Source organism: Miscanthus floridulus, chromosome 19 (genome assembly GCF_019320115.1).
Source record: "Miscanthus floridulus cultivar M001 chromosome 19, ASM1932011v1, whole genome shotgun sequence".
Classification (NCBI taxonomy): Eukaryota; Viridiplantae; Streptophyta; class Magnoliopsida; order Poales; family Poaceae; genus Miscanthus; species Miscanthus floridulus.
The window spans coordinates 72,988,895-73,277,252 of record NC_089598.1 but is presented as its reverse complement, the minus strand read 5'-3'; the positions used below and the strand labels follow the sequence as shown (position 1 = coordinate 73,277,252).

General features: G+C 44.6%; 5 protein-coding genes and 2 non-coding genes across 7 annotated transcripts; 1 reads left to right on the top strand and 6 right to left on the bottom strand.

The window, feature by feature from the left end:
* Positions 1–50,313: 50,313 nt before the first annotated feature.
* On the bottom strand, positions 50,314–51,225 carry LOC136529428 (E3 ubiquitin-protein ligase Os03g0188200-like). The gene has a single exon (XM_066522502.1). It carries the CDS (start codon positions 51,038–51,040, stop codon positions 50,420–50,422), a length of 621 nt encoding a protein of 206 aa, XP_066378599.1. The 5' UTR covers positions 51,041–51,225; the 3' UTR covers positions 50,314–50,419.
* A 286-nt stretch (positions 51,226–51,511) lies between these two features.
* Positions 51,512–200,937, bottom strand: LOC136526171 (uncharacterized). Its single transcript, XM_066518930.1, has 6 exons — positions 200,880–200,937; positions 54,277–54,470; positions 53,521–53,919; positions 53,279–53,404; positions 52,739–52,822; positions 51,512–52,513 (listed from the first exon to the last, which is right to left on the bottom strand). Exons 1-6 carry the CDS (start codon positions 200,935–200,937, stop codon positions 51,512–51,514), a joined length of 1,863 nt encoding a protein of 620 aa, XP_066375027.1.
* Positions 192,836–192,944, bottom strand: LOC136530039 (small nucleolar RNA R71). The gene has a single exon (XR_010777548.1). It is a non-coding gene; the product is annotated as a small nucleolar RNA R71 (small nucleolar RNA).
* LOC136530252 (small nucleolar RNA R71) lies at positions 197,810–197,918 on the top strand. Its single transcript, XR_010777735.1, has one exon. It is a non-coding gene; the product is annotated as a small nucleolar RNA R71 (small nucleolar RNA).
* A 15,863-nt stretch (positions 200,938–216,800) lies between the features above and the next one.
* Positions 216,801–217,749, bottom strand: LOC136525201 (RING-H2 finger protein ATL32-like). Its single transcript, XM_066518191.1, has one exon. It carries the CDS (start codon positions 217,605–217,607, stop codon positions 216,933–216,935), a length of 675 nt encoding a protein of 224 aa, XP_066374288.1. The 5' UTR covers positions 217,608–217,749; the 3' UTR covers positions 216,801–216,932.
* A 45,286-nt stretch (positions 217,750–263,035) lies between these two features.
* Positions 263,036–264,412, bottom strand: LOC136525200 (E3 ubiquitin-protein ligase ATL41-like). The gene has a single exon (XM_066518190.1). It carries the CDS (start codon positions 264,243–264,245, stop codon positions 263,289–263,291), a length of 957 nt encoding a protein of 318 aa, XP_066374287.1. The 5' UTR covers positions 264,246–264,412; the 3' UTR covers positions 263,036–263,288.
* Positions 264,413–267,678: 3,266 nt separating this feature from the next.
* On the bottom strand, positions 267,679–268,607 carry LOC136526823 (putative RING-H2 finger protein ATL71). The gene has a single exon (XM_066519405.1). The coding sequence runs from the start codon at positions 268,503–268,505 to the stop codon at positions 267,729–267,731; it is 777 nt and encodes a 258-aa protein (XP_066375502.1). The 5' UTR covers positions 268,506–268,607; the 3' UTR covers positions 267,679–267,728.
* Between the last annotated feature and the right edge of the window lie 19,751 nt (positions 268,608–288,358).

The window sequence follows — 288,358 nt, the reverse complement described above, 5'->3', positions numbered from 1 at the left end:
ATAGAGTAGCAGCTAACACTTGAAAGGCAGAAGTTTGAAGGCGTACCCTAGGAACATGGTCGCTGGTTGCCATTGTAGCCAAAATAGATCTGAATCTAAGAAAGGTTACTTGAACGGTAGTTTGGTAGAATAGAGGATTTGCTAGGGTTAAGGCTTTGGCGGTGGCGGCTTTGACTGTTGAAGTTTGCTCGAGAAAGAAGATGAAAGTAAGCAGGCAAATCAAGCTAGAAATGATACTGTTGGGGTATTATATAGAATTTGGCCCAAGAGATAAGGAGTCATGTGTTTATTTTGGAATGAGCGGTTGTAACATGGTGAACAGATGAAAAGGAATTTTAGGATAAAATCATTTTTATTCCAAAATTAGGGGTATGTGTTTACACCAAAATTTGACAAGAAGAACGTGGGAACTCAAAGCTTTTAGGATTGTGTCATCAAGGAATCGATTAGATGTGAATCTATATCAGCTGATTTAGGTGTGATGTAAGAATCGACTATTTTATGAATGACGTCATCAGACGGCGTTAATAGACTATACTTGAGTAGCGCCAGGAAGATGTGTCGGACTCTACAAATAGGGAAAATTAGGGTCCAGGTTATTATTAAGTTAGGAAGTTTTCTTTTATTCTAAGAATTGTAATGAATCATGTTTGAGTAGGATTCATGTTTAGGTTCTAGGTATAAATATTAGACTATGGTTATTGTAAAAAGGATGAACATTCAATCAATACAATCTTTTCGGCTTTCGCCATTGCATTAGGAGTAGGAGTAGTGTAGATCTCGACGAGTTCTTTAGCAAACAGGGTTGCATTGACTGATCGACCTCCAGCTTGCTTGTGAGTACAATCATGACTGGTATTTTGCTTGTAAAGCTGTATTAGCTAATTGATCTTTTATGAGCCATAATATAAGTTAGTTATTGATCTATATCATAGTTTGTAAGGCTACATCAGCTGATTGATCTCTTACAAATCATAATATAGATAAAAGTTATCGATCTTGTGTTAAATAACTTGTTTATTACAATATCACCAGTTATCCAATCTACTAAGATTACTAAGATTTTCCTTGCTGTTTTTGGTTGATTCACTAGTTATCGATCTTGCTATAATTAATGTTTTATTAATTATAACAAAATCACCTGATTGAGATAGAGATAGATCGACATCATATCATTTTAATTGGTCGTTCTTTGATCTGGTCATGCTTCAAATCTTATAATTGATGGCTTAATTCCGCTAGATCGGCTATTTTATCTCTATTCTAGTCAAACATAATATGCATCCAAAGACATATTTCAATCTTTAATAAACTCAATAGTTAATGAGATCTAATCTAATGACACTACCATAGCTGCATCGATCCGGCCGAACCTCACTGGTAACACTTTAGATTAGAAATTATCGATTAGTGGTCTTGTTCATGATTAAGATATGTACTCTATTTGTTTGCTATGATTGCATCGGCTATTTTAGCCGATTTGACTATACCCTCACGCATATAGCATATTTTTATGAATCTGTCAACATATAGATGGTTTTATAGATTCTTTAGCTTTAGTTTATTATCATTATCATAGTTGCATCGATCTAATCGAGCCTCACTGTTGATGATAATAGATTAGACTCAAAACTATTTGTAGATTCATTTATATTAGATAGTCGATTTGTTCGCATGTTATACTCTTTTCATCAGACTTATCGGCTCAACTCTTTATATCAATCATGTTCCATTTAGCCGATGATGCTTTTTGATGTTCCATGAGCATTGGTTATTTTGATTCGTATCATTGTCATTTAATATTAGCCGATAATCCTTGATTTGAATATCTTCGTTTCATGGATACGCTGGATATCAACTATTTAGTCGATAGCCTCATTGAATCGGCTATCAAGCTATACATTTGGAACTGTTTGGTGCAACATCGACATGTTCCACCTTAAATTACTGATAAAATTTTCTCTCATCAATTGTAGGTCAAATTGACTGGCACATCGTTGGGTTTTCAGAATCTGCTAGTTCTGTGTTGAAGCCAAGCAGATCCCTGGCCTCGTTCCATTTAGATCTTTCGACTTGCTGTGTGTTGATCACATCACCACATTTTTGTGTCAACATGTAGCCCCCGCGAGTGAGCCATGTCGACCAACACGCGTCGATCGACATGGGTCACTTGGGGTCAAGTGCATCGCTAGTGTCACTTCGACGTAGACTCATTGGTGCATACTATGATCTCTGTGCGCGAGGAAGGATTCATGGATGGTTATGTACTGAGATTTATCTAGGGAGATTCACATCTTGAGGTGACTTTGATGCGAACACTGAGTGTCTGCATCGCTAGCTATGGCCCTTGATACCCGCAACATGTGGCGTGGTGAGGCCTAGAACATGTGGCTCATCGAATCGAGGAATATGTTGTGTCGCGAGCCCTCCGGAGCTCATTGATCACGTCATCCTCGTGTCAGGTCAATGTGGATCTCATCGCATGCCGTGGCTAACGTCACTGAGCATGACCTCTGTGTGCTCCCCTATAGTGTTAGGAAGTCACATTCGAACCTAGCCCCTAGGGGTTGGCCCTTAGAGCCTAACTTAGGCGTGGCGTCGGTCATTGCCACCCATGCTAGTCGAAGTTCTAGGGGTTGGCATGCAGCTATCGTGATATCATAGTTCTCCCATTCACAGAGGTGGGTTTATTGAAGGTCGCCACCTATGGTGATGATCCCATGAGGATCGGGCATCTTGAGCTTGAGGTAGGTGTAGTTGGGGGTAGCCATGAACTTGGTGTTGCATGGTTGGCCCAGGATGGTGTGGTAGGCACCGAGGAAATCCGCTATTTTGAAGGTGGGCATTTCCATGGAAAAGTTGGCTCGATCTTCGAATCTCATAGGCAAGTCTACCTACCCAAGGGGAATGGCTTGGAGATGGGGTATGACTCCATAGAATCGAGCACCGAATGGCCGTATCACTGCTCGTGATAGCCCCATGGCATCATAGGCCTCAACATACAAGAGGTTGATGCTGCTCCCACCATCCATGAGGACACGAGATAGGTAGGTCTTGTCAATGATCAGGTCGACGATAAGGGGAAAACATCCCAGTTGTGGAATGTGATCGGGGTGATTCTTCCTATCGAAGGTGATCATAGTTTTTGACCATTTTAGGAAGACCGGGATGACTTCCCCTAGAGTGGCTACATTGACCTCCCTAGCCATGAGCTTTTGTCGTTGCTTGGACTCGTATGTCGCTGGTCCATCGAAGATCATGAGGCACCCTTTCAGGTTAGGATACGCTCCCCCTTCTCTTCATTGCCAGTGGATTCGGATGGTGCGTTAGTGTTGGTTGTCTTGTAGTCACCCTTGAAGTAGCGCTTAATGAGGTCGGACTCTTCAAGGGTGTGCCTGACTTGATAGCCATGGTTGCAGCATGACAACTTAACTATCTTATCAAAACTAACATGGTTGAGCTTGTTGGTTTTCTGCCTATGGACTCTGTCGACCGCCGCGATGAACTCACTATCGCGGCGACTATAGATGTCCTTCTTGCCCTCCCCCCACCGATTGCGGTCCTCAGCTTCATCCTTGGGTTTGGCTTGAGCCTTAACCTTGTATTTGCAAAAGATTGCCTAGATGGCCTCCTCACCGAAGGCATGGCTTATCGCGAGGTACAGCACCTCCCACGTCATTCATGGCTTGCTGTGTCTGAGCTCATGGATGAGTACTTCATTGGTCGTGCTGAAGATGAACACGCTGATCACATCCACATCCACGATATGGGGAAGCTCATTGCACTTCTTGGAAAAGCGGTGGATGTACTCACGCAGAGTCTCCCCCGCATTTTACTTGCATGCCTTGAGATCCCAGGAATTTCCCTAGCACATGTATGTGCCCTAAAAGTTCCCTATGAAGATGCACTTGAAGTCTGCCCATGAGTGGATGCTATCCGTGGGGAGATGCTCGAGCCATGCTAGGGCTCTTTCCTCAAGGTAGGGTGGCAAGTATTGGATGATGAAGAGATCATCATCTACCCTGCCTGCTTGACAGGCGAGGCAAAAATCTTCTAGCCATACAGTAGGGTTGGTGTCCCTAGAGTACTTGATGATGTTTAGCATCGCATGGAAGCACATCAGGAATGACATTTGCCAGATCTTCTTCGCGAACGCCAGTGGGCTACAAGCATCTGGGCACAGACTGCATCGAACGTCCTAGATTCTAGGGTGTCAGCCATGGTTGTTCATATCGCTGTCACCATAGTATGGCAAATCTCTACCCATTAGGTCCGACCCTAGGTGTTTGGCACCTTGGGCCAGGCAAGCGTTATGGTTTCCGATGTAACAGCTATGCGTTGGGGAAGGCTCTCGCCTTTGTGCGGCTATGTCATTGCTAGCCCAGAGAATGCTTGGCGCATAGTGCCCTCAGGGGCACAACATGTGGAGCAACATGCATGAGGCTGGCCTTGGGATGCCACCTCTATATGGATCTTTGAGCCTGTTGCATCGCCACAGTTCCAGTAGGTCTCGTAGCTTCTAGTTAACATGGTTCCCTTCATCGATTAAGGGTTTAGGTGGCCACTCGCATGATCATGGTGGCCGCCGTGATGTTTTGGCTAGCCTGATGGAAGACGGGTGTCTCCCTTCTGCCCTACTAAATCTGATCATATATGCGGCATGCGCGCGCCCATGCGCCCTTGACATTGAGGTGTTGCGGACTAGGGCACCCATCGTCATGGTGTTTGTCGGCCTACTCAGTTTCATGGGCCCTAGCTCATTCCAAGCGCTCCTGGTCGTATTCTGCCTGCTCCTTGGGGTGCGAGGGATTGAATAGGTGTCATCATCTGCTCCTCCTATCGCCGCTGCCCCATCCTTTGAGAGGTGCAACATGTTTCATTCTCTTAGTGAATGACAGCTCCCTTTGGAATCAGACTTGGAGTTCGTGTACCCTAGGGTTGTTGATAGAAGATTGTAGATGTACTCTGGATGCCAATCTATCATCCCCACAAACCCGAAAGATCCTGGTGTCATCACATGATCGTTGCGCCTAGCCAGCTCCTGCTCGAAGAGCATTATCACGTGCCTCATTTCGAAGGGCAGTGCGGTGCTAGGGTTCTAGAATTTGGCCTCTAGCGGCACAGGCCTGCTTCCAAAGAGCTGTGCGAAAGCATTTGCCAACACGTAGAAAATGCATCGGCTCAGCTCTGGCTCAGGATTTGCCCCGAGATAGGCATCAATCCTGCATGCTAGCACATTAGGATTGACGACGTGGGACTGGCAAGGGTTGATCAGTGGTTGGACGTCGGGATGTGTGGCGAGGCTGCATTCCCTTCACTAAGGCGTAGCCGGCCCATGTGGTTGGCTATGAAGTCTTGATCCCCAAAGTGCAGGGCTTGCCCAGGGAAAAGACCATCAACGGGTGCTGGCCCATCGATGTCAGCGAACTCAAGGCTTTCGAAGCGGATGCAGCCACCAGAGGGCACACCAAGAGCAAGTCTAACAAACGTGTAGGGAGCCATCTTTTCCTTCAGCAATCAAGAGTGCATGACTAACCCTACCTATCACACCAACTGTCGGTGTTTTGTAAACCGGACTAGTAAATTTATATGAATGCCATGCTGCTCTAGGAAGACGGTGGTAACATTCAAAAGACACGAGGATTTATATTGGTTCAGGCTAGAGACCTATATCTAGTCTTAGAGATGATCGATTGCATTTTCCTCGCTTGAATGCACTAAAGTTCTTACAATGGGGGGTGCAAGAATGGTGGAAGAGGTATGGAGCTAGAGCTAGGAGAAGGGCTACCTAAAGCAAAGCTTCGAGAGCCCGATGAGGATGAGAATGGTTCGATCTGAATCAGAGAGACCCAAAAGAAGGCCCTAGCTGCCCTTTTATAGGGTCCGGAGCCAGGTTTCAAGGAAGGAGGTTCTCTCAACTGAAGGATCATGAGCCTGAGGGAGGAGGCCTAGCTAACTTGGCTTGTAAGTAACGCCGTCTTGTGGTGTACACCTTGGCCTGGCTGTCGTCGTCGATGAAATATGGTTGGCAGTCTACCTAGGGGTATGCCCAAGGTAGTAGATTATCGGTAGACAGATGCGCAAGCTACAAACAAGATGGTGACGCAAGACAGACATGAGGTTTTATCCAGGTTCGGCCATCGTAAAGGCGTAATACCTACGTCCTGTGTCTGATTGTATTGCTGTATGTCAATGAGAGATGTTTTTTAGAGGGGTCCCCTGCCTGCCTTATATAATCTAGGGGCAGGGTTATAGATCTGGAAACTAATCCTAACCAGTTACAATTGCCATAGGTGGCCGGATAAGGATTCCTATTCTAACTGACCAGGATCTTGCTTGATCTCCAAATCTGCCTTGATTCCTTGCGTGGGACTCCGAATAGATTGGCTGGGCCTCGCGTCGTCTTCTAATGGGCCAGGCCCTCTGGTCTAGGCTGGCCCAGGCCTAGCCGTAAGGGTATAGGGGTTAATACCCCCATAGCTAGTCCCCGAGCGCCATGTATTATGCTGTGACACGCCGTTCGATCTCCTTCGGCTAATGCAATCTGTCTTCATGTCATCTACAACTGGTTGAAACATTGACCAATCGAATATGCTAGTACCCTGGTCAGAACAGAGAGTAGTAGACCACGATTATAGCCGAAAATTCTGGTTGTTCGAAGAATGCATGGTGCTCTAAAGAAAAAAAGAAAAAGATTTCTTTCCTTATCAAGTGTGCCCACTTGTATTTCTGAAAAGAAATGTAAGTGACCCTTGGACAATAGTAGTTCTAGCCAACAGTCAGAGCATAGGGGTCGATAAAATAAACACATTCACCGCAAGGTGAAGTGTGCCCACTTAGTCCCTGAGCCTGGTAGTAGGTGACGTAGGCACGTGGTGCCAGGGTCTAAAAAGAATTCCCAGTTAAATTGAGAATCCAATCGTCGTACAGGCGATACAAGATGCACCGGCAGGTGCATCGTACCGATGTAGTCCCCGAGCTTGCTGGAAGGCGAGGTATGAGCCTTGTAGCAAGGTCTAAATAAATGCCTCTCAACTGTATGTGAGTATAAATCACATATAGCCGAGGAGAGTGGTCTCCAAGCAATGTTCGAAGAGTGGTTAGGGCAGTCCCCGAGCATGATAGTGGTCTGGATAGTCCCTGAGCATGAGAGTAGTCAGAACAATCCCCGAGCACGGTAGTGGTCTAGACAGTCCCCGAGCACGATGGTGGTTTGGGTAGTCCCCGAGCATGATGGTGGTCTGGACAGTCCCCGAGCACGAAGTGGTCTGGACAGTCCCCAAACACGAGAAGTGCGGCAAAAAACCATATGCCACTTGTGCTATTATCTTTTGTATTTATGTAATTACTTGCCCTGTCAAGTCCAATCTAACATGTCTAGTCAAAAAAGTAGACGGGTATAGCACGTCATACTGCCTTCTTGTCTTTTCAAGCAAACAGTTGCGTGGCACCTGTAAGTATGTGCGTCAGCGTGGGCCCTCTCACACTGGTAACGAAGAGGCGCATACACTGATAATGAAGAGGCGCATATATTGGCGTAGATCTCAAGGCTGTAAAAACAACCATCTACGGTGCGTGTGCATGTCTCCCAAGAATCTCGGGCAGACGAAACGGCGAGGTCTCTTGGTTAAATACAGTATATAATTGGAAGTTACTTTTTACTGAACCCCATTACCATTCGTAGCCGCAGCCTTCTTCTTCCTCTTGCCAGCCCTAATACCCTCAAAATCACCACCAATCGACTCCATAGTTTTCTCATTCATCAGCAAGGCCAAATTCATGGCGAAAAGTGACGCACAAAAGAAAGCAGGAGTCATGGCGAAGGAGTGGTGGAAATCGAGAAGCAACGAGTAGACCATTGAAGACCTCGTCGCTATGGGAGTACTCCACAATAAGGAGCTCGCGGGATGGCATGCGCCAGGGGGCGAAGGGTACCCCGATCCACAACCAGGTGAGATCATGGTGTTTGAAGACTTCTTTAAGCGGGGATTTAGGGTTCCGGTACATCCTTTCCTTTAGGGCCTCTATCTGTACTACGAGATTGGGATTGGCAATCTGCATCCCAACTTGATCCTCCTTGTCACCACCTTCATTCATCTTTGTGAAGCATATGGCGGCATCCAGCCCCATTTCGATTTTTTGCCATCTTTTCTGTCTACAGAAGAAAGGAAGTGGCGGCTCGAAGATAGCCAGAGGTGTGTACCTCAACCTCCATGACGGAATGAAGCCCCAGTACCTGCACTACCCATGGAACACATCGCTTGACGACTAGTATAAGAAGTGGTTCTACATCTGCGAAGAGCCAAACACGATCACACTATGCGACGTGGGGTTCATTCTGGAGAAGAGGACAAGCTGGTCAGAGAAGCCTGAGCACCTAGAACAGATTCCAGAAATATTTGGGATGATCCCATGGAAGAAACTGGACGGTCCGAGCGTGGTCGGGTGCTTCATCAGCCGAAGGATCCAGCCCTGCCAGAGGAGGGTACATCCTGGCTACGAGTACCAAGGTAGCATAGACCCAACAAGGACGAGGCAGGAGGCGCTTGATAAGATTGAAGTCAAAGCCAGAATTGGAGAGCTATTTAACTTAGCTGATCCAAATTATGTTAGATTGAGCGACATCGAGCACGCTTTCAAGCTCGCCTGACCTCCCCCAAAGGTAACTCGTCTTGCCTTGTACCCGTAGTCTCATATTGTAGTAGAAACTTACTATGTTATCTCCTATTTGTTTCCTAGATTAATGGTCGGGATAGAGCGACAGTGTTTGTGTCGCCACCCCCTGGTGTAGATTGGCCGCAAGTTGCTGACCCGACACCCAGACCAGGGTTGGGAGCAAGGATGTCGACTGGGTCATGCTCGGAGTTGGAGAGGAGGCAGCGGCCAAAGCTGCTGGTAAGCGGCCGGCGGCCAGCAAGCATCATCAGGCGATCTTTACTTTGTCGGACGATGACACAGAGGAGGGAGAGGATGCAGACATCTTTCAACTCGTCCCTCGAAAGAGGAGGAGGCAACTAGAGTCGATGGAGCAAGGTGGCTCCTCCGTGCTGGTGGGGCCTGCATCGCCGACCACTGCAGCGCAAAAGACAAGCGGCGGAGGGGTCGAGCACCAAGGCCCAGCGGCAGTGCTGGATGTAGAGGGAGACCAAGTGCCACCCGCACAGCACATGGAGCAAGCACGGCCGAAGAGACACGCCTTCGCCACATCATTCCACGCTTCCAACATGTAAGTATTTGTAACCTTGATATAAGCTAGCAATTTGTATTGAATATGGTTGCCTTCTGAACTTATCTCGGATGTACTAGTTCGGCGTCCACCGAAAATCCAGACCAACTAGCCGGTAGCGGCATGGCTCCACCAGCTATTGCAGAGGAGACTGCCCAGCAGCCAGCCATCGAGGAACCCATGGCAGAAAGTCCGTCGGGGCCTCAACAAACAAGCAGTCAGACAATAGTCCCTGAGCAGGGGGTCGAGGGAAGAGCCGAGCCAAGCACAAGTGCTCCGAGCACTAACCCTACTGAGGGCAACACCTTAGCACCAAGGGTAATAGAACAGACCAAGGAGCAGCGGTCGGAGGTGAGAGCACAGAGCACGTTTGTCGATGCCGCAGCCCGTGGAAAGGCCATAGTGATCGCAGAAGCTGCTAACTCCGGACCAGCACTGATACCCAAAGAAGGGCCCAAAGAGGACGAAGTAGAGGAGGTCCTGGGCCATCCATAGGACAAGCGACAACATGTATATGTGTTGCGTTGGTGGAACGACCAGTGGGTTGTTCATGAGGAAATCCCAGAGGTCAAAGAGACCAAGAAAGTTGAACGAGCGGCGAAACGACTGGTGACGGAGGTCCAGGTATGCTTTGCTTCACCACCTGATTTTGCTGTCTAGTCAAACTTTCTTACTTATCTTTTTGCACACAGGACTTAATGAAGACTGTAAGGTACCGTAAGAAGTGCTTTGACCAGATCGAGGGGATCACTGCAAGCAATAAAGTGCTGATAGCAGAAGTGGAGCACTTGCGCCACCAACTTGAAGCCGCCAATCATGAGAGGATGGAGCAAGAGTCCTAGAACCAGAACCTGGTCATCCAGCTCAGTAACAAAGAGCAGGAAAGAATAAGTAAGTAGTCACTTTATCACAATGAGTGCATGACAAGTGTTGTTGCGTTGTTGGTAGTAACAGCTGTAGTGCAGGCTTAGAAGCCGAAATGGTCCGTCTCCAAGAGGAGAACAGTCGTGCGGTCGTGGAGTATGACCGCCTGAAGGAGGACAACAAAAAACTGGCGCACGACCAGTCGCAGCTCCGGGACCACACGACCAAGATGAAAGAGGAACTGAAAAGTAAGTTTTCCAAACCCCTTTGCTCACTTTTGTTGGCCGCCTTATCTTGTCGTGGTATGACGTTTTAATAGCTTGTGTGGTTTCTAGTTTTAAAAGTCAATGCCAAGAAGCATCTGGAGGCCGTGATAAAAGACCGTGATGGCTGGAAGGTGTAGTGTCAAGAGATCACCAAGGATCGGGACGCATGGAAAAACCGGTGCTAGGAGGTGGCAACGGGCATTTTATTGGTCCTTAACCTCATCGATCTAGCACTTACAGAGGACGTGCCAAGGACACCACAGCTTGGACTGGTTGAGAGATGCTGAAAGGCATAGGGATGGTTCCAGGAGTTCGTCAAGGAGGCGGGTGAGTACACAGGCGCACATGTGCTAAGCATGGTATGTGCTCACTACCCCTTGATCGATCTCAAGTGCCTGGAGGCTGGATACCCGAAGGAGGTAGATCCAGACAAGGCTGAGGAGCTTCGGATGACCCAGCCAGACTTGTCGACAAAAATAATTGGCGACATTAACCTATGTGGAGGCGGGATAGCACCTGTACAGGGTACACCATCAACAAGTCGGCTGGAAGCACCGTCATTTTTGAGCCAACCGGCGAAGCCTGTGGTCTCGACCAGCCAGGCATCGGCGGGGCCATCTTCTTCAGCTCGACCAGTACAAAAGTCCCCAAGACTTGAGCACGATGTCAGGCCCAGCGAGCAGCAGGTGCCACGTGCCCCGACCAGCCAATAATATAGGCTATAGCTGTAGAAGAAGATGTAGTTGTGTTATTGTAAACTTGGACCTTTTCAGGCAAGCTTGTAATAATGTAACTGTATATCTGCATAAGCTTGTTTGTTTTGTAAAAAACGTATTTAAGCTTGGATCTCATGTTGGTGTAACTAAGTGAGAACATGTTAGCATTCTGTTTAGTTGTACCAGTTTAGTCGACACGTCATCCTGAAAGGTTTGTACGGCCCTAGTTTGTCCTATGGTTAGAGTGTGAGGTGCGTAGCCTGTGCACACGTAGACGCACACAAGTCAAACCAGAGTAGACCTGTCGATCACCCGTAGCGTAGAGAGCAGATCCCATGCACGCGTTGGGAGGAACTAGAGACAGGGCCTGCTCCGAAAACCCAGAAAGGAATGGTGGTTGGTTTTGACTGGTTGAGTTAGAATAACAATAGACTTCAAAGTGACACATTAGAGTGGTCGGAGAAATCATAATGGCTTTATTGAATTAAATCAAAAGTACAAGAGGAGTACATATCTTAGTAGTTAAGCATAGAAACGTCTAAGCTTGTCGATGTGCCATGAATTGGGTACGTCTGTACCGTTCAGGTGAGCTAACCTGTAAGACGTTGGTCGTGTAACCTCCTTGATCATGAAGGGCCCTTCCCATGGAGTTGCGAGTTTGTGGACACCAGCCTGATTCGTCTTCCACTTCAGGACTAGGTCCCCAACAATGAAGAACCGCTCCTTAACGTTCTTGTTGTAGTACCTACACAAAACAACAAGGTATTTGGCTGTACGTACGCAAGAATCGAGCCGTTTCTCTTCGGCACTATTCACTTCTAGCTCCCGCACTTCATTGGCCTTGTCTTCATCGAAGTTCTCTACCCATGCTGATCTGAAGGCTATATCTGCTGGGAGCACTACCTTAGTGACGTAAACCATAAAGTATGGTGATACGCCGGTATTATGACTGGGCTGGGTTTTGAGGTCCTAGACCACGGCTGGTAACTCTTTGAGCCATCTTCCGGGAGCTTTGTCATTTTCTCTGTACATCCTCTTCTTAAGTGCGTCCAAGATCATACCATTTGCCCGCTCGACCTATCCATTAGCTCTAGGGTGCGCCATCAAGATGTATTTTACTACTATGCTCCTTTCATCGTAGAAGTCCCAAAAAGCATTCCCGGTGAACTGAGTACCTAGATCAGTGATGATGCTGTTGGGTATGCCGAAGCGGTGGATGACCTGGTCGATGAACATCACAGCCTTTTCTGAAGATGCCTGTACCAGAGGCATGTACTCTATCCACTTAGAAAATTTGTCGATTAGCACAAAGACACATGTAAATTTCCCAGGAGCCGGCTTGAAGGACCCGATCATATCCAGTCCCCAGCATGCGAAGGGCCTTTCTGGTTCATTGCCCAACAACGGCAAAACCCACCGCACCTCCGATGCCTCACTTCAGTCAGCGTTTGCTTTGTTTCCGGAGTTCCGGCCGCAGCTTATCAGCATGCATGCAAGTTATATTAGACCCAAACATGCCAAATGTGTGGCGGCCAATTTGGTCGCCCAACTTTCGGCACGGCCGCATGCTGGGCATGGCGTCCCTAGGCGCCGTCCAAACAGGCCGTTACTGTTCAAGAATACTTCTAACAGCTCATTCTAATATAACCACCGAGTCAAACCCTTCAAATTTAACGAGGTTTATAAAACTAACAATATCTGACTAGATTTGTCATGAAATATCTATTCCCATACCATACCTATTTCGGTGTAATAAATGTTGATAATCCTTTTTATGAATTTGATAAACTTTACATATCTTCACCAAAGACAGAACTAAAATTGTGTCTTTTCTGGATGTATGTATAGTATATACCAATTGAAACATGGTCGTACCATTGGTGGTTCAACTACAAACACCTGTTTTCTACGTTCAATCCAAGTCTCTTAAAAAATTGCTTTCTTCTACGGTAATAAACTCATGCACCAAGACGCCACCGCACTTTACATAGGAAACAATTGCAATCCACACTTTCTTTGAGGAAACCTCACTATACTTTTTTAAGAGACTTAATGTTGCTTCTGCATAAATACTCAACCAGCAAAGTTGCTTGTTCAAATTCTATAGCTAGAGATTCGATCCTAGTATAACTTAACTTATACTCTCCTCTCTCGTTTACTCCCATGTCTCACTATTGAATCTATATATGAACTTAATGGTGCTCAATCATTACAATTTGCACGCTATAAATTGCTTTTTTTGACCGAATCAGTAGGGGACTGAATCAGTAAGGGAATCCCCTACCTATTTTTTTGCTTTTCCATTAAATGAAAGAATGATATGTACAACAAAAGGGAAACAAGACATAAAGTACAAGGCATCCAGGCCCAAAAAGAAAAAGAGGAAAATTACAAATAATTGTCTCTCCATAAACTAAGAATGGCACTTCTATCAGGTCTAGCTTTGGTACACACCAAGCCAATCTCTGCACTGAACTGTCTCTTCCATTGATTGATGTCTCTCTGCTCATTATCAAAAATAATTTTGTTTCTTGTGGTCCATATCACCCAACATGTCGTGATGACTATTTCCCTGAAAATGATATTGTCAAAGTCTGCTCTGGCTTGAAGAATCATGTCGAGGGGGCTGAGGTTCAGGTTCCAGCTGATTGGAATGGTTGAACAACAATCCCTACTGAAAGGACACTCGAAAAATAGATGAAAACAAGTCTCTTCAGAGCCCATATTACAGAGGACACAGTCATAGTCATCCAGAGCCATATTTTTTTCTCCTTAGCAGGCTCCTTGTATTCAATCTACCTCTTAGAAGCAGCCAGAAGAAAAATTTGTGATTACCCAAATTGCTTGAGGCCCACAACCATCTGAAGAGTGGGGAGGCTGCAGTGGTGCCTATAAGAATCTTGTAGGCATTTTTGCTGCTGTATCGCGAGGAACCCCAACTGTAACTCCAAGCATCACTGATAGAATCATCCCAAACTCTGTCTTGTATTAACTGTCGCATCTCCTCAAGCTATGCAGCAGCTAGTTGAGAAAGAGGAAGACTGAAAATTCTATCCAAAGTTTGATTTAGGTAGAACCTGACAGAGCATTTGGGTTTCCTTGCAAAGGAGAATAGTTGGGGATATTTATCTTTCATGGACTGCTCCACCCAGATATCTGACCAGAAGAGTACTGAATTGCCTTTGTTGGGATAGCACAGTGTAAGACTTTGAAATCTTTCAAATAGTCTCATGATATCTTTCCACCAGAAGGATCCCACAGGGCTTCTGGCATGGGGTGGGGTTTGGATATTTGAATAGAAATGGGACCAAGTAAGAGTGACCCAAAGAACATCTGCACAATTATAGAACATATCCAGGAGTTTCATCAACAAGGCATCATTTTGTTTCTGTATATCTATAATGCCAAGCCCTCCTTGATCCGTTGGTTTGCACGCTATGTCCCAAGCAGCCAAACAACTGCCCTTCCTGTTTATGTCTCCCTTGCTCCATAAGTAGTGCTTCCTGAAAATGTCTATCTGTTTGACAACTTGAGGTGGAATTTTCAAGCTACACATGTAAAATGTTGGGAGTGCGGAAAAAACAGAGTTCACTAGAATGAGTCTTCCATTGTAAGATAGCATCTTACTAATGCCAGATAGCCATTTTTCTATTTTTGTAAGCAGGGGTGCATATTCATTGATGGTGGGCTTGGTGGTTCCAAGGGGCAAACCCAAGTAGGTGAAGGGCATAGAACCTACTTTACACTTAAAGGTGTTAGCAAGGTGAGTAGCTCTGTAATTGCTTATGTTGATGGGTACTAGGAAAGACTTTATAAAGTTGACATGGAGGCCTGTAGAATCTGAAAATGATCTGAGCAAGCCTTTGAGATTGAAAAATACCCTAGCATCACCAGGCATAATGAGAAGAGTATCATCAGCATATTGAACAATAGGATAGTCTTCTTGATAACTGTCACTTAGAGGATGTTTCAAGATCCCAGATTGCCATGCCTTGTTAAGCACTGTTTGGAGCAGATCAGCAGCTAGAACAAATAAAAGTGGGGAGAGGGGGTCTCCCTGTCTAACCCCCCTTTTGCAGTTAAAAGTTTTCCCTAGGATGGCATTCAGTAGGACAGATGAGCTTCCAGAGCTTAATAGATTCTGTATCCATTTGACCCATTTGTTTGAGAAACCTTTATGCTTGAGAACTTCCAAGATTATCTGATGCTCAAGTTTGTCAAAGGCTTTTTCAAAGTCAAGTTTTAGGATTACTACCTCTTTTTTGGAGTGATGACAGAGGTGGAGAAACTGAAAGGACCAAGCTAAACAATCTTGAATGATTCTTCCTTTGATGAAACCATATTGGTTGGTGTGGACTAGCTGTAGTATCATAGTTTGTAGCCTTGAAGAGAGGATTTTGGTGATACACTTCAAAGAATAATTCAGAAGTGAAATAGGTCTATAATCATTTACAGTTTTAGGATTATCTTTCTTTGGGATCAGAGCAAGGATAGAAGAGTTAATGCTCCTCAGGCCAATGTTATGACAGCTGAAGTCTCTGAACAATTTGATAAAGTCATCCTTAACAATGTGCCAACATTTCTTAATGAATAACCCATTGAAGCCATCAGGCCCACGGGCATGATTATTCGGCAAAGACTTGATCACCATCTCAATCTCTTGCTGACTAAAGTCAACATCTATGTCCTCCAAGTCATGTGAGGTTAACAGTTCTCCAATGTTGTAGCTATGCTTGTGAATTCACTGACCCCATTCTTTGCTTAAAGGCAGTCCACAAGTGGATGGCCTTCTGTTCATGATCTATTATGGAATTTCCCTCTCTGTCAGATAAAGCAACAATAAAGTTCTTTTTATGAGTAATAGTAGCCATGGTGTGAAAAAATCGAGTATTTTCATCCCCAAGCTTCACCCATCTCACTGTATTTCTCTGTTTCCAGTTTGTAAAACCCAATTGCAATTATATATGAGTTTGCTCAGATTAGACAGCTTCTTGCTCCAGGATTTAAGGCCTGCTCTGACTTGTTTAAATTTCATTGACAGGTGTTTGGCTGCATTGGCAAAGTAAGGAGAGGTATTCTAGTGGAGATTAACTGTATCTACAAAACCAGGATGGTCCACCTAAAAGTTCTCAAACCTGAACAAATTTGCCTTAGGTATACTAGTACCAATGTGCAAAACATGAGTATGATCTGAGATGGGTCTTGGAAGAGGTTTCACAAAGGTTGCAGGAAAAGTGAGGGTCCAATTTGAGAAAGTGAAAACCCAATCTAGCTTTACGAAGAGAGGATCAGCTTGCATGTTACTCCAGGTGAAATTTCTCCCACTAAAAGGTGTCTCAACCAACCCAAGGGCAGATATAACTTCATTGAACTAATTCATTTATGTGATGTCTCCCTAGGTTTGTTTCTGTTATCTGGGCTTCTGATGAGATTAAAGTCACCACCAAGGACCCAGTCCTCAAAATCAGTGGTGTCAAGATTCATGAGCCAAGTGATGAAGCCTTGGTTCTGAGGATTGCTAGCAGGTCCATAAATGTTGGTGACAAAGAAGGTTTTATTATCAAGTCTGAAAACAAGTTTAACTGTGATAGCATAGGAGTTAGCTTGGATGATTGTACCATCAAAGAGACTGCTATTCTACACAATGAGAAGACCCCCAGAAGCACCAATGGAGGGGAAGAAGGCAAATTGATCCAGACTTATAGGACAAAATTTCTTAATGTAAAAACTGTCAAAATTTTTTCTCTTGGTTTCTTGTAAGCAAAGCACTTGGCAAGCACGTTCAGAGATTTTGTCCCTTCAGGCATCCCATTTTTCCTAGGAGTTGATCCCTCTAATGTTCCAAAAAAGAATCCTGCTATCTCTGTAATTACTATGGTTACTCTCCATTTAAACAACAAGAAGGTGGTGTTAACTGTTTGAGCCACCAAGTGCCAAACACAAATGCAACAAAATTCTCCAAGAAGTGAGAAGAGGAACAGGAGAAGTAAAGTAAGCTGAGGCAAAAATGTGGTAACAGATAGACAACAAGCAAAGATAGGTCGACAATATAAAGATAAAGGAACACTAAAACATTGTCTTGATTAAAGCTCCAAAAGGTGCTGAAACACATGATACATCCATACAAACTCTTATTAAGCCAGTACATGCACTGGACAGGGGAGCAGAACAAACTAGCAAAAGTTTTAAACACCATCCCAAGAATTGGTGCACTGAACCACAGCAAAGGAGGACTAATCATCTACATTATCTGGGTCCAGGAGTGCAGCAGAGACAGTCTCAGACTGAATCTGTAGGAAACCCTCTACAATACCCTGTAGGATCTCCTTGGGAAGATGGGGAGCAGTCTCCTTGCCAGGCGGGGGAATCATGGCCAAAGGCACCCATTCTCCATCTTCCTCAGCTGTCTTCTTAGACTTCTTAGCACTTTTTGCAGCTTTGGTCTTCTTGGCACATGTAGTTTCCATGGGCTTCTTACCACTCTTTGTTTCCTTGAACTTGCTGGCACTGTCAGCGTCCTTGAAACCCTCAAGCTTCTGTGAAACCCTCTTGCTACGCCTTAAAAAACTGTCATCAAGTATTTCCTTCACCTTGAAAGCTCTCTTCTTCCTTGGGGTCATAAACACAGGGGGAGGGGCATCTAACATCTCCAGATCAGAGTCAACATTTTCCTGCACCACATCAGCAACATTCTCTTCATGTTCCATCTCTGTAGGATCTTCTTCAACCTCTTGTGCCATCATCTCAGGTTCTTCATCCTCATCTTCTAGGTAGTCCAGGGCAACTTTTTCAAGGGCATGACCACCAAGCTGAGGAGACAAAATGAAAGCAAGATGAACAAGGACTTCATTATCAGCGAAATAGTTAGGCACAAGAGTATCATGATTGATATGTAGAACTAAGAGATGCCTGAGAAAAATTGGTTAAGGACTAGAGGATATAAAGTTGAATACCTGCTGAAGGTGGGAGGGCACCACAGTAATGATGGGATCAGAAGCAGTTGAAGAGCCAAGAAGGACAGGCTTGATCCTTGGAGCTGCAACTGTTGCAACCTGCACTACACTGGTCCTTGGGGTCACTGGGATGGATCTGGCTACCTCTTCTAAAACCTTTTCAGCTTGAGTCTCAAAGTTCTTAGCACCAACTTCAACATTCTGAGTAGCTTGGACAACAACAGTTGCTACAAACCGGCCAGCCTCAGCCACAGTAGGCTGGGCCACATTCTCAGGAGTGACAACTTCAGTATCACGGGGCGCCAACTGCTGCACCCAACCTTTTGATGGGCCTCCTCCATCCAAATTCATAGCCGAGCCATTGTTGGATCCAACCAGGGTTGCATTTGAGCCTGCTGGAGGAACCGGCCCCATCCAACGAGGGGGCTGGGGGGCTGAGGGTGCAGAGGTCCAACTGTAACAAAAGCCTCCTCATCCTGCAACTCAACGACACCTTGTTTTTTCAGAACATAGCATGGAACTGTCTACCTTTCTGGGGGAGGCCCGCATTCACTTTCACCGAATCAGGTATCTTAGCATCGTCATTTAAATACACCTTTGCCACAACCCTAGCGAGATTATCAGGTTCGTGCCAGTGCATTAAAATACCAAAGCCAGAGGCTGCCTTAGCAATGCAAACAGAGTTTTTGAGATCCTCTCGAAAGCCTAACAGCAACACCCAAGCTTCTCGGTCCAAATCAAAGCTACGCGCATTTGCAGCCTCATCATGCTGAATCATAGACATAGCATAATTTCCAAAGACTGGACCAATGAATCTTTCTCACTCAAGCGCGCTATTGAATCTGACATAAGAATCAGCACAAGGCTGGATTTCTAAAGTTCGAACCTAATGCACCTCGTGGAAGAAGGTGCGGAGCGCAGTCTTGAGCTCTCCAAAGTCATCCTTCTGGACCGACGGGTCCATCCTGACAATCGCCAGGTCCTCATTGTAGAGGGTGTAACACCCAGAGATGTAGACTTCATTGCGGAGAGGAGGGCGTTGCGCCGGAGCTTCAAGCGTGAAGCCGGACGGCACGTGGGGGAGAGGATCAGCGGGCCAGTTCGCCATGGGAGCACTGGGGTTTTCAGAGTGGAGCGGTGAGAGGGGTGGGGGGTGGGTGGGTGGGGGGGGGGGGGGGGGGGGGGGGGGTGTTGGTGAGGGACGGAGGACTCGAGAGTGGGATCACCAGGAGATAAATGAGTCAGGTGCGTCCCTCATCTTCCGAACGGGAAACAGGGTGATAACGCCATTGTGCACGATTTCTGGAGAGGCAAAGTAGATAAACAATGATAGCAAAGAAAGATTCAAACTAAAGTAGTTTATAGATATGCAGAATGCAACGATCACGAACTCATCAAAGTGTACAGGAACGCAAATGGCAAATAATTTTAATCACTCTGTCAAGAAATATAAGGATAGTTGTTCTAAGTCAAACAATCCTAACTTTGACTAAGTCGGTAAGAAAGAGTATTAACATCTACCTATCAAATAGGGAAATTATTAAATATATTTTATAATTTAAAGATCATTTTATATAACAAATATTATTGTTCCTTTCTATGAAATCGGTTAAACATATGATAGTTTGACTTAGAGCTAACTAATCATTAAATTTCAAGAGCGAGGGAGTACATCAAAATTGTCACGTAGAGAACTGCAATATGCACCTCACCGTCCTTCAGAAACCATCCAAGAAAATTAATCAATTAAGCAACCAAAAATAAAGTGTTTAACATAGAACAAATGACCTTCTGCAGTTCGGACATTTGACCTTAACTGATCGATTTGGATAGTGCAGCTCGGCACCGGCACGACAGATAGGCAGACACAATCTTTACTTAGCATGTGTGCGTCAATATCAAAGGTGACACTCGCGCGAGGACACTGCTTGAATTAGGGGAGGGAGGCGGCAGGCGGTGGGTAGTGAGGTCGCTGCGAGCTGGGGTGTTGGACGAGGCAGCAACGTGGGAATTTGGGGACAAGGTTTCATGTTTTCAAGAGGACTCCATAGCGGCGACAGCTGGCCCAAAAGTCACTGCTACATTCGGACCTATCACAAGTGGTTCGTAAAGTCCATCATAACCGTTTTTCGGTCTCGGTAGTAAGCTATCGACAGTGATGGCATTCTCATCACAGGTGGTTTGCAACCGGCGGTGATACTAGCTTATCACAGTCCGTTCGTATTAGCAGCCGGTTGTGATTTAAATTTTCAAAAATCCCCAGCTTCATGGTTTTAGAAAGCTACTCCAGCTCCAGCTCCATGCTATTTTTTATGGTACGCGGTGGTGTTGGGATTCAAACCTGAGACATGGTACGCGGTAGTGCTGGGATTCAAACCTGAGACCTTTGTCCATAGCTCCTCTAACCACTCTACCCCTAAGTCACTTGTGTCTATATAGCATATACATTCCCTAGTATTCACTTTTAAATAAAAGTCATCATCTACAAAGTTATCGATTACATCGAGATCTACATCTTTGATATACAGTTTGTTTTCATCTTACTTTATTTGAAAATGTTATGAATTTATTTATACTGCAGCATGTTTATCACTGCCGTATCATACAACAAGCTGGCGGTGAAAATGTCTTCACCGCTGGTTCATATGGCGAGGCGACAGTGATGAGGAGCACATCAGCACCGCTGGCTAGTGGTGCAAACCGACTGTGATGATGGACTATCACTGTCGGTTGGTAAGAAGAAGCGACGGTGATAGTTATCGATCCGGACGTTCTTACAAACCGGTGGTGATACTCTCATCACCAACAGTTCATATTACGAACCATTGGTGATAGCTGTCACCATCGTTTTTAATGACACCGACGGTGATAGATGCATTGGTGATAGGTCAATCTGTAGTAGTGAGTGGTGGTGGCCTGTGGGGCATGAACGAGTCATCGGAGTGAGGGATCACTATAGCGAGGTAACCAATGGGATTAGGGAAGGGCGAGGAGGAACTAGTGAGGTGGGCCTGCTCCGACGATGAGTCAGGTGACTCCGGCCAACATAGAGCCATTATTGCACTTGACGCACTCCCTGCCTAGCATGCTAGCTATTGTGGGATCATCACCACGACAATCATTGTTGTTCGCCAGATGTCAGGAGTGTGGGTCTAGTCAAGAATACAAGGGGAGACATGGCGATGTATCCTAGTTTGGGCTATCGAGGCCCTGTGTCTAGCAGTGAGTAGTTCTTTGTATTCAAGAGCACCCAAATCGAGGGGTTACAACAAAGGAGAAAGAGAGTCTGGCAGGGGATCGCTCAGTGCTATCCTATGGCTCGTCTGCGGTAAGGTTTCTTCCCTAACGAGTAAGAGAAATGCTCCTCTCTCTTGTTGGGTCTTTGGGCCCAAGCTCGACTGTGTAGCCTCCTCGCAAATGAGGGAGAGGAGAAGATCCTCCCATCTAGGGGAGCCAACCTTCCCCTTATATCCTAGGGAAGGTCGAGTACAAGGCGGTTTGGGGGCTACGATCTATATCCTTCATGCACCCAGGCCTAGTAGGGTGTTGCTACGGCGTAGATGGACCTCAGTGTTGTCGTGGAGTCAGGGGGCTGCGGGAGTCACCTGACATCGCTGAGGCCCTGGCGCTTGACCGCTAGGGGCTATCTACTATGATTTCTCGAGGCTTCCATGGTGGTGAAGGCGCCCTGGCTCAGGGGGCTGCTTAGCAAGACCGGGAGCCCCACGCCCCTAGAGCGAATTGAGTGGTTTGTCATGTTGTGTCATGCCATCTGTGTGACTTTGTCGGAGGAGTGGCTGATAGCGTCCTATGCCCGTGGGTTAGGCCGACACTGAGGAGCCCCTGAGCCTTGGATGCTTGGTAGGCTGGACAGCGCTCGGGAGCTAGCCAATGCTAGAGATGTCGGTTGTTGTCCTGTTCGCTAGCTCGGGCTGGGATCAAGCTATGATCTGGCTTGGGCTTCCATTGGTTGGGAGCTCGGGGCCTTGCCGAGGCCCTGAGCCCTATGCAGAGGTGGTGGGCGTGCTTGGGCTCTACGCAACTTTGACCGGAGGGTACGCACTTGAGCGATCCTAGGGGGTCATGGGGGGTCTGTCAGTCAGAGCCTCTCTCCTAGGGACTTAACATACCGCTATGTTTGACTCTTGTCAAATAGCTTTGTGACTAATATGATGTTTACCGCAAGGTTGCTTTAGTTCTTTTGTAACCATGCTAATTTGTGCTAAAATGTGATCCAATATGATTACTTACTTGCTTCATGTTGCTTGCCAAAGAAGTAGGCACATGGTTGTAAGGAGTTAACTCGAGGAAAAGTATAACAAGGCTTGGATCTATAGTTGGGTGTCTGAAGTGACCTTGGGATGAGAATTTGTTTGCCTAGTTTGAGCTTTCCATAGCACTAGTGATAACTTAATCATGGCACTATTCATGAATAGGTTCTTGCTCTTGAGGTGAACAATTTTTACATAATCTTGAAAACTTGATGAAATGCTTTTGCTCTTGGTCCTTGTGACATAGTACCACTTTGAGATTCTCTACACCTTTGAGTTGTATTGGTTACTCCTCGTAGTGCTTTGACATTCCTAGAACTTGCACCCCATTTAATCGCATTCATGCTTGGAGCGTAGTTCTTATAAGCTTGTTCTTCAATTGATATCTTTTGAGCTCTTCTTGATGATTGTGTTGCCAACATGAGGGAGAGATTGCGCAAAGAGTTGGGGTTTGAACAAGTGAGGGGGAGTATTGAGTTTTGCATTCATGTCATAAGAGTTCACAATTTGAGGGGGAGCATGCATCTTTTAGGGGGAGCATGTATCTTTTCGCATCAGTTGTGTTGAGCTTTGAGCACTTCTTGAGGAACCGATGCTTTTGTGCTAGTTGTGTTGTGCCTTTGCATCTTCTTGAGGGACTAGCACTTGTTTCTGAGTTTGAGTTGTTTTGTCTATGCGCTAGTAGTGTTGAGCCTCTTTGCCCCTTCTTGAGGACTAGCACTTTTGCTTCTTCTCGATTGTGTCGAGCCGTTGCCCATGTCTCTGGGGACCGAGATCTTTTGAAGATTGGATTTCCCTCATTTGGTTTTGAGAGTTTTTTGAAAGGACCTAGGATGTCGCCTAGAGGGGGTGAATAGGCGTTTATGAAAAATAACACCTTTAAATATGGAAATGATTAGTAAAGGGAGTTTCCAAAATGGAAACTCCAAATAAAGAGTAGTACCACCCCTCACAAGTTAGCCACAGAGTATACAAGGTCTAAAGAATATATCTAGAAGCTACAACCCTGCAACACAAAGTTAGAACAGAGAATGAATATATTCAGCACAGGCAGGGAATACCGGACGTGTCCGGTATGCACGTGTTCTGCAGAACAGCCTGGCACAGTGATCAATACCGGACGTGTCCGATATGAATACCGGACGTGTCCGGCATACACGATTTCTGCATATCAGCCCCAAACTTGCTCCCTTCGATTTCTATCTTCAAACCAAACTGTAGGTATCTACTAGAGATGACAGTAAACACAGAGAACCCGCACAAGAGCTAGAGCAACACAAATATCGAATGAAATGCAAATTGAGACACGATATTTGTTTTACCGAAGTTCAGACTCATTCAAGTCCTACTCTCCATTGAGGGGGCTACGGGCGACCCAACGAAGGTCAACCCTAGAGGATACCACGAAGGTCACTCTAGCTGGAGTCTTTTTCAATTCCTTTTTCTCCTTCCACTAGATGATTCTGAGGCGGCGGAATCGACCGTTACAAACTTTCCGAGGCACACCACAATCTCTCGGGTGCTCTCCGGTGACGCCTAACCGTCTAGGACCAAAGAGTCCAAGAGTAATAAATGCGAATCACAAGATTGACAATATGCACAAGTGCTCAAGGGGTTGGACTGCTCTCTTTTTGAATTTCACCCAACCCACAATTTGATTTGACAAATTTGATCAATCACTCACTAAGAGAGGGTTGGGAGAGTTGGCAAGGCTCAAAAACATGTGTGTATCAGCGGAATTAGCAGCCTCCAAAGGTGGAGGCTTGGGGGTATTTATAGCACCCTTGGAAAAACTAACCGTTTTATAGCCGTTGCAATATCGGACACGTCCGGTATGCGACACGTCCGGTATGACTTACACTGCGCCAACGGTAACTAAGTTATAGTGAAGTTGTGAGGCGTCAGAACTCCTGATGAATGCCGGAACTCCCGACCGTCGGAACTCCCGACTCACGTCGGAACTCCTGACCCTCAGCAATCTTGAAAACCAGTAACTGAGTTGAAGTTTGTGAGGTGTCGAAACTCCCGACACATGCCAGAACTTCCGACCGTTGGAACTCCTGACTCATGTCGGAACTCCCAACCCTCGAGGCTTTTGAAAACTAGCCGTTGGCCTCTGGTCATGCATACCAGACACGTCCGGTATGACTAGGACAGTGAACCCTCCAAGACAGTTAAAGTGCGAGACGTTGGAACTCCCGACCATTGCCGGGACTCCCGACCGTCAGAACTCTCGACTTACATCGAAACTCCCGACGAACCAACCCGAGAACAATAATTTTACCACTGCTAGGTAAATACCGGACACGTCCGGTATTGCCAGACCAGCAAAAATAAAGTTAGCTCTTTTGTCGCTCAAATACTCAAAACTCACATGGGTTGGCTTGAGCACTTATGAAACATTATCTATCAGCATGATGCATCCCTCTTAATAGTATGTCATACCTATTAAACTCAAGATAAAAGGAAAAATGAATTTATACCACTTGAGTTGACCTCTTTTGAATTACTGCCATCTTTTTCAATCTTCACCAAATAATGGTGCCAACATGTTGATATTGATCTTTACACTTGAGCATAGCCATCTTGAGCACGTGACTTGATTCCATTCATCAAATATGAATAACTCCAAAATGTATCAAGTCACTTCCATCAAACACTCCAATAGTGATTTGATCCTTCACATAAACATGGCCATCATAGCTTGATTAGTACCTCAACTAAATGCAAGTACTTCCTTCTTCACCCTAGCTAGGTTCTTCGGCCGCCAAGTCGTTGCTTGCCCTTCACCCTTGCTTAGTACCTCGAAGGCTTTCCTTGCTATCTTCACCATCTCAAGCCATCAAGTTACATCTTGTGTTGAATCATCCATTCATGTATTGTTATCTTTTTCATTTCAATTTAGCAAGCTTCAAATACGAGACCAATCCATATGCAATCCCTTATGTCTCATTAATTAATTCTTACAAGCTTGCTTTCACATAGTACATGGAAATCCCACAATAATTAAGCCTTTGCATGAATTCCATTTGCATTGTTGTCTTGTGCTTGAACTAGATTGTTTACACAACAACACATCATTTTGGCTTTCATTAAGTACCTACGAGATAACCTATTACCTGTCCACACTTAGCAAATGGGTTAGTCCTTTAATCACGTTGTCATTCAATCATCTAAAATCCACTAAAGGGCTAGATGCACTTTCAATCTTCCCCTTTTTGGTGATTGATGACAACTTGATTAAAGCTTACAAAATGATATAAACATTTAAACTTTTGGGTTTAATGATTTATGAGAGGCTCCCCGTTAATATGTGCTTATAATTAGAATTCACAAAATGACCTCAAATGTCAATTGCACATACTAAAACATATAGGAGACTCCCCCTAAATCATTGCATCCGTGGGGTGCATGTGTGTGTGACAAAGTGAAACCGTTATGCATATGACAAGATGTATCACACAAGAATAAATATAAAGGCATCACATCAAATATTTTCATTCTAGCATGCATAGTCCTTATGAGAATAAATATAACACATGTAATTCACACATAGCACTCATTACACATTTTCTCAAGTCCATAAGCCACTAATATATAAAAAAAGATCATGTCTCAAGAGATACATAGATAAAGCATAAGTAAGTCTCATCTCTCACATGATACAATCTATCTCAAATCCAAGATGCATCAATGAAGCTCAAAAACAAGAAACTATAGCCTGCAGTAGGTACAAAGATAAGCAAATGAAACTATTCTGAAGCTTTAATCAGTCTCTCTCCCCCTTTGTCATCTATCACCACAAAGGTCCAACAATGACATACTAAGGACAAAGGGGCTACAAGCTATCACTGAAAGCTGAGATCACTCATCATCATCTTCATCTCTACCAGCATCCTCATCATCTGAGCATGTAACACCAACTGGACGAGAACCACCCGCACCAGACGGGTCATAGCCACTAGAGCCATAGTAGCCACCACCACCAGTGAGGTCACTCCACCAGTCTGAAGCATAGACATCTACAGTGCTGGGACGTGGCTGAGAGTGAGTAGGCACTAGAGCCTGTAAAGGAAGAGTGTCAGGGTGCTCTGGTTCCTGCTGCTGCTGCTACCGCTGAATGAACTCAACATACTCTCTATCATATCTGGCCTGTTGCTGCTCCTTAGTCTTAGGCTCACTAGTTGCCTCATCTAATAGTGGAGACCTAGGAGGATCAAGCTCAAGCCTAGAAGCAATTTGCTTCAAGGTTCGAGTATCCTTCCTCCTAGCCTCCCTCTCCTTCTGCTGTCGGGTCTGGATGTCCTAGCACATCCCAAATATGGAGCTGAAGAGCCTATGGATAGGTGAGGGAGGACTGCCATGATGTGAAGAAGAACATGAAGGAGCACGTGGTGGAGGTGAAGCTCTTGCTGGTGCACCACTCTTAGGTGCATCTGCCCCTAGTGCTGCTGCTGCTCCTCCTGGTCCTGCTGGAGGTAACCCTATTTCAGGCAGATCTACAATAATCTTCAGGGCCTTGTGAATCTTGTCATACTCAAATGTATGCCCTGTCACCTACTCAATCATATATATGATATAAGGAGCAAAACCACAGCCCTTGAGGGGCCTCTCTCCCACACTCCTGATCTTGGACCAAATAAAGTCAAACACGCTGAAAGGTCGAGTATCAGGTGCCATCCTATGGAGTAGGTTCCTGGAGTAATCTGCAATGTTGCCCTTGTCTCCACCCTTGCAGTCGATAGTCTTCCTAAACATCCTATCTAGGTATCTATAGGTAGGGTGAAGACCTAGAACCTTCCCCACTACTCCTCTCTCACCTCCTGGTGGATACATATAGGCAAGCTGCTCAGGAGGTAACACCTACTCGGTGTGAATCCTATCTCTTTGGAGGTCATCCTCTAAAAAGCCAAGGTGAGCGGCGAAAACATCATAATCAACACTGTACCACTGGCCCTCAAGCATCCAGTGCATCCGCCTCTCATCCTCCTCACCAAATAGAGTAGCATAGAACTAAGCTACTACCTCTGTGTTCCAGTCATGCTAGAACTCCATGATCTCATAAACCCCAGTGCGCTGGCAAATAGCAATGGCATGATTAACTGAGGCCTTCTGCAACTCTCTAATGTACTGCTAGTCAATCCACTAAGACCTAGCAATAACTGGGTTCCTAGTGAGAATCACACTAGAGTAGAAGTCAAGGTGAAAAGCTGTCTGGAAGCCATGATCATACTGAACCTTAGGTGAGCCTCTCGGATCAACCCTTCCCTCATCTCTAGCTTTCCTAGTCATACCCTTTCCCCTGTAGTCAACTCTGGGAACATAAGAGGGCACATTGGGTAGGCGTGTCTCAAGGAGACCATAATGCATACCCTGACTAGGCTGGTGCTGAACAGTAGGAACTGGCTCCTCCTCCTCAATCTCCCGCTCCTCATCTAAGCTATCACCATCTGATCCTCTATCAGTGCTCTTCCTCTTTCTTTCTTCTCTAGACTCCACTCTGAACTCATCAGTTTCAGTGTCAGAAGAAGAGCTCCCTAATCCCTCTACATACTGAGGTGCTGTACTAGAGGCAGCTCTGGTAGACCTCCTGCTGGTTGGCTTGAATCTAGGATGCATTTCCTGTCTTGCCTTCTTGTACTTTTCAAGTGCGGGATCATGCCAGTGCTTGGACCTCGGCTCCTGTCATCCACTCATGGCTGCTGTCCTATATCCAAAGATTTTCAAGAAATTTTAGAAACATGCCCAAAATTTAATCTCGAATTGCAATTTAGACGTAGAATCTTTGATCCATGGTTTTACATCCATCTTTGACACACAACTGTCAATAGGTTTGCAAAACAAAGATACAAAAGAAGCTAAGCCTAACATACAATTCTAATATTGGATTGAATCAAAAGGAAGCAGAGGAGCTACTCTGCTGGGCCATACCAGACACGTCTGGTAGCATACCAGACACGTCCGATATGGGCACCCAACAACCCTAACTAGGGTTCCTCGATTCAAACCATCACCGATCAATTCCAAACTTTGGGCATTGCTTCTATATCACCAATGTAGCATATTGACCGAAGGAATTTCAAAACCAAGCATTAACCAAGTAGATCGGATGAGGTCTGCGATTAGGGTACCTTGAGAGAAGAGATGAGAAGGCGAGATGAGAAGGCGATGAGAAATCCAAATCCATGGGCCTTCAATCTTGATGCAAGCCTTCTCCAATGCAATCTCCTTCTCTCTTTTTCTTGGTGAAGTCCTCGGTCGCCCTAGGTGAGGAAGAAGTCGACGGCTGGGTTGGTTGGAAGGAGACAAGCCTGTCTGGGCCAAAGGGGTACGCTCGGTTTTATAGCCCCGCTCATACCGGACACATCAAGTAGCATACCGGACACGTCCGGTATACGTGGGCTGGCCCAAATAATTCCAAAAAGTGTTTTCTCTCTTCCAATCCCCTTTTTTGTTATTTCTTAGTCCAAAAAGGTATATAATCTTGATCCAAACCGAGTATCATCACTTTCCTTATCCAATGCCATAAAATGATTTTCTCTTTTCCAAATATTTGGCATATACAAGATTTCGCTTACTTGAGAGAGATAGAGTGAAACATAGTAGATTGTGGACTTAAGAAAGCCATGTCATGTGTGATTAGCCAATCAAACAATCAAGGGGAGCTATAATCATCACATGACAAGGCTAGGTCACAAAGACCAAGATTCAAATAGTTTTTCAAATTCACACCACCTACACATGCTAGTTATGGGTTTTGAAAAATATCTCTCCTATGTCACACAAATGCACATTCTAACATATAAAGGGCCTTAGATGCACTTACAATGTATGTATGTAAACGCATACCTTTGCCTTGAGCCCACAAGAATACCACTAAGAAGATAAATAGCATGATGATCTTTATGTTGACCTCAATTGCCAAATAATCATGCTAGATACATTTTCATCCAAAGAACTACAAAGAATGCTAGATAAATTTGTTAGTCCACAATTGTGAAAATAAAAACTTAGCTCCCCCTAAATAAGTGCCTCATGTAATGTGAATGACTTTCAACAAGCACTTTATTCTATTAAGAATTTGGGAGTCAATTTTCTATTTTGAACCATAACCAAATAATTTACCATAAGTAAATTTGAGTATAAGAGATGCTCACAATCCACTTAGTTTTGGTAAACCACAAACTTCTGAGTAAATTGAGGATATATGAAAATATATGGATAAAAAAACTCAGTTGCTTATCCAATTAGTGTTCTGGTTCCTACAATACCGGACACGTCCGGTAGGTATACCAGACACGTCCGGAATACACAGAACATAAACACTTTCTTTCTGTCCCTGGCCATACCGAACACGTCCGATAGCTTCAGGACAGAACCAATTAATTCACTGCTTGTAATTCTTCGTTTAGCTCTAGTATTTATTGTAAACTTGCACCTCAACAAATGAATTGGTTTACTAGAGAGCCGTTAAAAGCATCATGTGGCAAAGTAAAATTCTTTTTAATTGAATCTAATTAGCCACTTTCATTATTTCACAAATGTACCTATTTGTGAACTATAGAACACGAAATGAACAAAGTGGCTATCCTAAAAGGTTTAGGTACTTGTTACCAATGGTGAGGATATGATATGTTCATTGAATTATCTTCGGGTCAACCATATAAGGGATTATGATAAGAATTGGTTGATAGATTGAGTGAATCTTGTCAAATTGCTTGGTCAACCACCCCGAAGGCTTCGTCTCATCACCAAGTACCTACATCATTAACCTAAGCACACTTTGGTACCCAACTCTTATTGGGTCCTTTTGAGTTAGTCAACAAGTGCTTAGGCACCCAAATGGCTTTAGCACTAGTTTGTGGTGAACACATCACCTTGCTAGTGCTAACTCCATTTGTGGTCTTCCTAAGCATATCATTATAAACAAATGTGTTTGGCTTAGGTGAGTTACCATTTGGGCATTCATAGCTGAGATGCCCCTTTCTTCTACAAGCATAGCATATGCGGCCTTTGTTTTCTCTATGCTTGCTTTGCTTGTACGGACATCTATCAACCTTATGGCCCATCTCATTGCATCCATAGCATCTTCTTATTGCAACTTGGGCTTCCTTTCTTGCCTCTTTGTACATTGGGCATTTCTTGGTAGGATGTTGTTGACACCGTTTTTTGCACGTGTCAAAATGATCGGAGTGGACTAATCGGCAGGAGGAAAGTTACTGTATACGTTGACAGCCGATGAAGTCAGCTTGTAAAGATGGTTGTCGATGACTGGTGGTGGTCGATGGAAAGGTTGATTTAGACTCGGGCGTTGCCGATGAGGTTGGAGGTGTTATTGTCGATGCCGATGAAGGAAGGCTTGAAGACTACTGCCGATGAAACAGGAAGTATGCCGATGGAAAGGAGGTCGGTGAGATTTCCATCATAATTGAGGCGGATAGGGAAATAGATAGGAGTTGATTTCCTTTTCTGTATTTATTAGAATATGATTCATGTAAGAGTCACGTATTTCCTTGGGTATGGATTTGGTGTTCTAGTTATGTTTGGTTATGTCTCTTTAGATCAGGGTATAAATATAGATTGAAGGGCAATGTAAAATAGATATCAATCAATATCAAAACCAATTTTTACTCCTATTTGCATCTACTTACTTTTCGGCGACTTCGTCAACTTGCATATTTTTCTTTTTATGAGTTCTCATTGATTCGGCGAGTTGCATCGCAGTGCAACCTTCGGCGATTCTCGAGTTCCGCGTGAGTACCTCTTGGCCGTGACTTCCGGGCGTATCGCTGTTGTCAGGACCAAAGTGCTCGTATCTTCATCCTTGTCAATTAATAGGTCAAATCGACTGGCACGCTTTGGATATCGATTCGGGTATTAGCCCTTTGTGTTTGCAGATCCACTTTTGCATCAACACATCTTTTGGCACGCTCGGTGGGACCAATCAATCCGATCAATATGTTCAATTCTGAGATCAATTCAGAGAACATTATCGTGGTATCAGAAGAAGATCTTAAGGAAGAGCAGAGGCAGGCTATGGAAAAAGCTATAGAAGAATACATGCAGCTTTGTCTGAAATCGTTTAGCCTAAACAAGAGTGGACAAGTCATCCAGAAGCAAGATTTGCCGTTGCCTTGGCAGGTTACCTTTGACTCCAATCCTGGTAAACTTCAAGAGATGGTTAATTCTGCAGTAAATCATGCTTTAATTAATCATTCCAATGTGTTGTCCAATACTATTCATAATGCTGTGGTTCGAACTCTCAAAGAAGGACAAATGGCACCGCATTATGTTGGGCCTGCCTATCATCAACCAGAGCCGGTATCTGTTAATACTCCATCGGCTCCCTCAGCCGTTGTGGGTACAGAAGTTACTTCTCCTCCAGTATCAACAGGCTTACCTAATATTCAATCTACACCGATACGATCAGATCCGGTAGGATGAGTTCAGCTTAATACAGATCTAGCGGCATTAGCTATGTCAGGCCCTGTGTCTCAGAATAGCCAGATTCCTGCTAATTGGTGGGGATATGGTATGCCTCCGGAGTCATCTGCTTTCAATCCTGGGTTACCTCAAGTATTTGACGCAGTAGGAAAAGCTCCTATACCATCGGCTGTTTCGCCGATGGCCCAAGTACCTCAATATGCCATAGCAACTACTATGCAACCAACTCCAGGAGGTTTCCAGATGCCTTTGGTTCAAACACCCAGTTCAAATCCATCGGCAAGCTTACTGCCGATGCAGCAGAAAACCCCTGTTATGAGTCAAACTGGGGTTCAGTTCATGCCTCAAGCTGGTTATAATTATCCAACAATGTCAGCAAATTACCAGTCATCGGTAAGTTTTATACCGATGAGTTCTAGTAATGGTTGGTCAGGACAGTTACCTGTTCAACATACAGTTCAGCAAAATCAACAGGTTGCAGGGATTCAACAAGGTCATATGCATCCTGGTTCCCAGAATCAAGCATCGGCAGCTCAGCCGATGAATCCATTCCAACAGGTTAATGGACCACAAGTAACGGCAAATATGCTGATTGCTGGAGATCGTGGGCCACAAAGATGGGTGGAGGGATATCAGCAGGTACCTCCTGTAGAAATTCAGCCAGTTCGTCAGCAGGAGGCTAATGCTTTTTGGGCCGATAAGATAGCAGAAATTATGAAGGATCAGTTTGGGATAAAGCCCAAGGTCAATACTTATTCTTATCGGACTCCATACCCTCCTGCATATGATTTAATTCCTCTCCCAAATCGGTACAAGGTACCAGATTTCACTAAATTCTCTGGGCAAGATGATACATCAACAATGGAACACGTCAATCGCTTCATTATTCAATGTGGAGAGGCAGCTAGCAGAGATGAATTAAGAGTTCGATTATTTTCATCATCTTTGTCTAGATCGGCATTTACGTGGTTCATTTCATTACCACCAAATTCTATTATTACCTGGGCTGATCTAGAAAAACAATTTCATAAGTATTTCTTTGCTGGAATCCATGAAAAGAAGCTTGCCGATTTAGTAAAATTGAGACAGCGCAATGATGAATCGGTAGAAAGCTTTGTGCAAAGGCTACGAGATGTAAAAAATAAGTGCTACAGTCTGGTGCTGGATGATCGGCAGCTTGTCGATCTGGCTTTCCAAGGGTTATTGCCACATCTTAAAGACAGATATGCTTCTCAGGAGTTTGAAAGCCTCAGTCATCTTGTGCAAAGGATATCTGATCAAGATACTAGGGTTTTTAAACCTAAAAAGAATTGGAGTAAAAAAGTATCATTTGTTGAAGAAGCAGGAGATTCTGATTCTGATGAAGAACCAGTTATCGGTTTAGCTGAGTGGGTTAAGAATAAAAAGCCGATATCTTATCCCTTTGGTCAAAAAGAGCCAGAAAAGTTTACCTTTGATATCTCCAAGGCCGACAAGATATTTGATCTTCTGCTTCAAGAGGGCCAAATTAAGCTGTCACCTAATCATGTTATTCCATCAGCAGAAGAGTTGAAGAAGATCTTGTACTGCAAATGGCACAATGCAACTTCACATAGTACAAATGAGTGCAAGGTGTTCAGGCAACAGTTACAATCGGCTATTGAATCTGGGAGAATTAAGTTTGGTACTTCCAAGGCCCAGAAGCCGATGAAAATTGATCAACACCCTTTTCCAACAAATACGTTGGAGGCCAAAGGGAAGACTAAGGTATTGACGTCAGAGGCTGCTGAGAAAAACACATCAGTGGATCCCCAACATCGGATAACTACCGATGATACAAAAAGTAAGGGTTTGCTGGGAGAAAGCAGTAGTTCCAAAAATCCTCCTCGACCTGGCATTGTGATTACTCATCGAAGGTAGCAAGAGAGTTGGCGTCAGCCAAATGACCGATATCGACAACAGCAAGAAGAGAGACGTCGGGAAGAATGGCATCGGCATAAAGATCATTGGAGGTGCCCGTTTTTCATCCATTGCTGGGAAGAAGGTATTAAATTGCCAACTGTTGAAAATTGCCCTGAGTACAATGGTTATTATGAGGTCAATCGGTCAGAAAGGAGGTTTCAACCTGGTAATCAGGGTTTATCTATCAATGAGCCGATCAGAGGCAGAGCATCAGTGCATGATCGGCTGGGGGGCAGACTAAGTGTACATGAGAGGCTTGGTAAACGCACTAGATATTTTCCAAGGAATCAAGAGGAGCTTGAGGAGATGGCAAACGCAAGAGTTCCCGATGAGAAAATATTCTATAGGGACCCTAATATACGCCGTGTAGAATCAACTAGGACCTGTTATCAGCCGGTTTGGAAAACCAAGTTTCCTCGATGGTGCCCGGAGGGTCTGACAAAGACACAGAGAAGGAGGATGCAACGTGAGCATCAGGAGGATTTATACCGAGAGGAAAATTCCTCCAATGAGAGGTCTGGTCATCAGTAGTGGCAGGTAAAACACAAAAATAAGGGTCCATCGGAAGATGTTAATATGGTATTCATGTTGTCGATGGAGTTTTTGGCATTATTTGATAATGAGGAAGAAGTTGTTCTCTCTGATCAAGTAGCTCAGTTAACACTAGATCAAATGATGGTTGTTTTTGAAAAACCTACCAATGACGAGAGACAACATCTTAAAGCTTTGTTTGTGAAGGCAGAGTTGATGGGCAGCCTATATCTAAGATATTCATTGACGGAGGGGCTGCGATTAATATTATGCCTTATGTGATGTATCGGAAACTTGGTAAGGGAGATCAAGACTTGACCAAAACCGATATGATGCTGAAGGATTTTGAAGGCAATGTGTCACCGGCTAAAGGGGTAGTATGCGTTGAATTGACCATTGGCAGCAAAACCTTGTCGACAACGTTCTTTGTTATTAATGGCAAGGGTGCATATAATCTGCTTCTTGGGAGGGATTGGATTCATGCTAATTGTTGTGTTCCTTCTACAATGCATCAATGCCTCATAAAGTGGATTGGGGATAAGATTGAGGTTGTTCCTGGTGATTCTTCTTATATCATCGCATTGGCAGAATCAGATACTTATGAGCGAACCAGATGCATATCAGGAGAAGTTTGGGAAAGAGAGTTCCTTAGAGTTGCTGACTATGAAATTCCACCGATCCAAGTAGTCGGTTCTGAAGAAGAATTTTAATGGATAGGTTTGCCGATGATGGAAAATTAGGTCAAGGGTTCACATCAGCGGATGATTTAGTAGAAGTAGATATTGGTGATGGCGATAGGCCAAGACCTACTTTTATTAGTGATAAGTTAGATTCCAAGTGTAAGCAACAAATGACTGATTTGTTAAAAGAGTATAAAGATTGTTTTGCTTAGGATTATACTGAGATGCCTGGATTAGACCGATCGATAGTTGAACATCGGTTACCTATCAAATCTGGATTTCGGCCACATCAGCAACCAGCACGCCGATGCAATCCTAATATACTTCCTGACATTAAGGCCGAAATAACTAAATTAATTGAGGCAAAGTTTATTCGATAGTGTCGATATGCAGAGTGGATCTCTAATGTGGTTCCTATTTATAAGAAAAATGGAAAACTTCGTGTTTGTATTGATTTTAGGAATCTCAACAAAGCCACACCGATGGATGGCTATCCAATGTCAATTGCTGATTTGTTGATTGATGCTGCAGCTGGACATCAAATTATCAGCTTCATGGATGATAATGCAGGTTACAATCAAATATTCATGGCTGAAGAAGATATTCCCAAGACTGCTTTTAGATGTCTAGGTCATGTAGGGCTGTTTGAGTGGATAGTCATGACGTTTGGTTTGAAAAATGCCGGTGCTACTTATCAAAGGGCTATGAACTTTATTTTTCATGAATACATCGGCACATTAGTGGAGATCTACATTGATGACGTAGTGATTAAGTCTGGAGATATCACAAAACATCTAGCTGATCTACGAAAGATATTGGAGTGCACAAGGAAGCATGGGTTGAAGATGAATCCTATTAAATGTGCATTTGGTGTATCGGCAGGACAATTCTTGGGTTTTATGGTGCATCAGCGGGGCATCGAAATCAGTAGGAGGTCTATTGATGCAATTAACAAGGTGGTTGCTCCTACCAATAAAACTGAATTGCAATCTTTGATTGGTAAGATTAATTTCATCAGAAGATTCATATCTAATCTGTCGGGTAAGATCAAGGCTTTCAGTCCATTACTTAAATTGAAAGCTGATCAGGAATTTGTATGGGGAGCTGAGCAGCAGTTAGCCCTGGATGAAATTAAGAAATATTTAACAAATCCTCCGATGCTAGTTCCACCTCAACACGGGAAACCTTTCAGGTTGTATTTGTCAACTGATGATACCGTTATCAGTTCAGCTCTTATTCAAGAATTTGAAGGGAAAGAACGTGTTATTTATTATTTGAGCAGAAGATTAGTGGATGCTGAAACAAGGTATTCGGCCATCGAAAAATTATGTCTATGCTTATACTTTTCTTCTGTCAAATTAAGATATTATTTGTTATCTGCCGAATACGGTCATATGCAAAGACAACATAGTCAAGTATATGCTGTCGATGCCGATATTAAGTGGTAGAATCGGCAAGTGGATTTTAGCATTATCAGAATTTGAACTACGTTACGAATCGACTAAGGCAGTTAAGGGGCAGGTTATGGCTGATTTTGTCACTCAGCATTGTAATGCAGTGGACTCTCTGGAGGTTGTTCCTTGGACACTTTTCTTCGATGGGTCCACATGTGGTGAAGGAGCAGGTATCGGCATTGTATTGATTTCACCTCAAGGAAGGAAGTATGAGTTTTCATCGCCGATTGTTGCTACATCGACAAACAATCAGGCTGAATACCAAGCCTTGATAAAAGGGTTAGAATTGCTGAAGGAAATACGTGCCGATGCTGTTGAAATCTTTGGTGATTCTATGCTAGTTATAAATCAATTGGCTGGGATTTATGAATGCCGAAGTGAAGTTTTAATTTCGTATTATGAAAGATGTTTGCAATTGTTGAAAGGGTTTAGAGATTTTCGTCTTGAACACATTCCTCGACTGCATAATGAGGAGGCTAATCGACTAGCTCAGCATGCTTTAGGGTATCAGCCTATTCAGGAAGTGCTAACATCGGCAGTTGATACTGATGACTGGAGGAAGGAGATTGTCGACTATTTAAAGGATCCATATAAAAAGGTTGAAAGACGTATAAGATTCCAAGCTACCAAGTATGTGCTCCTCGATGATGAATTATATTATCGAACTATAGATGGAGTTTTACTTAGGTGTGTTAGCAGTGATGAATCGAAAAGCTTGATGGGTGAAATTCATGAAGGAGTGTGTGGGGCGCATCAATCGGCTTTCAAGATGAAGTGGATGATCAGAAGGAATGGATACTTTTGGCCGACTATTCTTGAAGATTGTTTTAAATATTTTAAAGGATGTCAGGGGTGTCAAAAGTTTGGTAATATTCAAAGAGCGCCTGCATCGGCTATGAACCCTATAATCAAACCTTGGCCGTTCCGGGGGTGGGCTATCGATCTCATTGGTCGGATTTATCCGCCATCGAGCAAAGGACATAAATTTATTCTGGTTGCTACCGATTATTTCACAAAATGGGTTGAGGCAATTCCTTTAAAAAAGGTGACATCGGCTAATATGATCAATTTTGTGAAAGAGCATATTGTTTACTGATTTGGTATTCCTCAGACTATCACTACCGATCAGGGCACTATGTTTACATCAGGAGAATTTGATGAGTTTGCTGTAGGTATGGGAATTAAAATTTTAAATTCTTCTCCATATTATGCTCAAGCTAATGGTCAGGCTGAGGCTTCTAACAAAGGGATCATCAAACTCATTAAGCGCAAAATTGAAGAAAATCCTAAGAGGTGGCATACAGTATTAAATGAAGCCTTGTGGTCATATCGGATGTCATATCATGGTGCAACCAAAGTGACGCCTTATCAGTTAGTATATGGACACGACGCAGTATTGCCTTGGGAAATTAAAACTAGCTCTAGGCGAATACATTCTCAAGATCAGCTGACAGTCGATGATTATGATACTCTTATGAAGGATGAGTTGGAAGATGTGATGGGTCATCGGTTGAGGGCTCTGGTTAGCATCGAAGAAAATAAGAAGAGAGTGGCCAGATGGTATGACAAGAAGGTGAAGGTAAAGGAGTTTGCCGATGGAGATCTGGTCTGGAAATTGATTTTACCGATTAGGACTAAAAGTTCAAAGTTCGGAAAGTGGTCTCCTAATTGGGAAGGTCCATATCGGATAAATCAGTCTGTTCCTGGTAATGCATATATTCTAGAAACCCTCAAAGGGGTCGTGTTTCCCAGAGCATTAAATAGAAAATATTTAAAGAAATATTACCCTAGTATCTGGATGGATGCATAAAAGTATAAGTGCCGATAACAGTCCTATCGGCTAGAATTATACAAAGATATCAATGTCTCATAAAGTGCCGATGCAATAGACAAGATTTACAAGTTTAACAAGGATTGGATAGCCAATATCGCACGCAGGCGAATCTAGTCGGCTTCCTTCATTTCTTTGATGTCTTCATCGGCAGCACCTTCCACAGGCTTGAGTTTTTTCTTCATGGCCAAGGCTTTATGAGCCTGGGTGTCTCTTTCTTGCTGAAGGGCCTTGATGGCATTGGGTAGCTAGCTTTCTTCTTGTTGAGCCCGAGTTAAGGCTGCCTTGACTTCTTTCAATTTAGCCAATAGAGCCATCTTCTTTGCCGATAAATCTAAGATTTTCTGCTTGAGTTCAGCGTCCGAAGTCTGCAAGATGCTGATGCCCTTGTGCTTCTCATCGGCAATTTGTTTCAGTTGTAGCATCTCTTCCTTGAGTTGAGTCTGAGCTGCTCTATCAGCAATGCGTTGAGCAGCCCGTTGATATTGCAGTTGGCGGCTTTCTAAATGGGCTGCTGGGAAGAGTACTTCTTCAACATCGGCAGGGACCTGGCCACGGATTGTTTTGAAAATTGCCTTTGTGGGGTCTGAGTCATCTACCAGTTGGGCGGTATCCTGCTGTAACAAGTTCAGGAGAGCTTCCAACTTGGACTTAGTTTCTGCCGATATTGTTCCCAGTGCAAGGGAAGAACTTGTTTCCTCTCCATCATCGTCAGAAACGTCAATGGCAAAGGAGAATAGGCTGTTTGGGGAGTCTTGTTCCTGAGGAAAAGAAAAGGAGGTCAGTTAAGGACAAGTATGAGTATTATAAATCAACTAGGTCAATCGGTTTACCTGTTTCAAGGCAATTTCCTGTGCTTGACTGGAGGAAGCAGCCTAGAGTATGCCATGTGGAGGATCGGCTGAACTTGCCGATGGGATATCCTCTGTGACTTCATCAGTGGTTGGCTCTTGAGGTATGATGACCGATGACATTGGGGCAGATGTGGGGATCGGCATGGACTTCTGTCGTTTTGGCTGTGCCTCGACATCTGTTAAAGCTTTGCGCTTTGCTTAGGCATCAGCAACGGTTGGCTGGGGGGCATCGGCACTTGTTGGTTGTGAAGATTGGACATCTGGTACGCTTGCCGATGTACCCATTTGTTGCTGCAAAACAAGTGTAAGGTATGATATTTAACAGATAAAATGTGAAATCAAGGGGATACCTCTGAAGGTTTGTCAGAAGAAGTGGTGCTTGATATCGGAGGAATTGCCGATGATGATCCAGCAGCGACTCTTACCCCCTGATGATTAATGTTAATACAGTTTATGATCAGCATAAGTAGAAATAAACAAGGTTGTTACCTTGAATGCCTTGACCAAGGTTGTAGCAGCAGCCGATGGAGTGGCCCTAGCTGTAGCCAATTTGGACTTGGAGGTGATGGTCTTGGTACGGATCTTCTGGTGAGTCAAAGCGGCTAAGGTGGGGGCGTTGTAGCCGATCGGTGATATCGGGGAAACAGGCCGAAGATCGAAGGGTTTCCCACTTTTGCTCATAGTTGGTGCTGGGTTGTTAACCTGTCACGAGAAAGTTAGTTACCGATATATGAAAGGAAAAAGCGGAAGGGAGCTAAAAGGAACTTACTGCGTCATCGGAAATGGCGTATTCAGGGTCGATCATGTGCCGATATGTGTGAACAGATGTTGCAAACAGTTGTTCCCTCCACTCTCGCCACCATTGCTTATATGATTCGGTGATGAAAGATACTGGCGTCCAGACGGATATATCAACATTTGTAGTATCGGCATCGGGGGAGAGTTGCACTACCATGTTCTAATCTGTTCCGCAGGTGATCGTTTCTCTGGGTTTGATCACATCGGCAAAACAAAGTTTGATTGGCAGTTGCCCAAAAGCCAATTGACGGGATATTGCCGATGGGTTGTAAAACTCATATGTGATATTGGTGTTTTTCCCGCTACCGAATGTGTTTACTGGAATTGCCCTAGGAGTAATAATAGCCATCATGAGCTCATTATCTTGATTTAGAGTGTCATTGGCAAAGTTGAAAAGAAGGGGGAATTTGTTTTCTTCGTCAATATAAGGCACCCAGGCCCTATGATCACGAGAAAGACCATTGTAGAAGCTTTGAAAGAATCTACCGATCTGGTCTTCATTGGCTTCTGTTCCAGGGAGGACAATTATGGCTTCACAAAAATTGAGAGGTGAGCGTGTTGCCGATTCCTCGTCCCCAAGCACATGGTCTTCAGCAATTTCTCGTGGGAATTGTTGGGCAAAGAAGTCCCATTGCAACCGTTTGTGCATATGGGTATTCAGCCACATGTTGATGAACCACCACGGGCCTCCTAAGTTGCCGATGGGTTCGCCAAGCAGAAGTTTCTGAGACACTTGATGAAGAAGATGATAAGTGGAGCTCAGAAGGTATCGGCCAAGAGGGAATCTTACACCATTGGCCAGGAGTTCAGCAGTGGGGAGGAAAGCGTTGGTTGGTCCTACTGATCGACCACAGAAGATAAATTTTTCTAACCACATATTCAAGAATGTGGCATGTTCCCTCTGATTGACTATCCCAGTCTTCTGGCATTCTTGGATGTATCCTGTCCAACCGCTGATGTTGCGGGTATTCACCCTATATTCAGTTTTTCTGCCATAGATAGAGCCTTCATCGGCAGTTGAAATATCCAAACCAGTGAGCACGTATACATCGGCAAGTGTGGGAGTAGCTGGGCCATGTCCAAACATAAAAGTGTTTGTTGTGTCTGACCAGAAGTAAGCAGCTGCAATCATCATTGACTCATTCTTCTGCATATCGGTAATAGATAGCCTAATGCATTGGTCTAGCTTCCGTTCTGCCCAGTATACTTGCATCGATCTATTAACCCTCAAGTACCAATCTTTCCACCCTTTGGTGGTTTTGGGCCAAGATCGGAATGTGTCTTTCCATAAATTCAGAGATAAATTTTGGGCTCTAAAGGGGATCCTGTTAACCTCTGCATTAATCAGATCAGTTGGATCTGGGTTGCCCATTGGTCCTAGGCATTGGACATGCGGCTGATCGGTTGGAATAACTAATTTGTTGCGTAGTTCCTAAGTTTAAAGGATCCGGAGAACAAAAGAAAAGAAAAATCACCAACTATATGAATTTGCAAAAACTAGGGGAATCGAGGTAAAAGGTAATAGAAGTGGAATGAACCGCAGGGACATCGAAGTTGATTGCCATTATCTTGAGGAAGATGGGGGTACGAGCCGGAGACTTGAGGTTAACGTTGGAGAAGAGTTCTTGTTGGTTGAGGTCGCGCAGTTGTTCATCGGAGTCGTCGCCGGAAAGAGAAAATGTCAAAGATTGGAGTCTGAGGGTAGAAGACGAGCGTTCCGGAGGAATCTATTTATAAGCCGCTTGGAGTAGGGGTATTTTGGACTTATCTCTATACCGCGCGCATGTAGGTCGAGGTGGTTCAGATGGATATGGTAACTGTTCGCACGATAATTAGGGGATTGTACAGATGAGTTGATGGCAAGTAATCATGACTTGGAAAAAATATCGGTACAGGATATTTTAATTCTGAAAATGGCAGCATTATTATGTTAGGATCTTGCCGATGGATTATTGTTTCGGTATCTTAACTATAATCAAGGCAAGAGTGGTTGGCGATTGTGCGATATTTACTGAGGTGCGTGAATCAGGATTAGATTTGATTAGATTTGATAACAGATCAGGTTTTGGCTTGGAGGATGAGTTACGGTAATCGGGCGAAGGCAAACGTTATCTGGAGTAAATTTCGGAGCATTAATGGTTTTATACTCCGAAATTGGGGGGCATGTGTTGACACCGTTTTTTGCACGTGTCAAAATGATCGGAGTGGACTAATCAGTAGGAGGAAAGTTACTGTATACGCTGACAGCCGATGAAAGTCAGCTTGTAAAGATGGTTGCCGATGACTGGTGGTGGTCGATGGAAAGGTTGATTTAGACTCGGGCGTTGCCGATGAGGTTGGAGGTGTTATTGTCGATGCCGATGAAGGAAGGCTTGAAGACTACTGCCGATGAAACAGGAAGTATGCCGATGGAAAGGAGGTCGGTGAGATTTCCATCGTAATTGAGGCGGACAGGGAAATAGATAGGAGTTGATTTCCTTTTCTGTATTTATTAGAATATGATTCATGTAAGAGTCACGTATTTCCTTGGGTATGGATTTGGTGTCCTAGTTATGTTTGGTTATGTCTCTTTAGATCAGGGTATAAATATAGATTGAAGGGCAATGTAAAATAGATATCAATCAATATCAAAACCAATTTTTACTCCTATTTGCATCTACTTACTTTTCGGCGACTTCGTCAACTTGCATATTTTTCTTTTTACGAGTTCTCATTGATTCGGCGAGTTGCATCGCAGTGCAACCTTCGGTGATTCTCGAGTTCTGCGTGAGTACCTCTTGGCCGTGACTTCCGGGCGTATCGCTATTGTCAGGACCAAAGTGCTCATATCTTCATCCTTGTCGATTAACAGGTCAAATTGACTGGCACGCTTTGGATATCAATTCGGGTATTAGCCCTTTATGTTTGTAGATCCACTTTTGCATCAACAGATGCCCCAATTTCTTGCTCATGAGACAAGCACTTTGTCCATCACTTTTCTTTTGGTTGGCCACCTTGTTAGATTCCTTTTATTCGGCCGCTTCACACTTGTCGGCCCAACTCTTGTGTGGACACATAGCCCACTATGTCCATACAATCCACAACTATAGCACATCCTTTTTCCATGTTTCTTGCTCTTGGTTGTGTTGGCCTTGCTTGAGATGTGATTCTTTCATTGGGCTTTGGAGGAAGCAAGGTTTGAACCCTTCTCAAGCTTCTTCACCATGTTATCATGGTTATCTTGCGAAGGTTGTGCTTTCTCCTTAGCCTTCAACCGAATCACATCTTTCTTTAATCTTTGCACTTCTTCTTTGAGCTCTATGTTTTCTATAAGATTTAGCTCAATCGAAGATTGGCTTTCTTGAGGAGTACACTCATTAGTACAAGAAATATTTAATTGAGATGGTGTACTAGTGAGTGAATGTGTAAGAGGTTGAGAAAATTTTACCGAGGTGATCATAACCTCATGAGCTACCTCAAGCATGAAGCTTGATTCTACTACTTCCTGATAAGAGCACTTTAGATGAACGTAGTTTGCTTGTAGCACATTATACTTGCTTGATAGCTCATCTAGCCTTGCCTTGAGCTCAAAGTTTTCCTTCTCTAGTTGTGAAACACTAGAAGAGGAGTTAGTAACTAAAGCATGCTGAATTGACAATTTTTCATACCTTTCACTTAGAGCCTTTAGTTCTTCCATCTTGGAGATGAGAAACAATTCTTGCTTTTGAAGTGATTGCTCTTGCTCCTCAATCTCTTCTTCAAGCTCATCATTCTTTTCAACTATCTTTATGATGATGAACTTGTCTTTGCGGTTGAGATGATCAAGGTTGTAGTTGTCTTCAACTTCAACATCATCATCATCTTGATCATCTACTTGTGCTTTCTCCTTTTCTTGATCTTTCTTGTTACTCTTTTTCTTGCTTTTCTTGGCCATGAGACACAAGTGATGAGTATCATGAGATACTGAGGTTGACTCATCACTTGGTCGCCACCGGGCTTGAGCATCGTTGCAAATAGCTGCTTGCTGGTCTGCTCCCTCGGCCATACCAGACACGTTCAGTATGTGCAGGCAGATAGCTGGTCATGCGCTGCTTGCACTTCTTGCTCTGGCTCGGCGCTCTTGAGGTCTTGTGAGGCTTCTTTGCTGTATGATGACACAATGGACATACTTTCCATTGACTCAATCTCAAGTGCATCATCACATTTGGATTTTCCATATAAATCAAAAAGTCTAGTCTAAATGAGATGAGCACTCTCCGGAGGTGGTTGTCCATTAAAGATTGTCTCATCTTGAACCTCTACACTCAATGTACTCAAAATAATATTAATAGCTTGAGCATTGAGTTGCACGCATATCTCTTCCTCTTTTGACAAATTTTTGTAGTTGCTCCAATCAACTATAGAAAGAGGTATGCTTGCATCCACAATATGCTCAACAAGAGGACTAATGTCTCTAAAAGCATTGAGTACATGTATTGACCAAGGTAGAAAGTTTGAACCATCATTTTGGAGAAGTATCGGCTCTAACTCGATAGGCGTCGACATCCTTTTATCACGGCGGTGAAGCTTTAGGTGAGAACCTCGCTCTGATACCAATTGAAAGGACCTAGGATACCGCCTAGAGGGGGGTGAATAGGTGTTTCAGAAAAATAACACCTTTAAATGCAGAAATGATTAGTAAAGGGAGTTTCAAAAATGGAAACTCCAAATAAAGAGTAGTACCACCCCTCACAAGTTAGCCATAGAGTATACAAGGTCTAAAGAATATATCTAGAAGCTACAACCCTGTAACACAAAGTTAGAATAGAGAATGAATATATTCAGCATAGGCAGGGAATACCGGACGTGTCCGATATGCACGTGTTCTGCAGAATAGCCTGGCACGGTGATCAATACCGGACGTGTCCGGTATACACGATGTCTGCAGATCAGTCCCAAACTTGCTCTCTTCGATTTCTATCTTCAAACCAAACTACAGGTATCTACTGGACATGACAGTAAACACAGAGAACCTGCACAAGAGCTAGAGCAACACAAATATCGAATGAAATGCAAATTGAGACATGATATTTGTTTTACCAAAGTTCGGACTCGTTTGAGTCCTACTCTCCATTAAGGGGGCTACGGGTGACCTAGCAAAGGTCAGCCCTTGAGGGTACCAGGAAGGTCACTCTAGCCGGAGTCTTTTCCAACTCCTTTTCCTCCTTCCACTAGATAATTCTGAGGCGGTGGAATCTCTTGGGTGCTCTCCGGCGACGCCTAACCATCTAGGACCGAAGAGTCCAAGAGTAACAAATGCGAATCATGAGATTGACAATATGCACAAGTGCTCAAGTGGTTGGATTGCTCTCTTTTTGAATTTCACCCAACCCACAATTTGATTTGGTAAATTTGATCAATCACTCACTAAGAGAGGGTTGGGAGAGTTGGCAAGGCTCAAAAACATGTGTGTGTGTATCAGCAGAATCAGCAGCCTCCAAAGGTGGAGGCTTGGGGGTATTTATAGCCCCCTTGGAAAAACTAGCCGTTTTATAGCCGTTGCAATACTGGACACGTCCGGTATGCATACCGGATATGTCCGGTATGACTTACACTGCGCCAACGGTAACTAAGTTACAGTGAAGTTGTGAGACGTTGGAACTTTCGATGAATGCCGGAACTCCCGATTGTCGGAACTCCCGACTCACATCGGAACTCCCGACCCTCAGCAATCTTGAAAACCAGTAACTAAGTTGAAGTTTGTGAGGTGTCGGAACTCCCGACACATGCCGGAACTCCCGACCCTCAAGGCTTTTGAAAACTAGCCGTTGGCCTCTGGTCATGCATACTGGACACGACCGGTATGAATACCGGACATGTCCAGTATGACCAGGACAGTGAACCCTCCAAGACAGTTAAAGTGTGAGACGTCGGAACTCCCGACCATTACCGGGACTCCCGACCGTCGAAACTCCCGACTTACGCCGGAACTCCCGACGAATCAACCTGAGAACAATAATTTTATCACTGCTAGGTAAATAGCGGACACATCCGGTATCAATACCGGACACATCCGGTATTGCCAGACCAGCAAAAATAAAGTTAGCTCTTTTGTCGCTCAAATACTCAAAACTCACATGGGTTGGCTTGAGCACTTATAAAACATTATCTATCAACATGATGCATCCCTCTTAATAGTATGGCATACCAACTAAACTCAAGATAAAAGGAAAAATGAATTTATACCACTTGAGTTGACCTCTTTTGAATTAATGCCGTCTTTTTCAATCTTCACCAAATAAGGGTGCCAACATGTTGATATTGATCTTTACACTTGAGCATAGCCATCTTGAGCACGTGACTTGATTCCATTCATCAAATATGAATAACTCCAAAATGTATCAAGTCACTTCCATCAAACACTCCAATAGTGATTTGATCCTCCACATAAACGTGGCCATCATAGCTTGATTAGTACCTCAACTAAATGCAAGTACTTCCTTCTTCGCCCTAGCTAGGTTCTTCGGCCGCCAAGCCGTCGCTTGCCCTTCACCCATGCTTAGTACCTCGAAGCCTTTCCTTGCTATCTTCACCATCTCAAGCCATCAAGTCACATCTTGTGTTGAATCATCCATTCATGTATTGTTATCTTTTTCATTTCAATTTAGCAAGCTTCAAATATGAGACCAATCCATATGCAATCCCTTATGTCTCATTAACTAATTCTTACAAGCTTGCTTTCACATAGTATATGGAAATCCCACAATAATTAAGCCTTTGCATGAATTCTATTTGCATTGTTGTCTTGTGCTTGAACTAGATTGTTTACACAACAACATATTATTTTGGCTTTCATTAAGTACCTATGAGATAACCTATTACCTGTCCACACTTAGCAAACGGGTTAGTCCTTTAATCACGTTGTCATTCAATCATCCAAAACCCACTAAAGGGCTAGATGCACTTTCACTTTTTTTTTTATTTCAATTGGCTTCGAGATCTTTTCTTCGCCAAGTGGGGGTTTCACTCTTGTGTGACTTCTTATGCCAAGTGACTTTGATCATTGCCTTTTTCGTGTCTTTTTGATCACTTGGATGAGATTTTGGCTTATTGGTATCGCTTCTTGGCTCTTATGCTTCTTCTCTTCCCAAGTGACTTTGATCTTAGTTTTTACATGGATTTTTTATCACTTGGATGAGATTTTTGGCCTTTGTGTCTAAAATCATTTCTTCATGCTTGAATGTAGTCAATTTAATCATCAAGGGGGAGAATGTAAATCCAAGTTGATAGGAACCTTGGTTTGTTTGTGATGATTGTTTGACAATTGTTGAAATATGGTGTTGAGTGCTTTTGGGATTGCATGAAGCTCTTGTCTCTTATTTGACTCTTCGGTTGTGTTGAGCCTTTGCCCTTTCTTTGGGAACCGAGAGTTTTTACTTCGAGCTTTTATGATTCTTTCTAATATCAGGTGGCCTTGTGTTTGCTTTTTACTTGGTTTTTGGGCACTTGAATAAGAGTTTTGTGTTTTGCCTTCAAACCTTCTTTGTTGGGCTTTGGTGTTGGTCAATGCATTCATCAAGGGGAGATTGTGAACACATGGTGGAGATGTGCCCGTGTGTGTGATGAATGGTTTAACCATAGATAATCTCTTAACCATCCCATCAAATAAGTGGAGGATTCATTAAATTGTGAAACGTTGCCCTGCCATAATGTAATGTGTTTCCAATGCCAATAAAAAATAAGCCATACAATGGTATTTAACATCCAGAGAAGTACAAAATAAAACGTGGCCCAAGCAGAAATATCACAAGTACCGTCGCGCCCTAGGCCGTTGCAAGGTACCTGAAATCCTTTTTATCCGGCATTAATTTGACACACGCAGGGAATAGGCCCGTTTTAAACATAAAATTTATTTATGTCTAAATTATTGTCATCCATTACATGAATTCTCTAGAATGTGCATCATTATTTCTCAAAAATTTTTTTTGCTTTGATAAATACATTCGCACGTGCTTGTCAACTATTACGATAAAATATATTCCATGACAAATCTAATTACACTTAGTTGATATTATAAATATTAATATTTTATTATATAAATTTGAACGAACTTAAATTGAGTTGATTCAATAATATGTTGAATTGTATTTTTGGATAAATTGGGAGAGTTGTTGCTGTTTGCACGACGGGTCAATGTAGTTGTTTTTTTTTGTATTGTACTCTAGGTCCCATACTGTAAATCTGTAATTGTGGCCTTGTTGTTCTCTCTAGGGTAAACCTTGTTTTTTTTGTGCAAACTCTAGGGTAAACCTTGTGCATTGTGTGTTCGGGTTCCAAGTAGTTCGGCCTGCTATTTGTTTGGTTTTTTCCGTTGTACTTTTGGGCCCGCTTGCTTCTGCTGGGCGCGGTTTTATTTTATTGGGCCGTGGCTGCGGGCGCATCGATGTCACTCCTGAGTCGGCTGCATCCCCAAAGCCTAACAGCCCTACTGTTCTCCTCCGCACACAGTCGTGACTAGTTTTTGTTGTGGGCCTGTAACTGTGTTGATGGCTAGTTTTTTTTTTTGTGATGCCTCAACTCTTCGAGTAAGTCGTAGTATCCGAACTTACACACTAACACACACCACTACACACAAACTCACACATACCCACACCCACACTAATGTGTAAGCTAGACCTACACCTACACGAAGAGGCTGCACGTGGCTGAGAGATATCCGAAGTCAACCTGGCTTCGCACGTGACGGGCACGTCACACTGACCATTATGGCATATCCACGCGTGAGGCTGCACAGCACCTGCAAATTTATTACTGGGGAAAAACCCCATGAGGCACGCTGCCGATCCCAGGGATCGAACACACGCCCGGCCGCTGGCACAACTGGCGAGCAACCAACCGAGCTACGCTCGGTCCTCTGTTGATGGCTAGTTGTTGCAGCTACTGACAGCTCTTCTAAGCAGCCTCTTTATTTATTGCTCTCTTATATTGCCTTTTGAAGAAAAATAATAATCAAACTGAACCACTGGAATCTCAGCATATATTAAGATTTTTTTTTTCTTGAAATAGCGGCAAAACTTTTACAGATTAGGAGAAAAAACAAAACAAATGCTAACCTAGTATTTTAAGCCAAAATTGAACCCAAAAACCACAAAACTTAGGGTGATGCATGTGTCACACAGACCAACCAACGAAGCACTCGACCATGACTCTCTACACTCAGCCAACTCAATCGACCACCACCCAAATAGCAGATCAACTCGAACAACTCCCTCCGAGCATTTTAGGGAAGAAACGACAAAAACCCAAATATTTGGATTTTTCAGATACCACCGTTTTCAATCTAGGGTTGCCATCCTCCTCTACGCCTCTACCACATAAAAGCATGTGATACATAGACAACCGGTCATCAAAGCAGGCTAGTCCACTCATCCGGTCAGATAGTCCAACCGACCAACAGATATAGTACCATATTGCCATCAATGGATGATGTTTCAGCTCAACCAAACTCATCCCAACGGCCTAAAAGCCCCAGTTGCCTTGCCTGAGAAACACCGGTATTTGCTGTTCTTGTTACAACTTACACTCCAAAGTGTAATTGGCCGGTACGTGCGGCAACATTCAGAGCCCTCGTTGGTGCAACGGAGAAGCTGGCACTACGTGATAAACTAGATTGTTTGTCTGGTAGCGGCAGAATTTTGAAGTGTTGGCCCCTGCATCACCGGCACGGGTGAGCCGATCGTTTATCGGCGTTGCCAACCACACGATATGGCTAGAGGTAGAAGACGGGAGGAAGAATAGAGCCAGCGCACACACACAACACAAGCACCAGCGTTAGCCGGACCTCTGCAGAGGAGATGGTAAAACTGAACTCGCTCTCTTTACTGAGTTGCAGTGAGAAACTATATATACAACTCTACCCATCTAATCCCAGTACACAAATATGTTAGGCTACCATGCTCCTACAGTGATTAGATGTGATAGCAAGATTGACTTTGACGTCTGCCCCTGCTGTGGCTACAGTGCGCAGGAGAGCCTTTCCATGTCTATGCAGTGCTACAGTGCAGCAATAGAGGAGCTCTTTCGACGCCTGCTCCTGCTGCGCTGTACAGATGAGAGCAGCAAATTACTTAACACGAAGCATGTCAAGTTGTAGACTCCCTAGTCCGTACGATCCGGTACCAGTCCCCATCGGCTAGATGCTCCTTATCTTTCGTGACTAGAAGCGTCAGGCGATAATTGGAACCACTCGATTTTCAGGGTTAATGCCTAGACTAGCGACACACACACGTCTGTTGCGCGTCTTGGAAATCAAACCTAGTTTTTTTTATTAGGACATGGACATGTTTCATTAACCTCTAATATTCGTCCGGTTCACTTGGCTTATAAGCCGTATTTTTTCAGCCAACGAATATTATTTTTCTCTCATAGCAAATTAGCTAGCGATACTTTCAGCTATGGCTTATCAGCCAAACGAATAGAGCAATTATAATTAACAAAATTTACACATCAGTGAACTATCGTCAATCTAATCTAGAAATATGTTCTACGTACATGGTGTTAGAAATGTACAGCGTGGTCCAATACAGTTTACGAAAGCACCGGCGAGCTTTCGACGAACCGATCGAGTGATACTCACACCGGCGGCAATGCATCGACCGGTGACTCCGCGACGGCTGCCGCCTTGGTGTTGACGCTCCCCGGGGAGAGCTGGCCGCGGCAGAGCGGGCACGTCCGGTGAGCGCGCAACCAGGCGTCGACGCAGTCGACGTGGAACAGGTGGCGGCACGCCGGCAGCTGCCGCACCATCTCGCCGGCACGCACGTCCTCCAGGCAAACCGCGCACAGCACGCAGCTGCCGCGCGGCTTCTCCTCGTCGCTCCCGTCGCCATACTTCGCCGCGGGCGGCTCGTAGGCGAACGTCGGCAGCGCGGCGATCGCGGCCTCCGCTAGGCCGCACGCGCACCGGTGTTGTTGCACCACCAGCCGCACCGCCGGAGCGGCAGCAGCCTGGCGCTGCTGCTGCTGCTCCGCGGGACCGGCGGCTCCGTTCCCCGTGGCTGCGAGCCAGCCGCCGACGAGCCCGAGCAGGAGCACGACGGCGCCGGCGATGGCGCAGGCCCTGGAGACGCTGACCGCGGCGGCCAGCACGATGAAGAGCAGCAGCGAGACGCAGGACACCACGAAGCAGTAGAAGGCGCAGCTCTCGCAGTGGTCCTCGGTAGGGGCCACCGGCCTGGGGTGCAGCGTCATCATGTCGTCCGTGCTTCCCTTGCTTTCGGAACAAGCCTTGTTCAAGTTTGTGGATCGAGGACTCCTGGGCGGCGAGAGCCGAGACGATCGAGCTTGAAATAGGCGTGCGCGGCTTACGGTTTTCGAGTGGTGTCCGGGCTCCTTTTGGGGTGTGGAAATTGAAATGCGGCGAGGAAGCGGCGATTCTGGACGTGTGCCTGCCGTTTATCGCGTCGGCTACACCGCAACCACACGGAGTTGCTGTGAAGAAGGCTGCGAGATGAACTCGCATGCAGGGCCGTCCCACAAATTTTATAGGCCCTTAGGCCAGTAAGACACTAAGAGCCTGACAATGTAATATTTAAATAGGACGATTAAAGTATATAACTTATAGCTTATATTTAATTCTTCTTGAAAAGGTAATAATACATCAAAGAAGATAAAAAAAAACGGCAAAATAATTATGATGGTTACCTCAAATAAAACTACGGTGCTTCAGTGCTTTTTAAAAAAGCGTCTTCGGACATTTCTTGATGCAAAATCTTCAAGAACACTTTCAAGATCAATTGTATCTAAAATATTCTTCTCAATGCTGCACATAGCCAAGCCATTTAATCTTTCTTGTAGCATAGTTGACCTCAAACAATTTTTCAGTAGCTTCAATTTGGAGAAGCTTCTTTCAGCTGATGCTACTGTCACTGGAATAGTTAACAAAATCCGATATGCAATAGAGGCATTTGGATAGCAATCTGCATCTTTAACAAAGTGAAGAATCTCAGATGCTGACATCAACTGATCTGGCAAAGTTACTTGCAACACTTTCAACTCAGAGAACAAATCATCTAACTCAACATCAGACTTGTTGTCATGAGAAAAAGTATTCACAAAAGTTGTGCAACAGTCTCGTAGATCACTATGATCCAAGGACTTTAGATTTTCCAAATTGAATAAGAAACCAAATATTTTCTCAAATTCCTTTAGCTGATCAAATCGACTAGTCAATAAAACAATTGCATAATCAACAATAACTAGAAAGTAGTCATCATTGAAGTCATCTATAGCTGACCGTTGTAATTCTTCGGTTTCATCATCTTGTTCATCAAATTGCTTCTTTCTTTTACCTTTATGTTTTGTAGGAAATGTTGGCTCCACATCCAAACTAGATGCAATGGATTTTGCAGTCTCAATACTTGCACTTAAGCCTGTGTCTCTGTACTTCTTAAAATATGATATGACCCCTTCTATCTGTTTCAAAGTACTATCCAAGCACACAATTGGAGACTGCAACTTTTTGCTCACCATGTTGATAACAGATAAAATATCTTCCCAAATAATCATACCAACTAAAAATTCAAAATTCTCAATAGTGGTTACCAATGATCCAGCTTCACTCACCGATTTTGGGTCCTCGGTACAAGTTCTTTCCACCTCCTTCAGAGCTGATCTTATTTGAGAAGCTTGATACCTGATAGGTTGCACACTCTTTATTCGACTCTCCTAACGAGTATCAGACAAGGGTTTGACAGTGAACCTCTCAATACGATCGCTCAAAATTTTCCACTTTTTAGTAGATCGTGCAAACAATGCATATATCCGTTGTATGACACAAAAAAAAGTAATAGCTTTTCTACAGGATTTTACCATATCACAAAGAACAAGATTTAGACTATGACACGCACATGGCATATACAGTGCTCTTGGATTAATTTCAAGCACACGTGCCTGCACACCTTGATGTTTTCCGTTCATATTGGAACCATTATCGTACCTTTGACCTCTCACATCATCAATGTTCAAATCAAGAGACTGCAATGCATCCAACAGTACATTAAAAAGCCACAATCCTGATGTGTCATCAACCTTTAAAAACTCTAGAAAAAATTCCTCTACTCTTGAAATGGCACTTGACATATTAACACACCGCACAATTAGTTTCATTTGTTCTTCATGACTCACATCTGGGGTACAATCCAAGATAACAGAAAAGTACTTGGTATCTTTTATGATCTTTAAGATATGTTTTTTCACAGCATCAGCAAGCATAGCAATTAACTTATTCTGTATCCTAGGGCCAAGATAATGATGATAGATTTCATTATTTTGAATGTGCCTAATATGTTCTTGCATGGCAGGATCAAATTCAACAATCATTTCCACTGTGGCCAGAAAATTATCATTATTTGATTGATAAAGTTTTGCATTTGTTCCTTGGAAGGCAAGATTTTATTTAGCAAGAAACTTCACAGCAGAAACTATTTTTACCAAAACTTGTCTCCAACGCTCCTTCTCTTTTGCAATTTCCTGCTGCATTTCATCCTCAATTGTTTTATTTTTGCTCAATCTAATCCGAAGATCATTCCATATATTCAGTTTGTCAGATGCTCCACACTGTTCTCATGTTGTTTTAGTTTCTCACTCAAATGCTTTCAATCCCTCACTCCATCATTTGCTAACAAAGAATTATTCTGATTTTATTTGAATAGCTTACAACAAAAACAAAAGACCTTGTCCACATGTTTACTGTAAACTAGCCACTTCTTGCCAACAACCTCTCCATTAGTTAACTTTCTGGAGTAGTAAGCATATGAAAAACGCCTATTACTAGGATCACTAGGAAATTGTAAATCCATCTCTCTCTCAATTAAGATATCTCTCTTGATATTGTTAAGATTTTCCCATGTCCTAGGATCAAAGATAGTCAACATTGATTGTTCATTAATATATAAATTTTTTGTATCATCCGAAGGCTGCAAATTTTCACCTGATCCCAAAATGTCCTCATTAGCATCAGCTTGCGCATCTAAATTTTCCTCCCCTGCAGCACCTTCATTAGCATCAGCTTGCGCATCTAAATTTTCCTCCCCTGTAGCACCTTCATTGGCATCAGCTTGTGTATCTAAAATCTACTCGTCTGTACCACCATCATTGCCATCAGCTTGTGCGATTATTGGTTGATCATGTTCCTGCCCCAGATCTTGACTGACTTCGGCATTTCTTGATGTTGGAAAAAACCTATGCATCGCACCCTTTTGCGATTCTCTGGATTGAAGTTCTTTTTTTTTTCTTTTTTTCCTTTTTTGAGTACCGGACTTATGTTTCTTTGGCAACATCTAACATGATAAAAAAATATTGAATTACAAATCAAATCCCTGAAGCCTAGCCCTATCCCCGTAAGCAGGTATTGATCTGTACACTAAAGTACTAAACTGCAATCAAATTGATTTGTTTATTTAAGAGGCCTGATACCTTTGCCGACTTGCCGTTGCCGTGAAGAGGGACGCCGCACTGCAGTACCAGTGCCACGCCGCCACGCCGGAGGGACGTCCGAGCTCGTCGCGGCGCTTGCTGCTGAGGGCCGCCTCGGCGGCACGGGGCTGGACGTGTTTGAGGCTGAGCCAGACGTTCCCGAGGCGCTGATGCCGCTCGACAACGTCGTGCTGGGCTCCTGGCACGTCTATACAGTATACACATAACGCATGGGTACCCTCATGGCCCCCAGCCTCATGGGACGGGCCTGCTCGCACGCTATAGATGGCAAAACGCCGCACTGCCCTGATGAGTGAACAATGATGACAGGATCCTAACGCTACATGGTATGGCATTAATAAACATTGTTTGATTAGATACTACTAGTCCATCGACGATCAACCCGTGCGAGATTAAGAGAAATATGAGCATTAGATATTTTTGAATACCCGTGGCTAATAAAAATTACTTATATTAATAAATTATACGTCGCTCTCTTTATTCTTTTTCTAAACAATAAGCATCACAAATATTCTGTAGTCTTTATTTGGTTATAATAAATTAACAACACTAGTACAGAAAATATTTTAAGAGGAGGTTAAAATCGATTTTTAGAGGCAGTTTGAAAAACCGCTACAATGTCACCGATTATAAAAATAAGTGATTTTCAGAGATAGTTGACTTAAAACAACCGTCCTTAAAAATCAATTTTCAGAGACTGTTGACTTAAGTGAACCTATATCACCCCAGCCTATTAGTAGCCTGTAGTAGTTGTAAAGTTGACCCATGTAACCCATGCGGCACATGTGGAGTTGCTGTTGGTGGGTTTAGTACCACCTTGAAAGTTTAAGAGGGTGAGGGCCAGCTTATAAGCCTTGTCGTTCCAAACGTAGCACCTCCGGGTTAACCTATTTACATGAAGCGATGACAAAAGTGTAAGAGACGTGCTACACGTATGTAGGCCCGTTCCACGTACAGAGCTATGTCATATAAGAAGTTTTGGACGGCGGGGTGTTACAGATGATATCGGAGCATCAACCCTTGCTGCATGCGCCCATGGAGGGGTGTACCAAGGGGTGATCCTGAACAATTGCCACATATATGTGGTGAGCTGCCGAGTGCGTCAGCCCTTAAGGGGGTGAATGTAACACCCCGGTCCATTAGTAGCCTATAGTAGTTGTGAAGTTGGCCCATGTAGCCCACGTGGCACATGTGGAGTTGTTGTTGGTGGGTTTAGTACCACCTTGTAGGTTTAGGAGGGTGAGGGCCAATTTATAAGCCTTGTTGTTTCAAATGTAGCATCTTCGGGTTAACCCTTTTACACAAAACGAGGACGAAAGTGTAATAGAGGTGCTACGTGTATGCAGGCCCATTCCATGTGCGGAGCTGGGCCATATAAGCAGTTTTGAACACGAGGTGTTACAGAACTGTTCCTAAAAATAATTTTTAGAATTTTTTTAAAAATCATTTAGAGTCTAATAAAAATAAGAAAAACTATTTTTAATATTGCCCGAATGGGATTTAGACAACATGATTCAAACCCATAACCTCTTCCTCGCGTGTTTCATCCCCTACCACTGCACCACATAGTCACTTGTGACTAATTATATGATGTTGTTTTTTACTAATACGTATGGATCCTGTAATCAATATTTTAACTCATAAACATTTTTAAATGAGAAAACTTTCAACTACAAAGTTTTAGATCTTATCGAGGACTATAAATTTGATATAGGATATTTCTCCACGCAAGGTCATTTAAAAAAAATCAAAAATTTGAAATTCAAAATCTAAGACTTAATTTATATATTTGGAACCCTAAATGATCTCAAAATTTTTTTATCAACTACAAAGTTTTAGATCTCGTCGAGCTCTATAATTTTGATATGAATTTTGTCTTCATCTGCCTTGAAAAATGATTTTTAGGGACGATGGACTTAACAAAACCGCCTCTAAAAATCAATCATTTTTAGAGACAGTTGACATAAGCAACCGTCCTAAAGAATCATATTTTTAGAGGCGGTTTTTTTAATAGAACCACCTCTAAAAATATAAACATTTCTATGGGCGGTTTTCTTAATGGAACCATCCCTAAAAATTAATTTCTAGCAACGGTTGTGTCGGATTATTTTGCTCTGGCAATATCCAGCAACATGATCACGTAGACAGAATCAGATGGCGGCATATGAGGCATAGAGATTTATACTAGTTTGGGGCGCGGTGCGCGCTAATCTCTACTCCAGCGGTGTGGTTGCTCTTGTATTCGTATGCTCAATTACTGGGGCTGTTGCTCCTAGCTACAAGGTGGATAGAATAGGTGGAAGATGGATAATGTAGATACTGAGCTCGAGGTCCCTACCCTCCTTTATATAGGTAGGAGAGGTAGGGTTATAGAGAGGCCAATCGGACCAACAGATTGTTTCCTAGTTTATTACATGATAAGCGCAACAGAAAGATCCTAGCTATCGTCCACATATGTCTACCTTGGTTTGCCTTGATCTCCACGTTGGTCGACCATGTTAGCCCTTGCGGGCCTCCTCCTTAACGACTTCTCGGCCGATAGCTTGGCGATGGTCATATATACAGGCGGTGAAGGTACCCCTGGCTCGTATCTCTAACAGTAGCCACCGTAGGACATAATGATAAGCTAGCATGTAGCTTTAAGCCCTCAGGATGTCATGGTCTCCCCTGTAAGTTCTATGTACTGTAAGTACGTAGTGAGCATCTTCGGGTGCCGAAGTTCTGAGTAGTGCGCTTGGATATTCCCAAGTATTGCGGAGCCAGTATGTTGCCGTTCGAGTACCAAGAGCATTTCTCGGGTAGCGAGAATCTTCTTTGAGCATCGAGTGAGGCGGTGGTACACCATACATCAAGGAACATTGTTCCCGAGCAGCTATAAGTGCCTAGCTCGGGTGGTACACCCAACATCAGGAAATGTAGTTTCCCGGGCGTAGCCCTCGGCACGTTGTCAATGCCATATTCGGGTGGTGTACCTAATAACTGAAAGCATAGCTCCTAGGGCATCGTAGATGCCATGTGTTGGCGGTCCTTAACTCACACTTTTAACCACCAATACTTGCATAAAATCCACTCAAATGAACACCAAACTTTATGATAGGATTTATAACTAACAAATTCCATGAGTTTTAGTGTTTATTTATTTGCAAGAGGGCATTTGTGGAAATACACATAAAAGGGCTAAAAATGTGCAAGAGACCAAAGCACAAATACCATTCTACCCAAGCCCAATGGAGAGAGGCCCACAACTAGGCAAAAATAGGGCCCAAACGAGAGGAGAATAAGGCTAAACCTAATAAAATCAGTTCATCTTTGCCGGGCACCCACATAGACCCACTCAAGAGGTCTAAAGGAGTCGACCTGCCGAAGATGGAGCCCAAAAGCCCTAGTGGGGGTGCGGCCGCTCCCCTAGTGGCCCCATTCAGGGCCCAAACTTCATAGGCCACCTCTTACTGCCTTCACAGGCTGAAGGCGGTTTGCTGCTTGCATATTTGAATGGGATTATTCCAAAGAGCCCATTCTCTCCACCTATAATTGGAGACCACACCCCCCTCATTTGAACAACACATAAGAGAGGAAGAGCACCAAAGCAAGAGCAAGAGCAACACTACTCAATGGGCTTGTGCCCTAGCTAGCTCTAGAAGAGAAATGGGGAGAGATGTGAGGAAGAGTTTGGGGAAGAAGTGCCAGGCTTGTCGGTAACCTTCCCCCACTTGTACCTCGGCGAACACTAGCTTTGTACCTCCACGGGTATCTTAGTAAGTGTTCATGGTTCCTGTGGTTATAAAAGTCTTTGAGTAGTTAAGCTTCACTTTTACTTGCTTGTGGGTTCATCGTCCGTCCTCGTGGTGGATGCTCTAGTAGAAGGGCCCTGATAACGACGGATAATCCTTGTTAGCGCACTAGAGTAGTAGTCAATAGCGTAGACGTGGTGTCTAGGCTAGAGGCTACCTTCATTTGCCTCATATCCTCCGGTTGAGGGTTAGGCTGCAGGTGGTGATAACCCTTGTCTGTCCTTTGTAATCCCCATGTTTGGGTACAACATAGAGCTACAGGCCGGGCTCGCCTGGCAGGCCAGGTGTGATCCGGTGCCTGAAGTAAGCAAGTAGAAGTAGAGTTTATCTATCCTTAGACCCTAAACCATAGGAATCCATCTCTACCCTCATCAGCTATCCTTGTGTTGTCCTTAGACGAATTAGCTAGAAGAAATACCTCTGTTCCTTGTGGAAATACGATACCCTGAATACTCCTAGGTGAAAGCTACAACAGTAATTCTGTATGCTTGCGGATTAACTTCTGTATATGTTAAGAAATACCAACAAGCTTTCTGGCGCCTTTATCGAGGAACGGTTGCTATTTTCTTCGATCCTAGTTCATCCTTGAATCTGTATCCTTTATTTTTTATAAAAACAAAAATACCTTTTTTTGTCTTTTCCACCATGAAGCCAACTCTTTTTGTAAACCTTTTCACTTCGAAGGGCGAGTTCCTCGAGCCACCACCACCTTTGAAGCAAATCATAGCTTCTGGCCGTGGACTCCACCCTAGCTTGATAGCCATGGTTGGGCACAACCCTTCTCAAGGCATGATAATGAAAACCCTTGCCATCACCTTCATGAGTTCAAGGTGATGTGTTCGTGCCTGAGCATCTCGGGCATGACATAAGAAACTCTAAGGTGGAAATTGTTTCCCTTCTCCCTCCCAGGGAAGGCGAAACAATGGTACACATTTGTCATAGGAAGTACAAATGGGGACTAGAATGAATTTAAAGACAAGTTTTGTCTTGCATTTTTCCCCATGCCCTGTATCGTCTCTCTACCAAGGGCGATCCTCGATTTTGAGCTGTACGAGAAGGAGTCTATAGGTGTAGCCTTGGCCATGTTTTCATTGTTAATACACACTGTCCTAGACTTATCATTATCCAATGGCGTGATTTTGCATCTCTTTTGTTTGGGTCTTGACATAGATGCTGACCTATGCCTAGACGTGACTGTCAGAGGTCGTTTCACACACAAAACTATGATGGAACAAGCAGAATTCCTTGAGCATTTCATAGCCATACACACTTCTTCCGTCGTAAGAACCAAACCCCTCTAGGCAATAGTCATGTCGAGTGTGGACGAGTCCTTGTTAGTTGAATCCAAACTCATACCATCCCTAAGTTTGACTTATGATCCCCCACCCGAACCACGAACACCAAAGGAATGAGTAATTCATCCTTTGGAATTCCCTATCGATTTCAAGAATTATGGCAATACTTCAAAATTCTTAAGGCATGAAAAGCTTACACATTCTCCCGAGGAAGTTCCCCCTAGGGGAAATTCGACAAAGGAATGGTTAATGGAAGTGAGACGTTCTTCCAAAACAATTTAGATTCTTTCACCTTCCACAACCATGCCTTGCTCATTGAGAGGAACAGTTGTAGAAGCCCTACACAACCCCACGGTTGAGACCAACATCATGTTAGAATTTCTTGTAGAAACCCTTTTGGGCAAAATACTACTGGTCTCGACCAATAAACTCTTCAAAAGTCCCTCGAGACTAATCTTTGAGTGTTGTGGGATTGCTAGGGTCGTGCCAATCATATTGAATGAAACTGAGGTTTTCATAGATTTCCGCATCTTTGCCATCCTTGAGTTTGATCTTCACATAGGCTACCCATTGGATAAACTTTTTCAAGTAAAACCGTCCAATGAGAGCCATGATGAAAAGTTAGGAAAAGCTGCTTCCGCCACTCCTATCCTTTGCCCCAAAAGTCCCATGGCAAAGCATAATCCCAACCATGACCCGTTCGAGGAGGCAAAGTTCATTTCTCCATTCCTTTCACCTAGGCTTTCTAGTGAAACTGAATATCCAATGCCAACCTCACTCGAACCCAAGCCATGTCCCTCTGGGCGTCCAAACATTGTTCTTGATAATGGTTGAGATTCAACATTAATCAGTTCATGATGTATCTTTTGAGAAAATAAACTGTCTGTGCCATGGACATGTTGCTTAGTACCTTGTGCCCCTGTGGAGACACAACCACTCATCACTCGTTGTCTCCAAACTTTTAGAAGGATGGTTGTGGATGCATATGTTTATCATAAACATTGCAAATCTCGTGGAAGCACTATGGCACTAACCTTGCAACTTGAACTTTATTGCTAAATGTTTGGTGGTAAAGCAGGGAACTATAACACCATTGATGGCTGCAAGACGAAGTTCCCACGGTCGAGCTTAAGACCATAAATCAAGCACTGTCGGAGGTACCCCGGACTATCATAAAATAAAAAAACTTTACTATCAATAAAAGCAAGAACATGTTTTCAAGTTAGTATGCACCTTCGGGTATTCTTGGTTGCTAACTCTTTTAGGTTGAGACTAAGAAAAACAAGGGGCATATGATGCTAGAGAACATGAGAGCTGCATCAAACTAAATACCATGATACCCTTCAGTGATGGAATACACTCAAGAGGAGACCCCAACATTACACATTTGACTTTTACACAAAAGTCCAAGTGTGAGGGAGGATGTCTCACCAAAGGTCGTCTTGGTTACAAAAAATGATGTAGCCCTACCTTGCTAAAAAAAAGAGAAAGCCAAAACAAAATAGATGATATAAACAAAGTGAGAGAGAAAAATATAATACATATATTTGAGAAAAGAGAAAAAAGGAGAAGAAGAGAGAAGTAGGATTCTCCTTTTCCATACCTTTGCTACCACTAAGGCCCATGGTCCATATACACTAGCTTGTGTGTGGCCCAGCCTTGTGGCTCGCCTGAGTTGGAGCACATGTATGAAGCCACCACAGCAGTTGCTCAAAGCTTCCATCCACATGCTGTTAGTACATAGAACTCAGGTATGCAAAGGTAAATAAAAGTTCACCAACTCCTTCACTCATTTTTTATCTCCATATGACCTTGATCATGCAAAAACTTCATGCTTCCCTTGTTTTTGTCATATGCTCTGGTTTGGATGTTTTCACATGTGCACATGTGGTATATCCGTAGGCCCTTTAAATTAACATGGTGCTTAGCGTTAAAATGGTCTGCTTTAATCAAATTTGACATGGTGTTGAAATTTGATTATTGAACTTTGAGTACTTACTTTCATAAACAATGGAGGTAATCATCTATGGAGATAAATCAAGGTTGATTTACACTGCAAATTTACCTTAGCCTTATTTGAGTTATGCTAAAAAAAGGGGTGAACAAATAAATACATAAAATAATAATAATAAATAATAATAATAATAATAAGATTTAGGCTCCCCGGTGTTCAAACTAGCAGAGCCCTTGTTTGTTTCCACTTTGTTTCTTCTTGTTTGAATAAATAGGTACAAGAATAAGTGTGGGGGAGACAATCCACACAAGCTATCAAAACCTCCCCCACAAATGATGCACAATAGATCAACGGTTCCAAACTCGGTTTGTGTATCATCTCTCCCTCCAATCTTGAGTTTAAACTGAACATAATCTTAATCACTAGAATTAAACTCACTAAACCAACTATGCCTCTCCATGCAATCTTATAAACCACACTTAGTTTAAAATTCCAAAGTGACATGTTCATAACATCTTTAAGATAGAAGCATGCATAAAATTTGTTCCATATACATACACTTATGCTTGTGGGAAAATATTCTAATAGGACAATCATGTTGACTAAGTTGTTGATAGTTGTGATATAGTTATGACTTAGAAATCCTACCGTTTCTATTCAAAGCACTTGGAGAATTTGTTTTGATAAAAATGTTATAAAACCATAGTATCACATACTCCTCAATTGGTGAGCAATCCCTACCAAAGCCAAATATGACATCTTGCAAGTTTTAAAGCCTTCCACATATGTTGCTTGTTATTGTGTTGAGTTTGGTCAAGTCTTGTTGACTCTTGTTGAGAGATTTATCATGCTCCCAAGATCAAGATCACGCACGCCCACATATACATGTTGCTCCTACACTGGGAGTACGCAAGAACATGCTTTCATCCACCAAAAACTCTGCTCCTACACTAGGAGTAGATAAAAAAATGTTTGTTAGGAAAATACTCCATGTTCTAAAAGATAGTGATCTCTCTAAATACGTGTTTAGAAGAAGAAACATGGGCTATGCAAAAATATTAAAAGAAAAAAAATATGGGCATATGAAGGTCCAACTATAAACAAAAGAGATGAGCACAAGAAGGCTCATGTATCAAAAAAGGGAAGAAGAAGAAAAAAAATAGCCATGTTTCAAAACAATAAGTTATAGTGAGAGATCATACCTACAAAAGGAGTATAGTTTTAGTTCACCTTTATCCACACACATGCATATCTTGATCTAAGTGTATAACACTTCTCTCCTTGGATCCTCAATTTGACTTTACAACATAATGGAAAACAAGTATGCTATTTTTTTATCCCTACCTAAAGCTCCACATAAACCTTGTAGAAGTAGGAGAAAACAAAAGAAGGCAAGACTTTGCTATGCCTTGGTAACGAAATATACACCATTGAGTGATTTGAGAGTGCCATTTGAGGAGTATAAAGTGAACTATGCTTTTCTTAAGAAAACTTTCAAAAACTCCAAGTGCTAAGTGAGAAATTGGGAAGATGGCTATGTTTCGAGAATTGTTCCACTTTTCAATAGCCCAAGGAAACATATTAGCCGGTGCCACATATCCCACTTGCGTAAAGAATGTGTTGGAATAACTTTCATGTATAGCTATATATCTTAGGATGTTATGCTCATGATTACTTTTATCTCTAACTTTGCTTGAGGATGAGCAAAGGGCTAAGTGTGGGGGAGTTTGTTGGTGGACCTTAACTCACACTTTTAACTACCAACACTAGCATAAAATCCACTCAAATGAACACCAAACTTAGTGATAGGATTTATAACTAACGAATTCCATGAGTTTTGGGGTTTATTTATTTGCAGGAGGGCATCTGTGGAAATACACATAAAAGGGCTAAAAATATGCGAGAGAACAAAGCACAAATACCATTCTACACAAGCCCAAAGGAGAGAGGCCCAAAACCAGGCAAAAACAAGGCCCAAACAAGAGGAGAATAAGGCTAAACCCAAATGAAATCACTTCATCTTTGCTGGGCACCCACATGGACCCACTCAAGAGGTCCAAAGGAATTGACCCACCGAAGATGGTGCCCAAAGGCCCTAGTGGGGGTGTGGCCGCACCCCTAGTGGCCCCATTCAGGCCCAAACTTCATAGGCCGCCTCTTACCACCTTCCCATGGTCGGTCCAGGTGGGGATGTCAGCATAATCAATGCTGAGGAGGTGGTTTGCTCCTTTCATATGGGAATGGGATTATTCCAAAGAGCCCCCTCCTCTCCACCTATAAAAGGAGGCCACATCCCTCCTCATTTGAACAACATGCAAGAGAGGAAGAGCACCAAAGCAAGAGCAAGAGCAACACTACTCAATGGGCTTATGCCCTAGCTAGCTCTAGAAGAGAAATAGGGAGAGATGTGAGGAAGAGTTTGGGGAAGAAGTGCCGGGCTTGTCGGTAACCTTCCCCCACTTGTACCTTAGTGAACACTAGCTTTGTACCTCCATGAGTATCTTAGTAAGTGTTCATGGTTTCTTTAGTTATAAAAGTCTTTGAGTAGTCTGTCCTCATGCCGGATGCTCTAGTAGAAGGGCCCTGATAAAGACAAATAACCCTTGCTAGCACGCTAGACTAGTAGTCAATAGCATAGACGTGGTGTCTAGGCTAGAGGCTACCTTCGTTTGCCTCATATCCTCCGGTTGAGGGGTAGGCGACAGGTGGTGATAGCCCTGTCCATCCTTTATAATCCCCCACATTCGGGTACGACGTAGAGCTATAGGCCGGCCTCGCCTGGTAGACTAGGTGTGATCCGATGCCCAAAGTAAGCAAGTAGAAGTAGAGTTTATCTATCCTTAAACCCTAAATCATAGGAGTCCATCTCTACCCTCATCAGCTATCCTTGTGTTGTCCATTGACGAATTAGCTAGAAGAAATACCTCTGTTCCATGTGGAAATATGATACCCTGAATACTTCTGGGTGAAAGGTACAACAGTAATTCCATATGCTTGCGGATTAACTTCTATAAACATTAAGAAATACCAACACCATGTTAGGTTAAAAATACCGCTGTACTCGAGAAGTTGGTCCCCGACGTATTCTGGTGTGTATATAGTGGTTGCGCATTATTAAGTCCTAGCCATAAAATAATGAGGATGGGGTAGGTGCAACTCCATCGCCCATGCATAACTAAGCTAGTTGATTTTTGGTGTGACCTATTGCAGGTCGTTTGTTAACAAGCACTATGGGCGCCATGTTTTTCTTTGAGACCCGTCAAGTAATGTGATTCAAATTTTCAAGAGCCTCATTAGTGGAAGAGCGAGGATGTTGTCTCAGAGACCTAAGGCCAATATAATAGTGTCCTAGGCCAGCACCACTATGGGTGAGTAATGAATGCATGAGTAGCTGTCGGTAGTTACGCTTATTACTCTTCAAGCTGGCAACGGGTAGAACGAGTGAACGTCCGCTATCACTGAAGGAAGCGGTAGGACAAAGCCTAACTAGTGGGGGCATGCCATGAAACTCTTTTTCCAGATTCTAGGAGCTCGTACTTTGGTTATAGCCATAGGCCAACCAGTTTTCTGGTTTCCCCCAAAGGGGCACATATCCATTGAAATAAGATACTCCGAGCTTGTCCAAGTATTGGGAGATTTATGTGACATCGAGTGTCAGAGGTTTTAGGATCGGGCTGGTGACCCTCCTGAATACCTCCCTGACTCTAGAGGGGTAGGGTCGATAGCAAATCAATCGCTACTGCTTACACCTGCTAAGGGGGTGAGCTAGGCCGAGTACCTGATCTGAGTGTCAATCACTCTACTACACCAGCTCGATTGACGGTGTGTTGGATTTTAGGCAATGAGGCCCCACAGTTTCCACGGTTGCGGAGATGGGTCCCTTCTCGATGAAGCTAAAGTATTGGTTTTGGCGGCCCATTTCCCCATGTATGTCTTTCAGGAGGCGTCCCTCTGAAAATTGTGGGGACATGGCGTGGCCTCAACAACACCACTACTCAGAGAGATTATTGGAATTCCATCAGCTGTGTGCATCCTCTACCTATAAAATGGAGGAAGTGGAGGAGGGTTAGTAAGCTTGTGTTGTAGTTTGTATATTCTTACCTTCTGTCATTTGCCGTGATCTTCCTCAAGCTTTTGTTCATCTTCCATGGCCGGCAACAAACGTGCGAGGTTGGAGACAGAGGAGGAGGGGAGTGCTAGGAAGTGCGTGTTCTAGGGTCATGTTATTCTCCACAAGGCATTGGTGTGACTTGGGTAAGTATGAATCTACCACTTGTTCTTGTCGGCAGGAGGAGGGATTTGAGAGAGTCATCCATTGCAGGGCAGTCTCAACAGTGCGTCCTGCTCTGAGACCCCCTGCTGATAGGGGGTGCTCCATCATTGTCATGAGTCATGTCAGGACAAGGCAGTGATGGGGAGGCATTCTTGCTAAGGTGCAAGAGGCCAATGTGATGCATGAAGCCCTTTGTGATGTCACTCAGGAGGAGAAGTGATTGAAAGAGTATATCTTGGTCGTGAGGGTAGCGCTTGATGCCGCGAATGAGGAGGATGGTGAGGCCAAGACCATGGCAGCAGCATCTAAGGCGAAGCTCACTGGTAAGTTGGATTCCACCATCTTTGTGTTTTATCCGATCTAGATGGGGGCGGTTCTGAGTTCTTCCTTTTTTTCTCCTTAGGTGCTAGGGAGCAATTGGCTGCTGCGCAAGCCAAGGCGGTGGAGTTGTGGTGGGCCAGTGAGGGTCTGGCTAGGCAGTTGGCGAAGGCTACCTATGAGTTGGATAGTGCAGCTGCCTAGGTGTGTTCCTCCACTGCCCTGGCGTAGTCTAGTAGCAAGCATCACTCGGTACTTCATAACGCGGTGATTGCCATTGTTGCCATGGTGCTACTGACGGGGATAGATGTTCCCGATCAGCTCCATTGCCTCCCAACGTGGATCCAGGAGGTGGTGGTTCATGGAGTCCACCTTGGGGCCATAGGAGCCTTGACCATGGCTCATCTTTGCCTTAGTCATAAGATGGTTCTACATGAGGTGGCGCCTGGGTTCCCACTGGTTGATTGCCAAGTTTAGCGATTATGCTGAGGCGATTGTCGCCATTGTTGATGTGGAATAGGTCAACAAGGTGTTTACACCAAAATTTAGGAGAAGAATGTGGGAACTCGAAGACTTCCAAGATTGTGTAAATCAATGAATCGATTACATAAGGATCAATATTAGCTAATTTAGATGCGACACTGGAATCGGTTCTCTTTGAATGATGTCAGCAGATAACGATGATGAGCTACGATTGGCGTTGGGAAACTACATATCAGACTCTACAAAAAGGGAAAGATTAGGGTCTAAGTTATCTTAAGTTAGGAATGTTTTCTTATATGCCAAAGATTATAATGAGTCGTGCTTGAGTAGGATTCATGCATAGGTTCCAGGTATAAATATTGAACCCCGGCTATTGTAAAGGACACACAATCAATCAAATACAAGTTACTTACCTTTTTCAGCTCTGGCCACCCCTTAGGAGTAGGAGTAGAGTAGATCTCGGCGAGTTCTTCAGCAAGCAGGGCTACATCGGTCCAGCTAACCTTCGGTTTGTTTGTAAGTACCGTCATGGTTTATACTTTGGTTTGTATGGCTGCATCGATCCGATCAACCTCCACTGTGAACCTTAGTTTAAGCTAGTTATCGACTCTTATCTAGTTCAAGTACGGTTGCATCGATCCGGTCGACCTCCACTGCTCGAACTAGATTAAGGTCAAGTTATCGGCTCTACCTAAGAGTGGTAATCTTTGGTAGATTCATTAAGTTACCGATCTTGCTGATGTTCTTATCGTCATTAGTTTGTAGCAACATCAACCTACCCAGCCGATATCAATTTAGATCGGCCTCATATCCTTTGGGTCCATCGTTTGCTTTGTCACCACATGATACTTCTTACAATGAACGACGGGTTATGTTCTATCAGCTATTCTACTTCGATCTTGGTCATGCATAGTATGTGGTTAAGGCACGTATGATCTTGGAGAGGTTTGCTGGTTAGTTAAATCTGGTCTATGGTTCACTATTATGGCTGTAACGATTCGATCGATCCCCACTAATAGCATTGTAGATTGGAGGATGCTAGTTAGTAGATCTGTTCTTGATTAGGCATGACCTTAACTGTTTACTATGCCTGCATTGGCTAAATAGCTGATCGCTTGTGCGTTAACACCTACAACATGTTTATATGATTCTGTTAAATATGAATAGATCTATTTACTTTAAAGGTTTGATTTGTTGTCTTTTTCACAGCAGCATCGATCCGGTCGAACCCCACTGTTAGAGATAGCAAGTTAGGTATGATGAGTCCATAGGTTTGTCCATGTGAAATAGTCGATTGTGCACACACTGTAGTCCCTTTTCACCTGAATCGGCAATTTCAGCCAATTCATCCGAGCCTTCACGAATAGTATGTCTTTTGGAAAGCCTGTCGAAGTATGGATGGTTTTACGAATTCTTTTGTTTTAGTTTGTTACTATCATCATAGCTGCCATCGATCTAGTTGAACCTCACTGTTGGTGGTAACATATTAGATTCAGAGCATTTGTAGGTCTATTTGTATTAGACAGTTGATTTGCTTGCATGCTATATCTTTTATTGTTAGATTTATTGGCTCAATGCTTTATACTGATAACATCTGTCTAGATGATGATCTCATTTACACCTATGAGTATTGTACCTATCAATATGAAATTAATCACTACCATTGAGCTTTACAGTCTGTAACAGACGATTTCTGTGCGTATCGGCTAATTAACCATTCTTCCCGTATGGCTGCTCCCGAAGCGGCACACTTAGAACTATCTGGGCATAGACTGGCATGTTCCCCCTTAAATTACTGATAAACTTTCTCTCCTTGTCAATTGTAGGGTCAAATTGACTGGCATGTCTCAGGAGGAATACACAGGATCAATTATTCCTATGTTGAAGCCAGGCGAATCTCCAGCTCCATTGAGTAGACCCTTCTAGCTTGCTGTGGGTTGACACATTTTCGTGCTGACACACATTCTGGCATGCTTGATGGGACCCCACAATTGTCATGGTGGCTTACAACAACAACAACATCCTTATGGTACCTTATGAAGACCTACCTGATGGAGATAAAGATGTCATCAGCAAAGCTATAGAAGAATGTTAGAACGAGTGTTTGTTGTCCTACACCAAGACACATGACAATATAATTGTTCAGAAATATCCACTACCAAGAGTTTTGTTGCATGGGTAGATAGATGCAGATGAAGCTGAAGACAGACATTTCTTCGTGGAAGCTATAAACAAATCTGTTCATGATGCCATATCTAACCATAATAGAGTTTTCTTGAACACATTCCACAACACCATGAAAGAGGTGTTTCATGGGTTTCCAGTTGATCAGGTTGGGCCAGCTTATTACAACATTCCACAGCCGTCGACTTAGTCGACTAATCAAGCTAGTACTAGCCATCAAGAAGCGGCACCGACTGGTAATGATGATGTCCAGGTAGTTCAGAGTTCATCTGAGCAAGTTCAAGGTGCTACTATGAATTAGATACAATATAATCCTAGATCGTTAGTGCAACATGTGCAATAGCTGGCGAGGCAAGGTCAGAACCAGATGGTTAATTTTGGTACATCAGGCCACATACCGTCGTCGGCTTAAAAAATAGCATCATCAATTCAAAGGATTCGTAGAGATATAGATCCTAACATCTATAATCAGAGACTTCAAGCAGCAAGCCAACAAAGGACCCAACCGATGGAGATTCCACCAGGATATCATTATGGCATAGATTATAATACTCTTCACATGATTCCGAATTCAGGGTACCAAGGTACATGGAATTTTAACCCACAGACGGGTCAGCAGTTACAGAGAAATCCAAATTCAAATGCTGATGAGTTGTTGTTGAGAGTGACCGAGATGATGAAGAATTAGTTCGGTTTGAAGCCAAAAGGGCAGACCTTCTCGTACAAATGCCCATATCTAGAATAGTATGATTTGGTCGCTCTTCCTACAAATTATAGGCTCCCAGAGTTTGCTAAGTTCGCTGGCCAAGATAGCACAAGCACAATAGAACATGTCAGTAAGTATCTTACATAGTTGGGTGAAGCATGTTTCTTCTCCTTGTCTCTTTCAGGGCCAACCTTCACTTGGTTTTCATCACTGCCAGTTAATTCCATTGCCAATTGAGCTAACCTAGAGAAGAAGTTTCATACATATTTTTGCACTAGGATAGGAGAGAAGAAGATTACCAATTTGACAACTATAAGGCAGAGATTCTGAGAGACCAGAAATTTGTGCTTCTCACTGAACTTAACTGATGATCAGCTAGCTGCTTTGGCCATTCAAGGGATGTTGCCAACATGGAGAGAAAAGTTGCTCAGACAAGAATTTGACAACTTTGGTCAATTGGCTCAACGAGTGGTAGCGCTCAATAGCCAATTCCAGAATATGCGCAGAGATACCCGATTCTAGAAAAGTACCGCAATGGCCAAAACCTATAACCTATATCCAGTCGATGATGACTATGAGGACGATGAAGAAGAAGAGGTTGTTGCGGCCGAGTGGAATTGGGGTAAGAGGACAGTAATGGTGCCAAATCCTTGGGGAAGAGGAATCGAAGAGAGCTATGATTTCGACATCACAAAATTAGACAAGCTCTTCGATTTCTTGCTCGAGAAAGGCTAGGTCAAGTTACTCGATAATCATGTTATGTTGCCCCCTAATCAGTTGAAGAATAAGAAGTTCTATAAGTTTCATAACGCTACATCTCATTCTACTAATGAATGTAGAGTTTTCTGGCAGCACATACAGAAGGCTATTCAGCATGGAAGGCTCAAATTTGATACGCCTCGGAAGATGAAAGTTGACGATAATCCTTTCCTAGGAGATCAAAAGGTGGTCGATGCTAGGCTGCTCAAGGGGAAGACTAAAGTTCTAACATCAGTTAGATCAAGAGAAACTAGAATAGTTGATCCCAAGATGCAAATATCAGCTGATAAATACAAAGAAATTAAAAGGCGTCATGACCAACAAAAGAGCCGATATGAGCAAGGGGGAACGTCAAAGGATGGGGCGACAAAGCCACATGTTACATCTCAAATTTTATTGAATAAATGGCAGCGGCAAAAGGAAAAGGATTATCAGCATTGGTTAGACGAGCAAGAATACCAGCGTCAATAGGAAAAAGAAAGGTACAAAAGAAAACAAGACAAATCGCATTGGAATTGTCCTTTCTTTAGACATTGCTGGAATGAAGGTTTAAAATTGCCTACCAGAAATAACTGTCTAGAGTGCAACGAACAATATTGGGAGTTTAGGCAATCTCAAGCCAACTGCCGGTCTATCCATGCTCAAGATGCGTATCATCATAATAACATGGATCGATGCTTAAAAAATAGAGGTGTTCATGATCGGCTTGGAAAATGAGTTGTTGATCAAAACTGGGCTGATTATGAAGAAGAAAGTAGTGAGGAAGAATATGTTTGGTAGGAAGGACAATGGTGTCCAGGAGGTCTAACAAGAAGCCAGAAAAGAAGAGTGCAACAGCTAAGGAACAGAGAACTAGAATAGGCTCAAGCATCTGGTAGACTTCAAGTGTGGCATGCTAAGCAAACAACTGATAGAAGGTAACCATCGGCTAATATTCAAATGATTTTTCTATTGCCGTCAGAATTTAGAGCTCTAGCAGATCAAGAAGTTTATTCATATTTTGATGAATCAAAGTATGAATAAATAGTTGCCAAGTTGATAGTTATACAGCTGCTATATTTGATAAGCCAGTCAAGCATTGGCACTTAATGGCTTTATATGTATGTGGTTTTGTTGATGGGAAGCCGATGAACAAGATGTTGGTGGATGGAGGTGCTTTTATCAATCTTATGCCTTACACCACATTTCGTAAACTTAGCAAGGGACTAGGAGATTTGATTGAGACTGACATGATGCTTAGAGATTTTGGAGATAATACGTCTAAGACCTAGGGGGCAATGAACGTTGAACTAACAATTGGGAGTAAGACTCTGCTCACCACGTTCTTCATCAATGATGGAAAAGGATCATATAGTTTACTCCTTGGTCGTGATTGGATTCATGCAAACTATTGTGTGCCATCAACCATGCATCAGTGTTTGATTCAATGACATGGAGATGATGTCAAGCTGGTTCGCGCTGATGAGTTTGTGAGTATCACAACAGCCGATCCAGTATTTTGGGAGCTAGAAGACTTTTAGTGCTTTTCTGGCAAGCTATGAGAAGGAGGCTTCATTAGAATCAATAATGAAAGCCAACAGCTGATCCAAGCAGTCGGCTTTGAAAATTTGTTTTAATGGATAATCCAATAGATGGTATAGATGGCAAACTAGGACATGGCTTCACATCGGCCGATGAATTAGAAGAGGTAGATATTGGTTCTAGAGATAGGCCTAGGCCGATGTATGTAAGTGCCAAGTTGGATCTTGAGTATAAGCAAGAGTTAGTCAATTTATTAAAGGAATTTAAAGACTATTTTGCTTGGGAATACTATGAAATGCCTGGTCTAGACCGATTGACTGTTGAACATCAAGTGCCAATCAAACCTGGATATCGGCCGTTTAAACAAGCTTCGAGGAGATTCAACCCAAATGTACTTGGTGATATAAAAAAGGAGACCGAAAGGTTACTGTGGGGGATACACCCCCAGGTACCACAAGATGGTACATGGGCCGCACCATCCGAGGTGGCCCGACCCATAAGATCGAGGCGTGCACAGCAAGATTACCAGTTGTACTAGATATTGTAATAGTACCAAATAGGATACTTTACTTGTAACCCTCCTCCTCCAGACTATATAAGGAGAGGCAGGGGCCACCTTCAGGGAGGACAATCCATCTACACCTCAATCAATACAGAATAATGAGACATAGGACGTAGGTATTACACCAACACGGTGACCGAACCTGTATAAATCTTGTGTCTTGTGCCTCTGTAACTATCTGGTTCTTGATTACACGCACCGTCTACCGACAATCTACCATCATGGGCATACCCCTAGATGGGCTGCCGACCATATTTCGTCGATAGTGGCACGCCAGGTAGGGGGCCCCTTTTGGGGATCGTGCGCATTGATCTATGGCGAACCAGATGGGATCTAAAGATCGACGCCGCCCGTGGCAACCTGACTTCCTACGGCGATGTGCTTCAGAAGCCTGACAGGCTTGATATCACTCAGCAACGGAATCAATCTACTACGGTGGCAACCCATGCTTCATGACGGCAACCCTCCAGCTTGTGTCGGGACTTCACCTAGGTCCGTGACCGTCGGCATTCATGACTACACGCTTTGTAGCGGCTTGACCGATCAACTTCTGGCTCTCCTGGATTGCTTCCAAAGTCAACACCGACCACGTGCATCTACAACACCATGCATACGAGGTACAGCTGTCGTGCCAAGCTGAGTCCGATTTTGACTTGCAGTAGACCAGCCTGCGCCTAAGTACTGGCTTTCGAGTCAGGCGGCGGCACCAAGTCTCGGCTGGGTTCTCGATGATTCAAGACCCAGATGCGTCCATGAAACTAGAGCTCTAACCCGGTGTATCCACCTACTTCAATGAGTCAGCCAAACGAACAACAAGCCAATACGGAAGGAGCAAGATAGAAGGCATGCAAGCTAATCATGCATATATGTGTATATGTATCATGTACAGGCTAGCTGTTTTCATCTAATGACTACTCGATCCAGGGGCTACCAGGATGTGCACAAGTTTGTACATGTGCGCATGAGGCACTACTGCCGCTTAGCCCCAATTCCCTAGATACCGTCAAGGTCTCACCAGGATCGACAATTTGTCTTCAGCACGACCTGCTGATCGCGGCAGCCTCCATTGACTACCTGATGAGACTTGATGTCGACGTGTTTTGTGACGACAAAGCCCTCTGACCACCGAACTGATCGAGCAGCCACGTTGACCATAGACCACGCCGACCACGTCCCGAGCAGCTCCACCGAGCTCCGACCACGTCGACCACGGACCACGTCGACCACGTCCCAAGTGGCTCCGCCGAGCTCCGACCACCTCGACCACCAGACCACTTCGATCATGTCTCGAGCGGCTCCACCGAGCTTCGACCACCTCCACCACCAGACCACGTCGCAATGATGATTGCCACGAAGAACGACGCTATAACAACCGCGACCACCGTCACAACAGGCCGAAAAGTACGAGGATCGGACAACTTTATCGCCATCGACCAGATTTCTATCTAAAGATAAGTACACTTCTAATATTTATATTTAATATAATTTTTCATTACGACGTTTCTCCACAAACGTCCTTGTCATGATTATTCTTCAAATAACATTTGTCCATGTATACGATCTTAAATGTAACATACAACTATACTTAATGCAAATCCTCGACCAGTCATGTTGACGCTCGATGTCTCCAGAAAAGGCCCTGTCTCTAGCTCCTCCCTACATGTGTACGAGCGTCTGCCCTCTGCGTTATGGGTGGTCGGCAGTGGCTCCTTAGCGATGCTTTGTTCTTCCTACACGTGCATGGGCTCCGCGCCCCGCGTTATGGTTAACAGGCTAGCTAGGGCTAGAGACTCAGCTACATACTAACTGGTCGGGCAGTTTATATTAAGTATAAACACAAACTTCACATTAACACTGATGTTTACAAAGCACCAACTGTTTATCACATCATGCTCATTTGCAAATGACTGCTGAGCGTTGTTTCTTCACCGCTGATTTTTTCTCCATAATTTATTATTTTGTACATCATGTACTACCATTCTACATATTTATATTGCAGGAATTTCGAGCTATGCTCGGGGACTTCGTCGCTCGCTTCTTGACCTATGCTCGGGGACTGCCTCGATCACTCTCTGACCATGGCTCGGGGACTTCATCGCTCGCTTCTCGACCTATGCTCGGGAACTGCCTCGATCACTCTTCGACCACGGCTCGAGGACTTCGTCGCTCGCTCCTCGAGCTACGCTCGGGGACTACCTCGATCACTCTCCAACCATGGCTCAGGGACTTTGCATCTTGAATACATGCGATTGGCAACTCGCATACAGTTGGGATATTCTTTCTCGTTTAGACCTTGCTACAAGGCTCATACCTCGCCTTCCAGCAAGCTCGAGGACTACATCGGTATGATGCACCTGTCGGTGCATCTTGTATCGCCTGTACAACGATAGGATTCTCAACTTAACTGGGAATTCTTTTTAGACCCTAGCACCACATGCCTACGTCACCTACTACTAGGCTCGGGGACTAAGTGGGCACACTTCACCTTGCAGTGAATGTGCTTGTTTTTCGAGCACTATGCCTCTGACGATCAAAGATGCTACGCTTCAAGACACCCTTATGTTTCTTCATAGAAACCCAAGTGGGCACACTTCCCAAGATGGAAATCTTTTTTTCTTCTTAAGAGCACCATACATTCTTTGGACAACCTACTTCTCCGATGACAATGGTGGTCGAAGATGTCAAGAACTCAAGCCTCACTATTCGGAGAAGGTTAAAATGGCGTGTCGCATCAGAATACATGGCGCTCGGGGACTAGCTGTGGGGGATACACCCTTGGGTACCACAAGATGGTACATGGGCCACACCATCCGAGGTGGCCTGGCCCGTAAGATCGAGGCGTGCACAGCAAGATTACCAGTTGTACTAGATATTGTAATAGTACCAAATAGGATACTTTACTTGTAACCCTCCTCCTCCAGACTATATAAGGAGAGGCAGGGGTCCCCTTCAGGGAGGACAATCCATCTACACCTCAATCAATACAGAATAATGAGACATAGGACATAGGTATTACGCCAACACGGCGGCCGAACCTGTATAAATCTTGTGTCTTATGGCTCTATAACCATCTGGTTCCTGATTACATGCACCGTCTACTAATAATCTACCATCATGGGCATACCCCTAGATGGACTGCCGACCATATTTCGTCGACAGTTACTGGAAGCAAAGTTTATCCGACCGTGCCGATATGCAGAGTGGATATCGAATGTTGTTCCTGTATATAAGAAGAATGGAAAGTTAAGAGTTTGCATCAATTTTAGAGATCTGAACAAGGCCACACCCATTGATGGTTATCCAATGCCAATAGCCGATATATTGGTAGACACAGTAGCCGGGCACAAGGTTATTAGCTTCATGGACATGCAAAAGGCAATCGTAATTAATAGAAGGTGAAGCGCCACCTCACTAATGCCAAGGAGAATACGGCATTTGACGACTAAGGATAGAAGACCGAGGGGTTCTCTTAATAAAGGCCATGTTTTCAGACTTAATCGGAATGAGGATAGAGGTCTGGAATCAGCTATTTTTCAAATCAGCTCTTTAGCCAAAAAAAGAAGTACAATTAGGCGACAGAGAGTATGGGTACCATTGATTCTACACAAGATATATGTTGATATACGAATTACAAGTCTAGAACATCTTGGATTGCTTTCAACACTTCTAGCCTAATGGCATCAACTTCTGTGATTTGTTGCTTGTCTTCTTTGGCTGATCTAGGAATGTTCTCGAGGCTACATCGGATGGCTCTGCCTTCTTAGACTTTGGCCAGCAGTTCCTATTTCTTTTGTTTGATGGCATTGGGTATTTGAGCTAGGGTGGACTTATGATGTTTGATGGATGTTTTCTAGCTCCTTCTCAAGGTCTGCATGCTTGGTTTCTAGTTGAGACAACTCTGGGTCGATCCTGAGTGAGGAGTTCTTCAAATCATGAATCAGCTGTGTCAACTCTTTAGCCTCTTGCCTATTGGAGTTCCCCTTAGCCAATAAGGTTTCACAGTTGGACAGGTTCCTCTAGGCCTTTTTCACCTTTGAGGCTTGATCTTTAATAATGGATAAAGGTGACAAGACTCTGGAAAGAACTAGGGATGGATTATCCTTAATAGCCAAGAAAACTCTTTGCATTGAATCAGTGTCTTGGACCAAATCGGCTATATTCTTCTCAAACATCAGCAATATATCCCTTAGCCGATTCCTAGTCTCTTCTAGCAAAGCCTCCTTAGAGGAGATGGCTGATGAGCTCATTTCATCTTCATCTAGATACTCCTCAAGCTTGAAAGAATAGCTCAGAGCTGGAAGAGTGAGTGCCTACATTTAAGAGAATCTTGACTACGAGGATTGGATCAGTTTGTGATGAAATGAACGGTGAAATGGATACGGTACCTTTTCTGTGATAGCCTCTATCTGAAGAGAAGAAACAACTGATGATGCACCAGTGATGTCTGGTTGAATCGGCTCTGAATTTCCAACATTGGTATCTACAAGTATCAAGGAAATTTTTTAGTTCATAATCATTGCAAAAAGATAAAAGGGATATATGATTTTCTTACCATCAGTTGTGTGATAACTAGGGAATCGGCAATATGAGTGTCAACAACAGGGTCATTCTCAACATCAATAGGATCATTGTCGATTGGTGGACTACCAGACTCTTGCTTTTGCATGGGCGTCTCCTTACAAAGTATCTGATGTGATAAAAGATCAGTTGAATGGGTGAAAACTAAATAAAAATCAAGAATTCAAAGAAAATACCTCGGCAACATCAAGGGGGGGTGTGTGTGAAATGGAAAGACTTACATTTCCTACCATCTTTGGAAGCATCGATTATTTCCACTGAAATCGGCTCCTTTTGAGGATCAGCCGATGAAGGTTCAATTGGTGCTGAATCAAACACCTAGGACAACAGCTTCACACCCAGGGCAGATTGGGACGCAATGGTTGATAACTATGAAAAACGGGATTAGAAGTTGAATGTCAGTTTGATAAGAAGATGGATTGTTTACCTAAGCAGCTGATGGTCTCGTTCTATGGAGTCTTTTCCCAGTAATGACTTTTTGGGTTACACCTTGGACCGCCTTGCACTTTGAAGATTAATATGTCACGATCATGGGGGCAACATGAGTTTTCATCAATCTCTTCAGCGAAGGTGCGACCAATCCTATTCTTGAAACTAGGCACGGTGGCTGATAATCTATAGGACGCCCCTTCCTATCCAAGCTCAGAGGATCAAATTCAGTGTCCTGAAAGGGTCGGTTAGAACAGTTGGCAAAAGAATTCATCAAACAATTTTCTTAAAAAGAAATGGCAACTTACCTCTCTGTCAGAAGCAGATTCCTGATCTAGAGCTATACACAAAGGGTGGACCAACCCATAGAAAAGATGGGAGTGCCATTCTTGCCACCAGGAGTCGAAGAGAGTGGAAGAAAAACTGACCCTGAGCTAGTCATGCAAGCAAAGAGAAGGAAGATATAATCCCAGTTGGAAAACTCTAGAGGTTTCTAGTACTTCAATAATACCTTCTCTTGTCCTCAGTATATCCTTGAAGAAAAGTTGAGGAGGCAATTGACCAAGACCAAACTGACGAGCTACAAAAGAGGGGTTGTAAAACTCATAGGTTGAAAGGTTGCCTGGGAGAAAAGAGCCTATAGCCATTTTGCCATGACCATGACAAAATTTGGCTGGAAGGTGATGATGACATCTCTTCCTTGGATACAACCATACCTATTGCACAACAAGGGCCAATGACTCGAGCTAAAGCACGAGAACTTAATTATTAGGTAAAGTCGTTCCTCGCTGTCCAAACAATTTCTTCTCCGGATGGGGTACTACTAAATCCTTGTGATGATTTCCTTATGCTTAGGAAGATGGAAGGAACTAGCTGGGTGCAAGGTCATCAAGATAACCATCAAGCGGATGCTAGTGTAAACAACAAGAAGACCATACTAAACATTCGAAGTGCACGTTTGGACATCATAGCAGCACCAGATTGATTTGATCATAACTCTCGACTCCTGGATGTTGTTGAAGGCCCATGAGTACTCATTGGAAAGATCTTGATGTCTATTTTCATATGGATCCAACATCATGGCCAGACTCCACAGGAGACGAGCAGAATCAATGAAAAGACATTTCGGACCTTCAGTCATGGGCTGGGAACCACTTATCAAGTAAAGCCCACTAGGGGCCATTCTAATTTAGGGTTTCCACCCTCCCACTCCTCCTGGCTGTTTCCCACTATAAAAGGCATGTAGCTGCTAGCCATTTGAGGGTGGGTTTTGTTTAGATGCAAGTTTAGCTTCAGCTACTTCCTTGTAAACGCGTGTGTTGGCTTGACCACCCGATTTACTTGATTCAGAACCCCAAATTCGTGTCCTGATTCAGATCCTGTGAGTTGTTTCTTGTTTATCTTGTTCTTGCTTGTTCTCGATTGCTTGCAGGTTCAGGGTTGTTCTTGGCACGCAAGAACAACAACAAATCAGAGTCGGTGTACCTGTTGCTAAGGCGCTAGCAACCCTGCTGGATGTTGTAGTCGGACAAGCCAACATCGAATCCTTCCCCAAATCAAAGTTACCCCATCCTCTCATCGAAAGATCAGGATCAGCCCCTGCCATATCATGTGGTAATCAGAGCAAGGTTAATCGGTGAGAGTATCTACCCATCCCTTTTATCTACCTACAGTCCACAAAACTTCCCCCCCCCAAACAAATAGGATAGAACTGAAAATCCCTAAGACAAGTTTGTGCCTTGCTATTCTGCATAGTCCTTACTTGTTGAGTTTTCCGTTGCATCGATTAGTTGAGTTGCTGGTTCTAGTGTTTAATCCATTAGAGTTTCGAGTTCTATTCACGTTTTTGTCACCACCAGATCCACCGCTGCTATCACCACCAGTCCCACCTTTTCGCCTCCACAAGAACCACCAGATCCTCCACCACCATCATCTCCATACCATCTCCGCTGTATTCCAAACATCCCCCTATTCAAACGTGGAGCTCCCTAAAGTTTTCCACGCGTTGTGATTTGATTAGCATATCTGAGTTCCTCGATTCAAAGAAAAAGAGTGTTTGTGCTTGTTCTCTTGTGCAAGTTCAATTTCTGTACCCCTAGTCAAAAAATAAATTGTATGTTGTGAATTGTTTGCTCTCAATTTCTGGTTGCAAAACTTGAGAGTTGTACTGCAGGTGAAAAAATAGAAAAGGGGTAAAAGAATCAGAAAAAGAAATGAAGCAAGAAAGATAGAAGAAAGGGTTTTAGTAGTTATTATTTTCCACTTCGCTTGTGTTGTGTTGTGTTGGTGTCCGGTGGCTATGTTTGTGTTTAGGCTCGCGTCTCTAGAACTGTTCAACCTAGGACCAGCACAATATCATCGTTGAATGATTATTCAATTTGTTTTGGCTAACGTGGTTTCTAGCTGTCCCTTGAATTTGTTTGCCAGCCACCTATAGCTCCACAAATTTATCTACAACATCACAGGTTTACATTCGCTGCCACAATTGTTGTTGTTCTTGCTGGCTGACAACACCTCCTGCAAGTGTGGTAAGAACAAGTAAGAACTTGGTTAAGCAAGTTTGAGAGGAATGGAATCAGCCATTACTTAGTTTTCTTTTGTTATTCGAGCACCTTCTTGTGTTATTGCTGCTGTTCACTAACCATGTCAGGAAATGGTGAGGATGAGCAGGGGCAACATGCACACTCACCACGCACAAGGGGCATCATACATGACTTCGAGCGCCATATGAGGTTACATGCTAAGGCCTCAAAGAGGACGTTCGTGTTACCAATGAGCGCCTTGGGCAATTAGAGGCAACTCAAATTGGCACCAACCAAAGGCTTGCTGCGATGGAGGTTTCCATTGGAGAAGTGAACACTTCTCTTGCTGCTATTTTGGCCAGACTTGAGAGAATGCAAGACGGAAGGACGTAACCGTGCACATCAACACCACCGCAATGATGGTAGTGTGGGCAGTGTTTTAGCCAAGAATGATGATGTCTATGCAGGAGACACCGAGCATGATGATGAATGAGGTGGATGCTCAACCCCGTCATCAACTGCACCGTAATCGCCGTGGAATGGGTGCTAGGCCACCACGCCGAGAGGTACGTGACAATGATGATTCTTGGGGTAAAATTAAGTTCACCATGCCATCTTTTGATGGGAAATATGATCCTGATGCATACCTTACATGGGAACTAGCTGCTGATCAGAAGTTTGCTTGTCATGATTTCCCTGGAAATAAACGGGTTAGGGCTGCAACTAGTGAGTTTACTGATTTTGCTTCTATTTGGTGGAGTGAGTATTGCCGCACTAATCCAAACAATACTCCTCAGACCTAGGATGCTTTGAAAAGGGTCATGAGGGCAAGATTTGTTCCTTCATATCATGCACGTGATTTGTTACATAGGTTGCAGCAATTTAGGCAAGGGAATAAATCTGTAGAGGAATATTATTAGGAATTGCAAACTGGTATGCTTCATTGTGGTTTGGTAGAAACCGAGGATGCAGCAATGGCTAGATTTGTAGGTGGTTTGAACCAAGAAATTCAGGACATTTTAGCTTACAAGGAATATAATTCAATCGATCGTTTATTTCATCTTGCTTGTAAGGCTGAACGGGAAGTGCAGGGACATTGAGCTAGCACGAGGACTAACTTTTCTAGCAGGTCGTGCTAACTCTTGGACACCAAAACCTGCTACTGCACCATCGACATGAGTAGTTGCTCCATCTCCTTCAAACAACAAACAACGCCCTTCTCCATCAAATTCATCAGTGTGCCCGGCTAAACCAACAAATGGAACAGCAGCTCCAACAACCAAGAGTTCTTCTTCCATTGCTTCTACGGGAAGAACAAGAGATATTCAGTGCTTGCAATGCAAGGGTTATGGACATGTGAGATGGGACTGCCCAAGCAAGCGCATTCTGATCGTGCGACATGATGGTGAATATTCCTCTGCTAGTGATTTGGATGACGAAACATATGCTTTGCTTGCCGCTGACCATGCAGGTGGAGATGAGAATCTAGTTGAAGAACACATTGGAGCTGAACATGCAGATCATTATGAGTGCCTCATTGTGCAACTGAGTGTTGAGTGCACAAATGGAGAAGGCTGAACAGAATCAGCGCCACACCTTGTTCCAAACAAAGTGTGTGGTACAGGAGCGTTCATGTCGTGTGATCATTGATGGAGGGAGCTGCAACAACTTGGCAAGCTTAGAGATGGTGGAGAAGCTAGCTTTGGATACCTGACCGCACCCCCAACCTTACAACATTCAGTGGTTCAACAACAGCGGCAATGTAAAGGTAACACGGTTGGTACGAGTCAATTTTGCAATCGGCTCTTATCATGATTCCATTGACTGCGATGTTGTACCTATGCAGGCATGTTCTATGTTGTTAGGTAGACCATGGCAGTTTGATACAGACTCTATGCATCATGGTAGAACCAATCAATATTCTTTTGTGCATAATGGAAAGAAGCTTGTGTTACATCCTATGTCTCCTCAAGATATTATGAAAGATGAAATTGCTAGAGCTAGAAAGTTGAACACTAAGGAGCATGTTAAGAGTGAAAATCAGATTGTGGCTAAGGAACTTGAGCAACATAAAAAGAGAAACACTAAATCTGTTCATGATAAGAAAAATGAGATTAAGTTGAAGGGTTCCTGTTTTCTTGCTACCAAATCTGATCTGGAAGAGATTGATACTTGCACTACTATATGCTATGCTTTGGTTTGCAAAGAAACTTTGTTTTCCACTTGAGGATACTCCTATTTCTTTGCCTCCTGCTGTCACTAACCTTTTGCAGGAGTACGCCGATTGTTTCCCAAAGGAGGTACCACCGGGACTGCCACCAATTCGGGGAATTGAGCACCAGATTGACCTCATTCCTGGGGCCTCCTTGCCAAATCGTGCTCCTTATAGGACCAACCCAGAGGAAACTAAAGAGATACAACGCCAAGTGCAAGAATTGCTTGACAAAGGTTATGTGCGTGAGTCTCTTAGCCCTTGCGCTGTTCCCGTACTTTTAGTTCCTAAGAAAGATGGATCCTGGCGCATGTGTGTGGATTGTAGAGCGATTAATAATATCACAATTAGATATCGTCATCCGATTCCTAGACTAGATGATATGCTTGATGAATTGAGTGGCTCAATTGTGTTCTCTAAAATTGATTTGCGTGGTGGTTACCACCAGATTCACATGAAGTTAGGAGATGAATGGAAAACAACATTTAAAACCAAGTTTGGTCTATATGAGTGGTTAGTCATGCCTTTTGGCCTCACTAATGCACCCAACACTTTCATGAGATTAATGAATGAAGTTTTACGTGCTTTCATTGGTAGATTTGTGGTGGTATACTTTGATGACATTCTGATATATAGCAAAACTTTGGAGGAACATCTTGATCATTTATGTGCTATTTTTGATGCTTTACGTAATGCTCAATTATTTGGTAATCTTGAGAAGTGCACAGTTTTGCACAGATCGAGTCTCTTTCCTTGGCTATGTTGTGACCCCGCAGGGTATTGAAGTTGATCAAGCCAAGGTCGAGGCAGTTCATAGCTGGCCAGTTCCCACTACGATCACACAAATAAGAAGTTTGCTAGGACTTGCTGGGTTCTATCGCCGCTTTGTGAGGGACTTTAGCACCATTGCAGCCCCGCTACATGAGCTCACCAAGAAGGGTGTGGCATTCACTTGGGCTACAGCACACAGGAATGCATTCGACACGCTAAAAGATAAGTTAACACACACACCTTTACTCCAACTTCCTAATTTCAACAAAACCTTTGAGCTTGAATGTGATGCTAGTGGAATTGGGTTGGGTGGTGTGCTGTTACAAGAGGGAAAACCTGTGGCGTATTTCAGTGAAAAGTTGAGTGGCCCTAGTTTGAACTATTCTACTTATAATAAGGAATTGCTTGCTCTAGTTTGGACTTTGGAAACATGGCAGCATTATTTATGGCCCAAAGAGTTTGTCATACATTCTGATCATGAATCTTTGAAACACATCCGTAGTCAAGCAAAACTAAACCGTAGACATGCCAAGTGGGTTGAATTCATCGAGTCCTTTCCTTATGTCATCAAACACAAAAAGGGGAAGGAAAATATAATTGTTGATGCTTTGTCTAGACGTTACACCATGCTTTCACAACTTGACTTTAAAATCTTTGGTTTGGAAACTATTAAGGAACAATATGCACATGACAATGATTTCAAAGATGTATTGCTGAATTGCCAAGAGGGGAAAACATGGAACAGATTCGTCCTCACCGACGGGTTTGTCTTTAGAGCTAACAAGCTATGCATTCTAGCTAGCTCTGTGTGTTTGTTATTGTTGCAGGAAGCGCATGGAGGAGGGCTGATGGGACATTTTGGTGTGAAGAAAATGGAGGACATCCTTGTTGATCATTTCTTTTGGCCCAAGATGAGGAGAGACATGGAAAGGTTCATTGCTCCTTGCACAACATGCCAAAAAGCTAAGTCACGCCTTAATCCTCATGGTTTGTATATGCCTCTACCTGTTCCTAGTGCAGCCTTGGGAGGATATTTCTATGGACTTTGTTTTAGGGCTGCCTAGAACAAAGAAGGGGAGAGATAGTGTCTTTGTTGTGGTGGATAGATTTTCTAAAATGGCTCATTTCATACCATGCCATAAGATTGATGATGCTACACATGTGGCTGACTTGTTCTTTCGTGAGATCGTCCGCTTGCATGGTGTACCAAACACCATTGTTTCTGATCGTGATGCAAAGTTTCTTAGCCATTTTTGGAGGACTTTGTGGGCTAAGTTGGGGACTAAGCTTTTATTTTCCACCACTTGTCATCCCCAAACGGATGGGCAAACTGAGGTTGTAAATAGAACTTTATCAACCATGCTTAGGGCTAGTTTTGAAGAAGAACATAAAATTGTGGGAAGAGTGCTTACCTCATGTTGAGTTTGCTTATAATCGTTCACAACATTCTACTACTAAGAAATGCCCTTTTGAGATTGTTTATGGGTTTTTGCCTCGTGCTCCTATTGATCTTTTACCCCTTCCAACCTCGGAGAGGGTCAATGTTGATGCAAATAAACATGCTGAACTAGATTTTAAAACTACATGAGACCACTAAGGAGAATATAGAGTGCATGAATGCAAAATATAAACTTGCTGGTAGTAAAGGAAAGAAACATGTCACTTTTGAACCTGGTGATCTAGTTTGGTTACATTTGAGAAAAGATAGGTTCCCTAATTTGAGGAAGTCTAAGTTGCTGCCTAGAGTAGATGGTCCTTTCAAAGTGTTAGAATAGATTAATGATAATGCATACAAACTTGAGTTACCTGCAGATTTCGGGGTTAGCCCCATGTTTAACATTGCAGATTTAAAGCCGTACTTGGGAGAAGAGAATGAATGTGAGTCGAGGACAACTCAAATGCAAGAAGGGGAGGACGATGAGGACATCTCTTCCTTGGATACAACCATACCTATTACATAGCAAGGGCCAATGACTCGAGCTAAAGCATGAGAACTTAATTATCAGGTAAAGTCGTTCCTCGCTGTCCAAACAATTTCTTCTCTGGATGGGGTACTACTAAATCCTTATGATGATTTCCTTATGCTTAGGAAGATGGAAGGAACTAGCTAGGTGCAAGGTCATCAAGATAACCATCAAGCGGATGCTGGTGTAAACAGCAAGAAGACCATACTAAACATTCGAAGTGCACGTTTGGACATCGTAGCAACACCAGATTGATTTGATCATAACTCTTGACTCCTGATGTTGTTGAAGGACCATGAGTACTCATTGGAAAGATCTTGATGTCTATTTTCATATGGATCCAACATCATGGATAGACTCCACCAGAGATGAGCAGAATCAACAAAAAGATGTTCGGACCTCCAGTCATGGGCTGAGAACCACTTATCAAGTAAAGCCCACTAGGGGCCATTCTAATTTAGGGTTTCCACCCTCCCACGCCTCCTGGCTGTTTCCCACTATAAAAGATATGTAGCATCCACCATTTGAGGGGGGGGGGGTTTGTTCAGATGCAAGTTTAGCTTCAGCTACTTCCTTGTAAACGCGTGTGTCGGCTAGACCACCCGATTTACTTGATTTAGAACCCCAAATTCGTGTCCTGATTCAGATCCGTGAGTTATTTCTTGTTTATCTTGTTCTTGCTTGTTCTCAATTGCTTGCAGGTTCAGGGTTGTTCTTGGCATGGAAAGAACAACAACAAATCGGAGTCGATGTACCTGTTGCTAAGGCGCAACAACCCTGTTGGATGTTGTAGTCGGACAACCAATGTCGAATCCTTCCCCAAATCGAAGTTACCCCATCCTCTCATCAAAAGATCGGGATCAGCCCCTGCCATATCAGAAGGACACAGGGCTTGATGAAGGAATTGAAGATTGTAGCTGCCGTCTCGTCCGAACAGCCTAATTCAAATCAAAATTTGAATGGGAAGATCAGCTCATTGTTCTCATCCTCATCATATGGTAGTGAAGTTAGGATGTCTGCATCAAACCCTCTATAAAACTTTTTGAAGAGATGGCCAATATCGATATCAATTGTTATGGCCGAAGTAGCCTCACCATAGCTCATGCACTAACGGGTTCTTCCTTTGCCTCTATATCCCTCATCAAAGTTGGAGGAAGGGAAACTTAGGTTTATGAGATCAGGTCTTACAATCTTGTGCATATATAGGTTGAGCCACAGTTGTATCAACCACCAAGGGCCACTAATAGTATGCACTAGTTCATTATTTAGTAATTAGGCAACTATCTAGTACATCAGATGATAAACAACTCCTAGTAGATACTTTCTAAGAGGGATATTCTTGCCTACTGCTAGATGCTCTACCATGAGTTTATGATTGTAAGTCGGACCACAAGATGACCCATAGAAGATGAATCTTTCTAACCACATGTTTAGAAAGGCCACATATTCCTTTTCGCTAACAGTTGATTCGTCTCCAATGTGGTTCAGAATTTAACTTGCCCATTCTGTGCAGTCTGATATCTTGGCTAATTTCTTGGATCTACCACTTAAGAAGTCATAAGGCTACATCAATCTTGTTATTCTAAGGCCAATCAGCATATAAACATCGGCCAAAGTGACGGTCATTGGGTCGTGACAAAAAACAAAGGCATTTAGGGTGTTGGACCAGAAATAAGATGCAGAGATCAAGAGTAGATCATTCCTCTCCATTCCGGACAATGAAAGTGTCAAGCATTGATTCAGATCATAAAGCTCCTAATCTCCACCCTTTTTCTTGGACACCCTATGAAACCAATTTCTCCACCCCTTAGGCATCTTGGGCCAATTTCTGAAGGGAGTTTTGGTGCTCTAGGAGGACAAATCCACTGCAGATTGTTTGAAGGGGATTTGGTTGGTTTCTTGATGGATAAAATTAGATGGATCAGAATCGCCCATGGGCCCAAGAAAATAAATGTTGGGAGCAATGGCTGATGGAATCAAAATTTCGTTCCTCATTTCCTAGAAATTGGATGAAATAAATTTGAGAAGAAAGGAAATATAGGGTAGCGACCGGTACTTGGAAGATGGAGACTTGGAAGCATACCTCAGGGACATGATCGCTGGTCACCATTGCAGCCGAAATGGATTTGAATTTAAGGAGATTGCTCGAATAAAAGATGGGGCAGAAGATTGGCTAGGGTTAAGGCTTTGGCGATGGTGGCGTCGGCTGTTAGGATTTGCTCGAGAAAGAAGGGGAAAGCAAACAGGCCGAGTAAGTTGGAAGAGATACTATTGGGATATTATATAAGACTCAGGCCAAGAAGTCAGGAGTCATGCATATATCTCAGAATAGAACGGTTGCGGCGTGGTAATCAGATAAATAGGAATTTTGGAATAAAATCATTTTTATCCCAAAATTGGGGGGTATGTGTTTACACCAAAATTTGGGGGAAGAACACGGGGACTCGAAGACTTCCAAGATTGTGTAAATCAAGGAATCAATTACATGAGGATTGATATCAGATGATTCAGATGTGACACCGGAATCGGCTCTCTTTGAATGATGTCAGCAGATAACGATGATGAGCTACGGTTGGCGTCGGAAAACTACATATCAGACTCTATAAAAAGGGAAAGATTAGGGTCTAAGTTATCTTAAGTTAGGAATGTTTTCTTATATGCCAAAGATTGTAATATGTCATGCTTGAGTAGGATTCATGCGTAGGTTTCGGGTATAAATATTGGCCCCCAGCTATTGTGATGGACACACAATCAATCAAATACAAGTTACTTACTTTGTCGGCTCCGGCCACCCCTTAGGAGTAGGAGTAGAGTAGATCTCGGCAAGTTCTTCAACAAGCAGGGCTGCATCGGTTCGACTGACCTTCGGTTTGTCTGTAAGTACCATCATGGTTTATACTTTAGTTTGTATGGCTACATCGATCTAGTCGACCTCCACTATGAACCTTAGTATAAGCTAGTTATCGACTCTTATCTAGTTCAAGTATGGCTGCATCGATCCAGTTGACCTCCACTGCTCGAACTAGATTAAGGTCAAGTTATCGGCTCGACCTAGGAGTGGCAATCTTTGGTAGATTCATTAAGTTATCGATCTTGCTGATGTTCTTATCATCATTAATTTGCAGCAACATGAACCTACCCGGTCGAGATCGATTTAGATCAACCTCATATCCTTTGGGTCCATCGTTTGCTTTGTCACAACATGATACTTCTTACAATGAATGACGGGTTGTGTCTTATTGGCTGTTCTACTTCGATCTTGGTCATGCATAGTGATAAGGACATCGCCACGCTGGACACATCGACGCCATGGTCTTCCCCAAGTTGCAATTCGTTTCCAACTCAGCTGCCACGTCGTCCTCGGATTCAGCAGACACGTCGTCACTGTTTCGGTCATAACTTCCTCATACGACATCGAAACGGGCCGTTCTTGGATGCGTTGGAAAGGGGACAACGATGCTGTCGTTTTGGATCTGGTCCCAGCTCCAGAAGGTCCGTGGATCATTCTGTATGACCACGGCAAGGTGCTGCGTCACCTATTTGGGCCAACTTGGCCATGTATCATGTCGGGCCTTAAGCCCAAGTTGTGGGCGCCCAACCCCTGGCCGTCCCCAACCCTAGGTCAAGTCTTAGACTATAAACACAGCCGCCGCCGCTGCTACACAATTGGGTTTTGTTTATAGTTTAGTTTTCCATCGAGAAACTGAATCGTTCATTGTAACTGTGGTGACAAATCCTTTTACAGTGATCCAGGGCCCCCGTTCTTGATCTCCTCCACTGTGTCGATTAGTCCTTTGGAACCGAGTTCTTGAATCCTCTATTGATATCCGTGTCATTCATATTTGCAATTTCAGATTGCGTGTTTTACCTTCTTGCTTGTGCTCTTCGATTCGCTTGCAGGAAAAGCCTTCTTAGTGAGGTCAATCAAGTTGTGCTTGGTTGATAACCAACGGAGCAGTGGTGTAATGGTTGCAGGGTTCGAATCGTGTCTGATTTGAAGCCGGATCGCCAACATCGAGATCTCCACAAATCGAACTTACCGGCTACCTCTCGGAAGATCGGGCCTGTACTCATCAATTGGTATCAGATATTTCAGGTTTACCGCACAAAAAATTTCAGATTTTTCTGATAAATGAGCAAAAAGTTATGCCTATTTTACCGAAGGTATCTCAAGGTATGTTTTCCGGGAGGCACAACATGGCGGCGGCAGTTAGGGCAAAGCGTCCCTAAACTCTAACACCGATCACAGCAGTAGGTATTCGCCTGATGATGGGATGGAGTCGAGGACAACTCCAATTCTACAAGGAGGGGATAATGAGGACATCGCCAAGATGGAGTCGAGGACGACTCCAATTCGAGAAGGGGAGGATGATGAGGACATCGCCACGCTGGATACATCGATGCCATGGTCTTCCCCAAGTTGCAATTCGTTTCCAACTCAGCTGCCACGTCGTCCTCGGATTCAGCAGACACGTCGTCATTGTTTCAGTCATAACTTCCTCATACGACATCGAAACGGGCCGTTCTTGGATGCGTTGGAAAGGGGACGACGATGCCGTCGTTTTGGATCTGGTCCCAACTCCAGAAGGTCCGTGGATCATTCTGTGTGACCACGGCAAGGTGCTGCGTCACCTATTTGGGCCAACTTGGCCATGTATCGTGTCGGGCCTTAAGCCCAAGTTGTGGGCGCCCAACCCCTGGCCGTCCCCAACCCTAGGTCGAGTCTTAGACTATAAACACAGCCGCCGCCACTGCTACACAATTGGGTTTTGTTTATAGTTTAGTTTTCCATCGAGAAACTGAATCGTTCATTGTAACTGTGGTGACAAATCCTTTTACAGTGATCCAAGGCCCCCGTTCTTGATCTCCTCCACTGTGTCGATTAGTCCTTTAGAACCGAGTTCTTGAATCCTCTATTGATATCCGTGTCATTCATATTTGCAATTTCAGATTGCGTGTTTTACCTTCTTGCTTGTGCTCTTCGATTCGCTTGTAGGAAAAGCCTTCTTGGCGAGGTCAATCAAGTTGTGCTTGGTTGATAACCAATGGAGTAGTGGTGTAACGGTTGCAGGGTTCGAATCGTGTCTGATTTGAAGCCGGATCACCAACATCGAGATCTCCACAAATCGAACTTACCGGCTACCTCTCGGAAGATCGGGCCTGTACTCATCAATTGGTATCAGATATTTCAGATTTACCGCACAAAAAATTTCAGATTTTTCTGATAAATGAGCAAAAAGTTATGCCTGTTTTACCGAAGGTATCTCAAGGTATGTTTTCTGGGAGGCACAACACGGCGGCGGCAGTTAGGGCAAAGCGTCCCTAAACTCTAACACCGATCACAGCAGTAGGTATTCGCCTGATGATGGGATGGAGTCGAGGACAACTCCAATTCTACAAGGAGGGGATAATGAGGACATCGCCAAGATGGAGTCGAGGACGACTCCAATTCGAGAAGGGGAGGATGATGAGGACATCGCCACGCTAGACACATCGATGCCATGGTCTTCCCCAAGTTGCAATTCGTTTCCAACTCAGCTGCCACGTCGTCCTCGGATTCAGCAGACACGTCGTCACTGTTTCAGTCATAACTTCCTCATACGACATCGAAACGGGCCGTTCTTGGATGCGTTGGAAAGGGGACGACGATGCCGTCGTTTTGGATCTGGTCCCAACTCTAGAAGGTCCGTGGATCATTCTGTGTGACCACGGCAAGGTGCTGCATCACCTATTTGGGCCAACTTGGCCATGTATCGTGTCGGGCCTTAAGCCCAAGTTGTGGGCGCCCAACCCCTGGCCGTCCCCAACCCTAGGTCGAGTCTTAGACTATAAACACAGCTGCCGCCACTGCTACACAATTGGGTTTTGTTTATAGTTTAGTTTTCCATCGAGAAACTGAATCGTTCATTGTAACTGTGGTGACAAATCCTTTTACAGTGATCCAAGGCCCCCGTTCTTGATCTCCTCCACTGTGTCGATTAGTCCTTTGGAACCGAGTTCTTGAATCCTCTATTGATATCCGCGTCATTCATATTTGCAATTTCAGATTGCGTGTTTTACCTTCTTGCTTGTGCTCTTCGATTCACTTGCAGGAAAAGCCTTCTTGGCGAGGTCAATCAAGTTGTGCTTGGTTGATAACCAACGGAGCAGTGGTGTAACGGTTGCAGGGTTCGAATCGTGTCTGATTTGAAGCCGGATCGCCAACGTCGAGATCTCCACAAATCGAACTTACCGGCTACCTCTCGGAAGATCGGGCCTGTACTCATCACATAGTATGCGATTATGGCACGTATGATCTTGGAGAGGTTTGCTAGTTAGTTAAATCTAGTCTATGGTTCACTATTATGGCTGTAATGATCTGGTCGATCCCCACTGATAGCACTATAGATTAGAGGATGCTAGTTAGTAGATCTATTCTTGATTAGGCATGACCTTAACCGTTTGATATGCCTACATCGGCTAAATACCCGATCACTTGTGTGTTAACGCCTACAACATGTTTACATGATTCTATTAAATGTGAATAGATCTGCTTACTTTAGAGGTTTGATTTGTTGTCTTTTTTATGGCTGCATCAATCCGGTCGAACCCCACTGTTAGAGATAGCAAGTTATGTCTAATGAGTCCATAGGTTTGTCTATGTAAAATAGTCGATTGTGCACATGTTGTTGTCCCTTTTCACCTGAATCGGCTATTTCAGCCGATTCATCCAAGCCTTCATGAATAGTATGTCTTTCGGAAAGCCTATCGAAGTATGGATGGTTTTCTAGATTCTTCGGTTTTAGTTTGTTACTATCATCATAGCTACCATCGATTTGGTCAAACCTCACTGTTGGTGGTAATAGATTAGATTCAGAGCATTTGTAGGTCCATTTGTATTAGATAGTCGATTTGCTTGCATGCTATATCTTTTATCATTAGATTCATCGGCTCAATGCTTTATACTGATAACATCTATCTAGCTGATGATCTCATTTACACCTATGAGTACTATACCTGTCAATATGAAATTAATCACTACCCACGAGCTTTACAGTCAGTAATAGCCGATTTCTGTGCGTATCAGCTAATTAACCGTTCTTCCTATATGGCTGCTCCTAAAGCGTCACACTTAGAACTATCTAGGCATAGACCGGTATGTTCCCCCTTAAATTACTGATAAACTTTCTCTCCTTGTCAATTGCAGGGTCAAATTGACTAGCACGTCTCGGGAAGAATACGCAGGATCGATTATTCCTGCGTTGAAGCTAGGCAGATCTCTAGCTCCATTGAGCAAACCCTTCCGGCTTGCTGTGTGTTGACACATTTTCATGCCGACATAAGGACATCCCCTTTAGTTGTAGATTATGTACCTCTTTGTGAAAGAAGGTGTAATAAAGTTTGGGCTTTCCAGTTATTTGATGTCTCTGCAAATCAGATTCTCTGTGTATGGTGACTATGTGTGATAGTATGTAGCCCCAAACGCTCGGGTGGGTCAGCGTGGTGCTCCCGAGGGTTGGAGTCACATCACAATCGTCATCAACCCATAGGGTAGTTGGCATCCTGAGACTATCTTTGATTTTGTGACAAGTATTGTCGTGCACGCATAGCCCCTGAGTGCTTTGCTCGAACGTTATTCGACTGGTTACCATCAGACTTCGGGTGGCATGCTGATCGGCTAGTGTTGCTGTGCCAATATTATCTCCATGACCCACAGATATCTCATGAGACTTTTAGGGTCGAGGTTCTTGAGGGTATTTGTCACGTGGGACGAAGGCCTCACTCAATCTAAAGAAAGAGCATGAAGCTTTGGTTCATAGTGAGTTTCAGTCAAATTCGAGTGGTTCACCCGGCTTATTTGGAGCAAAACAATGTTACTTGAAGCAAGACTTTGTTTAGCATAACTTGCGTACCTTTTCGATTCTCATCTTTCTTTGTCTTTATTGTTTGATGCTGGTTTAAGCTTTTAGACTAACCACCTAGGGATTATTCGACTAGGACAAAATGTCCTAGTAGAGTCCACGCAAGGTCTTGTTAAGTCACTTATACCATTTCAAGGCATATGAGACTTTGATCGGTGGAAGGAAAAAAGTGGAGCAAGTGTGTGGTTGTTGATGGTAGTTAACAACCATTATAAACCATCAATATAACATGTATAAGGGCATAAATATAATCACCAATGAAGGTTTAGGGGTTTAAACTAACAAATTCTATGAGTTTTGGTGAATATGTATTTTTTGCAGGGTTTGTCCAGAAAACCGTCAAGGTGGACATACATGTCAGATTTAATTGTGCTTATCCACAGCGAAATGGACACTAGAAGACTCAGGAGGACTCCACACCAAAGTGGAGGCTGAGATGACATTCGATGGGGCCGACTGGCCCCACCTATAAGCCACCAAGCCCCTGAGGCCCACCTGTCAGCCCCTCGTTGTTATGTTAGTTCTCCACCTCCTCCTAGGTTGCATCTACGTCGTCCTTTAAGTCGGTTTGATCAAAGGGCTCACGTTGGACGCTCTGGCCTATATATATCAGCCCCTACCCCTGAGAGGCATAAGTTATTTGAGAAGATAGAAACCCTAATCATCCTCAGAGCTCCACCATATTCTAGGGCGTAGCTAGTTAGGCTAGGTCTAGAGGGAGGCAAGTAGGCTTCACTTGGATTCCTAATCTTGTCAAGAGCGTGGTTTGGTATAATCTTTGTACCCCTCTCTCTTTTGTATTTCCATTACTTTTATATGCTAGTTACAATTGTTATGACAATATCAATATTCATCTTATTCATGTTCTTTGTTATAATGTTCATGGTCTACTTTGATTATATGCTTAGTATAGTTGGATTATCATTATGTTCATGCATAAGTTCATATAGCGCTCACTCTAAGGATCCATGGGTGGGTGGATAACATTGTATAAGCATGGTTCTTATACATTGTTTACCTATGGATACACCCTATATTCAGGGTCATGTGGTTGATCATGGGTGTGACACTCCCGTTGAGTCGTTTGTAGTCCACTCCCTGAATATAGGCGCATGTAGGGTTCAGTTACGAAGGAAGAGCAAGCTCTGCTCTTAATCTTCCCTAGTAATATCCCTTATGTGTACATATGATGATGATCTTAGCAATGATTACTAGGTATAATTGCACAAGTCAATGTATGCTTTGACTTGTAATTAAGAATGACTTAGGAATTATTCCTCTAATATTCTACCTGACCATGCTAATGCCATAGAAAGGAGTACTCTGAGTGAATTATCATTATCATTGATCAATACTCATCATATATATATATATATATATATATATATATCTTATCCTATGACTTACCCCTATTATGAGTAGAATATTAGTTATGTTTTACTTCTCCTTCAATAGTATAAGTTATCAATACATGTCCATGCTAGACCTTCCCTGTGGTAAAAATCTAAATAACGATACCTGAAATACTCTCGGGTAAAATACTACAATAGTATATTATCTGTGCGCTTGTAGATCCTTTTCATTCATATATTTATTTATTCTTCCTAGTCACATAATTAATAAAGAACTATTTAGTATTATTCTAGTAGTAATGCTATGTAGTACCAACAAGTATCTTTGATATCATCATTAGGGATGACAACCTAGTAAAATTAGGAGATATAGGTTTATATTAGGTGGCTATTTAAAAACAAGTGACACGTTAATAAATACCAACAAACATTTCTTGTGCTGTTACTAGGGACTAGATTTAAAACTCTATTCTTAGTAGCGATGCTATGAAATGTCAATAGTGGTCCATAGGACGGGCTCTGTAGTTCCCTGATCGTAATGGTAGGTTAGTGTAACTTTTGATCATAACAACCACAGATGTTCGTAACTGGGTCAGTCTGATATAGCCAGCCCTCAAGTGGTTTGGGGATATCCTCCTCGAGGTGCCCGAGGGGTATTGATACACATTTGAATCAAATGAATATATCCGAATTCTCGTAGAATGTAATGCAACAAGAAAAAACACAAAATAATAAAGGTGAATTAGACATAACTTATGGTTGTCGACTATCGTCCTAATGTTTGCTAAGTTCTTGCTGCCAGGCTACGTCCTCAGGGGCAGGAGTCGCCGTTGGATCCATCCTTGTGACCCTTCACCATCCGTCTCACTTGTGCATAAGCCCTTGGTTGATGAGCGGAGATCCATTTAGGTCCCTGATCCCTAACAACAGACAAGTCGGGAGTGATTGGATCCTTTAGTAGGCAGGAACATAACAAGACGACTAGTGCAGCCGCACAATTATGCATGTAGGCCTACTCTTAGAGTTTCTAGCCTTGCTTAGCTTAGGAGGTGCTACTGGTTGTATAGGCCCTCCCCTCGAGTGATTCTGCTTGGTAATCTATTGGCTAATGGGGGTTCCTTTCTCGTTGATGGAGGGATGGAAGCCCCCTCTTACCTACGGTCGTTGGCCGTCAGATACAAGAGTGTAACCTAGATCATGAGTATCCTAAAGTTGGGTCCATGTTGACACCTATGGAGGCAAAAGGAGACAAAATCCGCAAGCGCACGGGTATCAAAGTAGTTTTCACTCAGAGTATTATCGAGTATCGTATCCACAGGGCAACGTGTGTGTTGTCTAACAACTAGTTTGTCTAGGGATAGCAATCAAGGTTTAAGGTATGTGTAGAGAGGATTCCTATGGGTATGACCCTATGCAAAGCAAGGATTATGATTCTAGTGTTCACTTTGGGATGCCGCTTAGATGGTAAAGCACCACTAATAGATAACTCTTCCGATGTGACTATAGTCCTTCTAATTTAAGAACGTGCTCAATTCGGCGTGGACTACAAAGGATAGACAGGGCTATCACATCTTGCTGCTACCGCACAACCAAGAAGCAGGGAGCAAACATAGGTAGCCGATTGCCTAAGCACCACGCTTATGCTAACGATCACTACTCTATTCTAGAGATCTAGCAAGGAATAGGGCACTCAAAAGAACTATGAACCCATGAAAAAAGAGCATAAAACTTACTTTAAAAAGAAATCAATTACTAGAAGTAACTTAGATATAGACTTGGAGAAGCCTAGATCCACCAAGGTACAAGCCGTAGAGGTAGCACCGATAGGCCAGTACCTCCTCCCAACTCCTCCCTCACTCTCTAACTCACTATTTTTAGGTACAAGACAAGATCCTATAGAGGACTAATCTTCTCTTGAGAGCTGGCTCTGATCTTAATGAGAACAATATGAATTAGGGTTTTAGGATGGCTCTAGGAAGGGGGGGTAGGGGTGCCTTATATAGGGGAGATGGAGTAGGGGGCAAGGCGTTGCCATGTCATCAATCCACGTCAACTCCCTCGATAATCATTAGATGAACCAACATAAAAGGACGGCGTAGATGCAATCTAGGAGCCGGTAGAGAACTAACATTCGAAGAGGAGGTTGACCAGGGGGCCAATAGGCCACCCGCCCTAGTGGTGGTGCCAGTCAGCCCCACCTGGAAGCCCCTGGCCTCCGCTTTGATGGTTGCCTCCTAGAGTCTTCTAGAACCTTCTAGAGGTGTTTTTGTCATAGATAATTGTGATGAAATATGATGTTTAGGTCTACCTTGATGGTTTTCTAGATAAACCCTCCTGTAAACATAAATTCACCAAAAACTCATGGAATTTATTGGTTTAAATCCTAGACCTATGTTGGTGACAAAATCAAGTATATATGTAGGTTATATTAATGATTTATAATTGATGTTAATGACTATCAACAAGCTCCCCCAAGCTTACTCATTGTCAGTCCCTGACTAAAGCTAAACTCAGCAATGGATTAGAAATTACTACAATGCTTTCACGCTTCAAAAGTACATAGGTGTTCAATCAAGAATTCTCCTTCGGATTAGAATAAACTGATCTGACTTTCAAACTTACCCATATTACCTTCAACCATGGGGCTTCTTAGCCTTCACTTGATTCTTGTGCAATTTAAAGACAGAATAAACGAGTCAAACACTATGTCTTAGGTTCTTTGTTCAACCATTGTTCCAGAGTTTTTATAAGTTTTCAAAATAAAACACAGAGATTCCATTGTATGACACTCTCAAGTCTCTTAGTATATGTGGTATTTGTGGATCCTCACCAAGGCAATAATGATGTTATGCCTTTTCTCTTCCTACTACTATGGTTATGTGGAGTTCATAGGTAGGGACAAAGCTAGAGCATACTTGCAATGCATATATTTGTAAAGTCACACAATGTTTCCAAAGAGAGTTGAGTCGTACAATCAAATCAAGATGTGTATGTCTGTGGAATATATGAGGTGGATATATGTGGTGTGTCATGGGGTCAAAACTGCGGCAAGCATGTTGTTCTAGTCAATGTTAGAGTATGGGTCTCCGGTGGCTCATGTGGACTTAGGAACACAAGAATCACACTGGAGAGACACAATGGTGTGGGGGTATGGCCCCCGATATCCACAAGACAAGACATGGGCCGCACCATCAGAGGTGGCCCAGCCCACAAGATCAAGGCATGCACAGCGCTGCTCGGCGTGCACTGCAAGATATTGTATAGTACCAAATAGGCTACTTTCCTTGTAACCCTACCCCTCTAGAGTATATAAGGAGAGGCAGGGGTCCCCTAGTGGACAAGATCCATACATCTCAATGCAATACATCAGAACACAGGATGTAGGTATTACGTCATACTAACGGCCGAACCTATCTAAATCTTGTGTCTTGGTGCTTGTATTACCATCTCGCTCCTGATCTTGCTCACCTCTACGACAAATCTACCATCGTGGGATACCCCTCGGTGGACTGCCGAGCATCTTTTGTTGACAAATAGTTTATCCTAGTTTGGGACAATTTAGTCCCTATGTACAGCAGCTAATGATCCTTATACTTAAGAGCAACCAAGATCAAGGGGTTACAACAGAGTGTAAAGGAAGAAGATTTGGTAGGGGGTTAGCTCGGTGATAATCCTAAGGTTGCCTCGCTGCTGGTGGAGCCTTCCCCCTCATCAAAGAGGAGAAAGACAATGGGATGCGGTGGAGGAGAGGCTCTCGGTGCCCCTCTCTAGGTTGCCTTGCCCTCTGTGCAGGGCGAAGGCCGATGGAATGGAGTGTCTGGTGATCAAAATGGGATCCTACCACCTATAGGTCCAACCTTATCCCTTATATAACGAGATCAGTTAGGTATATGGTAGTTTAGGGGTTTAGTCTATGGTCTACGTGCGCTGGAGTCTAGGAGGGTCTTACAGCAGTGCGCTGTGGACCATCGTGGTGTCTTGGAGCTAAAGAAGCCTTGGGCATCGTCTGGTCTCTCTATTCTAACACTCTGCGTGTCAGGTGAAGTTAGCTTGGAGCAGCCTCCCCCGGGTGAGACCTTATGGAGTCTTATTGGTGGCAGAGGTGGTCGGCTCTAGGGGCTAATGCAAGGGCCCGAAGGGCATGGGAAGCTTTGTCTTCTTGTGTCACTCCCCAGACATGACCCTATCGAAGGAGCAGTTGGTAGGGGTGCACCTAGGGAGCAGCACCGAGGAGCCCCCGAGCATTGGTAGCTTGGGGCATGTCTTCTTGTGCCTAGGCCATGGCTGGCATCATGAGACAGGTAGGAGCCAAGGATCGGGCTTGGTCATGCCATAGATCGGGAGCCCATGGCTCAAGGAAGCCCCCCCAGCCCTAGGCAAAAGCTATGCTCAAGTTAGGCTCGATCGATTCTCTTTGCCAGAGGGTGCGCATGGGCATGCCCATAGGCATAGCCCCTGAGCCCTCGGGCGATCCTGATGGGGTCGGTCGGGGGTCTTCTTCATTTGGGAACCATAGGACCCAAGGCTTAACATACCTATTTGTTAGGATCTTGTTAGAAGCCCTCGAGCCCTTCATGGCCTTACCTAGTGTGATGGCAACAAAGGGCTGAATTTGATCATCTGGTGACCGAACCCTCCTTGGCAGGGACATCTTCTGTTGGTGAGAGCGTTGTGCCATGCTTGGGGCCTTCTTCTCCAAAGTGATGGGCATTGCTTGACTGTCAGGGCTGAGCGAAGATGGTGTTGATCCCTTCGTGAACCTATGTCACATGGGTCTTTGGCTCGAGCGGGAGCTCAGCAAACTTGTCTAGGAGTTGCCGACTATAGGCCTAGGGGCTCTCTCCTTTTTGATTGGAGCCTACCGTGGGTTGGGTGATCAAGAGCGCTAGGCTCTGGCTTGGGGCCATCTGATCATCTAGAGCGACACGAGCTTCTAGGGGCTGTGGTAACAGGTCCTGATCTTCTCGAGCTGGCCTTCTAGGGCTGACCCTCTATGGCCATAGGTTAGGGAGATGGGAGCACATTGAGGCTTAGAAGGAGGCCCTCATTGGGCCCACTACTCAGTAGCTTCCGACACAACTTTGGGGAGCTGGTTGGTTTTTTGAGGGATGCGCCACCCGAGTGCCCATCGATCGAGGGATCAGGCTGCTCTATCTAGGGAGCCAGCATAGCCTCTGAGTCCATTGTGGGGCCTCCTTGCCAGCAGAAGGGGTGGATTCTAGGTGCATCCCATCCACTGATGCCTTGCGTAGGTGGTTGATGGCATCTGGGCCATCATGCCTGGTGGAGGAGTTATGGCATGTATCCCCCATGCCGTCTGCCTCATTTGGGAGATTAGATGTTGGGGCCACATGGAGTAGATCTTGTGTAGGATCCAAGCCATTAATGATAGCTAGTGGGCCTAGGGGTAGCCAGAACCCCCAAGTCCCATGAGGAGGCATGCGTGGAGTGGGCGGCACGCATGGTGGAAGGTAGAGTAGGGACTTGACTCATTGTTAGTGGTTCCCTGACTCCACCTTTACTGCACAGCCATCATTACACAACCGCCTGGAGGCATGCTGCGGGGATTGAAGGGATGCCTAGTCGGTTCCCTAGGGCTATTTCTAATCGTTGATGGCTAATTGGAGGTGCCAAGGATGCTCATAGCACATTGTCCAGGCTATAAAGGGAGCCCCTAGGGGATGCGGCATCTTCAATCCCTTCCTCTGGCCCCCTTTCTTATTCTTCCTTAGATCCATCTTCTTCGGCGGTAATGGCAGTGGTGATGAAGTGTGATGCTTCCCTCCGAGTGAGCTTGGTGATGTCCACTGGACGACTATTCTTTGAGGGTGGAAAGACTCTAGTGAAGGAGGGACGGCAACCTAACGCTAGAGGCGTCTATCACACCCCCTCCCTAGAAGGTGTAAGGGCTCCAGCAACATTGCTAGAGTCCTTGTATCCTCTAACGAGGGAGGGGGGTTGCAGCATGCTGGTCGTTAGCCTCCATCCTAGCAATGACGAAGGAGGGCCGACCCCACTGACAGTGCAATGGTCGATGTTGTCTGACCTTGGGCCTTAGGGAGGAGCCCCATGCATGGCCCTCTTGTCCGAGCCATGCACACTGTAGGGCCCTGACTAATAGGTCATGTGCACCCTGCGGTCTATGCCACCGTATTGGCAGCAGTAGATCATGGTTTCTACCACCATATATTGTAATCGTGTCATTACCAATTGATGAAATGAAATTACTTTTGTTTGTAATCCCATTTTGCTCTTGAGTCAAGCTTGAAGACTTAATCCCTCATTGGGTTGGGCTGTTATGACGTGTCCTCGTTGGCCAAGATTGTCATGCTCGTGCTGCTACTGGGTAAGTTCATGAGAACCCTAGGTTTATGGTCGTTCCGTGCCCCGCTCATGTCCCCCTAGAGAGGATATCCTCAGCTTCCCGACTGAGCCACTCGTATAGTTCCTAAGCTTGTTTATCGGTACTGAAGGGCTCGCTGCCTCCCTCGTTGGGTCACCACAAGCATCTCTAGGTCAGTACTTGGGCATCGCTCGTCCAAATAATCAGGGTGCTTCTGGGCGCCTCGGTTATAGCCGCATGGGCTAATTTACCAAGCGTCACTCACACTTTTAGTTGTTTCGGGTGACCTTGAAGCCTAGTGTCGGGGATCAATACTAGGGTACCCAAAGAGGAGGAGCTAATAACCATCAACATTGATTTATCCAAGCAGTCAAGAGCATGACTATAGCTCCAACCGACCCCTAGGTGCGCAAACTCCGCCTCGCCCGACACTGAGGTCGTGGGCTCTACCTCGCTGGACCCCTGAGGGTTGTCTCCGCCTTGCCAGACACCGAGGCCATGTGCTCTGCCTTGCCTAACACTGAGGCCAAGAGCTCCATCTCATCCAACCCCTGAGGGTGGCTCCACCTCGCCCGACACCGAGGCTGTAGGCTCCATCTCATCCAACCCCTAAGGGTGGCTCTGCCTCACCCAACATCGAGGCCACAGGCTCTACCTCACTTGATCCTTTAGGGTGGCTCTGCCTTGCCCAACACCGAGGCCATGAGCTCTATCTCATTTGACCCCTAAGAGTGGCTCCACCTTACCCAACACTAAGGCCACGAGCTCCGCCTTGCTCAACCCCCGAGGATGCCTCCGCCTTGCCTAAGCCCTGAGGGTTGGCTCTGCCTCACCCGACATAGAGGTCACGAGCTCTGCCTCGCCCGACCTCTAAGGACTAGCTCTGCCTCACCCAACCCTTGGGTTTTGGCTTCATCTCACCTGGCCTCTAGGGAGGAACTTTGCCTCACCCAACCCTGAGGCCGGGGGCTCTATCTCGCTTGGCGGAGATCCATTCCACCACCAACCACTCCAGGTCCATGTGTATGGGCCTAGGTCAAAGTTCTAACAATAAGGAGGTGATCGGCATGCCCCGATATGACCCATGGTCATGATGGACCATACCTAAGGACTCACATCAGGAATAGCATCAGGTGAACCGATGTTGTCCTGCCTAACCCTCGTACGAACACTGATGGGTGCGTTAGTTCACCATGATGTCCGCTAGGACAGAGTGGAGCACCATGACTGGCAGTCAATGTCTGCACATGGCACCAATGATGAATAGGGCCACGACATGAAGCTATCCCTGTTGACATCTATAGGGTCAGCGGGAGCCACATAGAAGAGGAGGACTCAATGATTCTATAGGACTTCTTCTCTTTCTAATTCTTCTTTTTTTCCTCTGCTGTAACCCCTACTTTCCCTAGGCCTATAAAAGGGAAAGCAGGGCATCCCATTAAAGGCATCGAATAGGGCATCGAACCAATGATTGGGCGAACCCTAAACTAATTAGAATACACAATCACATAGTAGAGAATCGACCGAGCCCTCAGCTCCCATTCGCTCCTCTCACCAGAGACTTGGGACATGTCCCTCTCTCAACCATTTGTAACCCCTACTATGAACTTTTAGTGCTAATAACACAAGTAGCAGCAGCGAACTGGACATAGGGACATTCTAGCCGAACCAGTATAAAGCTCATGTTCTCTTAGCACACCATCTGAGCCAGATGCGCAATATTAGAAATTTACTTGTTGGTGTTTACTCAAAACACCGATAGTTGGTGCACCAGGTAGGGGTCTTTTGTGCGTCTCGACATCCACACTAGGCCTCGGATGGCTAGTCACAACCTCGGCTGGGTCCTGGGCATGCATGTGGGCTTCAGGGACCTAGACTTCATCATCACACTGGAGGGAGAGCTGGCGCTAGCTCCTGCAGCCATCCAACCACTCCACTTCACTGGCCTTGGCGTGATCACCGAGGCATTTGAGGAGCTGTAGCTGCATGCACCAGAGGCCCACACCCCTGGGAGCGGCCAGCACCTCAGCTTCGACTATGGGAGATTGGAGTGCCAGCTCAGTGCCTTCCTAGGACCCTAGCCATCCCAAGAGGACCTGCACCACCTCACCTTCTTGTTCGCCAACATCATGGCACAGCTTGTCGAAGGGGAGCCGCTCTCTCTAGAATACCTCATCTAGAGCACCCCGACAGCACTCCCATTTGGTCTCCGCAATGCCATAGAGACCAATGGCCACCCTATGGCACAATGCACGCCTTCATCCCCCATGAACGATAGGTTCATGGGGATGATCAAATATGTCATGGAGTCTTTCCATGACCTCCTTGCGGGAGAATCGGAGTTGCCCTCTAGCTCTAACTCTAGTAGGAGGAGTCATCACCCCTCTCATGAGTGTTTCATGACAGGTACCCCTAAGGGACATGTTGAAGCCACCCATGAAGAGGGGGCTACCCCAACAAACAACCTCAATGATGAGGTCAAGGAGGAGATAGGGACCCCACCCCACCTGCGGGTGGAGCAGCTGAAGGCCCAGCACCTAGAGTTCAAGGAAGCATGACTCTAGCTTGAGCAAGAACACATGGAGCTCAATCGGGAGATCGAGCACCATGGAGATAGTGGTTGCGTGCACGCCATGGCCCATGATGTGAACTAGAGGATCATTGTGGACAATGAAGCTCTCCCCCCACTTCACCCAGGCAAGCCAGAACATTGCTGCTACAGTAGCCTTGCTCCATGGGCTTCTAGGCCCCGCAACGCCTGAGGATCATTGGGCCCACCGTGAGATTCGCACGCTGCTCGAGCGTGCGGCGGCATAGCAGGCCAAGGCCTCACTATCTCGGTGACTCGAGCCTAATCCAACCAGCGCACACCGTTAGAGCAACCCGATAAGGATGCTTTAGTCCACTAGGCACCACAAGGTGGTAGGCAGCGCACCATGGTCCTAGTGCATGAGCATCTCAGCCACAACCATGATGCGCAGAACACCCTCAATGCTCATAGACGTACCCACAACAATCTAAGAGAGGGATCGAGCCATGGCTATCACCTTGTCATGGAGGACGCTAGGACAGCGGTGAGGACCGAAGCCTGAGCCCCAGCCTACCAGGGCCTCTGGCCTTTGGCCGACACATCCTCAACACCGCCTTCCCGCCAAGGTATAGGCCACCAACCAACATCCTAAAATACTATGGGGAAATGAACCCCAGACTATGGCTCTAGGATTATCAGCTTGCCTACCAAGCCAGTGGAGCGGATAATGATGATTTCATTATTCGCAACCTTCCATTATTCCTATCTGATTCGGCATGAACATGGTTGAAACACCTTCCACCCAACAGAATCCAAAGTTGGGCGGACCTAAAAGATATCTTCATGGGGAACATCTAGGGCATGTACAAGCACCCTGGGAACCCATGGGATCTCAAGAACTATCGATAGAAGGCCAGAGAAACCCTTCATGGGTACATCCGGTGCTTCTCCTGGTAGTGCAACGAGCTACCTAACATCGCTGATGCCGACATTATAGGAGCTTTCCTATCTAGGACCACCTATGAGTCCTTGGTTCACAAAATAGGATGTAAGGGCTCGTGAACCACCAAGGAGCTCCTCGACATCGCCACCAGCCATGCCTCAGGTGAGGAGGCGATTGGAGCGATCTTCTACCACCTCAAGGGCAAGGCGAAATGGGACGATGATGCCGGCCAAGGTGCCTCCGACCGTCCCATCAAGAGGAAGAACAAGTAGTGGCATGAGGGCTTGCTCGTGACCACCACTGACCATAGGGGGGTTGGAAGCCCATGGAGGGCACCCTAAACCACTTCAAGAAGCTACTCGAAGGGCCATGCCCGAACCTTGCCTTCCCCATCAAGCACCTGTACAAGGACTATGGCCTCATGAAGCGGTTCTTGTCTAGAGGCTCCAACAAAGGGGAGCATGGGAAGGACCCCAACCCAAAAAAGGATGATGCTGAGGGGAAGGACGATGGCTTTTCGACACTGGATGGCTACCTCATGATCTTTGGAGGGTCGGCAGCCTATGACTCCAAGCGCCGTCAGAAGCTCAAGCACTGCGAGGTCTATACGGTAGAGCTGGCCGCACCTACCTTCCTCCGATGGTCGGTGTCGTAGAACCGACCAATTTATAAGAGTACAAGTACAATGGCAGCCCGCAAGCGGTCGCACTGTCATACTTGAACCCATATAAACCTGGTAGTTCGTCGAGTACTACGACGGGTCTTGATAAACGATTTACAACAACCAAGATCATACATGATTCAACATACATGCCACATATTACATAAAGTTCATAGATACATTTCATCATCAGAGTACGAATAAAAGTTATTACAAACTGAGTTTGATAGATAAAGCGGAAGCAATTAAGTTCAAAAATAAAGTTTTCAACATAGTTTGATACAGTGCCAAGTAGGATCACGATCCACAAAAGCAAAGATAGGGATTAATAAAGAAGCCTGCCCAAGGCTTACTCCTCATCCACGGTGGGATAGAAGCAACTCTTGCAATAACCATGATACACAGTGCCATCTACAACAATGGAAAATAAAACCCTAAGTACAAGAAGGTACTTAGCTAGACTTACCCGTCATAAACAGAAATAAAATGACTCCAAGGATTATGCGAGGCTGTATAAGTGGAGATAGCTTGACAACATTTTGCATAAAGGCAAATGACTTAGTTGTATAATTAGGATTCCTTTATCAAATAATTATGTCTATCCATCTCTAGATTAGCAACTATCCTGTGCCAAACATGTGGTATATCAATTTAAAAGCATATAATAGTAACCATAGCAGGTATTGTACTTCCATATTCATTCGAACCATCATGTTCCATAACACAGTTACTACGATGTTGGGACTAGCCAAGTTTCTCACTATCTGGGAGAGATGGTGATTCGAATCGATTTCAACCAGCTGGGAATTTATTCCTAACACAAACCCAGGCATACCGTGCGAAGGCAGCCTTAGGTCACCTTTGATACAACTCAGGTCCACATTTTGTGGGTCCGTACCATGCCGCACAATCTGAGACACCAGATGCCAGGACATTCAGGCCTAGCCTACCCTTGGGCTCAGTCTGATCGCCCCCCGTAAGGAGCGCACAACAGAACGGGTCCGGGTCTAAGTTGAGCTACTCGGCTTCATGGTCGGAATAAGTTATCCGGCCAGCTAAGTGAGAGGCATGAGTTCAATCTTGTCAGAAGTGCCAACAATGGTACGGTCCTTAATCAATATAGACGGGGATAGATCCACACCCAAGACCTCCATGTCTTGTTGCTTCTCTATCGACATCCCGCCCGGTCTCGATTTTCTTTTACCCCATGGTTCTGTTCCACGAAAGCAAATATAGCCAACCATGCTCTGGTATCCACCTATATCTCGCAGGCGACAGGACATCACCCGACTTCTATTAGTCTAAGCATGGCTAAGCATATATTCGATCCTAGACCTATACCGGTTAAAGGTGTAATATCTAGACAAGGAATTTATATGCATCAAGTGGTTCCATTCAACTCTTATAACCTAATGCATCAATCATAAGTACTTAAGTAATCATTTGTAAAATACTGGGAGACTTAGAATGCTTTGGGGCTTGCCTCGTAGAAAGGAAGTGGGGCGGTGGTTAGGACACTCCGGATGCTCTTCAGGATTCTGCTCCACGCCTTCGGGAGCTACGACTTGAGGATTCTCCTACTGGTCCCCTTCCTCTGCTTCGTCGAAATCCAGCAATGTTATTTCTTCCTCCGATCCTAGATGCATGAATATGGCATAAGATATCATGAATGCATATATGTTAACAAGTGCATCATGTTCTACTGAGTAGGTGCATATCTCTTCTTGATTATGTAACTAATTACTTCGACAATGCATCTACTACTTCACAAACAGCAGCTACTTATTTTACTCATAACTAGAGTTCTAATTATCCAAATGCAGTGACCCTGGACTTTCTGGAAAGCTTATAAAATTACCCACAACTTCGTTATTAACCATTTTTACAGCAAACATCATTTTTAACATGCAACTTATCAAACTCCATAATATGTCCAGAAACTATTCAAATTCGCATTACAATGTAACAATTACTTCTACTTCATGTAATCATTCAAAGTTTGACAACACAAAGCCTCCCAACAGTTTAAGCATACAAAATACGTCCAAGAAAATATAATGGTGAAGCCCAAACTATTTCTTTATATGCCTTTATTATTTTATTTGGATACACAGGTTAAATAATAATTATATATCAAATGTGCATAAAAAATTCTTAAAAATTTACAGTGCCTTACTAATGCTACCAAAAGACTACTGCAAAAGTTTTAGGCCATTTTATGTAGTAAAACATTCTACACAAAAAAGACAAAGCATAAAGGCTTAAAATAGCATAAATAGAAAACCCTAGTGAAAAGTGTCAATCAACAGATTTCCTATTTTTCTTAGCATCCTCATGGTACTATGATTACCCCCAACAAATTTCATGAATTTTGGATTCATAAATAATTTATAAAAATTCATACAAGGATTAACTATTTATAAAAGAAAAATCTATAACTATAATTCTACACATGCACTAATCCTCAAATTTTTACCAAAGCTCATACATGTTAAGAGTAGCTTACCACTAAAATTTCATAATTTGTGGAGCACAGGAACTTTAGATATAAAATAAACAAATTTGCATGCATGGAAAAACACATTTCAAATCTCCATTTAAATCTGCCAAAATTTCTACCATAAGTGTCAAGATTATATTTTTCTTAAATACTACACTTCCTAAGGAACACTACCAAATTTATTGCACAATTTTTGAAGCTACCAAACTGGAGATCTAAAAATTACAAAACACACTCAAATCTGGAATATTTGAACTAGCTTTATAATATAGAGTCGCTGACCGGTGGGACCCGCTGACAGGGGACCCCACATGTCATTGAGACAAGAACAGAGCAGCTATGCTGTGCGATGGTGGCGCGGCCAAAGCTCGCCGACGGCGAACTCGCCGGCGGTGACATCTTCACATGGTGATCTACTCGACCTCGCACACATGTTGCACTACTTGGTGGGACCTCTCATCGGAGCTAGCGACTACGGCGGCGTCAATGGTGGGGCGGAGGTGCAGGTCGACGGCGTTACGCCGGTGGAAACCATGGTGACTCGACCTAGAGCTCGAACGAGCACAACTAAGCTACGGTGAACCTATCTAGCGCTCTATCGTGGCCTGTAGTGGTCGGGTTAGGTCTGACCACGGCAACGGGGTGGCGACGGAGCTCCGGTGAGCTCACGCGTGGCGCTGCGGCTTACTGAGCTTTATTAGCGGGCGCTAGGAGGAGTAGTGGGTTGCTAGGGTGGCGGTGGTGCTGTTGCAGTGATGGAGAAGCGGCTAGGCTAGCCGGTGACCGGCAACGGTGATGGCGGGCTCTCGGCGCCGAGGCTGCCACTGCTGTGGGCGAGTGGACGGCGAAGGAGGAGCTAGGAATGCGAAAATGAGGGCGCGGACAGGAGCGGGTGGTAGCTGGGGTGGTAATGCCGTGCTTAGGCGTGTCGTGGCCTGTGTGGTCAAGGCAACGGCGATGCACGGCCATCGCGGCTTCCACGCGGCGACCATGTCCTGGCGACGGTCGGCCACTGAACCAGCTAGTTCAGTTCATCAGTGACACGATGCAATGCCCGACGACGTGTTTTGACGGCGAATTATCTGCTAAACCGAAGCTCCAAAGTGCAAACGATCTACACGACTTGTGTAGTCCTATGTACTAGCTACAACTTTTGTTAAGGGATCATGCTCTAATTCACAACCAACACTGAGTAATGTCATTCCCAATGTCGGCCTGTCAGTCTGTCAACGAACACGACTTAGAAAAAATTTGTAAGTGTTGAAATGTTTGTTTTGATGATTCTTGTGATCCAATTTCACACATGTTAGGAGCTGAATCAGTTAATGACCCAAAAATAAAAGTTGTTCCCCATGCCAAACACTACAACTTTGCTTTAGTGATCTCCTCCATGCAAGGTCTCTAACACCTAGTTCAAACTTGGTCAAACATGTCATATTTAAATGATGATACACTTCAAATCATGGCTTAATGACCTAATTACCCCTAACCATGAATATCAAAGTTGTTCATAAAGATACTCTAAACATGTTTAGGCTAATTGCAAGGTCATAAAATCATTTCATATATTAGTCACTCATAGAGCTATTTAGTGTAATCACATGAAACATGACTTTAGGCTTGATCATGGGAAATGACATTCATGAACCATGTTCCATTTGCTAACCTAAGTATTGCCAATATATTTTTGTGACTCAAATCAACCATCTACATGTATACACTCATGATCATATGCATAGACACATGGAGACATGAAATAATGAGAAAAGTTGCATATGTTCAAGGAAACATGCGATAACAAGCAAGTGTTGCAGATGTTTCAATCCAATGTTTCAATTGTAAATGCTTGTTTATGAATGCTTGATGCTCATGCTCATGTTATGCACGTCAAGTTATGCAAGGCTAACACCTGAGGTGTTACAGCCCCTCCCCCTTATAAAAATCTCGTTCTGAGATTTGCAAGACCTACCATTCTTGGAAAAAGACGGGATAAACTTCTCGTAAATAATCTTCTCTTTCCCACGTAGCATCTTGTTCACTATGATTGTTCCACACCACCTTATAGAACTTAATAATCTTACTCCGTGTTATTCTTTCCAACTCCTCTAACACTCGAATTGGCTTTTCTTCATAGGTCAAATCCGATTGAAGCTGCATGTTGGTGGGTGCAATGGCTTCTTCAGGTACTCAAAGACATTTCTTCAACTAAGAAACATGGAAGACATCAAATATTGCACTCATCTCTAGTGGAAGTTGTAACTTATATGCAATGTTTCCTTTCTGTTCCAAAATCTTGTATGGCCCTACATATCTTGGTGAAAGCTTCTTTTTCATCCCAAATCTCTTCACACCTTTCATGGGTGATACTTTCAAGTATACATAGTCACCCACTTCAAAAGTCAGTGGTCTTCTTCTTCTATCAGCATAACTCTTTTGTCTCAATTGAGCTACCTTCATATGCTATTGGATGATACATACTTGCTCTTCCGCTTCATTGACAAAATCAATACTAAAGTATCTCCTTTCACCGGACTCAATCCAATTCAATGGAGTTCTACATTTTCTGCCATACAATGCTTCAAATGGAGCCATTTTGATACTCGCTTGATAACTATTGTTATAGGAGAACTCAGCTAAAGGTAACCATTTCTCCCATGAACCTTTTGAAGATACAACACAAGCTCTAAGCAAATCTTCTAGGATTTGGTTCACTCGCTCCATCTGTCCTGAAGTTTACGGATGGTATGCTGAACTTCTGATTAGCTTGGTTCCCAAAGCCTGGTGTAAGTGCTCCTAGAAATGAGCTATGAACTGTGGTCCTTGATCTAAAATTATGGTCCTAGGTACTCCATGCAGTTTCACGATCTGGGAAACATATATCTCGGCGTATTTCCCAACTATATACCGTGTGTTCACGGGTATAAAGTGTGCTGACTTGGTGAGATGATCAACAATAACCCATATTGAATCGTGACCTTGTGGTGTCATTGGAAGGTCAGTGATAAAGTCCATGCTGATTTCCTCCCATTTCCAACCTAGAATAGGCAATGGCTGAAGTAATCCGGTGGATTTCATATGAACAACTTTTACTCTACTACAGTTATCACACCTAGCAACAAATGCTGCGATCTCTTTCTTCATCTTAGTCCACCAAAAATGGGTTTTCAAATCTTGGTACATCTTACTACTACCCGGATGGATAGACAATTTGGACGAGTGAGCTTCATCTAAAATTTGATTCCTTAGCTCATGGTCTTTTGGTACCACAAGTCGGTCCTCGAACCATAATACACCTCTTTCATCCAATCTGAAATGCTTGGTTTCTTGCTCTTGCATTTTTCTCTTGATGTGACTTATTCCTACATCCGTCTGCTGTAGCTCTATGATTTTGCTCTCAAGTGAACAACTGATCGTGATATTGTGTAGTACCGCAGGGTGTAACAAGTTGAAACCATCTTCCAATAATGCTTCCATAGGGTTGCAATGATACTTTCGATTGAGTGCATCTGCTACTACATTAGCTTTACCCAGATGGTAGTGCACTTCTAAATTGTAGTCCTTAATTAGCTCTAACCATCTTCTTTGTCTCATGTTCAGCTTTGGTTGGGTAAAGATATACTTGAGACTTTTGTGGTCAGTATATATATGACATACATTGCCCAACAAATAATGTCTCCATATCTTTAATGCATGAACAACTACTGCAAGTTCTAAATCATATGTAGGGTAGTTGACTTCATGCTTTCTCAATTGCCAAGAAGCATATGCAATAACTCTTCCTTCTTGCATAAGCACACATCCCAAACCTATTCCCGATGCATCACAAAATACATCAAACGGCTTTTCAATGTCTGGTTGCGCTAGCACAGGTGCTGTAGTCAACAAAGTTCTGAGGGTGTGAAAAGCTACTTCACATTCTGGTGTCCATTTGTACTTCTCATCTTTCTAAAGTAGTCTGGTCATAGGCTTAGCTATCTTTGAGAAATCTGGAATGAACCGATGATAATATCCTACTAACCCTAGAAAACTCCAAACTTCATGAACCAAAGTTGGGGCTTTCCAATCCATGACCTCTTGTACTTTTGATGGGTCTACAGAGATTCCATCTCTTGATAAGATGTGACCTAAGAAAGGTACTTTGCTCAACCAAAATTCACACTTGCTAAATTTTGCATATAGCTTATGCTCCCTCAATCTGGATAAAACAATCCTCAGATGCTCTTCATGATCTGACTCATTTTCTGAATAAATCAATATATCATCGATAAACACGACCACAAACTTGTCGAGTTTAGGCATGAATACCGAGTTCATCAGGTACATGAAGTAGGCTAGAGCATTTGTTAGTCCAAAAGACATAACCAAATACTCGTATAAGCCGTACCTAGTAGAGAAAGCAGTTTTAGGTATATCCTCTGGTTTGATCTTTATCTGATGGTAGCCTGATCTCAAGTCAATTTTGGAGAATACCTTTGCCTTCGCTAGCTGATTGAATAAGATGTCGATGCGAGGCAATGGATATTTGTTCTTGATGGTCACAGCATTGAGTGGTCTATAATCTACACACATTCTCAATGACTTATCCTTCTTTTTCACAAACAAGGTTGGACATCCCCATAGAGATGAGCTAGGTTGGATAAGACCTTTGTCCAATAGATCTTGTAATTGAACCTTAAGTTCCGCTAACTCGTTGGGTGGCATTCTATAGGGCCTTCTTGATATGGGTGTCGTACCTGGCACTAACTCAATCTTAAATTCCACATCCCTATCCGGTGGTAGACCTGGTAATTCCTCTAGAAATACATCCAAAAACTCACAAACCACTAGGATATCACAAAGTGTGGTGGTTTGGATAGCACAAGCTAAATGTTGGAGTTCAAAATTGCGGGAGAGTGGTACTAGAAAAGCATTCCCTCCCATGGGTTCTCTCAACATAATAGTACGGGTGCTAGTGTCAATAAGAACACCATGATCCTTCATCCAATTCATGCCTAAGATTACACTTATCGATAACCCAGGCAATATTATCAAATCCGTTGTGTACTCCCTTGTATAGAGATGAGCACATTTTTGACTATCTTTTTGGTAGAAATAGTACCCCCTACTGAACTTATATTATAACCCCCTTTGCTTACTTCAATTATTTCTTGATCATGTCTAGATGCAAATGCTTGACTCATAAATGAATGAGAAGCTCCTGAATCAAATAAAACAACAGCGGGATGCTTGTTGACGAGAAACTTACCAGCCGTGACAACTTCTCTAGCGGGCACTTCCTCAACAGCGGTATAATGCACATATCCCGGACATGCCCTTGCATTCGCCTGCCTCTGATTGTTCTAATTTGGGTTGCCATTCTTCTTGGGGTGGGGGCATTCCTTGGCCCAATGACCCATTTGGTTGCAGTTGAAACATGGCTGATTATTCCTAGGTCCTGTGGAGCTTCCCTGACTACCAGTCCCTTTTGGTAAGGCAATAGTGAATGCCTTACGGAATGGTTTTTGTGGCCTGTTATTCTGAGCTTTAGGTAGTGGAGGCCTAAACTTGGGTGCAGGTGGACGGAATTGTGGACTAGCTATGATAGGCGCTTTTGACTATGAAGATCCGGAGGCACCTGCCTCATATGCCCTCTTGTGACCCTTAGCAATGGCATGCATGTTATTGTGGTTTTCTTGGGTCAAGGCATCACTAATAAACTCATTGTATGTGACACACCTAGAATTGGCCATGGTCTTCATCAGTTTGGTACCCAGGCCCCGCTTAAAACTCTCTATCTTTTTCTCCTCGGTATCCACAAAACTTGGAGCATATCAAGACAAGTTGTTGAATGCGTGCATATATTCTGTGAGGGTCTTCGTTCCTTGAGTGAGCCTCATAAATTCAGCCGCTTTCATGCGCATCAGGACCGGGGGAATATGATGTCCCCTAAAAGCCAACTTGAACTGTTCCCAGGTCACTCGCGCATTAGTAGGCAGAGACGATAAGAAATGTGTCCACCAGATCCCTGCTGGTCCTTATAGCTGATGAGAAGCATACTCAGCTTTTAGATGCTCTGTGACCCTTAGCAGATGAAACTTCTGCTCAATCGTATTGAGCCACTCGTCAGCCTGCAGTGGTTCCTTAGCCACCTTGAAGATTGGAGGCTTCGTATCCAGAAATTCCTTGAATGTACTGTACTAATTTGGCTTGGCCCCTGGTTGATGTGGGTGGCCATGGGCGGTGTTTTGCGCGATGAGGCGCATAGCTTCTTCCATTGTCCTTTAGCTCCCCAAGAACTGGGTAAATAACTCCTGAGTGGACAGTGGCGGTGGGGGTGGCAAGTCACCATTATTGCCATCCTAGCTGCCACTAGCTCCAGCATGGGTGCGCGTCATCTATGAAGTTGCAACAATAAGCGATTATTGGTTGATGCCACAAGATTGCAGATGAATCATAATCATGCCAAACTAAAATTACTGGAGAAAGTTCTCAAATTCACAATAAAAACAGAGGCATAACAATTCATTCTCGCAACATGACATCACCAATTTGATCGCTCATCGGACTCATATCATGTTAATATCCAAATTAGGAGCTCAGATAGATCAACTGGAATTAGAGTTTTAACCGAACGTGCAATAGTCATGCAAATAACCATATTACATGATAGTTCAAATCACCAGCACTAAATCCAAACTACAGGTCCATTACATAACCAATGATGATACATTAAGTACTTATACTAAGTACTACGCGATCTAATCCTTGTCATGATCACTATCGAGGTCAGAGATAGGATCATCTCCTTCCTCAGGCTCCTCATCATCATCCTCTTCCATATCTAGACCATCCTCTTCCCCATCAAGGATAGGGTTCAGCTGGTTGTTCAAATAGTGCACTTCATGCTGAAGATTCATTACTTGCAGTTGAGCTTGTGCAAGCTGTTGACGTAGGCTCCTTTCAGCATGATCCTGAGCGTGGCTCATGTCGCGGTGTCTATCTCGCTCTATCCTTATGTTAGCGACACGGTTTTCTACTGCATCACGCTGACGTCTAGCTATGGACACCTCCGCACGGGCGGTCTCCAACTGCTCCCGTAGTCCTGCAAGTACAGCTTGATCATTAGCTCTAGCTTCTTGAGCTGCTGCTCTCTGCTGATCCTCTCGTTCCATTTGGGCATAAAGAGTGCCCAAAGCTTCATAAGCTTGGTCAGATTCCCTTCGGGCTTTACTTGCGGCTTTCTTTTGCTTGCTCACACACTTCTTGAGCTTGTTTTGCGCGGCTTCAACTCTCATGAGTTTGTCCATGCAAGTAGCGTATGATTCCTGCCAGAAATCCCTAGTGTCTTGGCATGCACAAAACATCTTCATCACAGCAAACATTGCACTCATGGAAGGACTAGAGCTATTCACGCACTCATCCCGATCTCTGATCAAAGCATTTTGGCTACGTTTGTTCCCAATTTGTGGTGGATGGGTCCACCCAAGGAAACACACTCGCCGCACTGCTGGTAAGTGCATCTCCATGTTGCTGACAGATTTGACTTAACACCTCGAAGGCCACTACTTGGGCAGCCTCCCAAGGAGTCTTCCCTTCCGATTCTGCCTTCCACTCCTGCCAGAAGGGTAGTTGTGTGCGGGCTGGTATAGTGAGCCGCACCTTGTACCATGGCTGTCCTTCCACGTACTCTTCGATCCAATGATACTAGGGCAGTTCATGGTACCCCGCAAAGTGCAGAACTCTCCACAAGAGGGTAGGTGTTCAAAAAACATTCAGGAAATTCTCACATCCGACGGGTGTTGCCATCTATACCATCAACATGTACACTTGGTGAGACAAGGCCATAATGGATAAGAGTTACATAACCAAGTAAGAATTTTATAAGGGGAGGAACAATTTAATTATGTGAATGGTGATTATCATGATGCATGCTCGTTCCGTATGTCCTCACAAACTTAGGAAAAATTTGTTTCTAACGGTAGACACGGTGGCATACATACGTTCTCTCATATATAACGTAACTAGTCGAGCTACATGTTTCGTTGTTAGTGTACCTGCATAAAATTTCATTTTAGCCCAACCCCATAATGAAATATGCAGAATGTAAATTTAAATACTTCCATATATATATACCCATACATATACTTCCGTATCAATCTACCCGACAATAATTTAAACCCACAATTAAATACGTACCATATACACATGCAAGCATGCATACATAGCCGTACCAAAGCTAACTCTCCCCGACCGCACGCTCACATCTTGCGGTCCTACTCTCATCATCTTACCTTGGCGTAGAGGCAGTTGATCCATACATTACCATTCAAGTGAATGGCATCCATACAATAGCACGCCGTATGGATGACGAAGTAAAAACCACCATGTTAGTACTTAAATAGCCACCTAATAGTCCATAATTTGGGCATAAGGAAAGTGATCATTGGCACACTTTAGATTTCAAATGCCTATAATATAACTATTAGTTGCTAGAGAAGGGTTTTTGGAAACAAAACTTTTTGTTTTAAATACACATGTGACAATTAATGTTGAATCTTACTCTGACGCCAGCTGTCGCAGAACCGACCAATTTATAAGAGTACAAGTACAATGGTAGCCCGCAAGCGGTCGCACTGTCATACTTGAACCCATATAAACCCGATAGTCCATCGAGTACCACGATGGGTCTCAATAAACGATTTACAACAACCAAGATCGTACATGATTCAACATACATGCCACATATTACATAAAGTTCACAGATACATTTCATCATCAGAGTACGAATAAAAGTTATTACAAACCGAGTTTGATAGATAAAGCGGAAGCAATTAAGTTCAAAAATAAAGTTTCCAACATAGTTTGATACAGTGCCAAGTAGGATCATGGTCCACAAAAGCAAAGATAGGGATTAATAAAGAAGCCTACCCAAGGCTTACTCCTCATCCATGGTGGGATAGAAGCAACTCTTGCAATAACCATGATACACAGTGCCATCTGCAACAATGGGAAATAAAACCCTGAGTATGAGAAGGTACTCAGCTAGACTTACCCGTCATAAACCAGAAATAAAATGACTCCAAGGATTATGCGAGGCTGTATAAGTGGAGATAGCTTGACAACATTTTGCATAAAGGCAAATGACTTAGTTGTACAATTAGGATTCCTTTATCAATTAATTATGTCTATCCATCTCTAGATTAGCAACTATCCTATGCCAAACATGTGGTATATCAATTTAAAAGCATACAATAGTAACCATAGCAGGTATTGTACTTCCATATTCATTCGAACCATCATGTTCCATAACACAGTTACTACGATGTTGGGACTAGCTAAGTTTCTCACTATCCGGGAGGGACGGCGATTCTAATCGATTTTAACCAGCTGGGAATTTATTCCTAACACAAACCTAGGCATATCGCGCGAAGGTAGCCTTAGGTCACCTTTGGTACAACTCAGGTCCACATTTCGCGGGTCCGTACCGCGCCGCACAATCTAGGACACCAGATGCTAGGATGTTCAGGCCTAGCCTTCCCTTGGGCTCAGTCTGATTGCCCCCTGCAAGGAGCGCACAACAGAACGGGCCCTGGCTTGAGTTGAGCTACTCGGCTATGCGGTCAGAATGAGTTATCCGGCCAGCTAAGTGAGAGGCATGCATTCAATCTTGTCAGAAGCGCCAACAATGGTATGGTCCTTAATCAACACAGACGGGGATAGATCCACACCCAAGACCTCCATGTCTTGTTGCTTCTCTATCGACATCCCGCCCGGTCTTGATTTTCTTTTACCCCATGGTTCTGTTCCACGATAGCAAATATAGCCAATCGTGCTCCGGTATCCACCTATATCTCGCAGGCGATAGGACATCACTCGACTTCTACCGGTCTAAGCATGGCTAAGCATATATTCGATCCTAGACCTATATCGGTTAAAGGTGTAATATCTGGACAAGGAATTTATATGCATCAAGTGGTTCCATTCAACTCTTATAACCTAATGCATCAATCATAAGTACTTAAGTAATCATTTATAAAATACTGGGAGACTTAGAATGCTCCGGGGCTTCCCTCGCAGAAAGGAAGTGGGGCGGCGGTCAGGACACTCTGGAAGCTCTTCAGGATTCTGCTCCACGCCTTCGGAAGCTCTTCTTGATTATGTAACTAATTACTTCGACAATGCATCTACTACTTCACAAACAGTAGCTACTTATTTTACTCATAACTGGAGTTCTAATTATCCAAATGCAGTGACCCTAGACTTTCTGGAAAGCTTATAAAATTACCCACAACTTCGTTATTAACCATTTTTACAGCAAACATCATTTTTAACATGCAACTTATCAATCTCCAGAATCTATCCGGAAACTATTCAAATTCGCATTACAATGTAACAATTACTTCTACTTCATGTAATCATTCAAAGTTTGACAACACAAAGTCTCCCAACAGTTTAAGCATACAAAATACATCCATGAAAATATAATGGTGAAGCCCAAACTATTTCTTTATATGCCTTTATTATTTTATTTGGATACATAGGTTAAATAATAATTATATATCAAATGTGCATCAAAAATTCTTAAAAATTTACAGTGCCTTACTAATGCTACCAAAAGACTACTACAAAAGTTTCAGGCCATTTTATATAGTAAAACATTCTACACAAAAAAGACAAAGCATAAAGGCTTAAAATAGCATAAATAGAAAACCCTAGTGAAAAGTGTCAAGCAACAGATTTCCTATTTTTCTTAGCATCCTTATGGTACTATGATTACCCCCAACAAATTTCATGAATTTTGGATTCATAAATAATTTATAAAAATTCATACAAGGATTAACTATTTATAAAAGAAAAATCTATAACTATAATTCTACACATGCACTAATCCTCAAATTTTTACTAGAGCTCATACATGTTAATAATAGCTTACCACAAACATTTCATAATTTTTGGAGTACAGGAACTTTAGATATAAAATAAACAAGTTTGCGTGCATGGAAAAACACATTTCAAATCTCCATTTAAATCTGCCAAAATTTCTACTGTAAGTGTCAAGATCATATTTTTCTTAAATACTACACTTCCTAAGGAACACTACCAAATTTATTGCACAATTTTTGAAGCTACCGAACTGGAGATCTAAAAATTACAAAACACACTCAAATCTAGAATATTTGAACTAGCTTTATAATACAGAGTCACCGACCGGTGGGACCCGCTGACAGGGGACCCCACACGTCATTGAGACAAGAACAGAGCAGCTACGCTGCGCGACGGTGGCGCGGCCAAAGCTCGCCGACGGTGAACTCGCCGGCAGTGACATCTTCACACGGTGATCTACTTGACCTCGCGCACATGTTGCACTACTTGGTGGGACCTCTCGTCGGAGCTAGCGACTACGGCGGCGTCAATGGCGGGGCGGAGGTGTGGGTCGACGGCGTTACGCCGGTGGAAGCCACGGCGACTCGACCTAGAGCTCGGACGAGCACAACTGAGCTATGGTGAACCTATCTAGCGCTCTATCATGGCCTACAGTGGTCAGATTAGGTCTGACCACGGCGACGGGGTGGTGATAGAGCTCCGGTGAGCTCACACATGGCGCTGTGGCTTACTGAGCTTTATCAGCGGGCGCTGGGAGGAGCAGTGGGTTGCTGGGGTGGCGGTGGTACTGTTGCGATGATGGAGAAGCGGCTAGGCTAGCCGGTGACTGGCAACGGTGATGGCGGGCTCTCGGTGCCGAGGCTGCCACTGCTGCGGGTGAGTGGATGGCGAAGGAGGAGCTAGGAATGCGAAAATGAGGGCGCGGATAGGAGCGGGCGGTAGCTGGGGTGGTAATGCCGTGCTAAGGCGCATCGTGGCCTGCGTGGTCAGGGAAACAGTGATGCGCGGCCATCGCGGCTTCCACACGGTGGCCATGTCCTAGTGACAGTCAGCCACTAAACCAGCCGGTTCAGTTCATCAGTGACGCGATGTAGTGCCTGACGACGTGTTTTGACGGTGAATTATCTACTAAACCGAAGCTCCAAAGTGCAAACGATCTACACGACTTGTGTAGTCCTATGTACTAGCTACAACTTTTGTTATGGGATCATGCTCTAATTCGCAACCAACACTGAGAAATGTCATCCCCAATGTCGGCCTGTTAGTCTGTCAGCGAACACGACTTAGAAAAATTTTGTAAGTGTTGAAATGTTTGTTTTGATGATTCTTGTGATCCAATTTCACACATGTTAGGAGCTGAATCAGTTAATGACCCAAAAATAAAAGTTGTTCCCCATGCCAAACACTACAACTTTTCTTTAGTGATCTCCTCCATGCAAGGTCTCTAACACCTAGTTCAAACTTGGTCAAACATGTCATATTTAAATGATGATACACTTCAAATCATGGCTTAATGACCTAATTACCCCTAACCATGAATATCAAAGTTGTTAATAAAGATACTCTAAACATGTTTAGGCTAATTGCAAGGTCATACAATCATTTCATGTATTAGTCACTCATAGAGCTATTTAGTGTAATCACATTAAACATGACTTTAGGCTTGATCATGGGAAATGACATTCATGAACCATGTTCCATTTGCTAACCTAAGTATTGCCAATATATTTTTGTGACTCAAATCAACCATCTACATGTATACACTCATGATCATATGCATAGACACATGGAGACATGAAATAATGAGAAAAGTTGCATATGTTCAAGGAAACATGCGATAACAAGCAAGTGTTGCAGATGTTTCAATCCAATGTTTCAATTGTAAATGCTTGTTTATGAATGCTTGATGCTCATGCTCATGTTATGCAAGTCAAGTTATGCAAGGCTAACACCTGAGGTGTTACAGTCGGATTCTGCCATAACCTTCGATCGGACCGACCACTCGGAGAGCATCCCACAACCAAGGAGATACCAGCTCTTAGTTGACCCGATCATCAGCATGAAGCAACTCACCAAGGTACTAATGGATGGAGGCAGTGACCTCAACATCCTGTACGCCAAGATGCTCAACACTATGGGCATCGACCGAGCGCACATCTGATCGATCAGAGCGCCTTTCCACGGCATCATGTCTAGAAAGTAGGCTGTGCCACTTGGGCAGATCGATCTGCCTATCACCTTTGGGGGTCCATTCAACTATAGGACAGAGACCCTCACCTTCAAAGTGGTTAGGTTCCATGGAACTTACCACACCATCCTGGGATGACCATGCTACGTGAAGTTCATGGTCGTCGCCAAATATATCTACCAAACGCTAATGATGCCGGGCCTAGGTGGGGTCATCACTATCGACACCTCCTTCCAATGTGCCTACAAGTGCGAGGTCGAGTGCTGCGATCACGCCGTGGCAATCATCATCTCTAGAGAGCTTGTGACTATCAGGAAGGAGGTCACCGAAGAAGCACCCGACCCCAAGCGGTCAGCCGAGTCTTTCGAGCCAGTGGAGGGTGCCAAGGAGGTCCTCATAGACCCTGGCAACCCGAGGGCAAAATGGTGCACATTGGCACCATGCTTTCCTCCAAATAGGAAAGTACGCTCATCGATTTTCTCCACGCCAATAGAGACATCTTTGCATGGAAACCCTCAAACATGCCAGGCATTCTGAGGGAAGTCTCCGAGCATGCCTTGAAGATCCACCTAGGCTCCAAGCCGGTGAAGCAACGCCTGTGTCGCTTCGATGAGGAGAAACATAGGACCATCGGTGAGGAGATCATGAAGCTTTTGGTGGCTGGGTTCATCAAGGAAGTGTACCACCCCGAGTGGTTAGCCAATCCTATTCTTGTACAAATTAAGTGTGGGAAATGGAGGATGTGTGTTGACTATATAGGTCTCAATAAAGCATTCCCAAATGGATCCATTTCATTTGCTACGCATAGACCAAATAGTCGACTCTACCTCAGGGTGTGAAACCCTTTGCTTCCTTGATGTGTACTTTGGGTACCATCAAATCATGATGAAAGAGTCCGACAAGCTTGCAACATCTTTCATCACCCCCTTCGGATCGTTCTGCTATGTCACGATGTCGTTCAGTCTGAAGAACGTTGGGGCTATGTACCAGCGTTGTATGCCCAAGTGTTTCAGAGACCTCATCAGGTGGATCGTTGAGGCCTACATAGACGACATCATGGTCAAGTCCAAATAGGCTGACCAGCTCATAGCCAACCTTGAGCAGACCTTCGCAAAACTTCGAGCAAATGGCATTAAGCTCAACCCCAAGAAGTGCATTTTTGGGGTCCCGAGGGGCATGCTGCTTGGTTTCATCGTCCCTGAGCATGGCATCGAGGCCAACCTAGAGAAGATCTTAGCCATCACAAGGATGGGCATGATTTAGAATGTAAAGGGGGTACAATGAGTTACCAGGTGTCTTGCCTTGCTTAGCCACTTCATCTAGCGCATCGACGAACAAGGTCTCCCCCTTTATCGACTTCTGAAGAAGGACGACCGCTTTGAATGGACGTTCAAGGCCTAGGAGGCACTTGACATGATCAAGAAGCTTCTGATGAAGGCCCTGATCCTGGTTCCTCCGACCGATGGAGAACCCCTTCTACTCTACATTGCGGCCACCACGCAAGTGGTTAGCGCCGCTTTGGTGGTGGAGTGAGAAGAAGAGGGGCACGCCCTCAAAGTACAATGCCTAGTGTACTTCATTAGAGAGGTCCTGTACGAATCCAAGACCCGCTACCCCCAAATCTAGAAGCTCTTGTACACCATCCTCATTGCCAAGAGGAAGCTGCGCCACTACATTGAGTCACATCTGATGATGGTCGTGACATCCTTCCCCCTCGGCGAGGTCATCCAAAACTAGGATGCCATAGGAAGAATCATGAAGTGGGCACTCGAGCTGATGGGTCAAGGCATTACATATGCCTCTCGGATAGCCATCAAGTCCTAGGTGTTGGCTGATTTCATTGTAGAGTGGACCGAGGTCCAAATGCCACTAGTAGTCGTTGACCAAGAGTACTAGATGATGTACTTAGATGGATTGCTGATGAAGAAAGGCACCAACACAGGGCTAGTTTTTGTTTCCCCCTAGGGGTACACATGAGGTACATGGTCCGCATCATTTTCCCCTCCTCCAACAATGTGGCCGAATATGAGGCGCTCATCAATGGCCTGTGCATCGCCATTGAGTTGGGCATCCAACACCTCGACATCTGGGGTGACTCCTAGCTAGTCATCGACTAGGTCATGAAGGAGTTGAGCTACCACAATGCCAAGATGGCTACATATTGTCGAGAAGTCTACTAGCTGAAGGAGAAGTTCGACGGCCTCGAGCTCAACCACATTCTGAGGCATCTCAATGAGGCAACCGATGCGCTAGCAAAAGTGATGTCTGGCCAAGAGCTGGTGCTAATGGGCATCTTCACCAGCGATCAGCATAAGCCCTTAGTTTGCTATGAGGAAAGGGAACAAGCCGGTGATGGGACGTCTGCCCTGGGCTCAGGGGTTGACCAACTATCGGCTCCATCTGACCTTGAAGTCATGGAGCTCAAAGAAAACCCAACGACAGAGCCCGACCCTCTAGTCGACTGGAGGACACTCTACCTTGACTACCTCCTCTATGAGGTGCTGCCAATGGAAAAGATAGAAGCTCGATGGCTTGCGTGTCACACCAAGTCCTTTGTCCTTGTTAAGGTCGAACTCTATAAGTGAAGCCACGTCAGGATCCTGTAGTGCTCCATCCCCATCGAACAGGGGAAGCATTTGCTGAGTGATATGCACAGTGGGGTCTATGGTCAACATGCCATGCCTAGAACCCTAGTCAGAAACGCATTCTGACAAGGCTTCACTAGCCAACCGTAGTAGCCGACGCCGAGCAGATTGTGCACACCTGCGAAGGGTGTCAATACTATGCTTGGAATACTCACCTATCGGCCCAAGCACTCTAGACAATCCCCATCATGTGGCCATTCATGGTCTAGGGGCTTGATCTGGCCAGGCCTCTCAAAAGGGTGCCTGAGGGCCACACCCACTTGCTTATCACCATTGACAAGTTAACAAAGTGGATAGAGGCTCGACCGATCTTCATGATCAAGTCTGAGCAAGCCGTGTTGTTCTTCCTCGACATTGTCCATCGCTTTGGAGTCCTGAACTCCATCATCATGGATAATGGCATGCAATTCACCAGAAAGAAGTTCCTCCGATTCTGCGATGAATACCACATCTAGGTCGATTGGGCCACTGTGGTGCACCCCCGTATGAACAGGCATGTCGAGCGCATGAAGGGCATGGTCCTATAGGGCCTCAAGCCTAGGATCTTCAACTAGTTAAACAAGTTTGGTGGATGATGGGTCGCCGAGCTTCCCATGGTACTCTAGAGCCTGAGGACGACCCCTAGCCAAGCTACCGGCTACACACCATTCTTCATGGTCTATGATTCTGAGGCTATCCTTCCGACCGACCTCGACTATGGAGCGCCAAGGGTCAGGGTGTACGATGAATAGGGAGCCAAGGCATCCCTTGAGGACACCCTGGACCAGCTGGATGAAGCACATGATGCTGCCCTCCTCCACTCAGCCAAGTACCAGCAAGCATTGCGCTAGTACCATAGCCGTCGAGTGCAGGATCAGGTCTTCAACGTCAGAGACCTGGTCCTCTACCTTGTCCAGAGTAGCAAAGACCGCCATAAGCTCTCTTTGCCATGGGAGGGACCATACGTCATCATGGAAGTGCTTCGGCCAGGTGCCTATAAGCTCAAGACCATCGACGGTGAGGTCTTTGCCAATGCCTGGAACATCGAGCAGCTACGTCACTTTTACCCTTAATAAATGCACACTCTCTCTTATTAGTTATGCTAGCAAACTCCCTAGCCTTTAGTGACACCTGACCCAGCAATGGTAGGGGGCAGGCCTCACTCGGGGGCTAATAAGAGCGTACCTATCAGGTAGACATTCTCTATGCCCAACCTTCTCTCATGTTAAGACCCACCAGCAAAGTTTGTGGAAACAAATGCTGAGTAAAACTAGTTAGACTATGAGAAACCTATGCCTCAATGGCTATGGCGTCTTTACTCACCAGCATGATCAGAGTTTTCTTCTGCACCCTAGGCTTTTCGGCCTTAGACATAGAAATAGTTGGTATGCGTTGAAGTGTCTATCTTCCTGGCGAACATCCTCCGTGCCTGACCCCCTCTCACATTAAGACCTAGGAGCTAGGGTTGTAGGAACAAACTTTGAGTATAACTGGTCATATTGTGAGAGACCTATGCCTTGGCGGCCAGGACACCTTTGCTCACCAGCGTAATCAGAATTTGCTCACCCATCCCTCGAGCTTTATGACCATAACAACGAAAAGGGTTGGAATGCACTAACCTTTTTATATGAAAGGGGGAGAAGGGCTAAAAACTATTTGGCCATAACAAAATCTAAGAGCTTGTCCATTTATTACAAGTTCGCTGCCTGGCTTATCTGCCTAACCAAATTCTTGCGTGGGATGTTCTCATCCCCTATCTTCATAGGTAAGTCTTGTCCCAGCAGGTAACACAAGTCGATCGGATGACTTGGCCACTACCAAGAGACATGTAGGGAGCAGCTAGATGCCCCATGTGGGCTATGCTGACCCCATCACGAATGACGAACCTAGATTTCACTCAAACATACCTAGTAAGAGCTCCCTGAACCCAATACTCTTACCAACAAGGTAAATCCTAAGCCTTGGTTGATTGAACGGCTCAAATCCACTGCAAAGAGACAGGCCACCCTTACTTTACGTGAATTAATTTTGCTACCAAGCCTCTGACCCTAGCAATGGTAGGGGGCCGAGCATCGCTCGGGGGCTTGCAAGAGTGTCTATTAGGTAGACATTTTCTATGCCTAACCCTTCCTCACGTTAAAAAACTAGAGGCAAGGTGTGCAGAGACAAGCACTGAATAAAGCTGGTCGGACTTCAAAACACCTATGCCCCGATGGCTATGGCATCTTTGCTCACCAGCGTGTTTAGAGTGTTTGTCCCCGCACCTTGAGCTTTAGCCTCCACCTTCTTAGGAAGGGTTTGGAGGGGCCCACCTGTGGAATCTCCATCAAGGAGAGACTGATAGGTGAACCAGGTTGGTTGGACGGCTTGGGCCATTGCCGAGAGACGGGTATGAAAAAGTGGGATGACCCATGCAGGTTACGCCGCTCCATCATGAACGTCGGACCCGGACCTAACACAGATGTATCTAGTAAGAGCTCCCTGAACCCATCACTCAAGCCATCGAGGTAACTTTACTAATTCCCACTTCTTCTTTTCCATTGCATGATCATTCATTCATCCATTATCATGCATGCAATCATACATTCATCCATTCATCCATACATTCATCCCTTACATCCAAGCATTGCATATGCAATTATTGCATCACAATGCTTCACATCGCGTCATGAAGCGGTAGTCATCTCATTCGATATGAGCGGTGACCGATCGAGGTTCGAACGATGGCCCATGAAGGGCTTGAGGCCACCTCACGTCAAATAGAGCCACGGGAGAAAAACTGAGATGAGCCCCAGCGGCCTTGCTAATCCCGCTCAGAAGTGAACAAGGACATCTTGACCTTTCTCATTTGATGCTAACCTCAGGCCAAGCCCATCGAATCTCCATCGAATGGCTCAGGCATCTATTGAGAGGCTGGTTATGGAGTAGTGGAATGCCACATGAGGGCTATGCCAACCCCATCAGTGTATGATGGAACCGGATTCCACTCGAACATGCCCATTAGCGAGCTCACCGAGCATGACACTCGAGCCATCAAGGCAAGTGTCGTTAGCTCAGTCCCTCTGGTTGCAGAAACTGAGGATGGGGTGATGCATGAAACACGGCCAACCCCTACCAAACCCTATGGGGCTCGGGGGCTTTGGCCGCCTGACCCTAAATCGGGAGACCAGGGTTTGAAGGCTAGCTCATGAAGGGCTCGAGGCCGCCTCGCATCGAACAGAGTAGGGGAGAGAACACAGATGAGCCCCAACAACCTTTGCCTGACCCACTTAAAAGTGGATAGGATCATCTCAACCTTCTCGTTCAATCCTAACCTCAAGCCAAGCCCACAAAATCCCCATTGAGAGGAGGCCATTAGGCCACCTGAGACGCCCTCTGGAATGGCTCGGGCATGTGCTGGAAGGTAGGTTAAGGAGCAGTGGAATGCCACATAAGGGCTTTTGCCAACCCCATCACAAATGACAGACATAGATTCCACTCAAACATGCCCATTAGCGAGCTCACCGAGCATGTCACTTGAGCCATCAATGCAAGTGACGTTAGCTCAACTGCTCTGGTTGTGGAAACCATGGATGAGGGGATGATCACAAAGATGAGATGACCCTCGACCGGACCCCTGCTACGTGTAGGGGCTTGAGGAAAGTTGGACTTGCAAGGGGACCGAGCACACGGTCATAGAACGTTGGCTCAGATCCTAGGGAGGGGGTGCACACAAAAGCAAGAGACGCTTTCCCCTACTAGTTTTGCTATCCTCTCCTCAACCTTTAGTAACACCTGACCCAAGCAAGGACAAGGGGTCAGGCCTCACTCAGGGGCTGATAAGGGTATACATACACCCTTTCTAAAATAGTCACCATGCTTGACACCCTTCCTCACGTTAAACCTAGTAGCAAGGTCTACGGAAACAAACAACTGAGCATGGTTGATTGGATGGCGAAAAACCTATGCCCCAGTAGCTATGGCATCCTCGCTTACTAGTGTGATTAGTGTTTCCCTCCTACACCTCGGGCTCTACGGTCTTAATAGATGGAAGGGTCGGAACAAACCAAAGCAATAGAGTAGACTTGGTCAAACAAAACAAAATGATGAGATTGTTTAAACGATACACAAGGGTCGGCACTTGTTCGCTGATTACAATAATGATCATCTGACCTATCTGACTAACTAGCCCCTCTAGGGGGGAACTATGTCTTCTATCCTATCTGCTAGGTCCTAGGAAAGGGGAGCCACCACCACTTCCATCTCCTCTAGATCATGGACTTCATAGCCAGGTGCGAAGCCATGGCTCATCGCCTCCAAATCGATGTTGTCCCCATAGTGAGAATAAGCAATCACAAAGGATTGATTGACCCTTGTGTGAAGGGCATTCCTCTTGAGTTGGCACCAACACCATGATCTCGATGGCATGGGCCATGAGCGAGCTGGTCCCCTCCAACCGCACCACCTCAAGGTTGTCATAGACCACTCTGAGGGCAGCACTCAGGATATTGAGCTCATCACTCTCTACCTAAAGATTCCTCCTTGCCTCGGCGAGGTCCATGGCTAGCCCAACAGAAATGCTCTCGGCTTCTAGCTTCTAGGCCATCGTGTTTCCAAGATTGGCTTGGAGAGAGCTGACCTTCTGCTGTGCATCGTCGTGCCCTTGGTAGGCCTGGTCATGCTCTTAGAGGGCCTAGTCTTGCTCCTCACATGCTGCACCATGGTTCGAGTGGAGCCTCTCCATGGTTTGGAGTAGCTCATCCCGCTCCTTATGCAATCGAGCAACCACCATGGCATCTAGGTTCACCTTCTTCTCTAGGGCTACGAGCTTCTCCATGGCCCCCAGCTTCAGCTCCCTCTCCTTCTCGACCTTGGCCGAAAGGTCGAGGATCTACTGGCGTATCTCAACATCCTTCTAAGTAGCTCATCCTGCTCCTTCCTAACCTAGGTGGCCTCCATGTTGTCCCTCCGTGGTCTCACCAACATGGCCCTAAACACCGTCTTGGCCTCATCAGCATGTCGACAGGCCTCAGCCACCTGCGACCAAAGACTGTCTGCCTCCTCAGCGAGGGGAGTCAGCTCAGCCACCGTCTGCTAGGCGGCAACAAGCTAAGCGATCACCTCCCTGCGTAGCTATGCCTCCTTGATGAGGTGGTCCTAGGTTCCCTTCTGCTCACAAAGGAACCAAACTTCCCCCGGCTACGAGCGATGAGGGACTGAAAGGAGACGATGGTTAGAATACAAAAATATATATAGAAAGAAAAGGGCAAGAAGTAGGATCAAGTGAATACCTAGCCAGAGGGAAGGACAACATCGCGCAAGGCACCTCGAGCATGGTCTAGGGCTTTGAGCATGGACATGATCCCCATGTTGAGGCTCTCCTGCTCCATGCTCCCTGTGGCATCATCGAGAGTGAAGAGCATCAATGTCGAATCCTCTGAACTTGCCCACCGGAGCAGAGGCTCACTCTGCATAGGTGAGTTGCTGCCCACTGACGTCAAGGCCAGGGATGACTGCCCGCTAGCTCTGATCGCCGCTGACCCTCATTTCTATGACATCCCTGTTGGGACACCCCCTCCAGTGATGGAAAGGGTTAGTGGTATGGACGTTGACTCCTCTCCCAGCACCATGACCTTTGGGGACCCCTTGGCCATGTCCCCCTCCGTCTAGCCTATGCCAGACGTCATCACCTAGGTTGCTAATGGTGTGGGTTGTGCCGGTTCCTTAGGCACCGCCACAATAGCACCTAGCTGTGACCCACCTATCACAGTCACCACCACCTCCACCTGCGTCGGCAGGGTCCTAACCGGCTCATCACTCCCACCATGGTCGGTGCCATGAGCATGGTTGGCAGCTCCATCTGCCCATCATTGGCAGCGGTATTGCTGCCATCGTTGGCTGCTCTATGACCACTAAAGGCATCCCTTGAGCCCCCATGTCTGCCCATCTCACCGAGGACACAGGCACCACCATGGGCGGCGCTTGACCGGCCAGCGATGCAGTCACAATAGTGCTTCTCCCGCCTGAAACGAGCGTAATGCCAGCTGATGGTTGCCGCCTCGCTTGAAGAGCAACACTCTTTGTTGGTGCTACTGCTAAAGGATTACACCACCTTCCGATGCTGCAAGAGACAAAAAGCATAAGTCATGATGAAATCCAACCAAAATAGGGAAAAATAGAGCTAATGACTCACCTCCATGCCATTAGGCGATAGATACATTTGGGGTTGAACGCCTCGACCTCTGCTCCACCTCATCAGGGCATGGTCATTTTGAGCCCGCCTCCTGCTCCTGGGTAGAAGGGCTCACTCCCTTTGGATCTTGGGGCATGATGGTGGAGCCACCCACCTCCACTGGCACCTCAGGCATGGCAGCAAAGCCACCTAACTTTGTTGATTCCTAAGGGAGTCTGATGGTACATCCTACCTCCACCTGCTCACTAGACGTACACTCCCCTCCATGGAACGGGAAGGGTCCTGACTCCTGCAAGGATGAACTAATACCTATTAGCGCATCCTCATTCTCTAGGATGTCCCTCCTGACATCATTGGCTATCTCAATGTCATCAACATCATCATCATCATCGTCACTATCGGTGTCCTCCCCCTGTTCCTATGCCTATAGCTTCCACTACTTCTTCTTCCTCTTGTCCTCCTTCTCCTTCATCAGCCGCTCACCCTCGGTGTGATTCACCGTCTAGACGGACGAATCCCTCAGCAACGGTGATAGGTGATCCATGAAGATGAGGTCCCTTGGCTGGTCCCGTCCCTCTCAAAGTTAATATCAAGAGGTCGGGAAATCAATTGAAGAGGATGTATGAGGAGAGGAAACTTACAAAGACAACATGGCCTAGTTTTGACAGCATTGGAGGATGTCCTGGTACTAGGTAGACGAAGTTGAGGGGGGCACCCGCATCACCCCACAAAGGCTCCATCACCTCCTTAATGTGTTGCGCGTCCTTAGAGTGGTGGATCTCTCCCTCGGCAAACGCCATTCCATTGAGTGACGCCTCGGGTGCCATCGCATATAGCAGAAGCATCTGCATCATCAATGGCGCCACCCTCCTTGTGTGGTAGGCCCTAATGATGCTTGACCCCTTTAGGCCATTCTCCTTGAGGATGTAGATGGTGGCGATGTGGTCTAAGATCTTCTTTTTGTCCTTCTCTAGGATGCCCCACTTCCTCCATGACTCTAGGACCTCTTCGATTAGGCGCCTAGAGAACTCCAGTAGAGGGGCGATGATGTTGTTCTTGAGGTAGAACAACTACGAGTGCCACCCCTTGTTGGACGTTGAGAGCCGCATGGGTGGGTACTCGCTGACCCGATTGTTCCGGGGCTAGATGCTAGCGCACCCCATTGGCATATGCAGCTCCTGTTTGCCGCTCTTCTCCCTCTTCTTCTAGAGGGTGATGGTGAAGAAGTGCCTCCATAGATCGAAGTGGGGGTTGATCCCCAGGAATATCTTGCATAGGGCGACGAATGCCATCATGTGCTAGATCCTATTGGAATTGAGGTGCTGCAGCTCGATCTTGTAGTAGTGCCGTAGCCCCCAAAGAAATCTATGGGTGGGGGTCATGAACCCATGCTCATGGAAGTGGGCAAACGACACCATGTAGTCGTCGGGCGGTGATGGTAGATCCTCCTTACTGGGCAGTAGCCACTCCTTGGCTGAGGTCTACATGCAGAGAAGACTACGACAGATGGAGCCCTCCATGCACTAGAAGATGATGTCAAAGTGGCACCATGGATCCATTAGAGGCGGGGATGGTTGGATGCGGGCTCAATGATGGTGGGGATGCAGAGACAAGGAACCCCTAGGCGATTGGTGGCGGCGGTCGTGGTTGCGGAGGCAAGGATGCAAGGTATGGAACTCGAGGGGTGAACCCTTTGGTTTTATAGGGGAGATGGGTGCGAGGAAACCAACCACCCGCCTAGATCTCCGTGCCCACCATGATCCACCACAATGTCTTACCACGGGAAGTGCGCACACAATCTCTATCCATTCCCTCTGAAAACTTGCTAGACATTTCACCTCTCTGGATGGGCCACGACTCATCACAAGCAAGAGGAATATGGATCAAAAAACACCTCCACGGCTCACCTAGGCCTAGGAGTTCGAAGGTTGGCCCATCGATGGGGTTGACAACCACTCTAGGCACCCTTAGGGTAAGGGATGGGCCCGCAAGTGGCCAATACCCTAGCGCATGAGCGCCATGGGCATCCCAGCCCATGATCAAGTCTTGGCTAGATACGATCCATGGTTTTTCCTCGAAGAAAGGAAGAGAGCCCTCGGGGCCAGACGAATAGACCTTGAGAACTATATGGATTAACCACTAAAAATCTAAAGTTGGTCACGAAGCTGACCCTAGCCAGATCCCCACAAATGGGATGCTGGGACCCCACTTGAACTAGCCACCTAACAAACCCACCAAGTCTCATGACCATACCCACGAAGGGTTTGACCTTGACAAGAGGGAATCGCTGTCCCCTAGACACACCATGAGCAACAAAAGAAGGCCAAGGCCCTCAGAGTCCTCCCATTTAGAAAAACCTTTAAAGGAGCATTCTACTCCTCTATAGGCTCGAGGGCTACTGTCGGGGACTAATACCAGGGTACCCAAAGAGGAGGAGCTAATAACCATCAACATTGATTCATCCAAGTAGTCAATAGCATGATTACAGCTCCAATCGACCCCTAGGTGCGCAAACTCCACCTCGCCCGACCCCTGAAGGTTGGCTCCACCTTGCCCGACACCGAGGCCATGGGCTCTACATTGCCCAACCCCTGAGGGTTGGCTCTGTCTCACTCGACACCGAGGCAACATGCTCTACCTCACCTGACCCCTAAGGGTGGCTCCACCTCACCCAACAATGAGGCCACGGGCTCCAACTCGTCTGGCCCCTAGGGGTGGCTCCGCCTGGCCCAACACTGAGGCCGCGGGCTCCATCTCGTTTGACCCCTAAGGGTGGCTTCGCCTCGCCCAACCCCTAAGGGTTGGCTCTACCTCGCCCAACATCGAGGCCACGGGCTCCACCTTGCCTAACCTCTAAGGATTGGCTCTGCCTTGCCCAACCCTTGGGTTTGGGCATCACCTCACCTAGCCTCTGGGGAGGAACTTTGCCTTGCCCGACCCCAAGGCTGGGGGCTCCATCTCACCCGGTGGAGACCCATACCGCCACCGACCACTCTAGGTCCAAGCATATGGGCCTGGGTCAAAGCTCTGACACTAGGGAGGCGATCAACACCCCTGATATGACCCATGGCTATGATGGGCCATACCTGAGGACTCACATTAAGAACACATCGGGCGAACTGGTGTTGTTCTACCTAACCCTCGTACAAACACTGACAGGCATGTCAGTTCACCCTAACGTCTGCCCAGACGGAGTGGAGCACCATGACTGGCAGACGATGTCTACACATGGCGCCAGTGACAGATAGGGTCACGACGTGAAGTTGTCCTTGTTGATGTCTGTAGGGTTGGTAGGACTTGCATAGAAGAGGAGGGCCCAATGATTCTGGAGGACTTCTTCTCTTTTTGATTCTTCTTTTTTATCTCTCCTATAACCCCTGCTTTCCCTTGGCCTATAAAAGGGAAAGCAGGGCATCCCATTAAAGGCCTTGAATAGGGAATCGAACCAATGATCGGATGAACCCTGTACCAATTAGAATACACAACCACATAGCAGAGAAGCAAAAGAGCCCTCGGCGCCCGTTCGCTCCTCTCACCAAAGACTTAGGACCTATCCCTCTCTCGACCGTTTGTAACCCCTACTATGAACTTTCAGTGCTAATAGCATGAGCAGCAGCAATGAACTAGACATAGGGACATTTTGCCTGAACCAGTATAAACCTCGTGTCCTCTTAGCACACCATCTAGGCTAGGTGCGCTATATTAGAAATTTACTTGTTAGTGTAAACTCGAAACACCGACACCTAGTGGGCCGAGCTTGAACCCTTGGCAATGCCCCTTCTAGGGTTGCCCCAGACTGACATGCAGTGGGGGTGGAATGATCCGATGAAGGATCAGGAGATAGGTAGATACCTGCAAAGAAAATAGAATGGACACAAGGGAGGGGAAAGAGAACATAGCAAGTAACATGATGGCCAGGGCTGCTCCATTAGTGCCTTGCCAATCTTTGACCTACTCCTCTAGCTTTGTTCACCCATCCTTGCCTCGCTCAGGGGCCTTCTACAGTGGTTCTCCTTTAGAAATGTCAGCAGATGGTTAGTTTAGTCGATCCTATGGTGCAGCCGAGCTTCCACTGGGGTTGCTCAGGTTAAAGGAGACAATGACTGAAGTAAGTGAAGCAAGAGGATTGGGAAGGTGACACTTATCTTGGTTTTTGTTATTGTAGAGGTAGGCTAGTGAAGGAGGTCGATAGGCGGGCCTTGGCTCAGGAGGCGTCACTTTTGGGTGGATGGCTTGGGGATGGCCTTCCCTCATGGGGAAATGTTAGAACTCACCTCGATCAGGTCAGCACCTTCTAGGGGACCAAGCACCTAGATGGAGGGGCCAGCTGAGCCACCGCTGCTGCTAGAAGCCTGACATTTCTAACTGGTCGAAGGTGACATTGAGCCGGATGTGTCTGAGGGGCACGACTTCCTTCTCGAGCATGATCCCGTAGAATGGAGCCTTGCTAGGGCGCAGACTGTTCCGAGGGATGCCCATCTTGTTGAGGGTGCTGGCGTAGAGTATGTTGAGGCTGCTCCCCCTATCCATCAACACCTTGGAGAGTCACGTGGTACCCATGATTAGGCTAACCATGAGTGGGTAGCGCCCTGGATGAGGGACATAGTTGGGGTGATCTTCTTGGTCGAAGGTGATGGTCGTCTAGGACCATTGGAGCCACATCAGGGTGGAGTGGGTGTGGATGTCATTCACCTCCTGCTCGGTAATGCGACGCTACCGGTGGGACTCAGATGCCTGGTTGCCCCCATAGACCATGAGGCAGCGCTCAGCCTAAAGGAACTCATTGTCTTCCCCTAGGGCATCATCTGATGGGTCATCGGTCTTCAGTACAAGCTTGTGAGCCTTGACCTATTGGCCAAGGTTGCTACAGATGTAGCCCTTATTGGTAGTGTATCCTTGAGGAGGTGCCTAGCTTGTCCCCCGTGGAATGGGTAGGGGTACTCGAGCGCCTTCTCAAAGTGTTCTAAACATGCACTACTCCTGTGGGGCTAAGGTCTGGTAGCATGGTCTGCCATGGCCACCATCTCCTCCATGCGGCGCTTCTAGTCCTTGTTCCGCTTGTCATGATGTCGCTAGGATGAGGCAGGATCATCATCGCCATTGCCACCACTAAAGTTGGCCTAGACCACCTCCTCACCGATGGCATACTAGGTGGCGACATCCAAGAGCTCCCACATTGTGCATGGTGTCTCATGGCCAAGCGCGTGGATGAGGGCCTCACCGGTCATGCCACAGATGAAGGCATTGATGACATCGGCGTTGGTGATGTTGGGGAGCTCTTTGTGCTTCTTGGAGAAGCACTGAATGTACTCCCAAATGGTCTCATCGGACCTTTCCTTAAGTTGCAGAGATCCCAAGAGTTCCCTGGGTGGGTGTAGGTACCCTAGAAGTGGCTTATGAAGACCAAATGAAGATCACCCATTAGCGGATGCTACTAGGCTTGAGCTGCTTGAGCCAAGCTCTGGTCGAGGTCGATAGAAGTAGAAGAAGGTTTTGGATGGTGAAGTCATCATATGACCCCTTGGCCTTCATGATGAGGCGGTAGTCCTCCAGGCAATGGTCAGGGTTGGTCTCGCCATCATACATGGAGATGTGCATTGGTGGCAAAAAACACCTAGGGTAGGGGGCCTCTCGGATCGCTGCCCCAAACGCCAGGGGCCGAAGTGATATAGGGCAAGGCCCCTGCCCCATCGCTTAAGGGTATAGGACTATGCCTGAGCATGGTGCCTAGCCTTGATGGTGTCATGGATGTCGCAATCACGGTAGATTTGGTGGTGCACGGTGGGACACCGAGGAGAAATGTCATGCCTTTGCTCCTGCTGAGGCTTGGCGCCCTGAGTTCATGGCCGGTCGAAGCTATTGCTGGAGGTGTCACCGCTACTTCCCCCTATCGGTGGGGTGTGAGCTTCGGAGTTGTCCCCATTCACGATGGCCATCGTCTAGGATGGCTGGAAGAACACGGTGCGGCATCAGGAGCCGCTTCGCCTTATTCAGCCGCTCATTTGTCTTTGGGTCTATCATGTCAAAGATGTCTTGTAGGTGGCAGGTGATGGCTACCATGTTGTATGCTGCACAAGGGAAATAGAGGCCACTAGGAGCCCCTGTGTGGGCATTCTCATCGTCGCCTAGAGGGTGCATGGCTTGCTACTATGCAAGGTCCCACCTTTGGAGCTTGAGCTTTGCCTCGACGACCTCTAAGTTCGCCTATCGAGCTTGCAAGTAGTCCACCTTCTCTAGAATGTAGGCCACATGGCTGTGGGGACTCTAGTCTAGTGGCGTGAGCCTGGGTGCCTCCTTTGATGGCCTCAGCATCGATGTGGTAGCACACACATGGAAGGGCATTGTAGTTGATGTCGTCGAAGTCATACTCTAGGCTGTTCCCCGAGAGGATCTTGAGGAAGGTGCGGAGCGAGGAGATGTCAGTCCCCATCATTCTAGAAAGGATGGCGCTTCGTGTGACCTCATGGCTGATAGGAAGGACACTGCTGTGTTCTGTATCCCAAAAGGTAGGTCCTAGAGGTAATACTAGAAGTAGTCAGGCGGTAGGTGCTCCTCAACGATAACGATCTGGTGGTGGACATTGGCTAGCATGTAGAACATCTAGCCATGGTCTAACATGGTGGGGTTCGAGCCCAGACCACACTAGATCTAGTGGGCTAGAACCTTGAGATCTGCTCCCAAGAGTCCTAGTGGAGGAGGCTTTGCTGGGGACTCATTGCCCATCGGCGCAGCTCGGTGGAGTGGATGAAGCTCGTCATAGCAGTCAGCGATGTAGGCTAGGGTACCAAAGTTGAGGACCTAGCCTAGAGCGAAGGCGCCAACCAAGATGGAGAGCATCCGAGGAAGCGAACACCACCATCTAGGGTGGTGCCCCTAGCTCCAGCGATGATGTAGGTGGCTCTAGCCACCATAGAGTGAGAATCACACTTGATGCTGCCTCCTACTTGGCGCACTAGATGTTGTAGGGTCTAAACCACGGCAAGCATGTTGTTTGAGTTGGTGTTAGAATATGGGTCTCTAGTGGCTCGAGTGGACTCAGGAACACAAGAATCACATAGGAGAGACACAATAGTTTATCCTGGTTTGGGCCAATTCGGTCCCTACATCTAGCAACTAATGATTGTTATACTCAAAAGCACCCAAAGTCGGGGCTACAACATAGTGTAAAGGAAGAAGATTTGGTAGGGTGTTAGCTCGGTGCTAATCCTAATGTTGCCTCACCGCTAGTAGAGCCTTTCCCCTCATTGGAGAGGAGGAAGATGACGGGATGCGGTGGAGGAGAGGCTCTTAATGCCTGTCTCTGGGTTGCCTTGCCCTCTGTGCAGGGTGGAGGCCAATGGAATGGATTGCCTAGTGATCGAAATGAGATCCTCCCTGCTCTAGGTCTGACCTTATCCCTTATATAATGAGATAGGTTGGGTACATGGTTGTTTGGGGGTTTAGTCTATGGTCTACGTTCGCCGGAGTCTAGGAGGGTCTTGCAGTGGTGTGCCATCAACCATCATAGTGTCTTGGAATTGAAGAAGCCATGGGCACCGTATGGCCGCTCTGTTCTGACACTTTGCATGTTAGGCGGTGTAAGCTTGGACCAGCCTCCCTCGGGTGAGACCTTCTAAAGTCTTCTTGGTGGCAGAGGAGGTGGGCTCTAGGGGTTGACGTATGGGCTCATAAGCCCGTGAGCCCCCGGAGCCCATGGGAAGCTTTGTCTTCTTGTGTCATGCTCTAGACATGACCCTATCGGAGGAGTAGTTGGTAGGGCCATGCTTGGGGAGCGGCGTCGAGGAGGCCCTAAGCAATGGTAGCTCAGGGCCTGTCTTCTTGTGCCTAGGCCTTGGCTGGCATCATGAGCTGGGCAAGAGCTAAGGATTGGGCTTGGTCATGCCATAGATTGGGAGCCCATGGCTCGGGGAAGCCCCTGAGCACTTGGCGAAAGCTACGCTCGAGTTAGGCTCGCCGAATCTCTTTGCCAGAGGGTGCATGCGAGCGTGCTCGAAGGCCATAGCCCCCAAGCCCCTAGGCGATCCTAAAGGGGTCGGTTGGGGGGTCTTCTTCATTCAGGAATCATAGGACCAGAGGCTTAACATACCTATATGTTAGGATCTCATCATGGTGGCTAACCTAATTCTACTTTGCTCCTTGAAAATATATCTCTCTCTTAAAACTTAGAAATATTTTTGCGAGAGAACAGGGGCTATCTTTTTCATCTCTGTTTTTTTCTTTTTTTAGGCAGGCATCTGAGTACTGATTATTTTCAATATCTCGGACACTTGTCCATTTTTCTCAACTCTTTTTTTTCCTTTTTTATGAACAACTTTTGCATAGCCCCATGTCTCTTTAATGCAACAATACTTTGAGAGATAGCTTACAAGAACTAGGAGCATTTATTTGGTGGATGGAAAACCTAACATGCATGTTTTTGTTTTCTTCCAATGTAGGAGTAAATCATTTTTTAGTGGATCTAGATGGAAGGCATGTTTTTGTGCCTACTCCCAGTGCAGGAGTAGTGCATATGTGGGTGGTGTGTACATGATCTTGATTTTAAGAGCATGACAAATCTCTCATAAGGGCCAATGACGCTTGACAAAGCTCAATGCAAAACAAGCAGCATATATGTGGAAGTTTTCCTAGCCTAAAATGTATGGCTCTGGTGGGAATTCAAGCTTTGCCATACATGAACTCATCATGTAGCCTTTTTATGTTTTTCAAAAGAAATCTCCAGAACTTTAGTGTCACTTGGAACAAGATAAACAGTAGCTTAGACCTTCTCATATCATATCCGTCAATTACCTAAACTTAGATCAGGCATATGATACCCACAAGTTTCAAGTTCAGAGTAAATCCTTATATCAAAACAATTTTATCCAAAACTCGAGAGAATTCAAGGCTAAACAATTGGTACTTAAAAAGAATTACAACAGATCAACTATTCATCATTTCCATTTTAAGGGATTGTCTTTAGAGTCTATTTTATTTATTTATCTCCTAAAAGAAATTAAAGCAAACTAGACACACCTTTTATTTTGTTTTCAGTTATTCTTTTTCTTAACATATATAAAAAGTAAACTTAAAAACAATAAAATAAATAGGGAAGAGATACTTACCTAGATACACTAGGATGCCTCTCCCCTAGGCTGGTTGATGGTAAACCTAGCCAAGGATGAAGTGCAAGGCTAGTAGACCCAAGATAGGTCAACCTATCTTTCTCATGGTTCCTTTGTCATTTGTCGATGCCGTGCTTTGCTTGGGAGGCTTGCCTCCCCCACAGTTGAATTCTGTTACCTTGGATAAACAACATGTGGAGACAAGCACCAATAAAAGACTAGAGAAATCTTGGCAATATACTTTAGTAGGTAAAAATGGTTTTTTTAAACCGAGTAAAGAAGAAGAGCTAAATTGAAAATGTTATTTAAATTCTATAAAGTTAATTATATCTAATTCTTCTTCTAGCAATTGTGTGTCATGGAAAACTTTTAAACGCTGACCATTTACCTTGAAAAGAGTACCTTCATCGTTTTGAAGCATGACGGCTCCATGAGACGATGAGCTAATTACTTTGTAAGGTCCTTCCCATTTACTTCATAGTTCCCCATGTCCAACAACTTCACTATAGAGTAGAAAAGAAACATCTTGTCACCTAGTTTGAATTCCTTCTTTTTTAATCTTTTGTCATGCCATCTTTTTGTCCTCTCCTTGTAGAGTTTTGCATTATGATATGCCTTTTCTTGACATTCCTCTAGCTCAGAGAGTTGCATTTTTCTCTTCTTTCTTGCTACTTCAAAGTCCATGTTCCACTTTTTATGGCCTAATGAGCTTTGAATTCCAACTGACAGGTATGTGACATGTCTTCCCGTAGACAAGTTGGTATGGTGACATTCAAAGAGGTGTTTTGTAAGCTGTTCTATAAGCCGAAAATGCTCCATGTAACTTAACTTTCCATGCTGTCCCCATCTCATTAACAGTCTTCTGCAAAATGTTCTTGATTTGCTTGTTTGATGTTTTTGCTTGTCCGCTAGTTTGAGGATGATATGGTGTCACGATGTTATGATGGACCTCATGATCTAATAAGAAGCGTCGAAACTTCCTATCAATGAAGTGAGGACCTCCATCACTAATTACCATGCGTGAAACTCCAAAGCGTGGAAAGATGGTCTTTGTAAACATCGTCTTGGCATTATTTGAATCTGCAGCTCAACATGGTAAAGCTTCAACCCATTTTGAGACATAGTCGACTGCCACCTGGATGTATTCGCACTGCCAGGATTTTGGAAATGGTCCCATGTAGTCGATTCCCCAGACATCAAAGAGTTCTAACTAGAGGTTGGTGGTGAGTGGCATGGTGTCTCTTGCATTGATACTCCCATGTTTCCGACATGGGATGCACCTCCATATGAAGTCTTTGGTATTGTCATACATGGTTGACCAGAAGAATCCACTTTGCCAGATCTTAGAATGAGTGCGGAATACCCCATAATGTCCTCCATATGGTGATGAGTGGCATCTCTCGATGATCTTGGTTGCGTCTTTAGCCAGAACACACCTCCTGAGCAGTCCATCGGAGCAAACTCGAAAGAGATACGGTTCATCCCATAGGTGGAGGTGACTTTCATGGATGAGCTTTCGCTTATTCTCTCCTAGGGGTACATAACCTATAACCATAAAATTAACAATATTTGCATACCAAGGGTCTGATCCTACGACCTTCAGGAGCATGTCGTCCTACAGAAAATCGTTGATGGGCAACCCCTGTGGATTCTCGAGCTGCATTCTTGACAAGTAATCGACTATAGAATTTTCTATTCATTTCTTATCTTTAATTTCTAAATTAAATTCTTGAAGCAAAAGGATCCATCTTATAAGCCGAGGCTTAGCATCTTTCTTAGTAAGGAGATATTTAAGAGTAGCATGATCAGTGTAAACAATAACCTTTGCTCCTACTAAGTAAGATCTAAACTTGTCAATAGCAAAAACAATAGCCAGAAGCTCTTTTTCATTTGTTGCATAATTAAGTTGAGGTCCTGACAGAGTTTTACTAGCATAAGAAATTGCATGATGCTTTCTATCTTTTGTTAGACCCAAAACATCCCCCACGGCATAATCACTAGCATCACACATGATTTCAAAAGGTAGTTACCAATCAGGGGGTTGAATGATTGGTTGTTGGTGGTCATTACCGATCAAATCCGACCGCCAATTAAGAAACAAAAAGAGGATAAATAAGCAATCTTGATCACATATGCATTTACTACTAACCAAGATCCACATGTATTTGGAGAACATTATTTTGCAGGTCACAAACACAAATACATGGAACAATTCACCAAAAGGCGCTTTCCGACGCTGATTTGCGCAAAGGAATAAGGGAGACGCCCATCAACTTAGTGCAAACCGGGCAAAACACCATGGAGCAGGGATCCATGTCCAGCCCATGGTCTGCTAGGCAAAGGCAGTGGTGAGTGGCCACGGTCAAGGGGCGGGCGACCCCCTGCTAGCGCTGCTCAATCGTGCCTTGCTCTGGCGGTGGCATGCCCCCATGCTGAGGTGGTGCATCCCATGCTTTCATGCCATAGATAGATAGAAGCACTGCCTTGCTATTGTATAAATGGAGGGGTACCCCGCCCTCTCTCAACACACTTCACTTGAGCATCACCTCACACACCTCACTCTCTAGTAGGAGTAGCTTTACTTTTTAATAGCTTTAGAGCAAGGCAAAGCTACCATGGAGAGCCTGGCTCCTTGGAAGAAGAGACCTTTGGGTATGAATAGAGATATGAGTTCTTCCAAAGTTATGCTCTCATATGATATTTATAGTCATACTTATGAACTAGAGTATAGTTATTATGTTATAATCTTGATATATGAACTAGTCTATAGTTTATGTGTCATGAAAGTAGCACACTGAACTTTATGCTTAAACAATCATATACCTTATATAATTAGAATTAGAGCAAAGTTGAGGTGGCAGTTCATCGTTCCGTTAGGTGTGCCCAAGTTCTTTACCTGTCAATCCATAGGGTCGGGGACCCAGGCGGATTTTGGTAGTTTTTGTATACGCAAGCGTGGTGCTTTGGTATGGAGAGACAGGTGAATGCATTGTCCCTTTCCATGGTTGATGGGTAGGTGGCAGGTGGTGATAGACCTGTCTGTCCCTTGTAATCCCCCATGTTCGATTGGGGTGTAGGAGTCTAAATTGTCACATGAGATCGCTGGCAGACCAGTACTCGGTGTACTCCCGACCTGCTTCACACTTAGCCCTATGACTAATTATGTAACTTATATGATCATTAACTAATCTTTGTATGACTATACTAGACCAATGCCTGCTTGACTAGGATTATTCTTTTATTCTTTCTTCTCTATTTTATCCTTTCAGGAATGCCAAGTGTGTGTCCACTATCTTGAAATCACCGTTCTTACCCCTGTTATAAACATTGGTGTACTTGCAAGCATTATTATTCAAGTTCATATCCATACTTGTAGCACCCTAAAATTTTCCTCTTTTGAAATAGAGCTAAAATTATTTATTTATGATTTTTTGTGCACATGAAATATAGGAAAATAAAAATTTTCATTAATTTAAAATTCATCATAAGGTTTAGCAACTGGTTGTGCATACATGTTGGTGCATAAAGTTTATCATGATGAGTGGTGTTGATCCAAAACTCCAAAGAAATTTGGAATGTTTTTGAAAAGGGTTTGAAAATGGCTTTGAAACAAAAGAAAAGAAAATTAGAAAATAAAAGTATTCTCAAAGTTGTAAAGTTTATCTTGGAAAGCCTAACAAAATTGTCCATTTTTATTTGAATAGGGAAGTATATTTGAAACTATACTTGAATTTGATTTGAATTTGGCTTAGAATTGAAAACTAGAAATAGAAAAGGATTTGAATTTGAAAAACTCTCTTTCTTCCTTTTCTAGCCTAGCCCCAGAACTCACCTAGCCTTCTTTGCGCGCAACCCGGTCGTGTCGGCCTACAGGCGACCTAGCCGCCCCTCCCTTCCCCTCCTTCCCGTTTTCCCAGCTTCGGCCCGCTCAGCGGCACAACTCGCGCATCGCCCTACGCGCCCTTCTTCCCTTTTTCGCGCACCAGCCCGCTACTCGTGGCCTGCTTTGGATTCCTCCACACGCGCACCTACAGCCTACTCATGGCCTAGCTCGGTGCTGCGGCCTGCTCGGCCTTCACCACAACCGCATCATGCCTGCACTTGCCCACTCCTTCTCCCTCTCGCTACGACATGGGTCCCACCCATCAGCGCCGCGCCCCCTTCCCTTTCCTTTCTTCCGCACATGCCATTCCTTCTTCGCTGCCCAGCAATGGTGCTACCCCTATGGCAAGCCGCTGGCCCACTATGCCCACATGGCAAGTGACCAGAACTGTCGTGCCTCGCTCCTCTTCCATCTACTATAGCCCTGCCCACCTACAAAACCCAAGCCGAGCCCTCCCCTTTGCCCCTTTCTTCGTTCATCCACGCTCGAGCTCACCACTGCCATCGCAATATGTCGACCAACACCCAATCCTCGACGTCGACGTGTCCTAGAGCTCCACCGCAACCCACCGGTGCCATAGGTACCTCGAATTCTTTGATTTGACATTCAATTGCCTGGATTCATCTTCACCCGCCCTCTCTCTCTAGATCACCGCCGCCATCGAACCACCCCTTCGAAGGCCTTCCAAATGACGCAACCACCTCCATACGAATCACGGTGAGCTCCTAAACACCCTCATCCCATTTCTTGTTGTGTTTAGCGCCTTAGAATGCCATAACGGCGAGCTCCCGAGCCACCAACAATGGCGCCACCATGGGACCACTACCCCAATGTGCTCTCTGTCCCCATCTCGGTACCTCGTTGAGTTCATGAACACCCGTAGATCATTTCCATGTATTTGGTTTTGGTCAGGGTGGCCGCAATCACCAAAACCGTGGACACCAGTGAGCTTTTCACCATCGCCCATGGCTGGCCACCACATCGGGCACTGTAGCCATTGGTTGGCTCTCCCCTTCTCCCCCGTGATCTAATCACCACCGTTCGATCATGATCTGACGGTCTAGAATCCCCAATACCCCTTCACGTGGCTAAATTTCATAAGAGCCCCTTGGTTTCTTCAAAATAGAACCCATAGTCCATTGCGTATTTCTCAAGTTTATACTTTCTTCTTTTAAAAGTGTATTTTCCTCGGTTGGTTCCTGTAACACCCCAGGTGTTTGTGACCAGTTGAGCTCAACCATGACATGTTAAGTGGTGATGGAGATGTTAGGTCAAACATATGAAAATGAGCCACCACTTAAACTTGGACCATGCACCATTGCTTACATGTTGCCCTTTCCAAAAAGTATTCTTGAGTAATGTTGGATGTACTTCTTTCATGTGTCTCATATCAATATCCATCTATATTGATCCATGGAAATGTTTCATGAAGTTTGGAACCCAGAAGTCACATGAAATGATAAGTTATATCTTTGTTGGAATTGCACTGTTAAGTGAATGGAAACATTGGTCATTAAACGGACCTTGCAACCTTGCCCAAATGACTCTAGAGGAACTCTACAACAAAAGTTATGAAAGGTTCATGTTGAGCAGATATCAAGAAAATGCCCCAATCGGTCTAAAACTCTAATTTAAGCTTGATCGTGAAGCCAGTTTGACCTATGTTGACCAATCACTTAGATTGCTTGCATGGGGTTGTACCTTAAATAAAATCGAAGTTTGAATGAAGTACAACAAACTTTATTTTTGGACCAAGTCATATTTCAACTCCTAAGTGGCTCAATTTGTAGCCTCAAATTCGAATGAATTGCTGTTTTGGGCCCAACAGGATTTTCTAAGTCCTTATCGATAACAACGAGTTGACATGTTTGGGAATTTTTATCTTCTAGATTTACTTGACAACTCAATTGGATTCCTTAATATGAGTTGAAGTACAATTTGTGTACGAAACAACAGAACAAGTGCCACCAGATTTGGAGCTTGTTTGGACCTTCAAAATCAATTCCCAAAACTGCAAGTTTATCATATTCGTGGACCTTGACTGAATGTAGTTTTCAGTTTCATGTACACTATATTGGAAATTTATATCTCTCAAACCTAGCAGTATCTAACCTGGATCCTTTAAGCAAAGTTGTAGTATAGTTTGAGTAGAACAACTTTTGCTTAAGTACCAAAACCTAATTCGACCTGTAGCACATCCAAACGGTGGACAAGATTTTGAATCCAATGATGTTTTTTCATGGTTCAAAAATCGGCTGTCTAGGATGCTTGAATTTCACGATTTCAGTTTTCATGTACCTATCTTTGGTGAATTTTAGTTTGCAAACTATTTTGAATTTGGCCAAACTTCTTCAACATAAGTTGGAGTACTCACGTAGTTCTACACAACGGTATAATTGATTCAACAAATCGTCGATCGGTTTAGGTGATATGATGGGAGGAAAATTGAGTTTCAGTTGAAGGTTTGAGGTGGTATTAGATTTTGAATAGGCAGGAATGGTAGCTATGGCCGATCGGCCATAGGGTTTCGACGCCGCATGGCCTCGCGCTCGTTCGCATGCTTGCCACGGCGCCTGACTCGCTCTTCTTGGTCGCCCGAGCACCCTCCCTTCTCGCTTGCTCCCTCATTTCATTGGCCCTCGCTCTCCCGCTTCCCTTTGCCTCTCGCTCGCCATGGATGGGGTAGGGCAGAGCTTGGGCTGCCGCTGCTGCGCTCTTCCTCTGTCCCAACTAAGCATAGCACCACATCCCTCAGCTCACGCCGCACCTCCACTAGCCCTCGTATTGTCAACTCCACCACTGTAGTTTACTGCCACCGACGCGGTTGTTCCACAAGCCATAGGCGCATGTGGCCATGCCACCTTGGGCCATCCTCGGCTCAACTGAGCAGCCCCACAGGTGAGCGCGATTCTTGGGATGCTCCCCGGCTCTTCCCCACCACCGTTGGTGACCTCCCTCCACTAGAAAGCGCGATCCCGGCGACCTCCCTATTCAAATCCATGTCAAGGACATCGAGTTTAAATTAGAGAAAAGGAAAGGCCCGTTCTACGAATCTATGACTCATATGAATAGTGCTCATAAGGAGTGGTTCGCTAGGATCTGTATTAGTAAGAAGTATAGGGTCCTCGGTGCAAGATCTATTTTTCTTTTATGGTTGAAATTTTGAAAATGTGTAGTAATTAGTAGAAAAATCATAAAATAGTAAATTAAGACTTTTTAGAATCCTTGTAAAATTATATATGCAGTAGATCTATAATATGGCATGCTTTAGTTTAAAGTTTCTGCTGTAAAAATAGATTTATGTAGGTTAGGGTTTGAATGCCAGTCTTACTTGTCTTTTTCATAACTGCAGTAGTAGTGCTCAACTAAATGTAAAATTTTTATGGCATGTTACTTAGGTGATGATTAATGTTTGCTAAAAATTTCAGGATTTTAGGATTTGGAGTTTAGGAGCTATAAACATAACAAATGCTCTGTGTTGCTTTGCTCATATTCTGAATAAACTTGAAAGATTGCATTATTCAGCTGAGTTAAGTTTCGAATCATACTGTGATAACAATAAATGAATTGTATTACTTTTCTTAAGCTTTTCAAAAAGCTAAAGATCATAATTTTTGGTTAAGTAGATGTCCAGTTATAGTTGTTCAAAATCCTTTGGCTGCTTCTGCCCAAACCCAGATAGGGTTGCCTTGTTGGTAATGTGTGGCCACGTTAATAGTAGAATTAGCTATAGGAGTTTATAACAAAGTTGTTTACAATTTGGTAAGCTTTCTAAAAAGTCTAGAACCACATTTATTGGACATATGCAACTATAGTTATAGCTGTTTAAAGTTGCATACTAGATTCTGTCCATGTTTTGGATAGAGATACATTTATTGGATTAATTGACCTTCTTAACTGTAGAATCATCTGAAGATAAAAATAATAAAGTTGTAGGTGACCTTATAAGATTTTCAAAAAGTTTTGATTCATATTTGTTGGAGGTCTAGAACTCTAGTTATGCTTCTCTGAAATTCCTATCGGTTTTCAGTCGATAATTGTACCACTGCTGTTTGGGCTGCAGGTGCAGTTTTGCTTGTGCAATTATTTTCGTGATGTAAATGACGTTTGCTATGCTTGTAGTGAATACAAAAGTTGTAGCAAATTTCATAATCTTGCTTGTGCTCAAATTACAAGACCATAGGCCTGATAGTTTAAGAGTTACATTACTTTCAATTCTTCTATCAGGTTTTGATTGTATTTTTAGCAGATCTGAAAGATGCTAGTGTTTGATCTAGTTAGGATTTGAATCACCCCTAGATGATAATAGAATAGTTGTAGTTCTTTTGTGGATATTTCTGAAATGTCTATGAACACCCTTTTTGGTGACCTAGATCTCTGGATACAACTGTCTGAAGTTACATGGCAGAATCTGTCCAAGTCTGGACAAAGGTGCTCAATTGTGCTTGATTGACCTTGTTAATTGTGGAATCATCTTGTTATGATAATAAACATGTTTTATATAATTTAATAAGATTTCTGTAAAGTTAAGTTTCATGCTTGTTTGATGTCTGTAACTCCAGTTATGCATTTTTGAAACTACTACTACTTTTCTGTCCTAGTTCTGCGTAGGTCTGAAACATTGGCATGTTTGACCTGGTTAGCTTTGGAATGAGCTTTTGGTGTTAATAACAATATTGTATCCAATTTCATTAGATTTCCAGAAAGTCTAGGATCACCCTTATTGGATGCTTATATCTCCAGTCATGATTGAAACAAGTGCCTGTTGTGCTGCTGTCCCGATTTGGTGCATATAATAAATTGGTTACCTTCGCTTGCTTTTAGTTTGGCTACACTTGTAGTTAGTTCTTGATTGGCACATGCTTGGTGTAACTGAACTTAAGTAAACTAATATGCCATGCTTGATGTACTTGCTATCTCTATGTTTAGCTTGATGTGAATAGCTTGCTCTCTAAGTACTCATGTCATGTGGTGTAGCCTTATGCTTGTCTTGAATGTTTTTATGTGATGCATCTTTTATTACCATTCTCCACATTCATGCACTTGCATCATGCATCTCAATTAGGTACGCTAGATGAACCATGTGCCAGATGGGATGTTCGAGTCAAACCCGAGGAAGGTGCATGGCAAACCTATCCCGAAGATGGAAGGACTTAGCGAGTGTGGTCTAACAAACATTGACTTAGTGTGGGATCCCAGGCAAGCCCCAGAGAATTCTAAGTCTCCCATGTTTTTACAAATATCTTGAGTATCTTTTATTATTGATGATGCATTAAGTATAGGAATTGGTTGGAACCAATTGTTGCATTATATCCTTACCTTGTCCAGATAAAATCCTATGAATCCTAATTAAGTGTAGGATTGAATGATGCTTAGCTATGCTTAGACTAGTAGAAGTTAGATGATTTCCTGTCACCTGCGAGACGTAGGATGAGCTCTGGTCACGGTTGGCTATATTTGCTATCGTAGAAAAGAACCATGTTAATAATGAATTGAGACTAGGCGAAGTCATGTATAGGGTTGGACATAGTGACTCTGCCTATGTCGTTTAAGGACCGATATGCTATATGTCCTCATGTCATGTTGAACGCAGCCTAACACTTAGCTAGCCAGATAAGTCATTCCGACCATGAAGCCAAGTAGCTCGACTCAGGCCAGGAACCGAGGGTTATAGTGCGCATTCTGGAGGCAGTAAGGATGTGCTTGGGGACATTAGCGTGAGTCCAAGGGGTCAGGTGCTTAAAATTCCTGCACTTCTTGGTAGAGTGTCGCCATTGAGAATGCGGCGCTGTTCGGACCTATGACTCCTGAGTTGTACCAATGGTGACCTGATTGCGACCTCGATGGGGGAAAGCAAGGTTTATGTTAGGAATACCCCTCTAGCTGGATAGGAATCGATTCGAGTCACCTTCTCTCCCGGATACTGAGAACTTGACTGAGCAGCGGCAACGTAGATTCACTAAATTTAAAGATATGGTTAAGTGATGGTGATGATGATGATAATGAGCCATGAAATATCTGATCTGATTATTATTGTTTGCAACTTAATATGTGATTGATTAGTACATGTGCTAATATAGATGGTAGGTAATGGCTAAAATTCACTGCTAGTACAGGTGAATAATGCTAATGATTACTTAAGCTTTTATGCAAAAAGGTTGTCAGCTCAGCTCCACCAAATAAAGTCGTGCAAAATCCTTGGTGTCACTTTATTTTTTGGTTTAAGATGGGTAAGTCTAGCTGAGTATATTCTCGTACTCAGGGTTTATTCCCTTTTGTTGTAGATGACGTGCTATATAACGGCTACTGTAAGTATTGCCTACACCCGGCGGGTGATGAGGGCTAGATCGTGGGCACGATCTCTGTTATCTTATCTTACTACTTTTGCTAGAATGTGATCAAGTAGGACTGGCTATGTATTGAAATACGTGTGCGTGTTAAATTACTGCTTCCACTACTTTCAAACATGGTTTGTAATAAATGTGACTCTGATGTGATGTAATCTATTTGTGAACTGTTGTAACATGTGATGTGCGAATGTTGAATCATGTACGATCTTGGCTTATTGTTGGTTGGTTTGAAATCCTTCGCGATTTCCATGGACTACCAGAGTTATATGGGCTCAAGTGCGAGAATTTGATTGTCTCGACGATTGTTTTTGTACTTGTGCTCTTATAATTTGGACGGTTCCATTACAACTCCATAAATACGTTTTTAGTTATTTACAGTTTTGCCATTCGAGGTAGTTAGGCTATAACTTTGTCATTTTAACACCGATTTGACCCGTTCGAATTGTGTTAGGACCATATTTATGTTTTCTACGTGTTTATACTACTGTTAGGCATATTTTCCATATTTGAAATTCATGGGTAGATTTAATTTATTATTTAACTAAAGGAAAAGTTGTTTAAATCATGACTTATTCATTTTAACTCTAAAATAGTCCGTTCAAGTTGCGTTAGATTCATAACAACGAGATCTACGCATTAGTAATAGTGTTTACTATATTACTATTTTAGAAAAATCATTGTTTAAATCATATCTTGATTAATGATTATGTAACTGGATTTTATAAATAAAATATGATTTGTTTTACTTTAGTTTTATAATTCAAATCTAAAATTGACTTAATTTAATCTATATTATTTATAAAATATATTTTATATATGAATTCATATAGTTAACATAAATGAAGCCTATAGCTTTCTTTTCCACGTATAAAGCAAATCTCTTGGTAGTTGTATCGTTTCAACTGTAGATCCGATTATAGTGCTTCTCACGACTGTGTGTTCATAGCGATGCGTAGAATTGTGTCTCAAACTCTTTTACTTATTTTTCTATGATTGGTGTATTGTTCTAATATGGCTATGTATGTATGTTATGCATGTCTGTATGAATGTGTGTGTCGTGTTCTACGATTACGTCTAGTCAGTGAGATATATATGGTGATCCACAAAAAGAAGGACATTGAAGATTAAAACTTACCGAAGGATCAGTGTGTAAGGCAAGTATAGCATGGGACCATCCTTGTTACCTATTCACCTTTAATCACTTAATTCATATTGCATGTGTTTACCTTATTGCTAATAAGGATATCCTAGATATTTGATATCTTGTACCTTGATACCTTTGGGATATTGCATTGGGTAGTTTTTGCTAGTGCTTAACCAAAACCATGATCTTGTAACTTGACTAATGGTATATGCAATAAACATTAAAACATGACTTTTTAGCAACATGGAAATATGGGGCTGGAGTGTTTAGCTACTTTCTAAATGCTTCAGATTCCTCTCCCTAAGGACTTATCTTTAAGTGATCATCCGGGACTTACAGTACAGCTGTGAGGGCTATATGGCTATGGCTTTAGCTCAGTATGAGGACCTTTTCTAGCTTGTTAGTGGTTACCTTTATAGCGCAAGAGGGGGGCACTAGTTGGTATGTTTCCTTACCTGCTAGGGTGTGTGTACCATGCCACGTGCCCATGTGTGCCACTCCTAGGGGGGCCACATACGGCTAGACGGTTGAAACCTTAGCGGCCCTAACTTGTTAGATGAACCTTTGAAAGGCTTCATAGTGAACCCTACCGACATTCCTTGGTAGTGGGTCAAGAGGCTGATCACCTCGGGCAAAAGGGTAAATCATGACTCATAGTGAAAGTGTACAACCTTTGCAGAGTATAAAACTGTTATAACAGTCATGCTCATGGATACGAGCAGCCTTGAAACCCTTATGGAATAGAGATGATCACTAATGGCTAATTGTTTATGCTATTCATTAATCATGTTTACTTGATGATGTGTTTATGGGCTTATGGATAAACTTGTTACCAACCAATTGCTAAAATTGTGATAATTAAAAGCTAATTGTAGTAAACCAGTGTCAACCTTTTTGAGCCTCATGAACCCCATGTTATTTTGCTGAGTATGAGATGTACTTACGCTTGCTTTACTTTTCTATACTTTGGATAAAAATCTCGGATGGGTACTAGATTGCTAGTCTGGAGGAGTTAGGCTTGTGGTCGACCAGTCAGTTGTCCCTATGGATTTGGAGTCTCCGCCTGAAGATCGGAGTTGTCTTTCCGCTATCTATACTCTGAGGTTATATTTCTTATACTAATATGTTATGTAATAATTATTGTCTTTTGATATTACCCTTATTTGTGGCTATGTGTGAGATTTGACTTCCTGGGCTCACATATAGTGTGTATCTGGTTTTGTCCTTAAAACCGGGTGCTACAAAGTGGTATCAGAGCCATGCTGACTGTAGGACACAAGCCTAGATAGAACTGGATGTTTTAGCATGCTTTTCATCTTTGCTTAGTTCTTGCTTTCTCTCTAACCTTATTATTTGCTAAAAGTTATGCTCACTTTGACCTCTATTCTGTTATGAAAACTTTGTCTGTATTCTGAATCCTCTCTTTTCGTCTAAATAGATGGGTCATAATGAGGAGACCACCAGCATCAGAGATCAGGAGGATCAAGCTATGTTGTCCTTGACTGCATTCGACAAGGAGAACCTTGTAGCTATGCATCAACAAGCACCAAAAGGAATGACTCAACCTAGGAGTTTTCAACAGTGCTTGCTGCAAGTTCAAACCAACATACCAAAGGGACCAGTGAAGAGGCAAGCAATAGAAGCTTGGAAGAATATGAAGTCCAATGAAGATGTTGGAAGAATGGCGCGTGGATGCTAGAATCAACCACAACAGAAGCAAGAATAGAAGGTCCAAAAGAAACAGGAGCAAGGAAGTAAAGTAAAGAGAAACTACATCCAAGGAAAATTGAATAATGTGGATATGATTACTACTCATGGAGCTAAGGAGATTGTGTATGGTTTTATTGTAGTAAACTTAGCTCCTGCCATAGTGTTGTTTGACCCTAGAGCTTCGCATTCGTTCATCTATAGCCAATATGTAGAAGATCATAAGATAACTATGCTTCCAATGAGGAAACCAGTGATAGTTGAGTCCCCAAGAGGAGAAATGAAGGCAGACCACATATGCCCAAAAGTTAGTCTTGACATAAAGGGGGTGAACTTTGTGGCAAACCTTATCATTTTGGAGTCAATGGAAATTGATGTTATCCTAGGATAAGGATGGCTATCTGCTTATAAAGGAATGATTAAGTATGCCCAACATTTGGTTCTTCTAACAACACCATCAGGAGAAAGAATTAAGTATGAAGGTATTCAGCTTGTACCTAAGGACAATGTGGATAATGAGGGGAAGGCAATATCATCAAAGACACCAATGAGAAGTAATCAACATTCGAGTTCTACTACATTGCCACATCTAGCTCTAATCCCTAGCCAAATAAACATAGACTCTAAAGAGTTAGAAGTTTCTCAAGCTAAGATTACTCCACTCTTTCCATAGGAGGTATGCATAGATGGGTGGACAATCACCTACAAGGAGTTTCAACCCTGAAAGATCAAGTGAGCTAAAAAGCGGTCTAGTCAAACAAAGATGAACTTATAGAGTCAGCAAGCTGATAATACTCTAAGCAACAATTCTGTAGAGTATGACATCACTAAAGATTCAGCTAAGAGAAAGTGTTATCATTGCTAGCAGGAAGGACATTAAGTTTAATCTTGCCCATAGAAGAATCAACAATTACACCAAGGAAGTAGCTAGAGTCAGATCACTACCGGACTGTAACATCCCAGGTGTTTGTCACCAGTTAAGCAATGGGTTTGAGCTCAACCATGACATGTTCAGTGGTGATGGAGATGTCAAGGTCAAACCTATGGAAATGAGCCCCAACCTAAACTCAGATATTGCACCCTTGCTTTACATATAGGCCTTTTCAAGATATATGCTTGGCTGGTGTTATTGGAATATCTTCAGGTGTCTCACATCAATACCCATCTATATGGGTCACTAGAAAAGTTTCATGAAGTTTGGAATCAAAAAGTCACATGAAATGATAACTTATATCCTTATTGGAATGACTTTACTAAGTGCTTGAATTGCACTATTAAGTGAATGGAAATGTAGGTCATCAACCAAACCTTACAACCTTACCAAAATGACTCTAGATGAACTCTACAGCAAAAGTCATGAAAGGTTCATGTTGGGCAAATGCCAAGAAAATGCTCCAATGGATCAAAAAGGATAATCTAAGCTTTATCATGATCCTACTTTGGTCAAAGTAGAACTGTAGGTTCTATGCAAGCTTTGATGTTGGACCTTAAATAAAAGTTGTAGTTCATATTATGTAGAAGAAACATTGTGTTTACACTAAGACCTAGATTAGCTTGAAAATAAGTCAAACAGAGGTCACAAGATTGAATCTACTATAGTTTTCAGCGCTTGGAAATATTCGAAGTCTGGAATTTCATTGACATCAGCATTGGCATCTCGCGTTCTTCGAAATTCATTAAGCAACTTGAGTTGGTCCAAAAATAAAAGTTGAAGGTTATATTATGGAGAAGAGCATGCAAAAAGTTGGAACCCGTTTGGCTTCGTGTTGATGGTTAATTCTGAGTTTTTTCTAATCACCAACGTCACGCTGACAAACCAAAGTTAGGAGCACGTTATCTGCTAAACCATAACCCTAATGACCCTGAACCCTTAAGAAAAGTTGGAGAGCATCAGGTGTAGACCAAACTTCATTTTAGGCCCATGGACCAATTCGGACCCGACCCGGCCCAAAACGGCATCCCACCTTCCCCACTCTGGCGCACACTACCTGTTCGCTGAATTGCCTCTATGGGCGACGCGCGTCCGTGAGCATGGCAGCCATGCATGAGCTCGCCCCTACTCTCTGCCGTGTGCCGCGTGCCTCACTCAGCGTAGTGGAGCACCAGAGCGACCGCCGAGCTACTTCCCACTCCCTCTCTCGCTCCTCCTCGCTCTACCTCGCTCCGCTCCACGCCTGAGAGTGCGTCCACCATGGCTAGCGGGCCGAGCTCGCTGTCGGCGCTGTTCCCTAGCTTCCGAGCCCCCTCATGACCCACCGCGTGAACCAACAACTCCGCCTCTTCCTCCTCTACCTGGCACGCCCCTCCTCGGCCTCTCCTCGGTGCTGTAGCGCGCAGCCACCAGTGCTGTGGCCACCGCGGGCGCCTGTGCACGTGGCCAGGAGGCCACGGACAGGCTCTGGCCGAGCCGAAGCCAGCTTCAGGTGCGTCTAGGTGCCTCGGACCTCGCCGGCCCATCCCTCGCCGCCACCAGCCCTTCTCCGACCGCCATCGGCCGATTCCCCGGCGTCCTCGGTTCAAGTTCACGTCAGTGACCCCGTGCTAGAATTCAACAAAGGGAAGGGGCCTAACTGCGAAGTCTATGACTCGAATGAATAGTGCTGTTAAGGACCTTTTTGTAGAAAATTTGCTAAATTTTGGAAATTCATAGTAATTCATAGGAAATTCGTAAAATAGCAAATGAGGACTTTTTGGAATCCTTGTGAAATTGTCTAGGCAGTAGATCTATAATATGGCATGTTTTAGTTTAAAGTTTTGGCTGCAAAAATAGATTTGTGCAGTAAGGTTGTAATGCTAGTTGAAATTGTTATTTTCCATAACTGCAGATCTAGGGCTCCAAATGAAGTGAAATTTTTGTGGCATGCTGCTCATGTGATAGTTGATGTGTGGTAAAAATTTCTTGAGTATTGGATGAAGTATGAGTGAGTTATTGGTTTATCTCGCTCTCACATGATTTCTTGCAATAGCATATTGTCTTTTTAACAGAGGTAGCTATACTTATGCAAATGGTATGAAATTTGTACAGTAGACTATTGAGAGGATATGTGAGCTACTATAATTTTTGTAGAATTGATTGTGCATTTTTGGTATATGTTCATAAATACACCTTGATGTCTAAATAAATTAAGAAATGCTTTAAGAAAATTTATTTAGAGGTGAGCACCATGCTTTCTGGTGTTCTTTAGTCATGTGTGAAATGTTGGTAAAGTTGGTTTTGCCTAATTATGTGTTTGCAATATAAGTTCATAATTATTTTCTTACCGATGTGGTTTATGGATAGATCTGTGAACTTAGCAAAGTTCTTCATGATAATGTGCTTTGTTGTGAAACTTGTTTACACAAAAGTTGTAGATAATTCATGTATCTAGATTCTGTTAAAATTTCATGTCATTTGGCCAAGTAGTTTGTGAGTTATGCCTATTTAAATTTGGGTTTCAGAAATGGCTGCTCTCTGTCAATTGTGGACCAGTTTCTGTAAATGGGTATATTTGACTTAGTTAACTTGAGAATAATGCTAAGATGATTAACGATGAATTGTAGAAAATTTCATAAGCTTTCCAGAATGTCTTGTTGCATGGCTATTGGATTTGTATAACTCTAGTTATGATCCAAACATGAAGTTGTTGTTTCCAGTCCAGAAATAGACATATGTTAGTTGTGGTTGTTTACTCCATGTGTTGCTAAGTGTGGCTTATGCCCTTGTTGATGGTCAAGTTATGATAATTGTGACCTTGTTAAACTTGTGTCATGCTTGATGTGCTTGCTCTTTATAGTTAGTTGTGTGATGTTAGTTAAATAGCTATTGGTGTCTATGTCTTGCATAATCTTGTGTTTGTCTTGAATGTTTATGTGATGCCTCTTGTATTACCATTCTTCATATTCATGCACTTGCATCTTGCATCTCATCTAGGTGCGCTAGATGAACCACGTGAAGGACGTGATGTTGGAGCCGAACCCGAAGACGGTGTATGGTGGACCTAACCCAAAGGTGGAAGGACTGGACAAGGGCTAGGATGGGAGATGCTCACTTAGCGAGTGTCGGCTAACTAACACTGACTCAGTGTGGGATCCTAGGCAAGCCCCGGATCATTCTAAGCCTCCCATATTTTTACAAATATCTTGAGTATCTTTTATTGTTGATGATGCATTAAGTATAGAAATTGGTTGGAACCAATTGTTGCATTATATCCTTACCTTGTCCAGATAAAATCCTATGAATCCTAATTAAGTGTAGGATCGAATGATGCTTAGCTATGCTTAGACCAGTAGAAGTCAGGTGATTTCCTGCCACCTACGAGATGTAGGATGAGCTCTGGTCATGGTTGGCTATATTTGCTATCGTGGGAAAAGAACCATGTGTTAATAATGAATAGAGACCGGACGGGATGACGGTAGTGCAGCAACAAGGCATGGAGGTCTTGGGTGTGAATCTATCCCTGTCTATGTCATTTAAGGACTGATTCATTGTACATCCTCATGTCATGTTGAACGCAGCCTAACACTTAGCTAGCCAGATAACTCATTCCGACCGCGAAGCCGAGTAGCTCAACTCAGGCCAGGAACCGTGGGGGTTGGATGCATTCTGGAGGTAGTAAGGATGTGCGGAGAGCCATTGGCATAAGCCCAAGGGGAGTTAGGTGCTTAAAATCCTACACTTCTTGGCAGAGTGGTTCTCTGAGAATGCAGGGTGGCCTGGACCCACGTCTTTTCTTTTATTTTTCTCCTGAGTTATACCAAAGGTGACTTGTTTGCGACCCTAACGGGGGAAGCAGGGTTTGTGTTAGGAATACCCCTTTCGCTGGATAGGAATCGATTCAAATCGCCGTCTCTCCCGGATAGTGAGAACTTGACTGAGCAGCGGCAACGTAGATTCACTAAATTTAAAGATATGGTTAAGTGATGATGATGATGATAATGACAATGAGCCATGAAATACCTGATATGGTTATTATTGTTTGCAACTTAATCAAGTGATTGATTAGTACATGTGCTAATATAAATGGTAGGTATGGATAAAAGTCACTGCTAGTACAGGTGAATAATGCTAATGGTTACTCAAGCTTTTATGCAAAAAGGTTATCCAGCCAGATCCACTAAATTAAGCTATGCATGATCCTTGGTGTCATTTGTTTTGGTTTCCGATGGGTAAGTCTGGCTGAGTACATTCGAGTACTCAGGGTTTATCCCACCATGTTGCAGGTGAAGTTCTCAGCATGTTGAAGATGGTGGCTAACCACCGGTGGGCTCGGTGATTCTATAGTTACTTCTCATCTATATGCTTTTGTCTGATGATGTCACTAATGCTAGCAATGTATTTGGAACATATATTAATGTAATCTTTTGAAAGCTATGTTGTTTTCACTAATCGGTTTTGAAACCCAAACTTGTACTATTATTTATAAACCCATTTGTAATATTATTTCTGCTGCAACCCTGTTTATGTGATGTGTATTTGCTTAATCACGCGATCTTGGTTGTGATGTTGATTTACCGAGGTCTTTTAGGACACTCGGCGGACTACCGGGTTTATATAAGTGAAAGTATGCACGTGTCAACGTGTTAGTGGGGACAGCCGTACTTGATCTTGTATAAATTGGGCGGTTCTATCACAGCTGGCATCAGAGCAAGATTAAGCATAATACTATCATGTATATAGTTTTAAAAACAAAGTTTTGGTTTTAAAAATCCTATTTTAACTAAAACTTTAGCTACATGTAAATTTGTCAAAACTTATTTGCAAAACTATGCTAGCGACATCCTCCTTTATGCCCAGTTAAGGACTATTAGGTGGCTATCTAAGTACTAACAGGGGGGTTTTACTTTTGTCGTCCATACGGCGTGCTATTGTATGGATGCCATTCGCTTGAATGGTAATGTATGGATCAATTGCCTCTATGCCCAGGTAAGTGTGAGTTGTGAGAGCATGACCGTCCCACTGTCGGTCTAGGGGAGAGTTAGCTTTGGTTACTAGAATATTTACATGTTACACACATGTATATATGAAGGTACTTAATTGCGGGTATATCTGTAGGGTAGCTATGGATACCGAAGTATATATATCTAGGGATGTATATATGGAGAGTATCTTAGTTTACTGCTTTCATTGTGTGCTTATTTATCTCTTGTGGGAATGGGCTGCAATGAATTTACCTGCAGGTACGCTAACCATGAATGCGTAGATTGAATGTAGCTGATGACTAGCTATATATTGAGAGAGTACGTGTTATGCCACCGACATAGAACGTGATTGCCACCTTAGGCTAGCAATTTCATGAGGACGAATAGGACGAGCATGCATCATGATTGTGCTTGTGCATAAATATGCTTCCCTCACCTTGTTCTAATGCTAAGTAACTTGTGATAAATGTGATGTCACTATTTTCCCTGTGTGAAGCTAGCCAAAATGCCTTGTCCCATGCTGCTTGAATAGCTATGCTTGAAGTTAGTGTGTGATTAGCTTTGCCTCGTATGTTGGCTTCCAAAGGAAATAGATGACAAGTTAATAGTTAACAAAAAGTTCACCCCTTTGAAAACTAAATTGCTAAATGTAAGTAAGACTTGTTTTGTAGAGATATCCACCTACTCAGTAAAAAGGAAACAAAAGATAACAGTGCCTTACCACCATGTTTTGCATGATATGTGTAGTGGTGTTGTTGTAGGTGACTGCTTGTTATGTACGAGCTTTGTGCTTCGTAATAGCCATTTAAGATAATTGGATTGAGTGTTTCGAAATGCTCGCTTAAGACCATGATATAGGCATGGATGCTTGTTATCTAGGTAGTGCCGTAGTTGTCACCCTTTTATCCTCGGTAAGCATATGAGTGTGGAAGAGCACTATCCTAGAGCAGCGTCCAAGTTATGATAATCTCAGGGTTGTCGTCTACAATTAAGTTTTCTCTTAGGAACCTGAGCCTGTACACGTGGTTGCTAGCCTTGAACGTTGCACTACGAAGACTTTATCTATGCCTTTGCTTGACCTTAGGCCCAAGCTTAGTTCCCTTGAATACTTGCATGTGTCGTGGTTGTCCCGCTCCTATGTGGGAGGACCTTGCTCAAAAGTCCTTGTCGGACTTCATTGCTCCTTCTCCTATAGATGATCTAGTGCAACGCTAATCGCTATCTACCCTAGCTTTGGAACCTTTTCCTCACAGATCATGTCATTGCTTTATCAACTCAATCCCTAGTCAGTGCATTGGCTATGTCCCTTGAATCTCATTTATTTTGCCTCCAACCCTTTCAAGTCTCTAGATGTTTATTAGTCTTGATCGCATGATGCTGCTCGGCAAGACCAAATCTCATGTTAATCTTTATCTAGTAATCACTTTGGTGGACACGAGGCGTACATGGAAATTAGGCAAGAAGTCCCCTGCTCAGTTGTCTTTGGCAATTAAGCTATGTTCTCTTGCGCTATGTTTTGATCTTCAGATCGCCTCCTTGTTGATTCCTAACCTTGTGACTATCCTTGTTTGCTATCCCTCTTTTGCACAATGCTTGTTCTTACAATCTAATTGGTGCCATTGGAAATTTCACTTTGGTTGTCAGTTCAGTAATGGTGTTACGATTAACATTCTATGGTGCCACGATGAAACTGAGAGCCTCCTGTGGGCGCGCACACAAGGTTATGCTGCTCGGCATGCGCTGGTATCGGGGTTGCTAGTCATAATCCATTATGAAACGACAACCGATGTGATATTTTCTTGTGATCCTTTCTTGGTTATCTCCCCATATCTTATCAGAAGATCAATCTATTAGGACCATATGTAGTAGAGCTTCCTCCTGATGTCGTTTGGAAGATAACCTTTGAAGAACAGATCACCGGCATAAACATTAACAGGCTGCAAGAGGTGGTAAACAAGCGACCCTACCTAACTGTCCCTATAATGACGTCGATCGTCTGATGAGCAACTTATGTCATCCCTGTTGGATCAGAAAGGTACCCAACACTTAATGTTGGACAAGTTATCAATCTAATGATAATGGATGGTGATATCATGTGGTGTAATAGGTCACCGGGTGCTCATGAACCTCCCGTTCAAGTTCTTGATCTATAGGTGCATGATGGTCATATAGTTGAAATCAACCATCTATAGTGTGACCACTTGTTTGCTGACTTCGATGGCGACCATCGGTTATACGTCAATCACAACTATTGTTGGCAAGAGTGAAGATTTAGAACTTTTAGTGTTGAGAGACAACTGATTAGTTACTAGCCGAAAGCTTAACCTCCAGCTAGGTGACAACTTTTTGCTAATTATGAAGGCTATGTCTCGCAGAGCAATGTAAGCAATGAAACAACAAGCCATTTAGCAATGCAACTACTGCTTTGTTTTCCAAAACATGTGCTATCAAGTCAATTCCATCTTGGACAATCACACAGATAGTACAAGACATTGTATCAGCTACATAAGGGGCTAGCGAAAGCATGCCCCTAGTTTCAGTCAGCATCTTTGTGCCCCTAGGTGCCACTAACACATGTGTCTAGACTCTATTGCATGAAGTGCCAAAGGATATACAGGAATGGTTCCTTATCTCTGTAGGATAGTCCCTCCATGTAGAGTATGCTTTGTGTCCTGAAAACATAGCCACAAGTCCAATGCTTGTGCATCATCAAGTTGGTGTCTAAATCAAATGATTTAAGTTGTTTCCTGAGAACCACATATGGAAAACCTTAGTCTACATCCTTAGAGAAAGGCTGTTGCTGCTATGAGAAAGGTTAGAGAGTGCCAAACACACACCTCAACGTGTGAAGCAAAGAAAAGGGAGAACACGAAATCTATCCAGATTTTGTGGCACTAAACCAATCTTCAAGCCGGTGATTAGTGACTCAAACAAAGTTGGATTGACCCCAAACTTGGTGATCTCATTCCTTGCTTAGGACCCTTCAATGTCTTAAGTTGGTTTGTGTATTGGTTGAGTAAAACATCAGATTTGAGAGATATCTTGTCGGCTCGGTTTGCTGCCATTTCAGAACAGAGCAGTTTTGGTAGATGAATTGTTTGGATGGTCAAACGGTGTTCGGTTGAGTTGAATTTTGATGAGTATTTAGAAGACCCATGGATCTACATGCCCACCAAAATTTGTGCATATTGGAGCAGTAGTTTGTGAAATATGAATAGAAAACAAAAGGGTATAGAATCTGCAATTTCGCTGTGACTGCGATCATCCTTTGCATTAGATGGTTGTGTTTGTTATTCATGCCAAGAAATTACAACTTGTAGGTGTATTGCTGTTAGACAACCCTCCATACCCTTGAGAAGACTAATTGCACCCCTATGTGCCTTGCTTTTGCCCTCTTAGATCAGCAGTGCGTGAGCAGTCAAGGTGTTCTAGAATTCAAATTGTGCCCTTGCAATTCGAAAGTAATTGGAAAGGTGTCAAACCATAGGTTTTTGGATTATGGTTTTTGAGATATTGATTGGCCTAAGAATGGAAGCCTCGACATCAAATATAGTTTAAGAAAGCTGGCTTTGCTACGATGCAAGTCAACCCAACTTGCTGTGCAACTGCACCACGAAGGCAAATTGTACTTAACCTGCTTGGTAGTGAACTAGTCCCTAGTTTTGTGATTACTTGCAGCTTGTGTTGCCCTCCAAGCCTCGCTAACATCCTTCTGCATCAATGGTTCTCCAATGCTGACATGCCTTTGGTGTCTTCCATGTGTTTTACCCAAGGGGTTGCCTCAGATACAACTCAGATAACTGTTGCCGCTTGGATACAAGAATTCCCTTAAATAATGGTCGTCGAAAACACTGAGTCAACAGAGTCAGCTATCACATTCACCGCTCACTCAACGAACTCAGGTAATATAGTATTGTTATCGGAGAAAGAGCACTGCACACATGGAACATTATGTAGCTTTCCATCAGTTGACATATGAGTGATTGCACCGCTACAACCAGTTTGGATATTGGTTAACTAGCTTCTCATACCCTCAAAGGATGTTTACCCCATCTATGATCACATCCTTTACAAGAAGTTGTGCTCAAGCCACTTTAGTAGAGAACTGCTTTTCAAACCTTGGGAGCAAATATAGCACCGTTGCAAGGAATATCCGTCAACCGGCTGCGATCTAGTGCAAAGTCCATAAGTTCTATGCTATATCCACTAGGGAAGTAGAGGCTACAAGTATTTAGTCTATGTTTGAATCACTCTTCGTACATCAAGGACGAAGTATGTAGGATAGTGCTATCTTGGATTCCTTCCAATGTAACAATGCTTTATGGACACCAACGAAGGAAATTCTTCAGACAACAGCTTATGACGAAGAGCAAGTATCAGAAAGTGTCATGACCAAATTAGCCTCTCTGATACTCCAAAGTTAAGTAGGCTAATGCTATCACTGATGTTGGAAACTGGATGACAAGTTTCTCTTCCCTTAAAAGTCTTTCGCACCGAATCTCGAGACGCGATTCCTTTAAGGGGGGAGGGTTGTAACATCCCAGGTGTTTGTCACCAGTTAAGCAATGGGTTTGAGCTCAACCATGACATGTTCAGTGGTGATGGAGATGTCAAGGTCAAACCTATGGAAATGAGCCCCAACCTAAACTCGGATATTGCACCCTTGCTTTACATATAGGCCTTTTCAAGATATATGCTTGGCTGGTGTTATTGGAATATCTTCATGTGTCTCACATCAATACCCATCTATATGGGTCACTAGAAAAGTTTTATGAAGTTTGGAATCAAAAAGTCACATGAAATGATAACTTATATCCTTATTGGAATGACATTACTAAGTGCTTGAATTGCACTATTAAGTGAATGGAAATGTAGGTCGTCAACCAAACCTTGCAACCTTATCCAAATGACTCTAGATGAACTCTACAGCAAAAGTCATGAAAGGTTCATGTTGGGCAAATGCCAAGAAAATGCTCCAATGGATCAAAAAGGATAATCTAAGCTTTATCGTGATCCTACTTTGGTCAAAGTAGAACTGTAGGTTCTATGCAAGCTTTGATGTTGGACCTTAAATAAAAGTTGTAGTTCATATTATGTACAAGAAACTATGTTTTTACACTAAGACCTAGATCAGCTTGAAAATAAGTCAAACAGAGGTCACAAGATTGAATCTACTGCAGTTTTCAGCGCTTGGAAATATTCTAAGTCTGGAATTTCATTGACATCAGCATTGGCGTCTCGCGTTCTCCAAAATTCGTTAAGAAACTTGAGTTGGTCCAAAAATAAAAGTTGAAGGTTATATTATGGAGAAGAGCATGCAAAAAGTTGGAACCCGTTTGGCTTCGTGTTGATGGTTAATTCTGAGTTTTTCCTAATCACCATCGTCACGCTGACAAACCAAAGTTAGGAGCACGTTATCTGCTAAACCATAACCCTAATGACCCTGAACCCTTAAGCAAAGTTGGAGAGCATCAGGTGTAGACCAAACTTCATTTTAGGCCCATGGACCAATTCGGACCCGACCCGGCCCAAAATGGCGTCCCACCTTCCCCACTCCGGCGCACGCCACCTGTTCACTGAATCGCCTCTATGGGCGACGCGCGTCCATGAGCGTGGCAGCCATGCATGAGCTCTGCCATGTGCCTCGCGCCTCACTCAGCGTAGTGGAGCACCAGAGCGACCGCCAAGCTACATCCCACTCCCTCTCTCGCTCCTCGCTCTACCTTGCTCCGCTCCGCGCCTGAGAGTGCGTCCACCATGGCTGGCGGGCTGAGCTCACCGTCGCCACCATTCCCTGGCTTCCGAGCCCCCTCATGACCCACCGCGTGAACCAATAACTCCGCCCCTTCCTCCTCTACCTGGCGTACCCCTCCCCGAGCTCTCCTCGCTGCTGTAGCACGCGGCTGCCGGTGCCATGGCCGCCACGAGCGCCTATGCGCATGGCCAGGAGGCCACGGACAGGCTCTGGTCGAGCCGAAGCCACCTTCGGGTGTGTCCAGGTGCCTTGGACCTCGCCGGCCCATCCCCCGCCACCACCGGCCCTTCTCTGGCCACCATCGGCCAATTCCCCGGCGTCCTCTGTTCAAGATCGCGTCAGTGACCCCGTGCTAGAATTCAAAAAAGGGAAGGGGCCTAACTGCGAAGTCTATGACTTGAATGAATAGTGCTATTAAGGACCTTTTTGCATAAAATTTGCTGAATTTTGTAAATTCATAGTAATTCATAGGAAATTCGTAAAATAGCAAATGAGGACTTTTTGGAATCCTTGTAAAATTGTCTATGTAGTAGATCTATAATATGGCATGTTTTAGTTTAAAGTTTTGGCTGCAAAAATAGATTTGTGCAGTAAGGTTGTAATGCTAGTTCAATTTGTTATTTTCCATAACTGTAGATCTAGGGCTCCAAATGAAGTGAAATTTTTATGGCATGCTCATGTGATAGTTGATGTGTGATAAAAATTTCATGAGTATTGGATGAAGTATGAGTGAGTTATTGGTTTATCTCGCTCTCACATGATTTCTTGCAATAGCAAATTGTCTTTTTCATAGAGGTAGCTATACTTATGCAAATGGTATGAAATTTGTACAGTAGACTATTGAGAGGATATGTGAGCTACTGTAATTTTTGTAGAGTTTATTGTGCATTTTTGGTATATGTTCATAAATACACCTTGATGTCTAAATAAATTAAGAAATGCTTTTAGAAAATTTATTTAGAGGTGAGCACCATGCTTTCTGGTGTTCTTTAGTCATGTGTGAAATGTTGGTAAAGTTGGTTTTGCTTAATTATGTGTTTGCAACATAAGTTAATAATTATTTTCTTACCGATGTGGTTTATGGACAGATCTGGGAACTTAGCAAAGTTCTTCATGATAATGTGCTTTGTTGTGAAACTTGTTTATACAAAAGTTGTAGATAATTCATGTATCTAGCTTCTTTTCAAATTTGGTGTCATTTGGCTAAGTAGTTTGTGAGTTATGCCTGTTTAAAGTTGGGTTTTAGAAATGGCTGCTCTCTGTCAATTGTGGACCAGTTTCTGTAAATGGGTATATTTGACTTAGTTAACTTGAGAATCATGCTAAGATGATTAAAGATGAATTGTAGAAAATTTCATAAGCTTTCCAGAATGTCTTGTTGCATGGCTATTGGATTTGTATAACTCTAGTTATGATCCAAACATGAAGCTGTTGTTTCCAGTCCAGAAATAGACATATGTTAGTTGTGGTTGTTTACTCCATGTGTTGCTAAGTGTGGTTTATGCCCTTGTTGATGGTCAAGTTATGATACTTGTGACCTTGTTAAACTTGTGTCATGCTTGATGTGCTTGCTCTCTATAGTTAGTTGTGTGATGTTAGTTAAATAGCTATTGGTGTCTATGTCTTGCATAATCTTGTGTTTGTCTTGAATGTTTATGTGATGCCTCTTGTATTACCATTCTTCATATTCATGCACTTGCATCTTGCATCTCATCTAGGTGCACTAGATGAACCATGTGAAAGACGTGATGTTGGAGCCGAACCCAAAGACGGTGTATGGTGGACCTAACCCGAAGGTGGAAGGACTGGACAAGTGCTAGGACGGGAGATGCTCACTTAGCGAGTGTCGGCTAACTAACACTAACTCAGTGTGGGATCCTAGGCAAGCCCCGGAGCATTCTAATCCTCCCATGTTTTTACAAATATCTTGAGTATCTTTTATTGTTGATGATGCATTAAGTATAGGAATTGGTTGGAACCAATTGTTGCATTATATCCTTACCTTGTCCAAATAAAATCCTGTGAATCCTAATTAAGTGTAGGATCGAATGATGCTTAGCTATGCTTAGACCAGTAGAAGTCGGGTGATTTCCTATCACCTACGAGATGTAGGATGAGCTCTGGTCATAGTTGGCTATATTTGCTATCGTGGGAAAAGAACCATGTGTTAATAATGAATAGAGACCGGATGGGATGATGGTAGTGCAGCAACAAGGCATGGAGGTCTTGGGTGTGAATCTATCCCCGTCTATGTCGTTTATGGACCGATTCATTGTACATCCTCATGTCATGTTGAACACAGCCTAACACTTAGCTGGCTGGATAACTCGTTCTGACCGTGAAGCCGAGTAGCTCAACTCAGGCCGGGAACCGTGGGGGTTGGATGCATTCTGGAGGTAGTAAGGATGTGCGGAGAGCCATTGGCGTAAGCCCAAGGGGAGTCAGGTGCTTTAAATCCTACACTTCCTGGCAGAGTGGTTCTCTGAGAATGCAGGGCAGCCCGGACCTGCGTCTTTTCTTTTATTTTTCTCCTGAGTTGTACCAAAGGTGACTTGTTTGCGACCCTAACGGGGGAAGCAGGGTTTGTGTTAGAAATACCCCTCCAGCTGGATAGGAATCGATTCAAATCACCGTCTCTCCTGGATAGTGAGAACTTGACTGAGCAGCGGCAACGTAGATTCACTAAATTTAAAGATATGGTTAAATGATGATGATGATGATGATTACAATGAGCCATGAAATACCTGATATGGTTATTATTGTTTGCAACTTAATCAAGTGATTGATTAGTACAGGTGCTAATATAGATGGTAGGTAATGGCTAAAAGTCACTGCTAGTACAGGTGAATAATGCTAATGGTTACTCAAGCTTTTATGCAAAAAGGTTGTCCAGCCAGATCCACTAAATTAAGCTATGCATGATCCTTGGTGTCATTTGTTTTGGTTTGCGACGGGTAAGTCTGGCTGAGTACATTTGAGTACTCAGGGTTTATCCCACCATGTTGCAGGTAAAGTTCTCAGCCTGTTGAAGATGGTGGCTAACCGCCGGTGGGCTCGGTGATTCTATAGTTACTTCTCATCTATATGCTTTTGTCTGATGATGTCACTTATGCTAGCATTGTATTTGGAACATATATTAATGTAATCTTTTGAAAGCTATGTTGTTTTCACTAATCGGTTTTGAAACCCAAACTTGTACTATTATTTATAAACCAATTTGTAATATTATTTCCACTGCAACCCTATGTATGTGATGTGTATTTGCTTAATCACGCGATCTTGGTTGTGATGTTGATTTACCGAGGTCTTTCGGGATACTCGGCAGACTACCAGGTTTATATAAGTGAAAGTATGCATGTGTCAACATGTTAGTGGGGACAGCCGTACTTGATCTTGTATAAATTGGGCGGTTCTATCACACGGACTATTACAGAAAGTGTTAGTGATACCCAACCAGAAAGAAGCATTTGGTGAGAGTGGTGAATGAAGAAGTTATGCTAGACTATTCAAGATCCTTAGTTAAGGATAGGAGTTGTGCCCCTTATGTAATAAAAATAATAGTATCACAAGTTGAGTCGATGATTAAGTTATGCATCCTTACGGTATTATTGAATTGTCATTATGCTTATGATTGTTTTGCATATTTGTAATGACTGCAATGATCTTGTTGGGTGTTCCCACAATTTCATTTAGTTTATAGGCCTAAGGCATAAGTATTAATGCAATAAATAGAGGTGTTTCGCTTATCTCCTATTTTCTCTGTTCTATCCTTTGGGAGCAACCTGTGTTTATCGGTTTATATCTCTGTTCTTGGACGACCTAGAATTATGGAAAAAATTTGTACAATAGTACACTTCCATATCTTTGTCTAAGCACAAGAATAAGCCTGATAGCTATTTTGGTTATGGATATACAAAAATCACAAGGCGATGCATCTATGCTGTTTGGAACCTGGAACAGTTTCTGTTGTGCAATGTTTTCTACCAAGTGAACTGCAGAATTCAGAAAAGTGTTCTATAAGGAAGTTGTGGAGAATTTTATAAGCTTTCCAATGGTATAAGCTACAACTTCATTGGATTAACAGAATGGGAGTTACAGCTGTCTTACCACACTGCTGTTTTCTGCTCACGAGGAAATTCAGATTTCTTGTCCTTGCCCATATACAAGAGTATCATTGCGATGATAGAACATCTTGATACTAGTAAGCTCATCTAAAGAAGGTGCAAGCTACCCTTCTTGTGTCCCTTGGTTTATCTTTTCTTAAGGGGGTAGCCAATTGGAAGAATTTGTAAGATTAAGTATCATACGTTCTAGTTTGCGCAGCGGAAGCGTGGTGGTACCCAAAGATGCAAGAGAAACTCAGAGTTTCAATGAGGTTTGGTTAGAAGTTCAAGAAAGGTTTATCCAAGATCATCAAGATTTTGGTAGAGCTACTGCAGAAGCTTTTAAATTAGTTTGGATCAAGAACCCTCAGGTAAGTGTTTGAAGGAATCCAAGAAGAGGTTGACGTAAAACCTAAGTATTAGCTTTGTCAGATCAGGATAAGAGCTTTATCTCCACTATGATGCACCTTATCAAGGTGTGGGATGTGTCCTTATATGAAAAGAAAAGTAGTGGCTTGATCATTAAGTCAACTAAGGAAGCTTGAGTTGAACTACCTAACATGTTATCTAGAGTTATTCATTGCAAAGCATGGAAGTACTATCTTCTTGAAAGTAAAAGTGACATCTAGGAGGATCACAAGAATATATAGGACATCTTCACCAAGTTGGTCTTGAGCTTGTGATAACCTCGTTGGAATAATATTGATTATGACTTGGAAAAGTGCTATCACTTCAAGAAGTGAAGTCGTGGCCGATGCCCTTAGCAATGGAGAATTGTGCTAAGAAGGTTCGGGTGACACCAAGGATTAAGAGTTGTATTCCTAGTTCGAGCAACTTAACCGGGATCATTAATGTTTTGAAGATTAGTGGTAGATTCTCTTTTGGACCAAGAAGATAAGGAAGCTCCATTGGAAGGTGAACATATGAGGAAAGAGAATTATGGCCTAGTGATTAGGGTTACCTGAGGGTTGTTCAAGGTACCTATCAAAATTTTGGAATTAGTTAGGCAAATTACTTAGAGTACGGGCAATAGGTATGCAAATTAAAGTGGATCTTTATCAAGACGATAGAGCTGCACGAGAAAGTAAAGAAGAATCCAAGGATGGAGTATTTTCATCTCTTAGTCGACGTCTTTCGAATCTCAAGGATGAGATTCATCTTAAGGGGGGTAGAATTGTAACACCCTAAAATTTGCCTCTTTTGAAATAGAGCTAAAATGATTTATTTATGAATTTTTGTGCACATAAAATATAGGAAAATAAAAATTTTCATTAATTTAAAATTCATCATAAGGTTTAGCAACTGGTTGTGCATACATGGTGGTGCACAAAGTTTATCGTGATGAGTGGTGTTGATCCAAAACTCCAAAGTAATTTGGAATGTTTTTGAAAAGTGTTTGAAAATGGCTTTGAAATAAAAGAAAAGAAAGAAAAGAAAATTAGAAAATAAAAGTATTCTCAAAGTTGTAAAGTTTATCTTGGAAAGCCTAACAAAATTGTCCATTTTTATTTGAATATGGAAGTATATTTGAAACTATACTTGAATTTGATTTGAATTTGGCTTAGAATTGAAAACTAGAAATATAAAAGGATTTGAATTTGGAAAACTCTCTTTCTTCCTTTTCCAGCCCAGCCATCTTCGCGTGTGGCCCAGTCGCGCCGGCCTGCTGGCGGCCCAACTGCCCCTCCCTTCCCCTCCTTCTCATTTTCCTAGCTTCGGCCCGCTCGGCAACCCAGCTCACGTGTCGCCCTATGTGCCCTTCATCCCTTTTTCGTGCACCAGCCCACTACTCGTGGCCTGTTTCGGCTTCCTCCATGCGCGCACCAGCAGCCTGCCCGTGGCCTCGCTCGACGCTGTGGCCCGCTCGGCCTTCACCATGACCGCGTCATGCCCGCACGTGCCTGCTCCTTCTACCTCTCGCTACGACCGGGTCCCGCCCATCAGCGTCGCGCCCCCATCCCTTTCCTTTCTTCCTCACGTGCCTTTCCTTCTTTGCCACCCGGCAATAGTGCTGCCCCTACGGCAAGCCGTCGGCCCACCGCGCCCACATGGCAAGCAACCAGAATTGTCGCGCCCCGCTCCCATTCCATCTACCGCAGCCCTGCCTGCCAACAAAACCCAAGCCGAGCCCTCCCTTCTACCCCTTTCTTCATTCGTCCGCGCTCAAGCTCGCCACCGCCGCCGTAATACACCGACCAACGCCCAATCCTCGATGTTGACGTGTCCCGAAGCTCCACCACAACCCACCGGTGTCGTAGGTACCTCAAATTCTTCAATCTGACCTTCAATTGCCTAGATTCATCTTCACCCGCACCCTCTCTCTCTCTAGATTGCCGCCGTCATCGAACCACCCCTTTAGAGGCCATCCGGATGCAGCAACCACCTCCATACGAATCGCAGTGAGCTCCAGAACCCCCTCGTCCCCTTTCTTGTTGCATTTAGCACCTTAGAATGCTGTAACGGCGAGCTCTCGAGCCACCAACAATGGAGCTATCACGGGACCATTGCCTTGATGTGCTCTCCGTCCCCGTCTCAGTACCCCATTAAGTTCGTGAACACCCGCAGATCATTTCCGCGTATTTGATTTCGGTCGAGGTGGCCGCAATCGCCGAAACCATGGACACCGGCAAGCTTTTCGCTACCGCCCATGGTTGGCCACCGCATCGGGCACTATAGCCACCGACCGGCTCTCCCCTTCTCCCCCATGATCTAATCAGCATCGTTCGATCATGATCCGACAGTCCAGAATCCCCGATACCCCTTCGCGTAGCTAAATTTCATAAGAGCCCCTTGGTTTCATCAAAATAGAACCCGCAGTCCTTTGCGTATTTCTCAATTTATGCTTTCTTCTTTTAAAAGCGTATTTTCCTTGGTTGGTTCCATAAATACATTTTTAGTTATTTACAGTTTTGCCATTCGAGGTATTTAGGCTATAACTTTATCATGTTAACTCTAATTTGACCCATTCGAATTGCGTTAGGACCGTATTTACATTTTCTACGTGTTTATACTACTGTTAGGCATGTTTTTTATATTTTAAATTCATGGGTAGATTTAATTTATTATTTAACTAAAGGAAAACTTGTTTAAATCATGACTTATTCATTTTAACTCTAAAATAGTCCGTTCAAGTTGCGTTAGATTCATAACGACGAGATCTACGCATTAGTAATAGTGTTTACTATATTACTATTTCAGAAAAATCATGGGTTAAATCATATCTTGATTAATGATTATGCAACGAGATTTTATAAATAAAATATGATTTGTTTTACTTTAGTTTTATAATTCAAATCTAAAATTGACTTAATTTAATTTATATTATTTATAAAATATATTTTATATATGAATTCATATAGTTAACATAAATGAAGCCTATAGCTTTCTTTTCCATGTATAAAGCAAATCTCTCGGTAGTTGTATCGTTTCAACCGTAGATCCGATTAGAGCGCTTCTCATGACTGTGTGTTCGTAGCGATGCGTAGAATCATGTTTCAAACTCTTTTACTTATTTTTCTATGATTGGTGTATTGTTCTAATATGGCTATGTATGTATGTTATGCATGTCTATATGAATGTTTGTGTGGTGTTCTACGATTACGTCCAGTCAGTGAGATATACGTGGTGATCCAGAAAAAGAAGAAGGACATTGAAGATTAAAACTTACTGAAGGATCGGGGTGTAAGGCAAGTATAGCATGGGACCATCCTTGTTACCTATTCACCTTTAATCACTTAATTTATATTGCATGTGTCTACCTTGTTGCCAATAAGGATATCCTAGATATTTGATATCTTGTACCTTGATACCTTTGGGATATTGCATTGGGTAGTTTTTGCTAGTGCTTAACCAAAACCATGATCTTGTAACTTGACTAATGGTATATGCAATAAACATTAAAACATAACTTTTAGCAACATGGAAACATGGGGCTGGAGTGTTTAGCTACTTTCTAAATGCTTTAGATTCCTCTCACTAAGGACTTATCTTTAAGTGATCATCCGAGACTTACAGTGCAGCTGTGAGGGCTATATGGCTATGGCTTTAGCTCAGTATGAGGACCTTTTCTAGCTTGTTAGTGGTTACCTTTATGGCGCAAGAGGGGGGCACTAGTTGGTATGTTTCCTTACCTACTATGGTGTGTGTATCTTGTCGCGTGCTCATGCATGCCACTCCTATAGGGGGCCACATACGTCTAGACGACTAAAACCTTAGTGGCCCTAACTTGTTAGATGAACCTTTGAAAGGATTCATAGTGAACCCTTCCGACCTTCCTTGGTCGTGGGTCAAGAGGCTGATCACCTCGGGCGAAGGGGTAAATCATGACTTATAGTGAAAGTGTACAACCTCTGCAGAGTGTAAAACTGTTATAACAGCCGTGCTCATGGATACGAGTGGCCTTAGAACCCTTATGGAATAGAGATGATCACTAATGGCTAATTGTTTATGCTATTCATTAATCATGTTTACCTGATCATGTGTTTATGGGCTTATGGATAAACTTGTTGCCAACCAATTGCTAAAATTGTGATAATCAAAAGCTAATCGCAATAAACTAGTGTCAACCTTTTTGAGCCTCATGAACCCCATGTTATTTTGCTGAGTACGAGATGTACTTATGCTTGCTTTACTTTTCTATACTTTGGATAAAAATCCTGGATGGGTACCAGATTGCTAGCCTAGAGGAGTTAGGCTTGTGGTCAACCTGTCAGTTGTCCCTGTGGATTTGGAGTCTCCGCCTGAAGATCGGAGTTGTCTTTTCACTATCCATACTCTGAGGTTATATTCCTTATACTAATACATTATGTAATAAGTATTGTCTTTTGATATTACCCTTATTTGTGGCTAGATGTGAGATTTGACTTCCTAGGCTCACATATAGTGTGTATCTGGTTTTGTCCTTAAAACTGGGTGCTACAATACTAGACTCTTGATCAAATGCCTTCCTTTGGGAAAAATATAAATAATGATACCCTGAATACTTCTAGGTGATGCTACAATGATAACTCCATGCACTTGCAGATAAATATCTAAAATTGTTAAGGAACTATCAAGGCTATCATTAGTGATGATGCTAAGAAATACCAACAAGCATTTCTGACGTCGTTGCCGGGGGTGGATTCTATCTCCATACTTGGTGATTGTGTTTAGAAATGCCAACATTGGTGCAGAGATGAGTGCTTTCTTAATAATTTGAAAAGCACTTAAACACTCATCATCAAACTCAAAGTTAGCATCCTTGGCTAACAAACTTGTAAGGGGTCAGCAATATGAGAAAAATCTTTTATAAAACAGTGATAGAACCCCGCATGACCAAGGAAACTTTGTACCCCTTTGACATTCATAGGAGGTAGTTGTTCTATTACTTCAATCTTAGCTTGGTCTACCTCTATCCCACATTCAGACACCAAGTGTCCAAGCACTATGCCTTCTCTAAGCATGAAATGACATTTTTTCCAATTAAGGACTAAGTGCTTTTCCTCATATCTTTGCAAAACTTTGTCTAAATTTTTTAAGCAATCATCGAAAGTTTTTTCCATAAACAGAAAAATCATCCATAAAAACTTCTATGATTTCTTCTATCATATCAGAAAAAATAGACAACATGCACCTTTGGAACGAAGCTAGAGCATTGCATAATCTGAAAGACATCCTGCGATAAGCATAAGTTCCATAGGGACAAGTAAAAATAGTTTTGCTTCAGTCATCAGGATGGATTGAGATTTGATGATAACTTGAATACCCATCAAGGAAACAGAAGAAAGAATGCTTTGCAAGACATTCCAACATCTCATTGATGAAAGGTAATGGGTAGTGATCTTTCTTTGTTGCCATGTTATGTTTTTGGTAATCAATGCACATCCGCTATCCTATGACTGTTCATTGTGGGGTTAATTCATCTTTTTCATTTTATACCACAGTCATGCCCCCTTTCTTTGGTACAGCTTGTACAGGGCTTACCCACTCACTATATGGCACGAGATAGATCATCCCTACATGCAAAAGTTTCAAAACCTCTTTCTTAACAACTTCTCTCATTGCATTGTTAAGCCTACATTGTGGCTCCCTAGAAGGTGTATATGCTAGATCTATGGGAATGTGATGGGTGCAAAGGGCAGGACTAATCACCTTAAGGTCTTTGACTGAGTAGCCGAAAGTAGAGCGATGCTTTTCTAAAATGGTGAGGAGCCAAAAGGTCTCATCCTTAGAGAGTTTATCTCTAATAATCACAGGAGACTCCCTATCGTTGTTTAGAAAAAGCATATTTCAAACCTGAAGGAAGGGGTTTAAGCACAATGGGAGGTTTTGGCGGCTCTTGAGTTTCATCTAGAGAGAAAGGATCATTGTCTTGGATGAACTTGTGGGTGACTTCTTTGAGATCTTTATTGGAGGCTTCTAGGAGAGATGCTGCCATAATCTCCTCCATTGGATCTTGCTCGGGACTCATCTCTATCTTAACATGTAACAAGCGAGTGATGGGAATAGAAAGGTTGGCTTTTCCCGAGACTTACATTTATACTCCCATTTCTTCCTTCATGGAGGAGTGTCTCTATTGGATGCCCTATCAAAAGGTCAAACTCCCAAATATCAAAAACATAAAAACTAAGATACACCTTGGTTTCGTCTACTTTGGTAGGGATGAGGTGAAAAATTCCTTCACTAGGAAGGATTTGCCTTGAGAGACTTTTTAAGTGTTTGGTTGTTGGAATTAATTACATATTTCTAGGAAGGGTATCTGCAAAAGATTTAGACATAAGATTTACTCCTACAACCGGATTATAAAAAGCATCGAAGGAGGTTTTACGAATCTGATAACAAATGGAGGTAGAAGGAGAATCTAAATGAATAACTTTAGGAGAAATCTTGGATTCCCCCAACCACTCATTGCTTATGATTGTTGTCAACTCCTTCATAGTCTTTTTAAGGAACTTCTCTTCGGTTGGGTCAAGAAGATGCTGGTTAGGTGCTGATATGCCGAAGATTTCCTTATGGCATAATGATTCGAGGTGTTTCCAAAATCAGAGAAAAGATCTTTCGTGAATTCAAGAATATTTTCCAAAGGTGGAATTTCTTCCTCCTTTGGTGGTTCAGGAACTTGAAGGACAGTTGAGGCTTCAAGTGGAGTAGCTAAAGGCTCAGGCTCAACTATCACAGGTTCTATCTCAGGAGTTTTCTCAACTACATCTTCTAGGCCATCGTCACGAATGCTGGTGTAGGGGTGTTTTCTAGGATTTTTCTAAGGATATTTCTCCCTTCACTAGAGGGACAATGCAAGAAAGCACCTCTAGAAGTTGTATCAAGAAGCTGCACGGTCTCCCCACCCACATAAAAGTGTTGTAAAAGCATATAGTCTTGAATGGCAAGATCAGGGCTAGAATTGACTAGGTCATTAAAACGTGCCCATGCCGCACCATAAGATTTTTTTCTTTCTATTTAAAAGATAGAACCTCTATTCGAAGGTTAACCACTCTAGAGATGGGAAAGAAAGATAAGCAAAAGCTAGAGCATAAGGCTTCCCAATCTCCTTATACACTCCCTACAGTTCAGGTATACTAGCTTTTAGCTCTTCCCATCGAATAGAACGGAAATAGCTTCCACTTTAAGGTTTCATGTGACATGCCTGCGATATGCAAGCATGCACAAATTTGCTCAAACTCTCATATGTGGGTATATGGGTTTTCATCGCCTTCTCTAGAGAACGATTGTTCCTAGACCATATTTATTAAACACGGACATAACTCATAGCCATGGGAGCAGTGAATTGATTGATAGGCATGATGTTATCCATGCTTAAAGATAAATATAATAAAAGATACAAGGACAAACCTGGTTTGACAAAATCATAGCAACCCATTTCTCCGGCAATTACACCAGAAATCATGTTGACTCCTATGGAGGCACATAGAGATAAAATCTACAAGCACACGGGTATCGGAGTAGTTTTCACCTGAAGTATTATCGAGTATTGTATCCATAGGGAAACATGTGTGTGTTGTCTAACAACTAGTTTGTCTAGGGATAGCAATCAAGGTTTAAGGTATGAGTAGAGAGGATTCCTATGGTTATGACCCTATGAAAAGCAAGGCTTATGATTCTAGTGTTCACTTTGGGATGCTGCTTAGACGGTAAAGGACCACTAATAGATAACTCTACCGATGCAACTATAGTCCTACTACTTTAAGAACCTGCTCAATTCAGTGTGGACTACAAAGGATAGATGGGGCTGTCACCTCCCACTACTACCACACAACCAAGAAGCAGGGAGAAAACATAGGTAGCCGATAGCCTAAGCACCATGCTTAAGCTAACGATTACTACTCTATTCCAGAGATCTAGAAAGGACTAGAGCACTCAAAAGAACTGTGAACCCATGAACAAAAGAGCACAAAACTTACTTTAAACAGAAATCAATTACCAGAGGCATCTCACATGTAGACTTGGAGAAGCCTAGATCCACTAAGGTACAATCCATAGAGGTAGCACTGATAGGCCAGTACCTCCCCCAACTCCTCCCTCTCTAACTCACTATTTTCTAGGTACAAGCCTAGATCCTATAGAGGACTAATCTTCTCTTGAGAGCTAGCTCTGATCCTAATGAGGAGGATATGAATTAGAGTTTTAGGATGGCTCCAAGGAGGGGGTAGGAGGAGCCTTATATAGGGGAGATGGAGTAGGGGGCAAGGCATTGCCACATCATTGATCCAAGTCAACTCCCTCGATCACCGTTGGATGAACCGACTTAAAAGATGGCATAGATGCAATCTAGGAGGCGATGGAGAACCGACATTCAAAGGGGAGGCTAACCAGGGGGGCCACAGGCAGGCTAGCCTAGAAAGTGGTGGGGCTGGCCAGCCCCACCTGGCACCCCCCTTGGCCTCCACTTTAAGGGTTTGCCTCCTAGAGTTTTCTGGAACCTTTTGGAGTTGTTTTCGTTGTGGATAATTGCGATTAAATATGACATTTAGGTCCACCTTTATAGTTTTTTGGAACAGATTCATCAAAACTCATGGAATTTATTAGTTTAAACCCTTAGACCTATGTTTGGTGATGAAATCAAGTATATATGTAGGTTATATTGATGGTTTATAATTAATGTTAATGACCATCAATAGTTAGTGCTTCGAGTAGTCAACCGCATAGCCCTGTTACCCTTTCCGGTTAAGGAAAAGGTCTTACTCTTTCATTGATGGGGACTGTCTGAGTTTCGACTGCTTGTTCGGTGATGATTTAGTGTTAGTGCTCGATGCACATGGGATGGCCTCGTTGTCATCACCATTAGAGTCTGAGTTCTCGAGTAGCTGGTCACAGCTATAGAGAAAACGGTGTAAAGCCTCTAGATCGATGAGTCCAGATAAGTTAGCGTCGTCCCACCAATTTTGTTGATCGGGAGTGCCATTGACATTGTCATGGTATGTTGGTTCCTATGGCTGGTGTTCCTCTGTGGGAGGTTCGATGGGTTCCACTATAGCCTATGAGAGTGTCTCGCCATGGGTTGTCATTGCATGCCCTAATCTTGTCAAAGATTGGGGGGCATAATGGTGAGGTATGTGTATCAAATTTGAGATAGACTCAAGATTCGTGGTTTTGCTGATGTGGAAAGTAGGGATGATCTCACCTTCTTGCCATCTTTGATGAAAAGATGAGCGTAGCGCTTTAGGTATACCGCAAGGGCATCTGGTCTGATGTCCATAGCCTTCTCTAGCCCGGTAGCAAAAGCATAGATCTAGAGGACTGTTCCCCTTCTTCGGTTGGCTCGGGTTCCTAAAGGCATAGGTCCTCGAATTGGTCGGTGATGAAGTCGAGTTTGCCGAAGGTGATCCTCTTGCCCGACTACTCCTGTCCCAGTTTGTCACTGATGTTGAAGATGACTCCCATCTGAAACACAAGATTAGTCTAAACACAAAAGGCCCCTAACTGGTGCGCCAACTGTCAAATTGTTTTGCTCTGGCAATATCCAGCAATGTGATCATGTAGACAGAATCAGATGGTAGCACATGAGACATAAAGATTTATACTGGTTTGGGGCACAGTGCACGCTAATCCCTACTCTAGTTGTGCAGCTGCTCTTATATTTGTATGCTCAATTATAGGAGCTATTGCTCCTAGCTACGAGGTAGATGGAATAGGTGGAAGATGGATAATCTGGATCCCAAGCCTGAGGTCCCTACCCTCCTTTACATAGGTAGGAGAGGTAGGGTTACAGAGAGGGTGATCAAGCGAATAGATTGTTTCCTAGTTTGTTACACAATATGGGCAATAGAAAGATCCTAGCTATCATCCAGATATGCCTGTCTTGGTTTGCCTTGATCTCCACGTTGGTCGACCATGTCAGCCCTTGCGGCCTGCGGGCCTCCTCCTTGACGACTGCTGGGCTGATAGCTTATCAATGGTCATATATACAGACAGTGCAAGTACCGCTGGCCCATATCTCAGATAGGTTGTATAACTACAATGCCTCCTGCAAAGATTAGAAACGGCATGCCAAGAAAACCACTTTTGTTATAAAAGGGAGGCATTTATAAAAATCATTTATGTACTTGTCTCAATTTATAAATTACTGATCTATTTGTTTTGCATTCATATCCATAGGTTTCTCATTCGCATGACAGCCATGTGTATCTTCAATATGCATTTAGTTGAAATCTTAGCTTAAACTATGGTTGCTTTTGTTTAAGCCCATATCTTAAAACATCATGGATTTAAATCATGATTTTTTTAAATCTTAATCTTATCAGTGCAAAAAAAATTAATCCCCATGTTAAATTGAAAATCTTGTACTTATTTTATGTTTTATTATCACTCTTTTTTACTTTATAAGAATAAAGGCTTTAGATCATAGACTGTAGTCTTAAGTACTAAGATGGCATAAATAGTTATTTAAAATTCACACCACATTGTTTAAGACCACTAATACATCTTCAAAGGAGATCATGGATGGATGGGAGTGTTATCCTTGACACGATATTAATATTTAAGCTTTATATAATGGCTATTCACTCAAACAAAATCTCAAAGCCAAGAAGATATAACCACCTATGGTTTGCCCTAACCTCCTCCTCTCAAGATGTTGAAATTTTCTTATCAAAGTATTTTCTGTGCAGTCACAGTTGTAATATCAATATAAATATCTTGAATACTTTATTTTAAAATGTACACATATATCTAAATTGGTCTTATCTAAAATGCTAAATCGTAAATAGTTGGTCATCCTTTGTTTAGCATTTAAACGGTTTAGATGGTGTTTAAATGGGATAAAATGGTCTAAACAATTTTACACAATATTAGCATAATATGAATATTTGTTGATGTAAACTCAATTATTTTAGCATTTATACTTATTTATTTATGCAAGTAAAAATGAATTATTTTAGTATGTACATATGTTTATGCATGCAAAAAGAATCAAATATACATATTTATGCTTATAACAAATCAAATGAATATATAAACTTAAATATATAAATTTATGCATGTAAAACTAATTGGATTTAACCTGAGTTCGCCTAAGCAGCCATTTAAACAATCATTTATCACTACTAGGAATATCCACTTCGATGACGATCAACTTTCATCACCGAAGGAGCTAAATTCGTCATAATTTTAGTTTTATAATGAATTTATGACAAAAAATGGTTCATGAAAGAAGTCGCGTCATAGTTGAAATTCTATGATTAATCTAAAAATATCGTCATAGAATTGGATTCATCTATGATGAAAAACAGACCATCATAGAACTATTTTGGCATGCGTGGCAGGGGGCTACCACGCTGGTTGGCACTTTCGTTGGAGATGCTTTCCACGTGTACATGCTATAGCCAGTTGCATTGGAGATGGTTCGGGTACGTGTCACCTTCTTATTGCACAACGTGGCCATCTCTGGCTCTTGCATGTTTCGGGTTCTTACTAGACCACATGTTGGGTCCCAGTTGATCCACGTGTCAGTTTTCTACTAGCACACGTGTCGTGTTGCCGTTGGATCACATGTCACTTCTTCATTGGACCATGTGTCGTATTTTTTATTAGTCTATGTGTTTGTTTCTTATTCGACCACACGTCACGGTGTTGTCCATCCACGTGTTGTATTTTTATACATCCACACGGCGTGACGTTTTCCTTCCACGTGCCAGATTTTTAATAGCCCACGTGTCATGCCCTAGCCAATTCATGTGTCATGCACTGGATGGTCCACATGGCGTGATGATTTCCTTCCATGTGTTGGATTTTTAATAGCACACATGTCGTGCCATGGCCAATTCATGTGTTATGCACTAGATGGTCCACGTGTCACATTTTTATTTGATCACGTGGCCTGTTCTAGTTCTACCATGTGTAGGACTAATTGCATCAGAAAAGTAATTTAAGATCATCACTACTGCACAGATTGACTACATAATTATTCAAGCTAGTAATCAAGTACCAACAATTAACATTTTACATGCCATTAGCAAGCCATTGATAGAGTATCACCACAACAAACCATCACATGAGTCCACACAACAGACCTCAAATGTTCATCGCATCAAGCCGCAAGAGTTGAAGACTGAGAGTTAATTATTAGGAGAGCTTAAGCACATGACTTGCTCACAGAGCCTATTGTACTCCTCCTATTGCTATTTCTTGAATTCTTTAAACTCCCTTTCAGACTTTTCTATCTTTCTCTTTAGTTCATCAGCAAGCTAATTCCAAAGCATTATCTCCGCTGATGTCTCTGCTCTGGTGGAGCTTATCAGGATACCAGCATTCTTCAAAAAAGGTTTTTGCCGCTTACCTGGGATGGGGGCTTGCCCTAGGAGAGGCAGAGGACCTTGGAAACAACATCAACACTAGTCATTGGTTGATGTCCATCAACAACAGGTTCTGCTTGCATAGCGTCCATAGCTTCCTGTGAAATTCAATCAGTAAAACATTAGGTTACAAATAGTGGAAGAGGACTTCAATTAAAAACCTAAGAGATTAATTCATAACAAGTAATGCATAGGACTTCCTCAGCCTACTGCTGATAGAGATTACATAAGCATAATGCATAGGTCTTTTGTAGCCTACTACGGATAAAGATTACATACACACAATGTACATGTACCATATTGATTGGTGTAACATTGCAACTACAAAATTAAATGATGTTGCCACATTAGGCTCCTATTGTGTTTCCTTCTTTTATGGCAATGGCTTTAGTAGATTTCAAGGAAAGCAAATGAAGGTACTTATAACTGCTGCTCTTGCAGCATCGCTCAGGCCCTTTTTCGTACTGGTATGGAAGTCCTTGAAGACTTCCACAGCATTAACATCTTCAGTAGGTCAACCATACTATTCAAGTCTTGGATCATCATATTGTTCATCAAGTCCTTGATCATATTCTGTGGCCTTCCTCTTGTTCTCCCTCTGTTCACATTGCACATGAGTTTTTGTTTATATTTATACAAAGGCAAGAGTAACAATAAAACACAACCATCACTTACAAATATTTGTAGTTGGACAACATAGGAGCAAGATCCTATTACTGGTGGTACTTCACTTTTGCACGATTTCACTTGTTTATCTTAGATGTTTCCTATAGCTTCATTTGTGTTAGACTACAGAACAAGTAGACCATTGTAAGACTAGACAGGAAATCGATGGGTTCACACACACACCTTGTTCTTAGCACTAGACCAAATCTCAATAAGTTCACACCACTATGCATCAATCATGGATGGGATAGGAGAGGTCATATGGATTTGATAAGTAGGAATGCCATTGAAGTAGGTTTGCATCAACCTATAGCGTGCATGCCGTACCAAGACTACAATACATTCTAGCAAGCTTCTTGTGTTGGTCAGTGAGCCTTATTAATGTCTAGCCTTGACTACACATAGTAGTGTGAATGAAAAGTAAATTCGTTCAAGTTTCTCAAAGCAGAGTTGAATGTCAAGAGGGGACACCCATACAAACAGTTAGCCCCTCCACAAAATTTTTGTAATGGACGACGCTATATGGTTTCTTACAATGTTTTTAATGCGTCAAAATTGGTACTTGATGCCTAACTACTACACCTGCCTCGGAGGCAAACATGGCAGCTTGCACTGGATCATGTGGCCTCTGTTCCCCTCGGCAATAGAGATGGGCATCCTTAATTGTCGCACCCAATTTTGCATAGCAAAATCAAGTACTCATATATGTGCGCCCAGGATGTCCAAACACACATATACCATCAAATTGTAATAATATCAAAGTAAAGTACTTTATTATATCGCATATCTCATCATACTGTTATCACATAGTCTTGCTCATTGACAACATTATTACACAAAGTGGAAATCTAAGCCCAAACTGCCACAGGGACTCCAACTAGTGAACATCAGTCTAGTAGTCCTGGACATCCTCTAGAAACTCTTCATATGTGTTATCTGTTACCCATCCAGGATTTTCATTGAATGTAAAACAAGTGTAAGCTCACCATTCTTAGCAAGTATATCAAAGGGATCTATGAGGCTCAAAGGCTAGACACGGTTTGACTGTGGTTCACAATTTTAGTTGTTCAAGTTTTAGCATCATGAATCACTACTTTAGTGAATAATCCCAATCCCAAGTGATAATAATGAATAATCAAGATTATGTCAATTCACAACCATCCATAGTAACCACTAATCATGAAGGATCCAGATTGCTCGTATCTATGAGCACGGCTGTTATAACAGGTTAAATATTTCTATAGAAATTGTACAACTTTACCCATCGAGCCATGATTCCCAAAGCCGGGGTTTGCAAAGCTCACAACACCTCTACCTAGGAAGTATGGCACTAACAAGTCATAGCTGCTAAGGTTTTAGCCGTCTAGACGTATGTGGCCCTCCTCTAGGAGTGGCACTCGTGGTCGTGGCACGGTACACACCCTAGCAGGAAAAGAAACATACCAACTAGTGCCCCCCTCTTGCCCTTATGGAAAGCTATAGACAAGCTAGTACAATCTAGGTAATAGGTTAAAGTTAGAGACATATGACACTTGGGGTTGTACGAACCCTCCTGGATAGCCGCTTTAGGATTAAGTCCTTATGGAGAGGCACTAGAGCACTCAACCCCGTACTCTAGCCCCCTAATTGTTGCTAAAAAGCTCTATTTTAACATATTGCATAATACCTATAGTCATGTTTAACAATTATTTAGGTTGAGCGCTGTAGCATCTATCCAAAATGCATCCCAAACCATAGGTAACAAGGATATGTGGTACAAGTAGTCACCTAGGTAAAGTCCTTAAGGGTACATCAAATTTAAACACATGCATGTAAATGAATTGTAGAGTTCATAGGTACATGGGGCCTTTGCTACACTTGCCTTCCTCAAAGTCCTCCTCTTGGTACTACTAATCTCCCTGCTGATCCTCAGTCACCTCGAACTGATCACCCTCTAAATGAGATCCAATACACCATTCAAGCATCCGATCCAAACATTACATGCATACAAATAGACTTCTATTAGAATAGTATACCAAATAGTAAAAATATAGATTGAAAAGCTTATATAACTATTCTATGTACTGCTACGAACACATTAGCAAAAGAATCACTCAAATCGGACTTAAAACACAAATGTTATGCATAAAACAAGTTTCAATGGCATTTCTATAAACAAACTGAACTCAAATTTGAATTTAAACTAATAAAATCTGAATTTAAATGAATTATGCACGTTGCACACTATTTCCTAAAACTATAGGGACTAAAATGAATAAAAACAAGACTAAAAAGTAATTCTTTTGAACTATACTGGACCACGGGTTGATTCACTGAAAACCTGAGGGCTAAACTACAAAAGTGTCCGACTGACTGTGGGTTGACACACATGGCTACTGACTGGATGGCCACATGGCCCACTCTGGTTGGCACGGTGCACCACGTGTGCGTGGACACGTGCTGACGCGGCGCTACGAATCGAGTCCATAGCCCTATGGTGGACCGGTTACACATCCTGAAGGGGTACGCGATCTTGGCCGCTGATCCAGGAATGGACAGCATAGAGGAAAGGGGGAAGTTTCCCCTAGCCACACTGTTCCAGTGATGGTGGCACCATTGATGGTGGCGAGCCAACCACGGCGGTGGATGCCGGGATGGCGATTCCGGCCACACTGTTCCAAACAGAAAGCACAGGGATGATGTGCGCGATCTTGCGAACTCAATGAAATGCAAATCTAGGGTAGAGGAACAAGTTGAGACGATGGCCCCATGGCGGCGCCATGATCGATAAGAAGCGAAGCACACTGGTATGGTGGTTCTGTGAATGGAAAGTGAAAAAGAATGCGTGGGAACAATGAGGGATATACCACGGGTCTGATGCGATGGTTGGCGGCGTCTGAGAAGGCTTCAAAGGGGTTTGGAGACGTGCGATGGTGGCTGGAGAGAGAAAAAGGGTGCGAGTGAGTGTGAATCCGAGCGATTCATTACCAAAATGAAGAAATGAGGGCACCTACGGACGCAGTGAGTCACAGCAGAGATCCGAGGTGCGTCGACGTCGTTGATTGGGCATTGAAGTGGGCGGTCTATGGCGGCAGTGTGAGCTTGAGCGTGGATGGGGAAAAGGGAGAGAGGGAGGGGCTCGGCTTGGGGTTTTGTAGGTGTGCGGTGTGGCAAAGATGGGAAGCAAGCATGGCACTATTGCGAATCATGGGATTCCAAATCCCTTCCATGCTGGCACGGGCGCGGCGGCGAGCTACCGTAGATGGCGTGCGCCATCACTGGGACGAAGAAGAAAGGAGGGAAGGGCGGCTGACGAGTGGGTCCTGCATGTAGTGAGTGAGAGAGACGAGCGCACGGGCGTGGCTTGGACATGGAGTAGGTGATGTGGAGTAGGCCGCTGCCTAGGCTGACGGCGCCAAACTGGGCCGTAGTGGTGGGTTGCAAGCGCGCGCGCACGGAGCGACGCCAAGGCACGGAGCGGGCTGCAAGCAAGCCATAGTTGCTGGGACACATGTGTGAAGGAGGGAAGGGATGGGAGGCGTTGGGCTAGGCTACTAGTAGGCCAAGGCTGGTTTTGACGTGGGAAGGGGCTAGGCCGGCTCTGAAGTTAGGCTAGAAAGGGAGAAAGAAGAAGATTTTCTAAAAGAAAATCCTTCCTATTTTCAAAGCTTTGAAAATTGATCAAATTCAAATGAAATTTGAATTCAACCTCAAAGGAATCTAGGTACCTCTTCCTCCATGTCCATGTTTCAATCCGGTCTTGTCATTGTGGTCATGGAGCTAGTGCGGCCAGCGTTGACGAAGGGGTGCTAGATTTGGCTTTGGCTAGGGTTTAGATCTGGTCGGTTGTGGTAGGTGCCGAGGTAGGGGATCTAGATCCGGCTTGTACAATCATCGAGGCAGTCCTTCCACCGTCAGCTGACCTATTGTCGATGAATTGAAGGAGATCTAGCTTTGGCTAGGGTTTGAAAATGTATGAGAGAGGGTGTGGCTAGAGAGTGGAGAGGGAGTTGAGCAACTGTGCCAATGGCGCCTATGGTCCAGAGCAGGGTGGTAGAGGAGGCGGCTAGAGAGTGGGGAGGGAGGCCATGGCACTAGGATTTAGAGCTAGAGGAGAGACGGTGCAGCTGGAAAATGGAGATGGAGGCAGAGACGGTGACTCTTTGCGCTTTTATGTGGCCAGTACAATACCACAAATGCCCTTGCCTAAAATCAATGGCGTGGTAAACCTATTTTCCACATGGAGGGCAAAAAAAGAGAGACATCTAATTTTTGGTGCGTGTTGGCGGGACTGCTCGGCGCGGTGCGAAATCGAATTTCCGGGCGGGCAGATCGCCCTATTTGCTCAGTAGAGACCAGAATTTATTCTGTGTTTTAATAGGAAATGATTATGACAAAATGTTACTTACCTAATATTCGTCTTTTAATTTTTTCCTCCTATGCACCTGTTTATATATTCGATGTGTTAATTGTTGCCTTTTTGTTTTTTTCATAATCTCTACACATATAAATAAACATAAAACTAAAAGAGGATGATAATAAATGATTAAAAGATCCATAAATTTGATAGCTAAAAATTACCAAAAAATAAAAAATAAACATGTTCGCTGTAGCTTGTTGCACTGCATCTATCGATTTTTTGTGTGTGTGATGACATCTACGGCTGTTTGAACTAAGGCTTATAATTTCAAAGCAAGGGGAAGGCAGGCCTAGGGATGGAAAACCCTTCATAAATAACTAAATGGGTTATTAATATCCCCATGGATTTTCCAACCTAGAAAAAGTCATGGATTCTAAAGGAATTTAAGTTTCTAGAGAAAGAGAAAAAAACCATCCTCCTCCTCGCTAGTGCTCTAACGATTTGTTGACTCGCCAGACTCGTTGCTGGACGAGTCGCAATACTCTGGATCACCCTCATCCCCGCTAGAGTCGCAGTCGGCGTTGTACTTGCCATCGCTTGAGTACGTTCCCATTGCTCATCGTCGTTATTACTACTCGAATCGCTAGTGTAGTAGTCGAGGCATTAACGCGTTTTCCTGCTCTGATAACGAGAAAGTCCATGGCTCTATGTATTTAACGTGCTGGACTTTCTTGTAATCAGAGTAGGAAAATGCGCCAACCAATTGACTACTACTTTGACTGCTCTTATTCTGAATCTATTTTATTAGTAATTAGTAATGCTACAAGGACTCATGTCTTCTAATGTTTGTTAGCGTCTGCGTCAAGTATAAATATCCTTCCTGGTCTCTTTTACTTTTCACTTGCAAGTTGCTAGCCAAGGCAAGGAGGCAGTGTTACAACTTCATTAGCAGTTGTTGCCTATAGAACAACTGTGATCGTCCTTGTTGAGGTGAAATTTAGTTTCTTTGTTATTTTATTCTATTCTAGATCTCAATCGAGGCTAAGATATGGCCTAGGCAATATTTTGTTGCTTTGTAATGGTTCCTGCTTGTTCAAGGTGTAGTGTTTCATATGTAGTGTTTTCTAATTATTTTTTTCCTTGTGTTTTTTGTTCTGTATGTATACAGAGATATGTCGTCGTACCACAACACCCATGTTGACTCCACCAGCAAGCTTGCGCTTTGGTAGCTAGGAGTGTCGCTAGGTATCATTCAAGGGATGCTTGTTGCTTGGGGACGTCATGTTCATCAATAGCCCTGACGGATCGTTGTTGAAACTACAGTTCGTTATATGCTTGGTTAAGATTGCTTTGTTATAGTTGTCGAAGACTATGATAGTGGTGAGATTTTTGTCCGTGATAGAAATTTTGAGAAAATGAAAAGACTTAGTAGTATTACTTTGTTTGTGGGAGGAGACTGTCATCTTCACTCACGTTGATCGACTGAATGAAATTTGTCAACTGTCTCACATGAGTCCCCTTGGTAAGATGAGTTATTTTAGACATTAGAGATTAAAAAATACTACATATTGTACTTTTGTATATAATGGAATGAAGTTTTTACTTTTGTCCAACTATATTTATCTTCCTTAATTTCTTTTATGCTTCATATAGTTTGGTTGATTCTTATTACGTTGGGTTTATTTATTTTCTCAAATTTGATAATTCTGACTCATTGATTTGGGATGGAGGGAGTAGTTGAATTCAGATTTGGGCTGATCACAACCGTTAAAGGATGGATGCACAGCTATTGAAATGTTTCTGCACCCTATAAACAGAACGATCCTTTAAAATTTTCACTAGCCGAACACTAGTGGAGCGATACGGTTTATCATAGAAGGTTCGGTCGTTTAAAATCTTGACTACCCGGATAGTATTGATGAACAACGTGTGGCATCCATTTTCGTCTTATAGGCTCCTAGATTCCTACATAGGCGCGCGCGTGGGTGGCGTCAGCAGGCAGTTCCAGCAGGGACATCATCTCATGGGTCGTTGCATTGATGTGATGGGGCAAAGCTGAACCGCCCACCAATGCAAACATGTAAGTGGTCGTGGGGCGTGGGGTGGTTCCACTGCCCCTAAACTATAGAAGACACAAGGGCACGAGAGGGAAGGTTATTTGTTGCCTTGTGCGATCATCTACCTTCCCTCCCCATATCTCCTCCTTCCATCCCAAAGATTTTGCCCTCCACCCTACTGTGCCCTTTGCGCCATCGACGCCTCCTACGAGGACCATGACCATGCAGTGGACGAAGTCATCCATCGACCGCAAGGCATTCAATGAGCTGTGACTAAACATAGTGATCCTGGAGGCCACCAACGCGATCGGGTGGAGAGTCCCACCAAGAACCAAAGTGGAGCCGATGCTAGAGGAGAATGAGATCATCTCTTTCGCCCCATTTCCACTCTTTTGGGTTCATGGTGCCGATGCACCCCTTACTCCATTGGTTGCTGTACTACTACGAGCTTCACCTCCACAACTTGACCCCATAGGGATCCTCCCTCTCTCTGTCTTCATCATGCTATGCGAGGGCTTCCCGAGAGTGCCTACCCACTATGAGTTGTGGCGGTCTTTATTTTGGGTGCTTCGCTCAGCGCCCGGGGGTCCATCTTCCACAGATGGGGGCTTCTTGATCCAACTTCATCCTAGAATGGAGGACAGGTACCTAAGCCTTGACCACTACCCTTTTGTGGACTTGGGTGCAAAGGTTGTGGCTCTACATCCCTAATGAGATCCCACCACTGCTGTCTTATTCTCCTGACTGGCTGCGTGATGACCTCCCAGAGTCATGGGAGGAATGTTGATGGTCATTAACATCAATTATAAACCATCAATATAACCTATAAATATTCTTAATTCCATCACCAAACATAGGTCTAGGGGTTTAAACTCATAAATTCTACAAGCTTTGGTAAATATGTGTTTTTAACAGGGTTTAATCAGAAAGCCATCAAGGAGGACCTATTCGTCAAAGCAAATCATGTTTATCCACAACAAAATTGACACGGGAAGACTATAGAACACTCTAGAAGGTAACCCACCAAAGCAAACCTCAAGGGGCTGACATGTGTGGCCGGCTAGCCCCACCTGTATCCCAGCCAGCCCATGGGACCCACATGTAATGCTCTCCTTTGAACGTCGGTGTCCCACCGCATTAAGGATCAAATCTACACTGTTGTTTTAAGTCAGTTTGATCTAAGGGTCTAGAATTGATGCTACCCCCTATATATATATAGCCCTATACCCCCTCCAGGAGATCCATCCTTGAAATCTACACCGTTATATGGTGGATCCAAGTTCTATCTAAGCTTTCCTCTGAGATTTCTCTAGTAACCAACTTCTAATTTAAGTAAGCATCTAGTTTATACTGTTCATCAGGATTACGACTCTTTTAAGTGCTTTACTCCTGTTCTAGAAGGAGTAAAGTATTAATCATAAGTGTAAACATGGTGCTTAGACTTGGGTAAATCATGGATGCACCCTCAATTCCGAATCAGTGGTAGGTCATGAGGGTGACTCTTATAGCCTCGTTAAATCCTCTATAGTCCACCTCCCATTTGTAGGACAACTAGGACCTAGTTACGAAGGAAAGCATCCTCTGCTAGTGTCTTTCCCAAGTAATGTCCCTAGTTGAATAGTAGAAGACATAGCTTACCAAAGTCAGAACAAGAGAACCATAGTTATCCCCTCTACACTCCTATTTATCTTAACTTTTTTGCTACCCTTAGTTAAGTTAGACCGTAGTTAGTCTCACACATTTCCCTATGGATATGATACTTGGAATACTTCTAGGTGAAAGCTATAGTGGTATCTGTGCGCTTATGGATTTATCTATGTGCGTTAATAAATACCAACAAGCTTTCTAGTGTCGTTGCCAGGGAAACAGTTGCTGAGTTAACTACAAACCTAGCTTAGCTTTTTATCTTTTGTTTTATTTTTTCTTTTAGCATGGATAACACACCTATATATCAAAATGCTAAACCCACAAGCACAAGCCTAAAGCCATCAAAATCTTCAGAGCCTATCATAACACCTGGTTATGAGCTGCGTCTGTGTTTAATAAAATTAATTTGGGAACAATCCTTCTCAGGAGAAGGCAACGAGAACCCATACTCATACCTATGGGACTTTGCATAGACCTGTGCATGCTTGCATATTGCTGGCATGTCTGACGAAACCTTAACTTGGAAGTTGTTTCTATTCTCTTTGACGGGAAGAGCTAAACAATGGTATAGTCGAACCATATGAAGTATACAAGGAGATTGGGAAACATTATGCTCTAAATTTTATTTATGTTTCTTTCCCATCTCTAAAGTGGTTAGCCTTCAAAAAGAGGTTCTAAATTTTAGATAGCTACAAGAAGAATCTCTTGGCACATCTTGGGAACATATTAATAGTCTTATCACCACTAGCCCAAACCTTGCTATTTCAGACCCGATGGTCCTTCAACATTTTTATATTGGTCTTAGCGAGGATTGTGTGCAATCCCTTGATCAATCCTCTAGAAGAGCTTTCCTTTGTTTGTCTATTAGTGAAGCAAGGACTATCCTTGATAGAATTAGTGGAAAGTCTCCCTGCACTAGCATTCATGATGAACTCCTCAAGGAGAAATCATATCTTGATCAAGAAGAGGAAGTTTTGATAGCCAAATCACAGCCACTCCAATCCTAGGATTTAGCTATCCATCCTGAACTATCAATACCCCAAAATTCTCCAAGGGAAGAAGAAATTCCATCTTTGGAAATCCCTATTGAAATTAAGGATGATCTTTTTTATACTGATTTTGGGAAGAGCTTAAACTCTCTGCTACATAAAAGACCATTGAGTGAATATAATTTAAATCCTCCCAAGAAGGGATCTCTTGGAAAATATTCTTATTCCCATATAGGACATTAGGAAGAACTCAATGGTGGCATGTTAAGTGATTTCACAGAAGGAGAGCTGAGTCATCTAGAAGCCAATCATATCTTCTCCCCTTCTATGCTTGCAACCGATATATGTTTTAAACCCATCCTTGACCCCCAATGAATCCCCTAATGCTCTTACTCCTACGTCTCATGATGATCCTAGAAATCCACTAAGACATCCAAAGCATAGGAGCCATGAAGACTATGAGGATGACCAAGAAGAGCTACGACAATGGCTGGAGGATGTTAAGAATTCATATGCCATTGAATGGATAGACAAGGTCAAAACCTTAAGGATATAACCTAAACCTGATCCAAAGGAAAAGCTTAAGTCAATCCCCTTAATAAACATGACTCATCCAAGTTTGTAGGAGGCCTTAGATAAGATCGACCCGAGAGTCACCAATCCAAGGGAAAATTTGGATATCCATGAAGAACCAACCTTGGAGCTTGAAAGGAAAGATGATATCAATGAGCATGGAAGCTATTTTATTAACACCTCATCAAATCCGTGCTTGTATGAGAAATCTCCTAAATCAATTGGTCTCTCCAACATTGCCACACATGCGATCTTCAACCCCCTCATACTTCTTGTTTATAAAGATTTTGAAAGGGTGGTTGTAGATGTGTTTATATATCATAAATATTGCAAATCTTGTTGGCATGAATCTTGAGATAGGCACACAAAGGTTGGAATTGGAGGAGAGACCACTCCACCAACTTAAAGCACAATTTGAAGGTTTCCCAAGGACGAGCTTCTGTCCTAAAACAAGCACTTTTGGGAGATAACATGAGCTTTCACCTTTTGCTGTAATGCCCTTGTGAAATGAGCATAGCAATATAATTGTGAAAATATTTCTTTGGGTATTTTTGCCACTAACCATTCTAGGTTTGAAGCAAAAAGAATGAAGGATGATAGCGCAAGGTATGTCCAACCAATTATCATGCAAAATTTCATCACATCCATCCAAACTTGATTTTGCATTTGCAAAATTCAAGTATGGGGGATGGGCTCCTCTAAAAAATCTTATGCCATGTTGCTAAATCATTATGATTGTCTCTACCTTTAAGCTATGCTCAATTTGCTAAATAACAATCATGCTCTTCCATCTCCATTTGAATAAAACTCTTATATGCTTTCATACTACATTTGTTTGCTATAGTATGCTTAAGGTTTGGAGTATGTTCATACACCTTTTAAATTAGGCATGGTGCTTAGTTTAAACAGTTTTCCTTAATTAAATTAGACATGGTGTCTAGTTTGATTCTTGAACCAAAAGGTGTGCTGATTTTACTTCCAAAGGATTTTAAATTAAGCATGGTGCTTAGGTTAAAATGTTGTTGACGGTAGTTAACAAACATTATAAACCATCAATATAACATGTATAAGGGCAAGAAAGTAATCACTAACATAGGTTTAGGGGCTTAAACTAACAAATTCCATAAATTTTGGTGAATCTATGTTTTCTATAGGTTTTATTCAAAAAACTATCAAGGTGGACCAATATGTCAGAATTAACCGCGCTTAATTGCGGCATAAACAACTCTAGAACGTTCCAGAGGACACCAGAAGACACCACATCGTGGCGGAGGGCGAGAGGCCGCCAGGTGGGGCTGGCTGGCCTATGGGCCCCACTTGTCAGCCCTTCCTTTGAATGTTGGTTCTCCACCGCCTCTTAGGTTGCATCTATGCCATCCATTCAATTGGTTTGATCCGAGGGCTCAGGATTGATGCTCTAGCCTATATATATACCAGCCCCTGCCACCCCTAGGTATAAAACCCTAAACAAGTCATTTGAGAAGACAGAAACCCTAATCATCCTCATAGCTGCACCATATTCTAGGGCATAGCTAGCTAGGCTGGGTCTAGAGGGAGGCAAGTTTCGCTTGGATTCACAATCTTGTCCAAAGCGTGGCTTGGTATAGTCCTTGTACCCCTCTCTTGTTTGTATCTCTCATTACTTTTGTATATTTGCTACAATTGTTATGACAATGTTCTTCATATCATTTATGTTCCTCATTATAATGTTCATCATTTACTTTGATTATATACTTAGTATAGTTAGATTAGCATTATGTTTAAGCATAAGTTCATATAGTGCTAGCTCTAAAGTACAAGGTGTGAGTGGTCGACATTGTGTAAGCGTGGTGCTTATACGTTGTTTACCTACGGATGCACCCTATATTCCGGGCCATGTGGTAGATCACGAATGTGACACTCCTATTGAGTCCTTTGTAGTCCACACCCCGAATATAGGACAAGTAGTATCTAGTTATGAATAAAGACAAGATATGTTCTTAATGTTCCTTAGTAATATCCCTTATGTGTAGATATAATGTTGGTCTTAACCATGATTACTAAGTGTAATTGCACTAATCAATGTATGGTTTGACTTGTAATTAAGAATGACATAGGAATTATTCCTCTAATATTCTACTTAGCTATGCCAATGCCATAGAAAGGAGTACTTTGAGTGATAAATTATCATTTATCATTACTTATCATATTTATCTCATGACTTACCCCTGTTGTGAGTGGAAGTTGGTCATGGTTAATTTCTCCATGTTGCATATAAGCTATCAATATATTTCAACTGTTCATCCTTCCTTGTGGTAAAAATATAAATAACGATACCTAGAATACGCCCGGGTGAAATGCGATAATGGTATATTATCTGTGCGCTTGCAGATCCTTTTCATTCATGCATTTATTCTTACAAGTCACAAGTATATACCAATAAGCATTTCTGGCATTGTTGCTAAAGATTAAATTCAAAACCTTCTTCTTAGTAGCGATGTTAAGAAATGCCAACAAGCATTTCTATCGCTGTTGCTAGGGATGGTAGCTAGACAGTAAGGAATATTGATAAACTTTTACTTATTGATGTGATCGAGAAAACCATTGACCTCTACTCTAGCAGGTATACCATTGTTTTGTCGACTTTCATATCATATGTAGGGTAATGTATGACCGATTTTGAGCTTCCCACAAACCACATTGAAGATCAAAAAGCACTAATCAGGAGAACTAGAGCCAAACTCAAGAAAGTCTTAGCTTTAGAATCGGAAGACAACCATACTAGGTGTAGCTTAACACTAGTTTTTGAAGCCATGGCTGACAAGACTCTCCATGAGTTCTCTGCTCTAACTATGGCCAACATCCATATAGGACCAATAGTCAATGTGGGAGACAATGGATTTGAGCTCAAGCTAGCTCTCATCAACATGCTACAAGCAAGCTAGTTTTGTGAAAAGGCACATGAAGATGTGAGTGCTAATCTCCAACACTTCCTAGAGATCTCCTGCACTTTCACTATCAAGGGAGTTTCCAAAGATGCCATACTACTTCGCCTCTTCCCATTCTCACTCTTGGGGAAGGCAAAGCAATGGTTCTAAGCCAACAAAGATAGAAATACTACATGAGATAACTAGTCCACTGCCTTCCTAGCAAAATTCTTTCCCATAGGCAAGACCCATGCTCGACGTGGGAGAATTTCAAGCTTCCAATAGCAACATGATGAATACATCCCTAAGGCATGGGAACACTTTCAAGATTACATATCATAATGTCCTCATCATGAGATGAAGAATTAGCTACTCATGTAGACTTTATACCATGGGTTGACCAATAGTACGTGTGAGAACATGGATGCTGCTGCTAAAGGTGCTTTCTTATCACTTGCAATCCCAGGTGCAACAGCTCTCGTGGAGAAGATGGCCTCCAACCAAGGTTGGAATGAAGAACGTCTTCAAACCCGCAAGAGAGGTGGAGGTATGCATCAACTCAAGGAGGTAGACATGTTGTCTGCCAAAATGGACCTATTGATGAAGAAGCTCGAAGACAGAGCTAATGAAAAGCAAGAAGTCATGCACATCCATGATTCCCGCATGACATGTGAAGAATGTGGAAACACTAGGCATTTAGGGAGCAACTATCCCAAAATCCATGAGGATGTGAAGTTCGTCAACAACAACTACTTTCGTCCTCAACAGAATCAAGGATGGAATTAGCAACAAAGGCCAAACTTCCAAGGTAATTACCAAGGTAACTATCAAGGTAATAATTTTAATAATTTCAATAATCAACCACCCTTGAGAGAATTAATTTTTGGCTAAGCTAAAATAATGGAGGGTTTATCTAGAAAACTAGCTTCCAATGATAAAATCTTAGAAAACATAAATACTAGAATGGGTAGTTTCTCCTCTACCATTAAGAACCAACATAGCTTTAATAAGATGATAGAATCACAAATAGCTTAGCTACGACTGTTGTTCCTCCGACCAACAAAGGTAAGAATCCGGGACAACCAAAAGATCTAGAAATTGTAAATCTTATTGATATTCACAATGCAGCACACTACTGTATACAACCATCGACGGGAAGGTGGATAGACTATTCCTTACCTAAAAGGAAAGGTGATTCGAGAAGACCTATCATCCCCATCACCATTGGACCTCGTATTTTTCAAGAAGCTATTTGTGACTTCAGAGCGACTGTCAACATCATGCCAAAGGTAATTTATGATCAAATTAATGAAGATACTTTGTTGTACACAAATATGTGTTTGCAGCTTGCAGATTAGTCACTCTGCTACCCCAAGGGAGTTCTTGAAGATGTCATTGTTTGAGTGGGACAATCCTATGTTCACATAGATTTTGTGGTTTTGGAAACAGGTGGAGATGTAAGGGCACCCATTATTTTGGGCTGACCTTTCCTAAGCACCGCGAAAGCCATCATCTACACGGATAGTGCCAAGATCTGCTTCACAATCCAGTATAGAAAGGAAAAGTTTTCTTTCAAGAATCACATCTTGCAATCTATAGGTCATCCTCAAATGCCTTACCTGCCCAAAGAGACAATAGTGAGCAAGAAGAAGAAGAATAGACGAAGAAAGAAGAACAGGACCAGGCAGCCACAAGAAGAATCAGTCAATATGATCAACACACTCCGATCAGAGTACGACCACCTCCTTGCTTCGCCATTCCTTGGCAAGAAGGACGATCCTAGAGTACCGATGATCGAGTGTACCATTGGACAAAGAATCTTCCACAAGACCTTCTACGACATTGGGTCATGTCTCAACATAATGTCCAAGGTAACGTATGAATATTTATTTGGTAACAAACCTTTGTTCCCTACATATATACAATTACAAATGGTGGATCAATCAATTCGATTTCCAGAGGGAATAGACAAGGATGTCATAGTAAGAATACATGATCACTATGCCCCTGCCAACATCATGGTTCTAGACATGGGTGAAGAAGAAGATGTACCCATCATCCTTGGAAGATCGTTCTTCAACACCACAAATGCAATCATCTACGTCAGATCTGGACAAGTCCACTTCCAATTCTCTGGAGAAAAGGTATGTTGTTATTTTAATAGTTATACCACTTATGAACAGCCGAAGAAGTCTTGCTCTAGGAGACATCGATCATCCCAACGCCAAAGGAATCAACTCCCCAAGAATGAATGGGAGGAAGATGAAGAACCTACGAAAGATGAACCTACTTCGCAAAAGTCAAGTCCACAAACCAAGCAGGTGTGGAAGGAAAGGTGACATCATTTTAGTCACCATCACAAGAGGTGCAACCATCAAGGTCTCCATCTACAAGGCCAACAGATACACCCAAGGAATGGACAAGACTAGAGGTAGTCCTGTCCAGAGGACTTAAAAATCCAAACCCTTGCTAGGAGGTAAAATTGGTAGTTATCCATATCCACTGTGTCACATTGCATAAATTATTTTCATTTTAGCATATTTATTTTTCTGCATTTACTTTGCATTTAAAAAAAATAAAAATCTTAGTATTACATTATAAATCTTAAGCCCCATGTGAATACCTTCTACGGTGTGTGAAAACCCCTAAGAAACATTCACTGTGGTGGCATAAAAATACCATGCATACAATTATATAAGAAAATCCAAAAATATATTAGACGGACATCCTTCTACAAATCCTACCAATAAAAAAATATTTCTAAACCTCAAGAATGACTAATCTCAGAACAACTGACCACTAACCCTTTATCCTAATTAGTTCCACAAGTTTTTGTGTTCTTGTTGGTATTTTGCAGGATGATGCACAAAGATTTAGAGCAAGTTCACACGGTTGTCTTTATCTCGCTCCACTCTTGGACGAGAAGGACATCCACTAGCAAATCTGCTCTGAGAAGGATCACCCAACTTCAATATTGGACCACAACAATATCCAGCTTGGGGGAAGGACATCCCCCGTGTATCTAGCTAAGTATTTCTTTCCTGTTTGTTTTACTATTTCTAAGTTTGCTATATACTAGTTAAAAGGAAAAAATACATAATGAAAAGCAAAATAAAAAAATTATCCTTGTGCTAGTTATATATATTAGTATGTTGTGATCTTAAAAATGAAAACAAAATAAAAAGTGTATGCTTCCTTTAAGTTTGATTTTTAAGAGCTGAATAAATAAATGGACTTTGAAGGTAATCTCTTGAAATGAAAATGATGAATAGTTACTCTATTGTAATTCCTTTCAAGTACCTAGTTTTCAGCCTTGAATTCTCCTGAGTTTTGGATAAGACTGTTTTGATATGAGGATTTACTCTGAACTTGAAACTCGTGGGTAGCATATGCTTGATTTAAGTGTAGGTAATTGACGGATATGATATGAGAAGGTCTAAGTTGTTGTTTATCTTGTTCTGAGTGATACTGAAGTTCCAGAGATTTATCTTTTGAAAAGACATAAAAATGCTACATAATGAGTTCATGTATGACAAAGCTTGAATTCCTACTAGAGCCATACATGTTTAGACTAGGAAAACTTCCACTCATACATGCTTCTTGTTTGCATTGAGTTTAGTCAAGCTTTGTTGACCCTTATGAGAGGTTTGTCGGGCTCCTAAAATCAAGATCATATACACACCACCCAGATATGCACTACTACTAAACTAGGGGTAGGCGCAAAAACATGTCATTCCATCTAGATCCACCCAAAATATTTTACTTCTACACTTGGAGTAAACACCAAAAACATGCTTGATAGGCTATCCACCAAATAAATGCTCCAAGTTCTTGTTGCTATCTCTTGAAATTTTTGTTGCAGAAAAGAAGCTTGGGGCTATGCAAAAGTTATTCATAAAAAAATGAGAAAGAAGGGAAAAAAGAAAAGAGCTGAGAAAAAATGGACAAGTGTCCGAGATATTTAAAATAATGGGTACTTAGATGCCCGCCTAAAAAAAGAGATGAATAAGATAGTCCATGTTTTCTTGCAAAGTTGTTTCTCAATTCCAAAAGAGAGATATATTTTCAAGGAGCATAGTAGAATCAGGTTAGCCACTATATATATCCATCATACATCCATACACATTCACATCTTAATTTGATTGTATGACTCAACTCTCTTTGGATCCGAGGTTTGGCTTTACAATATATGTATTGCAAATATTCTCTTTCATGCTTTCTCTACTCCTATGACCACAAAGTCTATAGGAACATAAGATTGTCCCACTCGAACAATGGCATCTTTAAGACCTCCCTTAGGGTAGCAGAGTGACTGATCTGCAAGCTATAAACGCATATTTGTGTACAACAAAGTATCTCTATTAATTTGATCATAAATTACCTTAGGCGTGATGTTGACACTTGCTCCAAAATCATAGATAGCTTCTTTGAAAATGTGAGATCCAATGGCGATGGGGATGACAGGTCTTCCTAGATCGCTCTTCTTTGTATACAATAGTATGCTAGATTGTGAATATCAATAAGATTTGTAGTTTCTAGATCTTCTGGTTGCCCTGGAATCTTACCTTTGTTGGATGGAGGAACAGCAGCAGCCAACTGAGCTATTTGTGATTCTATCATTCTTAATGGTAGAAGAAAAGTTATACTTCTATTACTTATGTTCTCTAGAATTTTATCATTGGTATCTATCTTTCTAGATAATCCCTCCATAAGTTTGGATTGGCCAGCAATTAATTCTCTCAAGGGTGGTTGATTGAAATTGTTAAAATTATTACCTTAATAGTTAGGTCTCTGTTGCTGGTTCCATCCTTGATTCTGCTGAGGACAAAAGTAGTTGTTGTTATTGACAAAGTTCACATCCTCATGGGTCTCAGGGCAGTTGTTCCCTAAATGCCCAGTGTTTCTACATACTTCATATGTCATGTGAGAATCATGAATATGCATGACTTCTTGCTTCTTATTGGCTTGATCTTAAAGCTTCTTCATCAGCAGGTCCATCTTGGTAGATAGCATGTCTACCTCCTTGAGTTGATGCATACCGCCACCCCTCTTGTGGGTTTGAACACATTCTTCATTCCAACCTTGATTGGAGGCCATCTTCTCCACAAGAGTTGTTGCAGCTAGTATGGTGAGTGAAAGGAATGCACCTCCAGTAGCAGCATCCATAGTCTCATAGGTACTATTGGTCAACCTATGGTAGGTCTACATGAGTAGCCAATTCTACATCCCATGATGAGGACATTCCGCTATGTAATCTTAAAAGCGTTCCCATGCCTCAAGGATAGATTCATCATGTTGTTGCTGAAAGCTTGAAATTCTCCCACGTAGAGCATTGATCTTGCCTGTGGGAAAGAACTTTGCTAGAAAAGCAGTGGAGCAGTTATCCCATGTATCATTTCTATCCTTGTTGGCCTAGAACCATTACTTGACCTTCCCCAAGAGTGAGAATGGAAACAGGTGAAATAATATGGCATCTTAGGTTACTCCTTTGATGGTGAAAGTGCTACAGATCTATAGAAAGTGTTGGAGATGTGCACTCGCATCTTCATGTGCCTTCCCACAAAACTGGTTTGCTTGCACCATGTTGATGAGGGCTGGCTTGAGCTTGAATCCATTGTCTCCAACATTGACTGTCAGTCCAGTATAGATGTTTGCCGTAGTTGGAGCAGAGAATTCATGGAGAGTCTTGTTAGCCATGGTTTCAAATTCAAGTATTAAGCTTCATCTTATATGGTTGTCTTCCAACTTTAAAACTAGAACTTTCTTGAGTTTAGCTCTAGTTCTCTTGATTAAAACTTCTGGATCTTTAATGTAGTTTGTTGGAAGGTCAAAATCGGTCATATATTACCCTGCATAAGATACACAAGTAGACAAAACAAGGGTAATCCTACTTGAGCAGGGGTAAATGGTTTCCTTGATCACATCAATAAGTATAAGCTTGTCAATACTTTCTTTGCCTAGCTACCATCCCTGGCAACGGTGCCAAAAATGCTTGTTGACATTTCTTAGTGTCGCTACTAAGAATAGTTTTAAATCTATCCTCAGCAACGGTGCTAAAAATGCTAGTCGACTTTTCTTAGCGTCGCTACTAAGAACAGAGTTTTAAATCTGTCCCCGACAATGACGCTAAACATGCTTGTTGGTATTTATTAACATGTCACTTGTTTTAAGTAGCCACCTATTATAAACCTATATCTCCTAACATTACTTTACTAGGTTGTAATCCCTCGTGTTGATGCCAGAGTTGCTTGTTGGTACTACTCAGCATTACCACTAGAATAATACTAAGTAGTTCTTTATCATTTTATGCGACAAGAAAGAATATATAAATATATGAATGAAAAGGATCTGCAAGCGCATAGATAATATACCATTGTACTACTTTACCCGAGAGTATTCCAGATATCGTTATTTATATTTTTACCCCAAGGAAGGTCTAGCATGGACATGTATTGATAACCTATACTATTGATGCAGAAGTAAACCATAACTAATATTCTACTCATAACAGGGGTAAGTCATAGGATAAGATATATATATATATATATATGATAAGTATTTATCAATAATAATCATAAATTACTTAGAGTACTCTTTTCTATGGCATTAGCATGGTCAGGTAGAATATTAGAGGAATAATTCCAAAGTTATTCTTAATTACAAGTCAAAGCATATATTGATTAGTGCAATTATACCTACTAGTCATTGCTAAGATCATCCTCATATCTACACATAAGGGATATTACTAAGGAAGATTAAGAACAGAGCTTGCCCTTCTTTCATAACTAAACCCTACGTGCACCTATAGTCGAGGAGTGGACTACAAAGAACTCAACGGGAGTGTCACATCCACAATCTACCACATGACCCAGAATATAGGGTGTAATCGTAGGTAAACAATGTATAAGAACCATGCTTACACAATGTCAACCACTCACCCCGTGCGCAGTCGAGCGAGTGCTATATAAACTTATGCATAGATACAATGATAAACTAGCTATACTAAGCATATAACCAAAGTGTAACAACCCGGGTTTTTGGAGAAGTAAAAAATACTAACTTTTTAAAATTTTTCCTACAATATGTGAAGCATGTAGATGCTAGGACAAACAAGGAACAATTTATAAATAAATTGTTGCATACATACAGTGATGCTTGTAGGAGCTTGCCAGAGTTCCTTATTTGGTTTAGGTTTTGTGTTGGAGAGCACAAGTCTGTAGCGAATCCTTTTGACTCCTTCTGGAATCTCTCATGAACCCTTGACCTAATTTCTATAATCAACCAACTATATTTATCAACTCAATGCCCATGAGTTGCCAACCCTTGACATGGACCCCACTGCCCCTAGTTGACCTCTAGTGGACCCCACTAGGAGGTGTACAAGTTGGTGACACCTGTATACAATACACAAGCCTTGGTTTATTTAGAAAATAGGAAATAGAAATAGAAGAGGAAGGAAATGGTAGGGGGAAAAAGAAATGGCCAAAACAGCCCAAGGCGCCAGTAGGCCCAGCCAGCCTCTCCCACTCGAAGCCATGGCCCAGCCTGCCCCACCAGCCCGCTCGCCCTCGGCCCAGCTCGCCACTCCTCTTTTCTAGCCCACTCGCGCGCACGTGGCCTGCTTGGCCCAACCGGCACAGCAGCCCGGCCTTCCCCTCTCTCCTCCCTTCGGCCCGCCCCGCTAGTGCCTTGGCCCAACCAGGCCGCTGCCACTACACGGCCTAGCCTGGCCAGCAGCCGAAGCCCCTAGCCTCCTAAACCCTAGGGCAGCGCCTAACTCCCAGAACCCGCCGCCGCTGCTCGCAACGCCGCTCCAACGCACGTGTCCTGACAGTGCCCCAGCTTCCATGTCGCTTGATGCGCGTCGCGTGTCCCTGCCTATGCACGGACACCGAGGATCATCGGCACCCCCAAAAACCCTAGCCGATGCCGCTATAAAAGGATGAAGCAGCCGGCACCCTCTCCATTCCCTGCTGTAGCCGCCGCCATTCCCTTCTTCCTCCCTTCCTCTCGTCCTCGCTACCCTCCAGTCTGGGCGCAGCGCCTAAAGCCCTCCTCACCGGACGCCGCATCCATGCCACCCACCTCTGCCTCGGAGCCACGACCACGACATCATAGTCAACTGCAGCCGCGCCAAGCGCAGTGCCCACCGCGGTGCCATGTGGCCTTAGCCCTCGATGATGGGTCACCGAGAGCCCGCCTCTGCCCACTCCAAGCAGCTACCGCTAGCCGTGACCCTGGGGTGCGGTGCTGTGTCCATGTTGCGACGTCAAGCTAGCCATGCTGCCAGCAACCACGTGCTCTGCCCCTGTGCTGCGCCACCAGCACGATGACCATGAGCTGCTCTGCCATGACGTCGATGACCTCACGCTATGCCACGACGTCGTCCACGTCCTCACCGTAGGCCACCACGAGCTCATGCTCCACCTCGTGCCATTCAGATCTGCCAACCACGGACACTGCTTCCTCGCCACGATGTCTCGCCTCAGCATCCATGCCTCGTCGCCCTCTGCGCCTCGTTCTCGACCGCAGCCACGCCCAGCCCGATGGTGAGCACTGGACTCCCAAGCTCCCACCCTTGTTCATGCTTTTGATGCCTGCCTGTCCCGGCGTTCGATGCCGGCTTGACCCCGGAGCCTTCCTGGAGTCTACGATGCCTCGCCACGCTAGCAGCCATGACCCCCTCGCCCCGAGCCTGTAGGACTATCGTGGCCATGCCAATCCGCTCCATCACCTTCTGCTCCAGGCTAGTCTGCGCCCATGAGCCCTCTGTACATGCGTACACGCATTGCACATGCATGGCCTAAGAAGATGCCTTGACGAGCCCTGGTGGCTCGGGAACTCCAAGCGCCACCAGAAGGTCACACGCTGCGAGGTCTATATAGCCAGACCGGCCACACTTGCCTTCCTCTGGTGGTCAGAATCCGCCATAACCTTCGACCAGACCGACCATCCAGATGTCGTCCCACACCTGGAAAGGTACCCGCTTGTTGTTGATCCGATCGTTGGCCCAAAGTGACTCACTAAAGTACTGATGGACGTTGGCAGCGGCCTCAACATCATGTACGCCAAGACGCTCGACAAGATGGGCGTCGACCGAACAAACCTCCACCCCATCCGATTGCCTTTCCATGGTGTAGTGCCTGGCAGACAGGCCATACCACTGGGACAGATCGATCTGCCCATCACTTTTGGGGATCAGTCCAATTACAGGACTGAGACCCTCACCTTCGATGTGGTAGGGTTCCCTAGAACCTTCCACACCATCCTGGGACATCCATGCTACACGAAGTTCATGGCCGTCCCCAACTATACATACCTTAAGCTAAAGATGTCGGGTCCCCACGGGGTAATCACCATCGGCACCTCCTTTTAGTGCGCTTACAAGTGCGAAGTCGAATGCTGCGGCCATGCCGCCGCAGTCGTCGCCTCCAAGGAACTCACCACCCTTAGGGAGGAGGTTGCCGAAAAAACACCCAACGCCAAGAAATCAACTGGGTCATTCGAATCGGCGGAAGGGTCCAAAGAGGTCCTCGTGGACCCCAGCAGCTCCAAGGGCAAAAAGGTTCGCATCAGAACCGTGCTCTCCTCCAAATAGGAAAGCGTGCTCGTCGACTTCCTCCGCGATAACAAAGACATCTTTGCGTGGAAACCCTCGGATATGCTAGGCATCCCGAGGGAGGTCGCCGAGCATACCTTGAAAATCCACCTAGGCTCCAAGCCGATGAAGCAATGCCTATGCCGCTTCGATGAGGAAAAGCACAGGGCCATTGGTGAAGAGATAGCAAAACTGTTGGCCGCTGGGTTCATTAGGGAAGTACACCACCCAGAGTGGTTAGCAAATCTGGTTCTTGTGCGAAAGAAGAGCGGGAAATGGAGGATGTGTGTTGACTACATGGGCCTCAACAAGGCGTGCCCAAAGGACCCATTTCCTTTGCCACACATAGACCAAATAGTTGATTCTACCTCAGGATGCGAAACCCTCTGCTTCCTTGACGCATACTCTGACTACCACCAGATCATGATGAAAGAGTCTGACCAGCTCGTGACATCTTTTATCACCCCCTTTGGATCATTCTGCTACATTTCAATGTCGTTCAGTCAGAAGAACGCTGGGGCAACTTACTAGCGATGTATGCTCAACTGCTTCAGGGACCTCATCGGGTGGACCGTTGAGGCCTACGTCGACGACATCATAGTTAAGTCCAAATGGGCTGACCACCTTGTCGCCGATCTTGAACAAACCTTTGTGAGACTTTAGGCAAATGGCATCGAACTCAACCCTGAAAAGTGTGTTTTCGGGGTCCCGAGGGGCATGCTGCTTGGCTTCATTGTCTCTGAGCACGGCATCGAAGCCAACCCGGAGAAAATCTCAGCCATCACAAGGATGGGCCCGATCTAGAACATAAAAGGGGGTTCAGCGGATTACAGGGTGCCTCGCCGCCCTCAGTCGATTCATTTCGCACCTCGGTGAATGAGGACTCCCCCTTTACTGACTTCTAAAGAAAGCCGACCGCTTTGAGTGGACAGCCAAGGCCTAGGAGGCGCTTGACATGGTCAAGTTGCTTCTAACAAAACCCCCGGTCCTGATTCCTCCGAGCAATGGAGAATCCCTCCTATTGTACATAGCAGCCACCATGCAAGTGGTCAGCGCCGCCTTAGTGGTAGAGTGGGAAGAAGAGGGGCACGCCTTCAAGGTGCAGCGCCCTGTATATTTCATCAGCGAGGTACTATCTGACTCCAAAACCCACTACTCCCAAATCCAGAAACTCCTCTACACCGTCCTCATCACCAAGAGGAAGCTACGCCACTACTTTGAGTCACACCCTGTGATAGTCATGACGTCATTCCCCCATGGTGAGGTCGTCCATAGCCAGGACACCACAGGAAGAACCACAAAGTGGGCACTCGAGCTGATGGATCAAGGCATTACTTATGCCCCCCGAACGGCGATCAAATCCCAGGTGCTGGCTAACTTCATCGCGGAGTGGACCGAGGTCTAGATGCCACCAACAGTCATCGATCAGGAGTACTAGACGATGTACTTTGACGGATCACTGATGAAAAAGGGCGCCGATGTAGGACTAGTCTTCATATCACCCCTTGGGGTCCGCATGAGGTATATGGTTTGGCTCCATTTCCCCTCATCAAACAATATTACCGAATACGAAGCACTCATCAATGGCCTATGAATCGCCATCGAGCTAGGCATCCGATGCCTCGACATCAGGGGTGACTCCCAGCTGGTCGTCGACCAAGTCATGAAGGAGTTGAGCTACCATAATGCCAAGATGGCAGTGTACTGCCAAGAAGTCCGATGGCTGGAGGATAGATTCGACAGCCTCGAACTCAATCACATCCCAAGGTGCCTCAATGAAGCAGCCAATGCGCTTGCGAAAGCAGCATCTAGCCAAGAGCCAGTGCCAACGGGTGTCTTCGCCAGCAATCAATACAAGCCCTCGGTGCGCTACGAGGGGTCGGAACGGTCCAACAATGACCCATCTGATCCGGCCCTGGGGGCTAACCCACCAACTACTCCACCCGACCCGGAGGTCATGGAGCTTGAAGAAAATCCAGCAGCAGAGCCCGACCCTCTCGATGACTAGAGAAAGCTTTACCTTGATGACCTCCTCCGCAACACACTGCCGGCGGACAAGACGGAAGCCCGATGGCTCGCACGTCATGCCAAGTCCTTTGTTCTTGTAGAAGGCGAACTCTACAAACGAAGCCACATTGGGATCCTGCAGCTCTGCATCCCCAGCAAACAGGGAAGACTTCTACTAAGCGACATCCACGGTGGGGTCTGCGGTCACCATGCCACGCCAAGGACCTTGGTTGGAAACGCATTCCAACAGGGCTTCTACTGGCCCACCGCAGTAGCTGACGCCGAGCAAATTGTACGCACCTATGAAGGGTGTTAGTACTATGCTCGGTAGATTCACATCCTAGCCCAGGCGCTCTAGATGATCACCATCATGTGGCCCTTCGTGGTCTAGGGGCTCAACCTGGTTGGACCACTCAAAAAGGTGCCCAAGGGCTTCACCCACCTACTTGTCACCATAGACAAGTTTACGAAATGGATCAAAGCTCCACCGATCTCCACGATCAAATCCGAGCAAGCTATGCTGTTCTTCCTCGACATCATTCATTGCTTTGGAGTACCAAACTCCATCATCATAGACAATGGCACACAATTCACCGGCAGGAAATTCATTTGATTCTGCGATGAACAACACATCTAGATCGATTGGGCAGCCGTCGTGCACCCCCAGACGAACGGCCAGGTCGAGTGCGCAAACGGCATGCTTCTACAACGCCTTAAACCTAGGATCTTCAACTGGTTGAACAAGTTTGGCACGTGCTAGCTCGCCGAGCTCCTGGTGGTGCTCTGGAGCCTAAGGACAACTCCTAGCTAGGCCACCGGCTACACACCTTTCCTCATGGTCTATGGTTCCGAGGTCGTTCTCCCAACGGACCTTGACTATGGGGCACCAAGAATTAGAGCATACGATGAACAGGGGGTCGAGGCATCCCACCAAGACACCATGGCCTAGCTAGACAAAGCCCGTGACATCGCCCTCCTCTATTCGGCCAAGTACCAGCAGGCGTTACGATGGTACTATAGCCAATGGGTGCGGGACCAAGCCTTCAACGTCGAGGACCTTGTCCTCCACCTCTTGTAGAGCAACAAGGACCGCCACAAGCTCTCCCTACCCTAGGAGGGGCCATACGTCATCGCAGAGGTACTCCGTCCAGGCGCCTATAAGTTGAAAACCATCAACGGTGAGGTCTTCACCAATGCCTGGAACATTGAGCAGCTACGTCATTTTTATCCTTAAATAAATGCATGTTTTTTCTTATCAGTTTTTTTCTTTACAATTCCCTGATCTTTAGTGACATCCGACCCTTGCAAATTGCGAGGGGCCAGACCTCACTCGGGGGCTGATACAAATAATACAAGTATGTTTATCTTGCAAACACTTTTTGTGTTATCTTTGCAAACTTTCTCTAAGTTTTCTGTTCTTCTCATAACAAGTTCTAAGGACTAAGATTTCGGGAACAAGTTCTGAGTACAACTGGTAGGACTACGGGAGACCCACGCCCTAGCGGCTACGACCTCTTTGCTCACTAGCGTAATCAGAACTAATTCACCTGCACTCCTAGTTTTTGGCAACTTGAGCCATGGGAAGGGTCGGAGGGCATCGAAACCTCTTCTACAAAAAGAGGAAGCTGAAAAGCTGCTTGCCGCAACCAAAGATGGAAAATTCATTCATTTTTGCACAAGTTCACCACTTACAAAGTAATTTCATCACGTAAAGGACTAATGTACTCCTAAAATTCAAAGGACTGTTCACTCGGGGGCTCCCCCATGAACTTATTCAATTACAGTCTCTACTTAGCTTTACTACAAGTACTACTGCGGTCGCCGCGCCAAACTCTCCATCGGCAATGACCGGGCATGTACATGGCCCAGTTTGTCTACTATGGCCGCCGCGCACTACTCCCCATCGACGACGTCCTATCGCTTTGCGGGATCCTTGAAGGCGTCGTCATCTGCAACGACGAGCACCACGCCGGCGATTGCGGTGTCCCTCTGCCGGGGTGCCCAGGGACTACGCCATCATCATCGGCCGCAACCCCGACAACGGTGCCTCTGCTGGGATGCCTAGGGACTACGCCATCATCATCGGCCGCAACCCTGACAACGGCATCGGGGCAGGAAGCGCCTCCCGCTGAAGGAAGGCCGCAACCAACGACGGTGAAATCGACAATGCTCAGCACCCTCTGGCGTCCTTCCTCCTTCGGTAGCGGTGACCCTCCTCAGCATAGGCGAACTGCGCCATCTCATCTACGTTGGATGACCTCCAGCTCGACATCGCGCTCTCGATTCACAAGCAAATCTGTGAGCTCTTCTCTCCCTCGCATTACCCTCTCTTACTTAGGAGCCAATGCATTCGATGAAAAGCAAGGAGAAGAGGTGGTGGCTCTAAGGCTGGAGGAGAGGTGGGACGAGAGCTCTTTCCCCCTATTTAAAGAGGGGACTTAGTAGCTAAGGAAAGGTGAAAGGTTCAGACGAAAAACTCTCTGCCTTCCCATATTCAATACAAATGTGAAATCTGAGGGGACACGCCGAAAACGATGGGATGCGCTCTGGTCGACGGGATGCCACTCGGTAAGTCAGAATGTCACCCGGGCATGGCCTGCCACTAATGCATCCCGGGCACAAGAACCGGGGCACGCTCACCTGCAGGCAACTCTCCGCTTCCCCAAGCAGGACCATGGAATGACCCAATGACGGAACCTCCTTCCATGGGGAGCCCAATGGGCCTACTGGGTCGATCGGGTGGCCCAGGCAAAACAATGAAGGAACGACCAATTGAAACATAAGCACCCCTAGTTTACTTACTTTGAGTGTTAAATTCTTTACCGAGCCTCCAACCCCAAGCAACGGCAGGGCCACGGACATCGCTCGGGGGCTGCCGAGGGCGCCTGTTTGTTTAAACACCCTCTTAGCCCAACCCCTCCTTACATTTGAGAAACCAAAAGCATGGCATGTGAGAATAAAATGATGAATACAACTGGATGAACCACCAAACCCTACGCCTCGACGACTATGGTGTTTTTTGTTCACCAGCATAATCGCATTCACAGTTTCTCACATTACTAGCCTTAGCTCCCGCCATCCCGAAAAGAGTTTGTAGGGGTCCACCTGCAGAGCCCCCTTTTAGGGGGGAGGCTGACTAGATCGCTTAAAAATCAATCGAGTGGCTCGGATAGCCGCCAAGAGATGGAAACAAAAATAGCAAAACTTATGCAGGTTACGCCGACCTCGTCGCAAACGTTGGACCCGAACCTGGCACGGACATGTCTGGTAGGAGCTTCCCATGGCTCATACCACCAAGATAACGTTATTGACCCCTGCTTTCGTTTCAAACTATATGCTAAATCCATACATCCAAACGTTGCATATGTAAATTCTTGCATCTCAACGCTTCATGTCGCATCATGAAGTGGTAGCCGCCTCATTCAATATGAGCGATGCCTGACCGGGGTTCGAAGGCTGACCCACGAAGGGTTCGAAGCTGCCTCATGTCAAACAGAGCCAGGGAAGAAAAACTGAAATGAGCCCCAGCGGCCTCGCCTGACCCAGTTTAGAAGCGGACAGGGACATTTCGACCTTTCTTGTTCGATTCTAACCTCGAGCCAGACCCACAGAATCTCCATCAAGGAGAGGCCAACGGGCCACCTAAGCCCAACGAATGGCTCAGGCATCTGCCGGGAGGTAGGTTAAGAAGTTGTGGAATGCCACATGAGGGCTCTACCGACCTCGTCAGCAAATGATGGATCCGGATTCCACATGAACATACCTATTAGCGAGCTCATTGAGTGCAACACTCAAGCCATCGAGGCAAGTGTCGTCAACTCAGCCCTCCGGTCACAGAAACCAAGGACGGGGTAGCGCATGAAAACACGGCCGACGCCTAGTAGACCCTAAAGAGCTTGGGGGCTCGAGCCGCTCGATCCAAGATCAAGAGACTGAGGTTCGAAGGCTGACCAGCGAAGGGTCCAGGGCCACCTCGTGTCAAACAAGAGCTAGGGGAGAAAACATGGATGAGCCTCAACGGCCTTTGCCCGACCTGCATTAAAGCGAATAGGGTCATCTCAACCTTCTTGTTCAATCCAGCCTCTAGCCGAGCCCATAGAAACCCTATTGAGGGGGAATATGTTGGAAGGTGGGCCAAGGAGCAATGGAACACCACCCGAGGGCTTCGTTGACCCTGCCGCAAAGCAAATAGGATCAGATTCCGTCCGAACATCCCCGTTAGCAAGCTCATAAAGCACGTCGCTCGAGCCATCGAGGCAAGAGACGTCACCTTAACCCCTCCGGTTGTAAAAAACCATTGATGGGATGATGATCATGGGCGAACCGGCCCTTAACCAAACCCCACCACGCACGGGGGCTCAGGGAAGGCCGGACCAGCGATAAGACCGAACGCACGGTCACGCAGCGATCATCAAGGTCCTAGGTAAGGGGTACGAGTAAATACAAAACATAAGTTTGCCTCCCTCGCTCTGGTCTCCAGTAACATCCGACCCCAGCAACCACAAGGGGTCAGATCTCAGGGCTGATAAAGATATGGGTACCTCCTTTCTTTTTTTGAAAAAACATTACAGAGAGAAGAAGGTAAAATCAAACAAACAAAACGAAAATTACGAAACCGTTTCCAGGACACAAAAGTACTAACACTTGTTCACATATTACAAATAAGTGTTTATCAAGCTAACTACTTCCGCGAAGGGAGAACTTCTTGTTTCAGCTTGTCCGCTAGGTTCCGTGCGAGGGGAGTCACTGCCTTCTCCATCTCGTCCAGCTCATCGTCATCATAGACAGGCATGAAGCCATGACTCATTACCTCCAGGTTAATCTCCCGATCATAATGGGAATGGGCGACAGCAAAGGCTTGGGTGATCCTGGCGTGAAAGGCGTCCTCCTCAAGTTGGCCTACCCGTGCCATGATTCCCGCGGCACGAGCTACAAGTGAGCTAGATCCTTCTAGCTGCGCTACCCTTAGGGTGTCAGTGACCACTCCGACAGTGGCTTGTAGAAGGTCGTTCTCGGTGCTCTCAACCCGAAGGATCCCTCGCACTTCGGTAAGCTCCTTCTCTAGCCTGGTAGCAGCGCTCTCAACCTCCAACCTTCGGTTCACCATGACTCCAAGATCCGCCCAGAGGGAGTCAGCCACCCCACGCGACTTGTTGTGCTCCTGGATTGCCCGGTCATGATCCTCACGGGCTATACTACGCTCTGAGCGAAGTCTCTCCTCGGTCTGGCATAGCTCGTCCCGCTCCTCGCGCAACCGGGTGATCATCTCGGTGTCCCGGTCCACCCTCTGGTGCAACACCACACACCTCTCCTCAGCCTTCAGCTTGAGGTCTCGCTCCATCTCCAGCTCAGCCAGGAGCTCGCTGGCCCGCTCACTGGTCGTGGCATCCTTCTGTAGCATCTTGTCCTGCTCCTTTCAAAGCCTGGCAGCATCCTCCTCGTCTAGCTTCACCCTCGCCGATAGGTCCTCAAACATCCCATGAGCCTCCTCCATGTCCCGGTGCGCCTCGGCCTCCCGCTGCTGGGCGACAGCGAGTTGTGCGCCTACATCTCCTCGCAGCCTGGCCTCCTCAGTAAGGCGGTCCCATTCCGCCTTTTGCTCACGAAGGAACCAAGACTTGTCCTAGCTACGAGCAACAATATTCTAAAAGGAGGACCAAAATCAGAAGACACGAAAACACAGAAATATGTGAAGAAAGAAGAAAACAAGCGAGAAGATCAAGCAGATACCCGGCTAGAAGGAACGAGGATTTCGTGCAAGGCACCACTGGCCTCCCTCAGGGCACCCATCACCGCCGAGAACCCGACGTCAAGATTCTCCCACTCCAAGCTCTCGACAGCATCGTCAAGCGAAAAAAGAATCAACGCTGGGTCCTGAGCGACCATCCACTAGACCGGTGGCTCGCCCCGTACAGGGGAGTGGCTGCCTCCTAACAACAGGACCAAAGGCGGCTCCCTTCTGGTCCTTCCCACCACCACCATGACACCCGAAGACCTTCCGGCCGTGTCCTCCTCCATCTGGCCTGCCCCGAGCACCACGGCCTAGACCGCCGGTGGCGTGGATTGCGCCACCCCCTTGGATGCCACCATGGCGGTGTCCAACCCCACCGGGCTTGTCGCGGTCGTGGCCACCTCCGTCTGGGCCTCCGGCGGCGCGAACTGCGCTGCTCCATCGGACGCCACCGCGACTACATCCAACTCCGCTCGGCCCACGTTAGGTGCCGTCACATGGGCCGCCAGGGGCATGGAATGCACCACCCCCTTGAACGCCACTGCGGCTACCTCCGGCTGCTCTCGGCTCATCGCAGTCACGGCCGCCTGCTCGACAACCACCAAGGGCACGAGCGCCACCGTGGACACCGTCGGACCAGCCAACGAGGCCCCAACATCAGCGCTGCTCCTGCCCAAAATAGGGGCGATGTCGGGCAGCGCCATCCATCCCTCCTAAAGGGCAAGGCTCTTCTTGGGCGCTGGCCCCAAAGGGTGGCCCCGTCGTAAGAATCTGCAAAATGGAAAAAGGGCATAAGGTCGAAACGGAAAAATAAAGGAAGAAAACGAGGGAAATCGGTGACATACTCTGACGCTTTCGGTCGACGTGTATGTTTTAGGGATGAACCCTCGAACCCCTGCTCCAACTCATGTGGGTGGGTCCGTTTTGAGCCTCCCCCTGCTCTGAGGCAGGGAGGCTCGTCTCTCTCGCCTCCATCGGCTCATGGGGCATGGCGCCAGAGCCACCCCCCTCCACCAGCTCACGGGGCATGGTGTCGGAACCACCCCCTTTGCCAGTACCTTGGGGATGGCCTCGGATCCATCCCCTCCCATCCACTGATCCTCCGTCGGCACCCCGCGGGTGATGGCGGATCCTCCAGCTCTCGCCGGACCCAGAGGCAGGCTGAGCTCCACCATCCCCGCGGACTCACTTCCCTCCACATGGAATGGAAGGGTTCCCTGCATGGATAGCGAGTCCTCGTTCACCAAGTCACCCTAATCCACGTCGACTACCGCCTCATCATCGTCGTTGTCATCATCATCGTCTTCATCACTACTAGTCTCCTCTCCTCGATCGCGAGCTTGTTGCTTCCGTATCGCCTTCTTCTTCATGAGCTCCCTTGTCTTCTTGTCCCAACCAGCCAGGGCACGGTTTGCTGCTGCTCGGGTGTGGTCCTTCGGCAGCAGAGCCGGGCTATCCTTGAAGAACAGTCCTCCTGGTTGATCCCGTTATCCCACGGTTAGCATCAGGGGATTGGAAATTTCAAGCGAAAAGAGGAGCAAGGGAAAAGAAAACTTACAAAGTCAACAAACCCTGGCTCTGGCCACATTGGGGGATGCCCTAGCACCGGGTACACAAAGTCAAGGACGGCGCCAACGGAGTCCTTCGTGGGCTCCATCGCCTCCTTAATGCGCTGCGCCACCTCGGAAGGAGGGAGCGCTTCGTCGGCGAGCGTTGTCCCTTCGAATGATGCCTTAGGTACCATCTGATATAGGGGAAGCGCACGTGCCATCAGCGACGCAACCCTCCTCGCGTGGTAGGCACCAATAATCCCCGACCCCTTCATGCCCCTCTCCTTCAGAGTTCGGAGGGCAGCGAGGAGGCCATTGAGATGCTTCTTGTTCTTGGCCTAAACGCCCCACCCCCATGACTCTGGGGCCTCCAAGATGTAGCACCCAGTGGAGGCCGGCAAGGGAGCGGTGGCGTCATTCTTGACATAGAACCATTGCGAATGCCACCCCTTGTTGGAGGTGGCCAGATGCATTAGCGAATACACCCCCGCTTGGGTGTTACGGAGGTGGATACTGGCGCACCCCACCAACGCATGCAGATCTTGCTTCCTGACCTACCTCTTCATGAGATTGACGGCAAAGAGATACCACCATAGGTCAAAGTGGGGATTGATCCCCAAGAACCCCTCGCACAGGGCGACAAACGCCGCAATATGCTGGATCCCATTGGGGGTAAGATGTTGAAGCTCCACCTGGTAGTAGTCCATCAGTCCCCAAAGGAACTGATGGGCGAGCATGGCGAATCCTCACTCGTGGAAGTGGGCAAAAGAAATGACGTACCCTTTGCGTGGCTCTGGTTCCTCCTCTTCATTGGGCAGCCGCCACTCCTCGGCGGCGGTCAACGGGTGAAGGAGGCCTCGGTGGACGAGGCCCTCTAAGCGCTGAGGAGAGATGTTGGATTTGTACCCCAGGTCCATTGCGACGGTAGGAGCAGCAAGGGGAAGAAGGCAGCAGCGAGTTTGATGGCGAAAGCAGTATGGGTGCAAGAGGCGCAGGCGATTAACGGTGGAGGCTAAGGACACGAAGGCGAGGAGGCAAAATGCGGAACCCTAGGGCCAACCCCATGGTTTTATAGGGGCGACGGATGAGAGAAGCGCAACCGTCCGCCTCGATCTCCGATCCTACCACGCGCACCACCACGTCACCTCATGGGATACGTGCACACGATCCCTATCCCTTCCCAAAAAAATCATGCTGGATGGTTCGCCTTCCCCAGACAGACGAGGACTCTCTCTCCATCGAGGGGACATGGGTCACAGAGCTTTTCCCTCTGGCCCACCTAGAGTTCCAGAGCCAAAGGGCCATCCCAACGGGGGATAGGCCCGTAAACTACCAGGACTCAAGGACGCAAGCATCACCAGGGCCCCGATCCGCAGTTGGGTCTCAGCCAGGCCAGCACTGAATAAAATTCTCATGAACGGAATACCACGATTCCCTTAAAAATATCCAGTTGACGAAAAACCAAGTCTTTCAGCCTTACCCGCGAAGGGTCCGATACTACCCCTCGGGCGACTCTACTCGAATCACCCGGGGGCTCGGGGGCTACACCCATTGGGTGCGCTCCCGCGCACCCTCTAGCAAATTAACTCCAACGAAATCAAAAACACCCCCGGGCGACTCTACTCAAATCACCCGGGGCCTCGGGGGCTACACCCATCAGGTGCGCTCGCGCACACCCTCTAGCAAATTAACTCTGACGAAATCAAAAACACCCCCTAGGCGATTCTGTCCGAATCACCTAGGGGCTCGGGGCTACTGTCAGGGACCTAATACTGGGGTACCCCAGAAGGTGGAACCAATAACCATCAAACGTTAAAAACTCCCGAACGAACAAGGGCTCCACTGCGTTTCTTGCCCGAATGACGGGAGTTTGGTTCCGCCTCGCCCAACGCCCTTGGGCCAGCTCCACCTCGCCCGAGGGCTAAGGGCTAAACTCCGCCTCGCCCGATGCCCTTGGGCCAGCTCCGCCTCGCCCGAGGGCCAAGGGCTAGACTCTGCTTCGCCAGACGCCCTTGGGCCAGCTCCACCTCGCCCAAGGGCTAAGGGCTAGACTTCGCCTCGCCCGACGCCCTTGGTCTAGCTCTGCCTTGTCCGAGGGCTAAGGGCTAGACTCCGCCTCGCTCGACGCCCTTAGGCCAGCTCCACCTCGCCTGAGGGCTAAGGGCTAGACTTCGCCTCGCCCGACGCCCTTGGGCCAGCTCCGCCTCGCCCAAGGGCTAAGGGCTAGACTCCGCCTCGCCCGACCCCCGAGGGCTGGGCTCGCTCTTACCCGATGGATAAAAGCTAGGCTCCACCTCGCCTGACATCCAAGGACGGACCTCGCCTTGCCCGATGTCCGAAGACTAGTTTCGTCTCGCCTGACAACCTCTCCCTGCTCCCTCATGATGATAGGTACAGGGTAGTACAAGACGTTCGGGTCAACCGCGGCTTCGAGGACCATACCCTATGCCCCGGCAGGAAAAGTACTATCAGGGAATGATGGGATGGGTGCTTTAGACCCTTCCACGCATGGCATAGCCTAAATAGTGTTGCGGGCACGTGCTCTTTGCCATACAGAGTTGTAGGCGCCGCCTTCAGTCCTCAGACACGGAACCCGACGTAGGAATACGACAACCACTACGGTCTAGGAAAGGGCTCGCGCCCTTCACCAATGATGGATGTGATGTCGCCGCGCTATGGTCTCAAGGGATCGGCGCCTGCTCCCTGATCCCTCGAGCCCACCAGATCGGAGCACTCGCTTCGGCCTTCGGACGCCCTCTCAGATCGAAAGGCCTTGCCCACAGCGCTACTTCAGACTCCGATTCCACGTCCCTCTGACTGGGATTCATAAGAACCAGAAGGCATGTGGAGCAAGGCTAGGCAAGGCTCATAAGTCAAAACCACTATACCAGAGTCTATACCCTGCGCGGAGCAGTACTCTGTAGCCATCCTGACATTCTACAGTGGCATCGACAGTATTGTAGGCGCTTACCATTATCTGGTATCCGTCGGAATGGACAACAAGGCTGGGTAGACATGAACAACAAGGCTCAGTAGCATACGCACCCTTTTTCTCTCACTTATAAAACCGTCCCCTTCATCTATAAAAGGGGAGGTACTTCCTCCAACAAAGGGACCGACTTTTGACGGACAACACAACACACATCACACACAGTCCAGCTGCCACTAGGCTCTTGGCATTCTTTCGACCCTTCCATCAGAGACTTGGGACCAGTCCCTCTCTCGACCGTTTGTACCCCCTACTACGAACTATTTTTCGGTGCTAATAACACGAGCAGCAACAGACTGAACGTAGGGACATTCAGCCCGAACTAGTATAAATCTTGTGTCCTTTAGCGCACCATCCGGGCCTAACGCGCATCAATATAAATTTACTTGCCAGTGCTTATTCGAAACACCGACACCATGCTTGGGTGGTGTAGTGTCGTACCTATAGTTGCTACCTCGCAGTGTAGTCTTGTCCGCGCTGAGGCAGTCAGAGGGATGACGTCCTGCCACGGGATCCTGCATCCCAAGGGATTGTCGTCCTTTTTTGTCCTGTCGAGCGTACGTGTCTTAGTCAGAGCGGATGCGAGCTGTGTAGTGGAAGGAAGAGGAGGTTGAGGCGGGCCGTGTGCCGCACGACCTGGTGCCAGAGTGGCTAAGGCGGACCGCGACTGGTGGACCTTGGCCGGTTGGGCTGCCTTAGCTGTTTTGCAATCCGTTGTCCTGAGGTACCCGGGGTATACGACCCTGACATTCCTGTATAACCAAAGCGACCAACAAATGACCGTAGCTCCCAATAGGAATAACGGCTTGAAGTCCTTACTTAAATGTTGTAACCAACTTCCGTACACGTTGGATACAGTACAAGGTTAAGAGCAACTCCAACAAATTGGTTATTCTTGTTGTGGAGGCTATTTTATGATTTGTACAGCACAAAATAGGTTCCAACATATGTGCTATGTGACTTTGTAAAATAGGAAGCTGGATATCCTTAATTTTGGGTGGCCATATATAGCCAACCACGGGCACTGGCTATCTAACTTTGTAAAATAGCAAGGCCGTTGTGAATCCCTTCTTTTTTAAGAAGTTTTATATTTTACAAAATTGTTAAACAACAGAATTTGGCTACTAATTTTAGCCAACCTATTGGAGTTGCTCTAAGGAAGACATGTAGCTGCCTGCACAACAGCCCAGACTGCACGAACAAAACAACACTCGTTCTTGTGACAAGCAACAATCCTCTCAAAACAACACTCGTTCTTGTGACAAGCAACAATCCTCTCTACCCTGCCAGTTGTGCTTAGCTAGATTATCTTTCATCAGTATCAGTCCCCTTCTTTGGTACCAAAGGATGATCCCAAGTTTTAAAGCGGCCTTTAATTTCCATATTCTTTGTTAATATTGAGAACATCTAACTGGATTAGCGTTATACAGAGGTATTTGACCGAGAAATGTCCATTTGAACGTATATTTCATTGAAATTCACCATGTTCTTGTGTCAAAGTAATATTAGCAATGTGTGGTAACAAATTATTCCATACTGCTAACTCACGCCAGGGAAATATTATGGCATATACAAAAATATTATGACAGGGAAGTTCATAGAAATATTTGTGACGACCTCTGATTCCATATGGTTCCAGAAACTCGAAACAAAACGTACGATTGACTTAAAGAATTACAGTGGGTCCTCCATTCCTTGGGAAATAGGAACATATATATGCTTGATTGAAGACACCAAACGTATCTTCATTTAAAAATGGAAACGTCACAGCGTGTTTAGTTCCACGAAGTTAGAATTTTGGGTTACTGCAGCACTTTCATTTTTATTTAGCAATTAGTGTTTAAATATGGATTAATTAGGGTTAAAACGTTCGTCTCGTAATTTTCCACCAAACTGTGCAATTAGTTTTTTTCGTCTACATTTAATGCTCCATGCACAAGCCGTAAACATTCGATGTGAGAGATACTATAGCACTTTTTGAGAATTTAGATGGAACTAACACACGCTCACAAGCCGGACTAGAAACAGTTCGATTCTGCGGCATAGCCGTGGCACCTTCTAGTTCTAGTGATCCAAATAAGGATGCGTTTAGATAAAAAAATTTTGGATTTTGGCTCACTGTAGCATTTCGTCTGTATTTGGTAATTAGTGTCTAATTATGGACTAATTAGGTTTAAAAGTTTCGTCCCGCGATTTCTCGACCAACTGTGTAATTAGTTTTTTTTTCGTCTACATTTAGTACTCCATGCATGTGCCGCAAGATTCGATGTGATAATTACTATGCAAAATTTTTTGGCAACTAAATAGGGCCTAATTAAACTGCCATACAGTAGATTCAAATCAATCAAATCCCGTCGCATCGTCATGTCTTATTGATTCCCCCCAAAGAAATTCACGAATTGAAGAATGTTGTATACAACTTGACAGGCCAAGCAGCCCTTTCCGAACAAGTGGCGCGGAGGTTAGTGACACTCAAACAGGCGGCAACGGCACCGCTTCCGGCGTGGCCGGCGTAACGGCCACGGTCTGCTGTACGGTTGCCTTCCGCCGCGGGAGCTCGCAGCGGCAGAGCGGGCAGGTCCGGTGCGAGCGCAGCCACACGTCGACGCAGTCCACGTGGAAGAGGTGCCGGCACGCGGGGAGCTGCCGCACCATCTCGCCGGCCCGCACGTCCTCGAGGCACACCGCGCACAGCACGGCGCTCCCGCGTGGTGGCTGCCGCTCCCCCTCGCTCGCCGCCGCGGGCTGCTGGGCCGGCGCCGGTTGGAACGGGAACGACGGCAGCGTGGCGACGCCCGCCGCGTCGGACAGCCCGCACGCGCAAAGGCGTCGCGCCAGGCGTGCGGGCGCCGGAGCCTGAGGCGGCGCCGAGGCGGCCAGAGCCTGGAACCCGCACGAGACAAGCCCGCCGAGGAAGATGAGCACGAGCATGATCGCCGTCGGGCCGAGGATGACGTAGATCTTGGTGGGGAAGGCGCTGTCGCTGCTGGCGCGGTAGAGCAGGGAGAGCACCCCGCAGAGGAGCATCAGCGACACGAACGAGGCCAGTAGCAGGGAGCAGAGGCGGATGTCGGCTTCGTCGGGCGCCGTGCGGCCCGCCGCCAGCAGGCTCGAACGGTGCACGCTCGGCATGCTTGCTCGGCGCATGTAGCTAGTGCCGCTGCAGGATCCAGTCGATGGCTATGAAGTGTGCCGAGTGATCTTGCAGCTAGCAGAACTCAGTCTCTCCTTGGATGGGAACTGGAACTGTGCTGGTACGTGCTGTATTATAGACTGTAGCTAGTAGACGTTTTTGTTAGGTCTTCATCTCTTGACAAAGTCTGTAATGGTAGAGGGAGACGCTATTTCGAGCGGAAGGACACACTTTTCGCACGATCAACTCAGACGGAGCTAGCCGCACGCAACGTTTCTTTCTCTCTTTCCTTTCTTGTGGCTCGTTCGTTCGACAAGGTAGCCCCGGGCGAGATGCGGTGCACCTCACTAGCACGGCCAAGGCATGTATCGTTCGACGGTCGTGACGAATCTTGTTTGTGATCCTCAGTACCCCAAAACATCACTTTGGATAGCTTCGTAACCATCAGCACAACTGCACAATGTAGTAGTGAACAGCTCAGGCCCTCGTATCTGCTCTGCACTGCACCCCGTGCTGTCGACGAAATAGCCAAGTTCATGCAATTTGCACTGTAACAGGCCAGCTTGGTACTACTTGTACTCCATCAGTTTCGGCCTTTCGGGATATAGCTACTGTTGAAGTTCAAAACTAGACCCAGAATATAGCTATGTTTCTAAGTTCCCTAGCTTGATTAATACTCCCTCCGTTTCCAAATCTAGAGATTCACGAAGTCACCACTAGCACCTCGCTATTGATAGGGACATCGCTTATCACTGAAAGCATAGCGCCGTTAAATCATAGAATAAATCCAGAAAAATGCGAGTACCCGTGCCAAGTTGAGGACTTAAACTCGGGTGGGCAGAATCCACCACAAAGAACCTAACCAACTGATCTATGATCAGTTCACGATTTAGACCTGCTTTAACTCTCCAAAAAAGTTCGAATGACTTATAATTTGGGATGGAGGGGTAGTTAAATGGATGAAGATAATTTCCCTCTGTGGATCAATAAAATAACAGCATGCATATCTTCGTTTACTTAGAGTGAAGGCATGTACGGCAAACATCGTTGTCATACGTAGACCACATGCACATTCAGGAACAGTTTCAATGAAAATCATTTTAGACATTTTGCCACTGTTTGTAATCTATCTGACAACAGTTTAAACGTAGTTATATTCCAGGATGGATGGAGTATTAATTAATGTCTAAGAAGGCAAGAGAGGCCGAGTTTCACACATTAGACCATTCCCAGTGATGAGGAGTTTCTTTTGCGGTTTTCAAAGAGCGTGTTTGAATTAGCTTAAAGTAGTTATTACCTAGGGCTAAAAGTTTGCCTAAAATAGTTAAGGTCGGCTAACTAGTTGGTTAGCAACTAGTTAGAGGTTTGGTTCAAAAATTAGTCTATCTAGGCTAGGGCTAAGAAATAACTGACTAAGAGTATATCCTAGATTCTTTCTTAAACCCATTCTATAAATCATCATTTGGATAGTCATTTAAATAAAATTTGTTGTTTGTATCTTTTCACCCTCGTGGGATGTACGACCCCGGATACCCACGGCAGGCCACATGGGCTGCGCCCCTAGGGGTGGCCCAGCCCATAAGACAAAGTCTTGCGGGGCACGACTTTGCTCGGCGCCTCCCGCAAGACCTCGGGAAGATATCCTGAAGATGCTACGAGATCTATTTAGATATGTATAATCTCAAGATTCCTGTAATCAGTTATTACTTTTTGGTTATCTCTCAGATCTAATCGACTTGTAACCCTGCTCCTCGGACTATATAAGGCAGGCAGGGACCCCCTCCAAACTCATGCAATATCATACGATAGCTAATACAAACCAACAGACCACAGGAGTAGGGTATTACGTCATACTGATGGCCTGAACCTGTCTAACTCATGTGTCTCTGTTGACTTCTTGTTCTTGATCTCACGCTCCTCTGCCGATCAATCTACCTTCGTGGGATACCCCTCGGAGGACTGCCAACGATATTCTGTCGACAGTTGGCGCGCCAGGTAGGGGTGTGCGTGCTGTTTCCTTATCGAACAAGATGGCTTTTTCCGCAGGCCCTTCGTCCCTTCCGTAGCCCGGCCAGATCTTCATGGTCGGATCCATCTCGTGGGTCATCAACGCTGACAGAGTCGGAGAGCTCCTCGAGCCGAGGACAGATCAGTTCTGCGCCGACCACCCCCACACCTGCAACTCCAGATCCGGTCTTGAAGCCGATTCCGAGGTCTCCTTCAGCAATGACTCGCCATCCGCTTCCTCGCTACCAGAGGAGGCAGATCAACAACGATGATCTGATCGAATCCATCGATCGGGTCGGATTGAAGCTCGTCGATTGTCTATCCATCTCCGAATCGGCTCTGGGCACTCTGGTTCAGCGCTGACAACCCTTCGATCCAGATCTATCGGAGGCCGCCCGAGAAACTGCAGGGGTTACGGCCCTACCCTTCGGGTTTACCAACGCCACCGCTGCTTACCAAAACGCCCTGAGGGGCAAACTCGCCGACCAGGTGGACTGCGTCCATCTACCCGCTGACTAGGTCGCCATCCAGCTTTCGCCAGCCGTCAACATGCTACACTTAAGCTGGAGACCCGGGGTGCCCCTCAGGACCATCCTGGAAGAAAACTCCGGGCTCTGAGTCTCAGGGCTCTACGGAGACCCTCGCCGAAACCTTCTCCGAGCAACTCCTCCTTCCACCCTTCCGGGGTGGTGCAATCTTCAACGTCAGCATCGACAGCCCTCCTCAGAACGGCAAAACCAAGGAGGAACACGTTGCTCGAGAGAACCGGAACATCAACCGCGCGCAGCGCCGAGAAAACAAGGTAGCCATTGCAAGGGCCGAGGCTGCTCGGGATAATCGACTCGATTCACAAGGAAGACCGCTCCCGCTTCACTGCGACGTCGACGAAGAATTTCTCCACGTCGACAGCCACAACGTCTTCAAGACTCCAAGCGCCAATCTGGCAGTAGCCGCCAATGAGCTCGCTCGTTTCCCTCAAACACCCGAGCTCGCCAAGATCGCCGCCATGCTTAAAGCGGCTCACTGTCAGGTCAATGAGATTCACGAGGATCATAGACCATCGTGCTCTACGAGCACGATTCACCAATCAGCTGCGCCAAGATCCAATCGCCACCCTAGTCAAAGCCGTTTCGCCGACCAGTCGCTACCTCTCCAGGGGGGAGCCGGGGGCCATCACGCCGAACACCATCGCCAACATGACCAAGAGGTCGAACAGGATGCTCGAGTGCATCTCAGCAACCTCCGGGATGCGCAACGGCGTATCGAGCAACGTCGCTTCGGTCGCCATGAAGACGAAGTGCGTCGTCGCTAGGAGTACGAGGAGGAGTACGGCAACCCAGACTCAGCCCTTGAGCCCATCCCTGACCGCAACACCGCAGACGATGGTGTCGACAACCTTGAGGGGCCTCCAGCTTTCACAAGGGCACTCCGAACACTTTGGTGGCCCCGTGGTTTTAAGATCACTGGGGTCGAGCCCTACGAAGGAAGAATGAACCCGACACAGTGGCTACTAGGCTTACTGCCACTGCTGTCCGCACCGTCAGAGGAGACACCAGCATCATGGCGAATTATCTCCCCGTCATGCTCACGCCACCCGCCATGAGCTGGTTTACCAGCCTTGCACCGGACTCCATCGGATCATGGGAAGAGCTAAAGAAAGTCTTCACCAACAACTATATGGCCATGTGTACTCGACCCGGACACCAAGCATGATCTCAGCCGCATCAACCAAAAGCCATCCGAGCTCCTCCTACAGCTACATCCGACTGTTTCTCCGAGATGAGGAACTCTATTCCCAACATCACGGAAGCTAAAGTCATCACCGCCTTTATCCGAAGACTCCACCATCGCGAGCTTCGCTCCAAATTCAACCGCAAGCCGCCCACCGGTATCGGCGAGATGATAACTACGGCCAACCAGTACGCCGACGCCGAGGAAGCCGAGGTGCGCTTCAACGAGGATGCAGGCACTCATCGCCTATCTCACCGCTACAATGACCGCCCCAACGACCGGCGCCACAGCGACCGCCGCCCCAACGACCGCAGCTACCATCGCGACAGCGGTCGTGATCGGACAGGAGGACACAGGCCTGGCCAAAATCGCCGCCACTGGCCAGAACACATCATCGCTATCGTCAGTCAACCTCGCGCCAAGCACAACTATGATGAATAGTACCAAAAGATCCTCGACGGCCCATGCCCTCTTCACAAGAATGCCAAACACAAGATGAAGAAATGCATTGGTTTGGCCAAGGAGTTCCAGGACAAGAGGCTCGACGACGACGCCAACGATGGAGCTAGAGGTCGCCGACCACCTAGGGGCAACAACAATGCCTTTCAGGACCATGATAAGGTGGTCGCCACCATCTTCGAGGGGCCTCGCCTCCACTGAGAGTAGAAGAGAGCGGAAGCTCGCCGCACGGCGGGTGCTCTCCGTTACTACAGAAGACGCCACCGCTAACCCCAGCTATCAGCCCATGGTCTGAGGTCCCCATCACCTTCAGCAGGGCCGACCAGTGGGTGGATATTCCCTACATGGGGCAGTTTTCCCCTCAGTCCTCGACAGCAACCATACAGAAGGTGCTCTTCTAGAAAAGTGCTCGTTGACGGTGGGAGCGCTCTGAATCTCCTCTTCGTCGGAGCCCTAAAAGAGCTAGGCCTCAGGCTTTGTCTGATCTCACACCTTCCGACTCCACCTTTTGGGGTGTGGTGCCAGGCAGGGCCTCCAAACCGCTTGGAGAGATTACCCTACCAGTTCAGTTCGGCATGGCAAGCAACTACCGCTGTCGAACATATCAACTTTTACGTCGCCGACTTCGACACCGCCTACCACGCCATACTTGGTCGGCCAGCTCTGGCCAAGTTCATGGCTCGTGCCACACTACGCCTATCTGGTGCTGAAGATGCCTTCGCCTGCTAGAGTCTTGGCCCTATGGGCCAACCTCACCATCGCCTACGCTTGCGAGACGAAGAGTCTCGCCCTCGCCGAAGCTACCGACCTCTCCATCCTAGATGGCTAGCGTGGTCACCGAAGCCAAGACAGTGCCTGCCAAAGACTTGGAGATCCTAGAGCTGGAGCCTCCCCGCGCCTCTGCCAAGTCAAAGGAAGTCAAGGAGGTTGGCCTCGGCCTCGACTGATCCCTCCAAGACCAGTGAAGATTGGGGCTCACCTTGACCCCAAATAGGAAAGCGCGCTCGTCTCCTTCCTACGTGCCAACGCCGACGTGTTTGCTTGGAAACCTATAGACATGCTGGGGGTACCACGGGAGAAGATCGAGCACTCCTTGAATGTCTCGCCGACCGCCAAATTGATCAAGCAGAAACTCCGCCAATTCATGCTAGACAAGAAGGAGGCTATTAGGGTAGAAATAAAACAGCTCTTAGCTGCCGGATTCATAAAAGAAGTGTATCATCCAGATTGGTTAGCAAACCCTGTTCTCATTCAAAAAAGAATAAAGAATGGAGAATGTGTGTTGATTATACTGATCTTAAAAAACATTGCCCTAAAGACCCCTTCGGCCTGCCTTGGATAGATGAGGTTGTAGACTCCACCGCTGGCTACGAATTGCTCTCCTTCCTTGATTGTTACTCTGGCTATCACTAGATTTCCCTGAAGGAAGAAGATCAGATCAAGACATCATTCATCACGCCCTTCGGTGCCTACTGTTACAAAACTATGTCCTTCGGACTCAAGAACACCAGAGCAACTTATTAAAGGGCCATCCAGATGTGCCTCGACCAATAGATCAGCCGCAACGTCAAAGCCTACATCGATGATGTGGTCGTCAAAACCAAGGCCGCCGATAATCTTATCGTCGACCTTGAGGAAACCTTCGCCAACTTGAACAAATACCGATGGAAGTTGAACCCTTCAAAGTGCATCTTTGGAGTTCCATCCGGTATACTACTAGGGCTACATTGTCAGTGCTCGAGGCATCGAACCTAACCCTGACAAGGTCTCCGCCATCACCAACATGAAATGGCCGACATGCGTCAAGGATATACAGAAGCTTACAGGTTGCATGGCCGCCTTAAGCCGCTTCATATCACGCCTCGGCGAAAAAGGGCTACCTTTCTTTAAGCTCCTCAAGGCCTTCGAGCGCTTCTCCTAGTCGAAGGAAGCAGACATAGCTTTCGAGCAACTCAAGTTGTTCTTAACAAAGCCTCCGATCATGACAGCGCCACGACCAGATGAAACTCTGTTGATCTACATCGCCGCCACTTCCCTGCGTTGTCAGCACAGCTATTGTCATCGAACGTGAGGAAGCAGGCACAGCCTACAAGGTGCAACGTCCGGTGTACTTCATAAGCGAGGTACTTAATGAGCCCAAAACTCGTTATCCTCAGGTACAGAAGCTGTTATATGCAATCTTGATTACGTCGCGCAAGCTCCGACATTATTTCGACTATTACAAGATCGCCGTGGTCACTGAGTTCCCTCTAGGGGACATTCTCCGCAACAAGGAGGCCAACGGTCGCATCATCAAGTGGGCCGTTGAGCTCAGGTACCTACTCCATCGAATTTAGAAGCAGGCCTACCATCAAGTCACAAGCGCTCGCTGATTTCATCGCTGAGTGGACTGAGATCCAAGAGCCTATCGCTGCCACTTGCCCCGAGCATTGGGTGATGTACTTCGATGGCACCCTTAACATCAACGGTGCTAGAGCAGGCATTATGTTCATTATGCCTGACCAAGGATAAGCTCTGATACGTTCTCGGATACACTTTCTGGCCTCCAACAACGCCGCCGAATATGAAGCATGTCTCCATGGACTCCGTATAGCCATCGAGCTCGGCGTCAAATGCCTCATGGTGTATGGTGATTCTGCACTGGTCATTAACCAGCTTAACAAAGACTGGTCTTGCTCCAGCGAGAAGATGGATGCATATCACGCCAAAATCAGGAAGCTCGAAGGAAAATTCTACGGCATCGAGTATCACCATGTGGTACACGACCAAAATCAGCTCGCCGATCACTTATCCAAGCTGAGCTCTTCTCGTGCCGCGATCCCACTGGGGATCTTCGTTCAAGATCTCCTGGCGCCATCCATCAAAGAAGATAAGGAAGTCGAAGAGGTTCCCCCTATCGAGCAGTTGGTACTTGTGGTACCTTCACCGGTCACTGATTAGAGGGAGCAATTCATCAAGTACCTCACCAGCGTCGAGGTACCCGCGGACAAGACTGAAATTGAACGCCTAGTTCGTCAAAGCAAGCTTTACGTGCTGGTAGATGGCAACTTGATGAGGAAAAGTGCTAAGGAAGGGATATTGCAGAAATGCATCACCCAAGAGGAGGGAGTAAAGCTACTTCTCAAAATTCACTCTGGTTCCTGCGGCAACCACGTGGCCTCGAGAACACTGGTCGGCAAGGCTTTTCCGAGCTGGTTTTTATTGGCCCACAGCCATCACTGATGCAGAAGACCTCGTCCGACGTTGTGAAGGATGCCAATTCTTCGCTAAGCAAATACACGTGCCGGCGCAAGAGCTGCAAACCATCCCTAGCTTCCTGGCCCTTCGCATGCTGGGGACTGGACATGATCGGGCCTTTCAAACCTAGCACCAGGTGGTTTTTGGTATGTATATGTTGCCATCGACAAGTTCTCCAAGTGGATTGAATATAAACCGCTCATCTCGGCTACTGCAAAGAAAGCAGTTGAGCTCTTCGAAGATATCATCCACAGATTTGGTCTACCAAACAGCATCATCACCGATCTCGGAACTATGTTTACTGGCCATCACTTCTGGGACTTCTGCGAAGACCAGTTGCATCTCCGTCAAATATGTCTCCAGTTGCCCATCCAAGAGCCAACGGCCAGGTCGAACGGGCGAACGGCATGATCCTTGATGCCCTAAAAAGCGACTATATCAGAAAGAAGAAAAGCACCTAGGCAGATGGCTCAAGGAGCTTCCAGCTGTAGTCTGGGGACTACGTACTCAAGCTAGTCGCAGCACCAGCGTGACTCCATACTTCTTGGTCTATGGCTCAGAAGCCATACTACCAGCGGACATTACTTTCCGAGCACCTAGAGTGGAAAACTATGATGAAGAGCAGGCCGAGGCTGTTCGGTCAGAGGACGTCGACAGGGTCAAGGAAGAACGCCTAATCACCTGCGTTCGTACATAGCTAAATATCTAGAGGGCTTGTGGAGGTACTACAATCGAAACATCAAAGGTCGTTCATTTACTATCGGCGATCTCGTTCTCCACTAGAAAACAAAAAACTGAAGGGATGCACAAGCTCTCTTCCCCTTGGGAAGGGCCTTATGTCGTCAAAGATGTTACTCGACCAGGGTCTTATCGCCTAAGTGACTTAGAAGGAGTCGATGTTCCCAACTCGTGGCACATCGAACACCTTATACATTTCTATCCTTGAAACAGTCCAGATATGTACTCTCCACTTTTATATTGAGCAAAGTTTTGGTCTCCACAACTTGTCTCTATTTTGTCTCTATTGTGGTTTAACATCCACTCGTGGTCGCCGAGCTACATGCTACTTCATAACGAACTCCAATACGTAATCGCCATAACTGCGCCGACCACGTTTCTCCAAATCGCCGACCACGTTTCTCCAAAATCACCGAACATGTTTTCTCCAACGTAATCGCCGAACAAGTTTTCTCCAAAATCGCCGAACACGTTTTCTCCAACATTAGCGCCGAACACGATTTCTCCAAACGTTATCGCCGAACATGTTTTCTCCAAAATCGCCGAACACATTTTCTCCAACGTAATCGCCGAACATGTTTTCTCTAAAATCGCCGAACACTTTTCCCCACATCTCCAGGATATTTCGCCGATCGGAGAGCAACATACTTTCTTTTATGTTCTCTTCGGAGAAGACCCAGTCTCCGATCTCTCCCTACACGTGCTACGGGCTCCGCGCTCTGCATGTTACGGGTGGTCGGCTGCTGGTTCCTTGGTCACACCTGTTTGTCCTACATGTCTACGGGCTCCGCGCTCGACGTTATGGACTATGGGTCAGCCAAGGCCGAGAGTTCAGCATAGAATACATTGCTCGGATGCTGCTTATGCTACCTTTATCTCCAAGTTCATACAACAACCACCGAGCAGCACACGTTTCGCGTTGTTTTTTATGGAGAAGACCCAGTCACTCGACCTCTCCCTACACGTGCCACGGATTCCGCGCTCTGTGTCATGGGTGGTCGGCGGCAGGTTCCTGGGTCACGCCTGTTACTCCTACACGTGTACGGGCTCCGCGCTCGACGTTATGGACGATGGGTTGGCCAAGGCCATAGGGATCAGTAGCAGACCAACTGTTTGGACGCTACTTGAACTATGCATAATCGCGTCAGGATTGAAACTACGAAGATTTTTTCACCGAAATACAAGCAAACTGCATATACTGCATATACATGCACCTTGTAACATTTATTTGATAAATAATCGTTTCTTGCGCTTTCACGTGTTCTAACTACACTGTCAAGATTTTACAGATGATAATCTATGAGCAGATTACTGAGCTCCGCCATTACCATCCGTCTCACTAAACAGATCTATATCGCGGCTAGCATCTTCGATGCATCCTCCACCTCATCCTCCAGCTATTGGGTCTCCTGCATCGCTTAGTCCTTCGGTGAACCCACCCCCTATTGATTGAAGGTCGATGGTTGGGTAATGTGACCGAACAACCACGAGGACATGGGTAGCGATGGTCATAATGGCATCGTGGTTGAAGGTCTTGAAGTTCTCCCATGCTGCCTTGCACCTCTGGATGACGGTGTCTAAACAGTTGCCGCCTGCCGTCACGCTGAGTGGCCGGTTCTAGGTCAACGCAATCAAGCACCGGCTTAATGGCGGCGATTACAGCGTCGAAGTTCTCCTTTTGGACCTTGGCCTCCTGCACCAGCACGTAAAACTATGCTTTGGCTTTATGACGATAGCCTGCAAGTGTTACAATGATCCATCATACAAGGAAGCTACATCAATAGTAATTCCGACAAGGAGGAATTCACCTTTCAGCTCCTCAGCAAGTTTGTTCGCCTGCTCTACTTCCTTTGCCTTCTCCTAGTGAAGTTGATCGATGGCCTAGCGCATTTGGCCAAGCTCAGCGTCTTGCTCTATAAGCGCAACAGTTGTCACCAAAAATGTGGTTGTTTAGCAATACAAAACTACATTCGTTGATATACCATACCTGCTTTCTGCTTGGATACACTGTTAAGTTGTTTGGTTTTCCTCTCCAGCTGCTCGGAAGCACTTTTCAGTTGGCCGGAGACAGTGGCCAGCTACTCGGACTGGCTTTGCACCTGCTCGGACATAGCAGCCAGCTTTTCGGTCAGGACCCCCTTCTAGTATTCTAGGTCCCAGCGCGTTGGACTCCGTAAGGTCTCGTTCGCAGTTGGGACCCTCTAGATATTCTTCTCTGAGAGGTTCCTGGCCTCTTTGAGTTTTTCGTTCTCCTCAGCAAGGGGCTCCATTCGCTTTATCAGCTGGCGGCGCTGCTCGGCAACTCGAGTTATTTCCTGCAAATGCACAATGACAGTATCGTTATCCAATTCCAAAAAACAACCAGGACCTTTCCTAGACGCAGTATTAACCTTGATCTATTTCATCACACCGGTAAGGGCAGTCTCCAGTCTCCTGAATTCCTTGGTGGTGTCCTCCTCTTTGACAATTACTATTTCGTCACCGTGCTTTCAGAGGATCCGGACTGATTGGGGTCGAGGTTCATCACGCACGATCTCCTCCACCTCGTCCTCCTCTGTTGCAGCCGGGGCACCACCTGGGGGCTTGGTGGCCGAGATAGCGGGTCCGATCATGCCCTCCGAAGCATCGAGGGAGTGCCGTCTGCTCCTTCGGCGCTGAAAGCTTTTCCACTCCAGATTCTACCGTTGCCGAAGGTGATGTCGCCGACTTGTTCGCTGTTGTAGATAGTCGTTCGCTGCCACCAAGCCCACCAGGGGCAGCGATTGGCTCTCCCACGTGCTCCTAAGCACTCGGGGACTCTAGGATGGGGTCTACTAGCATCTCCCCTGCTCCAGGGCTAGCTTCTAGGTTGCTACTCAGTCTGAGCGGGCGGGGCTAGATTTGTCGTTCGCCTTGCACTGTATCATATAGTTATTAGTCATCACAGAAGTAAAGAAAATACAGCACAATAACTTCAACACAAGGACACTTATGGTTTGGTCTGATGGTTCAATTTCTTGAACTGGCGATGCCTGCCCGAGCCTCTAGGTGTAGCCACGGGGTTGACTCTATGCTCTGCGGGGGAATTCTTGTTTCTTCCTCGGTCGACCTCGGTTCTACCTGCTGCTCTGGGTCCCTTTCCACCTACTGCTCTGGGTCCGCTTTCGCTTGTTGCTCGGGGACTTCCATTGCTCGCCCCGCAGGGACTTCGGTCATCTGCTGCGTAGAAATTCCCTCTGCCTGTTGCTCAGGGACTTTCCTCGTCGGTGCCTCACGGACTTCTTCGCCTACCCCAGGTTGTTCCCCTGCGTGTGGGCTACGTGGAGGCTCTTTCATGCTCGGGGGAGGATCCATCAGAATCTCATCGTCGTCAGACCAATCGAACATCGTGGTCCTTCGTGTTTGATTGGTCTGATCATCGCCAAGTGAGATGCCGCCTGGTTTGTAGGGAGCAGTAGCCGTTGTTTTCCTCTTCTTCTAGGCCGGCTCATCTGCCGCCGACCTCTTCCCCCGGCTTTTCACCGATACCGGGGGAGGACTCTCTGTCTGACCAATATCCATACCTCCGGATTCTGAGGAAACGCCAATGGAGCTTTCTTTAGGTTGAGCTGGTGGTCGTGCATCCACTGCTAGCGGCCAATCATTTTTCGGCATGCTCGAGAAATACACTGCCCTATCCTGTGAATGGATCTTCACATGAGTGGAGCAGACTATTGTTCGGCAATGACAAAATAAAAAACTTCTAAAAAAAATAGTTGGGATATTCACCTGAGGAGGTAGATTCTTGTAGTTAAAGGGCTTTGTGTACCCTGACAATCTGAATGAGGCAAGCAGAGTGAATAGCTCGGCAGTCCACTCTTCAACGATGTTCCTGGACAGTATTTCTAGGCCTCTCTCGGGTACCGTCGGGCTCCCCTTTGAATTCGAAGCCTAAGGTGCGCCCTCTCTTTATAGGGCTGAATGCGGCACACTATGAAACTTGCTGCTACCAATCCGCCATTTGTCCTCATGCCTTTTATTAAGCCGAGGAGTTCCTTCACTTGCTCCATATCATCGTTGCTCGGCAGCTCTGACCAACTCCTCTGGCTTTCTAGGATGTGGTTGGCGTTACAGCGAACCGCTAGGTGGCTTTGTTTCATGTAGAACCACCTGGTGTTCCACCCCTTCAGTGACGTGTTAAGCGGCACGGTAAGGTATTCGCTCGCCATTCCATCCCACAGCTGAAGGTACATCCCCTGCCAACCACCTTGGAATCAGCGCCGCCTCTCTTCTTCAGCCAGAATAGGTGACGAAAGAGATTGAAGTGGGGTAGGATTCTGAGGTATGCCTCACAGAAAATGGATGAAGATTGAGATGTGCAAAATGGTATTGGGGTGGAGGTTGCACAGAGTAACCACCCAAAGCTCCAATAGATCCCTCAGAAATGGATGAACAGGAAATCCTAACCCACGCTAGAAATAGTCCTCGAATACCACTGCTTTGTTAGTATGGGGTGTTGGGAAGGACTCACCGAGGGCTGGCCGCCATCCGGTGGTAGCACGGTCCGGGAGAACTGCCGGCTTCCACCAATCTGTTTAGCTCTGCTTCTCCTATTCACGACGGCACCCACTCCTTGTCGCTTTGGGCCACGGCGCCCGTCTTCTTGGGACTAGTCTTCTTCGATTTCGTAGCTCCCTTCTTCGGCGCCATCTCCCAGATCTGGTTAGGGTTTGGCGGTGGAGGCAAATGTGGTTGCAGATTTGGCGGTGTGAGAGATGAGGAGGAAGATGAAGTGGAAAAGGTGGGAACGGGGTATGTGGCAGCACTATTATAAAGGACTTTCCCCACCATTCCGCATTCAAGGGTTTTTTAGGAACCGTTTCCGCGATCTGCGCCGCTCTGATTTCTCCGATGCGGCATATGGGCCGTTACCTGGGCTTCTACGCAACCGCAGCCCGTGTCGCCCATTTTGTGCTGACATCAGTTGCTACTCGCCAAAATATCGCTGACTTCTCCATCATTTATTGAGGCTCAGTAACCAACACTGTACAGCCGTTACTCTGGTTTTTTTCTCCACGATTTGATTTCTCCGATGTCTCCGCTTGTAGCTTGGAGACTGGGTGTCTGCTCAGCTGGTCTTTGATTGTTTTTCTATTTCTGACCCTGGCACCACGTGACTGCGTCACCTACTGTCAAGCTCAGGGACTAAGTGGGCACACTTCACCTTGCGGTGAATGTGCTTTGTCTCTTTTTGGGCCACGCCCGGGGACTGGCTGACTGCTCGGTTGGTCTTTGATTGTTTTTCTGTTTCTGACCCTGGCACCACGTGACTACGTCACCTACTGTCACGCTCGGGGACTAAGTGAGCACACTTCACCTTGCGGTGAATGTGCTTTGTCTCTTCTTGGGCCACGCTCGAGGACTGGCTGCCTGCTCAACTGGTTTTCTACTATTCTTCTAGTTTCTGACCCTAGCACCACATGACTACATCATCTACTGTCAGGCTCGGGGACTAAGTGGGCACACTTCACCTCGCGGTGAGTGTGAGGGATTTTTCCTCGAAGACTACCTGCCTATAGAAGAAGATTGACTCCTACTACTTTGTTTGGACTCTAAGTGGGCACACTTGGTCCACTGTGAAGAAATTTCCGGTTCTGAACTTGAGCTCCTTACACCCTTATGGCAAGCCATACTTGGGTCACACTGCTCGGCGATAGGTCACGCTGCTCGTTGGCAGGTCATGCTGCTTGGCGATGGTTCACGCTGCTCGACAATTCATCATGGTGGTTGGACCATGAGTTTGACTGCTCGGTGTTGTTCGCACCTGCTTGGACGAGCTCAAGATGGCGTTGCACAATGGGTACAAGGCGCTCGGGGACTAGCTATGGGGTGTACGACCCCGGATACCCATGGCAGGCCACATGGGCTGCGCCCCTAGGGGTGGCCCAGCCCACAAGATGAAGCCTTGCAGGGCACGACTCTACTCGACGCCTCCCGCAAGACATCGGGAAGATATCCTGAAGATGCTACGAGATCTGTTAGGATATGTATGATCTCAAGATTCATGTAATTAGTTATTACTTTCCGGTTATCTCTCAGATCTAACCGACTTGTAACCCTACTCTCCGGACTATATAAGGCGGGCAGAGACCCCCTCCAAACTCACGCAATATCATACGATAGCTAATACAAGCCAACAGACCACAGGAGTAGGGTATTACGTCATACTGACGGCCTAAATATGTCTAACTCATGTGTCTCTGTTGCCTTCTTGTTCATGATCTCACGCTCCTCTGCCGATCAATCTATCTTCGTGGGATACCCCTCGGAGGACTGCCAATGATATTCTGTCGACAACTCTCCAATGGCTTTTCTATTTCTTGTGCATACTCTAGAGAACCAATAATATTGTTCTCCATCTTTGGCTATTGAGAAATTCAGAATAGACACAGACAGTACTTGGAGATATAATTGAAGAAGATATTAAAAAATACTTTTTTCACTAAAATCTCCATTCCTATTAATAAGGAAGGGTGTAGAGAGCCTCTTAAAGTTGCTTTAACAATTAGCCCTATGCATCCAAAAGATTCTAAGAGCACAACATAATCTAGAGAGGTTTAAGTTGATAATTCGTTTGGTCATATTAGGTTAATTTCATTCTTGTTTCCATGTCGTAGGATGAAAAGACAGGATAGAATTTTAGGCAAATTTAGTACCAATTTAATCCCGAAAAATATAAATAACACGTTTGCGACATCAGATATGTGCACATGTGATCTAAGCGCAACAAATATGTATATAATACTAATCATCATGATTTTAATCATAGAAAACAAAGAACAGGTTGCAACAACATACCCAGCAGCACCAGAGCCAACGCTAGTTGACATAGCGGTTGTTGATGTAGTAGTCGCGCCCGATATCGTGCAGTAGTGTTGTAGTACCGATCATCCCAAGTCGTCGAGAAGTAGCAGGAAGAAGAATGAACGAACAAGCAATCCGAATGGCGCCGATTTCGGAGGCCTGCTCTCCCTATTCTTGTGCGCGCAGGAACCGGGATGGGAACGACAGAGAGCAACACAACAGCAAAGTGTTGAGGCGTGGTTGTGTGTCATGCGCTCGCAGACAGGAGGCGAAAGTGCTGCCTTATGTAGCCTTCCAGCAGGGACACGGTCATGAACACCATGTAAGTTACTAATAACTGACAAATAAATTGTCTGTTACTAGTAACCCACTAATCAACATGGTGATTATGGCATGAAGACCATATTTGTTACTAGTGACAGGCGAATCAATTGTTTGTTATTAGTAACTCACCAATCAACCACTAACCCACCTTAAAGTGTCCCACTAATTGCTACTAACACATCATGAGTTTCACCTAGCATTAATCCGAGCCTTGAAATTTTCTTTGATTTAATTGCTAAATGTAATTGGTCAATTTTAATTAAATCCGACAATCCCCACTAAATATTACTTTTGCTTCCACAGTTAACTGTTTATTTGTAACATTTTGTTTACATATGTATTGAGTATTATAGTTATCATGTTTATATAAAAGGGGCCTATAATTTAGTTTTGTTTTAGGTCGAAAACAAAAACTCAGACCACTTAGTGCAGGTCGGGGCACCGGAACAGTCGAACAGAAGGCATAGCTATGCCAAAGCCGACGCGTGCCCAGCGTTGTGTCCAGGATGAGGGAGGGACAAAGAGGAGAAGCCATAGAGGTTGGGCCAGGGCATAGCAGCGCCGAGCGGTGGGATAAGCAGCGCTACATGGAGCATCGATTTACGGTTAGGGGCTCGGGGCAGTAGGTAGCACTAGTGTTGAATGGTGGGGAGTTCGCTGCAATTGCCATTGCTGACCTCTTAAGAAGGAGGTACAATAATGCTACGTCATGGACTTCCGTCCTCTGATCTACGTCCGGATGCGGCTCCCACCTGTGCAGGACTGGGCTCATCTCCTAAAACAAAAGAAACCCCCACTCAGCGCCTCTCATCCGGAGTGACCGGCCGTCCCCGAGGCTACGACGCAAGATTCCGCCTCCGACTTCGACCTCGAGCGGTGCCGTCCCGAGCACCGAGGACGAGGCACCCGAGAGGCACCCCACCGATCGCTGCCCCGCACCCCCGCTGGCGCATCCACCGCGCCACTCGCCTTCTCTAGCCACCCCTATCCACCTCGCGCCTTCTCCAGCCCAGCGACCTTCTCCAACGTTGGTGCGCCGCACCCGGCCCCCATCCACCTCACGCCGTCGCAGCCATGGCGTCACCACGGCTGACCGAAGACATCGCGGCAGGAAGGAGAGGCCTGCGCCTGGGTGTACACTGGGCAGCTCTCGACGTACCCTGACTCGAGCTTGCTGGCTACCGTAGTTCTCCACCAGGTAGCCCGTGGTCATCAGCGATGCCATGTTTCAAGTGTTTTAGGCGTTGTTTCAAGTGTTTTATCTGTATATTACAAAAGTAGATCTGGTATGTTGCAATGACAATATACGTACGTTGCAAGCCTATGTTTCAAGTATTTCAGATGTTTTAAACACATGTTTCAAGTGTGTACATCTGGATATTGCATATATTGCTATGACTGTACCCGCATGTTTCAAGCGTATGCTTCAAGTGTTTCTTATGTTTCATACTCATGTTGCAAGTGTTTCATCTGGATATTACAAAAGTAGATTTGGATGTTGCATATGTTGCTATGCCTATACACGCATGTTTCAAATGTTTCATCTGTTTTAGGCGTATGTTGCAAATGTTTCATCTGAATGTTTCAAAAATAAATCGGGGTATTGCACGGCGCAACCGGTGGCTGGCGGATAGCGGCCTCCTGTCACTGCTCCTGGGGCGCATCCGTGGATCAACCCACATGGGTTTCCCGTGCGGTCGCAGGGTGGGCGTGGGTCCTGCCATGGACGCGGGCGCTAGGCTGTCTGATATGATATGTTGTAGGTACTGTTGGACATGGTATGGTCGGTGGAAAATTGGGAGTAGGAGTGAGTGTGGGCTACTTTGTGAAAAGAATATATTTTTGGGTCCATCCTGTCCAAAATACAAGATGCAGATGATATGGACAAGAGGATTCTCTCCCGTTTCCGTCTCACACCCGTCGACCTCCAATCCATGTTCCGTCCTATTTTCGGACTTTTGTCATTAAATTAATATAAGAATGATAAGATGTAGAACGGGTGTGTAACTCGTCCTTGTTACCATGAGCATCATGCATGGTATACGAGCGCTTTCGGAGGTGAGTATAGAAACAGGGATCTGGGCCACGCAACAGGTGACTGGGAGACCGGCAAAAAGGAAACGTTGCATGACACGCGACAGATAAGGATTGGAGGATCGTATTGCAACAGGAGCTAGGATGGCTGTGGCCCTGTGGGAGCGCATAATCTACCCAGAATACGAAGTTTTATTTACCGCTCTTTTAACTACAAATTCATCCAATTTTCTTCGTTCAAAAGCTCTCGGTGCACTCAAAATTGTGAGGATCGGATGGCCCTACATATACGTACAACAAGTTATATCATGCAAGATATAAGAATTATTAGCCTACATTATATACCAAATACTAACCACATCAAGATATATAATTACGTTCTCTATATGTAAGGGATGTAAAAATTTTCATTGAAACAAAGAATAATCCTGGCATGTTTACTGAGAGTCTTCAGCAAATAAAGAATGGTTTTGGTATTGTTCTTCTGAATGGCCGTTTAGCCTGTTTATACTACCGTTTAACGCAACACAGTGCTACATTGTTTCTGTTTAATCAACGTATATCCCTGTTAAAATGGTGGTTTTGTCCAGTTTAAGTGTCTATTTAATCCAAATAATAGCTAAATTGTAAGTGACTAACTATTTACCGTGTAGACTTTAATGTTGAGGATAACATTGGTTCTAGCTGCTTGAATTGGGAGGCAAAAGGAGACATGGTATAACTCATATATTAGTTTCATACTAGCTCACCAATCATGCAATCACTGATGATAATTAACAGCCATCACACAACACTCATGCTCATTATTTGCGCATCCAAATTGCGTGTAGAATCTGATAGAGATCTAGTCCTAGACATCGATCACGTGGAACGTGCCAAACTGTCGGTTTGGATCCATGTTATATATCCACTACCTCCAAGTTATATATACGTTACAGCATTGCCCTAAGTTAAATTTCGTTTCTAATTTGATTCAAGTTTATAGAAAAGTATACATCTAGCTATAGTGCAAATTAGTTTTTATTAAATTCTTTATAAAATATATCTTAGTAATGCATTTATTTTAAAATTTAGGTATTAATATTTTTTCCAAAAAAAACTTGATGATATTTGTAGAAGTTTGACTTTATGACAAAAGTAATAAGTACCTAAGAAACCATGATTTGTTCCCCTGAGGTACAAGAGAAAACTGATCAACATCAATATAGGATTACAGTCTAGAATGTGAGGTGCTCGGTACAATGCTATCTCGACTTAACTTCAATGTTTTTTTTATTTGGAAACAATTAAAAAGCAATATGCACATGATGGTGATTACAAAGATCTGGTGCTGAATTGCAAGGAGGGACAAACTAGGAACAAATTCGTCTTAACTGACGGGTTTGTGTCTAGAGCTAATAAGTTATCCATTCTGACTAGCTCTATGCATATGTTATTGTTGCAAGAAGCGGATGTAGGAGGATTGATGGGACACTTTGGTGTAAAGAAGACGGATGACATCGTTGCTAGTCATTTTGTTTGGTTCAAGATGAGGAGAGCCATGGAGAGATTCATTGTGCTGCACAATCCACCAAAAAGCTAAGCCACGCCTTAATCCTCATGATTTATATATGTCTATACCTATTCCCGATGCACCATAGGAGGATATTCTATGGACTTTGTTTTAGGGCTGCCTAGAACTAAGAAGGGGAGGCATAGTGTCTTTATTATAATGGATACATTTTCTAAGATGGCTCATTTCATACCATGTCAAAAGAGTGATGATGCTACACATGTTGCTGATTTGTTTTTCGTGAGATTGTTTGCTAGCATGGTATGCCAAATGCCATTGTTTCTGATCATGATGCAAAATTTCTTAGCCATTTTTGGAGAACTTTGTGGGATAAGCTCGGGAGTAAGCTTTTTATTCTCCACTACTTGTCATCCCCAAATTGATGGACAAACTAAGTTTGTGAATAGAACTTTATCTACAATGCTTAGGGCTGTTTTGAAGAAGAACATAAAATTAAAATGTGGTAAAAATACTTACCTAGTGTTGAGTTTGCTTATAACCGTTCACAACATTATACTACTAAGAAATGCACTTTTGATATTGTTTAGGTATTTGTGCCTCATGCTCCTGTTGATTTGTTGCCTCTTCCAACATCGGAGCGAGCGAACCTTGATGCTAAACAACGCGATGAGCTGATCTTAAACCTGCATGAATGCAAAGTACAAACTGCTTGTTGGTAGCAAAGGAAAGAAACATGTCACTTTTGAACCTGGTGATCTAGTTTGACAATATTTGAGAAAGGATAGATTCCCTAATTTGAGGAATTCAAAGTTGTCTGTAGATTTTGGCTACACTTTTGAACCTGGTGATCTAGTGTTACTCCCTTTGTTCCAAATTATAAGTCGCTTTGACTTTTTTTATTCATTCATTTTGTTATGTATCTAGACATTATTATATCTAGATGCATAGCAAAATAGATGTACCAAAAAAGTCAAAGCAACTTATAATTTAGAACGGAGGGAGTAGAAAAGATTAACGTTAGTCCAACATTTTAACATGCAAATTTGATGCCTTATTTGGAAAAAAGATGAGCTTGAGTCGAGGACAAATCAAATTCAAGAAGGTGATGATGATAAGGACATCCCTTCCATTAATACAACCGTGCCTATTGCACAGCAAGGACCAATCACTCAAGCTCGAGCATGATAACTCAATTATAAGATAAAGTCGTCCCTCATTGTTCAAACAAGTTATTTACCGAATGGGGATACTACTAAAGCCTTGTGATGATTTTCTTATGCTTAAGAACATGGAGGAAGAACCGCCTCAGTGCAGGATTGATAAAAATAACCATCAAGTGGGCATTGTCGTGAACAAGAGGAAGATCAGGTCGAACGTTTCAACTACGTACATGTCAGCCTGGGCATTCGGTTAACCGAAACCGATTGGTTTGGTTCTTTGGTTTTCTAGGAAATTCCGGTTACCTATAAACTGCTAACCGATCGATTCTTATGAGAAGTGAGAACCGAAGGATTCGGTTTCGGTTCTTTTCAGTTCAATTTCGGTTATGACCGATCTAACCGATTCTTCAAAACTGAGCATTCAAATATACATAAATCAATGACCAAAATCAACAACACAAAAAAATCTAGATCCAAGGTCGTGCACGCATGGGGCCGCCGCTGCCACTAGAGAGGGCCGGTGTCACTGCTGGAGGATCACAGCCTCAGGACCTCCATGGCTCCACCCTGCGCGCCATAGGGGGCCGCCACCGCCGTGTTTCCTATTGGGGGCCCAAGCCGCCGTGACTTGGACTCCAGGCACCGTGCTAGAGAGGGAACAGAGAGCCAGAGACTAGGGGTGTCGGGGAGAGCGGCGGTGCATGAGGGAGCGAGAGCCACGCAAGGCGCTGGGCTTGGATGAGGCACTGTCGTGCGGGGAGGAGACAGGGAGTTGGTGGCAGCTGGGGGGGGAGGAGTGGAGCTAGATTATGAGGACATGACATCTATGGATACGCCCATGAAAGTTAAAGACAAGGTGAGCTCGTTCCTATGTTTGTAATGATAAAACTAAGAATTTATTACTAACTAATATCGGTATTTCAAATGTGCTTAGGAATGATGGCAATCATGATAGTGTATGAATATGTCGTGAACAAGACCGATTTTGGAGTGCAAGGTCATCAAAGTCCAACATTCGGTTCGTCGGTAGCCCGATAGTGCTTCATTGTGAAGGTCATAACTCGTCTATCATGAGTGCGATTGAGGTCAATGAGCACTTGATGAAAATATTATTTGATAAGCTTTCAAATATATCTGGTCCCATCTCAATATCACATCGGCAAGGTCTTCAAATCATCAAGAGACTCTACCGTTGTTTCTGTCGGGTGCTACGACATCGCCGCGGGCTTGTTATTCACACTTGGAACCCAGAGCCAAGTTAGAGCATGCCCAGAGAAGATGGAGAACACCTAAGAGGTGCCCAAGGATGTCCTCCTCCTTGGCCACCACATTAGGAGGCAAGCAAGGGCGTCCACGACGAGTTGGAGGTCCAATCCAGGTCAAGTTCGAGTCCATCTCGAGCTCCATGAGCAGTGTGTTGTAAAACGAATGTCCAGCTCGTATACGGACTCTGTTTTTAATGATTCACATATGGTTCGAAAGATAATTTGATAAGAAAACCAGTAGATGTGGTCCCACATGAAAATTCTTTTCCGATCAATAGGAATCATCAAAAGAAGTTGACGTCCAGAATCTGTCAGGGCGCTGCGTCGCCATCTTTTGGGCCATTTGGGCCTTGTAACATGTTGGGGCTCCTTAGGGACGTGAATAAGGGTGCTTGCATGCCCCTTAGGCTATATATTCTATAGCCACCACCTACGTTGGGGTTTGGATTTTGATTTAGATTAATCTGTCTTTGAACAGTCGCCGTTATCGGTTTGTGAAACTCCACATTCGAGAGATTAATCATATATCCGCAGTTGTCACTTCAGTTGAGTTGCATTTTATCTTGTTCTTACTTGTGTTCTTCAATTCGCAGTAGGGATTAGTCTCCTTGGCAAGGTCAACCGGATTGTGACACGGTTGATAACCAGAGGAGACGTGGTACTAAAGTTACAGGGTTCGGGTCTTTGTGATCTGAAGCTGGATCGGTGTGTCGCTCTTCGTCCAAATCGATAGTTATCTTGAACCTGACGGAAGATCGGGAACCTTGTCCCCATCAAGTGGTATCATAGCTTCAGGTATACCGTCATGTTCGCATCTATCCCCTAGTTTGAGTGTTTTGCCTTTATCCCATAAATCTAGAAAATTACCCGACTAAAAATATTTGTGTTCATCATTGTTCTTCTCATATCCCATAACCCATTGTGCCGTTACAATATTTTTATTTTAGTTTGCTTTCTTGAACTATCGTCGCTCGCTGTGTTCATCGGTCTATTCGAATCTTCACCTTGTGTCGAGTTATCCTGTGTTGGTCTTAGTACAACGTAGATCAAAGACAGAGCTGATCCTATATTGTTTGCTGTTTTTCTCTCTACTTTGGTCATGTAGCAGGTACAGAAACAAAATTAAGTATTCTATTCAGATAGCAAGTATACATCTTGTGTACGCTACAATATCTAGAATTGATCTCAACGGTTGTAGCTGGAGGCTGATTCCTGCGCCAACTGAAAAAAAGGAAAGAATTAATTGCGTAGGGTAGTTTTCTTTTGTTGGAATAAAATATAGCAACATATCATGTGCAAAACAACCAACCTATGTAAATTTGTAAACTACCAATCAGAACTACTAGATGTTGATCCAATGAATGGGGTGAGGAACTTAAGCGCAAAAAAAAAGGACGGCGGGTGGGGGGCTTAAGCGTAAAAAAATCTCACCTCTCACCACATTCATTGGTAATCGGTAGTTTTCAAGTTTGCACAGGTTAGTTGGTTTGCACCTGATACGTTGCCATAAAATATACCCATAAGTTTGGTTTTACAGGTTATTTGCTATCCCTTTTTTGGACAATCAGAAGGATATATCATCATTGTTTGCTACATCCACGGTTTGGCAGCTTGCGGCGAGTAAAGAAAATTAAAGAAAGGAAAAGGCAAAGAGGTTTAAAAAAAGGAAAAATCTGCACCAAAAAAGTAAAAGAAGACAAAAAAAAGAGAGCAAGAAAAGAAAGAAAGTAAAAAAAACATTAGAAGTGCTTGCATCTTTTGAGCCCCTGTGCTGAGTTGCATTGTTTCTTACTTGAACTCGGTCCAGGGCAAGTTTAGACTGGTGACATAGACTAGCTTGAGACTACTTTTCAATCTTACAATTTCTAAATTAAATTATTGCTATTTTTTGCTACCATATTGTGCCTCCCAAGCTCCACATATACTTCATATCAGTACAGAAAAAGACCCTTACAATCTCAGTGCCATGCCCTCACAGGTATCATGAACCAGCCACCGGTTGCACCATCCACTGCTTTGTGTTGGTAAGAATCTTATAAGAGCTTGGTAAGATGTGTGAGAGTGTAATTCCACTAATTCATAAATATTTGATAGGGCATTATTTTGATTTCTAACAATATCACACAACGAGTTTCTGTTTAAGAGTAAATTGTGAAAAATCATGGACCAAAAGTTTACAAGGATGGACCAAATGAAAAACAATAGGGCATCACATATAGACTATAATCATCAAGGTTTGAGAGGTAAATTGGCCTTACCATCCTATTCTAGATTATATGATGAAGAAAAATATTTTGATTGGAAGATGGCTTGTAGAACAAGAGTTTAATTCCCACCTAGTTTTGAGATACATCGGAGTTAGATACGCCACTAGTGAATTCAAATATTTTGCTCAATTCTGGTGGTGAAAACTAGGTAATTTGCATCAACAACCTAGACTTAAAGAAGCAATGCATAATCGTTTTATTCCTCCTTCTTATAAACAGTGAATGGCAAGAGAAATTGCATTGCTTAGAGCAGGGTAATATGTCTGTCTAGGAATATTATGCATGAGTTTCACAAGTGTGTAATATGTTGTAGGATAGTAGAGGACATGAAAGATAAAATTGTTCGCTTTTATGGTGGTTTGAGGCATGAAATATAGGATATTGTTTTTCATAAAAAAATTTATACTATCAACCGTTTGTTCCAGCTTGCTATGCTAACAGAAAAAGAATTGCAGGGATGTCAGCAAATGAACCAGACCAACATTGGCGACAACCTCAATCAGATTTTAGCAAGGGTGGAGCAAGCATTTGCGAAGGTCAAGACTGCGATAAGAAGGCGAAGTGGCTGCTTCCACCCCTACAACAGTATCTTCGCCACCACCACCTCCCACACACACTTTGGAGTCTGATAAAACTTAAAAACCATGCTAAAATTGTACAAACTAATGGAGATAGATCAGCTAATGGAAAGAAAGAATTTGATGTTAAATCTGAAAATAAGAAAGTTTCCTGAATTCAAAACTTCTTTGATGCTTGGTACAGAATCTGATATTGTTGAAATTAGTGATGATGTGCTAAATTTGTCCACCACTCATGCTATAATAGAGGAACATTTTAGTGGACACTAAATCCAAATTGCCTTTGTCGCAAAATAATTATTCTAATAATGCTAGTGATAAAGAAGAATTGTGTGACAATGCTTTTATTATACCTATGCCACAACTAGTGAATAAGCATGATGCTTTTGTTCTGGAACCAAATACTTGTGTTGAAAATAAACATTTGCTTCTAATTGCTACTGAAAGAGATGAACTAAAATTATTGTCTTCTTTAAATATGTTGAGTAATATTGAGTTTGATACTCAATGTGCTCTAAGTAGTTTGAGGGAGAAATTTTTATGCGCTGAGTTGCCATGGTTGTCTAGATGTACATATCATTTTATTAGCAAATATAATTGTAAAGGAGAGTATATGGTACACCGAGTCTATATTTGTTCAAATCTAAAATCTCATTTTGTTGTGCAACAATATGATCAATTAGAGGGCTGCAATAGATATAATCATGTAATGTCGAGATCCCCAAGTTTTGTTATAAGGAAACAGGTTAAATTTCAAGAAGGGGAGCAATGTTAGCTACTACCTACAACCTGTCCTCCAAGTAAGCTCAAATCGAGGACAATTTGCTGTCAAGAAGGGGAGGACGATGAGGACATGACACCTATGGATACACCCATGGAAGTAAAAGACAAGGTGAGCTCGTTCCTATGTTTGTATAATGATAAAACTAAGAATTTATTACTACCTAATATCGGTATTTCAAATGTGCTTAGGAATGATGGCTATGATGATAGTGTATGGATATGTCATGAACAAGACCGATCTTGGAGTGCAAGCTCATCAAAGTCCAACATTCGGTCCGTCGGTAGCCCGATAGCACTTCATTGTGAAGGTCATAACTCGTCCATCCGGAGCGCCATTGAGGTCAATGAGCACTTGATAGAAAGATTATTTAATAAGCTTTCAAATAGATTGGGTCCCACCTATATATCATGTTGGCAATGTCTTCAAATCATCAAGACATTCTACCGCTATTTCTGTCGGGTGCAATGATGTCGTCGCAGACTTGTTATTCACACTTAGGACCTAGGCCCAAGTTGGAGCATGCCCAAAGAAGATGGAGAACACCTAAGAGATGCCCAATGATGTCCTCCTCCTTGGCCACTAAAAGGATCTAAACAATGCCTAGAGGGCGGGTGAATAGGCATATCTAAAAAATTCTGCGTAAACTCAAAGTCAAATATAGTGACAGTCGGAAGTCCCGACAGTTTGGGCTAGAACTTCTAACACCTGGAAGTTTCGACGCAAACAGCTGGGACTTTTGGCACCTACGACAATTGTACTACAAGAGTTAAAACGAACTTGAGTGAAAGATATCTTACAATCCGACTCCCTAGTGGTAAGGTGAAGTGTTGGGGTTGCTTCTTTGACGCCTAAAGGTCACCACTTCGTAGATCGAGTCCAAACCCTAGGAGGAGAGTTTGAGAGGAATACAAACCAACTAGAACAAATATGATAGCACAAATCACAACAACAACAAGCACATGGAACACAAGAATTTATCCTGAGGATCGGCAACCCCACAAAGGAGCTCCTACATCCTCGTTGTTGAGGTAACCATAAAGGTCGGAGTCTCTTCCACCTTCTCGTCTCTCTCAAAGCAACCACAAAGGTCACTTGAGCTTTCCACTAAGAAATCAAGGGTAATACAAACTTCCCAAGGCTCTTCCACAAGATGGAAGCACTTGGGCGACGCCTAGTCGGCTAGGGTTCTAAGAATCCAAGAGTAATAGACGCAAATCCAACCTGCTTGATGAAGAAATCAAGTGCTCAATCTTGCCAAAGTGATTTTCTCACTCAATCTACTCTCCTTTCACTCAAGACACTAGGGGAATTGAAGATTTAACCAAGGGGGAGATGAGAGGGGTTCCTTGAATGCTTGGGAGCTATTTTGGACAAAGGTTGGTGAGCAATGAATGAGTAGACTTTGGTTAGAGGAGAGGAGAGAGCTATTTATACTCAAGGGAAAATCCAACCGTTCAAACTGAGTTGGAAGTTCCGACATAGATCGATGGAACTTTAGGCCCAACGAAAAAACATTGTTCACGCAGACAGTCCACTAGGCTTGCTCGCATATCATTGGAACTCCCGGTGGTCATCGGAACTTCGGGCAGCGGGGACTTCTGACTTCCGTGGGACTCCCGATAGACAAGACGAGCCAGGAGACTATGTCCCAAGGCATTGAGACTTCTGGCTGGAGCCAGGACTTCTGGCACCCAAAACTCCTGACTCCCATTAGGACTTCCAACGGGTGAAGCTGCGTAGGCGGCAATGTCGTGAAGTGTCAGGACTTCCGAAGGGAGCCAGAACTTTCAGCACCCAGAACTCCTGACTCCCATCGGACGTTCGATGGGCAACGATGCGTAGATGTGCTGCGGCTAAGTCAGCAAGCACTGGGAGTTCCGGCACCAAATGTTAGAACTTTCGACAACCGAAACATCCACCTCATGCTGGGACTTCCGACTACCAAAAGTCCACAAACTATGTCCAAGTGTTCGTGAGGTGATTTTGTGTCTCTCTTTTTATTTTATTTTTTATGTTTGAGCACTCTATCTTCTTTAGACCACCTAAACTTGCATCCCTCTTTATAGTACAGCATACCTAAACCCAAAACAAAATAAAAGGGCTTTGGAGAGCACTTTGGGTTCATCCGCTTTTGTGCTTGAAGAATTGAGAGACACCATTTCATCTTAGATCACCTCTTTTAATGCTTTCAAGGGACTAAAGGTGCAATATATCTCATTAAGATCTTATTAGTCCCTAATTTGGATGTCATCAATACACCAAAACCCATATAGGGGGCGAATGCACTTTTAATCTCCCCCTTTTTGGTAATTGATGACAACCAACTTAGGCTTCATAAGAATGTAAGAATTTAAAGCTTTTGAACCCCAAAATTTATAGAGAGCTCCCCCCTTAATATATGCAACGAATTTGAATTTCAATTATGATCATAAACACATCACTTGCATATATTAAGTTAGAAACTCCCCCTAAATTTTGCAATCCATGGGGTGCACCAAGTGTATGTAAACAAGTACATATCCGTGACAAAGATATGCAATATGACATGTTATATTCATACAACAAGTAAAAGAGAACGTGATGGCCAAGATCTCAAATTAGAAACTTGAAACAACACATGGCCATCTAAAATAACATCCATCATTCACAAAAGGAGACAAGCACAAGCTAATATGATAGATAATAAGCAATACTTGTCCTACAATCATCCATCATACATAGATATATAGTTGTCCATCACATAGTTGCCACCACACAACATAGTTCATACAAGCTAAAAGTTTTAAAGTCTCGAACCCAACTAGCTTATTACACAGATAGATCAAAGCCTAACACTCCCCCTTTGTCAACAAGTGCCAAAAGGGGTAGGCCTCATGAAAGAAATGACTACTCATCATCATAGTTCTCATCATCATCACGGTCACTACCATCATCGTCGTCGTCGTCGTCATCATCATCTTCCTCTCGGTACTCCTCATCATCGACATCCATTTGTGACTTGCCATGGGGACGGAGCTGATCGAATGACTCTCCATAGTATTCCTTGCAAGCCTCATCATAAAGCTCGAAAGGATCACAAAGTGGCTCCAAGGCCCAAGGCGGTGCAAAGTGAATTTTAAGCTTCTGTTCAATACGATGCATCCTCACTAGCATCTCTTGCTCACGCTCAGCACTAGCACAACAAGCTCCAAACATATACGTCATGAAGAACTTGAACTTGCTAGGGGCTTACCACCAGAGGAGGAGGAGGACTGAGGCTCCTCACTATGAGCATGGCGAGAGCACGAAGCACGTGGTGGAGACACATGTGAGGAGGAGCCTGAGGAACCTTTGCCTTTTCCTTTTCCCTTAGCGGCCTCCACTAACTCCCTCTTTGCCTAAAGTGACGTCTTGTTGGACAACTTGAGAACTTTGTGAGAGGAATCAGAAGGGAAGTGAATGCCTGACACATACTCAATGATATGCATGATGAATGGAGCATAGGGGTAGTGCTTCACCACATCCTCACTAGCCATGAAGATCTTGTCCCAAATATAATGATTGATGGAGAACTTGGTGAACTCATCTCCAAAGCAATCAAGTACAACCTGGGAATCCTCACGGAGATTAGTAGAGTCACCTATCTTGGGATACAAGATCTAACAAAGGATGTTGTTGAGCACATAGTAGTAGGGCTCCAGCCAAATGGTCTTCACATCAGCACGATGACCATCCAAATACATGTACTGATACTCATCCATAGCAAGAGCTAAAATCTCAGTGATGGCAGTGGAGGTGTGATCCCTGTGGTCCAAGCCAAGAAGGCAAGAAAAGGTAATGAAATCAACCTTGTAGTGCTTTCCTTCGGTGGTCCAATGAATAACATGTGTAGCCTCCCGAGTGTCCAAGTCATAGGAGGCATAGAACTGATAGATAATCTCATTATTCCATGGCTTGCGGAACTCCATCAGTGGCTGCAACCCCATCCTCCTTAAGTTACGGAGTAGCTATGTCATGTCCAAGGTAGGTAGCTTGCTAAGCTCAAAAGTGTCAATGGCCTTCATTTGAATCATAGGGGCCTCGCTCTTGTTGATGTAGCGGACGTTGATAAAAGTCAAAACGAAATGGTTGCCAGAACCTATACTCAATTCTCAAATCCTTGGTCTCATCATAGAGAGGTTGGGCACACCGATGATGAATGATAGCCACATGGTGACGATAATCAACCATCAAATGAGGTGTATAACCTCCAGCTAGATTTGGAGTGTGCTATGGTTCTCGGATGGTAGGAGTAGGACTGGCGAACGGAACCAACTGACTCACCCCAAAATAGCCCAGAGCAGAGGGAGTCATGGTGCAGACATCGTCAGCAATAGTTCTTCCTTCTTGATCAAGGGCTTCCTCAGCAGGATCAACAACGGGTGCATCGCCAATGCCGAGAACAAACTCCCAAGTAGTAGCACCAACTAGCGAAGGTGGACCTTGGGCTTGAGCACGAGCACGAGCCCCATAACCACCAGTTGCATCATGAGGGAGTGATGCCTTGGTAAGTCTAGTCATGTGAGAGGATCTAGCAGGGTCATTGTTCTTCTTGGAACGCTTCTCACTATGACACAGAGGAGTGTCATCACTACTAGAAGCTATCGCTACGGAGAAAAACAAAAGGAAACTAAGAAGCGAGACAGAAGAAAGTTGAACAAGAGCCTAGAGATGAAGAAATATCGATCGAGTAGCGACCAAGGAGTCAGAGGTTCTGGTGAGTGCCAGGACTTCCGACGGTCAGGAGTGAAGAGGACCATGACACCTAAGAGGGGGGTGAATTCGGCAACTTAAAAATCTCACTCTAAACTATGGCCTCTTTTTCTAACCTTAGCAAAACCTATGTAAAAGATAAACTATCTAAATCTGCAACTACGGTTTTGCTAGTGTGTTGCTATCTCTATAGCAAAAGGAGTAAAGCAATCAATGTAAATGTGGAAGCTAAAGAGCAAGGAAGAGATATGCAAACTCCCATTGATGACTCCAATATTTTTACTGAGGTATCGAGAACTGCGAAAGCTTCCCCCTAGTCCTCATTGGAGCCCCTCGCAAGGGCCAAGCTCCTGATCGGGTAACTCTGTGGATAGCCTCGGGCCTTCCCCATGCGCAAGTGGGTCTCTGACGTGCCTTCTGGCAAGCCTCTCTTGGATGCTCCCCACCGTCTTCACTATCAAGCTTCTGGCCAAAACATCATGGGCCTTGTTCCCTCTGGTACACGATGGCGACCACACCACAAACTCGGTTGGTGTGATCTTGCAAGACTACAAGCCCCTTTGATGTACAACAATGGTGCTCACAAGCACCGAGTGATAAGAGGTATGCAAACCTCACTAAACACTAGGCCTAAACCTAGAGCAAGCACATAAGTGGTGGTCTAATCAGCCTAAGCACTTCGCAAAGCACCTACGCTAAGCACCTAATAAAACACTAAGCACTATGCAAGTGGAGATCACTAAAATGTTGTATCAACACCCTTGGTATGTTTCCTCAGCTCCACTCACCTCAAATGGCCAGATGGGGGGGTCTATTTATAAGCCCCACTGAGAAAGTAACCATTGGGGACAAAATCCGGCTTTTCTGCTACTAACCGGACTCTGACTAGCGTCTGGTCAGTACTGACAAGACGCGTCCAGTCACGAAAACGGCTCTTTGGAACCTTACTGATGTTGATCGAACTCTGGCACCCAGCGTCCGGTCACCTCTGTGAATTGTCTAGCGTCTAGTCACCTCTGTGAGCTCGTTTCTTCGTGATCTTGCGTTCGGCTTGGTTCCTATCTTCATGCTTGGACTTTGCTTGATATCTTGGGTCTTCTCTTGTGCTTCTAAGGTCTTGCTTATGGTGTTGATCATCGGATCATCACATCACCTTCGTCCAAGTCACGTCTTGCATTCTATTGAACTACAAAACAATTACTTGCAAATTCATTAGTCCAATTTGGTTGTGTTGGTCATCAAACACCAAAATCTAAAGTAAATGGGCCAAGGGTCCATTTTCCTTACAATCTCCCCCTTTTTGGTGATTGATGACAACACGACCAAAGCAAGCAAATAATAAAAAATTGAAATTTAAAAACTACCTACTTGCTAGGATGCAATGCAAGGGGCAAGATTATATGATGCTAAAAGATACTACTTGTAAGTCTACATAAAAACTCACCTTGCCCTTGTAGGTATTATGGATTTAAGTCTTGCTTCCTACAAATTCTCCTCATTACATAGGCTAATCCATAATCCACTATCCTCCCTTTCTCGGACCATTACTATAAATTAATGCTTGTTTTTGGTCCTCTAAATTCTCCCCCTTTGGAATCAAACACCAAAAAGGAAGACATTAGTAGCACAAGGGAGGGTCAAACTTTGTGATCCTTTGCATGTAGAGTGAAATAGATCACAAAATTTGACTCTCACATTATATAGACTAAGCTCCCCCTAAATATATGCATACATATGATAGAAGGCAAAGCATATGCATAATTGGCAAAGTATTGCACAAGGGAATTTAATCTATATAATACACGGAGGAAGCATATAAATATCAAAATGAAATCAACATGATGATATTGGTTTAGAAATACCTACCACTTACAATCAGTGGTGGATATTTGAAGTATGATGCTTAACTCTGGGGACTCCATTTTCCTTGCAATGAGACTACTACACACATGATAAGCTTGAAAAGGTGTTAGTCTCAAAGCATCCAACTTGTAGAGTAAACTCCCCCTAAATTTGTGCACACAAGTATGGAATACTTGTAGGAAACATGCACATTGATTTTAGAATAAAAAACACCACTTGAAAGATGACATCACATGAATGTGAGGGTCATTTTTGAAGGTGATATTCGAGAGAAATTATCTACAATTTGGACTTTGGCACATATTAGATGAACAATTGAAGGACAAGCTATGTGCTATGCTCCTAAACAATTTTAAACCATGTAGGATTGCCACAAGGAATAAGAATGAAACCGAGCAAGCCTACCATATGAAATACCTAGTGTATGCATGACCAAATATATAAGAATGCAAATACAAACCTAGGCATGAGGAGTAACTAGATGCTAAAAGATTTCAATTATATGAAAATTTAAATCTAATACCAATTGAAGTAAATTAAATCTAGTTACCTAACATGGGAAGGGGAATTTGGGTTCATAGTATTCACTAACCCACTTGGCAATGATTTTTTCCATCATGATGCACCCCATAAAATGCATCCATACTTTGCCAAGTCTCCAAATTCCTCAATGTCCATTGAACTTCTCACTTCCCTTTCGGGATCCAAACCTTCTTGGTGCTCTTCATGTTGGAGATGATTTCCTTTGGCACCCAAAAGCATTTGACCCCATTGTTGGCTTGCTTGTTCACCTTGATGGCCACCACCTTGTCATTTTTCTTCTTCTTTAGCAAGTATGGTGTGGAGGCCTTCTTGTCCACCTTGTTGGTGTAGGTGTTTGAGAGCTTGCTTGTTTGCTTTTTCTCTTTCTTCTTTGCTCCTCCTCCATTCTTCACCTTGCACTCATAGGACTTATGACCTTTCTTATGGCACACGTAGCAAAACACGGTTTGTCCTTTATCAAGCTTCTTCACTCCCTTGACGGTGTTATCTTGATGAAGTTGGGCTTGCTTCGACTTGCCTTTTACTTGAGTCAAGTCCTTGGTGAGGCGAGCTACTTCTTGCTTGAGTTGCTCATTCTCTTTTGCAACCTCTTGTGTGCATATATCTACAACAACTTTCTCAACACAAACTTGGTTGCACAAGGATGAGTCTAAACATAAATCATTACAAGAAGTAGAGGCATCCTTTTTAGACATATTAGAACTTTTCTTTTTAGATGCCTTGGTAGGGGTTGCACTAATGGCTTCAAGATTAGCAACTTTATTAGTTAGCTCATCACAATGTTTGCACATGGTTTTCATTTTAGCAAGCAAACTTTTATAAGCATCTTGTGAGCTAGCTAATTTTTATTTTAAGTTTTCATTTTTGTTAACAAGTTGCTCATCATTAATTGTGCATGCATTTGTTGTTGCACTAGCCTTAAGTTGCTCAATTTTAGTAGATAGTTCAACATTGAGATTAGCAAAATTCTCATATTGTTCAAGCAAAGTTTTATATGCTTCTTGTGAACTATCTAGCTTTTCTTTTATTTTACCGAGCTTCTTTTGTTTACTAGTGCAAACTTTAGCATAATTAAGATTTTGTTGCACAATTTCTTCATAAGAAGGCATTTCATCATCACTATCACTCTCACTAGAGGATGAGATTTTGTTACCTCGTGCCATAAGGCACATATGATAAGAGCTTGATGATGAGTGCTTGCGCCCTCGCCTCTTGTGATGATGTTCTTCTTCACTTGAAGAATCATCCATGATTTTATTATTGTGAGGGCTTGGTTCTTGCACGCCTTCTTCTTTGTCTTGGGTGTGGGCTTATTTGGACAAACTTCAACAAACTGCCCCAACTCGCCGCATCCATAGCATCCTCTCTTTCTTTGCTCATTTCTTTGATTGGTGAAAATGAGATCTTGGATTTGGATGGGCACACCCTTGACATTGAGCTTTTGGATCGTCTTCTCCACCTTGTTGATTAGTTTGATTGATTCTTCATCAAGGTCGGAGGTGGAGGAGGAAGATTGATCACCATCACTTGAATCTTCATCATCATCATCATCATCCTCATCTTCTTCTTCATCTTCACTTGAGGAGCTTGAGCTTGAGCTTGCCTCAACTTGCTTGCCCTTCATCTTCTTTTTCTCGCTACATACGAGAGCTTCGCCTTTGCTTGATGAAGAGGCTTCTTCTTGACCCATCTTACGTGACATTTCAAATGCCACTATCTTGCCAATGACTATGGCCGGGGTCATGATGCTCAAGTCCTCCATGTTGTGAAGGATGATGATGATGCTTGCATATTTCTTTTGTGGTAGCATGGAGATGATCTTCCTCATGATGTTCGCATCATCTAGCTTTGTTAGTCCTATTGAATGGAGCTCATTGATAATTAGATTCAAACAAGAATACATATCACGAACAAGCTCATCATCATTCATTGTAAAGGAATCATAATTTTGCTTAGCTAGACAATGCTTTTGCTCATAGACATTAGATGTGCCGTCATGGAGCTCTTGGAGTTTTAACCATATTTCATGTGCCGTGTTTAAAGTGAAGACTTGGTTAAATACATCCATGCTAAAAGATTCAAACAAGCAATTCTTAGCTCTAGCATTGAAATGAATTTCCTTTTCATCACTCCTTGTGGGTTTATCGGGATTCTTAATGGGTTTCATCCCATCATGAGTGACTCTCCAAACTCCTAAATCAACCGCCTCAAGGTAGCAAGACATTCTAGCTCTATAATAAGGGAAGTTAGTGCCATCAAAGTGTGAAGGCCTAGAGGTATCCATACCAACCACTCTAGATAGCGTCGGCTCAACAGCGGTTAAGCTAAAGGTCTAAATTTGAGCCAACCGGCTCCAATATCAATTGAAGGGGACCGCGACGCCTAAGAGGGGGATGAATTAGGCAACTTAAAAATCTAACTCTAAACTATGGTCTCTTTTTCTAACCTTAGCAAAACCTATATAAAAGATAAACTATCTAAATGTGCAACTACGGTTTTGCTAGTGTGTTGCTATCTCTACCGCAAAAGGAGTAAAGCAATCAATGTAAATGCAGAAGCTAAAGAGCAAGGTAGAGATATGCAAACTCCCATTGATGACTCCAGTATTTTTACCAAGGTATCGAGAAGCGCGTAAGCTTCCCCCTAGTCCTCGTTGGAGCCCCTCGCAAGGAATCCCTCACAAGGGCCAAGCTCCCGGTCGGGTAACTCCGTGGATAGCCTTGGGCCTTCCCCACACACAAGTGGGTCTCTAACGTGCCTTTCGACAAGCCTCTCTTGGATGCTCCCTGCCGTCTTCACTATCAAGCTTCCGGCCAAAACACCGTGGGCCTTGTTTCCTCTGGTACACGGTGGCGGCCACACCACAAACTCAGTTGGTGTGATCTCGCAAGACTACAAGCCCCTCCAATGTACAACAATAGTGCTCGCAAGCACCGAGTGATAAGAGGTATGCAAACCTCACTAAACACTAGGCCTAAACCAAGAGCAAGCGCATAAGTGGTGGTCTAATCAACCTAAGCACTTCGCAAAGCACCTACGCTAATCACCTAATAAAACACTAAGCACTATGCAAGTGGAGATCACTAAAATGTTGTATCAACACCCTTGGTATGTTTTCTCAGCTCCACTCACCTCAAATGGCCAGTTGGGTGGTCTATTTATAAGCCCCACTGAGAAAGTAGCCATTGGAGATGAAATCTCACTTTTCTGCTACTGACCGGACTCTGACCAGCGTCCGGTCAGTACTAATCGAACGCATCCGGTCACGAAAATGGCTCTCTGGAACCTTACTGATGTTGATCGGACTCTGGTACCCAACGTCTGGTCACTTTGCTGCTCAACATCCGGTTCAGCATCCGGTCACCTCTGTGAGCTGTCCAGCGTCCGGTCCAGCATCTGGTCACCTCTGTGAGCTGTCCAGCGTTCGATCACCTCTGTGAGCTCATTTCTTCATGATCTTGCGTTTGCCTTGGTTCCTATCTTCATGCTTGGACTTTGCTTGATATCTTGGGTCTTCTCTTATGCTTCTAAGGTCTTGCTTATGGTATTGATCATCGGATCATCATGTCGCCTTCGTCCAAGTCACGTCTTGCATCCTATTGAACTACAAAATAATCACTCGCAAATTCATTAGTCCAATTTGGTTGTGTTGGTCATCAAACACCAAAATCTAAAGTAAATGGGCCAAGGGTCCATTTTCCTTACAGGGAGTTTTGGTCTGAGTTGGGACTTCTGGCAGTTGGGAGTTCTGAACCTAGAGCTAGGACTTCCAGCTGTCAAAACTTTCGGCAAACGCCAGGACTTCTGATGCACTTTGGTAGTCAATCCATACATGGGGCTCCAAATCTATGTGATCAGTCACACAAGGAAAGTAGAGGAGAAGAGAGGGAGGTAGAAAAGAATCAAATCACAAGGTACATTGGAAATTAGGGTTAGCCAAGGAGGTTGTACCTTGGAAGAGAGAGGAAGAAGAGGAGAATCACCAATCCGCGGCAAGAATGACTTCCTTAAACAAATCTATGGACATCATAGTGATGAGGAAGGGTGAACAGAGCCAGGGCATGAGGGGGCGAGGGGTAGCACGCGGGCGGTGGTGGCGCAGGGACGGCACGGCGATGGCACGTGTACGAGTGGTAGTGCAGGGGGGTGAGGGTGGCGTGGTAGGTGGCGGTGGGCATAGGGGGCGAGAGACAGCGGCGCGGGGTGGGGGACTGGGTGCAGTCAAATAATGAACCTTAGGTCAAATAGGCACGGTTAAAGAGCCATCCACTCAAATCTGCATTGGGAGTTTTGGCCTGAGCCAGGACTTCTAGTAGTTAGAAGTTCCGACCGTGGGGCCGAGACTTCCGGCTGTCGAAACTTCTGGCAAATGCCGGGACTTCCAATGCAGGAAACTTCAGAAATGTCCTAGCTCGAGCTCACCATGCCATATGGGGCAAAAATATGATGGACACATCATTTTCACATATGACTAGGTTTCAAACATTTCATAAGGCAATAGTCACATATGAAAACTATAAATTAGATTTTAAAAGTGTCACACAATATTTTCACAATTCTTTTCACCTAGCTAGTTCAAACAAAGTATGTGCAAGACATCAAGCCACATTATGAGAATCAATGATATTTAGCTCACTCCTCAAAGCACAAAATCTTGACTCATCTAGGGGCTTTGTGAAGATATTGGCTAGTTGCTTTTTGGTGCTCACATGATGAATTGCGATATCTCCTTTGGCTTCGTTGTCTCTTAAAAAGTGATGCCGGATCTCTATGTGCTTTGTTTGAGAGTGGTTAACGGGATTGTTTGCCAACCTAATGGCACTCTTGTTGTCACACAAAAGGGGAATCTTGGTTAGCTCACAACTAAAGTCTTTGAGAGTTTGCTTCATCCAAAGTAGTTGGGCACAACATGCTCCGGCCACCACATACTCAGCTTTGGCGGTGGACAAAGCAATGAAGTTTTGCTTCTTAGAGCTCTAAGACACCAAAGACCTACCAATAAATTAACAAGTTCCTATGGTGCTCTTTCGGTTTACTTTACAACCGGCATAATCCAAATTGGAATAGCCAAGTAACTCAAAAGTGGAACCTTTAGGATACCATAAACCAAGATTAGGAGTGTGCACTAAATATCAAAAAAATCTCTTAACAGCCATTAAATGACATTCTTTTGGATTAGCTTTAAATCTTGCACACATGCACACACTAAGCATAATATCGGGCCTAGATGCACAAAGGTGAAGGAGGGATCCAATCATGGAGCGATATACCTTTTGATCGACGTCCTATCCTCCTTGATCAAGGTCAAGATGTCCATTGGTTGGCATAGGTGTCTTGATGGGCTTGGCTTTGTCCATGTCAAACTTCTTAAACATGTCGTTGGTGTACTTGGTTTGACTTATGAACGTACCATCCTTGAGTTGCTTGATTTGAAATCCAAGAAAGAACTTCAACTCTCCCATCATGGACATCTCGAATCTATTTGTCATAATCCTACTAAATTTCTCACAAAAAGCCACATTAGTACTACCAAATATTATGTCATCGACATATATTTGGCAAACAAAGATATTATTATTGACTTTGCTAGTAAATAAAGTAGCATCTACCTTTCCTATCTCAAACCCTTGTTTAAGTAGAAAATCCTTCAAGCAATCATACCAAGCTCTAGGGGCTTATTTGAGCCCATAGAGCGCCTTGTCGAGCTTGTAGACATGGTTGGGATACTTGGGGTCTTCAAAGCCTGATGGTTGCTCTACATACACCAACTCGGATAGGGGCCATTGAGAAATGCACTCTTCACATCCATTTGAAATAGCTTGAAATCATGATGAGTGGCATAGGCAAGTAGAATACAAATCGATTCTAGCCTAGCCACCGGTGCATAGGTCTCCCCAAAATACAAGCCTTCAATTTGAGTGAATCCTTGAGCTACCAACCTTGCCTTGTTCCTTGTCACCATGTCATGCTCATCTTGCTTGTTGCAGAAGACCCACTTGATTTCAATCACATTTTGCTTGGGCCTTTCCACTAAGGACCAGACTTCATTCCGAGTGAAGTTGTTCAACTCTTCTTGCATGGCTATCATCCAATCTGGATCATCAAGTGCCTCTTCCACCCTATGAGATTCCAAAGGAGAAACAAATGAGTAATGTTCACAAAAATTTACTAAACAAGAACATGTAGTTACCCCTCATCGAATGCTCTCCAATATGTTATCAATGGGGTGATCTCATTGAATAGATTGATGCACTCTAGGATGTGGCACTTGAGTTGATCTTTGGATGGGAACATCATTGTCACCATCATGGTCATGATCGATTTGAGGATCACAACCATGAGCTTGTGGAGGATTGACTTCACTTCTTTCTTCGTTGTTGAGTTGAGGTTGAGCTTGCTCATTGTTTACACCATCTTCATGAGAATGACCTTGTTCTTCATTTGATCTCCCATCTTGATTATTTCTTATTGCAGAAGCTTCACCATGTTCATTGGATGAGACATGATGAGTGATTGGATCAAGATCAACATTCACAATATTGTCATCATCTTCATCTTCGATGGACTTTACTTCACCAATTGCAAGCTTCTTGATGGCTTTGTGTGGAGATTCTTCATTACCTATAATCTCAACATTGACTTGCTCATTTTGAGAGCCGTAGGTTTTATCAAAAGTCACGTCTACCGCGATTTCAATCAAACCGGTGGTTTTATTGAAAACATGATATCCATGTTCATTAGTACCATAACCAAGCATGAAACCTTCATCAATCTTTGGTGCAAACTTTGAGCTTTTGGATTTCTTGTTAAGTATGAAACACTTGGATCCAAAAACTCTAAAGTAGTGCACCTTACGCTTTTTACTGGTTAGAAGTTCATAGAAGGTCTTGTCCCTTTTCTTATGAAGATATAAGTGGTTGATAGCATGACATGCCGTGCTAACCGCTTCTGCCCAATAGTTGGTTGGAGTTTTGTATTCATCCAACATTGCTCTTGTGGCTTCAACGAGCATTCGGTTCTTCCTCTCCACAACACCATTTTGTTGTGGAGTGTATGGAACCGAAAACTCATGCTTGATTCCTTCTTTATCAAGGAACTCTTCAATGTTGGTGTTTTTGAACTCTGTCCCATTGTCACTTCTAACTCTCTTGATCTTGACATCAAACTCATTTTGGGCTCTTTTTGGAAACTTCTTGAAGATGCCATGTACCTCACTCTTGTCACGCAAAAAGAATACCCAAGTGAAACAAGAATAATCATCAACAATTACGAAACCATATTTGTAACCACCAAGGCTTATATAAGTGACAGGTCCAAATATGTCCAAGTGAAGTAATTCCAATAGCCTTTCGGTTGTCACAACATTCTTGACGGGATATTTAGCTCCAACTTGCTTTCCCGCTTGGCATGCGCTACTTGTTAGTCCAAGGATGTGTTTGTCTTTTTGAAGTTTGGCCAAGCTTCTTATCCCAACATGGGCAAGTCGACGATGCCATAACCAACCCATGATAGATTTTGCCATTAAACAAGTCTCGTGATTTACTCTATTTGATGTGAAATCAACTAGATAGAGTTTCCCTTTTAAATGACGCATAAATGCAATAGAGGAATCCTTCCTTCTATAGACTTCCACACCCTTATCCGTAAAGAGACAATTATAGCCCATCTCACAAAGTTGCGAAATGGACAATAAATTGTATCTCAACGAATTCATAAGTAAAACATTGAAAATGGAATTATCATTTGAGGTAGCAATTTTACCCAAACCGAGAACTTCTCCTTTTGCATTGTCACCAAACACAATGTTCCCACTTGGTCATGACTAGGTTGGAATGATGTGAACGTGTCTTTCTCTCCGGTCATATGATTGGTGCAACCACTATTCACCACCCAACTTGTTCCATGGAGGAATATTCCTATAAAGACAAATCAAGCTTTTATTTTAGATACCCAAATGGATTTGGGTCCTAGGGGGTTAGTCACATAAAACTTGGGCACCCAAACACTCCTCATAATCTCCTTTCTCTTTTGGGCACCAACATACTTGACTACAATCTTGTCATCCTTGCCCCAACAACACATATAGTCACTAGCATAGCACCATGGAAGTGGTGCTTGTGGCTTGGAGGCCTCGGATTGCTTCTCCTTGATTGTCATGTCACTTGTAGGTTAGATCTTGGGAATGTAGACCTTGTTATTAGCCTTGCATATAAGCTCATCAAGAGCAATGCCCTTGTTGAACTTCACACAAGGCACACCATTGATAATGTTCCTTCCATTGGTCTTTTCATCATACCTATTATAACCAATGCCTTCCTTGATGGATGGGTGCCTTGATGACTTGTATATAGTCTTGTTGGATTGCTCTTGACACTTGCACCCATTCTTCAAGATCATCTTCAACCTATGAATCTCCTTGTATTTATTCTCTAGCTCAACAAGGTTAGTTTCATATGAATTTATATCAATTTTATAGCATCTTTTACGACCATTACTAGTGGAGATATTAGAATCTTTGGTTGCCTTAGGAGAAGTTGAAGTGCTAGCCCAAAGTGTACTATAGTTTAGCTCAAGATTTTGGTATTTTGCTTCCAAGCTTATGAGGCTTCTTGAGCTTTACTCTTCTCATTCTTGAGGCTAGCTACTAGATCATTAATCGAGGAATGTTCCTTAGTCAATTTCCCAATTGAGTCATTGGCTAAAGACAATTCAACGGTTAACTTTTCAACCTTCATCTTATCCTCAGCGATAGATGCTTCAAGTGCAAGGTTCTTGTCTCTCTCTTGAGTGATTATGTCTCCTTGCATCTCCAAGCATCTATCCCTCTTCTCTAATTTCTTCATTAGTGTTTTTATTTTAGTGTAAGCCTTTTTACCAAATTTCTTTATCATGGTTGCTTCAAGTTCTTCTATGTTATCATCACAACTATCATACACATCATTAGAGGGATCAGATGAGACATGTATCTTCTCCCCCTTAGCCATGAACCAAGTTGGAGTGTAGTAGTCGTTGTCGATGAGGTTGGAGAAGAGCCTCGGTGATGAAGATAAGTTGGGGAAGAGTTTTGGTGGTGAAGTCAAGTCAGGGAAGATCAAGGTCGGTGACAAAGAGTGGTGGATGGCGATGTTTGCATCTCCCTTCTTCTTCTTCTCATCATCACTTGAGTCACTATCATTTGACTCCCACTCTTCATCAAGATGAGCTTCACCTCTCTTCTTGCCTTTGTTCTTCTTGTCTTCATCCTTGTCGTGCTTGTGCTTCTTCATCTCATTAGGACAATCGGCTATGAAGTGACCAGTTTGATCACAACCATAGCAAAACCTCTTCTTGTTCCTTCTCTTCCCATCACCGTAAGTCTTCTGGTTGCTCTTCTTCTTTATGAACTATCTAAAGTTTCTAATGATGAGTGCAACTTCTTCATCGGACTCTTCTTCTTCACTTGAGGAATCATCCTTCACTTTCTTCTTCTTCGCTTGACTAGAAGATTTGTCTTCATGAGCTTGAGTTACCTTTAGGGCTGCATTCTTGTTGTATCCCATTGCATTAGGATTTTGATTGTGAGCATTGATTGCATCTTAATCTAGACGCTCATGATGCTTGATCTTTGAAAGAACTTCTTGGGGTGTCTTCTCATTATAACCAGGCCTTTCCATGATCATGGACACTAGCATGTTGTTCTTAGCTCTAGAGATTCTCAACATCTTTCTAGCAACCTTGTTATCATCTCATTCGGTGCTTCCAAGAGCTCTTATGCTATTGACCAATGCCATAAGCCTATAAAACATGGATTGTGTCTCCGACATTGTTTCTTCTCACACGGTGAAGCACTATAAGAAGACCTTGCTCTGATACCAATTGACAGGATCTAAACAATGCCTAGAGGGGGTGAATAGGTGTATCTAAAAATTTCTGCGTAAAGTCAAAGTCAAATATCAGTGACAGTCGGAAGTCCCGATAGTTTGTACCGGAACTTCTAGCACCTAGAAGTTCTGACGCAAACAGCTGGGACTTCCGGCACCTACGAAAATTGTACTACAAGTGCTAAAACGAACTTTGAGTGAAAGATATCTTACAACCCCACTCCCTAGTGATAAGGTGAAGTGTTAGGGTTGCTTCTTTGATGCCTGAAGGTCACCACTTCATAGATCGAGTCCAAACCCTAGGAGGAGAGTTTGAGAGGAATACAAACCAACTAGAACAAATATGATAGCACAAATCACAACAACAACAAGCACGCGGAACACAAGAATTTATTCCAAGGTTTGGCTACTCCACAAAGGAGCTCCTGTGTCCTCATTATTGAGGTGACCACAAAGGTCGGAGTCTCTTCCACCTCCTCGCCTCTCTCAAAGCAACCACAAAGGTCACTCAAGCTTTGCACTAAGAAATCAGGGATAATATAAACTTCACAAGGTTCTTCCTCAAGATGGAAGCTCTTGGACGATGCCTAGCCGACTAGGGTTCCAAGAACCCAAGAGTAATAGCCGCAAATCCAATTGGCTTGACGAAGAAATCAAGTGCTCAAGCTTGCCAAAGTGATTTTCTCACTCAATCCACTCTCCTTTCACTCAAGACCCTAGGGGAATCGAAGATTTAACCAAGGGGGAGATGAGAGGGGTTCCTTGAATGCTTGGGACCTATTTTGGATGAAGATTGGTGACCAATGAATGAGTATACTTTGGTTACAGGAGAGGAGAGAGCTACTTATACTCAAGGGCAAATCCAACCATTCAAATATGAGTTGGAAGTTCTGACATAGATCACCAGAACTTCTGGCCAACACAAAAACATTGTTCACATAGACAGTCCACTAGGCTTGCTCACATATTGTTGGAACTCTCAGTGGTCGCCGAAACTTTCGGCAGTCGGGACTCCCGATAGACATGACGAGCCAGGCGACTAAGTCCCAAGGCGTCAGGACTTCCGGCTGGAGCCAAGACTTTCGGCACCTGGAACTCCCAACTCCTATCGAGACTTCCGACGGGCGAAGCTACACAGGCGGCCAAGTCATGAAGTGTCGGGACTTCTGAACGAAGCTGAAACTTCTGGCACCCGGAACTACCGACTCCCATCGGGACATCCGACGAGCAACGATGCGTAGACAGGCTGCGGCTAAGTCAACAAGCATCACGACTTCTGGCACCAAACGTCGGAACTTCTGACAGCAGGAACTTTCACCTCACGCTAGAACTTCCGACTACCAAAAGTCCACAAACTATGTCCAAGTGTTCGTGAGGTGATTTTGTCTCTCTTTTGATTTTATTTTTTATGCTTCAGCAATCTATCTTCCTCAGACCATCTAAACTTGCATCCCTCTTTATAGTACGGCATACCTAAACCCAAAATAAAATAAAAGGGCTTTGGAGAGCGCTTTGGGTTCGTCCATTTTTTGTACTTGAAGAATTGAGGGACACCATTTCATCCTAGATCATTTCTTTTAAAGCTTTCAAGGGACTAAAGCCGTAATATATCTCATTAAGATCTCATTAGTCCCTAATTTGAATGTCATCAATACACCAAAGCCCACATAGGGGGCAAATGCACTTTCAGCCACCACCTTAGGAGGCAAGCAAGGGCGTCCACGATGAGTTGGAGGCCCAATCCTAGTTAAGTTTGAGTCCATCTCGGGTTCCAGGAGCAACGTGTAGTAAAATGGACGCCCAGCTCACATATGGACTCCGTTTTCAAGGATCCACATATGGTTGGAAAGATAATTTGATAAGGCAACCAATGGATGTGGTCCCATATCAAAATTCTTTTCCAATATATAGGAATCATCGAAAAAAGTTGACATCCAGAATCTGTCAAGGCGCTGCGTCGCTATCTTTTGGGCCATTTGGGCCTTGTAACATGCTGGGGCTCCTTAGGGACGTGAATAAGGGTGCTTGCATGCCCCTTAGCTATATATTCAGTAGCCACTGCCTACGTTAGGGTTTAAGTTTTGCTTTAGATCAATCTATCTTTGAACAGCCGCCTTGATCGGTTTGTGAAACCCCACATTCGAGAGGTTAATCATATATCCGCAATTGTCACTTCACTTGAGTTGCATTTTATCTTATTCTTGCTTGTGTTCTTCAATTCGCAGCAGGGATTAACCTTCTTGGTGAGATCAACCAGATTGTGACATGGTTGATAACCAGAGGAGACGTGGTGCTAAGGTTACAGGGTTCGGGTCTTTGTGATCTGAAGTCGGATCGGTGTGTCGCTCTTTGCCCAAATCGATAGTTATCTTGATCCAGATGGAAGATCGGGAACCTCGTCCCCATCACTGGTGAGTGGGCCTAGGGTTTAAAAAGGTTATATATGTATCTATGTCTATTGGGCTGGGTCTTTTTCTTTCTATTACTTGGCCTTAGCAATTATTTCGGTTTCTCAGCTAACAGAGCTCAAGAACTGAATTAACTCTGCTTATTTCGGTTACCTTGAACTGGGAACCGAATTGGGAACCAAAATATTCGGTTTCGGTAAGTTCAGTTTTGGTTTCGGTTATTTCGGTTCAGTTTTCGGTTTTTGGTTATTTTTGCCTAGGGTTACGTACATGTGCAAACCTCCAAGCATCGATGTCTTGAATCAGCCATAACACCCATAACTTCTTATTTTTTGAGAATTACACGATACAAGGTAGACGCCCACAACACGTACGCACACTCACCCCTATGAACACACGTACGCAAACCCTAACCCAATGAGCACCTCCAAAGGACTGAGCCGACGGATCACGAGATTCACGAAGTCACCACAGGCACCTCACTGTCGACGGGGACGTCGCCTACCATTGAAAATATAGTGCTGTTAAATCCTGGAATAAATCAAGGAAAATGCGAGCACCCTTGCTAGGTCGAGGACTTGAACCCGGGTGGGCAAGTTCCACCACAAGAAACCCTACCAGTTGATCTATGATCAGTTCGCATAACACCCATAACTTCTGACTCTAGACATTGCTGAAGGTATTTGAATACTTGTTGGAAAGATCTTGAACTCTACTTTTCAAATGGATCTAAGCTCATGGTCAAATTCCATTGGAGTTGATCATAATCGACCATAAGATGTTTAGACCTCCAGTCATAGGCTGAGTCCTCCCACTAGAGGCACATTCTAAGCAAGGGTTTACAGCTCCCCATGCCTTCTGGCTATGTTTTACCTATAAATACTAGGTTGAGTTCATGTTTAGATAAAAGTTTAGCTTCTAGCTATTTATTTGTAACGCGTGTGTTCATCTAGACCCATCCGGCTGCTGGTATCTAGAACCCCAAATTCATGATGCATATTCCATCTCTTAGATAAGGTGTATGTGCTGTTTGCTTGCCCACTTATTCTTGCTTTGTTCTTCGATTTGCTCACAAGTTTAAAGTTGTTCTTGGCATAGTAAGAATAGCAAAAAAATTAGAGCCAGTGTAATCGTCACTAAGGTGCCGCGCCCCTGTTGTAGTTACACAGCACAACATGGAATCTACCCTAAATCTAAATTTATCACCACTCACCGAAGGACTAGAGACAACCTTTGTAGTATCACTCGCCCCCGTTGGATATTGAGATATGAATTAAACAAACAGAAAACCTTTTTCATCATAATAAAAGAGTAAAAAACACACGCTCTTCCAACTACCCTACCCATTACTCGATGTGGCACCGGCGACGGCTACTGCGACTTCGACAGGGAACCGCCACCGTCCTCCACCGGTGACGGTGACGGTGATGCTGACGCGATCACCTCTATGCTTTCCAATGTTCCAACGCTCCTCGCCGACAACTGCTTGCTTGTGCTGAACCTCATCGGCGACGGCAACTTGGACGGGACAACCACGATTTCTGATATCCCCGGAGGCGGTGACTTTGAGCATGTATCGTCCACCCTGGCATACACCTGCGGTGTCGGAGACGGAGTCCTCGACCCAATGTGAAGCCTTGGCGATGGTGATTTCGAGACGATGATGTTCTCCCCAAATCCACTTGTCGAGCAGGAATAGATGTTTCTCAACGGCGATCGCGCCAGGATGTCCGCCAGGACCCTCGATGCCGTTGGCCGCTCCGGTGACACGCCGCACCGTCGCAGCTGCGGCAGCGGCGGGGACATGGCTGCCTCGGCCATCCGCGCGCGCTCGGGCTCCGGGTGCGCGCGGCACACGGGGCACGACGAGTGCGCGCGCAGCCAGGCGTCGATGCAGCCGCCATGGAAGAAGTGCCTGCACGCGGGCAACACGCGCACGACGTCGCCGTCCTCCATCTCCTGCAGGCACACGACGCACTCCACCGCCCGGCCCGGCGTCCTCCCCTTGCTGCGGCTCCTGCCGCCACCGTGCGGCGACGCCAACGCGGCCCGCGCCCGGTACGTGAACGTGGGCAGCGCGGCGATGTCGTCCACGCTAAGCCCGAGCCTCGTCCCGGACGACTCGGCCTCGGAGTGGCCATCTGCCTGGAGCCGGCGCCACTCGGCCAGGACCGACTGGCCATGACGGAAGGCCATGTAGAGTATCACGCCGGCCAGGACCGCGATGATGATGTACAACAGCGTGAAGTTGGAACTGGAGGTGCCGGGTGCCGCCGGGGCATCGCCGAAAGAGTCGGGCGGCGGCGAGACGGTCACGGTGGTGGACATGTCTGCTGCTGCTGCGGCCTCCAACAAGAACGTCCGATTCCGATGACCTGGTCTAGAGATGATTTCAGAGACGACATGTCGCTGGGAACCGATCAAATCATTGAGCTGTGGTTGACGTGAGGTTTAGACGGAGGCATGAAAGGGGATGTGTGCGCCGCATGCATGCCAAGTGCATGATAGATTTGCAGTTGGGTCGCTAGCTGGACTCGGCCTGGGTTAAGAAGACATGACGTTGCGTGCTAAATATCATATGATAACCTTGTAAACTGCATGTTACTGGTGTTCAATTGTTCATACAGACTAACTGGATAATTATGTTGAGTTGTTGCTGACTTGCTGGTGTTCTTTTGTCCTCTGTGTGTAGTTTAGTCGTCGAACTGCCGGGCTTCACATCGATCGATCTATCATTCAGGGTGCGGGCATGATTGGTGATCCTAGAATAGTGAATAGTTCAGGCCATGTTTAGTTCCCAAAAAGTTTTCTAAAAAGTGATACAGTAGCCATCACATCGAATCTTGCGATACGTGCATGGAGCATTAAATGTAGACGAAAAAAACTAATTGCACAGTTTGGTTGAAAATCGCGAGACGAACATTTTAAGCCTAATTAGTCCATGATTGAATACTAATTGTTAAATAAAAACGAAAGTGTTACCGTAACCAAATTTCTAAATTTGGTTAACTAAACACAGCCTGTGTCGAAGTCAACCCCGTAGTGGTTCGAAGGCAACTCATGCATGTATTCTTTTTTAACAGAAAAATCGAACAAACAACCTTGTGTTTTGGGGCTGTCCGCACGCAATCTTTATTTTTGCCCACTGATGTCACCTGTGTCCTGGTTTCTGTTGTCCGTCAGATCTTGCTTTCTCTTGTTTTGTTTTCTCACCCTACGTGTAGGTCCCACACGTCAATGTCTATTCAATACCACAATTGCAGTTAGCTTGTGCTGAAATTACAGCTACTTTACACGGAAAGTCAGAGTCAATTTTACTGTGTATCTTTAAGCACAATTATGGTGTATTGGTCCCAAATCCAATATCACGAGCGTTCACTCGATTCTTGCGCAACGAAGCAACGAACGACGAGTGAACGGGCATGTCTGCCTAATCGGACCTCTTCACAACGTAGGTTTCTCTTCTTTTTCTCTCTCTTCTGCCCTCGTCGACTAATTCTAGATGTTTTTTCTTTTTTTTTTTGTTTCTTTTTTTACCATTTTGTAATTTTTTCACTTCTTTTGAACTAGTTTAAGTTGTGCAGCAGAATTTTTGTCTCTGTCTCCATAAGTTAAACATACATCCAAATTTTGTATGTAAGTTGCACAACTTATATAGAATAAGTTATGTGTATAAATTGTATACAATAAATTATGTACATAAGTTGCATAGAATAACTTACGTACACAAGTTGTGTTTGATAACTTTTGTACATAAGTTGTGTTTCATAGCTTTTGTGTTTCCAAGCTTTGGTATAAGTTATAAGTTAATTCGTTCCTTTTGTATTTAATAACTTTGGTGTTTTCAAGTTTGGCATAAGTTATAAGTTAATTCGTTCTTTTGTGTTTAATAACTTTTGTGCATAAGTTGTGTTTCATAACTTTGTGTACATAAGTTATATGTTATATGTTAGTACGTATAAATTGATACAAGAATAAAATTCTTTGAAACAAATGTAAGTGGGGTCTAATTTTATTCATTTCATCACGTAGAACACACTGGTGCAGATTGAATTAAAAATGGATACACCGTTCAAAAGTTAGAGTAGTTTAAAGTAAATATTTCGCTTTTTGGTAACTTATGTCAGGTGACGTCACATGTCACATCCATTGAAAATGAGAAGGAAGGTGACTGATGAGAGAAATTAATTAATGTCCATTTGCATGAGAGCCTATGCCAAAATAATAAAGTGCCCGACACGCCTCCCTGAGAATGGAAATTAATATGCTGTCGGATCGTTCCCCCAATTTCCAATCAGTGATCGTTCGCTAATTAGCGTGGCCGTGTATTGGTGCAGATGAAAATTAGGATGTTTGAGTCCATTACGGTGCACGGTTTTGGCTCAACTGAACTTTTCTGTCAAGCAAATCTTAGTCATATTACGTTGCCCGACACTGTATAGATGATTTGAAGTGACATCGGGGGGGGGGGGGGGGGGGGGGGGGGGGGGCGGGGGGGGGGGGGGGGGGGCGAGGATTAGTAGAGCAGAGTAAGCGCTGGAAGAGAGGATGAAATGAATGTGTTCGGTGGTAGGATCGACTTCTTGTCATGTCAGTCAAACAAAATCTCAGTTGCTTGTTAATTTGTTATGGGGAATAATACATGAACTCAAACTCATCTGCATCTGCATGACAAATTCGCTGGGCAGAATAAAGCATACAAAATTCTAGGCTGAAAAGTGTAAAACCAAGTACATTTTTGCCAGCTCTACACTCCGACGTCGTGCGACTCCAACGTTGCCGGAGAAGGCGTTCTTGGCCGAGTAGGTAGCCTGATGTAACTTGATTTTTTTTCTACTACTAAAAAACATAGTAGGGGCTCTATTTAGGTAGCCTGCTGGAGTTAATATTATAGTGTATGAATTTGACTCAACTAAACTTTTGTGTCAAGTAAATCTTAGCAGTCATCGGATGCGAACCAGCAGCACCCAGAACATACGGAGGATTGTATAATCTATAGACACTCAATCTTTTGTAAGGCTTAGCGTGAATTTGCATAGCTTCTTGTAAGACCATAAGCTATGGGATTGAGCTCAGAGTCTGAATAGCCATGGTTCACCTTCAGACCGTAATAGCAAGAAATGAACGAGCTTGATTGATTATACGCCACACTTTGCCATAATTCAGTTAGGGCAAGTCATGGCATCAGCACCTAGCAGAGAAATCGAACACCACAATTTATGGTAGAAACTGAGTCTGAAGCTTTTGTGGTAGCCTAAGCTTTCACATTAACCTATGCAAACACCATAGTGGGAAACGATGACGTGGCAGGGTGTGGCTCAAATCCAAATCCCCTAAAGTCTGTACATGATATGACGTGGGGCTAGGACAGAGTAAGGCATTGTTTAGATCGCTGTTAGGAATCAGTATTTGGTATTTTAGCACTTTCGTTTGTATTTGACAATTATTGTCCAATCATGGCCTAACTAGGCTTAAAAGATTCGTCTCGTAATTTACAATCAAACTGTGTAATTAGTTATTTTTTTATCTACATTTAATATTCCATACATGTGTCAAAAATTTGATGTGATGAAGAGAAAGTGAAAAAACTTAGAATCTAAACAAGCCTAAGCACCGGAACAGAGGAAGCAAGGAATGTGTGTTCGGTGGTAGGACCAGCTTCTTGTCATGTCAGTCAACAGAATCTCAGTTGGTTGTTATCTGGAAGAATACATGAACTCATCTGCATCTGCATGACAATTTTGCGGGGCATACTGAAGCATAGAAAAAACTAGCCTGGAAAGTTTAAAACCAAGTACTTTTTTGCGAGCTCTACACTCCGACGTCGTGCGACTCCAACGTTGCCGGAGAAGGTGTTCTTGTCCTGCACATTCGGCTGTCCGGCGTTCTTGAACGAGTCGGCGATGGTGACATTGCCAAATTAGCAACCATAAGTTCAAAATGCATGGGGGACCTGACTGGAGACGGCGACCTGGATGAGGCGTTCTTGGCTCCCGACGTCTCGCCTCCCTCGGGCGACACCGACACCGCCACCGCCACCTCCCCGAACCGGCGCAGCTGTGGGAGCGGCGGCAACAGAGGCGCCACGCCCAGGCGGACTTTCTCAGGGCCCGGGCTCCCCCGGCACACCGGGCACATGGCGTGCGACAGCAGCCACACGTCGACGCACTCCGCGTGGAAGTAGTGCTTGCACGTGGTCAGCATGCGCAGCAGCGCGCCCTCGCGGAGCTCGTGGAGGCAGACCGAGCAGCAGTCCGCCGCCGCCACGGCCGAGGCGCCGGCGCCCTTCGCATCGCCACGGCCGCGGCTGTCCGGCGACGCCGCGCGGTACGTGAACGTCGGCAGCACGGCGACGTCGTCGGGACGGAGGCCGAGCGCCTGCACCGGGCGCGGCCGCGCGGGCCTGGCGACAGCGTCTCCGGCGCCAGTGCGTGCCGCGACAGCATCAGCGTTGGCGTCGTATCGGCGCGTCAGGAAGACCGAGTTGAAAAAGCGGCGGGTGAAGTCGAGGAGGACGTAGAGGACGATGGCGACGAAGACGGCTATGCCCGCGTATTGCGCCGTCGTGGACGCCGAGGCGCCGGGCATTGCCGCGGAGATCGATATCGAGCGCGGGGAGATTCCGGAGATGGAGAGAGTTTGCAGAGCGGAAGCGATCGATGTGAGACAATCACAGAAATGTCACCGGAAGTTGTGTGCGTTGTGCATTATTTCTTCTTTCGTGGGGGTTGAGGAGTTGGGCAGCAGTACCGCCGTAGTCCCTAGTAGTGTGGTATGCCATGGAATGGAAGGGTAGAGGTAGGGAGATGGTTGGCACGTAGCTGAACGCGGCATTTTGCAGGGTGATTGATGCTTCCCGTGCCTATTATAGCGACTTATTGGACCTGCAAATTATATATTTTGTACATGACCAACCGGGTAGCCTGGCTACACACATTGTCGGATTAGAGTCGGGCAGGCATGGCACCGAGAGACAGGACAATGACGTGCCTGCCCACAGGCTCAGTTGGCAGTTGCCAGTTGCCCAGGAATCATCTCGTCCGACCGGTCGGACGGGAGCTCTCCGACGACCACCTCCCCTCCTGTTTTATTTTCTAGTGTTTGGCCCAACAATTTAGTTTCAGCCTATTTCGCTTGTACCAGCGTGCAACAAAACACATTGATATTGGGCTGTTTGTTTTTCATTAACTCGAATATTGTAAGTGCATAGTTTTTCTTATTTCTTATTTCTTTTCTTTCCTTGCTTCTATTTATTTTTCCATTTTATTTTTTTGTGATTTTTATTCTTTTTTCATTTTATTTTTTCCTTTTTAATGTTATCAATATTTCATTTTTTCATGTTTTATTATTTTTTATTTTCTTCCTTTTCTTCTACTTATTTTTCCTTTATGTCTTTTTTTTACTATTTTCTTGATTTTCATTTTTTTATTTTATTTTTTCCTCTTTTCATTTCACTCTATTTTTTTATTTTTTATTTTCTGTATTGCATGAGATATATACGATGTTCACGTAACATGTGATGTCATATGATTTATTTTATGATGTTTACGTAGTAGAAATAGATGCTTTACGCTTATCTTTGAATATTCATGTAATACTCACAAGATGTTCTATGGTATATTTTAGGTTGTTCAAGTAGTATCTATGTGATGTTCTTGTTTTGAATTATATGCTTTTTATTTGTTGTTTCATATTATATTTTTTATCGAGTTGTTTATTGTTTTTTATTTTATTATTTTTTCATATTTTAATTTAATTCTCAATGGTACATTTAATTCTCACTAGCATGTTTACGTAATATACACGTGATGTCTTTTTTATTTTCATCTACTTCGTGCCTTTTATCTTTTGTATTATTTGTGTTTTCTTCTATCTTTTATTATTTTCTCTTTGTATTTAAGTTTTTATTATTTTATTCCTTCCTATATATGTCGTAGGATTTGCAATTTATTTTTCTCTCTATTTTTCACCGATATTACCATTCACATTAAGCTAATATTTTATTCTCCTAAATCTAGAACATTGTTCTTTTCAACCTAGAACTTTTTTCTTACGAAGACGGAACATTGCTTTCAGGACATAGAATATTGCATCTACTCTACAAAATAGAATGTTCTAAATTCATAGGATTAATGTTTGTTAATAAAATTTTATCTAAATATATCCATGTGTAATCTTATTTTAAAGTATTTTTTTTTGTAAGAAACATAATGATGTAATCGGAATTTTATTTGGATGCTTAGTTTGTAAACTACGATGTTTCAAAGTTCCAAACATTCTTTCAAATGCTGACATCATCAAATTTAGAGAAGCCTATCTACTACACAACCATGTATTTTATGCAGTTTTAACACATGAATTATTTTGCACCACAGGATTAAGATCCAACAGCCTCCACCTTCTTCTACCTTCAGCCTCCAGCCTCCATAGATCACAGATCATAATTTTTTTCTATGGAAGGACAAATCACAGATCCACCGCTGCCGCTGCCATGGCCGATGCGGGCGCCGAGGCGAGCTCACCGGTCACCGTCGCCGGCGCCAGTGGTCACCGATGAAAGGATCAAGATGCCAAAGAGGACGGTGAATTAGACTAATTCTAAATTTCTTTGCAATAATTAAATTCTATGGTTAGCCCAATTAACCCCTTGTGCCTACAAAGTGTTCCTAATTGTTCTACCGCACAAAAGACTTGCAACCTAAGTTCTAATCCTACTCTAGCATGGCAATTCTAAGAATGTAAAGACATGAAATGAATTGCTCAAAGTAAATGCTCAAAGTAAATAGAGAGGAAGGAACGCGGTGATGTTTTGCCGAGGTATCGGAGAGTCGCCACTTCCCACTAGTCCTCATTGGAGCACCCACGCAAGGGTGTAGCTCCCCCTTGATCCGCACAAGGATCAAGTGCTCTCTATGGGTTGATTCTTCGACACTCCGTCGCGGTGAATCACCCACAACCGCCCACAACTTGAGTTGGGTCACCCACAAGCTCCGTCGGGTGATCACCGAACTCCCAATCACCACCAAGCCATCTAGGTGATGGCGATCACCAAGAGTAAAAGCATGAACTCTCACTTGACCATGATAAGCCTAATGAGAAGGTGGATGCACACTTTTGAAAGGTCCTTGTTTGGTTTTGGTAATTGAGTGACAACTTAGGTGGACTAATTGTGTTTATGTGAGATACACAGGTGATTAGTCCACAGGTACATGTGTGTGAGCAACATATGCCATGAAGGTGAAAATGGCTTGGAAATGTTGCAAAGCTCACACATGTGATGATGAAGGAGCTTTAATGCACATGAGACATGACATTGAGTCATGTGATCAAGGTGGAGAAGATCAAGACAAGACTTGGCTTGATGGACCGGTTGCAAGCGTGAAGGGCAAGTCAAAGGCTTTGGAGTGATGGACCGCGTGGCGGTGAAGCTTGAGCAAGACTTGGCGCCGATGGACGATGGCAACGGTGAAGAGCAAGTAGAGTCAAGATCAATGAACCAATATGATCATGTGATGATATGAAGTGGATCATATCATTGTTGATCATGTTGGTGCATGTGTTGCATCGACATTAAAGGAGATGGAATGGAATGCGCAAGGCAAAGGTATAACCTAGTGCATTTCATTTCACTAGTCATAGGTGTGTAGAGAAGTTTATGACTAGGTTTAGGATAGATGGCCGTACTATCAAGAGGGGCAAACTTGTTTGCATATCGGTCATCTAGTGCCACTCGAGTGATCTAACTTTGCATTGTCACTAGGATCGAGTGGCATGGCAAGTTGAGTGGCTAACATCCTTTGGGAAATGATTGTGAAAATGCTAACACACATACACATGGTGGTGTACACTTGGTGGTGTTGGCACATTTACAAAGGAGGTGGTGTTTGCAGGGGTGAGATGGGTTTTGGGTCCCTCTCTCCCTCCTGCTGAGCTTGCTCGGCGGGATTCGGCGCTTTCGGGAAAATAGAATGCCTACTTTCTATTGCGCCAGATGCAAATTCTTATGGTTAGCACACTTGGAGCAAGGGTGAAGAAGTTAGAAGTGAAAACGAGTTGGTCGCGAAGACGCTGGCGTCGGTCAACTGACCGGATGCTGGGTCTGAAAGCACCGGACGCTGGCAGGCTGCGTCCGATCAGGCTGACGTACGGTGACGCAGTAGCTGGAGTGTGACCGGACGCTGGCTGCGTCCGATCGCGTTCGACCGGACACGTCCGGTCATGCTGAAGGGTCGAGATGGCGACTAGAGGGGGGGTGAATAGTCTTTTCTAAAACTTAATCGTGTCGGCTAACCGATACAAATGCGGAATTTAAACTAACGGTCTAGCCAAGACTACACCCCACTATATATGTTCACTAGCACCTTGCAAAGATAACAATTATGCAACTAAGGTGCCGGGCTAGCTAGAGCTCTCCTAAACAATTCTAGGAGCAAGGTCACACAAACCTATGCCACTAGTACCTTAAACAACAAGGGAGCTCCTACACATGCTAGTAAGCAAAAGCACAAAGCTAACTAAGCTCACTAGCAATGCTCAATAACAAGGCAACCAATGCCTAATTAGAGAGCGCAAATACTTAGTTACACAAACTAAGCAATGTGACTAACAAGGTTACTAAAACCAAATTAGCCACGCAAGGGAGCTACTTCTATGCTACACAAGCAAGAAGGTAATTAGCAAGCTACACAAGCTATCTAATTACAAGAGCAACTACACAAGCTTAATATGTATAAAAGTAATTGCAAGCTTGTGTAATGGGGATGCAAACCAACGGGAAGAACAAGGTTGACACGGTGATTTTTCTCCCGAGGTTCACGTGTTTGCCAACACGCTAGTCCCCGTTGTGTCGACCGCTCACTTGGTAGTTCGGCGGCTAATTAGCATCACCCGCTAAGCCCGCACGTCGGGCGCCGCAAGAACCTACCCCTTGAGTGAGGGTAGCTCAATGACACGCTTTACTAGAGTTGCTCTTCGCGGCTCCCGCGGGGCGAGCACAATGCCCCTCACAAGCACTTCTCCGGAGCGCCGCACAAGCTTCTTGCTCACTTCGACGGAGACCACCACCAAGCCGTCTAGGAGGTGGCAACCTCCAAGAGTAACAAGCACCACCGGCTTGCAACTCGATCACCTAGTGCCACTCGATGCAACCTCACGATGCAATCGCACTAGAATCGCTCACTCACACAATCGAATGATCACTATCAAGTATGTGTGTGATGGAGGGCTCCCAAGCACTCACAAGCATGGACACTAAGTCCCTTGAGGTGCTCCACTTCAGCCATGGCCGAAGGCCACTTCTATTTATAGCCCCAAGGGCTAAACTAGCCGTTACCCCTTCACTGGGCAACGGTCGGGCCGACCGGACGCTCTGGTCGTGTTGATCGGACGCTGGACCTCAGCGTCCGGTCGCTCGCAGACGACCACGTGTCCCGATTCCAACGGTCACTTGACCTGACCGGACGCTCCAGCTTCAACTGACCGGACGCTGAACCCCCAGCGTCCGGTCGTTTCCAGTAAGCTCCCGAGCATGACCGGACACGTCCGGTCGAATGCGATCGGACGCAGCCAGCGTCCGGTCACACTCCAGTTACTGCGTCACCGTACGTCAGCCTGACCGGACGCAGCCTTCCAGCGTCCGGTGCATTCAGATCCAGCGTCCGGTCAGTTGACCGACGCTGGCATCTTCGCGACCAACTCAATTTCACTTCTAACTTCTTCACCCTTGCACCAATGTGCTAACCACAAGAATTTGCATCCGACGCAATAGAAAATAGACATTCCATTTTCCCGAAGGCGCCGAATCTCGCCTCATAAGCTCGGTGGGAGGGAGAGAGGGACCCAAACCCATCTCGCCCCTGCAAACACCACCTCCTTTGTAAATGTGCCAACACCACCAAGTGTACACCACCATGTGTATGTGTGTTAGCATTTTCACAATCATTCCCCAAAGGATGTTAGCCACTCAACTTGCCACGCCACTCGATCCTAGCGACAATGCAAAGTTAGATCACTCGAGTGGCACTAGATGACCGATATGCAAACAAGTTTGCCCCTCTTGATAGTACGGCCATCTATCCTAAACCCGGTCATAAACTTCTCTACACACCTATGACCGGTGAAATGAAATGCCCTAGGTTATACCTTTGCCTTGCGCATTCCATTCCATCTCCTCCAATGTCGATGCAACACATGCACCAACACGATCAACAATGATATGATCCACTTCATATCATCACATGATCATATTGGTTCATCGATCTTGACTCTACTTGCTCTTCACCGTTGCCATCGTCCATCGGCGCCAAGTCTTGCTCAAGCTTCACCGCCACGCGGTCCATCACTCCAAAGCCTTCGACTTGCCCTTCACGCTTGCAACCGGTCCATCAAGCCAAGTCTTGTCTTGATCTTCTCCACCTTGATCACATGACTCAATGTCATGTCTCATGTGCATTAAGCTCCTTCATCATCACATGTGTGAGCTTTGCAACATCTCCAAGCCATTTTCACCTCCATGGCATATGTTGCTCATACACATGTACCTGTGGACTAATCACCTGTGTATCTCACATAAACACAATTAGTCCACCTAAGTTGTCACTCAATTACCAAAACCAAACAAGGACCTTTCACATGCTAGGGAGCTTACTGGAAATGACCGGACGCTGGGGGTTCAGCGTCCGGTTAGTTGAAGCTGCTATGTCCGGTCAGGTCAAGTGACACCACAAGTAGATACCATTTAGAACTTGTAACTTGTATTACATGTATCTTATCATTCTATACATGGGTCATCCATTTTATGCACTTAAGCTCTTATAGGTGAGGGATGCATTCTTTATTTGATGATCACTTAAAGTTGAGGATCACTTGTGGAACCATCATCTTGCATGATTGATACTATGTATAGATACCACTTGTAGGAAGTGAATATCATTTGAAAGAATCTTCTAGTATGGAACCACTTATTTGATTTATCAATAAAGACCATTTCTTGAACATTTGCTATCTTCATGAGTACCAATTATAGGATATCACTTGTGAGTTGAAACATGCTAACTAGATATCCATTTGCATTGTTGTCTTGTGCTTGTACTCTTATCACTATCATGAGCTTTTATGATTGACTTGAACTAAATTGTTTTGCCTAAGCTTCCAAGTCCGGTTTGAACCAATGACAAGCTTCTTCACACCTCTTGCAAGGGTTATCTTGCCAATGTTGTACTTGTCACTTGTTTAGCAATCCAAATTAAGTCAAGTGCATGGGATCACTAGCTCATGAACAAATTCATATACTAACCACTAGATCAAGTAATCATTCAAGCAATAGTGGTAGGCTATGAATTTAAAACATTTCATTTATAATGCATGATCCTATGAAGCATGTACTATATGCACTAACCGCATACTAGTAAGGGATGAAATGATCATGCACATTACAATGATACCTTTGCTATGTTGGAGTAGAGGATAGTCACATAGATTCCAATTCATTACTCCAATAGCAATGTGAAGTCCAATTAAAAGCTTGGTGAAGACCAATAGATACCAATTTGAATTCCATTCTTCACCCATATGAAATGAATACCACTTATGATCAAATGCACTTTCTTGTTGTGGTTGACTTGCTTTATCTTTTGATCTTTGCTTGCATGAGAGCATCAATATGAGAATACCACTTGAAATGTCATGATTAGCTCTCTTTTGGGTGTTGCTTGCTTTTCTTGATCAACCCTATTGATTTCTTCAACTAAGCATCTTAAATGTTCCTCGGATCACCACTTCCATGTTAGCCTTCCAAGTACCACACTTGGTTTACCTACACATAGGCGGCAAGCCCCTACACTAGGGAGAAGTGACCTTTCTAAAAGAACCATCCTTGATACTCACTTGAAATGACCTGATTGATTGATTCAAGTGATGGACTTATCTTGATGAGTAAACTTGATTCCTTTTTTTTAAGTCCTTTTCTTTCTACTTGTTTAAGTCCTTTTCTTTCTACCAAATGATCTCCAATCACAACTAGAACTTAAACTTCATCTTCATCTTGAGTTTGATCTTGATCTTCTAATTTGAGTACCAAAAGTGTGCAAAGTACACTTCTCAATCAAATGGCCTTGTACTCATATCTTGTCATGCTTCTAGATCAATTCAAAACCAAATTTAGGTACCTCAAACACTTGTAAACATGTTTCCAACTTGAGGACCTTTCAATCAAAGTGACTCTAGATCAATCCAATACTTGTCACTTTTATGGCAGATTCTGTACTCTCCAAAGAACTAAGCATATTTCTCAAAGTACAAATCCAAATACCACGAAATTTGGTGGAGATGTTCTTTACTAAGTTATCTAGCAGCCATAAAAATTTTAGCTTCATTTGATCTCATATGGACTGCCAAATTTTAATTCTTCCACCACTGCTACATGCTGAAAACTGCTGCACTATAGATGAAAAGAACCACTTCCAAAACCGAAGCATTTCTTATCCAATTTCCATGAAATTTCTACAGCATCTCATACCATAAATCTAGAGCATGTACACCAATTTTCAAGCCAATCCAATAAGATTTGATCACTCAAACATGGCTATGATCACAGCTAGCTCAGATTTTGAATATAGGACAGATTTCAAGCAATTGAGCTATACTTCATCACATATGAATCAAACTTGAAACTAACTTGTTTGAATACTTCCATAAGACATATATCCATTCATATCACTTACTAAATGTCATCTCATGAATTTATCCAACACAAATCAATCCAAACTTGATTACTAAGCAATTATCCATTCAAACATCTTATAGCAAGCAACATTGCATATTTATCTAATTCAATCAACTCATATGCACCCAAATGAAATGATCAACAAGATATATACCTTTGGTTAGCTCATGATCATCCAATTAGCAAGCTTTCAACTCAAATATTTGCAAGCCATCAAATATATCCAATGAATTACCAACAACTTGAAATTTACACTTGTATGTTATAGCACATTTGGACTTCATTCAATTTGTCATGGCATTGGGATAATGATCATCACTTAGAAATACTTGGCTCAACTACATGATCAACAAGATGAATATCATTTGAACCAAGCCTCCAATGCCGATGGTACCTACAATCAATCATCCACTTTTTGATGGTACCCAAACAACTTTGGGTCCTCTCAAGTTAGGAGCAACATACTTAGGCAATGCCTTAGTATGAATAGCGGGATGCTTTGCAATTGCAACCAATGAGGTACCATTGCCATCCTTTCTAAGCATATCATGATTATCAATTGAAATAGGCTTAGAAATTTTACCTAGGGGACATGAATGTGCCATGTGTCCCCTTTCCCGGCATGAGTAGCACTTTCTCTTTGCTTGAGCCTTCTCTTCTTTGCTCATGTGGTGCTTCTCATTGCCTTGCCTCTCATGGATTGCTTGAGCCTTCTTCTCAAGCTTGTTAGGACACTTAGAGGCAAAGTGTCCCATACTTCCACACTTGAAGCACTTGATGTGAGCATAGACTTTCTTCTCAACTTCATTCTTGCTCATCATCTTGGCATCTTGAGTTTGCATTGGATGCCTTGCCTTTCCACCCCTTCTTGTTTTCTTCTTCTTTATCATCAAATCACCACCATCTTCATGGTTGATCTTGATTTGCTCTTGGGGTGTCTTCTCTTGCTCAACTTGTGGCTTTGGTTGAGGCTTTTCTTGTTGCTTCACCAATTCCTTGGTTGGGCACATCGAGGTAAGATGACCCCAAGTGCCGCACTTGAAGCATTTGACATGCTTTAGCCTCTCTTCTTCTTTCTTCAACTTGAGCTTCTCGGTGTTAGGGCAACCATTTGCAAAGTGTCCCACTTCATGACACCGAAAGCACATGGTATGAGAGAGCTTTCTTTGTTGTAGCTTCTTTATCTTTCTTTCTCTCTTCATTTTGCCCTTTGTCATCTTCTTTTCGAAGCCAAGGCCACACTTGTCACCATAGTTTCTTTGAGTTTTCATCATATGCTCAAAGGTGACTTTTGAGTTGTAGCACCTCTCTAACTTGTTGCTTAATTTCTTCACTTCATTTTTGAGCTCATTGTTCTCCTTCAAAATGTTAGTCTCACAAGACATAGAAGTAGAACAAGCATCTATATGTGAAGAGCATGGCATATCTAATAAATCATCACAAGAGGTGGATACATGCTTCTTGCCTACATCACAAGGGTTAGCAATAGTATGTGATTGATCAATTGACCCATGTGATGAGCTCTCATTATTTTTAAGTTTCTTTGTAAATATTTTAATGAGAGAAGCTTGTTTTTCTAATAATTCATCATGAGATGCAAGTAGTGTCTCATGATTCAATTTAAGCTCATCAAGTGAAGATTTATAAGCATTATTTAATTTCTTATGTTCTTCACAAGAGTTCTTTAGAAATGAGTTTTCATTTTCTAATTTCAATGTTTTAGCTTTCTCATTTTCTAAAGACATGGTCATGCTAGCAAGTCTACTAACAAGCTCATCATATGAATCAACATGATCAACCATATTATCATTTGATACCTTAGTGTCACCTTGTGACATGAAGCAATGTGGTGTAGTGGATGGGCTTGTAGTAGCATCATCATGGCTTGAGCATGAACCATCATTACCATCAAGTGTGCATGGGGTAGCATCATCACTTGCAACACTTGTGGCATCATCATCAACCTTGTCAAGTGAACTTGTAGTGGATTGATCATCATCATCCTCACTTGACAATGAGGTGGAGCAATCTTCCACAATCACCAAATTGTGGTTATGCTCAACACACTCATGTGTCTCCTCCTTGGGCTCATCCTCCTTCTTGAATTTTCCATCATCCCATGTGGAGGAATCACCGAAGGTGTCCTTGATGGAGTCCCATATCTCACGAGCGGTCCCCTTGTAGTTTACTTGCTTCATCAAATCAAAATGTAAAGCATCCAATAGAAAACAACAAGCATTTGCATCAAGTTCATAGAGGACTCTTTGAGCTTTGGTTAGAGTTCTATGATCCAAGACATGGGAGAGACCACTAGTGACAACCCACCAAAATTTAGGTCCCTTTGCACGAAAATGATCAAGCATATGATTTTTCCAAAGTGCAAAGTTAGTGCCATTAAAAATGTGATTCTCACAACCATCTAGCCCATTAGACGCCATCCTCTCGGGTCAGTGAAGACCACAAATGAGAGACCGGGCTCCGATACCACTTGAAGGGTCGAGATGGCGACTAGAGGGGGGGTGAATAGTCTTTTCTAAAACTTAATCGCGTCGGCTAACCGATACAAATGCGGAATTTAAACTAACGGTCTAGCCAAGACTACACCCCACTATATATGTTCACTAGCACCTTGCAAAGATAACAATTATGCAACTAAGGTGCCGGGCTAGCTAGAGCTCTCCTAAACAATTCTAGGAGCAAGGTCACACAAACCTATGCCACTAGTACCTTAAACAACAAGGGAGCTCCTACACATGCTAGTAAGCAAAAGCACAAAGCTAACTAAGCTCACTAGCAATGCTCAATAACAAGGCAACCAATGCCTAATTAGAGAGCGCAAATACTTAGTTACACAAACTAAGCAATGTGACTAACAAGGTTACTAAAACCAAATTAGCCACGCAAGGGAGCTACTTCTATACTACACAAGCAAGAAGGTAATTAGTAAGCTACACAAGCTATCTAATTACAAGAGCAACTACACAAGCTTAATATGTATAAAAGTAATTGCAAGCTTGTGTAATGGGGATGCAAACCAACGGGAAGAACAAGGTTGACACGGTGATTTTTCTCCCGAGGTTCACGTGTTTGCCAACACGCTAGTCCCCGTTGTGTCGACCGCTCACTTGGTAGTTCGGCGGCTAATTAGCATCACCCGCTAAGCCCGCACGTCGGGCGCCGCAAGAACCTACCCCTTGAGTGAGGGTAGCTCAATGACACGCTTTACTAGAGTTGCTCTTCGCGGCTCCCGCGGGGCGAGCACAATGCCCCTCACAAGCACTTCTCCGGAGCGCCGCACAAGCTTCTTGCGCGCTTCGACGGAGACCACCACCAAGCCGTCTAGGAGGTGGCAACCTCCAAGAGTAACAAGCACCACCGGCTTGCAACTCGATCACCTAGTGCCACTCGATGCAACCTCACGATGCAATCGCACTAGAATCGCTCACTCACACAATCGAATGATCACTATCAAGTATGTGTGTGATGGAGGGCTCCCAAGCACTCACAAGCATGGACACTAAGTCCCTTGAGGTGCTCCACTTCAGCCATGGCCGAAGGCCACTTCTATTTATAGCCCCAAGGGCTAAACTAGCCGTTACCCCTTCACTAGGCAACGGTCGGGCCGACCGGACGCTCCGGTCGTGTTGACCGGACGCTGGACCTCAGCGTCCGGTCGCTCGCAGACGACCACGTGTCCCGATTCCAACGGTCACTTGACCTGACCGGACGCTCCAGCTTCAACTGACCGGACGCTGAACCCCCAGCGTCCAGTCGTTTCCAGTAAGCTCCCGAGCATGACCGGACGCGTCTGGTCGAATGCGATCGGACACAGCCAGCGTCCGGTCACACTCCAGTTACTGCGTCACCGTACGTCAGCCTGACCGGACGCAGCCTTCCAGCGTCCGGTGCATTCAGATCCAGCGTCCGGTCAGTTGACCGACGCTGGCATCTTCGCGACCAACTCAATTTCACTTCTAACTTCTTCACCCTTGCACCAATGTGCTAACCACAAGAATTTGCATCCGACGCAATAGAAAATAGACATTCCATTTTCCCGAAGGCGCCGAATCCCGCCTCACAAGCTCGGTGGGAGGGAGAGAGGGACCCAAACCCATCTCGCCCCTACAAACACCACCTCCTTTGTAAATGTGCCAACACCACCAAGTGTACACCACCATGTGTATGTGTGTTAGCATTTTCACAATCATTCCCCAAAGGATGTTAGCCACTCAACTTGCCACGCCACTCGATCCTAGCGACAATGCAAAGTTAGATCACTCGAGTGGCACTAGATGATCGATATGCAAACAAGTTTGCCCCTCTTGATAGTACGGCCATCTATCCTAAACCCAGTCATAAACTTCTCTACACACCTATGACCGGTGAAATGAAATGCCCTAGGTTATACCTTTGCCTTGCGCATTCCATTCCATCTCCTCCAATGTCGATGCAACACATGCACCGACACGATCAACAATGATATGATCCACTTCATATCATCACATGATCATATTGGTTCATCGATCTTGACTCTACTTGCTCTTCACCGTTGCCATCGTCCATCGGCGCCAAGTCTTGCTCAAGCTTCACCACCACGCAGTCCATCACTCCAAAGCCTTCGACTTGCCCTTCACGCTTGCAACCGGTCCATCAAGCCAAGTCTTGTCTTGATCTTCTCCACCTTGATCACATGACTCAATGTCATGTCTCATGTGCATTAAGCTCCTTCATCATCACATGTGTGAGCTTTGCAACATCTCCAAGCCATTTTCACCTCCATGGCATATGTTGCTCATACACATGTACCTGTGGACTAATCACCTATGTATCTCACATAAACACAATTAGTCCACCTAAGTTGTCACTCAATTACCAAAACCAAACAAGGACCTTTCACATGCTCGGGAGCTTACTGGAAATGACCGGACGCTGGGGGTTCAGCGTCCGGTTAGTTGAAGCTGCTACGTCCGGTCAGGTCAAGTGACCATTGGAATTGGGACTCATGGTCGTCTGCGAGCGACCGGACGCTGAGGTCCAACGTCCGGTCAACACGACCAGAGCGTCCGGTCGGCCCGACTGTTGCCCAGTGAAGGGGTAATGGCTAGTTTAGCCCTTGGGGCTATAAATAGAAGTGGCCTTCGGCCATGGCTGGTGCTGATCACCTCAAGGGACTTAGTGTCCATGCTTGTGAGTGCTTGGGAGCCCTCCATCACACATATACTTGATAGTGATTATTCGATTGTGTGAGTGAGCGATTCTAGTGCGATTGCATCGTGAGGTTGCATCGAGTGGCACTAGGTGATCGAGTTGCAAGACCGGTGGTGCTTGTTACTCTTGGAGGTTGCCAGCTCCTAGATGGCTTGGTGGTGGTCTCTATTGAAGCGCGCAAGAAGCATGTGCGGCGCTCCGGAGAAGTGCTTGTGAGGGGCATTGTGCTCGCCCCACGAGAGCCGTGAAGAGCAACTCTAGTAAAGCGTGTCATTGAGCTACCCTCACTCAAGGGGTAGGTTCTTGTGGCGCCTGACGTGCGGGCTTAGCGGGTGATGCTAATTAGCCGCTGAACCACCAAGTGAGCGGTCGACACAACAGGGACTAGCATGTTGGCAAACACGTGAACCTCGGGAGAAAAATCATCGTGTCAACCTTGTTCTTCCCGTTGGTTTGCATCCCCATTACACAAGCTTGCAATTACTTTTATACATATTAAGCTTGTGTAGTTGCTCTTGTAATTAGATAGCTTGTGTAGCTTGCTAATTACCTTCTTGCTTGTGTAGCACAGAAGTAGCTCCCTTGCGTGGCTAATTTGGTTTTAGTAACCTTGTTAGTCATATTGCTTAGTTTGTGTAGCTAAGTCTTTGCGCTCTCTAATTAGGCATTGGTTGCCTTGTTATTGAGCATTGCTAGTGAGCTTAGTTAGCTTTATGCTTTTGCTTACTAGCATGTGTAGGAGCTCCCTTGTTGCTTAAAGTACTAGAGGCATAGGTTTGTGTGACCTTGCTCCTAGCATTGGTTAGGTGAGCTCTAACTAGCCCGGCACCTTTGTTGCATAATTGTTATCTTTGCAAGGTGCTAGTGAACATATATAGTGGGGTATAGTCTTGGCTAGACCGATAGTTTTAATTCCGCATTTGTATCGGTTAGCCGACGCGATTAATTTTAGAAAAGACTATTCACCCCCCCCCCCTCTAGTCGCCATCTCGACCCTTCAACTTTGCTACTCTTGATCTTCACTAATGAGGGCTCTCTTTGGGATTCTCAAATCTCAATCACCTCACTAGGACCTTGCTCTTCTTGGCACTCTCTAAGGTGTTTCTTAGCTGTTGGAATGAGCAAAAGTACCCCCACACATGAGTGGAGGTTGTATTTATAACACCGGCTGAAAAATGAACCGTTATCTGCCTCTACGGGGTGACCGGACGCTTCGATTATGTTGATCGGATGCTCCGATCAGTATACCCTGAACTCCAATGTTTACAGTGTGACCGGACGCTAGCCAGCGTCCGGTCAGCACTGACCGGACACGTCCGGTCGTGATTTTCCCTCTCTGGAACCTTTCTGGAGTTGACCGGACGCTGGCCCTCAGCGCCCGGTGGCATGACCTCGCAGTGTCCGGTCACTTCCAGACGCTTTCACCTTGGTCAAATGAACTGACCGTACTCTGAGCCAGCATCCGGTCACACCGAAGCCAGCATTCGGTAAGTATTTGACCCTCCATTCACTTCCAACTCTCGAACATATGTGAATGAAGTTTGCTCCATTGAATCAAAGGGTTATTATGAAGCTACCTAGAACTAGTTTTAACAAGTGTGCACCACACCTAACTCACTAGTCTCACCTAGGTCAAGCTACCCGTTCATACCCCCCTTAATAGTACGGCCAAAGGAAAAACAAAGTCCTAAACTACTCTAAGTGTCTCTCCAACTCCAAACGACACTTAGAACTAGTCTATCCTTAACCTTGTCGTCCATCCTTTGAAAACCAAAATGATTTCCATCGTAGGGGCATGACAACCATGATTGCCCAATCGATCTCCATTACCGTGACCTAACTCAATTGTTTTTGCAAAACACACATTAGTCACAGTAATCACGTATTGTCATTAATCACTGAAACCCAACTAGGGGCCTAGATGCTTTCAATCTCCCCCTTTTTGGTGATTGATGACAATACTACCTCAAGTATGTGAAAGAGATGAGGTTTTTAACATGCTTGGTTCATATAAGCTTTTGGCAATAAGAACAAAGGTGTTAGACAAGCTTATATGACCCAAGCTAACATGATGTACTCAAAAGATATGAAATAAGCATGAGTATAAGTAATAAAGCTCATTTGCATCGGAGTAAAACGCGGAAGCAAAGACAAATGAGCAAAACACAAGTGATATGACATACAAATAATTCAAAGTGTAGTGCACACATGTCATATATCACGATCACATAGATATCACTGTCACATAAATATAGTAAACATGAATGCATAATGTATCTCACACATAAAAACTCCAAATGTAAATAGATAAGCTAATATAATAACTAAGGTCCCCCTAGATAAGTAGCTCCCCCTAAGCCTAACATACTCGAACCCTCTCCTCCTTTGGCATCAAACACCAAAACCTACGGGTCGGTTGGTGGGGCTGCAGTGGACGAGCCAGGCGCTGAGGTACGAGGAGCAAGGTGGAACTGGGTGCCATCATCATTTGATCCTGAGCTCTGGGCTACCTAACCCTCTGAAGCTGGAAGTGATGCTGAAGCAATCTGGGTTGGATCAGGAACTGGTGCTGCTATAGGCTGAGCTGGTATAACTGAAGCAGCAGGCTCTGATGATGCCACTGAGGAGTGGAGCGTCTCTGTCGTCGCTGTGATAGGTGCAGCCGTAGAAGGACCTAGAACATGTAGGTATGGAGGAGTGGGCTGCCCTGTCAACTCACTAAAGGAGGCTCCAAGACTCCTAGAGACTGAAGTGTCTGGCTCAAGTAGTGATGACGTCTGTGCTGGTGTGAAGCCCGTCTAGAGTGGTGTGAACTGCGGGGCTATCACTGGCGAAGCGAACCACTAGGACACCTGCTCTATCGGTGAAGCATATTGTGCTGGTGGCTATGGTGCCATCTCTGTCTCCTCGGCCTACTGGACCTGCTCACCCTCCTGAGACTGCTGTGTCTGCTGTGGCTCCTGAGTCTACTGAGCTGGCTGAGGCTCCTGGGTCTGCTATGCTGGCTGAGGCTGCTGTTGTGGCTCCCCCTAAGGCTAAACCTCATCAATGGCAACATGATGTCCTCCAATCATGAGGGTCCTAGCTGGAGCACCATGAAGACGCTCAACACACTGAAGTGTAGCCATCGCCTCTAGTGAAAGCGGATCAGCAATCCGAACTCCACTATGAGCGCCTTCTCTCTCGGCACGCTCTGCGGCCTCTGCAACTACGATAGCTCTCGTTGTATCTGAATTTGGATACTTGCGCTTCCGGGTTGCTAGCTTTTTTGTTGCTTTGCCTTTAGGATCTACAGGCTGGCAAGGCAGGGGCCTTGAATCCTCATCACCGGGACCACCACTGACATTCTTCGTGCGAGCCATCTGATAATCTAAAGAAAAACTACCGCTGACAAAGATCAACTGACAATCTGTCGCTTCCGAGGCTTGGCCTCAATCCTTACTCACGAGCTTGGCTCCAAGTTGACTGTCAACTACAACTGACACCTCAACGGCACTGACTTGCTGCACGATGGGATAGAAGGATATACAAATAAATACGATATATCTAATAGATGTGAAACCCTAGGAAGCAAGCAATTAGGTATGAAATTGAAACGATGGGCTTGCTACCTGACGAACCGGCGACCCGAGGAGAAAAGAGACAACACGTGGGGAACCACCGAATCACGAGGCTAGGGTTTGCAGTGGTGGATCGGCGGCACTAGATTGTGATTGAAATCATCGATAAGGATCCAATGTAGAGCACTGCGGGCTTGCTTGGTGGTGGAACTAGGGCACGGTAGCCCTGATGCTTGGGCTAGGGATCTGAGGCATGAGGTGCTGGCCTAGGGCATGGCGGCGCTGTCAGCGATGGCATGAACCTAGGTAGCACGGTGGTGGCTCAGGTGGCTCTGGTGTAGGATGGTAGCATGGGTAGAGGCGAGCGCGGGCAAGGAGGCACGGTGGCGTGGCAAAGCTGTTGCGGGAGCAGAGGCGCGACGTGGAGCAGGGCACGATGGCTACGGTGGCACGCGGTCGCTGGCACGAAGGACGGTGGCTAGGGCTTGTGGTGATGTCGGCGTAGCGATGGAGGCAGGATGGGCTAGTTCAACATCGTGCTAAGACTAAATAAGGTGCCCCCCTGAGTTAGAGAAGGAAACGGGAAAAGAGATCTGATGCCGCACGTTTTCTACTGACCGGACGCTCCGGTGGTAGCGACCGGACGCTATCGCCCAGCGTCCGGTCGATTCCAGAGAGGTCCAAATCCTCTAGAATCATGACCGAACGTGTCTGGTGGACACTAACTGGACGCAGCCAGAGTCCGGTCACCTAGCCTTGATGTCTTCATCATCGACCGGATGTTGAAGCTCCTCCTAACCGGACGCTAGGAAAACACTGTTTCAGCGTCCGGTCACTCCTGCTCGGCAGCTGTTCACCTCCTGTGAACTGACCGGACGCTGGACATCAGAGTCCGGTGCAGCGCCCAGTCACTCCTTCTTCAGCGAATCTTCAAATTCCTTCGTGCTGCCTGTTCCCAATCAAGTCCCAACTCCAATAAGATCTAAATAAACACCAATTGGGACTGATGTGAGTGACCTCTCTCAAACCCTCAAGTTTTTCAAAATATTTTGCCTTAGGCTATAATTCTTTTTAAGAAAATAGGCAATAAGAGGGCAATTTGAAGACAAACAACAAACAACAATCATGCATATGCAATGCAATACTTGAAAGTAAATCTAGTTGCTTGTCAAGTTTGATCCAAGGTTAAGCTTCTTCACATGCTTTTCGGCGGTTATCTTAACCATGTTAGACAAGCCCTATGTGCATTATAAAGCATTAAACATGTTGTATAATACAATGCAATGCAAGGGACAACACAAGCTCAATTTTTAGTGAAGTTACTAAAATCAAGCATATTTAGTTCATTCCGCAATCTACAAAATGTTGCCTCATCTAGCGGTTTAGTAAAGATATCCGCCAATTGATCCTCGGTCCTTACATCTTCTAGTGATATATCATTTTTAGCAACATGATCTCTAAGAAAGTGATGGCGGATATCTATGTGCTTGGTGCGAGAGTGTTGAACCGGATTATTTGCAAGTTTTACCGCACTTTCATTGTCACACAAAAGAGGTACTTTATCTAGAACTACACCATAGTCTAGCAAAGTTTGTTTTATGTAGAGTATTTGTGCACAACAAGCACCCGTGGCAATGTATTCTGCTTCGGCGGTGGACAAAACCACACTATTTTGTTTCTTGGAGGACCAAGACACAAGTGATCTACCAAGCAAATGGCACCCTCCAGATGTGCTCTTTCTATTAATTTTGCAACCGGCATAGTCCGAATCTAAATAGCCAACTAATTCAAATATAGCTCCTTTGGGATACTAAAGGCCAATGCTTGATGTGTGCTTAAGATACCTAAGGATTCTTTTTACGGCAATTAAGTGAGTTTCCTTAGGATTAGCTTGAAACCTAGCACACATACACACACTAAACATGATGTCGGGCCTAGATGCGGTCAAATACAACAAGCTACCAATCATAGAGTGGTAGAGAGTTTGATCAACCGGGTTACCTCCCTCATCTAGGTCGAGATGTCCATTGGTTGACATTAGAGTCTTGATTGGCTTACATTCATCCATCTTGAATCTCTTGAGAAGATCATTAGTATATTTCTCTTGAGAGATGAAAATCCCTTCTCTCATTTGCTTGACTTGAAAACCAAGAAAGAATGTAAGCTCTCCAATCATTGACATGTTGAACTCCTTCGACATCAATTCACCAAATTCTTTGTATGAATCTTCATTTGATGATCCAAAGATGATATCATCAACATACACTTGACAAATGAAGATATGCCCATCAAGCTTCTTGGTGAATAGTGTGGTGTCTACCTTCCCAATGGTGAAGCCCTTCTCAATAAGGAAGTCCCGAAGGCGCTCATACCAAGCTCTTGGGGCTTGCTTAAGCACATATAATGCCTTGGACAACCTATAAACATGATTAGGATATCTAGGGTCTTCAAACTTGGGAGGTTGATCAACATAGACTAGTTCATTAATAAAGTCATTTAAAAATGCACTTTTCACATCCATTTCATAAAGTTTTATTTCATGATGTGATGCATATGCAAGGAGGATACGGATGGCTTCTAATCTTGCAACTGGGGCAAAGGTCTCTCCAAAATCCAAACCTTCAACTTGAGAGAACCCCTTTGCAACTAGTATTGCCTTGTTCCTTACAACAATACCTTGATCATCTTGCTTGTTTTGGAACACCCACTTTGTTCCAATGACTCTTGCACCTTTTGTCCGCTCTTCAAGAGTCCAAACTTCATTGCAAGTGAAATTGTTCAACTCTTCATGCATGGCATTTATCCAATCTGGATGTTGAAGAGCTTCTTCTACCTTAGTAGGCTCAAAGCAAGAGACAAAAGAGTGATGAGCAATAAATGAAGCAAGTTTTTGAGATCAAGTCATTACACCCTTTGATGGACTCCCTATGATGAGATCTTGTGGATGATCT

Bases quoted from the DNA above. Each gene is read 5' to 3' on its own strand.
- LOC136525200 (XM_066518190.1), bottom strand. From the start codon at position 264,245: ATGTCCACCACCGTGACCGTCTCGCCGCCGCCCGACTCTTTCGGCGAT.
- LOC136529428 (XM_066522502.1), bottom strand. From the start codon at position 51,040: ATGATGACGCTGCACCCCAGGCCGGTGGCCCCTACCGAGGACCACTGC.
- LOC136526823 (XM_066519405.1), bottom strand. From the start codon at position 268,505: ATGCCCGGCGCCTCGGCGTCCACGACGGCGCAATACGCGGGCATAGCC.
- LOC136525201 (XM_066518191.1), bottom strand. From the start codon at position 217,607: ATGCGCCGAGCAAGCATGCCGAGCGTGCACCGTTCGAGCCTGCTGGCG.
- LOC136526171 (XM_066518930.1), bottom strand. From the start codon at position 200,937: ATGGCAGAGCAGCTCATGGTCATCGTGCTGGTGGCGCAGCACAGGGGC. The intron at 53,405-53,520 runs GTCTTTTGTTTT...ACATGAGAACAG, and splicing joins ACAGTAAACATGTGGACAAG to TGTGGAGCATCTGACAAACT. The intron at 52,823-53,278 runs GTAAAAATAGTT...GATGCATTGCAG, and splicing joins AGCGTTGGAGACAAGTTTTG to TCTCTTGATTTGAACATTGA.